The sequence below is a fragment of the Mesoplodon densirostris genome, chromosome 2, assembly GCF_025265405.1.
Source record: "Mesoplodon densirostris isolate mMesDen1 chromosome 2, mMesDen1 primary haplotype, whole genome shotgun sequence".
Classification (NCBI taxonomy): Eukaryota; Metazoa; Chordata; class Mammalia; order Artiodactyla; family Ziphiidae; genus Mesoplodon; species Mesoplodon densirostris.
The window spans coordinates 40809095-41096059 of NC_082662.1; the positions used below are offsets into that span (position 1 = coordinate 40809095).

Below are 286965 nucleotides of genomic sequence, written 5' to 3' on the forward strand. Positions count from 1 at the left end.
ACCATCTGTCACATGGGGCTGTGGGACCACTTCCTTCAGCACCAACATCCCTTCCCCCACCCACGTGCTTTGGCTGGAACACATACCAAGAGGTCTGGAGGGCCAGTTCACAGACACTCAGGGTTTTCAAAATAGCAGCATTCTCTTTCCTAAAGTATCTTCCCAGCCCTAGGATGCGTCCAGGGGAAGGAAGGACCGTTAGCGTTCACATCTCTGGCTCCCAAATCCAGCTTCACAAAAGCTAAGCCTGTCTGCCTGCCCCTCCCTCTGAGGTCCCTACAGTGGGAGAAGCCAAACCCAGATGCTGGAGGCTTCCGCGGATCCAGAAGCAAGCCAGTTCAAAGCCACGGTCCCCATGAGGTCGCAGACATCCTGGCAACCTGGGTTCACCTCCTGGGTTGGCGATGGGGCTAGTTAAAGTGTTATTAACATTGGCCACATAAAAATAGTTTTATCAGTAGAATAAATACATTTTCCTTTTTTAATATGGACACATATTTTACAAAACAGCCCCATAGCACTATGGGAAATTAAGATCCTTCTACAAAAAAGAAGATGTAACTCGGGTACAATAAAGCTCTAGTGTTCTAACGGATCCCGTCTGGACTACCCATGAGGTGTCCGGCACCCCTGGAGGTGGTGGCAGGGGCCGTGGGTGTGGCCGCAGACCCTCCCGTCGGTTTCTCTGGCTTCTTTCTCTGCACCCGGCAGGGAGGCGGGCGGCCGAGGTCAGGAGAGCCCGAGGGTGTGCAGCAGGAAGGGGGCTGTGATGCTGGCAGCGATGGCGGGGAGGAGGCCCAGGGCGGGCTGTGAGCGGCTGGGCGCTGAGCTGCTGGCCAGCCCCGGCTCTTCCTGCTGCTGGCGCGGGTCGGAGAGCTGGAAGGGGGGCTTGGCTGTTCCGGAGCTGTGCGTGGTCTGGAAGGGCAGTGGTGGTGGCGAGGCGGTGGTGCTGGAGGGAGAAAAATACGTGGAACGTGGAACAGCGTCTCAGCAGCCTTGTCCTGGGCTGTGGTCTTAGGGTTCAGATCCAACTTTTTATTGAATCTGGTTTTTTCCGCATAAAATGGAGAAGGAAACAATGGGCTCAGACAGGGAAAGTGAGCAGCCCAGAGCCACACAGCTGGCCTCGAGGGTGACCACTCAAGAGTACTGGGTCCCAGGCAGAGAGAAATGAAGGGTTTCAGAGGAGATCCATCTGGGGTCATGCTGCAGCAGGCAGCCCTCACACCTCTGTATGCAGGTGCCCCTGGCCTCCTGCCGCCCTCTCCTCCCCTCCCCAGTCTGAAATAAACAGCAAAGAAAACAAAACACACAAACAACCGCCCCATCTCACCCTCATTATCACAGCTATCCTTTACTGAGCGCCCACTGGGAATCCGCACTTTATAAGTAGCATCTCTGGTCCTCAAAACAAACGTTCAACGCGCCGCACCACCCCCTTTCCCCAGATGAGAAAACGGAGGCTCAGCGAGGCTCCCTGGGCCAGGTCACAGAGGGAGTGGGGCGGCGCCTCGGGGGGGCGGCGCCTCGTGGGGGGGGGCAGGCGCCTCGGGGGGCGGCGCTTCGGGAGGCAGGCGCCTCTGGGGGCAGGCGCCTCGGGGGGGGCAGGCGCCTGGGGGTGCGGCGCCTCTGGGGGGCAGGCGCCCTGGCGGCCTCACTCTGTCTAATCACAGGGAGTGTCAGTGAAGGTGGTCCCTCATGAACTTATAAAAATAGAAGCCAGTTTGGAGGTCATGGGTGAGGTTCTTGGCTCAAGGAAGCCTACGTGAAAGAGAGGGAAGTACCGAGACAGAGAAATAAAAAGAGATGAAGTGCAGAAGGAATTGGCGGGCCGAGGCCAGCACTTGGTAGCACCGGGAAGTCGAGGGGAGGGCAGGGGCCAGGACCAGGTTACTGGCTCAGGTCCTGGAGAGAGAGATAGGAAATGATGAGCAAAGAGAGGGGCTGAGGGCAGGACAGGGACTGGGGAAGAGAGTTGACAGTGACGGAGGCATAACAAAGAGAGACCAAGGGGGAGAAGGCTCTGGGATGAAGGAAAGGGCTGGGCCCCAGAAGCGATGGGCTCACGCCTGCCCTGTGCAGCCCCAGGGGGCAGGAGGCAGAGGGAGATGCAGGGGGAGGATCCGACAAACCCCATCACCCCAGAGGGTCAAAGATGGGAGGGGAAGGCCAGGGGCAGGGGGCGCACAGAGGGGCCCCAACCCACTGTGGAGCCCGGATGGCCTCCTGGAAGAGGTAACACTGCAGTCAGCCGTGAAGGCCGGGAGTCCAGCTTGCACATGGCTGAGGGCGCTCCCAGCGGCGTCTGTGCCCAGTGCGTAGGACCCGTTAACATCTAATCCTCATGACAACACTACGAGGCAGGGAAGACTATTATCCCATTTTACTTGTGAAGAAACCAAGGCACAAAGAGGGTAAGTAACTCGCTCCAGGACCCACAGCAGGGACAGGATCTGAACCGGGCACCCGGTGGGTGCTCACCAGCAGTTGATGGCGGGGCAGGAAGCCTGCCCCTCCCTGGGCACCTGCAGAGTGGTGAGCCTCCTCCACGTGGGACACTGCCTGCTCTCCAGTGCTTACCCTCCCTCCCTGATGGGCCATTCACTCCCCAGGTCAGCTGGGATCCCCCCCCTCCCCGGTCCCACACTGGCCACGTTTCCACATGCTGGGCATGAGGCCCCGACAACTGGCCATATCACCACGGTGAGCTCTGTAATCATCACCACTGCAGCCCAGCCCCACCTCTGTCCCGGCTGGACCCTCTCACACAGCCTGGTTCAGCCTCGGGGCGGGGGGGTGGGCAGGGCAGCCCGGGGGTCACAAGCACATCCCTGCCTGCACGGGGTCTGGGACATCTGCTCTGGCATCTGTGTCCGTGTGCCCTCAGAAAAGGAGGGGCTTGTCACTCCCTGCCCTGTCCCTCCCCCTCTGCTCTAGTCCTGGTCGTGCTGTGGCCACAGGAACCCACCACATCCTTGTGTGAGGTCCTTTGCACCCTGGACTCTACAGTTGTGATGTGTGTGCTCCTCTGTCTATAGAAATTCCCAGAGAACTAATCTGGAGAGGAGGGAGCAAATGCTTGTCACACACCATGGGTGGCAGGAAGGTGCTCCTGAACAGAGATTGTGTGAGAAGCACCGGAAGGGAGGGGGCAGACCAGGCAGCTTCGAATGGCCCTTATGACTCCCCCAAATCCGGCACGTTGGACATCCCACCCCATGCCGGCCTCCAGAGCACCGGAGACCTCTCACATGATCTGCTGCAGGCTGACCTCACCTTTCCGGGCTCTCCCAGCACACACCACCATCCCCAGTCACACCTAATGTCCTGCTGCCATTTTCTGACTCACCTTTGAAGGCCTGATTCAACGTCTCCTCACCTGGAGGCCTCTTTGATTTGTCCTCCTGTCCCTAAGGGCACCCGGGAGAGTTGAGGCTCCCATGAAGCCTTGCGCATTTCTCACTGATCACATTGTATCATTGGCACCTATTTATGCGCACGAGGTTTGAATGGGTTTCATATGTAAGGTGCTCAGAACATTGCCAGGCGCACCGGAAGTGCTGTATGGTGTTGGCTATTTTTAGCACTATTATTATGTGTGTGTCCTTGTCTCTCTCACTAAAAGCATCCTCCATTTATGGAGCACTTCCTGTGTGCCGGCAGACACTGTGCTTGATGCTATACACGTGTCATCTTGTCATTATTCCCATTTTCAAGATGGAGAAACTGAGCCTGAAGACGTGCACCAGGCTGTCTGCCTCCCCGGCCCCAGCTGGGCTGTGGTGCCATCCCTAACTGCGCAGACGGAGAGCATGGGAGTGAAGCATGGTTCTTCCTGCCGAGACCTCGCACACCCGTGGGTGGAGGCTTGCCAGGGTCAGAGAGGAGGCCCCCTGTGGCCTCAGTCCCTGGAGGGTATTGTGCCCACGCCCAGCCGGATCACTACCGCAGTCCCTTCCCTCCCCTTCTTTTCTAATGAAGGGTTCCTCCCAGCTGCTGCCCCATCTTTCCAGCCTGAGCAGCTGGGAGGCCAGGAAGGCTGGCCTCAGGAGAGGAGGCTGAGCTGCCACTTTGGGTGCCCAGAGAGGGGCCCAGCAGTCCCCGCCGTCAGAAGAAGGACCAAGTAGGAATCATAAAACTATGTCTCACAAGGCGCCCAAAGGCATTTGCTTTTACACTTTGAAAACCAAAGATGCAAACTCCCCCTTGGAACCTGAGTGGGGGAATTATTGCTTGGAAGGAGTCCCAGGAAAACGGGGCGAGGTTAGTGGGGTGTGGACAGAAAGCCCCTCCATATGCCCCCACCTCTTGGGCCCACGCTGCTCACAAAGCCCAGTCCAGATCCCAGCCCCACCCCAGGCCTATGCTGGGGAACAGCGTCTCATGGCAAAGTGGCCTCGAAGCCAAACCAAACACTCTTGAGTGTTCCCAGGCTCCGCAGACGGCTGGCACCAAGGGCCGAGTGCGCTCGGAGCCGACAGGGCCCCTTGTGTGGGAAGGGGCCCTCTGCCTGCGTGGAAGGCAGAAGCCCGATGTCCCCGTTTGTTGCGTGACTTTGGGCAGGCCCTGCCCTCTAGGCCTCAGTTTCCCCGTGTGTACAACGAAGGAGCAGGATCAGACCCTCGGACTTTAAAATGTTTTCTAGCAGCAGAAGCCAGGAGTGAGATCATAGGCAGAAGCCCAGGTTTAAAGCACAGGAAAGCAGGGCTGGTGCCTGAGATGTGTCAGCTGGCTGCCCCAAGGCTCATCTGTAAGGCTTCCTGGAGTAGGGCCCCAATCCTGGCACTAGGGGGTCTCTAAGAGCCATCAGGGCTTGGTCTGGGGAGTCTTGGAGCTGTGGCTTTCTTGCAATACAAAGGTGGTGGGCTCCTCAGCGGATTCCGAGGAGACAAAGTGGAGATGGAGCTGGGGGCACGAGGGCCTGGCTGATGGGTGGCCCTGCTGTCTGGGATGGAACTCGCGATGTGACCCGGCTGGAACTGTCTGGGCAGACCGGTCAGACGCAGGCAGAGATCTAAAGTGACCGGCTTGCTCACAGCTCCCTGTCCTGGTATCTAAGGCCCATGCCAGCCTCCAGGCCTTTGGCCACATGGTCTACTCTGCTGGGAATGCCTTCACTCTCCCCTCACTGGGTCACTTTGACCGTCAAGGCCCCCAGCCCTCCAGCCCTCGCTGGCTGGATTCCTCGCCAGGCAGAGGCAGAGTGGCCGTGACTCCAGGACTCTTTCGGCTGCACCACAGCAGGGAGCTGTCCCTGTCCGGCCATGACCCAAGACTCTTCCTGCTCTATCCCCACCAGCACTGGACACGGGCTGGGCACCCTGCATGTAGCCAACTCGCTTCTGTTTAACGATGTGCTCACCCAGGGTCTCATTTAAGCCTAGTATGCACTGAAGGCCCAGGAGCCGCTTCCTGCTGGGAGATGGGGCGTGTGGCATCCTAGACCAGACTCTGAGAGTCAGCCACCAACACTGGGGACAGATGTTACTGAGTGTCACCAGTGGTCTGAGGCCAGCTCACTGCTTTACAAGCACCATCTTTTTATTCTAAGCCTCCGAGCAAGTACGAGGAGGGGCTGGGGATTCTGCCTGAATTCCTCTGTGCTTTTATCCACTGAGTGACCCTGCTCCCCATTTCTCCTGGGGGCATCGTCCTCTAATCAGACGAGGTCCTGGCCTCATGCAGAGGTGATGAGCACCTTGTATGGTACGAGGAGAAAGCTTGGCTGTGCTGGCGGAAAGGTGAGCTGGAGAACCTCAGGGCAGGATGGTAGGTCAGCGGGAGGCAGGCAGAGCCCTGCCAGGGGCCCAGGGGGAGGGGAAACGGTTCTCTTCCCCTCTGCGGGGGCTCGGGCCATCTGCTCAAACCTCTGGAGAAACCGAGGCCCAGGAGGCCAATGATCCCCTGTGCATGTGTGTCCTGCACCCCCGTCCCTGCATGGTGGCACCTACGGGGCTCTGCAGCCACCACATACAGACGCCCACCTCCGCACCTGGCTTCCGGCCATGCCCGGAGCCCGGGAAACGCTCTCTTCCCTGCACCTGCCCCCTCATGACTGTCCTTCCCGATGGCCCAGCGCTCTTCTCCCTTGCTTATCCAACCAACTGGGGGACTCTGGGAGAACAACAGAGCTGGCACGACCCCCAGAGGCCAGTCAAGGCCCTAACTGTGCAAAAGGAGAAACCAAGGATTGTCACGGATCCGACTGACTGGGGCAGTGCCCTGCACATAGTCAGCGTGGCAATGATCTCCTCCCTGGTGTGCCCCCTGGTCGCAGCCCTGCTGCCTGCTCCTGGCTCTCAGATGTGGGGGTTCCCTGAGATCATTCTGCCGCTGCTGCACAGCCATCTGCGGACACATGCCGGGCCCCTTTCACAGGTCCCCATAAATCATCCTGCCACAGGCTGCTGCTTCTCTAAACTTCCTTCCATGTGTTTACATCTGGAGTAATGAGGGGCGAGGCAAGGCCAGCCTGCTCCAGGTGGCATTTTGGCCCCCTCCCCACTCTCTCCCCCTCTTCTCTCACTCATGCATGCAGTCAACAAACCCTCAGAGAGGCCTCCGGTGACCCAGAGAAGTCCACCCCAGCTCTGGTCCCCAGGGCCTCCCGGCCTAGAAACACAAGCGAGCGACTGCCATCTGTGGAACTGTGCCAGGACAGGGGCACCCACGGGATACCCATGGTCGGCAGGGGGAGGCTATGGGATGCAGGGGAGAGGAGCACAGGGAACACGCTGTGGGGAGGATGGGGAGAAGGGAGGAGACGCTTGCCAGGCGAGGGCAGCAGGGGCGTCTGCGTGGTGCTGGACGAATGTGACCCTCAGCATCAGACAGCCCTGATGCTGTAGGTTCTGACTCCATACCTGACTTGCTGCAAGGTCTTGGGCAAGTTACCTGACCTCTCTGAGCCTCAGATTCCTCCTTGGTCAAGCGAAGCCTACTTCCCGGACTCTTGACAGGGCTGGGGGATGTGAGGGATGTCAGTGGCTGGCACAGCAGGAGCTCAGCAAGTGTCCACTCACATCCACCCCATGCAGAGAGAGAAGCAAGGACAAAGGTGGGGGTGGGCCGTGCATGGTCCACTGCAGGGCAGCACACAGCTTGGCCAGGACGGGGCCCAGGTATCCCGCAGGAGGAGGGCCAGCAGGTGAGGCGGGAGGGAGGCAAAGGCTCTGCATCCAGGCTGAGCAGCAGGAAGTTTACTTGGCGGGGCGGGGCGAGGGAAAGCACTGGGAATCTCAGGCTGCGGAGGGTAATGTGCTGGGACACGGCTAGGAGCCAGAGACCCATTAGGGCCCCGCCGTAAGATCACAGGTGGAAGATGAGCTGGGAGAGGGGACGGAGAGCAGGGGATGGATCCGGTGGGATTTAGGGGGAAGCAAATGCGAAAACTCTGAACGGAATTAAAGCTCCAAGGAAAACAATATTGTCAGAAGGGCTACAAATGGGCCCCAGGTCTCCCTCCAGAGAGCTCTCCTCTGCTCCCTCTCTTGGGAATGCTAGGAGGATGGGTGGGGTGAGACCCAGGAGTGACGGAAGCTGTGCCCTGCACCTGGGCCCCTCTGGGACCTCAGGGCCGGCTTCCCTGCGACGCAGAGAAACTTTCAACAAACGGGCTGCCGGTTGGTGGAAATTTCCTTCTCCAACCCAACCAGATGGAAGAAAGTTATCCAGCCACAATTTACCTGCTGGGACTGAAAAGGGGTTCCTTCTTGCCAAAGAAAAGCTGTTTCTTCTCCTGAAACCAGGTTCTGTGTTTCAGAGAGACGTGTTGTGAAAAGGAAACCGTTTGGAGTCATTTGCCGAAATTTACCTTTCAGACGTGGTTAGGGGCTGGGGGTCCGTGGCTGGAGCTGGTAGCCCAGCCTCCTGTCACCCTGTGGGCTGGACCCACTGCTGGCAGGGTCTGGTTGCCCAGCGGGTTGATCGGGGCCCGGGTGGGAATGGCCTGATTGGAGTGCTTTATGGGCTTCCAGCGCCTCCCTGGCAGCCTGCGAGCCTCCCCAGGGCTGAGAAGTGGCTCTTGGTAACTCTGTGCCCTCACCCCTGGTGGGAAAGAAGCAGCCCATGCCGGGCACACGAGCCAACTGTGTCGAGGCCAGTATAGCTACAACAGTGCCTCCATCTTGGGCAGGCTGGGTCGGTGGGGCCTCTGCAGAAGCACGTTTCCCAGGAACCCAAGTTAGGTGCTTTGAAGCCAACACAGGCCCAAAGGAGGAATGGACTCTTACTTTACTTGCTGGAAGTCTTTTTAAGACAGCGCACACCCTGCACTTTAAGACAGTGGATTGGGCTATGTCAACTTTTTGTCTATGACTCAGAGACCTGGCTGAGGGAAGGTCATGAAGGGGGTTCCTGTACGACCCTGGACAAGCCCCCATCCCGGGCCTTGGTTCACCATCTATAAATGCAGAGCTGGGTCCGCGTTTCCCAAAGCTGCTCAGAAGACTCCAGTGCACATTCAGCACATGGCTTCCCAAGCCCCCGTGCCACACATTCCAATACACGAGGTCTGTGGTGGGGCCTGGGGTATTATTTAACAAGTACCCAAGGTGATTCTTTCTGGGGATGCTGAGGAAAATCCCAGATGGTGAGTTTTAGGGTCCACGTGGAGACTCTGAGTCTCCGAGGGCCCAGCGCTGGATCACAGTGTCCAGGGCGGGGTCCTTCCCTGACAGTCACTCCCTGGGTGCTCTGGTGATGCTGTTCACCAGATGTGGAGACTTCTGCCCCAAAGTGGAATCAAGGGAGACCGCTCTGTGCTGAGCCTGCAGGGGAAGGTTGGAAGACGGCATCTTGGTTACAGCAGGAGTCTTGGTGACAGACAGGCCAAGGGAGTGGTGCAGGCAGACACACAGGCCGAGGACAGACAGGTATCAGTACAGTAGGATGATTTCTGCACCTGCCCATTTCCAACAAGGTTTTATCACAAATCCCCCAGCCCCTCCCAAGACAGAGCCCACAGCCTCATCTGCCATGTCTCTCTTGCACACAGTATACCTCTTTCAGCCTCCCTGCCAGCATGTTGGCTGCTCAGGCCATCCAGACCCAGAGAGCTCACAGCTTTCTGATTTGGCCGGCCTGTTCCATTTTCTCCGGCTTTCACCTTCTGGCCCATGGGACAAATGGGGTCTGCTTTGCACCCATCATGCATCCAAGAAAGCTAAGGGTAAAGCAGACTTTTGTCCACTGCACCTGAAGGAAGCTTCTATTCCTTCACCTTTAAATGGAGAAAACTGAAAAGTCAGGTGTAAGCATGCTCTACAAACCCCGAAGGATGAACAGGAGGGTCCCCTGTGAACAGGGACAAGCCAGTTTCCGATCGAGTACCCACCTGCCACGCTTCCTTAGAGACGGGCATGCGGATAACAGAGTGTGTCTGGCCCTGGGTGGGTCTCAGGTAGGCTGACCAGAGAGAGGCCCAGCTCCTGGTAGACCTGCCCCTCCCAGCTCACCTGTCCTCGATGCGGACCCAGAGGTCATTGAACTGCCGCGGCCGCTGCTGTTTGTTCTGCCTCTTGTGCCATTTCTTCTGTCGCCCGAACTCCTCCAGCTGGCTGAGGCTGTCGGGTAGCAGGAGGTGCGGGGACAGGGCTGGGTCCTCCTCCTCAGGTGGGGCAGTGGGGGCTGCCGAGGGGACCGCAGGGATGGCAGCAGCTGGGGTCGCCTGGGCGGGGCTCGCTGAGGTCCCCTCGGGTGGAGGTGCTGGGCTCCGGGCAACAGGGCTGGAAAGGGGCAACCGCACATGAGGCACGCGTGTTGGGGCGTGTCATTCAGGTGCGATGGGGCACGCAATTCAGTGGGAAAGTTGTCACGGCAGGAGAAGATGCCAGGGTGCCCGGCTGAGGGTCACCCAGGAAAAGCATCGCCTGGTGTTGCGAGATAGAGCTTTGGTTCCTTCTTCATTTATTGATTCAGTAGATACTTATGGAGCATCTACCCAGCACCAGGAACTTTTTAGGTAATGGGTGTTAATAGTGATCAAAATAGACAAAGCCCCTGCCCTCTTAGCACTTATATTCCAAAGCGGGAGACAGAGAGTAAGATGGGCCGGATGTCAGATGGTGATAACTGCTGAGGAGAAAAATAAAGCAGGGGCAGGAGGGAGAGTGTGGGCCATGGGGGGGCGGGGAGGGGGCGTTGTTGGCAGGGAGGACAGTCTGGTCCCTGTTGGTGACATTTGAGCCCAGACTAGCAGGAGTGAGAGGGTGAGCCCTGGGCAAGTTTCTGGGAGCATATCTGATCTTGGTCAGGGCCTTGCTCGTTCAACAAGCTCTGGCTGAGGGACTTGAGGCGAGTTACCCAACTTCCCTGTGTTGTGCCTCAGTCTCCTGCTCTGGAAAATGGGGATATTACAGCTGGTACTTCCTAGCGGCATCATGATGATATTGTGAGTTAACACAGGCAGAGCACTCAGAACGGTGGCTGGCAAATAGCAGCTGAAACATGTCAGTAATTAACTTCCTTAAATATGATATATTAACATTATTGCTGTGCCATTCATCCAACCATCCACTCATGCATTCAACACTGGTCTCCTGAGCACCTTTCCAGGGGAGGCAGGACAGTGTTGAGCAGGGTCGAACTCAAGGTGGAGGCAGACAGACACGGGTTCACATCCTGGTTCCGCACCTTCCAGGCTACGTGACTAAGGGCAGGGACACAAGTGTCCAAGAAACAGCTGGCTATAAACGGAGTTAATACTACTCACTTCATAGGGTTGTCATGAGGATGAAAGAGACGAGGTCTTAACATAGTGCCTGGCACAGAACCGGCCTCTCTTTAATGTCACCCTCGAGCAAACGGAGCTGTCTGCAGCAGGCACTGACGTGCGATTAAGTGTGTGGCGTGGACTCCGCATTCCATACAGCGGTGCGCAGACACCCCTCAGCCTGGGAACACCCTCTGCTCCTCTCCCTTTTATTCTTCCCTCTCTGTGGTCCAAACGGAATTCCTTCTGGGGACATCTGACCCTGGGGGACGTTGGTCCTGGTCCCGAGAATTGTAAAGGCAAGCCGGCGCCCAAGGGAGGCTGTCCCCCGACTCCGCTCCCGCATGCACGATGGGGTGAGGGGCTTCTCTCTCCTTGAAGGACAGAAGGCCATCAGCTCGGCCTGTCCTCCTCCAGCCCCCACGGCAACCCCAGATTCCCAGGGTCCAGGAGATGCCGCAGCTGCTGGGGAGATAATTCAAAACAGGCAGACAAAAAGATGGATCCAGGAAGCACCTGTGGCTGATGATGGCTTTTATTGTTGGGGCCTCCTCGGCATCCCCGCCCCCCTCACCCCACCCACAGGACTTCAGCTTGCACTGGGAGACTCAGGCTGAGAGCGGGGCCTGCGGGGAGTGGGGGGATACCTGTTCTAATGCCTGGGCTCTGAGATGAATAGGAGCCGAGGCAGCCTCACAGGCCTGCCCGCCCCCCGCGCTGTCCGGACCCACACAATGAGCTTTGAGGTGGAGGTCCTTGGGGCTGTGAGGAGGAGCCTGAGGAAGGCCTTGTCCCCGAGGCTACCTTGGGTCCCTCATTCCTCCAACTCACGCCTACCCTTGGCCCAGTACAAACTGATCTGTGCTGGGCTCCAGTGGTCAGGAAGGGCGGTCTGGTCAGGCTGACTCAGAAGATGAGAAGAAGGAGGAGTCCGAGGTGAGAGTGTTTAGAAGTTCCTCCAGAAGTGCCATAGAGACGGGGGAGGGCATCAGCCTGGAGCTGGGAGACCAGAGGCTCAAGGCCCCAGGCCTCATCTTTGCAGAATGAAGAGCAAGGCTGCAATCATTTCTGAGCACTCCCACCCCTGAGCCTCGCCCTCAGCCCCTGAAGCAGTACAGGTTGTGGTGAGGACCTAAGGAAGGCCCTAGAGCTAGACTACCATTAACACGAGCTGTGTGTCCTTCTGCAAGTGGCTTCACCTCCCTGGGCCTCAGGTTCCTCAATTTTAAGGTGGGGATACTCACAATTCCTGCCTCACGGGGTTGTTGTGAGGATTTAATGAGTTAAAAGCGCTTAGAGCCCAACACACAGTGAATAGTCAATAAACATTAGCTATGATTATTCAAGCTTCTTTTGGACTCTGGATTTTATAACATCACGGACAGGGGCCAAAATCCCACTCTGGCCATCCCTGTGAGGAAGGTTCCTGCACAGGTTGGTGCATAAGGTGCATGGAAGCCCCGGGTCTCAGGATTCTGTTGTCTTCTAGGGCTGCCCAGCACATGCCGACACCTCTCCGTGCCTGGCCTGGTGCTGGCACTGTGGACCACAGGTGAACCCAGCTGGCCTCTGCCCTCAGGCAGCTTCCAGCCTGAGGGGGACAGAAAATCCACACAGGAAGAGAGGATGGCCACTGGATGCCCTATATGGCTCTTTGGGCGGAGCGAGTGTGCCCTGGCAAGAAAGTCAGGTGAGGGAATTGCTGCCAAGAGGCAACAATGAGAAGGTGTGGTCAGAGGAAGGTGAGGACCAGGTGTGGGCAGGGCTGGGACACAGGGAAGAGGCCTAGCCAGGGCTCGCCCTAAACATGGCCCCATCTCGACTCAGGGCCTGGGCATCCACCAGGTCCTCTAGGCAGCAACCCGGGAGTCCTACAGAGCCCTTGCACCCCACTGATCGCCAGTCTCTAAAGCTTGAACATCTCTCAAAACTTAATGCTCCTCCCATTCCCACCTTCACTGCTTTCCCACCGCCCTGACCTCCTGCCACTATTGCACACCAAGCTCCTTCTCGGTCTCCCCACCTCCAGCCTAGCCCCCACTCGTGGGTGCCTGGCGAAGGCCAGTCATTAGGAGGCCCCATCTCACCAGAGGCTCCTTCAAGACTCTGCCCTGCAGGCCTGAGTGGGAAGGCAGGGTGCAGCCTGCCATATAGCACGTGGTCAGCAGGACCCGTGGGCCAGCAGCAGTGGGCAAGCAAGTCCCACGCCCCCAGATGTCCCAGCTGCTTACCTGTGGATGGTTTGTCCTGCGGGCGTGTGCTCCACCTCCAACCCTGCCTGCCGAAGGACGTCGATGACTGTGTTGTTCCCCAGAAAGTGACCTGGAACACAAGAGACATAGTGGACTCAGCCACATAGCAGGTCATCAGCAACTGGGGACAGCCTCAGGACAACAACCTACACCAAAGTCAAGGGCAGGCCTCCCTGAAAGGCAGTATGGTGTAGCTGGAAGATGGGCCAGTGCCACCCTGCCTGGGTCCAAATCCTGGCTGTGCTGCTCATTGGTTGTACCACCCTGTGCCTCAGTTTTCCCATCTGTAAAGTGGGAATGACTGTATTAGCAGTCTCTAGGGCTGTTGTGAGGACTCCGGGAACAGTGGCTGGCATGCAGCAAAGGCTCAGTGTTTATTTACAGTTGCATCACTGTGCCCCACACCATCAAGCTGACCCCAGCCCTGGACTGTCCAGGCAGGGACAACCTCCAGTAGTCAGACAAGGTCCAGCTCTGAGGTCTATGGCTCATCTTTGTCAGTTCCACCAGCAAGCAACTTGAGGCTCCCTGCCTTAGCATGGGAATGGAGTTCTGTGTGGGCATGTCTATCTCCTCACCAGGCTCCATGGGGCAGAGACGGCATGGCTACTGCCCCACACATGCTCAGTATGTGTTGGCTGGATCTAAGACTTTGAAGATTCATTTGTTCACCATCTATCCAACATTTATGGATCACACACTTGACCCAGGCCCTGGGGCGGGCCCTGAGGACACAATGAGGTGTAAGATTCTGGGGAAGGAGTAATAGAACCCTGTGTGGGGCGCGGAGGGGCCTGGTCTCCATCTCACTCTCCACCACTCACCATTCATTCAACAGACATTTATGGTGCGTTTGCTCTGCGGCCAGCCCTGGACTAGACACTGAGCATATAGAAATGAATCATTTGGTCCACAGCCCCAGATGAGACCAGGCACGCCCTCTGGCTTGGACGCAGGCTCGAGGTCTGAGAACACGGTGGAGGCTCTCCCAGGCTCCGGTTAGGGAGACTCCTCTCGAGGCCAGTCGCTGTTGGGAGTCAGCCCCAGGCAAAGCCCCTCCTCCTCGCTGGGCCTCAGTCTCCCCACTCGTTCAATGTGGGCAGGGTGGTGGTGGCCCCTGCGCCCTCCCAGCCTGTGTCCTTCCCTGCAGCCCCACTCCCATGGGCAGTTCACTCCCCTCCTGCTCACCATTCATCCCAGAACCTGGGGGGAAATTCCTGCACTATTACTCTAATTGCCTGTGACGGGTGGTGACAGGTGGGAAGCTGGAAGGTCAGCATGTTGACAGCCCCAGGGAGGTGGACGAGCTTTTGAGGAGTGGAGAGGCCCTGGCGCAGAGGAAGTGAGGCTGGGAGTGCACAGCGGCTGGAACAGGGGGGTGAACCCCACAGCCCGCTGCCGCCCAGCCCTGCACACCTCTGGGCTGGTTTCAAGACTCCCCAACAAGTCCCCCACCCAACAGTCTCTCTCTCGGTGGCCTGCCACAGTCCCTGAAATCCCACCTCTGGATCACTGCAAAAAACATCACAGGTCTGGGAACGGGAGACTTGGACTAGAACCCACCACGCCTGCTCTGAGACCTTGGGCAAACCCATTACGCCTGTATGCTCTTGGTGTCTCTCCGTGTACAGGGAGGGAATGGGCTGCACCATGGGCTCCCCTCGCTCTCACATTCATGGGGAAGGCATTAGTTTGACTCCAGAGACCCTTATGAAATTGTACTCTCCTTCCCTCCCTCCCTCCTCCTCTCCCTCCTTTTTCTCTAACTATTTATTGTATTTATCTGACAAACACTGATTGAGTGCATATCCAGTGCTGGATGGTGATGAACAGGTAGGGGCTTGTTCTAGGCACTCACGGTCTTGAGAATCAAGGTCTTTTGATCCAGGGTAAGTATATGCTGAGGGAAGCACACAAGGTGGTGAGCGTGCACAGGAGGTTGCTAATCTAACCTGGGGGCAGGGTAGACTTCCTGGAGGAGGCATCCCTAGCTGAGGGATGGGATCCGAGTTAACTAGGTGAGGATGAGAGTCGGGTGGCACAGGGTGGGGTGGGGCGTGTTCTAGGTAGGGCGAACAGCATGTGCAAAGACTGTGAGGTCAGTGAGGCTCACCTGGGAAGCCAGCTGCAGAAGACACACAGACAACGCCCTCGCAGCTCTGGCCCTGACCCAGTGCTGTAGAGGATGGAAGACCTTTCTGCCAAGGCTCTGAGTCTCCCGTACGTGATCCCGAGCACTCAGCTGCCCTGCTGCCAGCCTCAGTTTCCCTGTGTGTCAAATGGGCCTGGATCCCTGTGGCTGCCTCCTTGGGGAGGCTGTAAGGTCCTAACGAGGCAGGAGGAGTGAACGTCCTTTGGAAAAGCCCAGCATGCACACTTGAGTTGAGGGGCTGAGCCATCCCTGGCTGTGGCCACGGAGTCGACCCCACTCTTGCCTGCCCCCCGAACTGATCAGGCTGGAACTGGGCGTGGTGGCCTCCAGCGCACAGGCTGCAGGAACTCCCTGCCCACAGCTCTTGGAATGCACTCCTGGCAGCAAAGCAATTCCTTCCTGGCCTCCATGGAGACCCATTTAAAGACAGGGGCCTCCAGGCCCAGCAGTGGTCCACGCAGAAGATTTTAAGAGCCGGAGGGAAAACAGGCCACCTCAGGCTATACCGGAGTAGCACGAATATTTACTGATGGTCGTGTGGCCGCTCTAAAAGGAGTATTCCTGGAGCTGGCAGAGGGGGCATTCGGAGGAGCCCAAGCCTTACAGGATGCCGGCTGGACCTTGAACACTGCCTGGCAACGTTTCAGTGTCTGGTCTGCACCCTGCCCTTTCCCTCAACTACAGTAAGGGCCAGTGGTTCCAGGTCCTTACTGTGTATTTTAAGACCCTAAACAGAAGACTTTAGATACTTGGAGAAATGAGAAGCAATCAGCAATGATTTTTCCAAATTCCTATCCCCTCCTTCTCTAAGCCACACTGGCCTTCACCTCCTTCCCTCCAGGGTGGGGAGGTGTCCGCCCCCTGCGAGGGGCAGCTCCTGCAGGAGGCCCCTCCCACGGGGTTCCTGCCCCAGGACTGTCCAGAGCAAGCCCTCACTCCCGAGACCAGGCTCCCATCGCGACCCCCTCTTTGCCCTCTTTGGGGCTTGTTTTTCTCAGGACCCCACGACACCGTTCTGTGCTGTTTTCCTCGTGCTCCTCTCACTGCTCCCTCTCTGTCCTGCTCGTAGGTTCCTCTTTCCCTTGCCCGATAAATATGGCTGTCCCTGGGAACCCTTTCCACAGCCTTCTTTTCTTCTCACTCTATTCACAATCCGTGGAATGTGAATGCATCCATTCATATGGTTTCAGTTACCCCTCTGGACCTGCTGCCCTAGCCCAGACCCATTTGTCCAGCAGCCTCCTGGGCATCTCCACCCAACATCCTCCAGAGCCTCCCCCTCCTCTCCTGGATGTGTCTCAGCTGAGTTCCACCATCCAAGTCAGATGGGCCCGTCTTCACTCTTCCTTCCCTCTCCTCATCCTCATCCATTCGGTCACCAGAATACTTTGGATTTTACCTCCTAACCATGCTTGACCCTGGCCCAGATCGTCATCACCTTCTGCCTGAATCACTGCAGACAGCAGCCTCCTTGCTCTCTCTGGTTCACCCTCTTCACCATGGCTGGAATGAGCTCCCCACACCCTGGAGCTGCCTCTGTCAGAATGTGTCCCCAACAAGCCACTTGAGGGGAGACCAACAGCTTTTCGATGGCAGGGGCCACGGCTGATCCATCTTTGTCCCCAGGGCTAAGATCAAGTCTGGCACAGGGTGGTGGCTTCATGAATGTTTGTTGAATGAATGAATGACAGAATCTGTTACTCCCTGTCCTTTCCATGATCTCATCTTACCCCCAGGAGACCTGAGCTTGAGGACCCCTTCCCCTCACAGCTGTGGCCCAGCCCCATGGTGATCCTCCTGCAGACCCCACCAATCCCAGGAGCTTGGCTATCAGAGCAGCCCCGGAGTCAGGGCCCAGTGCTTGTCATCCCCAGGGGCTGGCAGACAGGGCTTGGGCTTGCCTCCAAGGTCACAAATCCCAAAAAAAGGCATCACATCCATCCTGGAACCTGCAGGGAAGGTGTGGAAAGTTTCCAAAGGGGCCCCTCAGTGTCAGAGCTTAGCAATTGCCCAGGCTCCCAGCGTCTCCTGGCCACTGTTCAGCAGCTCCTTCCAGCACGGACGGCTGCTCTCTGGCCAGCTGTATTCAGGAAGGAACGTCCCATTTCATCTGCTGAGGCCGTGTGGACCAGGAGAGGAGGGAAGAGAGGGAGGACAGTGGGGGCGGGTCACACAGAGCCACAGAGTGGCAGAGAGGGACACCCGGAGAGAGGCAGAGAAAGGAGAGATGCTCAGAGACAGACAGGGAGGGGGAGAGAGCTCCAGAACACAGGGGGACAGAGAGAAGAAAGAAGAGAGGAGGTGACAGGGGCTGGGAGACAGGCTGCCGCAGACACAGAGACACAGAGGCAACAGTAAGGAGAGAAGGAAAAGGAGAGATGTCGGGACAGAGAGAAAGAGATACAAGGAGACAGAGATAGAGAGGGAAAGAGAGGAGGGAGAAAGAGGAGAGAGGAGAAAGATAACCCAGAAAAAAAACAAAGGGCACGGAGGAGAGATCCATACATCAAAGACACCAAGGAAGGCTTCCTGGAAGAGGGGTCCAGAAAGGGTGGATTCAAGCAGATATATTGGGGAGGGGGGAGTTGGGAAACAGGCAAGGGGAGGAGCAAGGGCCTGGAGGAGGATTATAGGTTTGACAAATTGTAAGGCCGGTTTGGTGATTGTGTCCCCTGACCACGCAAGCCAGAGTGCCACTTAAGGGACATCGTATACAGGCAGGGAAGGTGTCCTGGTCTGAGTGAGCAGAGCCCCATGATGTTTTAGTGCAGAGACAAAGGCTCCCCTTCTTCCAGGCCCAAGCAGGCCTGTGCTAGGGCACAAGGCTCAGTGAGCAGAGCATAGGCTGGGTCTAGTCCCTACCCATCAGCTGGGCATAGCCCAACAGCCCCCATTTACCCTCCGACATAAAAGGCAGGGTAGGACAGAGCTAAGAATCCTGTCCTGAGGTTAGGACAGAAAACCTGGCTCGACAGCCAACCAGCTGTGTGACCTCAGGCAGTCTCCTTCCCCTCTCTGTCTCAGTTTCCCTACAAAGGTCTCATGGGTCCTCCCACCTCTGTGATTCCATCATGTGATGACCTGAAGGCAAAATCCTCCTCAGTGAGTCTCCTGGGCACAAGATGCTTTTCAAATATTATTTCATTTCATCTTCACAAAAGCATTTCCAGGTACTCCCAGTTTACAGATGAGGGAACTGGAGCTCAGCGAGAGGACGGGACTTGCTCAAGGTCACACAGCCGGTAAAAGGCAAAGCTTGGGCTTCCATCCAGAGATGTCCTAGTTGGCTGCATGGCCAGTACATCTACTTTGAAGTACTGGCGGCTGCGAGGGATCCTGAGCTCACATTTTGGGGGCAGCGAATCGTCAGAAACATGTGTCCCCTCCAGGTTTCACCAGATCAGAGAGGAAAGTGTGTGAGTATTCAGCTCGAAGAATATGCTAATTAACAGGGCAATTTCAAGACAGTATTGGGGAGCTTGGTGGAGGGGAGGAGGGGAGAACCAGATGTTCCCACAAAAGCTCCAAAGTAACAAGGGCTCCCCTCGGCCAGCACACATGTTTTCTCTCCAGTGAGTTCAATGGGTTTCCAGTTTTCTCTTCCTGGAAGAGGGCGTCCAAGCCCATATTTATGTTCCGTCTGAAATTAATGCAAAGGGAACTATCAAGTGTTACTCTCGCTGCCAGGATCAGCCGCCAGGTATCAAGCAACAGTGGTGTCTATTTACCAGAGGAAGTGTGACAGAAGAGCTAGACAGACGGACAGGTGGATGGAGAATTGGGGGTACCTCGGGGCTTCGAGCCTCCCAAGGAGGGTCCGTCTGGGAAACTGGCAGAGCCGAGCTTTCTTTCTCCTGCTCTGCAGGCCAGGCAGGGCTGGACTGGGGTCTTTTCGGTTCAGCAAGGACTGAGATGGTCTCCCCTGTACCCAGTTTTGTGCCAGAAGCTGAGACACATGGTCCCCACCTTGGAGGATATCACAGGGTGGAGGCGAGACAGACACGCAAACAATTACAGGGCAGTGTGAGCTATGCAGTGAGGGAGGGACGCCGGGGCTACGGGGCTGAAGAGGAAGGGACAGGACACAGACTAGGGGGTCAGCCTCCTCCTGGGGCCCTGCCCTTGTCCCACAATGAGGACATAAGCCCTGGGGGTTTTGAGGAACCTGTACCCTACGGGCCTGGAGGCGCAGAGCCTCCTCCACAAGCCTTCACTGGGACCTCCTACGTGTCGGGCACGTGCCAAGCCCTGGAGACCCTGAGATAGGTCAGACGTTGGGCCTTTCCCTCCTGGGGTCTGACAGCACCCCAGACGCAGGCAGTGACTTCGCAGAGTGATCTGAGGTCAGCCTGAGGCACTGTGGGGTGAGTCCTGGAGACGGAGCCTGTGATGGGCTCTGTGAACTGCAGGGGGCAGCGCCCAGTGCAGGGCTCGCTGCGGTCAGGGTTACCACTCTTTATAACATCCAGAGGCTCCTTTCCCAGAATGTCAGCATCCAGCAGCCCAGGAGAGCACCCTGTTGGCCAACCATGCAGGCAGGGACGGGGCCCAACGTCCTGAGCCTCACTGTCCCTTGGAGCTGAGACCGGCCGTGGGGGTCTCCCTGTAGGGGGTCCCAGCTGGGTCCTCAGAGGCCACCGAGCACTTCTGCCCCATCCCCTGGACAGCCCTGCTCTCCCCTGGGTGGGAGTCCTGTTCTTGGAGGACTGTGGGCTCTGAAATAATACTGACAGCGCAAGAGCTCACGTGCACCAGGCCTGAGCTGCACATGTGCTGCCCACTGATGCCAGGCTCCTCTTAGAGGGACTCTGAGGGCCGAGAGAAGCCAAGTACCTGGTCTGCCCAGGCTCCTTCCTACAAGGACAGGCGCTGAGGTCCTCATGCAGGCAGTCAGGCTCCGAAGCCCATGCCCTTCATCTAGGACACTCTCTCCTTCCCCTGCCTTCCCCACATGCCCAGCAAGAGTGCTTAGCCCTTAGCTGACATTCCAGATGCCCTAGATCATAGACAGAAGTCCAACCTGGTCCAGAGGGCAGGGCTGGCTCCAGTTAGGGACAAGCTAGCAGATGGGATGTTCCTCTGGCTGGTTGGATGCTCTGGGCTGAAACAGGAAGGGTGACTCGGGCCAAGGATCTCAGCCTGGAGCAGGCGTGCCAGCTGCCAGATGTGTACATCATGGAGCGGCTGGGCCCTTTGAAACACCATCGGAAAACTCTGAAACACTTCTGAATGCTGTGGCCTCATGTTCCAAAGTGGGGAGAATGGCAGGCCATGGGCATTTGCCCGGGAGGAGAGAAAGTGGCTGGGCGTGTGCTATTAGTTGGGTCCCTTGTTTCTAAGGTTACCAGGGCCCTAGATGGGCTGTGGCTGCTCTTCTGTGCTCATCCATGAGCTCTGAGGAGTTTTTGTTCCTGAGACCCCAGAGTGGAGAACCGGGGGGGGGGGGGTGCGAAGGAGGTGGCTGGGGTCTTGCCCTGAGGACTGTGGGGCTGAGGAGAGGAATTGGAAGGCAGCTGGACATGCATCAGGGAAATTTCAACCAACCAATTCTCACCTCCTCCAGGAAGTATTCTCTGACCTACCCTCCCCTTCCTAGACTAGGAGATGACAAATGTGCTCAGCATGAGCAGAGCTGTGATAGGGAAATCCTGTGGGACTATGGGATCCCAGAGAAGAGGTCACAGAAGGCCCAGGCAGGAGAGGTGAAGGTCATTCTCAGGAAAACAGAGGGCCCAAGTAGCAGCTGGATGGCCTTTTAGGGAGACGGGCATCAGAAAGAATGGTCTAATCAGTGTTGACCATTGTTCCACTCCAGTTCTAAGATTCTCTCACTTCCCATCTCCACCTTGATTTACCCATCTGCCAAATGGAATCACAAATACCATCCTGTCTTCCTCCAGGAGGCACTGAGTACGTGAAAGCCACGTAAGCTGGTGGATATGGGTGTTCTTCAAGCAGGATAGTGCCCACTCTCCAAGGAGCAATTGCTGATGTTATTATTTTTTAAATGTTACTGGTGTTCCGTGTGTCAGGCTTCTATCTCGCCCTTCTCTCAAGCCCGGGTCTTCACCATGAGTCAACTTCTGTGTCCCAGCCCCACAGGCGTGTTCCTGATTATGGGCCTGTGGCTCTTCAGCTGGGGCTCAAGAGAGGCTGGCACAGCCTGGAGGCTGGGTGTGCTGGATGTGCAGGTGCTCGGGGTAACAGCTACAGCAATTCTGTCTCCGATGCTCACACAGCCTGGCTTGTAACTCGTCAAATCCTGCTTTATGCTTGGACTTCTGCTTCCTGTGGGTGGGTGGTGTGGGGGACAGGTGGCAGCAATCCTATGTGGAGGAATTTCCAGGCCCTAGTGGGCTCTTAGCTCCATACCCCTCCCAAGGAATCCAAGAGAGACTGAAGCCAACTCTGCTAGAGGGTTAGAATTCTATGATGATGGAAGGCTGGGATAGCAGAACCACACAGTCTTAGAACAACAGGCTGTTAGGGTCAAAGGACTTTGTAAGGTCAGAAGTTAGAATTATATTCAGACTGTAGCACACTGGGGTTACAGAACATACCAGTGGCTCTCAGAGTTCAGAATGAATGGGTCCTGCAGGCTAACTGGTCTACCCTTGAATCTGGCTCGTGTTTCCAACCCAGCTCAGCCAGCCCCCACATTATGCCTTCTGTTCCAGATCTCAGGATGGCTGAACAAGTGAACGCAACCTGAGAAAGCCCCAGTTCCCTTGACCTAGGGGCAAAACTGTAATTTTCTTCTAGTGCCTGGGACTGAGAGTGGCCAATCTGTCTTACATTTACGTCAAATGTTCTCCTGTCTTCAAACCAAGAACCAGCTCCCAGCCCCCTCTTTCTCTGAACATGACTTCAACTTCTACTTTAGAGTGGAGCTCTGATTAGAAGCCAACAGGTCACCTTTCCACCACCAAATTACCTTCCTGCCAGCCTTCTCCCTTCTCCAACTATAGGTGAGGAAGTGCCCTTTTCTATCCAAGGCCATATCCTCTACCTGAGCTCTGCCCCCCACTTTTCCTGCCTTCTTGGAAACTTGGGCTCGTCATTTTTCCCAATTTCTCTCCTGTATCATTGGCCTCACCCCTCCTATTGTACGCTTTTCATCATGTTTTAGGCTTGCTCGATTCTCTCCTATCTGAAGAGAAGGCGGGTGGGTGGGAGAAACAATACAGTTACCAACTTTTAATTTTGCTAAATAAGGGCTTTGAAAGCCCTGTTTGTCTCATATCACCACTATTTTCTTTTGAAAGCGAAAGATGTTTAACTTCAAACACAGTAGAAAGAAGATAATTTCAGAATATAAGCCTGTAAATTTAATACACTTCATTAATTAAAAAATTCACCATCTTGTACTTATTTTTCTCAGTTATTTGTAGGCCAGAGGAAATCCGAGGACACACTTCAGATCTCTGAGGACATGTAGGCTCAGCTTGTCAAACTGCACGGGCCTGGCAGTTGGGAATCAGTCCTCCCCTAACCCTGGGCTGGAGCACCCCTCCATGGCAGTGGCCTAGCTCCTTCCAGAACATCCAGGTTTGCACACTGGCCACAGTCACCTCCCAAGGAGGCGGGGTTTCCATCTGGGTCCCCAGCTGTCACCCAGGCCTGCTCAGAGTTGTCACACATGTTCACACCCCAACTGCCCTGGAACCTGCTGAATAACTTCCAGAAGAGGTCAAACAGCTCCTGCATACAGAAACATCCCAAACGCTAAGGAGAGTTCTCTTCTGTGGGATGTACCAGCTAAAAAGACACTCTCCTACAAAATCGTCAGCCTTTCTGGAAGTATACAGCAAGGGCACCATGTACGGGGGGAAATGGCCAGGACTAGGACCCAAGAGGCCAGGATTCAAGTTGAAGGTTTGCCTGCAAGGCCTTGAGGAAGCCATTCATCTGCTCTGGGCCTTAGTTTTCATCTGCAAAATGAGTATAATAACCCCCTTCTCGTGGGCTTATTGTGAAGATCAGAGGTAATGTAATCTCAGAGCCTGGAATGGTGGCTGGCCCACAGGAGGGTCTCTATGATAAGGATCCCTCCACCACAGTAGAGAGTGTAATGCTATTATCTAAAGTACATCTAGCACAGTCTGATGAGGCAGGTGTATTATCCCCATTTTACAGATGAGAGACTGAGGTCCTTGGAGGTGAAATGGCTTTCCCAAACTCTCTTAATTAACAGTGATGGAGCCCGGCTTTATACCCAGGCATCCTGACTCCAAAGCTCTGAGTCTTTGCATCAAATCTCCCTGTAGAGAAGAGCAGAGGAGGGGCCAGTCAGCCTGCAGCACTGGGAATCCCAGTCTGTGCTTGTGGACTCTCAGGAAGGGGTTCTGGAGCAGGGGTGGGCTGGGGAAGGATCTGGATAGGCATGGGGGGTGGCCAGGCAGGTGGAGGCTCTTTCTCTCCCTCACCCTAGTGAGCCTGAGGCTGGTCTGCTGTAAAATGGCAGAACTTCAGGCTACAGAATGACAGGATGGGCAAGGCCAGGCTGTGGGTGGCTGGGAGTCTTATAATCATATTTCTGTGTCCTAAGCTATTTCCTAGAGACATTCATGAAAATAGATCTGAGAGACTGTTGCACGAACAGACACCCTCTGGGGGATGGCGAGGTGTATTTCCAGGGACACAGACCCTCCCTCCATCCCACAGTGCCTTCTTTGAGGGCCAGACAGGGGATGGGCAACGAGTCAGGCTGACTCAGGTCCCCAGTGCTCGGGGGTCTGGGAAGGCCTGAGCTGGAAAAGACACCCAGATGGGAACGTGTGCCATGGAGCCGGTGCGTCTGTAGGTCGCATGCTGCCGAAGGGTGCTGGGCCTGTCCCTGCATGTACGTCCTCAGCCTGCCTTTGGATGTGGGACTCAGGAGCTATGTGGCCATAAGGACACAGCAAGGCAGGCGTGGACTTCCATCACCACGAGTTGTGTGTGGACGTGTCCCATGCTGACACACTGTTACAGGTCCTCTCAGCTGGCTCCCTGACCGCACGTGAGAACAGAGCCCCTGACCACAGCTCTGGGCCCGGGGACCAGTCCTGGCTCTGTCCCCAACTCTCCATGAGCTTCACCCACATCCTGGTGTCTGTGGAACTCAGTCGGCCCATGGCTATGATGAGGTGGGCAGGCTCGAGATTGGAGGCTGAGTCCAGCTTTGAAATTCTCAGGTCGAGGGTAGATTTGCAGCACCGAGCAGGCCATTTGCTCCAGGTGTTGCTGAGCCAGAAGTGGCAGCTGCTGGCAAGATGTGCCCACAGCCCCAGGCCTGTTGCTATAGGACAGAGGGTCTCTAAGAGCCAAGGTGGGGCTCCCATTGCCCTCACTTTACTGCTGGGCTGTTCTAAGCTCTCCAGGGCAGGAGACCAGGATTGGAGGATCTGGTCAACATTCATTCATCTGTTCCTTCCTTCACTCATTCATTCTTTCATACTTTCACTGAGCTCGAAACATATTACACATGACTGAAGAACACAGGCATGATGAAGTGAAGCCTGCCTTCCTGGAACTCAGGATGCTGGCAGGAGACAGAGCCAGCACCCTGCACTGGCTCCACTGTGGGGAGCAGCCTGGAAGTGGGGAGAGGACCAGGAGGCTAGAGCTGATGGAGGCTTGGACCAGGACAGTGGCAGTGGGGATGGACAGAGTAGACAGGGGTGAGGTCTTTTTGGTGGTCTGTCAAAAAAACTGACCAGGCCCACACTTTCTGACCACAAGCGATGGCAGGTCTGGGCCCCACGCTACAGTGCCATCCATTTTCAGGACTAGTTGATTCGTCAGAACCTCCAGAACAACCATGATCCTGTCAATATCTTGATTTCAGCCCAGTGAAATCCATTTTGGAGTTTTGAGCTCCAGGATGCCGTGTGGCTGACAGGGTCTTGGTGCTCCGGCCTGGTGTCAGACCTGAGCCTCTGAGGTGGGAGAGCCGAGTTCAGGACATTGGATCACCAGAGACCTCCCGGCTCCACATAATATCAATCTGCGAGAACTCTCCCAGAGATCTCCATCTCAATGCTAAGACCCAGCTCCATCCAACGTCCAGCAAACTACCAGTGCTGGACGCCCCATGCCAAACAACTAGTAAGACAGGGACACAACCCCACCCATTAGCAGAGAGGCTGTCTAAAATCATAATAAATTCACAGACACCCCAAAACACATCACCGGACGTGACCCTGCCCACCAGAAAGACAAGATCCAGCCCCACCCACCAGAACACAGGCATCATTCTCCCCCCCACCAGGAAGGCTACACAAGCCACTGAACCAACCTCACCCACTGGGGGCAGACACCAAAAACAAGAAGAACTATGAACCGGCAGCCTACGAAAAGGAGACCTCAAACACAGTAAGTTAAGCAAAATGAGAAGACAGAAAAACACACAGCAGATGAAGGAGCAAGGTAAAAACCCACCAGACCAAACAAATGAAGAGGAAATAAGCAGTCTACCTGAAAAAGAATTCAGAGTAATGATAGTAAACATGACACAAAATCTTGGAAATAGAACAGAGAAAACACAAGAAATACTTAACAAGGACCTAGAAGAACTAAAGAGTAAACAAACAATGATGAACAACATAATAAATGAAATTAAAAATTCTCTAGAAGGGATCAATAGCAGAATAACTGAGGCAGAAGAACGGATAAGTGACCTGGAAGATAAAATAGTGGAAATAAGGACTGCCAAGCAGAATAAAGAGAAAAGAATGAAAAGAATTGAGGACAGTTTCAGAGACCTCTGGGACAACATTAAACACACCAACATTTGAATTATGGGGTCCCAGAAGCAGAAGAGAAAAAGAAAGGGTCTGAGAAAATATTTCAAGAGATTATAGTTGAAAACTTCCCTAACATGGGAAAGGAAATAGTCAATCAAGTGGAAGTACAGAGAGTCCCATACAGGATAAATCCAAGGAGAAACATGCCAAGACACATATTAATCAAACTATCAAAAATTAAATACAAAGAAAAAATATTAGAAGCAGCAAGGGAAAAGCAACCAATAACATACAAGGGAACCTCCATGAGGTTAACAGCTGATCGTTCAGTAGAAACTCTGCAAGCCAGAAGGGAGTGGCAGGACATATTTAAAGAGATGAAAGGGAAAAACCTACAACGAAGATTACTCTACTCAGCAAGGATCTCATTCAGATTCGATGGAGAAATTAAAACCTTTACAGACAAGCAAAAGCTGAGAGAATTCAGCACCACCAAACCAGCTTTACAACAAATGCTAAAGGAACTTCTCTAAGAGGGAAACACAAGAGAAGGAAAAGACCTACAAAAACAAACCCAAAACAATTAAGAAAACGGTAATAGGAACATATATATCGATAATTACCTCAAATGTAAATGGATTAAAGCTCCAACTAAAAAACATAGACTGGCTGAATGGATACAAAAACAAGACCTGTATATATGCTGTCTACAAAAGACCCACTTCAGACCTAGGGACACATACAACCTGAAAGCGAGGGGATGGAAAAAGATATTCCATGTAAATGGAAATCAAAAGAAAGCTGGAGTAGCAATTCTCATATCAGACAAAATAGACTTTAACATAAAGACTATTACAAGAGATAAAGAAGGACACTACATAATGATCAAGGGATCAATCCAAGAAGAAGATATAACAATTGTAAATAATTATGCACCCAACACAGGAGCACCTCAATACATAAGGCAAATGTTAACAGTCATGAAAGGGGAAATTGACAGTAGCACAATAATAGTAGGGGACATTAACACCCCACTTTCACCAATGGACAGATCATGCAAAATGAAAATAAATAAGGAAAGACAAGATTTAAATGACACATTAAACAAGATGGACTTAATTGATATTTATAGGACATTCCATCCAAAAACAACAGAATACACTTTCTTCTCAAGTGCTCATGGAACATTCTCCAGGATAGATCATATCGTGGGTCACAAATCAAGCCTTGGTAAATTTAAGAAAATTGAAATCATATAAAATATCTTTTCCAACCACAACGTTATGAGACTAGATATCAGTTACAGGAAAAAAAACTGTAAAAAATACAAACACAAGGAGGCTAAATAATAAGCTACTAAACAACCAAGAGATCACTGAAGAAATCAAAGAGGAAACCAAAACATACCTAGAAACAAATGACAATGAAAATACGATAACCCAACACCTATGGGATGCAGCAAAAGCAGTTCTAAGAGAGAAGTTTATAGCAATATAATCCTACCTCAAGAAACAAGAAAAATCTTAAATAAACAACCTAACCTTATACATAAAGCAATTAGAGAAAGAACAAAAAAACTCCCCAAAGTTAGAAGAAGGAAAGACATCATAAAGATCAAATCAGAAATAAATGAAAAAGAAATGAAGGAAACAATAACAAAGATGAATAAAACTAAAAGCTGGTTCCTTGAGAAGACAAAAAGAATTCATAAACCATTAGCTAGACTCAGCAGGAAAAAGGGAGAAGACTCAAATCAACAGAAATAGAAATGAAAAAGAAGTAACAACTGACACTGCAGAAATACAAAGGATCATGAGAGGTTACTACAAGCAATTATATGCCAACAAAATGGACAACCTGGAAGAAATGGATCAATTCTTAGAAAAGCGCAACCTTCCGAGACTGAACCAGAAAGGAGTAGAAAATATAAACAGACCAATCACAAGCACCGAAATTGAAACTGTGATTAAAAATCTTCCAACAAACAAAAGCCCAGGACCAGATGGCTTCACAGGTGAATTCTATCAAACATTTAGAGAAGAGCTAACACCTATCCTTCTTCTAAAATATAGCAGAGAGAGGAACACTCCCAAACTCACTCTATGAGGCCACCATCGCCCTGATACCAAAACCAGATGAAGATGTCACAAAAAAAGAAAATTAGAGGCCAATATCACTGATGAACATAGACGCAAAAATTAACAACAAAATACTAGCAAACAGAATCCAACAGCACATTAAAAGGATCATACACCATGATCAAGTGGAGTTTATCCCAGGAATGCAAGGATTCTTCAATATATGAAAATCAATCAATGTGATAAACCATATTAACAAATTGAAGGAGAAAAACTATATGATTATCTCAATAGATGCAGTAAAAGCTTTTTGACAAAATTCAACACCCACTTATGATAAAAACTGTCCAGAAAGTAGGCATAGCGGGAACCTACCTCAACATAATAAAGGCCATATATGACAAACCCACAGCCAACATCATTCTCAATGGTGAAAACTGAAACCATTTCCTTTAAGATCAGGAACAAGACAAGGTTGCCCACTCTCACCACGATTATTCAACATAGTTTTGGACGTTTTAGCCACAGCAATCAGAGAAGAAAAGGAAATAAAAGGAATCCAAATCAGAAAAGAAGTAAAGCTGTCACTGTTTGCAGATGACATGATACTATACATAGAGAATCCTAAAGATGCTACCAGAAAACTACTGTAGCTAATCAATGAATTTGGTAAAGTAGCAGGATACAAAATTAATGCACAGAAATCTCTTGCATTCCTATAGACTAATGATGAAAAATCTGAAAGAGAAATTAAGGAAACACTCCCATTTACCATTACAACAAAAAGAATAAAATGCCTGGGAATAAACCTACCTAAAGAGAAAAAAGACCTGTATACAGAAAACCATAAGACACTGATGAAAGAAATTAAAGATGACACAAACAGATGGAGAGATATCACATGTTCTTGGATTGGAAGAATCAACATTGTGAAAATGACTATACTACCCAAAGCAATCTACAGATTCAGTGCAATCCCTATCAAACGACCAATGGCATTTTTTTACAGAACTAGAACAAAAAATTTCACAATTTGTATGGAAATACAAAAGACCCTGAATAGATAAAGCAATCTCAAGAAAGAAGAAACGGAGCTGGAGGAATCAGGTTCCTGGACTTCAGACTATATTACAAAACTACAGTAATCAAGACAATATGGTACTGGCACAAAACCAGAAATATGGATCAATGGAACAGGATAGAAAGCCCAGAGATAAACCCACACACATATGGTCACCTTATTTTTGATAAAGGAGGCAAGAATATACAAAGGAGAAAAGACAGCCTCTTCAATAAGTGGTGCTGGGAAAATTGGACAGCTACATGTAAAATAATGAAATTAGAACACTCCCTAGCACCATACACAAAAATAAACTCAAAATGGGTTAAAGACCTAAATGTAAGGCCAGACACTATAAAACTCTTAGAGGAAAACATAGGCAGAACACTCTATGACATAAATCACAGCAAGATCCTTTTTGACCCACCTCCTAGACAAATGGAAATAAAAACAAAAATAAACAAATGGGACCTAATGAAACTTAAAAGCTTTTGCACAGCAAAGGAAACCATAAACAAGATGAAAAGACAACCCTCAGAATGGGAGAAAATATTTGCAGACAAAGCAACTGACAAAGGATTAATCTCCAAAATATACAAGCAGCTCATGCAGCTCAATATCAAAAAAAACAAAGCAGCCCAATCCAAAAATGGGCAGAAGACCTAAATAGACATTTCTCCAAAGAAGATATACAGATTGCCAACAAACACATGAAAGGATGCTCAGCATCACTAATCATTAGAGAAATGCAAATCAAAACTACAATGAGGGGCTTCCATGGTGGCGCAGTGGTTGAGAGTCCGCCTGCCGATGCAGGGGACACGGGTTCGTGCCCCGATCCCGGAAGATCCCACATGCCGCGGAGCGGCTGGGCCCGCGAGCCATGGCCGCGGAGCCTGTGTGTCCGGAGCCTGTGCTCCGCAACGGGAGAGGCCACAGCAGTGAGAGGCCCGCGTACAGCAAAAAAAAAAAAAAAACAAAAAAAACTACAATGAGGTATCACCTCACACCAGTCAGAATGGCCATCATCAAAAAATCTATAAACAATAAATGCTGGAGAGAGTGTGGAGAAAAGCGAACCCTCTTGCACTGTTGGTGGGAATGTAAACTGATACAGCCACTATGGAGAACAGTATGGAGGTTCCTTAAAAAACTAAAAATAATACTGCCATATGACCCAGCAATCCCGCTACTGGGCATATACCTTGAGAAAACCATAATTCAAAAAGAGTCATGCACCACAATGTTCATTGCAGCTCTATTTACAATAGCCAAGACATGGAAGCAACCTAAGTGTCCATCGACAGATGAACTGATAAATAAGTTGTGGCACATATATACAATGGAATATTACTCAGCCATAAAAAGAAACAAAATTGAGTTATTTGTAGTGAGGTGGTTGGACCTAGAGTGTGCCATACAGAGTGAGGGAAATTAGAAGAAGAAAAACAAATACCATATGTTAACAGATGTATATGGAATCTAAAATAAAAAAATGGTTCTGATGAACCTAGGGACAGGGCAGGAATAAAGACGCAAATGTAGAGAAAGGACTTGAGGACACAAGGTGGGGGAAGGGTAAGCTGGGATGATATGAGAGAGTGCCATGGACATATGTACACTACCAAATGTAAAATAGATAGCTAGTGGGAAGCAGTTGCATCACACAGGGAGATCAGCTCAGTTCTTTGTGACCACCTAGAGGGGTGGGATAGGGAGGGTGGGAGGGAGACGCAAGAGTGAGGGGATATGGGGATATATGTATACATATAACTGATTCACTTTGTTATACAGCAGAAACTAACACAACATTGTAAAGTAATTATACTCCAATAAAGACGTTAAAAAAAAACAGAAACAAAAATAAAAACTGACCAGAAATCAGCTGGATTTCAGAGATGGGGAAGAAACTGGAGGTGGGTAGGAAACCTGCGTGCTGGCCTGGTGCCTGAGTGGACATTTGTGCTGCGGTGTACTTGGGCTTTCAGTGTCAGTGGTTGCCTGGGCCATTGTGATTTTCGTCTCTAGGCTCTCCTGTTTCCATACCCACAGGAAGAATCAGATATTAGCTACCCCCAGCCCCTGGGTGACTGGTCCTGAGCCCTGCAGCAGGTGGGGCAGGTAGAGCATGCAGAATGCTGGATCCCTTACTGGCCTCCCTCAGTGACTGGGCTCTCTAGGGCCTCAGTAGGGGAGGAGCCTGGGGGCTAGTTGAGTTCCCAGTGGTGCCCCTTTTGTGGTCAGCTGTGGGCCGGTTTAGCACAGGATACACTGCCCAGATGCACATAGGAGTGAGGGCTGGGGAGCCTGCTGGGATGGTGAGTGAGGGAGAGTGCGTGTTGGGGAGCACTTGCTTCCCTGCATGGTCCCCAGATCTGTTCTGACTCATGCCAGGTCCCCAGCAGGTGTCCTGCAGTCGAAGTCCTGCGTCTACTGGCTCCTTCAGGCAGCCCCTCCCACCGCCACAGGAATCCCGCTCTTTTCAGAAATCTGTTTGAATAGCTCCTAGAATCGCAGATGGCCCAAGTGAGCCCTGGCTCTTTCTGCTCAGATGAGTGAACTGAGGCTGCCAGAGGGGAGGGAAGAGGCCACATCAGGCCGTGGCACAACTGCAACGGGAGCCCAGAAGTCTCCGTCCAGCTGCAGGTGTGGTCTTATAGAGGCTGTCCCAGAGGTCCTGCGTTTCTGAGGCCCTCCCATACGCCTCTGCTGTGCTGAGAGCTGAAGGGGAGGGAAGACAGGTGCAGACACACACAAACCCTGGATCTTGCCTTTGAAGTATTTGGGGTTGAACAGTGGGGGGTGGGTGAGGCAGACCTCCAACAGTGGACACGCCCTGTTATAAATCAGGATGTCCATACAGGCCCTTCTGCGTTAGACAGGCTGCTCGGCTTGATCCAACTCAGCCTGACGCAGGCAGGCAGCGTGTGGGTAGCGGGGCAGGGAAGGGAGGGGAGAGAGGGGACAGCGCCAGTGAGCACAACGCCCACGAGTGCGACGCCCGCCAGCCACCTCATTTAATTCTCACAGAACAGGAGGTGAATTCATTCAGCCCAAATTGCAAGCAATGTGAGCAAGAGATACGTTTGTCATTGTAGCTCCGGAGCAAAAGCTGATAAATAAAGGAGGCAAATGCAGTGTCTTGGTCCCAAGGTGGACAGCACTGTCCTCAGGAGAGACAGCCATGGAGAAAGGAAGACAGAGTGAGGGACAAGAAGCAGGAGAGGACCAGGGAGAGAGGCGCTGAGCAAGTCCTGTACCTGTACCTGCGTGTCTGGACTTCCCAGAGCCCCAGGAGGAGCATCAAGGTCATGGTCCATATGGTGATGATAAAATTTGTATTAATTATCATCATAATGATGCTGAACATTGTGGCTGCCATTTTGAGTTCCTACTATGTGGTACTAATCTTTGCAACTATGGTACAAGGTAGGTCTTTTCAATTCATCACATAATTATTGTTATCACTGCCCATTCATAGAAGAGGGACTTGAGCCCTTGAGAAGGTCCCCTCCGAAGCCATGCAGTCTGGAGGGGGTTGGGCTGGGATTTAGAGCCAGGGCTGTGAGACGCCAGAGCCGCCTTCTCCCACTGGGCCACGTGGCCCTCACTGACTTGGCCTTGGCTCTGAGGGGTGGGCCCAAGCCTAGGCTGGACACTGGGAGCTGGCTTCAGTCCTGGGCTCTTAGCATGGCCTCCTGGGGCATGAAGGAGCCACAGAAGTTATCCTGGTTTTGGCAGTGGTCACTGCCCTTGTCCATGGGGACTGTCCCAAAAGAACCCTTGACCAGAAGCAGGGGACCTGTTTTGGATCCCAGCTCTGAGAACACTATGTGGCTTTTCCTGCTCATTCGGGGCCTCAACTTTTCCCTTTATGAAGTAGAGGTCAGCAGAGGGTCCAGCAACCCTCCCAGCCCTTAAGGATTTGGCCAATAATCCCTTCCCCACTCCGGCCCAAACCTGCTCCGAAGGCAAAGAAGCAGATCTTGTCTTCGTTCTCCTGCAGAAGAGTCATGACCCTCTTCCCCATCCGCTCATTCCTCTTGTAGATGAGCTCCTGGCGGAAGTAGCTGTCGATCTCCTGGGCCGTGACCTGCTCGTGCGGCGGAAGGGTGGTATTGATAAAGTTGGGCAGCTGTAAAGGCAAGACAGAGACTGCTGCCTTCAGTTCTTCCTGGAGCAGAGTGGCTTCCAATAAACACACACAGCCCAGTGTGGGGCTGGGTAACTTACCTTTATTCAGGTAACTGATGCTTTTCATCAGTTCCAAGATGCTTTGAGATGACTGTTGTTATCCCAGTTTCACAAATAAAGAAAGAAGAGCGAAAGATCCAGAGGTAGGTGGAGAGCCACACAGCTAACTAAATGGCAGAGCCAGGCTGGAGCCCTGGACGCCACCCTCACACACGTATCACTCCCACGTCTCTGCCTTGTTGAACCTCGGCTTCCGGACACAGAGGTCCTGGGAGGCTCTCACTGTAGAACTGACCCTGTCACTGGCACATACAGGGAATCTGGTTCAGCAAGCCAGTGTGGAGGGTCAGCTGAGCTGTCTGCCTGGTGTAGCAAAAAGGCTGACCTGGGCTTCAGGCCCTGTTCTGATGCTGTGTGACTTTGGCCAAGTTACTTAACTTTTCTGAGTCCAGGTTTCCTCATTTATAAGATGGGGCTGATGGTATTGCAGGGGATTGCATGAGATGATGGGTGTTGTCGTGGACACCTTTCAGCCCACCCCACCCTACAGAGGTCAGAGAACCTTTGGTTCTCCCAGTGTATCAGCCCTGGTTGGCCACTTTCTGTTGCCACCACTATCTCTGCATCCCCAGCTCCACCGCTGCTCAGGACGTAACCCAAACCCTCCATCCCTTCTTGAAAATTTCAACTCCAGGACCAAGGCTTCCTTCCATAACAATGGTTTGTTCAACAACCTGGCTTGGAGCTAGCCATATTTCTCAGCTCTTGACCCCATGTCCACACTCAGCCGCATGGCCTGGGGTCAGCATTTCTGACGTGTCCTTGAATGAGGCAGAGAGCTCCCTGAGTTCAGGGACAGCACCTCTGTCATTCCTGGGCCCCTGCTGCCTGGCACAAAGTAGGTGCCCAGCACAGGTTTCTGGAGCCTTGAACATAAAGATGTGCCTCACCACATCGCCTCCTCCTGTTCTTCCGTTCCTGACATGTTGCCTCTCTAACCTGCTCCAGTGCTGTGGCCTTCAGCATGTGGGTGGGGTGGGAGAGGAAGCCATGGACCACTGAGGACCCTGAGGCCATGAGTAAGAATACCTGCTCTTTCCCCACAATCCACCACTGTGATTCTAACCTCCAAGCCCTTGCTCACAAGGGGTGCCCTCTTCATCACTCTGTCTTCACCAGTCCAGGCCCAAAGCACAGGACACAAGGCCTAGCTGACTTCTGAACTGGCCAGATGGAGAGTCTAGCACGAGGAGACTAATTTCCTGCAGGTTTTAGCCCAGCCACATGGAGTCTAGAGCCACTGACGAGTTGTCAGCCCTCTTTCTGAGGAAAATGGAGGCATCAACGGAGGCTGAACCCAGAGGGACTCTGGGTAGGCTGGGACATCTGCCTCTGCTATCTGTTGGCCAAGGACCAGGGCATTCCCTGAGTGAGAGGGGCTTCTCTGCCAGAAAGGCCTGATACGCTGTTCTGGGAGGAGCAGGACAATGATATGACTGGTGTTCCCTAAACTTGAGCAGTGCACAACCTAGGTAGCTGTACGCAGCAGCTCTGCCAGCGCCCAATCAGGGCCAGCACAGAGTTGGTGCTTGGGGACTGTTTGGCAAATGCATATATGAAGGAATAGAGTTCTTACTCGCTCCCCTAACCATGGAGGGGACGCTTGGCAGCCCTGATAAAACAGGCCACACTTGGACTTGAGGCCACTATAGGAAACACTGCAGGCTTCTGAGTGGGGGAGGAGCACAAGAGAGGCTGTGACTCAGAAGGGTTATTTCTGGAAACCTGGCCCTCGCAGGCTTCTCTCCATTCCTTGGGTATGGAAGAGAACGTGGGACGATGTTGCACCGACCAATAAATATTTGTTCAATGAGTGGATGCATGGATGAATGGACGGGCTCGCAGGCAGCAGCTCTGGAGGTTGTGAATGTGAGTCCTGAAGTCGGACAGCTGGGTCAGCTCGGGTTGGAATCCTTTTGCCACTTACCAGCTGGGTGGCCTCTGTAACTCACAAGTTGCTTGGCCTCTCTGAGACTCAGTTTCCAAATTGGTCATATAGGGGTTATATATATTGTTATTGGAATTAAACAAGATCAGTTTTGGAAAGTGCTTAGCACAGCACATGGTACAAAGGAAGTCCTGACTAAATGTCAGCTTTGTACAACTAGCCTGGAGGATGGAGCTGGCTGCATCATCTTTCCCCTCTGATGGCAGGGGCTACAGTGAAGGGTGGCCTTGGACAGGGGCTAGAGATGGAGATGACAGAGAGATGGCCTCAGAACCATCAGAGAGCCTGAAGGCAGCATTCTGCTTCCCTTCCCCTCTCCCAAGGGTCCAGGCAGAGGCTTTCTCCCTGTGGTGTGTCCAGCCCTCCCTCCTCAGTTCCCTGACCATGAGTGTGCATTTGTGTATGATGAATCTCCATTCAATCTTTAGGGAGCTTGGAAAAAAAAAAAAAAAAGAACAAGAACTAGAAAGTTCCATGTCAAAGCCACAAAGAAACTGGGCTAGCCACTGGGTTCCCTGGGCTGCCCTGCAGCTGGCTGACATTCTCTGCATGTTTCATGCTGATGCATCCTGGCGCCATGCCAAGGATGAGGCCTGGCTGGATGGAAGCAACTTAATGATGTGATTAGACTTGTTGGGAGTCTTAAATCTCTTGCAACAAGTTCAAGTGCAGGACGTATGATAACATTTTAAAGAGGACACGTCGGGTCCCCAGGACCCTAAAGTGATAGGTCCAAGATGGAGTGATGAGAAGATGGGCCAGGCAGAGCTGGAGTGGGGCTGTGAGGCTCCCCTGACCCCTGACCAGTGCTGGGTCAGGTCTAGTGGTCAAGTGCTCAGGTCTGCTGATGTCACAACCTCAATGTCCTCATCCCTTCTCTTTATCCTGTCCCTCCAACAGACACCTTCTGAGAACTTCCATGGGTACAGCCCTGTGTCCAGCTAGGAGGTCACAGATAAACCTCAGACAGGGTCTGCTGCCCTGGATGAGGCTCACAGCCAGTGGGGATCAGAAGACTGGGGCACACATGTTTTAGAGGGCAGTGAGGGATGTGGGAGCCTGGAGGAGGTCCCTAATAGGGTGACATTGTGTCTTGGTTTGTCCAAGACAATCCAGGTTCATGGCTATGGTAGATTGCTGCATGTCTATTAATTATTCTGACTCAATTACATTTGACTTTTACTTTCAATAGTGTCTGAGTACGGACAATAAATATATATGGCTATTCTACACCTAACGCAGGCCGGGGGCTCAGAGAAGTCTTCCCAGGGGAAGGGCCTTTGGATCACCCTGCTGACCTGGGGGCACTGACAGTGGTAGTGACTGGAGAGCTGCAGGAGGCCAGGGCCTCAGCCATTTCTGAAGGTGAGATGGACGGGGGGTGAGGTGAAGCCGACCAAGGGTGAGGTGTGCCTGGCCCTTGTCCGCCAGTATGATCATCCTGGGCCCTGCATCTGTCCAGCCCCGGCCTCCAGAGGCTGCTGCAGCAGCCTCGGCACTGCAGCCAGAGGCATCTTTCTGACCACGTCCCTGTGTGGCTTAAACACCCCAGGGTGTCGGCCCCTCAGTGAACACTCTCACCCCCATGTGGTCAGCCGTCTGCTTTGCAGGTCATTCCTCAGGACCTCCCACTTTCCCGTGACCCTGCCACGCAGCTCGCTCTGCCTGCCAGCCCCTGCCTTTGTCCACACCTGGCCAGACTCCACTCTCAAGCCTGGTCCAATACCACCTTCACCTGCAGCCCTCCCCAGCTGCAGGCCGTGACTGCCCCCTCCAGCCCCTGTGACGTCGAGCCCTCCAGCTGCAGACCCCTTCTCTGTTAGCACGCGGGCACTGGATTTAGCCTTGCTGCCCTGACACTGGGCTTGTCTGTGTCTGGGGGCGGGGCTGCCTAGTCCCTCCCTTGAGGGCTAGACTCGGCCTGTGCACCCCTGGGTTGCTATTCTAATCTGAGTGGGTCAATCTACCTGTGCCCTCTGCTCTACTTCAAGTACAGGCACTGCCAGGAGACCCCCGACGTAGTCCACCTGTCAGAGACACGCCAGTGGTTCTGGACACCGCGCAAAGAAAATCTGAACTTGTCATCCCCCGGGGTCACCCCCTTCTTCCCTCTCTCTGCTTAGTGTCCTGCCCTCCGTGGCCAGGGCCCTGTCCTGCACACCACTCTCCCCAGCCTGGCCATGTCACGGCCAGGACATCCTGAGTGGTGACCGGGTACCCCTCAGGCACACAGCTCCCTGGATGCTCAGGGCTCGCCAGCCTCTGCCCAGCGGAGGGTGCGGTGCTAGGCTCTGTCACAGGGTGGGTGGACGGCTGGTGAAATGCCTGTGAGCCTCATGCTGCCAGGGTTCTCCTCCCTCTCTCCTCTACCAGAGAGAGTCAGGGCAGCCAGAATCCCAGCCTTCTGTGCAGGGCCTCCACACCCTTCCTCTCCCTCACTCTCTGCACTGCACCGAGCACAGCACATGCCTGCGTTTGCCCGTGCAGCATTGCTCACTGATACTCACTCTGTGCCATGCCCTGCACTGGGCAGCACGACGACAGTGGACAGCACACCCTTGCTCTCGAGGAGCTTGGGGTCTAGCGGGGTCCCTGGCTATGCCTCCAGCCCAAACTCTCAGCCCTCCTCCTGTTGTCTCTTGCCTCCAGCTCGTCTGCATGGTTTCCTCTGCTGGAATGTTCTTCTGCCTCCTGTCTGTGGCCAATTCAGGTTCTTCTCTGACCTCTCTTATTTCAGGAATTTTTCCTTCTCTCTCCAGCCCTGCCCCACCCCTACCCCAAGCCCACCTAAATTCCTGCTCCTGCCACAGGCTCCAAGGGCATCCTCTACTTCCCCTCGTAGCAAGGATCATGCTTCGGTGCAGTTGCTTGTTGAATCTCCCCTTTTTCCCTATGAGACCCTCAGCCCCATGAGGGCAGCTCTCTCTGGTGCCCCGCCATATCCCTTTCCATAGCACTGTGCCTGGCATTTATAAACTATTTCCTTCATTCATCCAATATCTACTGAGTCCTGCTCTGTGCCAGGCGCTGCTCTAGCCAATTATCAGTGAATAAAACAGACCCAAAAACCCTGCCCTCAGGGAGTTTATGCTATAGTGGGAAAGGACAGACAATAAATAATGACTGATCAATGAATCAAGATATATAAGTGTGTGAGAAGATGATACAGGCCATGAGGAAAAGTGGAGCATCCTAAAGGGGACAGCTTGTGGGGGGCGGGGGGCGGGAGGGGCGTCAGGTTGCAATTCTAGACCCGGTCGGGGCCCGCCTCACTGAGATGATGATATTTGCATTATGTCTTGAAGGCAGAGAGGGGATGAGCCACGGTGATACTTGGGGAAAGGCCTTCCTGGCAGAGGGAACAGCCAGTGCATAGGCGAAGTGTGTGGGTGGGCTCATGGGTCAGCAGGGAGGCCTGCGCAGCTGGAGTGGCATGTGGCGGGCAGGGGGGTAGGCAGAGGACACGGGGTGGAGGCTGGGGAAAGACCACAGGACCATGCAGGCCATCACAGAGACTCTGGCTTTATCCTGAGAAAAACTGGGAGCCTTTCAGTGTCCTGAGCGGGGAGGTGGCCTGTTCTGACTAATTCAGCTGCCTCTTGAATGAATGAATAATCAAGCATCAGACACAGAAAGCACAGGGGGCCTAGAGGTGCCCAGGAGAAAATCTAACCCCATCCAGGGTGTCAGGGTGGTTCCGCAGGTGAGATGACACTGGACCACGGCCCGAGTGGGAGGAAACCGGGAGGGAGGAGCCTAAACAAAGGCAGAGCTGTGGGAAAGGGCAAGGTGCATGGGGAAAGTGCTACAAGTGGTAGAGGTCAGCAAAATGAGGTCTTTGTGGCAGGGGACCTGGGCTGTGATGAGGTGCATGGAGGGTAGGACATGGAGAGGGGGCCGTGACTGCCTACAAAGTACCTTGGAATTTATCCCGAGGGCAACGGGAGGCCTGGTGGAGCCACGCTCAGCTCCTCGGTTCCCACTCACTGTCTGCCCAGCCTGGGGTAATCTTTCCTCTAGGACTCGAATCGAGGCAGAGAGCCCTGGGCTGGACTCAAGTCCAAGCTCTGAGCACCTGTGAGCTTTCCCTTTCCTGGGCTTTAATCTCCCCAGATGCTGGACTAAACCTCAACAAGGCCTCCCTGTTCTTACAGGCAAAGCTTCCAGGGTCTAGGCCCCAGAGTGACACACACCAGGCTCAAGCACTACTCTTGACAACTCGATAACAACTAATAAGTGGTGTGGCCTTGGGCAAGTCTCTTCCCCTCCTTGAGCCTCAGTTTCCCCCATCTATAAAACGGGGATGCCCAAGCTCCTGCTTACCATGGCTGGAGAGAAGATTGTCTGTGCCTGGCACACAGTAGGTGTCTAATAAATGCCTTCCTATGGGTCTGGCCTTGGGAACGGGTGTCCAGGAGCCTGCCTGGGCTTGGGGAGGGGAGCCTCACCTGGGATGTGTCGTGGTTGAAGATGACGGCATTGAGGTCCCCGCAGTTGTAATGCTTGATGAGGTCCTCCGTGGTGTAGGGTGCCTGCAAGCTCCCGGCCCGCACACTCTCGTGCTGCAGCAGGGTCTGGTTCAGGGCAAACAGCACCTGTGCAGAGGGAGGAGAGGCATCAGGGCTGTGCTCAGGGACCCTGGCTGAGGCCCCTGACCCCTCCAGGACCGGCCCTCCTCTCGCTGGACTTTGGGGCAACAGGCCTGAAACAGGGTGTGTGAAAAGATGGGAGGGACCCGACACCAGCTGGCACCACCCGAATATTCCATGTCTCCCGCTCTTCACTCACTGGGCTCTCACCACGTTCAGCCTGCTCTCATCTCCAGCCCTTTGCCCTCACAGTTCCCCAGTACTGCTCTGGGCATCAATATTTTATCTAATAATGCGGCAAAGAGAACCCTAGTTGTGTCCAGGTTTTGGAATGATGGGTGAGTTTTTCTTTTGACTCCTTTCTTCTCCAGTGCCTAGATAAGTTCTAGAAGGAGCACAGACTCATTTTGGAATCAAGAGCACCCCCCAAACAAAGAAAAACCAACAAATGAGCAAAAAACCAGAAAGCCCATTAGATGTCAAGGCTCAACCCAAATGCCGCCTCCTCCAGAAGCCATCCTCACACCAGGCAAAGGCCTTAGGAGCTGAGCCCCCAAGTCACATCCGTGCTGCCATTCAGCACGCATTTCCTCCAGCCCCTCTGTGCTCTGGGCCACCGTGCCAGGCCCTGGGGACACAGCTGTGCCCAGCCAGACCTTCCAGGCGTTAGGATCACTTGGAGTGCTACACAAAAATATCAGAGATTCCAGAACTGGAATCTCTGAGGTGGAGCCCAGGATGTGTATTTTTAACAGGCTCCCTGGGAACTCTTTAGCGGTCCAATTGCTTCTGGCATTTGAGGACCATGCCTCTAATGGAACATGCCCTGCCCAAGGCACAAGGCCCTGAGAGATGATCTAAAATGTCCCATTTTAGATGGGGAAACTGAAGCCCAGGAGGGGAGGGATGTGGCCAATTCTGCACAACTGGGACTAGAGCCAGCTTCATACAGCTATGCATCTCAGACTCCTTTGGCCAACAAAAGGGAGGAGCTTGACCAGTCAGTGGGTTATTTAGCACAGATAGAGGGAAAAATAATTGCAATTCTTGTGCAAAACGCCAGGAGGTGGTCTCGGGCCACTTGTCCTCACTGTTTTCCCAGCTCCAGCCTCCCTGGCAGTCCTCAGGCCCTGTTCATCCTGTCTGCACACTGTCTTGGACAACACACCCCCAGTCTTAGTCCGCCCACACCAGTTCAGGCCCAAGCCTTTCTCACTGGGTCCACTGCAACCCATGCTCCTCTCTGCAGACTTCCCCCGCTTCCCACCTATCCCATATTCTGCTGCCACAGCTATCCTTTAAAAACACAAATCTGATGGACTTTATCTTTCTTTTTTTGCTCAAAACTTTCATGGATGCCTCCTGCCCAGGGGATAAAAGCCTAGCTCTTCACTGGAGCCTGCAAGGCAGCGGCCTGGCCGCTGCTGAGGTCCGTGACCTCGTTTCAAGCCTCTGTGTCTCCAAATGCTAAACTACTCAGCAGTCTTCTGTCTTTGTGCTTTGTATATGCTGTTCCCTGTGCATGAGAAACCTCTCGCCTCCGTTTTCCACTTGCAAATCGAGACTTGGCCTTCCAGGGTCTGCTCAGATGTCTCATCCATGAAGCTTCTCTGACCACCTGGGGACTGGGTGAGGCCCCTCCCCAGAACTCCCACGGTCTCCCTGTGTGGCAGAGTGATATAGTAATGGCCCCAAGCCTTAAGCCCTCCCTATATACATACCCTTGGCCATGGAACTCTGTAGCTCCTTCACATTCTGACTCTGGACTTGCTGCATTACAAATGGAGGCCAGCATTACAAGCCTCCATAGCCAAATGGAGGAAGCATGTGCTGCTGTTACACATGTGCTGCTATCTTTTACACATCCACATTGCCTTGAGAGCAGCCCAGGCTGGCCTGCTGGAGGGTGAGAGGCGGCATGGCAGAGCCCAGTTGCTTCCGTTGTCCCACCAGGGGTGTCCCAGTCCGGCAGACAGCCAGCCAGCTCCCAGACAAGCAAGTGAGCCCACCTGAGCCCACGGAGCCTGCCTGCCTGCCTGTAGCTGGGCCCAGACATGTGAGTAAATGCTTCACAGCACAGCTGTGGTGAGAGATGAGCTACCCACCCTTCTTCCCTCCAGCAGGGTGTGAACAATAGATTATAACTGCAGTTTAGCTACCTGTCTCTGCCCTTAGGCTATGAGCTGCTTGAAGACAGGAATTGCAACCTATTTAGTTTTGCATTGGCAGAACTCAGCACTGTGCCTGGTAGAGGGTGTCACCCATCCTTTCTTTAGTGCTTTGACACCTGCTGTGGTCAATTCATAGTTCAAGGTTGCTCAGTAAGCCCTTCAGACGATCCCCTAGAACTCTGGCATTCTGTCTGCACTTGGGGCACGCTGCCACCATGTGGCAGAAGTTTCCTCCAAGTGGCATTAGCCACGTGGTTCCAGAACACATAATCTGAACAAAAAAGCTCAGGCAATAGGTACACAAAGTCTGGCTAAAATACTGTCTTGGGCGACTGGGCCAAGCTTGTGCTTGTGAGATCACCTCCACCCATCCCCTTCTACTTTTGTTTCTGGTTGGGCAGGAGAGCTGGATTGCACTGAGCTCTGGCAGCCCAGCCTGCTTCCCATAATGAGCTGGCTGGAGATGAGGTCAGACCCCACCACCCCAACTCTGGGCCTTCTCCAGGCTTCCAGGTTCTGGCCACCACCCCTGAAATCCAATCTGCAGCCACCTGGCACAGGGTGTCGATGGCAGCAGGGTGGCTGGGGATGGATCGCAGCAGGCAGAGGCCTTGTTGCCGTGAACATCGCTAAGACAACAGGCACTTCCTCCTGCATAGCAGATGCCTGGGATGAAAGCGTCCAGGCGGGCTGGAGCGCTCTCCTCCTCTGGGGGCTGGGACACACAGACTTCCTGTGTCCACACCCTGGGCTGCACACACCTGCCCTGCTGCTTCTCAGTGCTGGCACCACCTGGCCTGTGCTGAGGTCATCGGCTCAGGTGCCCAGAAGACCCGGCTTTGGGGGGGGGGGGCGGAAATGGCCCCCCGGACCCTCTTAGACACATGGAGTCACTTCTGTAGTCATGTGGCCCTTGTGGAGCTGGGAGGTGTTCTAGTGAATGAAGCACGTTACAGCCTGCAGGGCGCTGAGAACAGTCCTGGCACGTAGTGAGTGTGGAATAAATGCTTGGAAGAAAATAGTTAGACCTAAACTTTCCTGATTGGAGCTAGAGGGGCCCAGCGGTTTTTCAAACCTTTTGTAGCCATGGAATCCTTTTTTGTTGTTATTGTTTTCCAGAGGAAACTTACTTGGAACTCAAAATGTGTAGCAGACAGAAATGGGAACTGCTCTCATTGAGGTAAAGGAGGCAGGCTATTTACCTGAAGTCCCCCCGGCTCAATGCCACCCCCATAACAGACTCCCAGTGCTTCTCTGTGGAACCCACAGGTGCCCTGGAGCCTCATTTGAGAACCACTCATCTCTTCGTATGCCCTCTTTACATGGAAGAGGAGAAAAGACAGGGGTCCGGAACAGGCAGGATGAAGCTTGCCCAAAGGCCACATGGCGAGCTGCGGGCAGAGTGGGCTCCCTGTTCCCTGACCCCCAGCCTAGGACCTTTTGCTGTGCCCTGGACCATGTCTGGGGCTGGATTTCCCGAGGTCCACTGGCACAGTCCACATTCATCCCCCACACCTTGCCATACCCATTTTCTTTCAGGAGCCTTGTGAAATAGCCAGAAAACAGCTAGGGAGAATTTATTATTAACATGTTTAGAGGTAGAACACTGAGATCAGATTATTCAAGAAGCATCTCTAGTGTGGCGCAGCCGGGGTGTGGTGGAGCCAGGACTGAAACCCAGCCCGTCACTGCAGACTCCCCTCAACCCCCATCACAGACCCCGGAGCTTCCCTTGGTTGTGGCACTTATCCCACTGAGATGTCCATTTCAGGTAATTCCCTGTTCCCTGCCTGTCTAGACTGAGAGATGGGTGAGGGCAGGGAGCCTGACTCTCTGGTCACTGCTGAATAGCAGACATTCAAGAACTATGAGAGGGAAGGATGCTGACCCTGAATCCCATGACCTTCCCCCTCTACCTCCTGCCTCGTATCCATCCTCTGCAATTTGTGAAGCAGTCCTCATCCATTGATTACTAAGGTCACTATGTTTATTGAGCACTTACTATGCGTCAGAAACTCCCTAAGCTCATATTAATTTATCTAACCTTGACAGCAACTCTAACGTAGGGCTAGTATTAGCTCCATTTCATAGATTGGGGTGGCGGGAGGGGGCAGTTGCAGCAGAGAGATATGAAGTAACCCACTGAAGGTGACAAAGCTGGAGAGGGGTGGATGTGCATTCAAACCTGGGCCACCCAGCCCTGGAATCTAACCTCTTAGGTTAGGTTCCCTCTGCTCTCTTTGGGAGAGAGCCAGCAGGGAGGTGTCCCTATTCACAGATGGGAAAACAAAGAAGCAGAGGGGAAGGGGACCCAAGGCCACATGGCTTGTAAAGGACAGAGCTGGGCTATGAAATTACTTTTTTCTAGCTCCAACCAGGTTCCCATGACCAGGACTTCAAAGTAATATGTGCTTCTTCATGTGCATTCTTGGTGCTTCCAACAGACATAGGGAAGGGACACTCATTCATTCATTCAACAAACATTTACTTTCTATTGATTCTCTGCAGGCATCTGGCGTTGTTGGATTAATTGGACTTGGTTTCCATCCACACCTTTTAGAGGCAGATATGCCAACGGGTCTTTATAGTAGAGGATGGTTGGAAAGTGGGGCCTTCAAAGCCCAGTGCACGGGTGCGAATAAGTGCCTTGCTCTGATTCCTGTTTCCCTGTCATTCACCCTGAATCCTCAAGACTGGCCCTGCTCAGATTCCCAGGCCTCAATGTCTTCTGCTCCCGGCCACTTCAGAATAACAAACCCGCCTCGCCCGTAGCCTCGGTGGCCCACTCTAGGATAATGTTTATGATAAGGCTTTGACATGAAATAACAAACACGGGGTGAAGGCGAGAGCTACCTCACTTCCCCTGGATGGCCGTGTGTGGAGGCCCGGCCACCAAGAGCCCCTGAGCATCCTGGTGGCACCCCCCCCCCCAACCCCACCCAGCGGTACTTGCAGGCCAGGAGCTGGCCCGCAGCGTCTGCTGAGTGTAGGACTGGAATTTAAACACATCTTCAAACATGGGCCTCGGATGGAGGGAGGCAGGCGCCAGGAGGGTGGGTACAGGTTTATTGTTCCAGATCCGTCTCGTAAACAGTCGTGGATGGGCTGGCAGGGTGAACACCGAGGCCTGTGTTCCCTTGTCGGCCCAGCAGCGTCATCGTGAGGTAAAGGCCGGACCCGCTTAGTCAGGAGGGATGTTTGAGACAGGCCTGGCTCTCAGGCTGGGACTGTCACTTCTCACCCACCCCGAACTATAGGGAAGTCACAGCAAAGGCCCCAACCCACTCGGCGGTGCTTACTGAGCACCTGGCATGGGCCACGCACTGTTCTAGGTCAGGGGATTTAGTCAGGGACAAAGCAGACCCAAATCCTGCTCTCACTGAGCTTATCTGCTGGGGAGGAAACAGAGAATAAATGAAATAATTAGTAAAATGTTAATATTTAGTATGTTAAAGACACAACAGGAGTTCCATTGAACTGGAAGTTCAGACTGCCTTCTGTCACTTGGAGGTCCTCATGCCTCTAAACCAACAGGCAAAGCTGGGAGTTACTGGGCTGGCTGGGGGCCTGGTCCTGATGACCAAGGGGGAATTGGAGGTGAGGGAGAGCATGTCTGTGGCGTACGATATCCCTTAGGGCATCTCAGTATTACCAGGCCCTGTGGTTAACTAATGTCAGTGGGAAACTACAACGACCCAGTGTAGGCAGCCTAATGGCCCAGACCCTTCAGGAATGAAGGTTTGGGTCATCCCACCAGGTAAAGAAGCATAGCTAGCTGAGGAGCTTGCAGAAGGCAAAGGGAATAGGTAGTGATGGGGGTAACAGAAGAAGGTAGTTATAAATACCAGCTCCGACCACGTGACCAGTTACAGAAACAAGGACTCTCCTTGTCTGGAGTATTTCTTCCTTAATTTGTTAAGAATATGTGTGTGGGGGCCTCCCTGGTGGCGCAGTGGTTGAGAGTCCGCCTGCCGATGCAGGGGATACGGGTTCGTGCCCCGGTCTGGGAGGATCCCATATGCCGCGGAGCGGCTGGGCCCGTGAGCCATGGCCGCTGGGCCTGCGCATCCTGAGCCTGCGCATCCGGAGCCTGTGCTCCGCAACGGGGGAGGCCACAACAGTGAGAGGCCCGCATACCACAAAAAAAAAAAAAAAAAAAAAAAAAGAATATGTGTGTGTGTTTGTATAAAATCTTTGTTTTCTGCTGTCTCTTCTTTTTCTTTTCTTCTCTCCTATCAAGTAACGTAAGACATATTGACTTTATACCATAGTGTTTAAGTATTGTTAACTCAAGTACTCTTAAGGATTGTATTTAAGTTATGGTACCTCAAGGAGAAAAGTAAATAAATACCACCCAAAGACTTTGCATCCTCTTTTGGGGAAGGCACTAGCGTTTTGGTTGCAGGCAGACTTGTAATTGTTAGGCATAATGTGACCTTGTTATTATCTATTTGGAGATTAAGTGTGATTTAAGGAGGTACTGTATGAATGCCAACTTGACAAGGGGTGGACTTGTGATGGTTAATTTTGCCGACCTGACTAGGCCATGGTACCCAGATATTTGGTCAAACATTCTAGATGTTCTTGTGAAGATAGTTTTTAGATAAGATTCACATTTAAATCAGAAGACTTTGAGTCAAGCAGATTACGCTGTATAATAATTGGATGAGGTGGGTCTTATCCAATAAGTTGAAGCCCTTAATAGATAAGACCAACCTCCCTGATGAAGGGAATTCTGCCAGCAGAGTGACTTTGGACTTGAACAGCAGCATCAGCACTTCTTCCCTGGATTTCCAGCCTGCCAGCTCACCCTGTAGATTTTGGACTTGCCAGCCTCCACAATGCATGAGCCAATTCCTTAAAATAAATCAATCTGTATGTATCTATGTATATGTCTGTCTATCTATCTGTCTACTTATCTATCTACACATGCTATTGGTTCTGTTTCTCTGGAGAACCCTAACAAATACAGTATGTGTTACAAAGAAAAAAAGAAACAGAAAAGGAGGGCAGAGAGTGATGAGAGAAGGGGCAACAGCAGGTGCAAAGGCCCCGCGCATACGCAAAGAGGAGCAGAGGTCAGGGTGGCTGGAGCTGAGTAAATAAGGAGAGTGATAGGAGATGAGGTCAGAGTTCATTGGCATGCCAGGTTCCATGGGCCACAGTAGGGATGCTGAGAAACCATCCCACACCTTTCAGAGAATGGATTGTTATTCCCACATGACATATGAAGAACCTGAGGTCTTGAGGATGGTGAAAGTACTTGCACAAGGTCTCACATTGAAGAACTGGAGCTGGAGTTCAAACTCAGGTCCAGCTGACAGGTGCTGGGTTCTTTCTGCTGCCCCTGGGCCTGGCCAACAAGCTGCCTCCACCTAGCCACTGGTAGGAAGAACAGACAAACAGACAAGTAGGGGCCAGTGTGCGAAGTCCAGATTCTGAGTGGTCAGCTGGGAAGGAGGAGGGATGCTAGGACCTCAGTCATGGGGCCTGCTTAGAGCTGACATATGAGGAGAGGAAAAAGGTCACCTGGCCAAGGAACCCCACCTGGAACATGGCCTCCTGCGCTGTTTCTACTCCTTGCCCTGCCTGATCGTTCGGCTCCAGCCTTGTGCTGAACTCATCCTCTCAGCCTCAGGACCACCTCCCTTGCTCCCCCTTCTGCCTGGAACCCTCTTCCACCCACCAGCTCCCACTCCCCTTTCACTTGGCTGCAGAGGTTCCCTTATCAGGAGGACTTCCCTGGACCATGGGCCAGGCAGGTCCCCCAAAGCACTGTCACTTCCTGGACGATTGCGCTCACCCTGCTTCATTGCTATTTAATGCTCATTCTTCCTGCTTGATGGTGAACGCTCCAAGGGCAGGCAAATTGCCTTTCTTAGTCGTGGCTGTTTCTCCAGCACAGGACACAGTGCCTGATACTTATACAGTAGATGCTTGAGAAATACTTGTAGAATGACGGAATGGATGGATGGATGAAAAGCTGGACCACTCATCCCAGGACCCCATCCTGAGCAGCTCCCTGCTGGGACCCAATACCCCCAGGGCACAGAGGTGGCAGCTGAGCCCCCTGGACCCTGGGCCACATGTCTGTCAGCCCTGAGGTGGGCTGGGGTGAACGGCAGCTCTGCTTCACAGGAAGGTTTCTCCAGCCTGGGGGAGACTTCCTCAAAGGTTAGAGCCTGTCAGGCTCTGGCTGAGGTTTATTTATTCATTCTTTCTCCTTGCTCCACTGACAGCACCAAAGCAGTGCCGACGACTTCCTCGCTTCCTTCTCAGTACGTTGAGTGCCCCGGCCCCCGGCACAGAATCCTGTCTCCGGACACTGCACCACCGAACAGCAGGCCACCAAATAAACACAAGGTTTCCTGGAGCGGGGGACTGGCTCTGTGCTGGCAGGTAGGACCAGAGCTCCCATCTCCATCTGAATCTCCACCACAAAGCCCTGGGCAAGCCATTTTCCTTCCCTGGGCCTTGCTTTACCCACCTGCGAAAAGGACCAACTCACACATTCGTTGAATAAATACTTATTGACCACTTCTGTACCAGTTGCTCTTCTACAACCTGAAGGGACAGCAGTGAACACGGCAAATAAAGATCCTTGTCCTAATGGAGCTTTCATTCCAGTAGGAGGAAGCTGACAATAGACAAAAATAACCAGTAAAATATGTTAGAAAGTGATGGCTGTTAAGGAGAAAATAAGGCAAGGAACATAGGAAGTGTCTGTGTGTGTGTTGGGGGGTGACATCTTACATAAGATGCCCAGGAAAGGCACAATGAGAAGTCACATTCGAGAAGAGATCTGAAGGAGATGGTCCTGTGAATATCTGAGAGAAGGAAGGATGTTCTGGGCAGAGGGAACAGCAAGTGCAAAGGCCCTGAGGCAGAAGCGAGCCTGATGGGTGTGAGGAGCAGGGAAGAGGCCAGCGTGGTTGGGAGGAGTGAGCTAAGGGGAACTAGTCGATGAGATCTGTCTCAGGCAGAGACCCAGCAGCAAACAGATGGTGCACTGCCAGTGCAGTGAGCTCCAATGAGGTAGGTTCAACTGAAAGGGTGATTGAAGCACACTGAATGATGGGAATATTCACAGAGGTGTGGACAGGAGACGGTGGAGTGCTGAGGAACAGTGGCAGTGGGAAGCTTTCCTGCCCCTAAGCCTTAAAGGGAAAGCGGGGGGCGGTCAGGGACCTGAACCCAGCCAGGGCCACGGCCGTCAGAAGGGACCACAGCTACCACTCAATGGCCTGGACCATGGTGACCAGCAGGGAGGAGGGCGTGGGTGGGGGGCAAGAAATATCCCAGCTTCCTTGCCCTCCTGCCTGTTCATCCCCTGCCAGTGCTTCCCACTGAAATCAGGATAAGGGAGGCAAGGTGATGTTGTGTCACTGCAGGGCTCAGAGCTGGGAGAACAGAGGGTCGATCTGGAAAGGCAAGGGGGATTTCCAGGACGCAGTCAGAAAGGTAGGGCGGGGTTGGTGGGGAGCACGTCCCGTGGGGCCTGTGGGCCTCAAAGGCCTCTGGCTTCCCCCAGGGGGAATGGAAAGTCCCAGAGAGGCTGAGCAGAGGTGGCTGCAGTAGCTATGTTGCCGTGGAATCCAGGGAGATAGGCGTGAAGCAAGGAGATGAGACTGAAGATGAGAGGGCAACTGTCTTCCTCCTAAAGAGGAATCTCTGAGCATGCTCCTCTCTCCCCTCCCCTTACCCTGTCCCCAACCCCAGCCACAACCCAAGAACTTGGACTTGGCTTCTAGCGCAGACGTTCCCTGCTCCGTGGACGCCTACCAGTTGGACCTCGGCGATGGGGCCACATCCTCCAGCTGCCGTGCAGTGTGGGCTGGCTGAGCCTTCTGTGCTTTCCTGGGCGGGCAGCGGAGGCTGACTCACCCTAGCTTGCTTTCCTTCTTTTCTCTGGATGCCTAGTTTCTCCACCCAAAGACCACCCTTAAAGATCCCAGCATTCCTCTTCTGTCCTTCAAGTCATGCCAGGAAAGGCTCATAAATCCGGAGCCACCCACAGGAGGAGATTAGCATTCTGCTGGGTAGGGAAGCTAACAGCCGGGCTGAGGCAGGGGCTGGGCTGGGGGTAGGGACAGGCTCAGAGGCTTGGGGTCTCCAGGAAGGGAGTTTGTATGGGGTCTGCCCTGCTAGACGGCAAAAGGGTCCCTTGCTCTTCAGTTTTAGGCACAGGTAAGCCCAACGGAGGCTGGAGACCTAGATTCTGGTGCTGCAGGCTCTGACTCCAGACCAGTTGTGGGCTCACTTTCTGGTCACAGGTTCCCCCTCTGAGACACGAGGATGTGGGAGTACTTCTCAGCTCTGCTTGTCATGTTCTATGAGCCCAACATTTTGGGACGGTGACACCCCACCATGTCATGATTTAAATTGTCTACGGTTCTAGGCACTTGGCACATGGAAGCTCATTTATTCTTTTTTTTTTTTTTTTTTTTTTTTTTTTGCGGTACGCGGGCCTCTCACTGCTGTGGCCTCTCCCGTTGTGGAGCACAGGCTCCCGACGCACAGGCTCAGCGGCCATGGCTCACGGGCCCAGCTGCTCCGCGGCATGTGGGATCTTCCCGGACTGGGGCATGAACCCGTGTCCCCTGCATCGGCAGGCGGACTCTCAACCACTGCGCCACCAAGGAAGCCCTCTCATTTATTCTTTATAACAGCCCTGTGAGGCCAACATTACTGACCCCACTTTACAGACAGGGAAACCAAGGCTCCCAGAAGTAGGTGACATCACATGCTGCCCCACTGTTAGGGCTACTTGGCCCCAGCCTTAGCTCTGCTCAGTGTGCCAAGCCCTCCCTGACCCTGGGGTCAACTATCTGTCATGAATTTTTTTTTCGCTCCCCCCAAATCACTTCTGATCTCCTAAGTTGAATACACACCGTGAATAGAGGAAAAAACCAAAATGTATCAGAAAGTCCCACAGAATCATCTAGGCTGGCCTATTTCCAGTTATAAAGCTTTGAGGAACTTCAAGGTGGTGGATGAGTTGGAGAGAGAAACAGGTAATTATAAAACCCAGGGGTAAGTTAATGATAAAAGGGGAAAACAGGGGCCTTTGGGGTCGCAGAGGGGGTTTGTGATGCAGCCTGGGAGTTGGTGAAAGAATCAGGCTTTAAGCTGGGCTGTGCAGGATGAGTGGGGTTGAGAGAAAAGCGTGTTCAAGGCAGAGGGGCTCGGAAGTGCATGATGTGTTTAAAGGCGTGTCAGGAGTTAGGCCCAGAGGGGACCTGGTGGCGAAGGGCCTTCGGTCTCAGGGGGAGGGCTCCACGCTCCACCCAGCCCTTCTCTGCTGGATGTTCTGACAGTGGGCTGGTCACCTGTGGAGGCGGAAATAGCTGGGGAACCACAGATGAGCAGACTGAGACTCTCAGAGGGACAACGGTCTCCTCGGCAGGCAATCGGTTGGCGGTGCCCATGGTTACCATCATCATCGTCATTACTGTGCAGCGGCTGCAGCCTTCCTGGTCGGCAGGAAGTCGTTTTTATTTTTCCTGCTGTCTCAGACCTGCCTGCTGACACAGCTGCCTAGACTTCAAAAGGCAAGTCTCCATTTTCATTTGCAAAATCAGTATGAAATTCCTAGAGGGCTTGTCTAATTCCTTCTGGTCTGACCACACAGCAATTACCAATTTGCAAGGAGGAGTGGGGAGCCTCCCGAGCCCTGGCAGGGAGGGGACCTCTGTTCTGCCTGGGGCCTGGGCAGCAGCTAGAGACAACGGATTTGGGGTGGGCCTGGGGTGGGAGGTTGGGGGTGCCGGCTCTGTGAGCACTCGGTGCTGATGAGTGAAATTGTTTCTCCGCTAAGTCACAGGCTACAAGTGCCACGGAGACCAACCACTTAGAGCAGCAGAAGGGGCAGGGCTCTGACCCTGACTCAAATCTGGGTCCTGCTACATACAGGCTGTGTGAGGTTCCCGTTCTGGTGATGTGCTGCCATGGGAACATGGGCCAGGCCCTTCTCCTCTCCAGGCCTCCGTTCACCCATCTGCCAAGTGGGGAGAATTGTACTCGTCCGCCCCGCCTAGGGAGCTAGCACTCTGAAAACCTTGGAAGACATTCCTGTCCTTCCTTAGGGAATTTTAAGAAGCTTCTGTTCCCTAAGCAGCAGTGGGGCAGCTCTGAAGGGGGGCAGGAGCCAATGTATGTGGATTATTCCCATTCACCCCTCAATGATGAATATGGATTTGTGCCAGGCCCAGTGGTGGGTGCTGGGTGCTGGGGCCATGGAGCCACATCAGCACCACTTCTAAACTCAAGGAACTCAAGGTCAAGGGTAGGGTGGAGCACGGCAGGAGGCACCCAAGGAAGGCTTGCAACCAGATGCTCACATCACTCGTGAAGCTGGGCCCAGGGATGGACACAGTGCAGTGGGAGCCCAGCGGAAGGGGGGCTTGGGCAGCCAGGGGAGGACCGCACACGGGACTCACAGAGGAGGTGCCCTGCAGTGATACCTTGTGAGAGCACACAACTACCATGCAGAAGAGAAAGAAGAGGAATTCCAGGCAGTGTCAAAGCCCACGTAAAGGCTGGGTGAAGCTGGCCAGTTCGGGGAAGTGCCGACGATCCCCTGGTCCAAGCGCAGCGTATGTGGCTGGTGAAGGGCGTGAGCTGGGACTGCAGCAGGGAGCTGGGGTGAGATCCGGAGCTCAGACTTTATCTAGAGGACTATGGGAAGCCATGGAAGTTATACAGAAGGGAACGACCAGTCAGACTTTCGATTTAGAAGCCGCCCTCTGGCTGCTTCACTGAAAAAGCATCAGAGGAGCACAGGTTACAGGCAGGAGACAGTCTTAGCCCTCTTGGGGCTGGGAGAGGTGAGGAGGCCCCACCTGGGCCTGGGGGGCTTTGGGGATGCATGGAGGAAGTGAAGGCAGGCTAGAATTCCAACTCCTTTCTGGCTTGGTTGTTCTAGAAGCCTACAACTCAGGGCTCTGAGTCTCTCCCCTTGCCCACTGGCCCATCTCCCCTACCCTGAATTTCGGGGCTGGGTCCTCACTCTCTCTTCTTCCACTCCAGGAAGCCTCGAGCCCCACTTTGGGGAGCAGCTGGACGGAAGAGGAGCAGGCCCTGAATGGCAGGAGGAAAAGCCTGGGACTGGCATGGGACCTTCAGCCTTGAGAGCCCAGGGAACGGACACTCTTGCTAGAGTACATCAAAGGCCACAGCTGCATAGAACTTGGCCTCACGGACAAAACTACAATACAGTCCCAACCTCTCCAGCTTTTTGCCTGTTCAGTCTCAGGAGGAAATTCTTGGCAGCAGGACGGGAGCGTTGGAGACTCTGGCTCTGCCAAGAGAATGTCAGTTGAGGGAGGGCCCTTAGATCCTGCTTGGGATCTCATTGTCTAGAGAGGATGCTATGGCCCAGAGAGGGCAGGAAGGTGCCCAAGGCCACACAGCAAGCAGGGGGATGCAGACTAAGACAGGCATGAGGCTTTACTTGAGCAGTTTGGGTCTCTTATGCCCCCTTATCCCTTCCTTCCCCCCGCCACAGAAAAGGAAAATGTTTTTAGACTGGAGGCAAAAGAATGTGAAGTTGAAATCTGAGCCTTGGGTCTTGGGAAAGGAATACAGAGAAGTCAGACGTATTCTGGATGAGCAGAGATCTGCTTACCCTGCAGACAGGAAACACTCAGGGCTGTCCAAGGCCTGCTTCTGCGCAGGTCTGACCTGGGAGGGCAGGCCGAGTGTGAGCCGATGGGAACAGAGAACGCCTGCCAACACTGCTAGGTAAAGGGCCAATCTACCCGGGCAGAGGAGGAATGCTCAGCCTCTTAGCTTCCTGCCTGCAACCTTCTCTTGGGGCCTCAGGTCCACGCTGGCATATTCCACTGCCTGGCCTGGACCTGCCACCTGGGCCCTGACAGATCAGGGGCAGGGGTTCTTCCTGGCCCCCACTTGTCCACACCCACACCCTTCCTGCCCCGCCTAGAAGCTCACCTCCTCGAAGAAGGCCTCCCTTCAGCTGCAGTCTTTGTCTTCTCCTTCTGTGTGCTTCTGCAGTTGAGAAGGGCACCAACAGGCCAGAGTTTCTTTCTGCCTTGTGGTGTCTGGGGCTCTAAGAGACTGTGGGTTGTGTAAGAATGTGTGTGTGCATGTGTGTGTGAAAGGGAGAGATCAGATGGAGACAGAGATAGATAGACGATCGACAGATTCAGGACAGGTGTATGGACTGCCCTGTGCACTATCCACGTCAATAAGAGTCCTGACGTGACTTACGTTCGCACATGTAACAAAAAACCCCTCTATGCCAGGCACTGTGCAGGACTCCCAGGAAGACTCAAATAAATGTGATTTAGTTCTGCTCCTTCCTGACACCAAGGCGCCCCATCAATCATCCTCCACGGTTCAGTCTTTTCTTTGTTTTTTTTTTTTTCTGCGGTACGCGGGCCTCTCACTGTTGTGGCCTCTCCCGTTGCGGAGCACAGGCTCCGGACGCGCAGGCTCAGCGGCCATGGCTCACGGGCCCAGCCACTCTGTGGCATGTGGGATCTTCCCGGACCGGGGCATGAACCCGTGTCCCCTGCATCGGCAGGCGGACTCTCAACCACTGCGCCACCAGGGAGGCCCCATGGTTCAGTCCTAACGCTGGCCCACCAAGATTCTCTGTGATCTGGCCCCTGCCATTTGTGGGTCTGCACCCTCATCCCCCTCCACTCTCTTCCTGTTACTTTTATTTCCACTTGCTGTTGGAGGGCACTGCAAAGGATGATCTCGGACCTTGAGGCTCAGGATCCGGGCTGTACCCGGTACGTTGAGCATCCCTGACCTGATGCATGCCCACTGTTTCTGGGCCTAACAGGGGAAGGGGATGCTGTGTGTGGGCGTGATCTTTGAAAACCACAAATGAGGTCACAGCTCTCCCAGGCTCAAATCTTTCTTGGCTCTGCTCTAGGCATAACCTTTGACTCCTTCAACAAGCCTCTCAGCTCTGCTTGGTGGGCCTGCCTGCCTCCTCAGATTCACCTGGCTTCCTGCCCTCCCCGCTCTGTGTTTTCAACACACTGCCTTGACAGGTCTTATTTGAGTGTGTTCTTTTGTTCCCACTTCAGGGCCTTTGCACATCCTGGTCCTTCTGCCATGTGTGCTATTCCCGTCATCCCTCTCTTTTTTGCCCCATTAACTCCTACTTATCTTTCAGATAGTGGTTCAAGCATCACCTCCTGAAAATGTCTTCCCTGATGTCCAGATCAGTTCAGGGGCCCCCATTCAAGTCTCTGCTATACCCTGTACTCTTTCTTCAGCATACTCATAATAGTCTGCTTCATATATTGGCATATATAATCATTTGTTTAATGTCTGCTTCACCTAATAATAATTTTAACTACCATTGATTAGCCACTTATTCAATACCAGACACTGTACAAAGCTCTTTACAAATATGATTTCATTTAAGTCCCCAACAACTCTCGGAAGTAGTTACCATTTTTCTCACATTTTACAGATGAGGCAAAGGAGGCACAGAGTTGCTAAGTGACTTGCCTGAGGTCACACAGCCAGTAAGCGGTGGATGAATCAAGATAGTTTGGCCATTTTAGCCACGTGCCAGTCTTCTGCCTGCTGCTGTGGAGACATGATGAGGGTGGGGACCATGTCTTCTCTGCTCATCCTCACATCCTCAGCACCTAATCTGGGACTTGGACTCGCAGCCACCCACTAAAGGGAAGGAAGGAAGGAGAGGCTGGGGTGCCAGCTGTTGGAAAGAGCCAGGAGCAGCCTCCAGAGGCCATGTCTTCCCTGCCTCCTGGCTCCTGAATCAGGGAGAGCTAGTGTTCAAAACCAGTAAGTGTGTTTTTGCAAAAGAGATGGGGCAGGCAGAGAATGTAGACGTGGAGCCAGAGCTGGGCAAAAGCCCAAATGTGGACCAGAGCCTCAGGGTTTGGAGGGGCCTCAGAAAATCATGCAGCCCAGGGCTTCTCAGCTGTGGGGTTTCTTTTCAAAGTCCACTTCCTCCAGGGAGTGTTTCCCTGGGGACGTGCCGCAGGTCCAGGCAGAGGGCTTGTTGGTGTAGTGGTAGTGGCTTATCTCCCACCCACAGGCCAGGCCATCGCAGGGCACCGACATGGACACTGGAAAAGGCTCTCCTTCTACAGTCCTGATGTGTGTCTCCTGGAGGCTTTCCCTTCCGCTGGAGGAGCTGACCTGCTTCTGAGACTGGCATCTGTTCTGGAGATGAGGGCCCAGTCCCTTCAGGGGACACAAAGGGGGCCCCTTGCCGTCCTCCCCTTTGGCCGCACTCAGGCCCTAGCAGGCCACGGCCCAGGAGCAGGCCTGGGAGGTCAGTAAGCCTGGGAAGCTTCCCCCCAGCTCCCCGGCCCCCCTTTGAAGGGGATCAGGTTCCCCCACAAACATAATTGAACAAAAATATGAGAGAAAAGGTCTTTGTTCTCCCATTTACAGCGTCAGAAAATATGTAACAAATTAGCTGTTTATGAGGTAAGAGAACGGGGCTGCGCGCTGTGGCCAGGAGGCATGGCTGCCACACAAGGGGCCCTTTCAGCACACTGAGTGCAGGGGGCAGCCCAACTGGGAAGGACAGCTCACCGGGCCTGGCACTGGCAGGGCAGACGGAGGCCCCACCTGACCCCTGGCTTGGACGGGGTGAAGCTTGGTGAGTGGGCACAGGGCGCCAACCAGTCAACAAAGAATGTGGCCCTGGGAAGGGCCAGGCAGCCAGCGAGCAGGAGCGGGGACTTGGGTAGGCCTGGCTTCCCAACCCACCTCTGACCGGCTCCCCTGAGTGACCCCGCTGACTTCCTCCCCTGCTGGGGACCTGCTTCTCCACCCTGAACAGGAGGGCCTGTCCGATGCTCTTGGGGCACACGTCCACCTGCAGAAAAGCCTAGGTGATGGCTTCCCTGCCTGTTCCTCTGAACCTTAGCAGTGGGGACGTGGCTCTTGGCAATGTGCAGGAACTAAAAAATCAAAATATCTTTGATTTTTCTTCCGGGGTTTGATCAAAAATTCCATCTGAAGCACCAAACAGAGGATGTCGTTGAGGCCAAGGAGAACCAGTGAAGGGGTGATTGGCGGAGCCGGAAGCAGCCTCCTCAGCGGGGAGAGGGGAGAGGGGAGAGGGGAGAGCGCTTCTCTCTTCAACCTTGCCTTGGCCGTTATTTGCTTCACCAGCATGTCCAGAATAGCAAGGGGCGGGCTGAGAGCATTTGGAAAGAGCTTCTTTGGGCTGTCCTGCTTGGTGATTCTTGGAGTTGGGATTTCACATGCCGTACTTGTCCTACTGTGGTTCTGATGCCCTATGACCTTGGCTTTGGCATCTCCATCTCACAATTTGGTATTTCTTTTTTGTTTCTTAGGTTTGCATGATTTATTTCTTTTTTAAAAATTTATTCATTTTTATACAGCAGGTTCTTATGTTATCTATTTTATACATATTAGTGTATATATGTCAATCCCAATCTCCCAATTCATCCCACCACCATCACCCCCCTGCCCACGATTTGGTATTTCTCATTCTGTAGTTACCATGTGTTCCTGGGACCTGTGTTTCCCCCATGTCCTTCACGCTGCTGCAGGGCTAGGCACATGGCAGGCCAGTAAATACCCTGCAGGAGTGCGGGGCTGGAGTCTCCCCTGCTGCAAGCCGTGTCTGGGACTCTCAGTCACACTGTCTGTGCTCACACTGGCCTGTACTTTCCTCTCCAGCCTCACAGGGGCAGGAGGCTCATGACGGCCCCAAGCCTCTAAGAGCACATGCTAGTGAGAACATGGGTCCATGCCAGTCTGGTGTAAGGAATCCCTGCGACAAGCGGGGTGTTAGTCTTCGGCATGAATATCCTGAGTGTTTTGTCTGCAGGCACAAACACATTGCTTTCCTGGATCTGATTTTATTTATTTTGATTGGATCTTAACAGTTCTTTACGAGGCTGAAACCAAAGCTGCCTGAAGTCCCTGGGAGACTTGCTAAAACTTCAACTGCACCCAGTTTAGCAGAGCAACTTGAAAGTCAATCAGCAGTGAGGGACAATCTGCCTCATTATTTCCAGCCCTGGAATCTGGCAGCAGATGGAATTCTGGGCCTGGTGTGGACGCGGCACAGGGTGAGGAACACAGCAGGGTCTGTCGACCCCGGCTATGTCTGTACAGGGTCTGGGACTGGCTGGGCTGATCTTTCCTCTGAGTGTGGGTGGTGCCAGGAAGGATTTCCCACTTGGGGAAACAAGGGCCATAAGCCCCACAGACTCCAGGTTCAAGGCTGCTACTCCAGACCTGTGTGGGTCAATCCTGTAGATACAGGATTCTGAGCACCTATGTGGGCTGAGCCCTTGGTTGGGTTCTGAGGAAGGATGGATGGAACTGGGCATAGTTGCTATCCTCCAGGAAGCAGCTGGGAGACACTGGGGCAAATTCTTATAGAAGGGAGCCAAGGGCCCTGGGAGCACTTGGGGCTGATGCCTTCTCCATCAGGCCTCGCTTTCTCTGTGAGGTCCAAACCACTCCCAACTTAAAGAGGTCACCCCCCTCCCCAGGCGCTACCGTTTTCTCCACTCGCCACCTTTGAACACATGATGCCAGTCCCTCACTTATCACACCTCCTCCCACTAGAAGGTAAGATGCTCCATGAGGGCTGGGATATTTGTTTTGGTCACTAATATCTCTCCAGCCCCAGTACGTAAAATGTGCTCAGTAAATGTCTGGCACATGAATGAATGAATGAACCTCGTGGCATTTTAATACCAGCGACCATTCCCGGGGCCTCCTGTGCAAGTCCAGTGCCCCAGATCTCTATCCCTTCAGCAGCAGGGTGCTGGTGCCGAGGAGAAAGGAAGACGGGGCTTATATACCATCACATCCAACTGTTCACTTGACAAAGCTCAGAGAGGGGTAGGGGTCTGTCCAAGGTCCTACAGCACAGGAGCACATGTTTGGACAGACCCTAGGATGTGCCAGCGGATCCTTCTGCTTCCTTGCCAGCCCGTGAGGGCCTGGCCCACTCCAAGCTCACCAGGGCACCAGGAAAGAGCCCGTGCAGGGAAGGAGGACCAGAGGCTCTTGGCAAGGCCGGCAGCGTGGGCCCCACCTTGCTTCCTGACCATCCTCCCCTGTCGGTCTCACTTCCTGCCCTCCCTCCCTCCCAGCGTGGGAATAACAGTAAGTCAACTGATGCCGTATATCACATACTGAGAACTTTGTACACGCACATATAAAATCTCAATGAATCCGCTCCCCAGTTCTGTAACGATGAATATTTCAGTCTGAAAAATAACAAAACTAGGCTCAGGGAGGTGGAACAACTTGCCAAGGTCACACAGGGAGTGGGGGACGTTTTTCCCTGAGTGTTCTGTCCTTGCTCCTGGGTCCCCCTGTGCCAGGTGTTTGTGGTGCCCGGCCTGGCATCCCTTTCCCTCCCCTCCCCTCCCCTCCTGCAGGAAGTCCCTCTGGTGAGCACAGGTTCTCCCCCTCAGCTGACAGGGGTCACTGTGTGAGAAGATCCAGGGCATCACTTTCACACAACGATACTCATCGCGGGCAGTAAGGGAGTCGGAGGCTACCCGGCAAGTGCTGCTCTGTATAAGGCTCTGCGCTGCGGAGACTTGAGAGGCAGACAGAGAATCCCTAGCAGTCAGAGGCTCTGGGTTCAGGTTATGGCAGATCAATTCACCTCTCTGAGTCATCCATGTCTTCCTCTGGAAAATGGGTAGAAGAAAGCCCGTGGCTGTTGGGAGTCGTCGTGGGTGAACTGTGGGAGCCTGATTCTGCACAGGACTCAGCTCTGGGAGCAGGAACCGGCATGGCTCCAGCTCTTGGGATGGGAAGGAGCCCGCCTGTCTCCCAGGCCTGGAGGTCCTGGCAGTGCTGCTGCCCGGCAAGCAAGGGACTAGGGGTGGGTGGCGGTGTGCCATGCCTCTGCGCAAGACTGAGGGCTCCTGAGCAGCTGCAACCCACCCCAGGCCACTGCAACTTCTAGAAAGTGCTTTTCACACTGAACTGGACCCTGCCTGCCCATCTCAGTCCAGCCTACCGGCCCCCAGAACCAGTCTATGCTCTGTGACCTTGGAAAGGCTGCAGAGATTTGGGGTGGTAACCACTCCCTGTGTGGTCAGCCTCCTCCAGATGGATGCCTGGCCTTGAGAGCTTGTCCCCTCCGGGCCAGCACAGACTGCAGACCCCCCAACCCCGGGCACCCTCTCTGTACACCCTCCAGGCTGTCAGCATCCCATCCAAAAGCAGATACAGACATCTGAGGAAGATAATATTCTACAGGGGTGGGAACCATGAGGGTGCTGCTGATTAACTCTCAGCCGACCAGAAAACGTCATTAACCTCACTGCCAACCCCAGCGCTGGGCAACACGCTCGCTCGCTCTCTCTCAGACTTTCACATGGAGAGGCGCACACACACACACACACACACACACACACACACACACGTGCACGCTCCCACTCATGTCCATACTCCAAAGCACACCACAAGATCCTGCGTAAAGTCTCCCATAGACACACACCTAGATGGACACAGGTCCCCAGGCACACAGACACAGAGTCTCACACACACACACACACACACACACACACACACACAGACATACAGTCACACACAGTTATACACACACACATTGTCACACTCATACACACAGCCTCACACACATGGTCACAAACACACACAGTCACCCCCACACACTCCTCGGGGGAGATCCTGCATGACCCTAGGCCTGACCCTAGGCCTACTACGCATTGTTGTGGCTTTTCCTCCTCCCACACACCTGCGGGCTTGCCCTGGGGAGAAATCTCTCTCTCTCTCTGCTCTGGGCGTCTCTGATCTCCCAAACGAGGTCGCTGCTTAGGTGTTCAGGTTCTGGTGTGAAGGGTAGATCCTAAGTCAGCTATCTTGGGCTCAAATAGCCCCCTTCCGGTACACGCCCCCCTGAGCTTCCTCACCGCAGGCAGGATGTCTGGAGAGGATGCGCAGACAGACTCCTGCTCACTCCGTGATCTTGGGCTGTGGCCCCGCCAAGGCGTTTCCTCATCTGTTTCCTCATCTCCCCTCCCAGACCAGCAGTGCCCCTGCTCCCTCTGTACCAGCAAACACACACTTCCGTTCTCAAGAACCACGCACGTCTACCGGAGACCCATCCTCCCTGAAGCCCCAGGCCTTAGTGAGCCTCCTGTCACAAGGGGAATGCAAGCAGAGGACACCTTTCTTGCAGGGTTGCTGTGAAAGTTAGAGATAATGTACACACTACACTTTTCGTTTAATTCTGTTAATTCCCTTAACGACCTTATGAGATGGGTGCTACTATTATCACCGTTTTAAGGTGCGGAACCTGAGGCACACAGACCTTAAATAGCAGACACGCCTGTGATCATTATCGCAGCATTACCCGTCCCCGAGATGCCTTTACGGTTTTGTTCTGGCGCCGAGGGTCTGGAAACCAGTAAGAACACGCTAGTGGGCACTGTTTACCCCTGACCGAGGTGGTCTTGCAGGAGAAGGCTGTGGCCCCTTCAAGCACATCAGATAGAGAGCGCGCCACCCTGGGCTACACCCTTAGGTCCTGGAGTTGGTCCCCTGGGGCCCTGGTTTCCCCGGTGTGGGTCCCAGCCTCATTTCCCTGTGCTGCCGTTAGGGACATGTGAGGGACCAGGGTGGGTCTGGTTGTGGACGAGCAATGCCGGTGAGGTCACCACGCGCTGTGCTGTCAGCATATCAGCAGAGACAGTCCTGTCTCTGGCACAGGGTCTGGGGACACCTGTGACTTCAGATCCTTGGGCTGGGACACTTGGCCCTCTCTGAGTATCTCCAGGGTGTCTTCTGCCCTGAAGCCTCTCATCCTGTGGGTGGAGTCCTCCATCCTGAGGGAACAGTGACTGAGGGGCCACAACGCTGGGAAGGCTTTCAGGAGTGAAGTGAGAGCCGGGGCTGGCCTGGCAGAGCCATCACTGTATTGGTCTCATGCTGTTATTGCATCTCCTGGGGTACAGGGTTCTCCCTGGGGCCTGCTCTCTGCCAACTTGGTGCAGGCCGGGCAGGCAGAAGTCCTGGATGCGTAGCTGCATGGAAGCAGCAGGCGGTGGAAAGCTGGCCAAGCTGGTGCAGTGTCAGCACATTCTTGGACCAAGGCACTGAAAATCTCATCTTCTGACTTCACTTCCAAGCGGGAACGGAGGCCTAGCTGCCCCAGAAGGGTCGTGCCCGGTCACTGCTTGGGGCTGGAGGTTTTGCGGGGTAGGGAGAGGCCTTGGTGGCCCCTTCTGATCTCTCTGACCCGGAGCACCAGCCTCTGCTTGCATTCCCCTTGTGACGGGGGGCTCACTAAGGCCTAGGGCTTCAGGGAGGATGGGTCTCCGGTGGACGTGCGTGGTTCTTGAGAACGGAAGTGTGTGTTTGCTGGTACAGAGGGAGCAGGGGCACTGCTGGTCTGGGAGGGGAGACCATCACCTTGCTGCAGCCTGAGAACAGGGTGATGGGAGAGCCCTTCAGCCCGGCTGGGGCAGCGTCAAAGCTGCAGAGGCCTGTGAAGATCTTCCTTCTGGTCCAGCCCTCTGGGTTTTCACAGGGTGGGATGGACGTCCAGAACCGAAGCCACTGAGTTCCTGTTCAGAACTCCTTCTGCTGGGAAGCCACGTAAAGGGTGAGATCAGAGGGGCACCAAGATTCGCCACCCGCCCCCAAAAGGAGGGCTGCCCAGAGCTGACTGAGATGTAACGTTGATCCTTCTTGGGAGGGTGGCTGGTGTCAATTCATGTGGGCAGCTCCCCAGGCTGCCCCCCTGGGTGGGCAAGTCCTGTCCTGAGGGCCTGGCCCCTGCCCCGGGCCCCGGGAGGGATGTTGGCAACTCTCTCGTCCTTCTTGCACCTGGCTTTGCTCACCTGTAAAGTGGAGGCTTTTAAACTGCCTCACCGTGAGCGTCAGCGGCACACAGGAAATCAGCCGGCATGGGACCCGACGTGCATGCCCGGGTGTGGGTCAAGGCCCGAGAGCGAGGGGGCCGCCCCCAGGGTTTGCTGTAACTGGGAGAGAAGGGGCTCCAGGCCCACTCATTCTTGGTCCTCTTCCCTCAGTCTTCCTGTCCACATGCCCAGGCAGGCGGCCTCCTTAGGCAACACAGATCTGTTAGGTCCAAATCCCTCCAGAGACAGGGCTGGTGGGGGATCCTCCAGCAACGAGGGTTATCAGCTCCCGCTCAACGTTCAGCTAATTCAGTCCTGGATTCTGGTGAGCACGTACTGACCACCCACTTTGTGGGGGGTGTGTTCTCCAGCCCATGATCTTGTTGGTCATCCCTGGATCCTATGGGTGGACAGGGTTGCCTCCCCATTTCACAGATGATGAAACTGAGGACCGAAGAAGTGCAGCGATGCGCCCAGGCATATAGCTCATCTAGGAGGTGGAGGAAGTGGCACTTAAACTCATGCCCAGATCCCAGGCCCTATTCACTCACTCCTCCAAATTGCTGGAGGCAGGGACAAAGGTGAAGGGCTGTGTAGCAGAGAGGTACCTGAAACTAAGAGGGACAGCGCAGGTGCGAGTGACAGGATGAATTCCTGCAGGCAACCTTTGAGGCTCCTGGACCTTTAATAGTTTCTTCCCTTCTACTCTGTTCCATCATCCCCAGGCCCTGGAGCTGCCTGTGGAGTGGCTAATCATGGGCAGTTACCACACTGGCACATCGTAAACAGTCTGTAAAAGGCCTGGGAGCTCAGCTCACACCACACAGAGCCAGAGAGCACCCCCCCCCCCCACACACACACACACATACACACGGCTGCCCATGGGAGGAGGCCAGCCTGGCCAGCACCGGCCCTGGACTTGCTGTGTCCTCACCTCGGAATAAGGCCCCGTGAGGAAGATGGACGGCCGGCCCAATTTCTCCTCTGGGGGTCTCGGGCTCAGAGAAAGGGGGTAACTTTTACAAGGTTACAGAGTGGGCTATGGGCGGAGCAGGACTAGATGTCTTCGTTTCAAAACAAATGAGCAGGAATAAAGGCTGACCCCACTGGTCTTTTCCAAAGCACTTCCAAAGCTGGGTTCTCATGAATTCCCAAAATAGCTGTCTTAGAAATGCGGAAAGTGAGGCTCAGAGAAGGAAAGCCATAGTCCATTCCCAGCCCAGTCACTGGAGTGACCTTCCCACAGGACAGGTCTGACCACACTGCCTCGCTCCAAAGCCCACCGTGGCTCCCCACTGCCCCCTTACCCACACACCTGACACTTCCTGCTTTAGATTTACCTCCCACTCACCCGCATTATGGTTCTGAAGAGTCAACTAACTACTCATGAGTCCCCTAGACACCATTCTCTTTCACACCTCCACACTTTTGCTTAAGCTATGCCCTTTGCCTGGAAAATTCTCCTGCCACTCTTCCGGCTGGCTGACCCCATCTGGATTGAGCATCTCATCTATTCTTTACGAGTTTCCACTGAAGAATTCTTGGATCTCTGGGACTGGACGCTGAGCTCTGCAAGGCCAGGAACACCCAGCCTGGTACAAAGCAGGTGTATAGAAGGGCTCTCATTTCTGGGAGCTCTGTCTATCCTCCCAGGAAGCGCCCAGCCCCTCAGCCCCTAAGAGGGGACTCCCCATGGGCTCAGAGAACCCTCTGGGGGCACTAAGTGGGAAGAAGCTGCTGAGTTCCCAGCATGTAGCTCCACCCCTTCAAGGGAAGCCCTCGGTCTGAGGCTGCAGTGGTGGGCGGGGCCTTGGGCTGGGAGACAGGAGGCTCCTTCATGTTCTGCCTCCACCACTGACTTTCTGTGTGGCACTGGGCCTTGGTTTTCTCGTCTGTTCCATGGGAAGAGGTCTGAGGCTCCAAGAGAACAGAGACTAGGTCTGTGTGCCCCTCAGTGTATGCTTGGTGCCCGGTGGGTGGTAGAGTTCAGCAAAGACCTGGTAAACCCACCAGCTGGGATTCTCAATGGGGTCGGGGTGGGGGGTGTTGGGCTCTTGCTGGGGGTTGGGTGGAAGGTCGCATGTACTTAGAGTGTTAAGCAGTCCACCTGGCTTCAAGCGGCCTCCGGTGGGCTCCATCCATCACACACAGGACACGGCAGAAGGGCAGCTGGAGCTGAGCCCACAGACTTAACTGTGGTTGACGGGAAAATACTTGTCTTTCTAGATGAAAAGACATTCTTAATTTTACCATTGCTTTTGATTGTGGTTGAAGTCATGATATATAATTTACTATAAAATGTATTTAACTCATGACATAGAATGTATTTTACAAATGTCATTTATTTCAAAATATATATTTAGTTTGAGTAAATAAAAGAGGGTCAGAGATGTTCGTGTTGAGTTAGAGGGAGCCATGGTGTTCAAAATACAGAGTTGAGAGACACTGTCCTGGATGAAGGGATGCTTCTAGGAGGACATTCTAGTAGAAGGTGCTCAGGAAGCCACCAGGAAGTATTTGGGCAGGGTCGCTGAGTTATGTCTCTGGCGTGACCTCATATGCTGGGAGTCCCTGGGCAAAGCTGGGAAAACCTTGGGGCCTCATCGTCTCACTCACGGGTCCAAGCTCCATGCAAGACCCGGTGGGATGGGTGTGTGACTACAGGGTGGGGAGGGAGAGGGTGGGGCTGCCCAGGCTTCTCATCCCCCTTTATCATCCCAAGAGGCTCCCCAAAGTCAGCCTCTGACCTCTGAGAACTGGAAGGCGTGTGATGGGAGAGGCAGCCAGTGGATTCTTCAACCTACTACCTCGGGACTCGGGAACCATGAACTGATCAGGGAAATCTGAAAGCGGGTTGCTTGATTTCTCAAATCGGCAGGCATATTTGGAGCATCTGTATGTGCTCCACAACCAGACCTCTGGGCTCAAATGCCCACGTCACCTCCTCTGTCTCTGTGGCCCTTGGCAAGTCCCTTGGCCTCTGTGCTCTGCATGCACGGCCCTTAAATTGCCTGGACAAGAAGCACAGGGGGTGGAGATGGCTGATGGCATTCCCAGAGGGTCCGGAGCCTGAAGGAAGCATTTCCCTCTCCTCAGATTCCTGAGGCACCTGACTTGTCCTGTGGTGGAGAGGTCAAGGCCTCTCGCAGCCCAGAGGAGACAAAGGGCAGATGGAGAAGGGGCCTGTTAGGAGAAAATCATCCCAACAGCCACTTATCATTGTTCAGAATGGGAGCTGAGGCCCCAGCAGGGGGATAGCCATCAGCACTTTGGCCTGCAGACTGGTCCCCTCCTTTTATAATAGGAGGGATTTGTTTATTTTAAAATTAATTAATTAATTTATTTTTGGCTGTGTTGGGTCTTCGTAGCTGCGCACGGGCTTTCTCTAGTTGTGGCAAGCGGGGGCTACTCTTTGTTGCGGTGCGCAGGCTTCTCACTGCGGTGGCTTCTCTTGTTGCGGAGCACGGGCTCTAGGCGCGAGGGCTTCAGTGGTTGTGGTTCACGGGCTCAGTAGTTGTGGCTCACGGGCTCTAGAGCGCAGGCTCAGTAGTTGTGGAGCACGGGCTTAGTTGCTCCGCGGCATGTGGGATCTTCCCAGACCAGAGCTCGAACCCGTGTCCCCTGCATTGGCAGGCGGATTCTTAACCACTGTGCCACCAGGGAAGTCCAATAGGAGGGATTTAAATAAGTGATTTACTCAAGCTGGGGTCATCACTACCTCGGGACAGCCACTGCAAATGTGCCACTTCAAGGCTTCATCAAGACAGGTGGCATGCTGGGGCATAAGGAGGTGGAGTCCCAGCAGGGTCAGCCGGGCTGTGACCTCAGGCTGGGCCCCCGGCCGGGAGCCTCGGTTTCTAAGTGTTAGCTTGGGGACAGCGAGCCCTTCCTCACAATATGTTCCCCAAAGGGCAGATGCTCCCTCCTTCTCGCTAGGGCTCCAGGGCTCAGCTCCCACCCTGTGTGCGCCCACCCCAATGGGGCAGCGCTTTCCCTTGCTGGCTGGTCCCCTGGAATTCTGAAGTCTTCCACAGTTTATCTGCCAAACAGACCCCTGAACTGAAAATCCCTCCCCAAGGCCAGATGGGGGTCTCTTCTTCTCTAATTTGGCCCCCAGAGCAAGGGAGGGACAGTGCACCCAGGAGGGTGGCAACAACCAAGTCATTGTCCCTCCTGCCCTCTCACCCCCACTTCTACTCTGGAGAGTGTTGCTGTGAGTAGAAGGTGCACTCAGGCCACTAGGCCAGCAGCTGCTGCAGCCTTTGATGGGACATATGGCCTCAGTTCACAGAAGAAATAATGAAGAAAGAATAGTCGGTGAATGGTGCCCTTTAGTGGCTGAGCTCGCAGGGGCCGGAGGTGTGAGCCCCCTTCACCCGGGCCTCTATCTGAGCCGCTCCTTGCCAGGGGGTGGGCTCCCAGAGCAGCTCTCTGTGCTCAGGCCTCTCCCCAAAGCTGCCTGTGGCCTTTGCTATTCTAGATGGACTGAATATAACCCAGTGACAAAGTGAGCCTCAACACCAAGGACATACATCCTAGAAAGGGGGACCCCTCAAAGGTCAGGGAGCTGCAGCCCCTCACGGGACAGGTGCCGCCTAGAGGGGTCTCACAGCAAGTGGGCAGCAGAGGGAGGGCCAGAACCCAGCCCCCTTCCTCCCTGGGCTCTCGGCGACAATAGGCTGCCTGTGTCCTGTGCCTACTTGCTGGGGTCTTGTTGGATGACAGGCTATAGACATGACTGCAGTGCTCATGAGGACTGTGGTTGGAAGATGGTGCTCTCATCTGGTGTGATGCCACCCTGAGCCTATGACATGGGCAGGACAGGGAGGGTCAGCACAGCTAAGGAAGCCGGGGCCTGGAGAGAGAACGACTGGCTCAAGGTGACCCAGAGAGGCCCTGTGCTGGCCTGGTCCCTTATGCTCAGACATCAGGACTGACATGGCCTTGACTTTCGAAATTCTTATAAGAAGCTAATTTTAAATATCCCGGGGGGGGGCAAGACACGAGGAATGTGCTGGCTTCTCAGACCTCGAGGCTGTCCATAGAGCCCTATTTGGCCTCGAGGAGAAGCGTCCAGTTTCCTGGGGGAGCTCTAGGCATCACTCACACCCTCCCTGGGAGAGAGGCCCAGCTTGGGCAGGGTGGGAGGGGAGTGGGAGGAACTCAGGGGCTGCGGCTCCAGGGACTTGGGTCTGCAGCTCAGATCCTGCCCCAACTCGTAGGGGGATGTTGGTGTATCGCTCCTCTGAGCCTCAGTGTCCTTCGCTGTCACACGGGGCTCACGATCCAAATCTACCTGCAGGAACAGATGCCTGGTCACCGACCCCCACTGGATCCCCAAGTCCACCTTACCACTCTTCAACCCACACTCCTCTCGGCCTCTGCTCCCCTGTTCAGGCCAACTCTTGGGTCCTCCCTCCCTCATCCCTATCTGCTTTACTTCATTCTCCATCGGTTCTACGATCCTAATCAGAACACAAACACTGATGGTACAGGCAATGAATATTCTATGAATGAAATCTGACGTAACACTTAAGACACTCCTAAAACACACTGACAACAAAAAGTCATTTGCTGTGCCCCATCTTTCTTAGGACAGAGTCAAGTTGTCACCCAGCGGCAGGGACCCTGGCCTCTCCCTTCTCGTCTCTCACCACTGCTCACCCCACAGTTACGATCTGCTGCTCTTTTAAAACATCAGGCCCGGGCTTCCCTGGTAACGCAGTGGTTGAGAGTCCGCCTGCCGATGCAGGGGACACGGGTTCGTGCCCCGGTCCGGGAAGATCCCACATGCCGTGGAGCGGCTGGGCCCGTGAGCCACGGCCGCTGAGCCTGCGCGTCCGGAGCCTGTGCTCCGCAACGGGAGAGGCCACAGCAGTGAGAGGCCCGCGTACAGCAAAACAAACAAACAAACAAACAAACATCCAGTCCTCTCTGGCCTCTGGCCTGTGAACCTGCTTTTCTCTTCTATGCCTTCTGCTTAACTTATGAACATCCTTAGAAATCCCAGCTGAGCATCACGCCTGAGGCCTTTCCCTGCCTGGTCAGAAGTCCTCCTGTGCGCTCAGGAGGACTGGTCTTTCCGGGGTCTCACTGGCTCACCCCGGGCCAGCCCTCTCCCTGGACCGGACCTCCTGAAGGCAGCAGTGTGCCTCCCTCCTTCACCCCTGACCTTGTTCCCAGCCCCAGGGATGGGCCTGGCCCAGAGCATGCCCTCGATGCATCTTAGAGGAACAAATGAAAGACAGATCTCTTCAATGACATCAAGTACGACACTCTTGGTGGACAGCTGGGACCAGGGAGCTCAGGGGTTCACACACACCAGGCATTTGCTTTACTACTGATAAATGAAGTGGCTGAACACACTCTCTTGGATGAGAAAACCCTCCAGGCTGGCAATCAGAAGGAGTTGGGTTCGAATCCCAGATCCGCCTCAAAGCCAGGTCGCCTCCTTCGTCCAGGGCCTCAGTTTCCCCTCCTAACAAAAAGGACATGACCCCACTTTGCACTTTTTTGAGGATCAGACAAGATAATGGTGGTGAAAGGGACTTTGACAAGTACAAAGCTCTAGCTAGACGTATAGGGTGATGGATATTATTCAGGCACAAAGAGAGGGTTCTCTAAAGCCTGTTATCTCGTCTTTATTTTCTTTCAAGGAAATCAGACCAGCCCGCCTGCATTATTGTTGGCACTGTGCACCAGGGGAGAGGGAAGCAGAGAGGGAGAAGGAATCTTTAAGAGAGACTCTCTCGGGGACACTAATATTTTTAATAGTGTGTGGGTTCTGAAGCAAATCTCTGTTCTCCATATTATATATCTCGGCCGAGCCTGAAGAATGTTTCCAGAGTCTTTAATGAAACTGAAGCAGTAACCCAGCAGAGAGAGAGAAAGGAAGAAAGAGGAGATTTATTTGCAGAGATGTTTGCTCAGAGAGAGGAGAAAGCAGTCGGAGGCAGGGGCCCCAACTCAGCCACATTCCCCCACCATCCAGTGCCCCTATCCTGTCCCTGGTCGCCGCCAGATCACCTGTCCTCACCTTTGAAGAGCATAGGCGGCGTCCGAGAGCATGGCCTCTTCTCTCCAGGGCTTGGGGGGCGCCTTGCTTTCCCCTCTAATCTCTGGAGAGGAGGGAGAACTCGCCAGCAGTGGGGGTATTGGCTTTTACTGCACGTAAGAGAGCCGGCTGCTGCTGCAGAGCCTCGGTGGGAGAGCGGAATTATTAATAGGTCCTACCGAGGCCTCGGGAAAAATGCAGGACTGTGTGGAGTTTAAAAGGTCAGCGTGAATAACAAAAACAGACTTGCTGGGGAGTCAGAATGGATTTAAAATACACTCAGAGGAGCCTGGGGCTCCTTTGCCACGGCGGGCACAGCCTGACCGGCTTTGTGTGTTTGCAGGCGTGTGTGCACACCTCTGGGTTCTGGAGGCGTTTGTCAGCTCCCAAGGCGCTTGCTGGAGATTTCTCGCTTGCAGGGTGTGTGCTCTGGGCAACTTTTGAGTGCCAAGAATGGCAGCTCGGCGGCTGAGCTGTTGTGCGCTGGGGTGACGGCTCACCTCTCTATAAAGTGAGGAGAGTGGATTAGCTGGACCTGAGAACATTCCTCACATGGATAGTCAAAGCTGTGCAGGATGGTAAGGACCTGGCCCCGGCACTGCATGGACCAGGGTTCAAATCCTCAGCTGTCACCTAACTGGTTAGGGGACTCTGGGCAAGTTGCTTCCTCCCCTTTGGCCTCTGTGTGTCCTTCCCACCCACAGGGCTGCGGTGGGGATGAAGTGAGCAGAATGTGGGATGTGCCTGGCACTCTGAGGTGTTCAAGACATGTGGTTCTGTGGTTCTTTCTCCTTGTGCCAGGCCTCTTCTTTCAGTCTGTCATCACTTGTCCTCTCTCTGCATTTTAGAAGCTTCATTCATTCAGTTAGACCAATATTTATTGAACACCTAGTATGCTCCAGGTGCTGTTTGAGGCCCTAGGATATGGTCAAAACCTCCTGTCCTCTGGAGCTCACGTTTTATGATCACTGGTGTCTGCCTGTCCTGGGTTGAAGGAGTCAGACTCTTACAGAAGGGGCTGGAGGTGGGAGCAGAGACTGGGAACTCCAGGACTTGGGTCCAGTCAGACTTACCATATCGTGATCCCAGGTCAGCAGGGAAGAGGACACATCACAGGTGAGAAGATGATGCTAGGTTTTAAGGTAAAGTCTCAGGTCCTACCTGGCTGAGCAAGTCAAAAGGTACAGCCTAGAAGAGAGGCTGAAATTTTGGAGATGGAGCAGTGGCATTTGGTTGAGTTCATATAACCAAGACCCCAGCCAAAGGTCTGGCCAGTCAATGAGCACTGGCAGAAGAGGTTGTCAGGTGACAGAAGATGCTGGGATGGATGAATGCACCTTTCCTCTTGGCAGTCATAGCAACCCAGGATCTCAGCTCCTCCAGGAACATTTATTTGTAATTCAGTCTACCTCAATCATACCTTTCTGAGGACTCCTATGACCCTCATTATAAACATGCCTTTTGGCACCGGGTAGACCTTCAGGATATGGCCTTCTGTGTTCTCCTACACCCAACTCTCCCCTCATGCTCATGGATCCTTCATCCAGGCAAACATGCAAGGAGTTGGACATCAGTGAGCTGTGTGGTGGAGTAAGGACTTCTAAAAATTCTCCATTCCACAAAAGCAACAAAAATACTGGAAAAAAAATGAACAGAATCAATGTTTACAGAACTCTGGAAATTAGCCGAAGGCTTGCAGCTATCCAAGCAGCATTTATTCAAGAAAAACAGCTTAATTTTGGTAAGAATAGCAAATTTTCTGGCCTTTTAACTTTCCCTGTTCCCATCCCCTACACTCCCTTGGTGGTAACCTTGAAAATCAACACCTGCAATCACAATGAAAATTATCAGCTTGACAGCCACTGGAGGGTACAAAACAGTATCAAGGGAGCTCCTTTACAAGCCTCATATCTAGAGAACTGCCACTCTATGACCTGCCTGGTAATTCCTTTGCAAGGCCCCACTCTCAAGGCTGTCTGTATTTGACCTAACTTGGAGTGCCCCTAGGGATACTTTTCCCCAGGGATGTTTGTTAAAAACAATCAGAGGCAATTGTTTAACATCAAAGCACCCTAAGACAATGATAACTGTTGGGACAAGCAAGAGCTTATTAGCTGACCATTAAAGCTAACTTGAGCAAAGACTTCAGTTGACTACACATGACAAAAAATACACATATTATATAATTGGCTCAGAAAAGCCACCAGGGAAACAGTAATAACAACAGACAGGGAAAACATACCCTGAGGAGGGAGAGAATCTGATTTCCAGAGATGTCACCTTATATTATTTTAAATGCACAATTTTCAACAAAAAATTATAAGGCACACATAGAAACAAGAAAGTATGGCCCATAAACAGGGAAAAAAGTGATCAATAGAAAGTAACCCTGAGGAAGCGCAGTAGTTGTACTTACTAGACAAAGACTTTAAATTAGCTGTTTTAAATATGTCTAAAGAATTAAAGAAATCATGTCTAAAGAACTAAAGGAAAGTATGAGAATTATGTCTCACCAAATATAAACTATCAATAAAGAGAAATTATTCTCAAAAAGAAACAAATACACATTCGCACACTGTATAGTTGAAAAGCACAATAAATGAAATGAAAAGTTCGCTAGAGGGACTCAACAGTAAATTTGAGCAGGCAGAAAAGCGAATCTGCAACCCTGAATATATGTCAATTGAGATTATTCAGCCTGAGGAACAGAAAGAAAAAAGAATTTAAAATGAACAGATACCTGTGGAACACCATCAAGGTACCAACATAGACATAATGGGAGAGTCCCAGAAGGAGAGGGGACAGAGAAAGGGGCAGCAAGAATATCGAAGAAATGATAGTTGACAACTTCCCAAATTTAATGAAAAACATTAATCTACACATCTAAGAAGCTCAGTGAACTCCAAGTAGTATAAATTCAAAAAGATTCACACTAGACATATCATAACCAAATTGTTTAAAGCCAAAGACAGAGAATCTTGAACGCAGCAAGAGAGAAATGACTCATCATATATCTGAATAAAATTAATAGCTGACTTCTCATCAGAAATCACAAAGTTGGATGATGTATTCAAAGTCCTAAAAGGCAACAGATGTCAACGAAGAATTCTATATCCAGCAAAAGTATCCTTCAAGAATAAAGGAGAAATTAAGACATTTGCAATAAGATAAACAAAAATGAAGAGAATTTGTTGCCAGCAGACCTGCCCTACAAGAAATACTAAAGGGAGTCCTTCAGCCTGAAATGAAAGGACACTAGACAGTAACTTTAATCCACGTGAAGAAATAGAGGAATGGTAGGTAATTTTATAGGTAAATATAAAAGGTAGCATACATTATTTTTTGTAACTTTTTCCTTACTGTCTGATTTAAAAGGCAACTGCATAAAACAATGATTATAAATCTGTGTTGATGAGCTTTATAATGCCTAAGGATAAAATGTGTAAGATAGTAACAGCACAAAGGAGAGGGAAAGAAGCTATATAGAACAAAGTTTCTTATACTATTGTAATTTAAGTTGATTTCCTTATACTACTGTAATTTAAGTTGATATTAATCTGAACTAGGTTGTTATAAATTAAGATGTTAATTATAATACCCAGGGAAAATACTAAGAAAATAACTCAACATGCAAGTAGTCTTAGACCTGGGTTGTATGATCAGGCCACCTAAGATGGCTCTTCTCTTGCTCTCTGTACAGTCCCTGCTCAGCCAGTCCCTGCTTCACCTGCACCCTTACTCACATGACTGACCTTCCCTGTTAATCACAGAGCCTAATCAGTAAATGCCTATATACTTGCCCTGGCCCCAGCTAGTGACTGTTCTAATTATTAGATCAGGAATATCTCCACTATGATAGTTTATCAAAGGGGCGATGAGGGATGTGCCCCTCTGCTGGTTTCCCTGGTAACCAATGAGCCACTGTGACATCAATTCCCTCTGTAACTGGTAACCTCCCTCTCCTCCCCCAACCTCCCTCCCCTGGCAGGGAAGCCTGCTGCCGTGTCCTGCTTGCTGTCTGCTGCACAGGGTGGACTGTCACTCCAGAACCTTGCTTCAGTCATGTAAGATCCCCCTTCTATTAGAGACAACCATTGATGTCTCTGTCACTGCCTCCTGGCTCCTCCCTCTGTCTTGAGGCTGGGCAAGTACAGGGCTTGCAGGCCTGTGGGGTACAGTCCAAAATGGGCTCACACCACAGGGCTATCATTTTTTTGCTGGATGACCTTGGGTAAGTCACTTCCCATTTTAGAGTCTTAGTTTCCTCAACGGCTGTAGTTAATCCACAGGTTTATCCATTTCCCCAAGGCAATAGATGTGCTATGCATATTGAAGGGAAGAGGCTGATCCCTTCCAGTGGATTGTGGGGGGCACACTGGTAGCCAGGTTGTGAACTTGTTCCTCAGCCTTCTTAGTTGTATGACTTTGGACCAGTTATTCAACTTCTCAGAGCCTCAGTCTCTTCTTGTGTACAGTGGGGACACAACAGTCTATATGGAATTAAATGGGGCCATGCACACTGTTCTTATTTGGCAGAGTGCCTGGCATATAGTATTATAGGTATCCAATAAATGTTGGTGATTATTCTGAACTGTGAACAACCTAAGGGCAGGAATGCTCTCCTTAATCACCTCTGGGTCCCCGAAACCTGGCATAGAGCAACTGCCTGGTAGATGGAGTGTTCATTCAATGGAACTGTAATTTGCTGTCCCTTTTGTCATCCAGACAGAAGCCTAAGATCCTGTGAAAGTTCACACCATAGGGAAGAGGCCTGGGGCTCACAAGGCCAGGGTTGGAATCAGGAGAGAAAAGTCACTGGGGGGATCCATCTCTGTCCCCTGCTGGGCTCTGGGAGTCCAGGGCCAGGCTCAGCAAGACCTTAGCAGGAAATATGATAACCTCAGCACCAAGAGGGGGCGGATTTGCGTTTTTCCCACATTAAGACATCTTGCTAAGAATGGGCTCCAGGCCCTGAAGGATATTCGGGATATAAGGGTGGCCAGGCCCATTTAAAATTTCTTAAAGGGACCGCATCCTCCCTCCTTCACAGCCGTCCTTCCTGACAGTCTCCACTTGCCACCTCCCCTTCTCTGCCCATGTCACTCGGTCTTCCTCCCCAGGTCTCCAAGAGGCTCCTCATGCCTGAGTCCAAGCCAAGCGCCTTGGACTCACCTCCAGTCCTACTGTATCACCTGTACTGTCAGGTCTCTGTAAGTCCCGGAGAGGGACTAATCGGGCTTCTGGGGAACTCTCCCTCCATGGGTCGAGAGTCCCCCTGGAAGCCCTAAGAGTGATGAATTGAAAAGCATCGCAGAGGGCACCAGTGCTCAAGTCTCACAAGGTGGGCAAAGGAGCAGGGAAGCAGGAATCACATTGCTCATTATGAGCCCCTTCCAGGCCCTTCCCATGGTGTCTGCACTTAATACTCAGCGGCCCTACCAGGCTCATCATCCCTTGAGTAATCTGAAGCCCAGAGAGGTTCAATACCGAGCTCAAGTCGCAGAGGGAGGGAGTGGATCCGGGACTGGCATCCACGCAGTCTAAGGGAGAAGGTCACACTCTCAACCAGAACCCACGTAGCAGCTCAAGGTAGGATATTGGCTCCGAGCAGGCCAGGGAGGGCACCGGGGCCCTTGCCTTTGCTTAACTTAGGGCTAATTGACAACTTGGGGTTGAGTTTCAGGAAAACAATCAGCTTCAAAGAAAGCAGCAGCAGGAGAAGCAGAATGAGAGAGGAGGGGAGGGTGCAATTTGTTTGCAACTGTCCTTGTCCTCCCTTCCCACCCTACCAGGGACACTGGTTTTCCTTTCTAGAAGGCATTCACCCAGGGACCTGGAGACGTCTTAGCAAGAAAGAATGGAGGTTCCTTAAAAAACTACAAATAGAACTACCATATGATCCAGCAATCCCGCTACTGGGCATATACCCTGAGAAAACCCTAATTCAAAAAGAGTCATGTACCAAAATGTTCATTGCAGCTCTATTTACAATAGCCAGGAGATGGAAACAACCTACGTGTCCATCATCAGATGAATGGATAAAGAAGATGTGGCACATATATACAATGGAATATTACTCAGCCAAAAAAGGAAACGAAATTGAGCTATTTGTAATGAGGTGGATGGACCTAGAGTCTGTCATACAGAGTGAAGTAAGTCAGAAAGAGAAAGACAAATACCGTATGCTAACACAAATATATGGAATTTAAGAAAAAAAAAGTCATGAAGAATCTAGGTGTAAGACAGGAATAAAGACACAGACCTACTAGAGAATGGACTTGAGGACATGGGGAGGGGGAAGGGTAAGTTGGGACAAAGTGAGAGAGTGGCACGGACATATATACACTACCAAACGTACAATAGATAGCTAGTGGGAAGCAGCCTCATAGCACAGGGAGATCAGCTCGGTGCTTTGTGACCACCTAGAGGGGTGGGATAGGGAGAATGGGAGGGAGATGCAAGAGGGAAGATATGGGGATATATGTATATGTATAACAGATTCACTTTGTTATAAAGCAGAAACTAACACACCATTGTAAAGCAATTATACTCCAATAAAGATGAAAAAAAGAAAGAAAGAATGTAAACTGTCCTGCTTGGATGATGGGACATGTGCGGGGAAGGCTGAGGCCTCTGAGGGAATCATCCAGTATCTCTGAAGGGGGGTCAGCAGTCTGCACGCCTAAAGAGTGAGGCCACAGATCATTTCTGGGGTTCCTGCTGGCTCTCTGAGGCTCCTAGTGCCTGCAGCTTACTGGGTGTCCTCGGGCACTTCATTCACCTCTCATCTCCTGTTTGCTGCTCAGTAACACGGAGGGTGTTAAAAAATTCTTTCTCGGGTCACTTACAGCTCACAGGGTTAGATATTCGCCCCCTAGTCATCCCCTGGAGAAGATTAAATCCCTTGGTAGCACTTTTAAAGAGACACAGTGTAACACACAAACCAGCAGCACCGGAAGGGACTTGACTATCCGCTGGTGCGACCCCACAACCGACAGATGGGAACAGAGGCCCAGAGGGACAAAGGACTAAAGGGGGGCCATGCAGCAGACTCAGCACGTTGGGACCTTGACTGAATGTGGGGCGAAAGAGACGGAGGAATGAGGGGCTCAGTCAGAGAGTCAAGACTGACTCCCAAGTGCTTCCAAAAGGGGAGCAGGGAGGAGAGCAAACCGGGGGCTCCAGCGGGTAGGGCACGCGGCCTGCTGCCCGGGGCAGGTCTCTGGCGGCCCCCGATACCCTCGGAGGGCTTCATGGGGTGGGGGCACTGGCCAGGCATGGAGGCCACCCGTCAGTCCTGCTTCTCCCTCTATCTTGAGGGGGCCACCCCGGGCTTCAGGCCCTCGGAACGGGCTGAGCTCACAGGCCGGTATGAGATCACGGATGTGAAATGCTCTGGTGACAGGACGTGCCACACCACGTAGTAGGTGTTACCGAGAGGCTTCAACCCCACCAGAGTCTATTTTGAAAGAAAAGCCCACTGCATAAAGTGCAGGGCTCTGACAGGCACCGCAGGGAAAATGCAGGGGTGGCAGGGGACACGGGGGACCTCCTTACTTGGACCATTCTCCACTTCATGTGCCAGGAGCCTGGCCTCTTCTTTAATCCTATCCCCCTACACATACACACACACACTTGCATTCACACACCAGAGCACTGACATACACACATGCACACACTCATGGACTCACTCACACACACATACACATGTGCACACACACTCACTCATCTAACCAGTTTCCTAGTCGGTCTAAGCTGGCCTCTTAAATGTCTCTGGATGCCAAAGCTGATACCGCCTGCTGCCAGACTTCCTCACTGGGTGCCTGCAACCCATGCTGCATCCAACCTGCAGCCAGAGGGAACTTCATGGAATGCAAATCACACCTCTGAGGGGAAGGGAAGAGAAAGAAAGAACTAAAGACATTCAAATCCGACAGCTCGACAGCTCGGGAACAGGCCCAGTTCCCGCGTGAAGTGCTGGGTGACTCGGGGAGGCCGGCAGATTTCCCCCACTCTGCGACTCCGACTGCCAGGAACTCGACTACTTACTGAGCACAGGTGAAGGGCCGTGTGCTTAGCATCTGTAGCACTACTGAACCTCTCCTGGACTCTGCACAGCTGTGGAGCAGAGACCCTGTCTACCTGGTGGAATAAAGGCGAGGATGATGAGCCGACAGGTGGGCAGTGTGGAGTGTGGTGTCTGGCCCTCCATCCATGGCCAAGCTTGTTTCTGTCACTGCCATCACCCTTCCTGTAAATCTCGGCTGGTGTGGGCTTTCCCACTGTGGACTGTGAGTTCCAGGCAGGGGGTTACCTCCTCAGATTCAGTTCTGGGCCCTGGGTTGCAGCTTGAGCCTGGCCAGAGACCAAGTTTACTGAATGAACGAGCCATTGTCAGCTCCTCAGAGCTCAACGGGGCAGAAAGTGACCAGAGGGCAGGGTTGGCAAGTCCATTTCACAGATGAGCAAAGTGAGGCTCAGAGATATTTCAGGATGGGTCTGTGCTTCCCCTAGCAGTTTATCCTTATAGAGCGGGGTTGCTTTATCCTTTTACATATGGGTGCTCTCATGCTGGGAATGAGGAGGTTAGGTGGGCCTATTCCAGGGCCGTCCTGTCATTCACCGTGGGCATCCACTGTGCCCTGAGCCCTTTCACGGACATTGTCTCAATTAGTCCTCAGCACATCCTCTCCATTTTCAGAAGCACAGACTCAGAGGCTCTGAGCATTTCAGTAATGTATTCAAGGTCACATCAGCCAGGCTGGAAGTGGTAAGAGCCATGATTCAAATCCAGATCCCCCTGAGCCCAACCTTCTTTTCTTTGCTCATACAGACCCTACTGCCCAGCTCCTTGGCCCTCCTAGAAACAGGACAGGGTCTAAAGCCAGCCCCAGACCTGGTCCCCAGCATTCCCCAGAGCACTCATGTTTGAAACAGAATTTGGCAGACCTACTGGGATTAATTAATTACAGGCCTATCTCCAGGGTGGCCCTGTCGGCTATCGCAGCTGCTGCATACCTGTTGATTGCATAATCCATAAATACATTTGACATCTTTAATTGGAATCAGGCCCCCCAGGCCCTGCCCGCAGTTGAGTTACGAGCTCCAAACTCCCTGTTGGCAGCCTTGAGCTTCTGCCTGAATCAGGGCCCAGGGAGGAGGAATCAACTTGGGGCTTGATGACATTTCTCCGGGATTAGGAAGCAGAGAAAAAAATCATTGCTTTAGTGTAAGGAAGGGGATCTTCCTCCAGCTCTGGGGCTGTGGATCACCTCCAATCCCATCTCCCCACATCCAGAAAGCCCTCCTGGGCCTTCTGCACCCTGGGCTGCTGGACCCATGTGATAGTAGAACAACTACATTGGGTTAGACATGTGGGATTTTGGGACTCTTTTGCTGGAATCCCACAGCGGTCTGCATTGCCCATCTCATCTCCCAAGGCAGGCCCAGCCCCTTGCCTGCCCCACATACAGATGCTGCAGCCACAAAGTAAGATGCCCTGTTTGCCCGGGCACTGCAGGGGTGCCCAGGCTAGTCTGAACCCTGAACTGTCACCTGCCTGGTTTGTAACTCTGCCCAAGTGACACAACCCATCATAGCTTTGTGCACTCCTTCATTCCCTCCCTCACTCAGTGTCACTGGATGCCCACCACCTGCCAGGCTGTCTGAGGGGTGTGACATAGGGGTGGAGGGGAGCTGTACTTGCTGGGCAGAGCCCTGTCTGGAGGAGTCCACAGCCCAGAGGGCAGAGTGTGGAGAGAGGGACCGGGTGATGCAAGGCTGAGGCGACCACCTCAACTTGGGGAGGGCTGGGCAGAGGGAAGAGTCCCAGAGCCAGGGACCCGAGCTGAGCTGGCCTTCCCAGACAGATCCTGCAGGGCCTGCCCCACCATCTCCTCTGCCTTGCTATCTTGATAACAAAGCGGTTGTTGTGAAAATTTAAACAAAAAACTTGTAGAAAGTGCCTGGCACAATACAGCTGTATTGACACTGGGCGCCAAGATTTTTCCCATGTCTTGTGGAAAATGACAATATGGGGCACACTGGGATAAAAGGTGGGCGCTCTGGTCACCCCAGACCTTGCAGGACCACCCAGAGGGCTCACCTGTTGGGAAGTTCTGCCTCTGGGCATGAGATCACACACCCCAGTCTGCCCCTAAGAGCTGACCGCCCTTCCCAGAGCATTGCTCAACCTCCTGCCTTGCTTTCTCACTCTGCTTGGTCCCCCATGGGGGCTGGGACCTCCCAGAGGGGACTGGTCCTACAGACACCATGTCTTCCTCTCCCTCAGCACCAGCCACTGCAGAAAGCTTCCAGGTGACATGGTGTGGAAGCCCAAACTCCAGGAAAGAGAAGGCGTGTTCCATGACGGGACATGGGCAGCCAGGGCTGGATTTAGCTCCTACCGTGGCTGTGTGCTGGCTGTTTGAACCCGGGCAAGTAGTTTACTTCTCTGAGCTTCATTTTCTCCTCTCCAACCCTTACTAAATGGTTAACCAGGTGATTCATTCATAGGAAAGTGTCTGCTCCATTCAGAGACTGTTTTAGAGCCCAGGGATACAGCAGTGAACAAAACACTCTCCAACAGTTGAAATTATGTTCTAGTGGAAGAGGCAGGAATTAACAAACAAGTCAATATTTTGGACAGTGGGTGGTGATAACCACGGGGAGAACACAAGGCAGGGGAAGGGGGGCTGGGAGGGCTCGTGGGGGGCTACTTGAGTGAGTGTGGTCATGCAAGGCTTCCCCGAGAAGGGGACGTTTAGCAGAGGTCTGAAGGGGGTGTGAGAGCAGCCATGGGGGATATCTGAAGAACATTCTAGACCGAGGGAGTCTCCAATATGAGGACGGAGTCCCACTGGCCCGTCTGAGGCACAGCAAGGAGGCCAGTGTGGCTGAAGTGCAGTGAAAGAGGTGGGGAGGAGAGGTGTTAGGTGTGGTAAGCACAGAAACGTGGGGTGATACTAAGTAGGGCCTCAGGCCATCCTGAGGACCTTGGCTCTTCCTCAGAGCAAGGGGGAGGCCCTGGAGGGCCTTAAGCCAGGGGTGGGGAGACTTGACTTGTGTTTTAGAAGCTGGCTGACTGCTGTGTGGAGAACAAAATGCAAGGAGACGAGGGCAGAAGCAGGGAGCCCGGCATGGGGGCTACCTCACAGTGGGGCTGGGGCTGCGGTGGGTTCAGCCCCAGGGAGGTCGAGGAGAGACAGCCAGCAGTGGGTGCTCTGGACCCACCCACCATGGAGGTAGAGCCAATGGGATGTGTTGACCAGCTGGACATGAGTTGTGAGGGGAAAGGGGGAGTTGAGGATGACGCCTGTTGTTTTGGCCAGAGCACCCGCTGGAAGGAAGGGAGGCTCCATTTCCTGGGATGGAGAAGACGGGAGCAGGTGGGTGTGTGGGGGAAGACTCAGAGTTTGGCGATGGGTGGCTAATTCGGGGGCACCTGCCAACAACCAGATGGAGGCGTCAGGACACAGCTGAACACAAGGCTCTGGGGTGGAGGACGGAAGTCTAGGACGGAGACAGACATTGGGGAGATGACTTCAGAATCGAGTGGAGATGGAGAAGGGGTTTGAGGATGAGCCCCACCCAGAGCCCTCGATGTGCAGAGGTCAGACCGTGAGAAGGATCCAGGCCGCTGGGAAGGAGAGCCAGTCTGGCAGGAGGCGAAGACAGGGGCGGCCTGAAATTCAAGTAGAAACTGCTTCAGAAAGAAGAAATTGTCAAGAGTCAAGGCTGCCGACAATTAGACACCCTCACAGGGGAAGACGGATGAGGCGTGTGTGGACCTGAGAAGCAGAGGTACCCAAACTCCAGGTCATTCACCTCCCTCCCAGGACCCACACTCAGAATGGGTCTTTCTGGAAATGGAACGGAAGGTTTGTCGAATCTCTCTAGATGGGCTCCCGGCACCAGGCCTATAACCGTGGAAGAAGGGCCCAATAGAGGCCGACGTGAGCCCTAACTCCTGGAATGTCTTGGAACCCCACAAGCAAAAGCGCGAGCTCGGAAGCCGGTAATTTTAGCCAAGTGCACAGTGTTTGCTTAGAGTTTGGGTGCAGCAACCGGTTAATTACGCAAGTAAATCATGTCACATCCCTGCAAGCCGCTGTGCAATAACACCGTGCTGACCACACTTTTAAGGGTGATAGAAGCCTCTGAGTGCGAGCTAAGAGGTTTAATAGGCCACCCTTGAATGGGCCTCTTTCTCACAGAGCTCACAGGAGTCGTGTGAGTCCATGCCCGCTCAGCAGTGGTGCCGGAAGGTGGCTCTTGGGGCCCACCTTCTTAGACAAGATCCATATGACTTGGGGCCAGCCTAGGGCTGGCTGGTAGCCCAGCCGGGAAGTGGAGAAGTCCATCTCGTGTGTCCTCTGCTCATGTCATTGTGATGTGCTCCTCCCGCTGCCCAGACACCACTCAACACTCCAACTCAAATCCGTATCAGGTCAACAAACATCGAGGCGGCCTGGCCCTGTGCTGAGTGCTTAGAAGCCAGGAGCCAAGAGAGGTATGTCCTCACCTCCAAGCCAACGCAAGAGATGGGCAGAAGCTCTGCTCTGAGGGGACAGCAGAATGAAGTCAGTGCTTCACAAGAGGCAAAAGCATAATGCCAGGTGAGCACCCAGGAGGGGGCGCTGGATTCTGGAACATTTGTTCCTACAGGGCCTACAAAAATAAGATTCCTACAGACAGGATTCCGGGATAAAGGACTTGCAGGCGGGAAAGCAGCATGTGCAAAGGCCCAAGGACAAGCTTAGACCCCTTGACTCAGACACTCAGAATCAAAGGCTCTCAGGTTGCTCCATGAGTCACAGACTGACGGGACCCTAGAACGCAGGAATCTCAGCTCCTTGAGGAAGACAGAGGCACACCTGGTCAGATCTCTACCCCCAGGGCAGCAGATCCTTTCACCAGTCACCAACAGGTGACACCTTCCAAGATGGGTAGACACATGGGTCAGGGTTCCATCCTGCACAGGCATCCGCTCAGCATCTTTGTCCCCATCCATCAATCTGCAGACACTGACCAGGTGCGTGCTTATGAACAGATTTATCCCACAGTGTTCTAACATCTCTGCCCTGACCCTGCCTCCCAAATGCAAAGCTCCCCTTCCCACCAGGGCTGGTGTTTCTGCTGCAGGTCAGGGAAAGAGCTGAGTCCATTAGTGTGCTAGTAACTGATAATCGTCTAGGACCTCGGTTAGAAGCTAGGCCTCTGGTCTAACAGTACCTTGATATATCTGACCTCCTCTTCCTTAATATTAGGATAATAGTGGGCGATTATTTTGCTCTAAGTAAGTGTTTGGCACTGGGTTAAGAGCTTCACAGTCATGATTTCTGCTAAACATCTGTGAGAGGGCCACTATTATTCTCTTCTTTCATATTGAGAGACAGGCACAGAGAGGTAAAGTAATTTGCCCATGGTCACCCAGCTGGTAAATGGTGGAATTGGGATATGGACCATGGGAGTCTGACTCCAAAGCTTGCTATTAATGGTAATAATAATAATATTAATAATAATATCCTTTCCCAGGAGTACAGTGGGTGTTTGAAGTCTGTCTTTAGGGGGTTTGCATATAAAGTATATAAACATATAAGCATATGGCCCGAGGCAGTGTGACTGCTGAGAAACTGTTATTTTTTTTCCTAATGAGAAATATATTTTTATAATCTGAGTAATTTCCTTCTAATGTGTTTACTCCCCATTAAACTGTGGGCCTCTTTGGGAAAATAAACATGCTGTAGTCAACTTGAAATCCCCAGAACAATGCCCAGCACACAGTAGGTGCCTAGTAGATGCTTGCCAAATGAACTGAGCTTCTTCCCAGACTCACACAGTGGGATTCCTTTCTCTGGCACTGACCTGCATACCCGGCATGTCAGGGGGTGGAGGGAGAACATCTGTCCTTCTGCATTTGCACTGGGGGTCTGGGTGCACGGCCAGGCACATGAACCTCCCATGTCTGGCTTTATGGCAATACTTTAACAGCTGCTGTGCAAAGACTCCTAAGCCTCTCAATGCAGGAGTTAAAAAAAAAAAAAGACCCAGTATATAGCTAAGATGTGTTTAATACATTCAGCATGCCTCCCCCTCCAGTTAATTAGAAAACTTTATTACAGGAAAGTTGAAGTGGCTTTCTTTCCAAGGGAAATGTACCAACTTCTGAGAAGCGGGAAAGATGGATGCCAAGAGCTGCTCCATCATCATTTCGATCCTGCGCTCCTCTGGGTCTGCTGACGCTCACCCAACCACCCGTCCAGTCCGGCTCATCTGTGAAATGGGCTCAGCTCGCACCTGGACCATGAGATGGAGCAACCTGGTAGAAATGATGTATGCCCATCCAGGAATCAGAAAGCCTGAGTTCTGATCCTGTTTCTCCAATTTGTTGCATGGCCACAGCAGGCGGTACAACTGTTCTGGGCTTGGTTTCCTTACCTGTTGAAGGGACTAATAGCTGCCCCTACCTTTGAGGTGCCTGGGAGGTTAAGTAAGATGGTGAATGAGGTGCATGAAATACGGAGGCTGGGTCTCAGGGGTGCCAGCGTATCTGGTCACTTCAGGGAACGAAAGAAAAAACTCCCTGCAGGGGCTCATTAGGTCTTATAGACTAAGCATCGGGGAAACTCATTGGGTTTTTCACAGTTCAGACCACTGTTGAGCTGGTACAATGACAATGGGTGATCATAGAGGGCTATAACACCCACCTAGACTGGCAATGATTCCCATCCTGTAAGACATTCTGGCTTAACATAATGGAGGCTAGGTTAGGTTAAAGTACACACACTCACTCAAAAATGAGGGCTGGGTGCCCTCTGATCCTCAGTTCAATAGCTACCTCCCGGGCAGTGATCCTCGGGAGATAGGAGCATCCACATCAAAGGATGGAGACGGGCAGATTTATGGGTGTGCAGGGGCTTCTCCCAGGTGTTTCTGCTCCAAACCCCTCCCCACTGGAGCATCTGGAGAGGAGGCGTTGGCCTTGGGATGGGAGAGAGAAAAGGGCTTTTCCTAGAGCCAGCCCCTTCTCTGGAGTGTCGCAGGGGACCCTGGAGGTGATCCTGTACTCAGGGAAGCTGGGCCCACTACCAAGGGGACATCACCTCAACTGACAAAGCCTGAAATGGGTCCTTCCTGGCCAGGCAGAATGCTTCCCCTTCATGTTGCTCTTTGCAACACCTCCCCCATGAAGCCTTCCCTGGTTCCCACAGAAAGGATCAGTCACCTCCGTGTCCTCAAAACATACAACTCCTTTCATAGAGCTCCTCTTGGAGGGAGGGTCGTATTTAATTTATCCTAGTGTCTGCAACACCCAGCGCAGTGCCTGACGTGGGGCAGTTATGCACGAAATAAGTGTGGGGCTGCAGGGAATGCACTCGTTCTTGACGTTATTATGGAGACTGACCTAAATAGTGCCCTCTCGCTGGAAAGATGGGGAAACTAAGGCCCAGAGCGGGGAAATCACTGCCTAAGGTGGCTGCCGGGAGTGAGCAACTGATGCAGGACAGAACTCAGGACCCCCTCACGCTTGCTGCAGCGCTGGGCGGTTCCTGCACTGATCTGGGTTTCAGAAGAGACTTCTCCCTCCTTGCCCCGCCTTAATCCGCTCAACTAGGCTGTGCACAGCCCAGTCAGGAGGGGGAAATGTCCACATTACAAAAATCATACGAAAGAAATTATGGATGGAAAAATCATTACCTTATAAATCGGCTGAGCTGTTCAGAACGTGTAGGAAACAGGGCATATAAAATTCATATGGCACATTGGGGCTTTGATAGAGCCTCATTACAACCCTCAGACTCCAGTGAAATACGCCCTCACCCAGAGAGGGCTAATTTTCCTTTATTAATGACACAGGGCGGGGCTGACGCCATAAATTTCAGCTACCTGAGGGCCCTGGAGCTTGGGAAAAACTCTTGGGAGCGACGTATCCCTCAAGGCTGTACTTCCCACCACACCCCTTGACTCTGCTGCACCCACAGGAAGCAAGATGGGGAAGACCCCTCCCGCTGCCCTAGGTCCCCAGCCCAAGGGCCACAGAAATACAATGGAGAGAGACAGAGGTGTGGGGCTATCTTTTCTCTGATGAGGGCCCGACCCGAAGTGTTAAATAAATCAGCCCCTTAATGGGAGATGGAGTGCTGGGAAGGGGATCCACATATTATCCCCAATTTTAGGTGTGATTCCTATTAACGGGAGCAGCATGCACGGCGCTATCTGCTCTCCTCATGGCCGGGCTGTGACGAGGGTCAGGATTCAGGCTATTCCAAGTGGGGCAGAACAGTGCTCTGGTCACAGGCCCACAGAGGATCCAAGAATATAGAGTCCTAGACATAAGATCAGAGAACAGTCAGCCAAGCCTGGTCTCTGGAAGCAAACTTGGCCCCTAGCCCGTGGTTTTGCCTTTGTTACAGCTGTGGTCAGCACCCAGGCTTACACAACTGAGAAATCTTCGAGGTTAAATTCTCTTCTTGCTCATGATACAAATGAGGAAACGGAGGGCCCACCAATATTCCCTGAATGCACAGCGGCCTGCAGGGCCAGGGAGGGTGAGCCCAGGCCACCTGACCCGTCACCCCCAGCATGGTTTCCCGGCGGCCCACACTCCCTCTGCAGCAGAGAATGATGGTAAATGCACAGTCACAGCCTGACCAACAGTCCTGGCTCCTGGCTCTTCTTGACCCTGTGCCCCAGGGACAGAAGGAAAGGGAGAGTTTGTCTGTCTTCCCAGATAATCAATCACATGTCCCCAAACATCTCCCCTACGGCCACAGCTCCCTGAAACGCCCCAGCTGCCTTTGTCCCTTTGGGTCCACAATGAGCAACCTTCACACCTGTATGTGGTGGTCACAGGTTGCCTAGTCTGAGCGCTAGAGCAGTTTTAGACCTGGGTTACAGGTGGGAAATTTGAGGAGCAGAGTGACTGGGTGGATGCTATGGGCTGACTTGTGTCCCCCCAACTTCGTGTTGAAGCTCTGATCCTTGTACCTCAGAATGTGACTGTATTCAGAGACAGGGCCTTTAAAGGCGTAGTTAAGTTACAATGAGGTCTTTTGGGTGGGCCCTAATTCAATCTGACTGGTGTCCTAGTAAGAAGAGGAGATTAGGACACACAGAGAGGCAGCACGCATGCATGCACACAGCACGCATGCATGCACAGAGGGACGGCCGTGTACAGAGGCAGCAAGAGGGCAGCTGCCTGCCAGCCCAAGGAGAGAGGCCTCGGAGGAGGCCAGCCCTGCCAGCACTCTGTGATCTCGGAAAATCACAGAAAACAGACGTCTGTTGTGGAAGCCCGCAGTCTGTGATATCTGCTAGGGCAGCCCAAGCTGACTAAGAGTGGTTTACCCAAGATTTCCCAAGATGAGACCTCAACCCAAGTCTTCTGACTCACGGTTCTGATTCTTCCCTACTGACAAGGAGGCACCTCTTGACGCCCCAAGTAGCTAGAACATGAGTTCTGAGATGACAGACGTTGCCTCTTTGCCTTGATCTCTCCAGCACCTGGCAGCGGGCCTGACAGGCAGCGGGGGCTTTGTGAGTCTTTGCTGCTTTGTTGAACCATGTGTGAGCCTGTGAGGTTGGTTTGCTGGGTGAGGGGTTGGATGAGGCTGCCCTGGGAGCTGGGGGGAGGGAGGAAGGACAGGGCACGCCTGGCCACTGAAGGCAAACTTGGCCCCTACCCGTTGCTTTTGCCTTTGCTACAGTTGTGGTCCACACCCGGGCTTACACAACCATCCTCTCGCTCAGTGTCCGCCCCCGCAGCAGAAAGCAGAATCCCTTGATGGGGCGTGTGGCACAGTGTGGGCTTTCACAGCCCTGTCCCTTCCAGAAAGAGCTGCAGACCCGGCCGACGCAGGCCCACAGACTCACAGGAGAATTGCAAAACCAAGGCGTTCGCCTCAGATCAAATTCCCGGCCTTGGGTCTCTGAGCTACTTGTTTATACAGAAGAAAATCTCGTTCCCACCCTCAGCAGGGAGGCAGCTGGACACACACCATTGTGTCATTGGGCCATGGCAAAGGAGGCGCGGCTTCTCAGGGGACCGTCTGCCATTGCAGGTCCTCAGAGGATGCTGCAGGCTTCTCCCCAGAGCTGGCCCGGGCCCCTTGGCTGGGGCAAAGGACAAAGGCCCGGACACAGAGTCAGCGGACACAAATGACAGTGACGAAGGACTTTCTCGCAGTCTAGGCTGTCTCGCGATGGAGCAGCCTCCCCTGGCAGTGCTGGCTTTGCTGGCAAGGTGGTATGAAAGCTGCTGCTGGAAGCTGAAGAAAGGACCAAACACCACATGGCAGGTTGGTCCCAAAGGGAGGGAGAGCCCTGCCTTGAGAGAGTACGAGTCCAAGAATCTAGATGCATCCGATCAGTGAACATTCATCCAGGACACAAGCCCTGCGCGGTGACAGATGAGACTCTGCCCTAAGGAGCTGGCGGGAGACAGGGAAACGGACTACCACAGTCCAGAATCATGTGTGCAGTGGCAGACGTCCAGGACATTTCCATGGTAGACACTACCCACGGCTCATCACATCCCCTCACCCTTAAACTCTCCTGGCCAACTTCCAACATAGATCCCTTGTGTTTCTTTGCCTGAGGCCTTCTCTGACCACCAGATCCCCCTCCCTCTGAGCCGGCCAGTGCTGGGGGAATGAATGCTGCCCTCTGGACCAGACAGGATGGACAAGAACCAGGTATCGATATCTCAGCTCCCCTGCATTGCGGGTGAATAATTGTGAGATGTGTGTCCTATGCCATTCCCAGGGTGTCCCGGCATACTAAGCTCCCTCTGACAAGCTCACTTCCCCACGCCCTGGTCCAATCTCAAAAAAATGACTTGTACTCAAATCCTTCACTCACGGTCTGCTCAGAATTTAGAGTCATAGATCTGGGGTAGGGGTGGGGGGGGGCAGACAGGGAGGGGAAGACAGAGAGAGGGAAAAGATGCTTTTTGACATTATGCTCAGCAAGAAATGTAGGTCTTCTTTTGAGTGACACTTAAGCTGGGGAAATATCAGACAGTTTTCTAGAGTCAGAGGCTTCTGGTCAAGTCCTTCTCTGTTACTTGGCAGGTGAGTGACCTTAGGTGATGACACTCAACCATAATGGGAGTGATACTTCCAGCTTCACAGGGACACGGAGAGAATTCAATGAGAGGAACATGTGTGTGTGTGTATCTCACAGACGCTGGCTGACTAAGTACTAGATGTGAGCAAGTTACTCCACAAGCACTGCTTTCCCGACTCCTCTCGTTGACCCTTCGAGGCAGCGACTGTTATTATCACCATTTTGTTGATGAGGCAGCGGAGGCTCAGAGAGATCAAGTGACTATCCCAAGATAACTCAGCTAATATGTCCTGGAGGTGGGATGGGAAGCCGGGCCAGGTGGCTCCAGAATCTGTGCTCTTAATCAGTGTGATTAACACAGTAGGTCCTTGAAATGACAAAGGAGCAACCGGAGCTGGCCCAAGCCAAAGCAGGGGAAGCTGTCGAGAGCCATTTCAGAGCTCTCCGCTAAGGGCTAAGCTAGGAAAGCTAAACAGAAAGACGGAAACTGTCCAAAAAAATAACCCTGAATCCAAACACCCACAAGCCACGATGGTGGTCCCTGGCATGGCTGGGCTCCCAAGAAACCTCGGGGGCTCTGGAACTACAGCTGGACCCAGACTGTGGCCCGAGTCAAACGGGAGGCGGGGGTCAGGGCAGAGCTGCTTGAGGAGGCCGGAGGGGCTCTCTGCTCCAGCGAGCCCCACTCCTTGGAACTGGAAGGCCGCCTTTGTGCTTCTGGAGACCAGGAATTCCAGGCCAGTGCGGTCTAACCGTCTATGAACAGAGTTGAGTAGCGGTCTACCCCCACCTCCCGACCCACCATGGGATTCATTTTCACGATCCCCTTGGAATGGTGTGAGCTGGAGAGAGCTGGAAATGGGGTCCCTGGGGCCCCACAGCACTAGGAATCAGCACTGTCCCTGTAGCCCACCAGGGCCACCACTGCCGGACAAGTCTGGCCAGACTTTCCGGGAACTTAAGCTGTTGGCAGGCCCAACAAACTCTCCAAGCACCCTTTGACTGCCCTTAGCTTCCCCTGAAGCAATCCATTTCTGCTTATCGAGCGCCAGCTATGTTCTGGACACATTATAAATTACTTCACTTAATCTCACAGGAGGAGGTACTATTGTTATTTCCACTCTGCTGATGAGGAGATGGGGTAGGAGGTGATGGTGTCAAAGTTAAGTAATTTGTCCAACTTCACTTTCCCAAGTGTCTTGGACTCAAAGGCTCTTAACAACCACAACACCTGCCCCAAAGCTGAGTGACTCAAAGTGTATTGGTCATCTTTAAAATGGGGATGATGGGACTGATACCTCTCTGAGGGCCTGGCTGACTTGTCATACTTGCTTTGATGTTTAAGCGTTTTACTTCCCTGGCTTCGCAAAGGCAGCCAGTACCGGGTGGGGCAGGTAAGGGGGGGGTTGGGTGGGAAAGCCCCCGCACACCCTGGAAACACACCAAACAGAGAAAAGCCTTTTCTAATGAATAGAGGCTAAGCAGAGCGGCCCCTGTGCAAATACCTTGAACGGGGGCTTGCTTGGTGCTGGGGCCGAGGGCCACTCACCGGGGGTGGTCGAGCCGGGGATGTCAAGCTCCGGGGGATGAGCAAACAGATTCCTGCAGAGTCCACATTCCTCGGCCTGCAGCCTAGGGCCCAGACCCACCAATGCGCCCTGGCATTGTCTGGCAGTGGCCCGGTTTGGGCAAGGGGCAGGATCCATATTTGCTGGTACATATTGGGTCCCACCTTCAGCAGCATCTGTGTTTGGATAGCCTGCCTCCCCCTGCCCAGCATCTCCTTCTTCACATACTCTGGGCCCAGCAGGTCCCTACAGGAGGGTGGAGGGTGGGCATTAGATTTGGAGCCTGTGGGCTGGGAAAACTCTGGTGGGATTTCCTACAGTGTCTGACCTCTAAGTTGTGCAAGGAAGAGTGTAAAAGGATCTGGGGAGCCTGGCTCAGGGCCTGCTTGCAGACCACGTTATTTAATATGAGATATTCTTCTTCTCTCCTTCCAAACCCTACCATCTGTCCATCCATCTATTGGTCCATCCATCCATCCATCCACCCTTCCAATATTTATTAAGCTCTAAATAGCTCTGAAAGTTTGTTTCTTCTCAATTGTCACAGGCCCCGCCCAAGTCCAAGCCCTTCCTGCTTGGCTAACTGTAACCACCTCCTACCTAGACTCCCTGCTTCCTGCTTCCCTCCCTGCAATTTATTCTCCAGGTGCACCCAGAGTGGACTTCTGAACCACCGGGATGATCACGTCTCTCCCTGCCTAAACCCTGCAATGGCTCCCATGCCTGCAGGACAAGCCCAGCATCTCAGATGGCTTGCAGAGATCCTCAAGCTTTCATTACTGCTTCCTTCTCTCTCTGGCCTCGTTCTGGTCTCCTCTCCACAAGAATATGATGTAACGGTTATGAGCGAGACTTTGGAATCAGAAAGACATGGCTTTCAACCCTGCCACCTAGCCATGTCCTTTGGGGCAAGTCACTTAAATTTCTGAGCCCCTGTGAAATGGGGATGGATTCTTGGTATTTCAAATTCTTAGCACAATGCCTACCACCTACAGAGCTGGCTACCAGCCAGAGAACAGGGAAGGGGCCACATGAAGGTGTTTGAGCGTTCTCTCTGTGAAAGGAGACTTTCACAGCCCGGTTCTCTTCCTTCCTCTGATCTCCCCACTCCAGAGATTCTGGTTCTTTTTTTTTTTTTTTGCGGTACGCGGGCCTCTCACGGTTGTGGCCCCTCCCGTTGCGGAGCACAGGCTCCGGACGTGCAGGCTCAGTGGCCGTGGCTCACGGGCCCAGCCGCTCCACGGCATGTGGGATCTTCCCGGACCAGGGCACGAACCTGTGTCCCCTGCATCGGCAGGCGGACTCTCAACCACTGCGCCACCAGGGAAGCCCTCTGGTTCACTTTTGATCAGGGAAGGAAATGATCAGCGATGATGCGTTTGAACTAAGATTTCCTTCCTTTGAGGTTGTTTCATCAATATGCAACAAAAGCAGAAATGTTTTATCCAGGCAGTGAAACAGAATCATTTTGCTAGCTGTCTAGAATAAGCCACAGTCCTCTATGAACTGATGGCGAGGGTCTCAGCTCTGAGTGTCAGGCACCACACGCAAGCGCTTTAACACATATTAACAACATGGACGAGGGCAGTTTAGGTTCTGCTAGGGAAGCCACGGAACAACTTGCATTTTGCCCCGAGGGCAAGTGAAGCTCCAAGTGGAAAGTAGTTCGCAAAGGTCACAGCCAGCAAGTAGCAGAGGCAAGGTTCACGGTCAGGCTCTGAGCTGGTTTTCATGTTGTTTGGTGTTTGTTTGAGTTGAGTATATTTTATTAAGAAAGGCAGTTTGTATAGGCGGTGAGAGGTGGAGGAGAGAGCATGGCTTTGGGGTCACATTATCAGAGTCTGACCCTCAGATCTTCCACCTAATAGCTGTGTGACGTTGGGCAAGTTGCTTACCCCCTCCGAGCCTATTTCCTCATTTGTGAAACAAGGATAATAAGCCCCTTCTTGGAATGATGGGCAGATTAAATGTAAAAAGGTTTAATGGAGCACCTTGCATAGGCCTGGCACTTCAGAGGTCCTTAGACTGGGGTTCACGTGGGTTTTTGAGTCAGACTGTCTGGGTTTTGTTTAAACATCTTTATTTTTATTTTATTTTATTTTTTTTGCAGTACACGGGCCTCTCACTGTTGTGGCCTCTCCCGTTGCGGAGCACAGGCTCCGGACGCGCAGGCCCAGCGGCCATGGCTCACGGGCCCAGCCGCTCCACGGCATGTGGGATCTTCCCGGACCGGGGCACGAACCCGTGTCTCCTGCATCGGCAGGTGGACTCTCAACCACTGCGCCACCAGGGAAGCCCAACATCTTTATTTAAAATGAAATATTTCAAACCAAAAGAAAAGTACAGAGTACCTAACAAATACCTATGTATTTACCACTGAAATTTAGCACACATTGATCTTCTAGCATCTTTGCTTCGCATATGTTTTAAAATAAATAAAATATCAGTAGTCCCCTTGCCCTCTCCTTGATCCCATTCACCTCTCTTCCCCCCGTCAGAGGTAAACACTTCTGAGGTTGGGGTGTATCCCTTTTGTCTGCATTTTTATTCTTTTATTACATGCATATGTGTGCATAAACAATATGGAATGTTGTTCTGTTTTTAGATTTGCATAAGTGGTAGGAGACTGCACATATTGTTCTCTGATTTGCCTTTTTAACCCGATATTATGTAAGTGAGATTTACCCGTGTTGACAGAGTAGGTCATTCATTCTAACCGCCATGTACTGCTCCATCACAGGGATAGAGTATGCTTTATTTATTCACTTGACGGGCAGCTCCCCAGCCTCCTGCCCATGCTGTTTTCACTAAACTATCATGAGGAAGAGAGATGGGAGAAGAGAAGCCACTTTCCCTGGAGAATGGACAAGCCACTTGCTGAGCGTGTGGCTGGACACAAACAAACAAGGTTCCCTTACAGGCTGACCAGTCTTGGTGAGGGTTACCAAGGCAGCACAGTTTCTCCTTCCACTGTAAACACAGGCTGTGGCATTCTCTGCTGGGGGGAGAGAGAAGAACGGACAGGACCCCTGCCCCCTTCTGCTCATGCCCCCTCCACACACTGAGGAGTGCTCCTTGCCCCTGCGCTGAGGTCTTTCCCATGCTCCCCACTGACCCCAGGTCCACCCTCTGCTGCCCTGCTGCAGGCTCCGTGCTTGGCACACAGTAGGTGCACAGTAAATATTAGTGATGGGTGCAGAAGAGAGTGAAGTAAAAAGGAATGAATGAGTGAATGATGAAGGGACTAAGTGGATGAGTGCCATTAGTTCTCATATTTAATTCTGGGTTTAGAGAGCTGTCTTCACTGGCCTTGGGAAGGCAGATCAGAGCCGGCTGAGATCCCACCCTCGGTTCTAGGCCCAGCTCTGCCACTGATGGCCAGTGCTCCCCCGCACAGCACGGCACTCAGCTGTGCTGTCCAGGGCTCTGAGCCGTGTCCCTGCTCCAGCACACCCACCACCATGCCCGGGTTGCCCTGTCCTGTCTGCACTCTCTGTTTTCAAGAGCACAGTCTGGGATGAATTCCTTGCTCACCACCGACGGTAAACGAGATTTATTACCCCACAAACTCTTTTTATGCTCCTCCTTCCCAGAGACTTTGATGGGTTTCATCTTGATAAATGATGAGGCCTGGGCCCTGCGGGCGGGGACAGAGGTGGGCGGGGAGCTGTGAGCCTGGAAAGGAGAAGGAAAAGTAAAAAGTACTGGAGGCTCTCGCTGTTGATGTGCAGGAGGGGCTATCACTCAGAGCTCCTCCAAGGCTGGGAGATGGCGCCTGAATAGAGCTTTGGACAATTCTGGCAAAGTTCCAGCAACTTGCTGGGCGACGACCACAGTGTCTTCCTTGTTGGCACCCTTTGTGCTTTGGACTTGAACGTCATAAAGGCACCTTCTGCATCTAAGTCTTGGTGCAAAGCAAGGATTTTCCTCAAGTGGCCTCTCCTTCTATCAGGCCTGGGCCTTATTCTGAGCTCGAGGCCAGACCACAGTTGTAGCTTCAGCCCCGCCCTACTGTGTGTACCCGCCTGGCACCCTCCTACCTGTCCTTCCAGGCACAGGGCTACAGACCCCTCCTCAGTACCTACCCTGGGCATCCCTCCAGGTCCCTCCTGACCACTCTGCCTGGAGCCTGACCGTTCACCTGTCTGTCTCCTCAGGTGATCTCCTGGGGCATCAGGGCGGATCCACGTCAGCATCCCAGGGTCCGGCACAGGCTGTGCGAAGAGAAGGCCTCCAAGAATGCATAAAGGAGGTGAGGGCACGAGAGAACTCTCCCTGGGATCCTGTCCCCACCTCTAGAGGGTCGGCTCCCTGGACGTGGGGAACATCCTTTACTTCTCTCAGCATCATGTTTGCCATGTAGGTGATGTTCAGTCAAAGGTAACTGCTGCTATCGGTGTCTGTGCATTAGGCACCGCACCAAGCACTTTAGTTCTCATTTAACACTCTAATAGCTATAAAATCAAGATTGCTCCTCCCCAGCGTCCGTCAGTGAGGGTGAGCCTGAGCAGGGGGAAGCGACTTCTGAAATTCACATAGCTCGGAAGTGCAGAGTCAGGTTCAAACGTGACAACCCTGGCCCTGAAGCCCCTGGGCTCTTCACTCTGCTTCATCCTGTACTGGTGGGCAGTGAGGGCTGAGCCCTTCCAGAAGCCTGCCGGGAAAGAAGGGCTTGCCTTTGCCTTCCTGGAGGGGCTGAGCCTGCAGATACCCTGGAGAAGGGCCTCGGGCTGGTGGCCTGGTGGGGACTGGAGAGGTGACGGGGCACAGCGGCGAGCTCCTGACTGGGCATGGGGACCGCGGTGGTCCTGCCTGCTCCCCAAACCAAATGCAGCCACAAATACCCCACCCCCGGCCCTCCGTCCACATACATATGCTGTCCCCCTCACCGCTGACACACGCAGCTCCTGGAGCCTGTCGGGAGGTAGTCTTCACAACCAAGCAAAGCTCAGTGACGAGCCGTGGGGCTCCTGCTGGGAGTTCACCATTTTCTCAGACACGAGGCTGCCCGGCCGTTCATTCCAGCAGACCAGGCTTTTCGGGCCTGACCCTTTTGCTTCCCATCCTTCCTTTCTTTCTCCTCCTCCTGCCCTCTCTTCCCCATCTGGCCTGCCCCTCCCACTTCCGGATGTCCTCCCACTGCCAGCGCTGTGGTCCTGGTGGTTACCTAGAGCCAGCCACACCTGGCGGGGACATGGATGTGGTGACCAGGGGCCCATCCAGCCCAGCTGGCCCATGAGAGCTCTAGTCGGGCCCCAGGCCCTGCGTCCAGAATCAGCCCGCAGTCCGGTCTGCCCCCTACCCTCCATTTATAATACCTCCTCCCAACAGCTGTGTGTCTGAGAATAGGGTCACGGGCCCCTGGGCATTACCTGCCTTGGTTTTGACTTGTAAAGCTCTGGCCATGGAATTCAGAAGTCTTCCTGCAGCGAGCCCCTTTCTGGCCTGGCCCTGGGGTCACGGAGGCTTCTGCATGCACCAGCAGGCACACGGGCAGTGCCCAGGCAGGGCTAGAAGAGCGGTCCACGTAGGTGGAGAAGCAGGGATCACGCTGCCTGGCCCAGAGTGGCCAGCTCCCCACCATGCCCACCTGCCTGAATGGGACAAGGCTTCTCCCAGCTGCCCCCCAGGAGGGGAAGTCCTCAGCACGTTCCAGTCCTGGCACCCCTGTCTCAGAGCTGATCGCATCCCACTTGGTGTAATAACGATCATTTCTCATGCCGGGCAGCTCTTCGTGGTTAACCAAACTCTCAGGGGCCCCTGAGCTCACTCAGCCCCACACATCCCTGGGGCGCCTGTTGACAGGTGGAAATGCAGCTCAGGGAGGCATGGTCCAGCTGGGGAGGCACTGGGATGAAGATGTGAATCCACCTGGTCAGACGGCATCCCCGTGAGTGCCTGCACGTCCCAGCTCAGGTGCTGGGGCCGTGATGCTGCTGCACAAGGCCCTGGTCCTCACTGCCCTGAGGCTCCCGCTCTCCTGGAGGGCTAAAGGCTAGGGGATCTGAGCCGATGCAACCTGCTGCCTCCACTTCTTCGTTCTTGCTGCTTCCCTCTCCTTAAACTCTCCTGCCTCTTCCCAAAGGCTCAGCCTAAGTCTCCTTTCTCCAAGAATTCTTTTCCACAGCGACATGAGGCCCCGCCAGGCCCGCACAGCTACACAGCCTCACCCAGTTGCTTGCAGCCAGCCTGTGACCCGCGCTGAGCTGAACCTCCTGGAACAGCCCTGTCTCCTCCTGTCTCTTAACCGGCGCCTCCCGGCATCTGGCACAGGGCTGGGCACCTGGAAAGAATGCCTGATACACTAGCCAGGCACTTGAGTCTGTGAGGGAAATGCTTCCAGCCACTGCATCCTTGTTACGAATGACATGGAGGACTCCTGAGTGACAGCGGGCACCCTCCTTCTCTCCCCTGGGTCCCAGCATCCTTTTACTAAACCGAGCATCTCGTAGGGGATGCTAGCCTTGGTGAGTAGCTCTTTCAACCCTCCCGTGCTATAGCTGGTCTGACCTAGGTGACCCCAATAATCCCTTCCAGGTTTAAATTCTTCCATTATCTTTAGCCATGCTTCTCAACCTGGGGGCAACTTTCTGCCTCCAACCCCTAGGAGACATACAGCAACGTCTGGGGACATCCTTGGTCGTCATAATGGGGGAGGGAGTGCTACCGGCCTCAGGTGGGCAGAGGCTAGGGATGCTCTACAACATCCTACAGTGCACAGGACAGCGCTCACGACAAAGAATGATTCAGCCTAAAACACCAGCAGTGCTGAATCTGAGAAGCCCTGGTCTACAGTAAGGAAAATTACATGATTTTCTCAAACTTTTCTCCCTCTTGTATCTGTGGCTTTTTCCCAGAGTGGTTTGAAGCAGTCTCATGTTTATTTCTTAGGAACAGATGGTGCCTCGCTGGATTGTTTTTCTTCCGAGGAGCCTCATTCAAAATCCACATGGCAGCATCTCCTGGTGATGTGGTGAGGTGACCCAGACTGAGACACAGCAGTGGGGAGAGGCCCTGCTGCCCGAGGATCAGTTGCCAGCTGAGATGGGGCAGGACTGGAGGCACTGGCGGGGGCGCCTCACGAAGGCAGTGAAGAGCCAGACCTGTGTTGAAATCTTAGCTTTCCCACTCGCAGCTATGTGTCCTTTAGCAAATCCTTGACCTCTCTGAGCCTCAGTTTCCTCATCTGCAGGTTGGGGACGATAATATCTTCTGCCTGGGGTTACTCTAAAGGTCAAGTGAGATGCCTCTGCGTGTGTATACGGCAGGGGTGGCGGGGTGCCTGACTTAGCACCTGGCACTCAGCGGCTGTTCGTGTGAGTCACTGACCTCCAGCACCTCCATCTCCTGTCCTCACCCCACTCAACACTCCCACCCTACCCCTGCCTGGGTTTTCACATTTCCCACTGAGTAAAGAATTTGCAAAAAGGTAGGAACCGAGGCATCACCTTCACCTCTTCCCTCCCCTCCTGGTCTCCAGCCAGCTCACCAGCAGGTTCTGAGGGTTTATTTTTTTCAGAAGTGCCGTGTGGGGTTGGGCTCTCCTCTGCTGTCCTGTTGCCACTGTCCTGTCCAGGCCCGTGTCACTCTGCCCCTGGCTGGGAGCCCTGGACTCTCCCTCCCAATTAACTCGCAGGCCTTCCTCCCCACTCCCACCGTCAGGCTACACTCTGAAGGCCCATTCGCCTTTCCCGAGAAGAGCTCCCACCCCGCTCAAGAGCCTCTGCTCGCCAGCCCCTCGGTGCCTGCAGGAGAAAGTCCGAGGGCTCTGCTCGAATGGGAGACTCTGCCTTTCTCCTTCAGGTCTCATCCGCCCAGCCTGAGACGCATGTGAACACCGCCCTCCTGCGTGTGCCGGCAACTCCCCTAAATACCTCTCACGTCTCCCAGCACTGTGAGCATGCAGCTCCCCTGCCTACGGTCAGGCTCCGGCTCACCCTGCAGCATCCGCTCCAGGGTCAAGGATGCTGTCAGCCCCCAGCCCCACCTCAGGCCCACCAGGAGACACTATTGTCACAATGACTACCCTGTGTCCTGAAGGGTCTAGATGGTGAGCTTTTCAGGGCACGGGCTGTGCCTTGGGTGTGTCCAGGAACCATGGAGAACACGGCACAGAGCGGGCCAGACAAATGCCTGTAAGTGGCCTGAGTGAGGACATGAGCCATGAGTTACACGCTCCATCCACCCTGTAGCAAAACCACCTTCCATCCATTCTCTTTGACCCTCACAAGAGTCCTGTGCTGGGTGTTTGTTACAGAAACTACACCAAGGGGAAGAGCCAGGAACTGTTCCCAGAGATCAGAAGTGATGTTTCTTTTTTGTATCAAACATAGCTCTCCAACAAAGCCACCCAGGAGGCCAAGGTGGAACTAAGACCTGGCATCGTCTGGCCAATAACAGTAGCAGCCAGCAGGAGCCCGCTTCCTGAGCCAGGCACCCTGCGTCATCTCATAGACCCACGTGATGGCCCTAGCAGGTAGGTAGCACTGTCTCCATTTTGCAAATAAAGAAGCTGAGGCTCAGAGAGGGAAAGAGATGTGCCCGGGGTGACACAGCACATAGAGCTGAAGGGTCAAGGGGAGCTGCCCACCCCACTGGGTACCTCGCCCCCAGAGTGGCAAGTCTGCCAACTCCGGGCAGAGGATGTCACAGACTTGTCCCAGGTGGCCTTTGCCAGGGCAGGGCGTGTCACTGCAGAGGAATCTGGCCATGCTGTCTGCCCAGAGGGCCTGCCTTTCTCCTCCCTCTCCACGAGCTGGGCAGATAAGTGAGGTGCAGTTACCTCAGAAGCTTCCAGGCCTCCCCTTTCCTGTCCAACAGCCACTCCTGAACCCCACCCCCATGCCCCATGCATATTGCCTGGGGCCAGACGCCTGGCCTTGGCCTCGATGTTCTCAGATCAGGGTGTTGGGGGCGGGTTGGCGGAAGCAGGCTGGGTCTGCAGGAAGGCCTGACTGCTGAGGGACAGGAGGCTGTAGGGCGTCCTGGGCACAAGGCCTAGCAATCCACTCCCTTCCCCGGAAGCGGCTCTGCTGAGAAACACTCCTCTGTGAGGTCCCAGCCTGCCGTCAGCAGCACACTCTGTCCCAGGCATCCTCTCCGAGAGGTCATCCCCTTGGCCTGCAGTGGGGACCAGGAAGCCAGGAGGGGGAAAATGGAGGCCCGGCTTCCTCCTCGCTGGTGGGCTTCCCACCACTGCCAGGCCTCCTTTGCTCACTACTTCTCCTTCTGTGAACTAACCTGAGGGCCTCTCTCTCCGAAGTTCAGGTTTATAGGGACTGAAGTCCACTCAATCACTGGCACTCAGGGCCTGCTGGTGGACTCTTTATTTACTAACACTCACAACAAAGTTTCACCCAAGGTTTAATGATTAAATGGAATTTCGTTGGACGTTTGATGGTTCACCTTTATGGGAAAGAATAAAATTTTATGGGCTGGGCAGTGTCCCAGAGTTCAGGAAACATGGCTGGAAATTCAGAAGAGAAGTCAGGATACTGGTTCCAGCTCTGGTCCCCGCCCCCTCTCTGAGCCTTATTTTCTCACTAGTAAAGGAACCAGTTTGCACCAGTTGGTTTCTAATGGCCCTCCAGCATCCTGGGCCCCTGTCACTTCCTTCGCATGGTGGTGATAATTCTGGCCAGACCACTGCTCTGAGATAAACACACAAACTAGTGAGAGAGGCAGACGCTCCTGGGAGGTAGAAGGACATTACTCTGCACACAGCGGCTTAGGAAGCTGTCAGGCCTGGGGCTCAAATCTCGACTTTCCACTTACCGATGGCTACCTATGCAGGTCTCTTCACTCCTTCAGTCTCCTCGTCTGTAATGGCAGATGCTAAGGACTGTGTAAGGACTAAAAGTCAAATGACGTCTGGACATAAAGGGCCCGGCATAGTGCATGAGTTATTATCACTGTGATGATTGTTAATCCTCATCACAGGTCAGGGAACTCATTCACGTTGGCCCTGTACTGGGGCCCTGCGTGCAAGCAGGAAGGTGAGCCCTGCCCGCGTGCTTGGGGGCTTCTAGTCTGGCAGGACATCAGCCTTGACACAGGAAACATCAGGGAACTGACAGGACTGTGCAGACCCAGTTCTAACTTCAGCATCTGAAGTGCTTTGTCCCTCTGAAGTCACAGTCTGAGGGAGGCAGACACAGGCCAGTAAGCTCAGCTCAGGGCTGGCTAAGACTGTCAAGAGGAAAGAGAACAAATTTCTGTGTAAGTCCCCAAAGGGAGCTTTAATTCCCAGGAGATCAGAGAAGGCTCGAGAGACATAATTTGCCTCTGGGAGTCTTGACCGTTTCCCTATACCTTACTTCTTTCTGGGGTACTGTGAGGCAAAGGGGGGCCCATCCTGCCTGCTTCCCGGAGATGAGGGCTCCTGGTCTGGGATAGGGATGCTGGTTCAGTTTCCATGAGACTTCTGAACCAGTGAGTGGCCCAGATGGGACAGCCAATCCCACTATCACCAGCACAGACCTCCCAAACCCTTCCTAGTCCAGGAGAATCCTGGAAAATTCCCAAGGCATGTGCTGAGATGAGGGTGAAGGATAAGCCAGAGGAGGCCCCTTGGCTGTATTCCTCCTATGCTTTAGAACTTGGCTGTGCCTGTGATGCAGTTCAGTGGACCCCTCTCCACCCCACCCTTCCCTTCCAAGCCTGTTATTCCCTGACTTTCTAACAAGTCCCCAAATGAAGGCAGGCTGAAAGACCCCAGGGGCCTCCACGTCCAGAAATGGGCTATTAGTGGATTTCAAAGGCCCAGATCTGACTGCAGTGCTGCAGCCAGCTAGACCCTCACTCTCAGGCCCTGTCATAGCCAATCAGCCCCTCACTAGCTGGTAAGAGGTTTCCCTACACTCGGCTCTACAGTCAGACTTCAGAGCCACCTGCCTGTCTCCTGCAAGGAAGTAAAGTGTGTAATGACAACTGCGTTTACAGAGCTGCCCTGGATCGTGAACCCAGATGCTCTGAAATCATTCTTGGCTGTAATGTTTGCAGTGGCACATCCGCTTACAAATGAGAAAACATAGTTTTAGCCGAGAGGGAAGGAGAAAATGCCAGTCCTTTTCTGGCTTATACCAACATCCTTTTCTACGAAATGGAAAAAAAATGGTGTGGCATCAGGGTGTAAAACTAGCAGTCCCTGGTGGGAGTGAGGGAGCAACATGATAAAGATGCAGCAAAATGAAGGCTGCATCTGGCGTTTCCTAGCTGGGCAACCAGGGTCAAGTTCATCAGCTTGTCTGAGCTTCAGAAGGGGCTGTTGGGAGGATTAAATAAGGTAATGTTTGTAAGGCACTTAGCATTACATACACTGGCTTCCTTCCATTTTTCTGTAAGGAAGAGGTAAGGATGGAGGGAGTGAAGAAAGAAAACGGTAATCTCTTCCAAGGACAGGCAAACATGCCCAGTGGATATCAGAAGTGTAAAATTGTGCTTTTGCAGGCTCCAGAATAACTTTCCTGTAACATTTTGGCTTTTAATGGATTCCAGAAACCTGAAAATTTTCTCTACAGTCAGAACAGGATGTTTAACTTTTGTGCTTCGTGAAAAAAAAACACAAAAACCCAATGCACTCTCTAATCCCTTCATTCACTGGAAATATGTGGGAAACAACAAGAAATTGGGCTTAAAAAAAAAAAAGCCAACATGAAATGTTCTGTTTTTAAATACGAGCAAACAAGAGCGTTGCAAAGCGTGGCTGGAATCAATAACAAAACTTTTGGAGATGAACCATTGAAAGTGGATGCTTTATTAGGGGCAAAATGCTTGGGAGGCTCCAATTCTGGAGGCCTTAAATGGAGTTTGACTTCCTTTAGTACCTCAAAGGCAGAGAGGGGAAATGCTTTTATCAGAAGGGGACTGGAGGTGAACTGGCTCACCAAGAAAACACCATCTCCTTGCTCCTTTCTCTTAAATTCCTTCCTAATGGGAAATGGGGAAAAGGAAACTATTTCTCAGAAAACATCAATGTGGAGAAACTCAGCTGTCCCCAAGCACCATTGGCATTTGGTACCTAGAAGGACAGTATCACTGTTTAGTTTTAAATAATGTGAATTCCTGAACTAGATGCTTTATGGAGCCAAGATGTGTTGACCTTGCCCGTTGACTGTTCCCAGAGTCTAACAGCACTGGACACAGGGCTGGTGCTAAGGAAATGCTTTTGAATGAAGGACGGAGGGAAGAGGAACTCCCTGAGATCATGGGTGGGACACTGCTTTGTAAACTCGAAAGCATGATCCAAATTGGGGGACATCACTCTGCTCAGCTGCAGTCGGCCTGGAAACAGATGGGGATTTAGAACTGTGGGGCTTCACCTTCCCCAGCTTGGCAGATGTTCTCGGTCGTTTTTGGAAAAAGCCAAATGCCCATTCTCATTTGCTGGTAACCAAGTGACCCATCCTAATCATTCCCAGTCTCTGGGGTCTTGCTCTAGACTCTGCCCATGAGCATCACACAGTGGTCAGGGAAAGGTTCCATGTCTCTGGGAAGATTCCTGATTGGTCCCCCTTCCTCTTCCTTCCTTCTCTATTTCCCCCAAATGAGCTAGGTTCATCCTCTACCTGTGCCTCCCCCAAAAGAACTCCACATCGTGGAACTGTCTCTTGAAACATCCATTTCTCCCACCTCGAGGACAAGAGCTGTTTTATCTCCATTGCCCAGAATTTAGCTGGTTCTCAATAAAAGTTGACTAAATAAATAGGCAGATATTGCTATGATCAGCAGGAGAAAGAAAAGGAAAACTCTCAAGATCTGTCAAACATAAAACACATCAAGGGGACTTCCCTGGTGGGGCAGTGGTTAAGAATCCGCCTGCCAATGCAGGGGACACGGGTTCGAGCCCTGGTCTGGGAAGATCCCACGTGCCACGGAGCAACTAAGCCCATGCGCCACAACTACTGAGCCCGCGTGCTGCAACCACTGAAGCCTGCGCGCCTAGAGCCCATGCTCCACAACAAGAGAAGCCACCACAGTGAACAGCCCTTGCACTGCAACGAAGAGTAGCCCCGACTGGGCGCAGCTAGAGAAAGCCCGCACACAGCAGTGAAGACCCAACGTGGCCAAAAATAAATAAATGAATTTATTAAAAAACCCAAAACATCAAAATGTTTTCTGATTTTGAGCCACAGGCCCACCGTGCTCTGGAGAGTGAACCTGTCATAACCATCAGGACAGTCAGCCAAGACAGGCGTGTTCACTGTGTCTCCAAGAGAAAGTGACGCTGCCCTGATGTCACCCTGGTCTCCATCCTGGATGCCCCCAGCCTCCTAGGCTCAGAGATCCAGCTGGGGCCGTTTTGCCAAGTCTTGGGGCTGTAGAGTTGAACAATTCTTGGCCAGGGCTGCTTCCTCTTTGTCAAGGGAGAAGGCAGGGAGAGAGCAGGAAAAGAAGGCTTGAAGAACATATTTCTGAGGCTCAAAGCCCATCAGATATCTCTCCAAATCACACTGCGTTTGAGCACAGGGGAGCTGAATCAGAAACACATGGCACACATTCCCTCCCAGTCACATATGGTTTGAGAAATCAAGGCAAACCAAAGAGTACTTGGAGGCCACGGAGGCAACTAGAGCTGGGCCCCAGTCAGTGGCTGTTCTAGGGAAGGAGGGCAGGGTGTGGAGGGGTATGTTCTCTTTAGACCTGACCCATCAGACCAATAAGAAACGGGGCCCCAGTATATGAGTCAGGATCCAATCCGGAGACAGACACTGCATGGACTGAATGTTTATGACCCTCCCCCAAATTCATATGTTAAAACCTAATTCCCAGTGTGATGGTGTTTGGAGGTGGGGCCTTTGGAGTTGATTAGGTCATTAGGCAGAGGCTTCAGGAATAGGACTGGTGCCCAGAGAACTCCCTCACCCCTTCCACCAAGTGAGGACACACTGAGATGGCAGCAGTCTCCGAACCAGGGAGCAGGTCCTCACCAGACACTGCATCTGCTGGTGCCTTGATCTTGGACTTCCAGCTTCCAGAATTGTGAGAAATGCATTTCTCTTGTTTAAAAGCCCCCCAGTCTATGGTGGTCTGTTGTAGCAGCCCGAACTGACTAAGACAGAACCACACAGAAATTTGAGCAGGTGTAACCGGCACACGGATGAAAAGTCTATACTAGTATCTACAGAAGAATTTACACTTTTAAAGTACTTTCGTAAATAGCTGAGAGACCACAACAACCTCAGGTCATCCTCTCAATTTCCTACTTCCGCCCTCCCCAGCCTCAATCAGGATGAACCCTCTGGTGAGTCCCCAGCTCTGTCCGTCCCTCACCGTGCTCTTCGTCGCCATGCGTTAGAATCACTCGTGCACACGTCCCCTCCCATCTTCCAGCACACACTTCAGGAAAGAAGCGAACATTGCTCACATCCCCTGCCCCAGGCCCCGTGCTTAAGTTAGAGACACAGACGTAGGTGAATCACTCTGGAAACAGGCAGGTGAGGAGGTAAAGTACCAGCCCGCACGATATACACCCAGTGCGATCCAGGTGCAGCAGGCAGCACAATCAGGACATGGTCACCTGATCCACTAAGGGTACTGAAGAGGACGGACCAGCTTGAGCTGAATCCTGAAGGGTGAGTAGGGGTTTTCTAGGCAGATCAGACAAGAAAGGGCGTTTAGGGCTTCCCTGGTGGCGCAGTGGTTGAGAGTCCGCCTGCCGATGCAGGGGATACAGGTTCGTGCCCCGGTCCGGGAAGATCCCACATGCCGTGGAGCGGCTGGGCCCGTGAGCCATGGCCGCTGAGCCTGCGCATCCGGAGCCTGTGCTCCGCAACGGGAGAGGCCACAGCAGTGAGAGGCCCGCGTACCGCAAAAAAAAGAAAAAGAAAAAGAAAAAGAAAGGGCGTTTAGGCAGAGAGAACAGCATGAAGTTCGCAAAGTGTCAGGACAGCAGGAGGATGCTCCTTGGGGTTAGAGCGCACGGCACATGATAAGCATAATCATAGTAGTAATGATAGCTACACTCAGATATTCTGTATATTGTTTTCTATATGCCAGACAGGATTCTAAGTGCCTTACATGTGTTAACTCCTTCAATCCTCATAGACAAGTCTATGGGGTAGGCACTATTATTTCCGTTTTACAGTTGAGGAAATGGAGGCACAGTTGCTCACCCAAGGGCACACCAGTGGGAAGGGACCAAAGTTACCAGGGCTGAAGCTAGAGAGGTGGGCAGGAGCAGGGGGATGGGGTGGGGGTGAAACTCGAAGGACCCAGGAAGCCCCTGCACACCTGCCGATCAGAGGGCCCCCCCCCAACCCCCGCTCGCTCTCCCTGCTCTAACCAGGACCAGACCTGGATCAGGTTTGAAATCTGATCAGAGGCAAGATGGCTTGGGGTCAGCAGGGAAATACATTCACTTCCAAGAAAATTACACTGTTGTTTAACAGGAAAGGAAAGAACCACCATCCCGCCCACTGCCACTCGCCATGCCCCAACTAACACACGCATAAACTGATGTGGCTGAACAGAATGACTCGCATCCAGGAATGAACTCGCTGGCCCCCAGGTGAGGTCCTTTCACCCTAGGTGGGCTGCTTCCCGCAAGCCTCACACAAGCTGCTCCGACAGCGGGAGGGGAGGTGGGCAGGGCAGGTGGGAAGACACGTCAGTGGGGGCTGGTGCTGCACCCTTGTTGCTGCTTCACAGACGGGGAAAGTGAGGCCTGGAGAAGGCGGTGGTCCCCATGGGCCCGAGCGGGGTCACAGTAGAGCCTGCTCCAGGGGCCTGCTCCTCGGACCTGCATCCCAGGCTCTTTCTTTACCTCATTCATCCATTCCCTCCTGGCCCCTGGAAGTCAGCTCTTGATACCAGCAATCCTGGATCCTGGGACAAACAAAGGCGAAATGGCCTCTGCAGGGGTCAGGGCTTCTCTGAGGAGGTGGGGCACTGAGGGGGCCGACAGGTGCCGGTGCCTCGTGCACTGCTGTGCCCTCAGGGATGCTTGGGGGATGAATCGACTACGTCCGCCTCTGGGGGAACCGGTGTCTCCTCAAGACCCGCTGGACCGTGGGCTCTGGGAGGCAAGGCAGCTCCGTGTTCTGGGCATGTTATACCTGTGATGCACGGGCGCTACGGCCACCACAGGGAAGAGAGAGCAGCACACAGGGGTCACAGCAGTGCTGTTCCCGTCCTCTCGGGGGGACCCTGTCTCCACTGGCTCCTGTCTATTTTGCCATGTACTAACTGGCTCCAGTCCAGCTAGGCCTGTGTCTGGTCTCCTGTAGCTTCAGATGACTGTGCTGCTGACCTCATAGACCCCACCGGCTGCCACCCTCCCTGTCACCCTAGGGAGATTTGGAAAGAATAAGGAACGGAGGGATGAATGGATGGATAAGGAGATCAATGGCAGGTCCAAGGCCCCACTGGGGGGGGCAGTCCGCCAAGGGGCCCGGCTCCTGGCCCAGGCACTTGCTTCTACTCCCCGTGTGCGCTCCGGGGGCAGCTGAGCACAGCGGGGTGGGTCGTCAGTGTGGCTGGGGTGAGAGAACGGAAGGGGGGCTGAAGGAGGGGCTAGGCTACGGGACAAGCCAGGGGAGAGTCGCAGAAGGACTGAGGTGTCTGATAAGAATATTCCTAGAAAGCATTCGGCCTGGTGTTAGTATTGGCCTCAGCGGCCAGGCTGCTGAGGTTCACATACCAGATGGTGGTTAGCAAGTTGCTTGACCTCTCTTGGTGTCTCCATTTCTTCATTTGTAAATTACGGATAATATTGCTGCCTACCTTATGGGGTTTTTATGAGGTTAAATATGCGGATATATTTTAAAGTACCAAGACAGAGCCTGGCACCTGCACCCTACGGGCACTCGCTCTCATGCTTCGCAAGGAAGCGCGGAGCATCAGTGCCAAGTCTCTGAGAGGGTGAGTATGAAGCTCTCAGTCCACACCCGTGGTCCCCACGTGCTGAGCAGGTCCCACCCCCCGCCCCCAGCCCTGAGGACTGCTCTCAGAAGGCCACAATGGCTCTGGGACCGTCCCCAGCGTGCCTCTTCAGGGCTGGGACAGGATGCACAGATGCCAGGTCGCCCACCCTGTCTGCCCTCTGACGTCATGGGTAACCACAGGCATTCGCACTCTTACCTCCACTGGTTTCCCAGTGACTCCATGAGGTGGGCAGGACATAGCGCCATTTACACAAGAAGCAAGTGAGGCTCTGGAAGGTCAGACAGCTTGTTCAAGGGCAGCAGCGCTATAAAAGCTCAGTGGAGAGTGGAGGAGTTTTAGTGCAGCTTTGAAGGGCCCAGGAAGGCGTCACAGAAGTCTCATGTGAACCGATTCTTAGAAGTCATTTTCCTGACCTCAAAGTAAAAGATGAAGCTTGGGGAGAATCTGGCTCCCTCAGGGATCAGAAATCCTTGAGAAGCCTGAAGACTGGAGGGAGGAAGGTCAAGGAAGGTGTGTGAAGGGTCGGGGGGCCTCAGGGCTTCTGTGCCTGCCAGACCACAATGCTACTCATGTCTGAGCCCAGGACCCGGGACGGGGAAGAGGGTGATGTGTGGCTTGTCCAAACTCCACGAAGGACGCTTTCCCAAGTGTCTGCGACGCTGATGCCAGACACAGTCTTCATGTGCCGCTCTTCCATTTCTGGCTCACTGTCTAAAGGGCTCCAAACACACACCCTTTACAACCAACCCAAAGCAGCAGGGGAAGCAGCGGGCCCGTGGCCAGGGGGAGAGGGGACCCTGCTGTAGGAGCGAGCGCACAGGGCCGGGACCGTGAGGGAAGCGGTATGTCATTGTGATTCAAAACACAGCATCGTCTTCCAGATGTGTCTACACCACCAGATTTTCCTGTCTAGACCATGAGACTGCTTTCCCACTCCCAGTGGAAAACTGTGAGAAGATCTGAACACATTTTAAACAGTGCAGGGCCTCTGTGGCCCAGTGGCTCCTGAGAGAGCGCCACACCAAACCCTACTGTGTGCCAGGCCCTGGGACTCGAACGTTCCCTGGCACACGATTTCACTAGGTCAGACCCTGCAGGGACGGATGCAAAGGGCAGAACCTTGGCACTGTGCTTGGGAGCCATTCTGCCGCTAAGGTTTGTCTGCGTCTTTCCCTGTTTAAGATAAAAGCCTGAGTTTCTACAGAAGCACGTGGGCTATGAGAGGATGCTATGCTGGGGCAAGTGTGACGGGAGAACGTGCTGTCACATGTCTCAGAACAGGCCATGGACGGGCTGTGACCTTGTCTTCGAGAAAGAAGACTGCCTGCCTAGCAGAAGTCACGAGAGTTCACAACTTGTGAAACTGGAAACTTGCCAAGACAGAGCCCTTGTCTAGTGTGGGGCAGGGGGTGCAGGGAGGGGGGCAAGTTCCCAACGGGCAAAATAGATAATGAGTGAGCAATTCAGCAACTCACTGGGCAAAAGAGGTCAGAGGAAGAGGACCTGTGAACCGGCCTTTACAAGACAAAGGAATTTACCAGCAGATAATGAGGTGGACGGGGGACTAGGCCATTTGCAAATCAGTTCAGTGCACTTGAACGAGAACCCTCACAGGCTTAATGCTCGGCTGGGTTGAGACAAAACCACAAATTCTCTCAGCTGGAGTTTTGACTTCTGGATGCTTCAGATGGGTACCCGGGTAGCCTGGCAGAGTACAGAGGGCCGGGACGGTCAGGCGGCCGGGCACCAAGCCCAGCTGCTGCTCAAGGAGCTGCTGGGCCTAATGCAGAGCCTCAGTTTTCCCAGCCACAAAATGGGAATACAAGTTCTGTCCCTTACACCTCATCACCCCTATAGGGTAAACACAGCGCTGCAGAAAAAATAAAAGGATAGATATAAACCCTATAATAGGAGACCTTTGCAACACTTAACACTTGCTATTCAGAGCAAGTGTTCATTGCAAGTGTTAGTTGGAGTAATTGAAAACCAGAGCTGCAAAGAAAGCTAGAGAAAATAGTTCAATCCTCCTCACTTTCCATTTCAGAGCTGAGAAGACTGAGGTCCAGAAAGGAAAGCGGTTATTCTTGTCCTCACTCACTGACCCCGGGAGCTCCTCACACAGCTGTTCACAGTGACTTTCTGCTCTAAGGGGAGGTCAGTGCTGAGGGCTCAGGGCTCAGACGGAGAGGTTTGGAATGTGTCTCTAGGGTGGGCTGAGCCTTAGGTGTTAAAAGGAGATCATCTCCTCCCAGATAGGAAATAGTCTCTGCTCCAAGTTGTTAAAAGCCTGTTAGCACTCCACTGAGATCGCTTTCTGAGTTCAGGAACGCCTGACATTTTCCTACTATGATGAGGGCAGTGAGCGCTCTTCACTACTCCCTCCCTCTCTCTCTCTCTCTCTCTCTCTCTCTCACACACACACACACACACACACACACACACACAAGGCCTTGAAAACACTGCCCATGAAGCCTAAAATTTACAGCTTAGATGCCACCAAGCTTTCTCTTCAGCTAAGAAGCACAGTGTGACTGATTCCATCCCTCGTGAGGTCCCCATACCTCCTCAAGGTCCCAAGCCCCCTGAATATTATGGTCCTGACACCCGGCTGAGATGAGCATCCAGTCACAGACTAGCAGCGACTCTGGCCACAGTCTCGGCCTCTACATGCATTCACATCTAGGCATGTTTGTGTTTCCCACCGAACCTTCTACCATATTCTGTATCTCATAACACTCTCTCTCTCTCTCTCTCTCTCTCTCTCTATATATATATATATATATATATATATATAGCATGTTGAAAGGAAAGGTCACAAATCAAATACGAGACAGATGGACATGCTCTCCCACAAGACATATGGAGCACTCAAAGGAAGTGGTGTTCTCTCCAGCCCGAGAGGGCTGCAGGAACTGAGTTCGTCCATTCCCTGACCCTATAGTAACAGTCATGAAGAGAAGAGTCTGCATTAGACACGCCCCATTTTGTCACTTCATAGCTGTGTAACCCTGAACAAGCCAGCTGCCCTCTCTAAGCCTCCAGCAGGGAGAACAGCCCTGAGATGTTCGGGCTCCTGGAAAACCTCAAATAAAATGACCCACGGGGCGCCGTTCGAGCCTTAACTCAGGACAACGTGATGTCTCATTACTGCCATGAGCACGAGCTCACAAAGCAGAGATCCAGCGAGAGGGGCCCCAGCCCAGGTGACCTCAGAACCGTAACGATTCCTGCCTCCTGGCCCAGGGCACAGACTCTCATGTGGCCAGTGGGTCCTATCTCTGGAGCATTCAGTCATTAAGTCAGAGGGTGAAGAACTCTCATGTGGGAGATGCGCTAAGTGTGTGGAGGCCTTGTGTGGGGTGGGGCTAGAGGGTAAAAAACACCTGGATCCCTAGGAGTCAGACCACTCTGTAGGAGTCACAGGGACATGAAGCTGTAATCCTGCCCCCTAGAAAGACCCCTGACCCAGCACTGGCTTACGACGTCCAGCAAGGCTGGGAGGGTCGTGGGGGTCAGCGATTGCTGTGTCCCTTCAGAGAAGGCTGATGGGGGGCACTCGGGCCTTTTTCTGCTTACTCATTATATACGCACACACGAAACATCAGCTACATGCCAGGCACTGGGCTACCTGCTCGGCCATCCTTCACCCATTCGTTCACCTGTCATTCCTTCAATACCAAGTGTCTGTTGAGTCCCAACTGTGTGCCAGGTATCAAGCCAGGCACTGGGGATCTGGTAGTGGATAAATCATGCACACCCTCTGTTCACACTAAGATCACAGCCGGTCAACTTACATGGTGATGAATGTACAACATGGTGACTCGAGTTAATATTGTATTGTATATTTGAAGGTTGTTAACAAAGTAGATATTAAAAGTTCTCATCACTAGGAAAAAAATGGTGTAACTATGGTGGTAATGGATATTAATTAGATTTACTGTGATGGTCATTTCCCAAAATATACATACAGCAAATCATTATGTTGTATACCTGAAACTAATAACTAAATGTTGCATGTCAATTATACTGCAATAAAAAATTTTAAGTTAACTTGGGGGAAAAAAACTTATCTGGTGAAGTATGTCAATTATTTCACAATAAAAATGGGAAAAAATTTAAAAGATTACAGTTGGGAAGAAGGGAGACAAATACATGCTACAAATTGTGATAAGTATTGAAAAAAAGAGATCTTATTAAAAAATACACATACATATAAATATATACCCATTGGAAAGGGATAGGAAAGCAGTACATCAAAATGGTCATAATTATTTCAGAATGATTTTATAGAATCTGTACCCTTCTATTTCCATAATAGATTCATATCTTGTAATTAGATTTAAAGAGAGATGGCCAATCCAAACACTGTAACTTCTTAGGGAGCCCAACAAGGGCCAGGCGTGGGAGTGGGAGACCAACCCCACAGTCCAGAAGGTTGATGGGGTGGGGCTGATATTGTAGATGGAGAGCCACGGGGAAGCACCCCCCAGCTCCAGGCTGGACTCCCCTCTCGCACTTTTAACCTCCCATTTCAGGTACTGGTGTCTGTTCCTTGTCCAACTGTCTCACATCTTTCCCTCCCCTCAGCCTCTAGAGAAAGGGAGGGTCCTTCAAGATGAGAATAAAGGAATGAACAGATTAACCAAGACATCAATCCATCAAGAAATTCCATTTGGGTGAAAGTTGTTGTTTTTATTTTTAAATCGGGAAATGATACAGGCATACCTCGTTTTACTGCACTTCACTTTACTGTGTTTCGCAGATATTGCATTTTTTTACACACTGAAGGTTTGTGGCTACCTGGCGTGGAGCAAATCTACCGGCACCATTTCCCCAACACCTTTGCTCATTAGGTGTCTGTGTGTCCCATTTTGGTAATTCTTGCAAATGTATTTGTTATGGTGATCTGTGATCAGTGACCTTTGATGTTACTGTCGTAAGTGTTTTGGGGCACCACCCGCTGTACCCACATAGGACGGCGAACTTAATCCATAAATGTCGTGTGTATTTTGACTGCTGCACTGACTGGTTGTTCCCCCATCCATCTCCTTCTCCTTGGGCCTCCTTATTCCCTGAGGCACCATAATACTGAAATTAGGCCAATTAATACTCCAACAATGTTCAAGTGACAGAAATAGTCACATGTCTCTCACTTTAAATCCAAAGCTAGAAATTATTAAGCTTAACCAGGAAGGTATGTCAAAAGCCAAGACAGGTCGAAATCAAGGTGTCTTGTGCCAAACAGTTAGACAAGTTGTGAGTGCAAAGGAAAAGTTCTTGAAGGAAATTAAAAGTGCTGCTCCAGTGAGCACACAAATGATAAGAAAGCAAAACTGCCTTATTGCTGATGTGGAGAAAGTTTTAGTAGTCTGGACTGAAGATCAAATCTCCTACCACATTCCCTTAAGCCAAAGCCTGATCCAGAGCAAGGCCCTAACTCTTCAAATCTGTGAAGGCTGAGAGAGATAAGGAAGCTGCAGAAGAAAAGTTTGAAGCTAGCAGAGAATGGTTCATGAGGTTTAAGGAAAGAAGCTGTCTCCATAACATAGAAGTGCAAGGGGAAGCAGCAAGTGCTGAGGTAGAAGCTGCAGCAAGTTATCCAGTAGACTCAGCTGAGATAATTAATGAAAGTGGCTACACTAAACAACAGATTCTCAATGCAGATGAAACAGCCTTATATTGGAAGAAGCTGCCATCTAGGACTTTCATAGCTAGAGAGGAGAAGTCAATGCCTGGCTTCAAAGCTTCAAAGGACAGGCTGACTCTCTTGTTAGGGGTCAATGCAGCTGGTGATTTTAAGCTGAAGCCAATATTCATTTACCATTCTGAAAATCCTAGGGTCCTCAAGAATTGAAAATTAAATCTACTCTGCCTGTGCTCTATAAATGGAACAACAAAGCCTGGATGACAGCACATCTGTTTACAACATGGTTTGCTGAATATTTTAAGCCCACTGTTGAGACCTACTGCTCAGAAAAAAAAAGATTCTTTTCAAAATATTACTACTCATTGACAATGCACCTGGTCACCCAAGAGCTCTGATGGAGATGTATAATGAGATTAACGTTGTTTTCACGTCTGCTAACACGACATCCATTCTGCAGCCATGGATCAAGGAGTCATTTCGTCTTTCAAGTCTTATTTTTTTAAGAAATGTATTTCATATGGCTGTAGCTGCCACAGATCAGATAGTGATTCCTCTGATGGATCTGAGCAAAGTAAATTCAAAACCTTCTGGAAAGGATTCATTCTTCTAGATGCCTTTAAGAACATTCATGATTCATGGGAAGGGGTCAAAATGCCAACATTAACAGGAGTTTGGAAGAAGTTGATTCTAATCCTCACAGATGACTTTGAGGGGTTCAAGACTTCAGTGGAGGAAGGAACTGCCGATGTGATATAAATAGCAAGAGAACTAGAATTGGAAGTGGAGCCTGAAGATGTGACTGAATTGCTGCAATCTCATGATAAAACTTTAACAGATGAGGAGTTGCTTCTTAGGAATGAGCAAAGAAAGTGGCTTCTGGAGATGGAATCCACTCCTGGTGAAGATGTAGTGAAGATTATTGAAATATCAACAAAGGATTATTTAGAACATTACATAAACTTAGTCAATAGAGCAGTGGCAGGTTCTGAGAGGACTGACTCCAATTTTGAAAGAAGTTCTACTGTGGGTAAAATGCTGTCAAACAGATTGCAAGCTGCAGAGAAATAGTTCACAAAAAGGAAGACTCAATCGATGCAGCAAACTTCATAACTGTTTTATTTTAAGAAACGGCCACTGCCAGTCCAACATCCAGCAACCGCCACCCTGATCAGTCAGCAGCATCAACATGGAGGCAAGACCCTCCACCAGCAAAAGGATTACAAGTTGCTGGAGGCTCAGATGATGGTTAGCATTTTTAGCAAAAAAGTATTTTTTAATTAAGGTATGTACATTGTTTCTTTTCAGACAGAATGCTATTGCACACATAATACAGTGTAGTGTAAACTTAACTTTTATAGGCACTGGGCAACCAAAAAAATTCGTGTGACTTGCTTTATTGCAAGAGTTGCTTTATTGTGATGGGCGTTCTGGAATCAAACCTGAAATACCTCCAAGGTACGCTTGTAATCACACAGACACTGTGAGGGAATGGGTGTTGGGTTCCGTTGCTCAGTTGTGGTGTATTGTTACACAGCCTAGGACACTGATGCAAGGTCAGAATTGGGGCCAGGGAAGGATGGAGCAGGGGCGGTGCCCAGGGAAGAGGGGTTACGGGGAAATAGCCTGTGCACAGGTCCTCTGCTCTCCATGCCCTCCACGTGGGCCACCTGTCCCCCTCCAGCACTGTCTGGAACTGTGTGGGACCCATTCTGCCCCATTCTGGGACCCAGTGAGGAGGCCTCTTTGCCTCTCACAATAAGCTGTGAGCTTCAACCTGAACTTTCCCAGCATCAAGATCCTATTTGGCCCCCGTCTTCCATCATTTCCTTTTGTTTCTCAGCTGTTTAAAGCGGCACCGCTTATTGGGAGCTCCCTTGGAGCAGTGCGGGGGTGTGATGCAGGGAGAGAGGCAGAGGCAGAGCCTGGATGCCCGTGAATTTCGGTCTCTGGAGGGGAGATTGGATCTTGGCCTGAAGGTCCTGGGGAGCCACGGAAGAGTCGGTGTTTTAGCAACTAGAAACCACACCCACAGCATGTGGCTCTTCAGCTAAGAAGGCCTTTGGTTGGCCTCAGCTCTGCATGGCGTGGTCATGTGCTGCCATCAGCTTGGGCTGGGCTGGTGGCGGTGGGAGGAGAGAGCGTGTGTGAGCAAGGGTCAGGCCCAGGCAGGATTATTTGGGAGCCCCAGGGGATGCCTCTGTGGTCTCTCTGTGTTCCCACGTGTCACTTGGTCCATTTGTGTCTTTGTGTGTCTGAATATATACGTGCGCACGTTTCCATGTGAGCCCACGACGGGGAGGATGTTGGGAGACACTCCTTTCCGCTCATGTTCGTAGTGGGCTTAGGAGCACCAAGAGCTCTGTTAAGAGCTTTTGTTTATTCTCTCATCTTTATCCTCACAATGACACCATGAGATTGGTACTGTTGTAATCCCACTTGACAGCTGAGGAAACAGAGGCACAAACAGGTTAAAAAAACAAACCTCAGGTCACGCTTCTAGCAAAAGGTAGATCCAGGAGCAGACTGAGGCTTTCTGATTCGGAAGCCATGTGCATGCATGTCCCCATGAGTATGGGTGTGTGACCATGAGCCATGGGTCCGGAGTGGCACACGTGCTAGGTTTATCTGAATGTAAGCGCCAGGCTGTGCTTGCTTCACCGAGTGTCCGTGAGCACCCATGGGTCCGTGTATATTTAACTGTGTGCGTCTCCGTGGGGCGATGCTCCCTCTCGTGAACTGGAGTGTTTCTGTATGCCTCTGGCCATCTGGATGTGCCCATGTGTCTGCACACATCTGGTTCTGACACGGTGTCTGTGGGGAGAGTGGCAACAGCACTAGTCCCGCCGCGTGTGCCTGCGAAGCCGGGAGAAATCTGACAGACGCGGGCAGGCAGCGCACTGCTGGGGGCCTGGCTGGGTTTATTTTCAGCAACCGAGGAGGCCCTGCGGCATTCAATTAATTCCACTCCCTGTGTAAACACCAGCAAACACAGGGTTCCAAAGGCAGAAGCATGTCCCGCCTTGCACCCCCTGCGGCTGCCACTGCTCGGGGACGTCGCTGTGGGGACCGCACGTGTGTGCCTGAATGCCTGCCAAGAGGATCTCAGCACTTCTGACCTCACATCTCCTCGGGTTCTGCTCCCCAAGTCTGTCTCCTCATCCCGTCTTTGCGTCCTGGCTCGGGACTCACAGCTCTAGCCTGGACCCCTGAAAAATTTGGGGGGTGGCTGGTCTCTGTTGCCAGCTCTTTCTGGTGGTCTACCCTCCTCAGAGGAACCCAGAAGAAGAAACCAAGCTTTTAATATGCACATTTGTCTGGTGTATGGTTCAGACGGAACAGTCTGTCGACCCTGACGTGCACGTGGGGAGCCTGCACGCATGAGAGTCACTTTGTGTGTAACGCAGAGCACCTATACCAGGAGAAGCAGACAGGGGCCCGCCACAGCCCCCAGGCCCCGGGCCCCAGCGCTGGCTTCACCAGGACGAGCTCTGTGAACGCTGAAATACTGTGCAGGGCAGGAGAGCTGGGTTGCACAGATCTCTAAAACTTCAGGAAACCAGTCAGTGGGTAGTAGTGGGGAAAATTTTCTTTTGAGGAGTGAGGAAGGTGGGAGTGAATAAAGAGGCAGCTGGGGAGCCAAAGCAGAGGTGGATATCAGGAAGGAGACGGGTGAGGGATCCCTTGAGGGGGTCAGGGACCCAGGGGTGGAGAGGAGGGTCTCAGGGGAGAAGCTCTCCTTCTCAGAGCGCCCGGCAGGTCCTGCCCCGCCAACAGTACGACCTTGGGCACGTCGCTTAGTAACCTGGCCTCTTTCCCCAAGTGTGCGTGTGCCTGACAAATGTATAGAGGATGACTATAGCTCTAGTAGCACTCACTTCCTAAGACACAGAGCCAGTGTTCTGTGCTTGTCGCCCTTGCTCGTCACAGAGTCCCTATGAGCTCTCTGCTTCCATCCCCCACGTTGCAGACGAGGACATGGAGGTTCAGGGATGTCAACTCTCTTATCCTAGGCAACGGACTTATTTTTATTATTTTATTTTATTTTATTTTTTTGCGGTACGTGGGCCTCTCACTGTTGTGGCCTCTCCCGCTGCGGAACACAGGCTCCGGACGCGCAGGCTCATCGGCCATGGCTCACGGGCCTAGCCGCTCCGTGGCATGTGGGATCTTCCCGGACCGGGGCACGAACCCGTGTCCCCTGCATCGGCAGGCGGACTCTCAACCACTGCGCCACCAGGGAAGCCCAAGGCAACGGATTTAATCCCAAGCCAGGCTTCTCCTAGAGCCCCTGCTCTCACACTGCCTTAGTTCTCTAGTTCAAAATACGAGTACTTTAGACTTGATGTTCACGTTCGTGTTCAGTCACCTTGGGAACTTTAATTCCACTGATCCTGAGACCTATTGGCAATAAGATAGAGATGTAGCTAGTGGGTAGGGAGTAGCAAAGGAAGGCTGAGGGAGGACAGAGATGAGAGAAAGCATGGTCTAAGAGGGAGGTGTCTTGGGGCTGCTCCTCTGAGATCCTGAAGGGACCAGGAGCCTGAAGCCCTTGGCTATATAACAAAATTAGGACATCTGGTTGGTCAGCCAGACCCACAATAAATAAAATGCCCCAGGGCATATGTAGTATCTGCACCAAAGCAAAACACTTTAACAATTGTTTTGTTCCAACTACAGGGAGGCCAAATGCTCAAACGTCTCTGACAGAGGGATGCAAATGAAAACCCACTGTTCAGTCTCCCCAGTGTCTCACTTAGATGTGCAAATGCCGCTGGCTTTCTCTTTATTTAGCAAGTTGCTTTTATTGCTCATTTTAATGAAAGTAAAAAAATATGCATGAAGCATGAGGGATGTCCATGCCCACCCCAACTGTCCCAGAAGCTCTGAAGTTCCTGAACCATTAATTCTCTCTCCATGGGGATTTTAGGGAACTGAGCCTGGGGGCTTGGAAGGGATGACTGTGCGTGTCTCGCAGGACCGATGGGAGCATGGAATGTGATGAGCTACATGGAAATAAATTCTAGAAACAGCGGACCAATGTTTGTGACAGTTATATAATGGGAAAGCCGCAGAGCCACCAGCCTCATGGTGCTGGTCGTTAGGGCCACCCATAAATTGTCTGGTTCTCCAGCCTTCCCAGAGTGGGTGGCACTTTCCTACCCTCTTTGAAAACAGAGGCGGCCATTGCTTTGGCCAATGAAATGTGAATGGAAGTGGCGTGTGTCACTTGTGGATGGCAGCTTGAAAACCAAGTGAAATCTGCCTGTTCTCATTCTCTCTCCACATTCCACACAGCGGCTGCTCTGAGGCCCCCAGCTGACTTGTGACAGTCATGTAGTACGGTGAGAAAGAAGCCTTTGTGGTGTGAAGCCACTCGGAGCTTCAGGGGTGCTCGTTGTAGCAGCAAAACCTAGCTATCTCGACTCTGACCTCCTGCAGCCCACACACCTGCTGGCGGTCCCCAAGCATGGTGTGAAAGGCATCTTGCTCACCCTAGTCCCTCTGATGATGTCCACTCTCAGCCCTACTGTCCATTATCCACACAGAAGCCAGGGTCACCCTTACTCTCCAGGCCACTCAAAACCCCCAAAGAGGGTAAGGTTCAAGGACTTCATGGAAGTAGCTCCAGCTCACCTCTCCAGCCTCAGCTCCTGCCACCTCCTGCTTCATACTCTAAGCCTCATTCAGCCCACAATTATTTCCGTGACTCAAACGTGCCATGCTTTCCCTCCTCTCCACGACTTTGCACGTGCTGTTCCCTACACCTAAAGCACTCTTTTCTGTCCTCACTTAACCAGTTCCTACACATCCTTTGGGCCTCAGCTTAGCTCCCGCCTCCTCCAGGAAGCCCTCCCTGACTTCCAGGCCAGGCTAGGTGTCTCCTTGGTGCCTCCACTCTTACAGTTTGGATCACTGCATACTGTCTACTTACTTTCAGTTCCCTCATTTCGGGCTGTGGACTCGCTGAAGGCAAGGGTTGTGTCTGTTTTGTTCCCCACGGTATCCCCAGCACCTGTCACAGTGTTGGCCACTTGGTAACTATCGAGCAATATTAAACGAATGGACAATCAGTGCCCGCCATGTGCAGGTCCTCTGACTGTGGGAGGGGGCAGCCATATAACGATGCAGGGGAAGCGTCCACGTGCACCCTGGCCCTCCCTCCCTGTCCCCCACCAGCTTGAAGGGGAAGGCAAGGAGTCCATGTGATAAACGGAGGCCTTCCAAGTGGCTCAGAGGCTGAGACACTTGGAGGGCAGCAGCCTGGGGAGTAATGGCCTTCAGGAGCAGTTTAGAAATGAGTCCCCCAAACAGCAAAACAAAGCATAACCTCTCCAGACCCCCTCTGTCCTGAGTGCTCAGCTCAGAGAGTGCTCAAAGGGGCTTAATGAATTATTATGTCCACATTTCTTGCTGATAAATGACAGTCTCATGCTCCATTACCAATTTCTGGTTGTAATATTTAATCAAAGTCTAGTTTCATGCATCAGTTGGTTTTGGAAATAATATTTATGGGTCTGGAATGCCTTCAACCTTCACGCATATGGCCGAAAAGAATCATTGTGTTGTAGCTACTGGTCAAGAATATAAGAAGTGAGATAAAGAAACTTCCAAAGATCATTGTTGCCTGCCCAGTGCCAACTCCTCTACTGGATGTCAGAGATGCCAAGATGGAGACAAACTAGTTCCTTCACACTCAGATCCAAGCCTTTGCCCTTAGGTGCTTCCATCGTCTCCCAAACCCAATTCTTCATCTAACCCATCGGTTCAAGCCCCCCTCCTCCAGAGAGCCCTCCATGACCAGCCAAGCCCCCAGAGAGCTCCCATCCTCTCAGGTCTGCTTGCTCTCTGCCAGCCACACAGGCATGTGCACTGTTCTGCACTCTGGACGAAGTTTACCCAGGAAGTCTTGTCCATCCCACTGGACTGCAGGCTCCCTCGGGACAGGCAGGTTTGCTTCTGGTACCTCTCCACCTCTCCTCACGCTGGACACCTACTGGTGTTAGTGAAAGTCCACTTGATGGGACAGATTGAATTTATAGCCTCTGGACCTTGCACGCAAAGGAAGTTTAAAAGTTATCTGATTCTATTATAAATCAGTCTGAATTTTGTTCTTTTTCTTGTGCTCCCTATTTCAGTGAAGATGCCAAGCCAGACACCTGGAAGTCATCTGTGAGTCCTCCTTCTGTTGCTTTTAATCATTCATTCATTCATCCATTCACTCATTCCTCCATTCCTTCAATGATTACAAGAGAAAAAATGTAATATCTGCTTACTCGCTGTCAGGCCATGTGCTAGGGGCTGGGGGCCAACTATGGTGAATTAGCCAGAACTGGTCTAGTGGGGATATCACCTTCTAAAGAGCTATCCAAGTTATTTTTCTCCTCTACATCCCCAAGGCCACTGCCGTGGTCTAGTTCCCTTCATCCCTAATGGGCTTCTAACTGGTCCCCTGCCTCTTGTCTCCAGCCTTCTCCATCTCCACACCATCATCGTCATACCTGGTCAAAGTTTCGAGAACATGGAGGTGGAAGTAGGGTAGGGTAAAGAAAGCACGGAGTGGGCTTCCCTGGTGGCGCAGTGGTTGAGAGTCCGCCTGCCGATGCAGGGGACACGGGTTCGTGCCCCGATCCCGGAAGATCCCACATGCCGCGGAGCGGCTGGGCCCGCGAGCCATGGCCGCGGAGCCTGTGTGTCCGGAGCCTGTGCTCCGCAATGGGAGAGGCCACAGCAGTGAGAGGCCCGCGTACAGCAAAAAAAAAAAAAAAAAAAAAAAGAAAGCACGGAGTGAGGGCTCAGGAGGGCTGGCTTCTAGCTCCCTATGTGAACATGGATAAGCCTTTCCCTCTCTAAGCTTCAGTTTCTTCCAATGTAAAGTGGACTAATAATCTGTACCTTAGTGTGGACCTACCTTGGAGGCAGGTCTGGAATCACAGGAACTCTTTGCTGAACAGGTCAAGCACATTACATGTATTAACTCACTCCTCCTGACAATCACGGGGGAGCAGCAGTTCCTATTACTACTATTTCCATTTTGCAACACAGAAACTGAGGCTCAGAAAGGTTAAGTGGCTTACCCCAGGTCACACAGCTGTAAGTGCCAGAACTGAGATTCCATACACAGGACTGAGCCAGAGCCCCAGATCTTACCCTGAACATTTTACTAGCTCTCTCTGTCTGTGAGGCTGAGAGGGTGTACTCACCGTGGCTAAAGGCTTTATCTGCAGCTTTGAGTGGAGTGGGGTTTGGGAGTCATGACCCAGTTTCCCCTAAATAGAGAACTAGAGATATCCTGTCTTGGGAGGTAATCATACCTAAATCTATGACTTGTCAAAATATTTTCAGATTCTTCACCATTAAGTGAAAGGTGGGAAAGCCCCACGGGGTGATAACGTGATAAAGCCAATAAAACAGCCTTAACCTGAGCAAAGCACGTGAATCTTGCCAAGGTCACAAAGTGCCAAATATTATTACTGCAGATGGACGCTGGAGAGTGGTACAGAAAGGGTCAGTCTGGAGCGGGAGGGGGCCAGGTTCCTGTCTCCCAGAATTGCCTTTAGGCTCCTCCCCCCAAACCAGTCCAGGGTGCTCCCCGCCACCCCACCCTGGCAGCTTCCTCTCTCATTAGGATTTCTCTGACAAGCCCAAGGATTTACAATGTGAAATGTTTCCATTTCCCTGACATGATGTCTCCGCTTCAAAGCGCCCGCGCCTGCCCTCCGGAGCCCGGGATGGAGGTGATTTTGAGAGGGAGACAAATGAATCAAGGGGCTGACACCCATCCCTTTCTTTTCTCCCCATAATACATCTGTTTATTATTGAACAGGGGCTTGCATCGTCCGTGATGAATCGTCTTCTCCTTCGTAGCCGTGTCCCCAGACGGCTAGGCAGGCTGAAGTGTCTTCCAGGAGCATCTGCTTTTGATCTCTGGTCCTTTTAAATCTCAGGTTAAAATCTTCAGCCTGATGGGTCTGAAAGGCAGCTTCTAGCGGCAAAGGAGCTTTAAAACCCTCAGAGAGGATCACCTGGGTTCTCTCCAGAGACAGCCCCACAGGATTCCCTCAGATAGGCTGAAAATAGAGTGAGGGGCCTTTCTGCTAGGAGGGAAACCCTGGCTTTGGGCTTGAAGGTGCAGCTCTTGTCTGCAGGCACTGTGCCCCCTGGGGCCCCGGGGGGAGAGGGGGACTCAGGCTGCTCTCCCACCTGGGCTGGGTGCTGCCTGGAGAGAGGCTGAGCCTGGTCCCCTGGACGCCTCTGAAATGTCACTTCTTTAGGGAAGTTGCACTCGACTGCCTCCAACTGGCCACCTGCCCACCATATCATGCCCTCTCTGCTGGGCACCAGCTAGACTGCCATTCCAGCCTCCCCTGCAGGTAGGCGGGGCCATGTGGCTGGCGCTGGCCAATGGAACGTGGGCCACTTGCAGACCTGGCCCTAAAACCCTCCCCTGTGTCATCCTATCCTCCCTTCCCACAAATGCTGCCTGGGTGTCCCCGCCCAGAGTAGAGCCTCTGTCCACCTGGGTCCCCTGACTTTTCCCTCGGCTCACTGCGAATACCTACACTGGGGCTGTGAAGCCACTGAAATGTGGGGTTTGTGGTCACAGTGGTTAGTGTCGGCCCAGGTTTGGTTCCTGTGGTAACCCCTGCAGCCCCCTGCAGCTTCCTGGTTGTGCTAAGCACTCTTGATACCATTTCATTCTCTGGAGGAGTTTGTGTCATGTCTCTGTCTTCCACTAACCAGTGTCCTCTCCCAGGTGGAGACCATGTCTCTCCTTCACCACTGAAGATGCAGGCCTAACACAGCACCTGGCACACCGTGAGAACCCAGGAGGCCACTGTAGGATGACGACTGATTGGGTGATGGTAATCCTTCCAAGACCCACGATACTCTTTGGTGTTGGAATGGGGGTATCGGTGGGAGCTGCCTGGAATGTGAAGCCAGGGGCCCTGGTTTGGACCCCAGCCCTCACCCGCAGGAGCTGAGTATCCTTGGTCATTTCATGTCATTTCCCTAAGCCTCAGTTTTCCTTATCTGTTAACTGGGAACAGGCAATATTCTCACCTCCCAAGCTTTTGGGGAGAATAAAGGATGGGGAGTGTGTGACTCAAGTCACATCAGCACGGGTACCTGAATCTTAGAATGCCAGGGGTAGATGGGACCTTGAAGGTGACCTGGTCTACTGTTAGTTCTCTCATAACAAACAGTGCAGAAGGTAAGGCAGGTGTTATCAGGAGACGGTCAAAATAAGACCCAAAGAGGCTGAGCTACTAGGTCAAAGGTCCACAGCTGCTGAGAATCGGTGACCAAGGATTCAATGGGAGGATTGCTATCAAGGTCTCCGAAATCCTGGACCAGGGCAATTCAGCATCAACACACCTTCCCTGAGCCCTGAGGCATGGACTCTGGAGCCAGGCAGTGCCCTGCCTCTGACCAGCTGGGCGACCTCGGGCATGACCTTTACACTCTCTGGGCCTAAGCTTCCCTGTGTTAGAAATAGGGGAGACGATAATTTCATCTTAAAGTCAACATGTGGATTAGATGGGTTAAAATTTGTGAATGTACCTAGCACAGTATCTGATCTGGAGGAAGCCCTCCGTGAATTCAGTTATTCGCTCGCTTTGCTCTCTGAGTTTTTTTTTTATGACCTGGACGGCATTATCTGAGTTGCTCGACGTCTCTGTCTGAGTCTCCTTTCCCTCATCAGTACAAGACACACTGCCTACCTCACCAACCTGCTGTGACTGTCAGAGCAAACATGATGTCACTCTTTATGAACTGCACGGTGTCCTACATGCGTTAGCTGTTAGAGACAACAATAATGATGCGTAGTAGTGACAATAATACTAGGAGCTGGGGGTAGAATGGCAGAAGTAATTGTACCAGAGTTGGGTTACAGCATCAGAAGCCGGGGTGGTACCAGCAGCAGTGGTTGTGACAAATAGAACAGCAGTGAGGGTAATAAACAAGGGCTGGAGCAATGAAAGTCCTGGAAGCAAGTGTCAGTAGCAGTGGGGGGGGGGGTGTGCTGTGGCCGGTGGAGGTGATGGAGGTGGCAGTTCCAGTAGGAGTGGCTGCGGGAACAGGCTGCTGGCAGAGGTGGTCACAGTGCTCAAGCCCCACTGGCTTCCTTTCTGTTACCAGTCCCCTGGCAGCCTGCTCTCCTGGGAGATGCCTGGGGCCCTGGGACCCATCCTGAAGGTCACTGCTCTACAGTGTGACCGGGTGGTGAGAGAGCATTCCTTCAGGCTCCCACTGCTGGTGAGCCCAGGTGCCCACAGGTGACTGAGCGCCAACAGGTGGGCCCACGGGTCCAAGGGTCTGTTGCTCCAGATCTCTGGTCTGCCAAACGCCTCCGCAAATGTTCAGCCACAGGGACCTCCTCTAGGAAGCTTTGAGAATCCCCCAAGCGAATTTACATGTTCTCTTCTCCACTCATGGATTCATTTAATAATTATTCACTGGGGCCCCACCATGGGCCCTGGAGAAGAACAAGGTGGGTGTAGGCAGCTTTAAACAGACCACAGTCTAGTGAGGAATCTCGGTGCACTTAGGTCCGGGAAGTGGGCTGCTGCATTAGGGATGCTTACAAGGCTGTCCTTGGTATTCTTAGAGTCTGGTACACAGCAGACACTCGGTGGCTGGATTTCGTTCATCCAACAGATATTTTTGGAGCAGCTACTGTGAAGAGGCATAGGGTTTAGTGGTTAAGAGCCATTGCTGGATCCCAATCCTGGCTTTGTATGACCTTGGGCAAGTCTCTTAATCTCTGCCTCAGTTTCTTCAACTGCAAAATGCAGATAATAAGAGTACCTGGTCCACAGGATTGTTGTGAGGACTAAATGAGTTATTTTTACAAGTAAAGTATTCAGAATAGTGCTTAGTGCACATGGTGATGCTGTAAGAGTATTAGCTGGAAAAAGGTGCCAGGGACCATGCTGGGGCACTGGTCACAGAGCAATGAGCAAAACCAAGTCCCAGCTCTCATGCAGCTTACAATTTAGTGGTGGAACAGGTGATAAACACACATACATGTATATGTCAGGTGGTAAAAGGTGCTATGAGCAATAAAGCAGGGTGTAGAGATGGAAAGTAATGGGGGCTGCTATGTAGGTAGGGAGGGCTTCTCTGAGGGTGTGACATTTGAGCAGAGGCTTGGGTGGGGTATAAGACATATGACTACCTGGGGAGAAAGGGCTCAGGGAAGAGGCCATGACAAGTGCAAAGGTCCTAAGGTAGGAATATGCTTTGTGTGTTCAAGGAAGAGCAGGGACCGGTGTGGCTGGAGTGAGGAGGCTTGGAGATAAGGTCATTGGGGTAGCTGGGGCCAGATTAGGCAGAAGCTTTCAGGCCACACTAAGGATTTGGAGTTTTTACTTGGAGTAAAATTGGGAGCCAGCGGAGAATCTGGAACAAAGAAGTGTGAATCTATCAGACTTAATTTTTCGAAGGATTGTTCCAGCTGCTGTGTGAAGTGTAGACTCTGGGGTGGGAGAAGGGTGACAGGAGGGGACCAGTTAGGACGCTACTTATTACGTGCAACTGGGCTTGGTGGTTTGGCTGTGGGTCTAGGACAGAGAGGCGGTGGGAAGCAGTGGGATCCCAGACATATTTAGAACATGCAGACAGCAGAATCTGCCAACTGATCGGATGCAGGCTGTGAAAGAAAGGGAGCATTCAAGCATGACTCTAAGACTTTCGGCCTGAACACCTGGCAGAATGGAGCTGCCCCCTGCTAAGCTGAGAAGCCTGAATGAGAATCAGGCCTGGAATGTAGTGACAGGGAGAATACACTGTTTGGTTTTAAAGCTGTTAAGTCTGAGATGTGTGTTTGCCATCCAAGTGGAGATTTAATCAGATAGCTGGACATTTGAGTCCGGGGAGTACAGATGAAGGGAGAATTCAGGCTGAAGATATAAAGGTAGACCTTCTCCGTACCGACATGAGAACAGGGACATGCAGATATAGAAGAGAAGAGGGTTGATGATTGGGCCCTGGGACCCAGCAAAATTCAGAGGTCAGGGAGAGGAGGCGGAAGCAGCAAAAGCAATGAGAAGGTGAGGAAGGAGGAGAACTAAGGATGATTTTCTGGAAAGTAAGAGAAGGAAGTGTTTCAGGAAGGAGGGTGTGCTGATAGGCTGAGTAAGATAAAGGCTGAAAAATGACCACCGGATCTATCAGTGTGAATGAATGGCCAGGAGGTGGTAACAGCTGGAGGAGATATCACATAATCTGGAGGAAATAGAAGCCGTGATGGGAACGCGGCTATCTCGGTGGCTCCTGGAAGGCCAGTGCACTGAAATAGCAGGTATGAGCTGCATCTCCAGCTTTAGGGCCCTGGGAAGTGCAGTCTGACATGCAAAGCTTTTAAAAGTTTATGAGGCCACCCAGAGGAATAGGAAGGGGAGAAAAGGTAAGCTGGTGAGGATTGATTTACGCTCACTGCGGAACTACATAAAAGGTGCTGGGGGTTCTGGGCACCTTGCACGAGCCACTGCGAGGTCAGCGGTGGAGGGTCCCATGGAGCCCATGCGGAAGGGCGTCTGGCCAGACAGCTCCTCAGCTGGTGGACGTGTCTCATCTCCCCAGGGTTACCAAGAGGAGGGGATAAAGTTATTGACTTTATTATTTCTGCTTCACGATTTGATTCAGCTGATTGTATATACAATTTTCAAATACCTAAGAAAACTTGTCCTCCTCGTCCCAGCTCCTGGCTTTACACAGGACAAGTGCTTCCACACTGCCGGCCAGAGGGAATGGCCAGCGACAGGTATTTTCTGAGCACCTGACAGGTGTCCAAGACTACCGGGGCTGGTGAGGCCTCAGAGGAGCAGGACAACAAGGGTCTCTGTCATGTCTCCAGCAGGGAAGGCAGGACTCCCGGGTCTAGAGTTTGAATTCCAGCTCCACCACTTCCTCAGTGTGAGCCACTGTGTGTGACACGTTCCTTCTTTGGGCCTCAGTGTTCCCATCTGGAAAATGGGAACAATGATAATTCCTGCCTCAAGGAATGGAGGGCTGACAAACAATGATGATAACAGTGACACTGCCTGTCCATATCTGCTGCAAGTGTGACAGCCTTGTGCACACCTTACAGGTCATTGGACCAGATGTGTATTACTGAGTAAAATGACTCTGGGGACAGAGACCTCAGTTCCAGATCCAGCCCTACTGTCTGCTAGCTGTGTGTTCTTGGGTTGGTCACATCTTATCTCTGAGTCTGAATTTTAGCAACTGTAATGTGGGCTCTTGGGGCTGCTGGAAAGATTGAGAACCGAGTGGGAAGGGCTTCTTCCTGAGCCATGAAGAGCCTCATGCGCGTTAGCGGTTATTATTATTGTAGTGGATCATCTGACATAATTGACAAGAGCTGCTAATGGGGCTGCTCCCTCTGTCAGGGGACAGATACTGGGACACTGAGGCACTACCAACATAGCACAGTGCCTGTGGGATGTAGGCACTTCCTCGTTTAGGGATTAGGCTCTGGGGCAGGGATGGGGGGTTATCTGGCACTAGGAATATTTAAAGTTCTGTGTCATGCTGGCTTTGCACGAGACGCGTGACCAATTCTGCCCCTGCAGACAAGAAGCACTGTGGGCACACAGAAGGAGCTTATGTGGGAAGGGAAGGGAAGGGAAGATGTAGAGAATTAGAAAAAGAAGTGTGTCTTTCTAGTTGGTCAACAGATATTTCTTGGTACCTGCTAGGAGGAGACAACATGAATGGCATAGATGGAGGTCTAGTCTGCCTTACTTTGAGTTCCCCCAAAACAGACCCTGAGAGAAGGACTCAAGGAGTTAATTTGGGACATGAAACCAGGAATGCTGGCAGAAAAGTGAAGAACTGAGATAGCAGAAGGGAAGAGCCAATAGAGGGTCCATTATGAAGCACTTTAGTCCCACTGGCTACTCCGGGAGCCCGTGGAGAACGTGAGCTGCCAAGTTATCTTACTCTTGGGGCCAGGGGGCGGGGGTACTCACTCGCCAATCGCCCTCAGTCACTGTGTGAGTGCATTCCTGGCGGGCCCCTTCCCCTGGCACCCCCAGCCTGCAGCAGCATGTAGCAAAGCAGACTCTAGTGGCAGAAAAAGCTCTCAAACAAAGAAATGTAGGTGGAACAGTTGGACATCAGGTCAGAATGTACGACGGGTGAAGACAGGGCTTCTCCACTGTCTTCAAGGCGCATACAGCTTACACAAGTTACAGAATACAGTGACACAAAGCCACCGTGGAAGACTGCAGGCCAGGGACCACGGAATCAACCATACGTCAGTAACCCAGCCTAGTTTCAGGGTAAGGGCAGACTCAGATGCCATGTATTTATTATTTGTGGTTTCTCTCTTAAATCTATCACTTTTCAAACATTGTACTGACATAGAACACACATAAGAAATAGGCAGAAATCATAAGTTACAGCTGGATGATGACATTAGACCAGTACAAAGATCAAGAAACAAAACATTAGTCCACCAAAAGCAAGTTTCCCCAAGCATAACCACTATCCTAACTTCTAAAGCCATTGATGAATTTTTCCTGTTTTTAAACTTTATATGAATATCACTGTAGAGTGTGTATGCTTTTGTACTTAGCTTCTTTAAAAAAAAAGCCTCAATATTCTGTTTGTGATTTATTCATATTATTGCATGTAACTGTGGTTCATTTACTCTTATTCCTATATCATATCCATTGTGAGAATCTACTCTACTATCAATGGGTATTTGGGTAGTTTTTAGCTATTAAGAACAGAGGTGTTAACAACATTCGTGTATGATCTTTTGGTGAATATATGTAAGTTTTTCGTTCTGAGGAGTGGACATCCCAGGCGGAAGGGGACACTTAGCTCGCCTTTGGTAGGTCCTGCCAGTTCTTCAAAGTGGTTGTATCAATTTGAACCCAGCAGCTGTATGTGAGAGTTCCGGTTGTGAAGGAGGACCTTGCCAGTAGGAGAAAGAACAAGACAGGAATAAGGTATGTGGATGTGGGAGTGAGCACAGCGTGTCACTCATTCAGCAAAGAACTGGGGGCATTGCCTTGACCATACCCTTTGACATGTGCTAAGGGCACAGACACGGTTCACATGAGACTCTTAAGCTCAGGGTGATGACCAGACATGACCACAAAGAAGCAGAACACCAGGTAGGAAGACCTCAGGGCAAAGGGCTGGGCCCATGGAAGTACAGGAATGAGGCTCCTGACCTCCTGCCTGATCATCCAGCAGCCTGGTCTAGTTCAGGTTCTTCCTGTCTTAGGAGGCATCTAAAACTGCACCTTAAAGAGGCTGACAAGATACTCAGAGAGCCCTCAGACAAAATCAGCTCCTGTAGTCCCTGCCCCATCCCACGGTTGGTGATCTGACACTCTCCAGGGAATTCCCAAGAGAGGGAGACATGAGTTTCAATGGATAATTCTCATCACAGCTTGAGCCCTGCGCCTGGACACAGAGGATGTGCCCAGGAGAGCGGATGGCCTCGTGTAGTCCACTCACCCCATTCCAGCCTGGAGGCCCAGCCCAACACCTGCTTCTTACTGGACTTACCATAAAGCCCCACCTGTACCCCGCCACTCCATGCAAGTGCTGCAGGGAGCTGTGGGTTGCTCTGTCGAGCTGAGGGAAGCATACGCATTTCCAAGTTCAACAACCTTGCTGCCTGGCAGCGGATGCCCTGGGACTGCCCGGCCCTGGACCCCACTGGCCCCTCGGCCACAGTTAGAGAAAGGCTTCTTGACGAGAGGAGCTGGTAAGGCTGTCTCCATGTCTCGCTCCCCCAGGGCCCAGGTGTTTTGCTCGGCAGCAAACCAGACCTGTCCTGGAACCAGCCTTCTCCAGACTTTGTCACCCCAGCCATCACCCTGGCTTGCCTGCAGGGCTCAAGCTGGCAGGAGATGGAGTTCTCTCCTCATTTATTTTCACAATTCCCCTCTGAGGAGGCTGGAGTAAAAGTCTCTTGCAATGACCGTGTCAGAAAGCCCTTGGGTGATCCTCTCTGCTGATGGGGACCCAGAGGGCAGAGACTTCCACAGGTCCCACAGCTGGGGAGAAGGCAAGGATGGAGCTGGAGAAGAACCCGTGCTCCCCCACACTTTCCAGCCCTGCCCCCTTGTACTGTGTTTGCCTTTCTCCAGGGCCTGCCCATATTCCCCATCACTGGGCCTTGCCACACCAGTGGAGGGAGAGACGTTACCTGGTGCCTCAGCCCCAGGCGGCAGGACTCATTCCAGCGATGGTGTTCGGGGCACAGTGCCCAGGACTAGGCTGCACGTCCTGATCTCCGGCCCCAAACCGCAGGCCGTCCCTGCATCTGTCAAGTGCGATCTCTCCCGGGCTGCTGCTGGCCCCTCCAAATAAGCTACCTTTATGAAATGAGACGACTACCCTTCATATATTAAAATTACACCTCCCCAGGAAGGACCTCGCGTCAGGGCTGCGCACAAAGGGACCTTCACAGGCTGGCAGAGGGAAGTCGGTGGAAGCTTGGCCCGGGGCCCAGAGGGAAGAGAGGATGGGGAGTTGGGGCTCTGGGGTTACAGACAGGAGGGCGGGTTAAGGGGAGGCAGGGCCGGGGACTGTGGAGACTCAAGGCTAGCAAAGAAACTCTGGGTTCAGCCAGGCGGCACAGCTCACTCTGGGCCGATGGGCAGGCCAGGGCTCCCTCTGAGTGTGACCCTGGGCACGGCCCTTTCCAGACCGGTCCCTGATGCCACGGTCTACATTGCCTACACTGCCCGCAGGAATGCAAGCAGGGACCCTGGCAGAGAGATGGGGTGGATGGAAGCAAGTCCTCAGATGCCAAGACTTGCTTCCCAAAGATGCATGCTGTAGCAAAAGTGGGCACAGAGGCCAGCCTGTGGGTCCACGGAAATCAGGCGGGCTTATCTGCATTCTGCCCATGGGCTGAGCTTGCCCTCTCTGAGGTGCCTCCACCTCTCAGCCTGGGAATGCAGCTCTAGATTCAGACTGATCTGGGTTTTGGTCCTGCTACTGCCTCTTCTTGGGTAAGAAATTCAACCTTCCTTGGCATCAGTTTCCTCATCTGGAAAATAGGGATCATGGCAACTAATTGAAAAGATTCATTAGGAAGGTTAAAGAGAGTGCAGTGGGAGTACTGCATGCAGTAGACCCTCAATACTGGTTTTCTTTCCTTACACTCCCCCATGGATCAGGATTTTTAAATAAGCTGAGATATTTAATTCTGCTTCCAGAGCTCCCAGCCTAGAGCTAGTTAGCAAGATTGAAAAGAAAATTTAAGACAGACAGACACACACACACAGCATTAAAAACACAGAGGAGGAAGGCACTAAATAAAGCTCCTGAGATATCAGAAGAGGTATCATACAGTAATTCAACAAATATTTACTGAGTCCCTACTGAGCTCTCTTCCAGGTACTGGGATATGCAATGTACAACAGACCCAAATCCCTGTTCTCCTGGATCTTACAGTCTGTTGTGTGTCAGGGGGTGAGATAGTAAACAAAAGACAAAAGTAAATCATGTAACATGTTAGAAGGAGGAAGTCCTACAGAAAAAGGGAAAAGTGGAGGAGGAACAGCAAGATTACAGCACCGGGGCTACAGTTTTCCATAGCATGGCCACTGAGATGATGACATTTGAATAAAGGCAGGTAGGAGATGAGGGAGTTGGCCGTGCCACTTTCTGAAGGCAGTGCTTTTGAGCAAAGGCCCCAAGGCAAGACTGAGTCCACGTATTCAAGAAACAGCAAGGAAGCCAGTGAGGCTGGGTAGAGCCTGCAGCGGCAACAGGAGACCATCAGAGAGGAAAAGAGAGTTGGGGGCAGCTGAGCATTTGGAACCTTGTGGACCACAGTAGAGCTTCTTACAACCCCAGAGAGGGACCCAGAATGGGCTTTGACGGATGAGGAGTTCATGGGCCAGGAAGCAGGAAAGCTCAGATGTGTGTCCAGAGAATAGACTTTTCCATAGGTGGAAGTCCGGGGAGGGAGGCTGGCGAGATGGAAGGCTTTTTTTTTTTTTTGCGCGGTACGCGGGCCTCTCACTGCTGTGGCCTCTCCCGTTGTGGAGCACAGGCTCTGGACGCGCAGGCTCAGCGGCCATGGCTCACGGGCCCAGCCGCTCCGCGGCATGTGGGATCTTCCCGGACCGTGGCATGAACCCGTGCCCCCTGCATCGGCAGGCGGACTTCCAACCACTGCGCCACCAGGGAAGCCCGAGATGAAAGGTTTTTGACATAAGTTTTAATAAATGTCAATTTGCATCTGAGGAAGAAATAGTGCTTTGTCTTTTAGATGAGGTGGCCCACCGCATCTCAGATGCTGCATTCGTTACTTTGTTTCCTAAGTATACCCCTGCCCTCACCTCCTTCACAGGCTTGTTGATAAGGATTAAAGTAACACTTGCAAACCACAGTATCCTATACAAACAAAAGTGTGAGATGTTGACCTGCTATAAGAAAAAAATAACTGAAATTTACCTTTCTCCTAAAAGGGTTTTCCTTCAGTATCTATACTGCCCCAATTCACTGAACAATCACAGCAATACCCAGTCGTGTGGGCAAATAGTACACGTGCAGACATTTTTGTTGAATAAGCAAATAAGTAAAAGAAGGAAGAAAAGAATCCATGTGTAAAATCATGCAGTCTCCTACCCTGGGCAGGTACACTGGTGAGGGCTGTGGACGAGGTAATCCGTCAGTTGGGGCCTATGAGAGTGCTGAAGCCCTGAGCCCTGACATGGCTGGAAAAACAGGCACAGCTGCCCCCAACCCCTGAGCCCAGGCTGCTCTGGCTCACCCCCTGATAAAAGCCACCGCCCTCCCACTTAGCAGGTGCCATTAGAGTGCTAATGATATGTGATTAGACCTGGTCTGAGACTCCCGTTTCTCTGACCTCAGGATGGCAGAGATTTGCCCTGGAGGCAGGGAAGGAAAAAAACGCTCAGAGAGAGGAAAGACACAAGGAAATGGGGCCCAGCCCAGGGTCTGAGGGCAGCCAGCGAGGCGTGGGGCAGTGCAGTCGGCAGTGAGGCTGCTGCTCTGCATCTTCAGGAGGACTTTTTTTTTTTTTTTTTGCGGTACGCGGGCCTCTCACTGTTGCGGCCTCTCCTGTTGCAGAGCACAGACTCACGACGCGCAGGCTCAGCGGCCATGGCTCACGGGTCCAGCCGCTCCGCAGCATGTGGGATCTTCCCGGACCGGGGCATGAACCCGTGTCCCCTGCATCGGCAGGCGGACTCTCAACCACTTCGCCACCAGGGAAGCCCCAGGAGGACATTTTTGAAGCCGGGAAGAACGTTGCTGGTAATACAGCCCTCACTCCCTTACTGGCAGTTTTGGAATCCAAGAAGCTCTGAAGAGCCACAGGTCTTTGGCAACTGGGCCTGAACCCACATGAGGCTATAGAGTCTTGATCTATCCCACTTTTCACGAAGTTTCATGTTTTGCTGCACAGCTATTAATGTGTTTGATCATGGGTGCTGATGCAGGCCCCAACGGGGTGTTAACTGATAGATGGATATGCACCTTCTTTTGCCCTCTAAAATCCAAAAAATATGGACTTTTGAAACAAATGTGGGTTTTGGATACGGGGTTGGGAATCTACTCGGTTGCTTTAGTTCTTGAATTGCTTGTCCATTCACTCACTCACTGACTTATTCACTCATTCATTCAGCAAGTCTTCACTGTCTTCACCATGTATGTCTATCCCTTTGCTGCTGAAGACAGAGGTCCTGACCCTCCACTCACTCAAGCACACGCTGAACCAGCTGCGGGTGAGCCCCTGAGATGGGTCCCAAGGGGCTCAACTTGCTCTTCTCTCTGTTGCTGGACTCGCCCCACTGAGCTACGGTCCTGTTTCCATCTGACCTGCACCCTAGGCCAGAGTTCCTACGCTCACAGGGCTGAATCTTCTTCTGCTTTGCCAACCAGAGTGTGGCATGCACTTGGATCTCAGCAAATCAAGTGCCTTCAAGGACCTCCCATAGACACGAAGAAGGCTCAGGCCCTGCTCTGTAAGGCTCACGCGCACCTGGAGGAGCAGGTCACCCAGAGCGGAACCTGGAGGAATCACAGACCAGCGGGGCAGGGAGTACTGCCGAGGTCGCTTGGACACTGCTGAGGCCCACTCCATTACACACGAGGCCAGTGACAAAATGCTCTGCTATCTGGTAAAAGGAAATCCACCTTCCTGGCATTCTCCCCATGAACCTCAGGAGCAGTGACAGATGCAACTTGTTCCAATAGGTGGGGGGAAGGAGAGAAACCGAGGAAGGCTTTCTAGAAGAGGTAATATTAGAGCATTTTGAAGACAGAAAGGATTTTGATAAGTCCGATGTGTTTGTGTGATGGTAGTCCTGTGTGTGTGTGTACGTGTGTGTCTACGTGCTGGGTAGATATAGTATTCTAAGGGAAGCACTTCGGGATAATCATCAGTCCTGGTCGTGGAGGACGAGGGTGATGCAGCGCCCAGACCCCACTTCAGGGAAGGCCTTTTTGCCCAGCTGCCGGCATTGCCGTTGGACAGTGCTGTTCTTGACAGCTGCAGCATTCAACTGTCAGCCCCTTCAGGGCTTGCCTCAGCCAAAGAGGCACCTCATTCAAGGTCCTGCCGTTCTAGGAGCGCCACGCTCAATGATGGATCGAGGCACGTGGATGAAGACCCAGGCTGCTAGTTCAGATCCAAGCTTCCCCATGGGAAGGCATTCAGACCTGCATCTCCTCTGCCCAAGTTGCTTCCTCCCCGACCCCTTTCCTAGACAAAGGTTGATCCCAAGGGCCTCCTTAATAAACACTGGGCCCACAAAACTGTCTCAGAGTCTGCTTCCTGGTGACCTCAACCTGTGACACTGGGGGACTCAAAAGAGGGTGTATGAGGGGACTGTCGGAACCTAAGCCTGAAGAGTCAGGCAAAAGGGACCCAGACAGCCCATAATGCCCCCATCTCCAAGCAAGCTTAGGGTTCTTAGCAGAGGGCCAGCCTGCTCTCTAGGGAATTAAGGGGCTAGTCTCACCCTGTGAATTGGCACTAGCTAAGCACGTGCTCTTTGCCAGGCACTGCACACCTGTTATTTAATTGGATCTTCACAATAGCTCTACTAGTAGGTATTGTAACTCCTGATTTTTTTTTTCTTTTATTCTTTTTTTGGCCGCGTCTCACGGCATGTGGGATCTTAGTTCCCCAACCAGGGATTGAACCCATGTCCCCTGCAGCGGGAGCTCAGTCTTAACCACTGGACCACCAAGAAGTCCCAATAGCTCCTTATTCTTTTTTTTTTTTAAATTTTATTTATTTATTTTTTTGCGGTACGCGGGCCTCTCACTGCTGTGGCCTCTCCCATTGTGGAGCACAGGCTCCGGACGCGCAGGCTCAGCGGCCATGGCTCACGGGCCCAGCCGCTCCGCGGCATGTGGGATCTTCCCGGACCGGGCCACGAACCCGTGTCCCCTGCATCGGCAGGCGGACTCTCAATCACTGCGCCACCAGGGAAGCCCCCTTATTCTTAATAGATGAAGAACCTGAACCCTGGAGAAGTTCGGTAACTAGTCAAATCATTGCAGCTAGAAAGCAGCAGCGCCTGGACTTGAATGCAAGTCTGATTCCAAAGCCTGTGTATTTCCCCAAAGGTGGTCTCCACCCTCTGCAGAGCAAAAGCACTGTGGTCTCTAAGGTCCAAACCTGTTCTAACAGTCTGTGTTCACTGTCTAGGGAGTGAAAACCTAGTTTTCTTCTCCTGGTTCTAGAAGTGCAGACTATGGCCAGGGTCAAGGCTGAGACTGTGGCTGGTCAGGGTTCAGTGCCCGATCTGGGGCTGAGCCCAGGTGTGTGTGGGAGTTCAGGTTCAGTCTGAGACCATAGGACAACGTTCCTGCCTCTGTAAAATTAACAAACTGTGACTCTACTGGAGCCATCCTGCTCTCTCATCCCAAACACCATCTTTTAAGAGTTAAAGAAAGCAGAAAGGGGTGGGAGTGGGCACTGAAGAGCAAGGAGACAGATTTGAAGGGGCTCTATTCAACCTTTTATCCATCATCAAAACCCTCTGTCATTAGGATAGCTGTGCCCGTCTGTCCCATAACATTTACAGACAATCATAAAAGGGAGAGTAATGACTGCAATTACAACTGAAGGACTGGTTTAATGAATATTAAACAGCTTTGAACATCAAAGTATTGACTGAAGTGGAAACCTAATATCTCTCCTCCCAGCCCCTTCCGCCCTGAGAAAGGGCAAGGCAGATGGCCTGGCCTTCCACGGAGCTGTCAGGAACAATTTGCGAAAGTCACCAAGTGGCACTTTGAACAAGCCTTTCTACCTAGGGGCCAGCCCAAGAAATAAAGGGATCTGCCATTATCTTCTCCGCAGCACTCAAACAGCAGGGGAGGAGAGGGCCCATCTCACAGAGGAAACCTGGAGCCCGGGAAGCAGATGGGGTGCCCCCTCCCAGGGGAGGCCACTCAGGTGGGACCAGCGGGGCTCAGCAGCAGGGAGAGGGGGCCGTGAGCCTGGCTGGCCTCCTCTCAGCTCCCCCTGCCTGCCCAGGCTCCTTCCTGGTTCTCTCTGCCCAGAAGTCCTCTGCCTCCGGGCAGGGCTGCCACAGAACCACATCTATCCTCCTGCTTTCACTCATTGATTCAGGCAACTAGGGAGCTGAACTAGACAGACAGGCCCTGTGCTCAAGGAGTTCATAGTCTAATGGTGGATACAAACAGGGAATTCTGATGTAGAGAGTAGCAGTAGGGGCAGATTCATGGGGAGGAAGCATGGCTGGGCCAGGAAAGGAGCACAGTTAAGGCAGGTCTGGGTCCTCAAAGCACCCAAGGTTAGGGCTTCCCTGGTGGCGCAGTGGTTGAGAGTCCACTTGCCGATGCAGGGGACACGGGTTCGTGCCCCGGTCCGGGAAGATCCCACGTGCCGCGGAGCGGCTGGGCCCGTGAGCCATGGCCGCTGAGCCTGCACGTCCGGAGCCTGTGCTCCGCACCGGGAGAGGCCACAACAGTGAGAGGCCTGCGTACCACAAAAAAAAAAAAAAAGCACCCAAGGTTGAGTTAAGGAGACGGACATGTCAGCAGTCTGTGAGACAAGTGCAATGTGAAAATCCAGGAGAGGGGCAGTTGGGGCTCTTTAACCAATCAGGGAAGGCTTCTTAGAGGAGGTGACCCTGGGGGTGAGCATGGAAGATGATCTGTGGGACAAGGAGGCATAGGGCACCCCAGGAACAGGCAGCTACTCTCCCATGCTAGGCCTCTTCCTCCTGATCACTTCCACCCACTCCCAATCCCCCAACACACCTCACACTTGGCCAGCTCCCCACAGCTGCCCTGGTGTTTGTTGTTCATGAACTGCTGTGAACTTCAACCAAGCCTCCCACAAGCTGCATTTTCTGGTGTTGGCCCTGACTGGCCTCTACCAAGAGTTTCTTGTCAGGGGTGGTGTGATGGACAGGTGTTGTGCTTGCTGCTTTCTTATAGACCCTGGCGACCTCCTAGCCTTGACATCATGGAGGAAGCATCTGATCCTTCTCCAGAGGCTAGGTTCTTAGGTATATGCCACTCTTGTAAACCAGGGATACAGGACACAGAATAAGACTTCATAAAAGGTTGTGGAATGAAGGAGCAGCCTCTGTATTCCAGTGCACGGAGGTCCAGGGAAGAGCTGACACTCTCCCTCCCCCAAGAAGGAGCCCGGAGTCCTTCACAGATCACTCAAGGCTCCTCACTCAAGTCTGACCCCAGTGACCCTGCAGGCTCTTTGCTGTGGATCCCTGGCTACTCTACACTAGGGCCAGTGCTGGACAATCCAACTTCCTCTGATGATGGAAATTCTTTAATACATAGGCACCACTAGCCACACCTGGCTGTTGAGCACTTGAAATGTAGCTGGTGCGACTTAAAGATTGAATTTTAATTTTGTCTAGTTTTAATGAACTTAAATTTAAATAGCCACATGCTGCAAATGGTTACCATATTGGATAGCACCAGTCTAGCCACAAATTCATCCTGGTCTGTCAACGTGCCAGATTTGTTTCTGTGTCTCTGGGCCTTGGTATATATCAATCCCTCTGTCTAAAATGTCAGTTCCCTCTTCTCTGTCTGGTTTCACAATGCAGCTCAAGATCGCCTTCTTGCAGAAGCCTTCCCAGGCTGAGTGCGGGGCCCCTTCAATTTCCCACAGCCCCTGGGCTTCCTCTGGTCACAGCACCTACAGTACCCACTTCCTCCGTGTGCAGCGTTGCCTACTTATTTGTCCGTCTCAGCTTCTAGCCTTGTGACGTCTGTGGAAGGCTGCCCTCTGAGGGTGTGCATCAAATTACCTGGGGGATTCTGCACCCCTACACCTGGGGCTTCTGCACACCCCTGTGCCCTGCCCTTCCGCAGAGATCTGGATGGGCTCTCCTCCTCCCCAGTTGAGCCCCAAGGCCTTGATCACTAGCTGGGAAGTGCTGGGCAAGAAAAAGGGATGGGAATCATTTCTCAGGGTAGAAATGAAAAGTGAGGGGACTGCTTGGTGGGGAGGAACTGAGTCTGCTCACGTTTGTCCCCAGGCCCAGCACAGAAGCAGGCACAGTGATGGAGTGAGGATTTGGTGAAGAGGGAGGGGGGGAGGGACTGGGAGCTGCCTGGGGTAGAGTCCATACATGAGAGCCCAAGAAAATAATTAGAAGCCGAAGCTCCACCTCCAGGAGGTTTCTGGGGCTTCCTGATCTGGGCAGTTGAGTCTGGTGCAGGGTGGGGCTCTGAAACTGGTCTGAAGGCAGGTGGAGGGAGTTCCCTCCCCAAATGCCCCATGGTAGTACATGCCTCCCATTACCATAAATGAGAATGGCTGCTAAATCCTGCATTAGGCTAAAAACTTAACACCCAGTAAATATTTATTGGTCACATGTACCCCAATTGACCCCTGCTGCACCAGAGGCTGCAGCGGCCAGGCTACAGGGTGGGCCTGCCTCCTCAGGTTGCTCTCCCTCACCCACACTCACTGTGCACACTCTCTGGGCCAGGCCTGCTGTGATGATCCCGTGAATCAGAGCTCCCTCAAGGAGCTCACTCTGGGGCAGGAGAGAGATGGGCTCAATCCCCCCAAACCTAACTTAAGCATAAAACAGCACAAGACACGCAGAACAAGTTGCAACAGGGCACTGAAGGGAGGTGGATGTTTGCAGTGGGGAAATGAGGGAAGGCTTCCTGGAGGAGGAGGTATCTGAGTCTGACCTTGAAGGTTGGGGAGGAAGGATGTGGTAATGGATCAGGGTGAGAGAAGCCATTAAAAGAGATGGGAACAAGGTGACCCAAGGCTGGGATGGGGGAAGCACAGGGTGTAGGGGAGGGGAGGGGGCAGGTGGAAATGAGGGTGCAGTGGTTGGCAGGGTCCGTGTCTGGGGACATGAGGCAGAGGAGTTTAGACTTCAATCTGTAGGTGAAGACACCTCTATGTTGAGTCCTTTCCCATTCTGGGCAAACTCTTATGGAGCAAATCCCCACCCCCTGCAGGAAGCCTTTTTTACTGTGGTCACAGCAGTGGAGCAGGAAACAGCTGCTGCACAAAAAGTCCCCCAACCAAGTGCCTAGGATGTGTCATCACCTCTCTCTCCTCCAGGACAGCCTGGCACAGAGGGAGGAGGGTCCCAGAAGTCATGTCCACGCACACCCCAGTGGACGATTCTCTCCCAACATGCATCCTTGCTCTTCCCTCTGACAGAATGCTCCCCCCGCCTCCCCATCACGCCTACCTCGTGCCAGAAGTCCCACTGTTAGTGCCAGTCTTCCACTTGAGTAAGCATTGCTCTCCATATATTATATACTGTGCTTTCAAAATTTAATTTCTTCCCTCCCCTCTTCCAACAGAGCTGACTCTTAACTCTGCAAATCACATAAATTAAATTTAGTAAGCCTCCTTTCAGATTAATCGGATTTAACTCAACATAATTTAATTCAACAGAAATCAGTCAACATGCTGAAGCCAGAGCCTTGGGCTTGGAGGACACAAGGGGGACCAGGGGCTGAGCCTGTCCTCAAGCAGCTCACAGTCAAGGGGGAGGGGAGGGGACAGGGCTCAAATAACCATGGATCTAGAGGGAAATCGTGAGCGCCAGACAGAGATTCATGGAGCAAGGGAGCTCGAAAGATCAAATTAGGTGAAACAAGGTGTGTAGGAGTGCCCAGCTCACGCCTGGAGAGGGTGAGGTTCTCAGTAAATCCTTGCCAAGTTTAAACTCCACTTATTATTTTCTCAAAGGGTCCAAGTCTTGGGGGAACATGATGGTGGGAGGAGCTATGAGAACCAACTTCCCAGAGGAGCAGGCCTGGCCAGGGCCTTGGCAGCTGGGGACAGGGGAGGGGGCGCTAGCTAGAAGTCTGAAACACGAAGATGTCTGCACATCCCCCCAGCTCAGCCTGCCTCTTTGAGCCTGTTTCTGGTCAGAGTTCTCTGGGGAGTAGGTGCCACTACCCCTACCTCCCTGTCCCAGGCAGCAGAAATGAATCAGCACCCTGCATCTACGTGGTTCCCCCGCCTCCATGGCTGTGTCTGCCATGGGTGCGAGAGAGCATCAGACAGCCATGTTTGGGAGGCGTACCTCCCATTGCTCCAACACTGAGCCAGTTTCAGGGGTTAAGAGAGGGGTGCAAGGAAGGGCTTTATTTCTGGGGAAGGCCTACCTACTGACCGTCCAGTCCTACCTGGAATCCTGCCAGCTCCCACCCCCTGCACCTGCCACTCTTAGATCCAGGCACTCCCAGTTACTCTCGGGCTTAGAGGTCTGCATGGCCAGCTCTCAATTTTCTGGGGCCAGAAAAGAGTTAACGATGACAGTTCAGAGAGTGGCCTACACTTGCCCGAGGTTGCACCAGGGGCTGTAGCAGAGCTGGGATCAGAAGCCAGGGGTCCTGACTCCCAGCTCTGAGTGCTTCCTACCCCCAAGGCCCCGCCTGTGACACTAAGATCTCATGAAAGGAACATCTGGATGGTGCTCGCCATGTACCAGACACTGAGTTCAGTGCTTTGCATCAAAGAAACTCATAACTCAGTTCATTTTGAAAACGATCCTATGAGGTGGATACTATTATTTCCCCCATGTCACAGATGAGGAAGCTTACACTCAGCAAGGTGAAGGAACTTGCTAAAGGTCAACAGCGAGTACGTGGTAGAGCTGGATTCAGCACAGGTCACCTAACACCAAGCTCCATGCCCTTGGCCATGGTGCGCTAATACCTGTCTGATCACGGTCACGACCTGCCCTTCTTCCCCAGCTCTCAACTCTGGTCTCCCCTGACGGGGTTTGAGTGTGACAGGGCTCCATCAAACCTCCCTGTGGGGAGAGGACCGATTCCCCAAGTCTGGACCTGCTCTGCTGCAACCCCGCTTGGTAGCAGCCTGGCTGGAGGCTGTCAGCCAGCTGTCAACCACCCTGCAGGGAAAGCGGGATTTCTCCACAGCTGCCCTTGCAGTTCAAAGGAACAGGGGCCCAGAATCTTGGCTAGGATGGCCTGTATTATGACAGGTCCTGGAAACTCAAAAGCACAAGACAGCTTAATAATGCAGCAAAGAAAACAGGTCTCTTGACCTGGCTCTCGAGGGCAGCCAGGAGCTTGCAGCAGGGTGGGAGGCGGCTGCCAGGGCCAATATCTTGCGCTGTCGGTCCCCCTCTGGCAACAGGCACGACTGCCCTAGGAACACAACACACAGTGCCTACTTCATTTCAGCCCCTGGAACAGGCTTGAAAGTCTCCAACCTGCACAGGACAGGTAGCCCACTCGAGCACTGGCCAGTGCTGGTGTGGGGAGAAGGTGGTCGGAGTCTGGCTCCAATAACACACGTGTTCCAGGCACAAAAGTGTGGCTCTTCAGGCAGGGACGCCATAACCTCCAGCAGCTGATGCTGCAGGGTCCAGGCTGCCTTGGCAAATAAGCTTTCATGCTTAGGGGAAACACTTTCTTTCATGAGGGGGGATTTGTTCATGAGTTGGGCTGGGCCACTAACACAGCTTTTTACAAGGGAATCTATGGTCACCGGATTCTGATTTCTAAGCTGTCCTCAGCCACTGAATAAAGGGGACATGTAACCAAGAACAAGTGGCCCCACTCCTCTTAGAGAAAATTCTCTGATAGAAACATGTATGTAATTTCAAAAATTATCTGTTGAGCACCATTCTGTTTGGTGCCATATGCCCACCAACCACACTTCAGCTTCCCTGTATCCCTCCCACTTAATGAAGGATGAGGAAACTGAGGCTCAGACATGAATCAGGGCTGGAAGTTGCCCTGTAAATATGGAGGGAAGGGATCTGAACCTGGTTCATCTGACTTTTGGGCCGTTACACCGTGTCAGGGCGGGAGCAGTTGGTGCCCCGGTGCATTCGTGTTTGTTCTCACTCCTTCTCCACCTGAAGGAGGAGGATCACAGGCCCCCAGAGACCATGAGAAAAGCAGAGGAAGGAGCCCTTATCACAGAAGGCAAGTTAGGAAAAAACGCACGTTTTGTTTGAACATGTTTGCCTTCTGTGTACTAACTGATTGAAAGAAATGAGCTTAAAGAGTCCTTCCAGCAATAAAGTTAAGTAATTGCAGGATTCACTGGAGACACAATGCCTTAGAACACACCCGGTAGGTCAGGTCAGGGTGAAAGGTAGCTAGGTGTGTGCGGGAAAAGGAAAGAGGGACTGGTTAGAGTTTTTGCCTCTTCTCTCACTCCAAATTTTCTGGATTTATTTTCCTTTCTCATTGAAAAGTCACCTTGATAAGTGTTCTCTCCTAGGTGACTGTGGAAGCTTGGGAATGATCTAAATGTGTTCTGTGGCCACTAAAACGATATCATGGATATATTTTGACTGGAGTAGAAAGATGTTCATGATATATGATGAACTGGATAAAAGAGGTTTCTGAGCAATATGTATAGTAATGACCCCATTTTTATAAATAAGTATTCATCTACGTGCACATACACAGAGATGTAGATGGGCATGGGGAGAGGTCTGGGAGGATACTCATCAAATGTTAATAACAGCAGTTAACCCACCAGATGGTAGAATTTTATAATTTTTTGTTTATGCCTTTTATGAACACTACATACTCTGTAATAATACATACGTACTAGTATGATTTTTTTTTTTTAGAGCAGAAAAAGAAAAAAAAAACTTTGGAATCAGATCACTGATTGGGTGAACTTATGCAAGATACAAAGTTCTCTGGGCCTCAGCTTCCTCATCTGTAAGTGGGGCTCATACCCCTTACTCCCACAGTCGGTTGCCTCCATCTTGAGGATGGTCTAAGGGGTGCTCAGAGCGTCCTGGCTCCTGTTCTTGGGCTCCAGGCCCTCCCTCTTTTCCATTTCTAGTTTCTTCCCGCCTCTTCCACCCTGGTTCATCCTGTCTGCAGCCTTCTCTCCTCTGAGCCTCTCTGGCCTTTCCTCCAGCTGCTGCCAAGTGTGCCTTCTGAGACAGTCTTGGGCAGAGCAGTCCCTGCATTCTGGAGCACTGCCCCTTGCTGCCCTTTGCTGTGCCTACTCTGAAAGGAGGCCATCCCTCGGCTGGCTCCATCCTGAGCTGCAGCTTCCGGATGGGAGGAGCAGACTCACTTTACGGTAAGTCCTCCACCTGCAAACCTTCACGTTTCGAACTTTCAAAGATGTGAATGTGCATCTGGTTCCGGCAAGGAACCAGAACTTGTGCCATCAGCGTCAGGCGAGAGTGACATGGCAGCTCGCCCTCCGTGTCCTATCGCTGACGACCCTTCAGCTCTACCATCTCCCAGCTCCTCCCCCTCCTCCAGTCAGTAACTCTTCTTGCCTGTTCACTAGATGCCAGCCCCATGGATGCCAGCTGCTGTACTGTACTACTGTACTTTTCAAGGTACTGTACTGTAAGATTAAAAACGTTTTCTTTATTTTTTATGTATTATTTGTGTGAAAAGTATTATTATAGTACAGTACTCTATGGTCAATTGTACCCAATTGTGCCAGTTGGGTACCTAGGCTAACTTTGTTGGACTTACGAACAAATTGGACTTACAAACGTGCTCTTGGAACAGAACTAGTTCGTATGTAGGGAACTTACTGTGCAAGGCCAGGGGCACAGCCGAGGCCAGCAGAGAGGGGCTGGATGTGAGGAAGGTCTTCCTAACCCCTCTGCTTCCTCTCCTGCTGCCTCCCACGCCCCATCTTCCAGTCTGGCCTCCTGAGGGGACGGGGACTGTGCGTTTGTCACCACTCTGCCTTTGCTCCAGCCATTCCTTCTGCTGGGTATGCTCTGAGTCATAATTGACATCTATTAAATGTGAATGGATATTTGTTCTAATCCTCACTTTAATATGTGAGGTGGGTACTCTTACCAGCCCCATTTTACAGATGAGGAAACTGAGGTTGACAAGTTAAAGGGTTAGGAAATACCTCTAATTCATCCTCTTAAGATTGATGCCCCAAAAGCGTGACCTCCTCAGAAGGCCTCTCCTGTCTCCCCAGCCTGGATCAGGGACTCCTGCTCTCAGTGCCCCCAGCTCTGTCCAGGACTGTCTGGTCAGTGTTTGCAGAACCCAGAGTAGTAATTAAGAACAACATCGTTCTAGAATGGCCATGGGAAGCAGAGAGTATCCTGTCACTCAGAGAGTACAAGGATGAGTTAGTAAGCCTCAGTCACCGCCTTGCACGGAGTGCACACGTGTGGACGTACCTTCCCCGCCCGAGCCCAGGAGCCTCCTTCCTGAAGCCCAAACCCTGGGAGCAGGAAAGTCGTGTGGCACACAGAAAACGCCCAGGCCTGTGGGCTGCACAACCTGGGCAGAGTCATTTCTCTCTCTGAGCCTGTGACCTCATCCATCAAACTAAGATAAAAATACCCACCTCCTATGGCACAGACTGCTCCTTCACCCCTAATGCCTACTCTTTCATTTTTTTCAATAGTAATACAGCTCCTAATTTCTAGCTGGGCACACGGCCGCCCATTTCCCAGGATCCCTTGCAGTGAGGTGTGGCTGAGGTTCCTCGTTGAGGCTGATGGGTTGTGACAGCACTGATGGGTCTAATTCCACGCGCTGCCCTTCTCCTTGCCCAGAGGATCTGGAACTCTGGCGGCAGGAGTGCTGAGCCTCCACGATTCAAGGCAGTGCCTCGTGCTGGTGGAGCATCAGAAGGCGGCCGGGCCCTCTGCAGCTTCCTGGAGTGGAGAGCCCACCAGCTCGGACTCTGCACAAGAGACGACGCAGCTGCCTAACAAAATGCCACTACCCTAAGGTTGACTCCATATGGCTTCTAACATGGAGCCTTATAAGCTCATCGTGACAACTTAATGAGATAATGTACATCAAGGGACACCTTAGTGAGGTGTAATCCGTGGGCAGCATTCTGATGGTTAAGATGAATTTTCTCCATTGGAGTGACCCCTGGTGACCCTCTCTGAACAGGCCTGGGAGGGACACCCACCAACATGAGTCTCCTCAGAAATTCATGTACCCGTTACCATTTACATCTCCGGGCCATTTTAGGATAGAAAGATACAGACATTGGGGGACAAGTGTCATTTATTCCTAGGTGGAAAAAAAGGACAAAGAATCCTCTGGAGTCACACAGGACAATGCACCATCACGTCTCTATGGGCAAACATGCATTTGACGAACACCAGCCACATGTAGGCAAAGCCCTGGCCTTGGGTCCAACATGGACCCTGCCCCAGGAAGAGATCAGGATTTCTTGTGAGTGCCATATGTCCCCTAGAAGGCCACACGCTCCCAGAGGGCAGGCCCTCACCTACTCTACCCCTTGTCTCTCCTCCAGGACTGGCTGCCCAATGTGCAGCGTCCAGTGCAAAATGAACATGTAGGGCCCCTCATTCATAAACTAGGAAGAATTTCAAAGCAGTGACAGCAGAGCATTTAAACAAGCAGGGGGTGGTGGGAGGGTCTCAGGCCTGTCCCACTCGGTGCCCAACTCCCTGTCCTGCACAGAGTAGGCAGTCAGCAAGCAAACTGTCCATGGAAATGAATGGAATTTGTGTGGCTTGTGCAAGCCCAGAGCACTCTGGCCTCCTCATCAAGGCAGTTGGGCTGGAGGTGGTTTGAATTCTCTTTTACCCAAGTCTCAATTCTTTACATCTCTTGGAGGAGGGGTCTGAGGGTACAGTTCACACAGAAAACACACTTCCCTGGATGAGCGAGTGGGCAGGAGGGAGCAACCAGCATTTCTGAGCCTTTCTCCTTGTTTCTTGCCACAAGATATAAACTAATCTACTTAGTTAGAAAAACATGGTTTATTGCAATCTAAGTAATTTGTATTTCTTTTTCTACCACAAGATGTAAACTAATCTAGTTAGCTAGAGTAAGTTGGTTTAACTGAATTCAGAGTAATTACACTGCAAAGTAAAGCGATGTGTGTGTTTTTTTTTTTTTTTTTTTTTTTGTTTGTTTGCCGGGCTTTTCTTTTCTTTTTTTTTCCTTCCCCTTTCCAGTATTCAAAGGTTGAGACGTATATGCACTTATGATTAAATAAAACCCAGCCGTCTTTTGGCTTGCCCGGGCCTTGGCCTCTCTGGAGGGTCTCAGCCCCCATCACCACCACCTGGGATTTCCCGAAAACGTGCTGGAGGTGGCATGGAAAATCTAGTATGTGTTCTGGTGGAAAAACAATTTGTAACAACATTTCCTGGAGCAGTCGAGTTCCAACTCATTGGGAAGGTATTTACCATATGCTGGGAGGGCTGACGGGGCAGCTCACGGCTGGGGAGAAGGGACACTGGGCTTTGTCCTGGTCACTTCAGGTGGCGGTAGGGGATCCCAGGCAGCCCCTCTGGGCGCTGGGCCCTGAACTCCCTCTTCCCAGGCCTGCCACGCCCTGGGGCTGGCCAGGGCACACTTCAGGCTCGCTGACCATTACCCCCCACCATGGGGCAGGGAGAGGATGGAGGCTCACAGCTGGGAAATGACCCTTTGGAGGCCACGAAGCCGAAAGCACAGGCTGACCAGGCAGCACTGCTAATCCCAGAACCCCCAACCTTCCTAACAGGCCAGGCGACCCATGCCCACCAGGGCACCCTCTGTGGGAGGTTGCTGACCAGAGCCCTGAGGGGCTGGGCAGCTTGGCTGTGAGAAGTTCTTCCTTGCTTCCATTCTGCTTCCCCACCAGGCCCAGCTCTGGCTTCGGTGACCCGGTCTTTCCCCTCTGCTGCAGGACAGCCCTGCAGGTATCTGGGGAAAGCAACTTAGTCTTCCCCAAGCATCTTTCCTCTGTGCTGACTCTAGGCTCTTCCAGGTCCCCGTGGCTCCCCTGCTTCACTCCCACTGCCTCCTCTAGACACGGACCCCCTCTCTCCTCAGCACCCACGAGCGCTGGGGAGGGCACAGCCTTTGCTCCAAACTGCCCTGTGGGCTGGAAACAGGATTTGGCTGGGATAAGCCAGAAACGTTTCCAGTGGTTATCCCGTGGGAAGAGGAACACTTGGGAGTGACCCAAGTGACACTGTTAATGGTAGGAGAGACGCCCGATAAGATCCCTTTGGTTCTGGCAGATCCAGCTGGTGGCTTACCCGGCGTTACTATGCCTGCCATCCTCAGACCAGGTGTCCCCCTTCCCCACCTGACTTTAACAGATGAAATTCAAAGTGGCTGCTTTTTGTCCCTTGAGGCCCCAGCACAGACCCAGGTAGGAACACACAGGGTGGCCAGCCCCCCGTGGATGTGAACCCTCATCAAAGCAAGCGGTGCAGCACAGAGTTCCCACTTCCCTCTCCCCTTCCTCTCCTCCATCACGCTGCCCCGTCACCTGGCTTCAGGAGCAGACCAGATATGTCCTTTCTGGTTGAAAACATCTGGAGAAGAGCAGTACACAAGTAAAGTAAAGGAACTCAGGGAGAGGAGGGGAAAGAACCTACTGTGTGCCTGCACAGACCAATGTTCTCTCTTTATCGTCACATCATCTTTGCTGCCATTTTATAGACAAGGAAACTGAGGCACGGTCTATCAAGCTGCACAAGTTCAGCAAGTGTGTGAATGGCAGGGCCAGGCTGGAACCCAGCCTGCCTGTCTCTATATCCTGTGTCACCTCCACAGCCCCACGTGGCCTCCTGCCTCTGGAAAGTGATAGAACTCCTGACTGTTTCCAGGCTTCTAGATTCTTTGTACGTTTCCAGTGTTTCCAACACACCCTACATCAGGGCTTGGATAACTGGAAATGGAAGGAAGTCACCCACCTTTGGGAAAACTTCCAGCACCTGGCAGGTGAGGTTGTGAGCCCCGATCCCTGCCCATGTCCCTGAAGGTGGGCCAGCAATCACAAACACCTTCCTTCACAGTCACCTTGGCAAAATGACTCCTGGCCCAGGCCTCCAAAGACCAGAACTAGCCTCAAGAATGCAGGCGTGAGGCCGACACCAGAGAATCGGGAAGGGGAGGGATCTGATCCAAGACCTCTCACAATCACAAAGGTTTTTCTCAGGGCATTTCCCGCCCTCAGCTGCTTCTCTCGGGTTCTTGTCCTGGTGACCTGGACAGACTCCGTTGAGCTGGCGGCGGGAGGGGGGCTGGCTTCCTCGGGGATGGTGAGGGCGCTGGGCGCAGTGTGATGGACGGTTGGAATTAATGAAGGAAGGGGCCCGGAGCCAGCTTGTTTGCCCAGGGGCAATTTTAGCAGCAGTGTGCAATTGGATAATTGAAATCAGGGGCGAGCGCTGGTATGCACGGCGCCGGCTTCCAATACAAATATCGACAACCCCTCCGGCACCTACGCGGCCTCTCTCCTTCCATCGCCAAACCTGCCAGGGTGTCTGGCCTGAATCGCTCCACGGAGAGAAAGAGCTCCTGTGTTGGTGCTGATGAGGAGGCCGACTCGGCGGAACCTGAAAGTGGTCTTGGAGGGAGGCTGGAGATGAAGTTACCCCTCCAGCAAGGGCCGTCGGGGAGCCGAGCATGCCGGGAGCCTACAGGCACTGGCTGGGCCTGAGCCTACCGAGCCCTCGGCTGGATGCTGGGGGGGTCCGTGGTGAACCAGGCAGATGTGGCCCACTGTGCCCCATGCTGAGGGCATAGACCTGATTCAACATGGTCCTTGCCCCCACCCCCACGAGCTCAGTCATGGGGAGAACAGACTCGCAAACAATGCCCCCAATACAGTGAGATAAACCACGAGGCAGATGTGGCCGGAACAGGGGTGCCTGGGGCAGACAGGGCCTGTGCAGCCGTGTACTCGAGTCATCAGAACACCACCCGGTGCAGAGCAGCTGCTCAGTAAGCACGTCTTGGGACTGAATGGAGTGAGACATGGGGAAAGTGTCCCAGGCAGAGGAACATCACACACAAAAGTTGGGAGGTGCCAGAGGCCAGGTGACCTGTGCCGGAGTCTAGAAGCGACTCCCTAGAACCGGGCCTCAGGAGGTCAGGGAAGTGGGTGAAGGCTACAGACTCTTCTTAAAGGCCCCAGAAAGTTGAAAATGCCCCTCCCAAGTTCAGACAGTCCCGCAGGGATGGACTTGGAGCCAGAGGCACTGGGCTTACTTCTTTTTTTTTTTTGCGGTACGCGGGCCTCTCACTGTTGTGGCCTCTCCCGTTGCGGAGCACAGGCTCCGGACGCGCAGGCTCAGTGGCCATGGCTCACGGGCCTAGCTGTTCCACGGCATGTGGGATCTTCCCAGACCTGGACACGAACCCATGTCCCCTGCATCGGCAGGCGGACTCTCAACCACTGCGCCACCAGGGAAGCCCACAGGGCTTACTTTTAATCAACGTGTATCATACTCCAGTCCAGGCCCTGCCCTGGGTCACTTGCACACATGCACATACAAGCCACCTCTCCCTGTCCCATTCCACGACCCACTGAGAGAATGGTTACAGACCCATTTTACAGGTGAGTCAAGTAAGACTCCAAGAGGAAAAATAAGGTCCCTGGGCTTACACAGCTTGGAAGAAGTTAAGCGGGGATTCAGGCCAGGTGATGAGGACACCTGCACTCTCACTCCCGGAGTGGAGCTGAAGCTGAGACAGTGTGGAGGGAACGAGGGCCAGGACTTTGTCCTCTCAGGGCTCTCCTAGCCGGGACCAGAGTTCCCTGGCTCTGCTGGCTTGGGAGGGGGCAGACTTGGCAGTCACAGTGTCCGGGGACCAGGGCATGAGGTGGCTGCTGTGCTCTGTGATGGGCCCTGGGAGCTGAACACTCGGGGGGGAGTCCTGCAGTGCCCCCACCCCTCCCCTGCCCTCACGGCGGTGACCCCTAGCTGCTGCACAGCCATGGCTGACAGGTCTCTGGGAGACACCTGTTTTTCATTGCAAGCCCCTGTGGCTCTTTGGCAATGACCGTGTTTGTTTTGGTGGGGAGCAGGGTGGGAGGGGAGAGCTGTTTCTGCAGGTCTGCAAGGCCCCGGGGCTGCTGGGGAGGCCGCAGCCGGCCCTGAGGAAAACGAGCATGGGGAAAGCATCCCCGGTGCAGCACAAACCCTGGCCTCGGCCTCACTCCAGCCCTCCCTAATAGAGGGGCTGCGGACCTGGTGGGAGTAGCAGTGAGCAGCCACAGGGAGAGCAGAAGGGAGACAAGACCGCGGAGGCCAGGCCCTTAAAGCAGCCTCCCCTGCCTCCCTGCCTCCCCTCACAGCCGTTCACTCAACCGTCCATTCAACACTGGAACATTCACTGAGCCTTCACAAGGAGCCCACTACTGTTTGGAGCCCTGAGTCACAGGCCCCTGGCCTCAAGGGGCGCATGGTCTGTCCGGTGGGGGGACAGCTAAGCAAACAGACTGGCCGTGTGATGAGTGCTGTGAAAAGGGCAGCAGCTCAGGGGGCTGGGAGAGGCATGCAGGGCGGACGGGCTCAGGGACAGCATCAGTCAAGGAGGGCTTTCAGGAGGAGGGGGCACTGGAAGGTCAAAGTACAGGGGAAAATGACATCTCACATGGGGTGAGGAGCACCAGCTGAGGGAATGGAAGTGAAAGAAAACTTTGCACAAATGGCAAGAAATTCCACATGGCTGGAGAAGAGCCAGGACTCAGGGCCAGCAGGAGGAAGGGGGCAGGTTGGGGAGCTTTTTAGCCCCGCCTTTAATGCCCTCCCATCTGTCCCCATCTCTTCCCCTAGTCAAACCCACTTCCCTTTTTTCTTCTCCTCTTCTCCTTCTCCATCCTCTCTTTTCAATCCTCTCCTCTGCCCCATCCCAGCAGTGATAATGAGTCACATCTTGAAAGCTCCTTCTGTGTCTCAGGCACTGGCTGAAGCACTTTATAGAGTTTAATGTTTGCACTAAAACTGTCTTACAGATGACGACACCAGCTCTAAGAGGCTAAGTAATTTGGCCAAGATTACCCCACAGCTTCTGCAGAGCAGAGTCGGGGTCGCATCTAGAAGCCACAGCTCAGGTGTCACAGACTAAGTCTAGCCCAAAGGGACCAACCCCAAAACTCCCCTGGAAGATTGTAGGACAAGAAGGTGAGAAGAGAGAGTTCCACAGGCCCTGGGCCTGATCCCATGATGAGCACACCGGCCACACAGGAGACGATCCAGGGCCAAAAGCTCCCCAAGTGCAGCCCATTCACTGGAAAGGAGCAAGGGTCCTGAAACAGGGTCCAGCCAGGGCGGGGCAGCCTGGGTGAGGCAGGCTGGAGCCTGAGCTTTCACGTAGGATCTCCAAGTAGGGGCTGGGGGAGGTCAGGGAGGGCTTCCGGGAGGCAGGGGCACTGGTGCTGGACTCCGTAGAGCTCAGACGGTGAGCCCGAGACGCTAGGTGTGCATGTCCAAGATGCTCCTCTGAGTCTACCTTTCCTGCCACAATGAGAATCCATTCCCTCACGGGTGAGAAACCAGTGTTACTGCCTGCCTCCTGGCCTTTCCCAGGCAAATTCTCCTGAATTCCTGTTATGATCTGTGACACGTGTGTTGGCATGTACGTGTGTGATGTGGGGAAGAACTTTAGGGTCCAGATGAGTAGATTTGGTTTTGTTTTGTGTGTGTGTGTGTGTGTGTGTGAAAAGTAGCTCTTTCTCACTACAAAGCCTGTTAACATGCATTGTCCTGCTTTGTTCTCATGATAGTTATTATTATTCCCATTCTGCAGTTAGAAGAACTGAGAGTCAGAATAAAGTAATTTAGTAGTCAGAGGTGCTGCTTGGACTCAAACAAACCTCCTACTTAACTCAGCTTTCAAGTCCCAGTCAGCATGTCACCTTCTCTCTAGAGCCTTCTGTGGACTTCAGACCCCGGCTCTATCAGCCTGCATGGAAAGCACAGGTTTGGGGGTCTCTCCCAATGGCTGGACTGTGAATACTTTCTTTATCCGGATCTGCAGCACCTTTCAGGCAATCGAACACACAGAAAGGGCTTGACCATTATGTAGCAAGTGGATGCATCATAAGACATTAGCCACGATATTTTGAGAACCCATGGTGATTCAGAGCGGGCATATAAATACTGCCATCTGTCCTGCAAGTTGGATGCTGTTACATTTACAGAAAAAGAAATGGGCTCAGAGGAACCCATCCAAGGTCACATAGGCAGTAGGTCGAGCAGAATTTGAATCTGGGTTTGTCTGATTCTAAGCTTAGTGGCCTCGACTGCTATCCTCCCAGATGAAGACACTGCTGTTGACTTTACTAATCCTCCCTTCCTCTCCCCTTCTTCCTTTCCAGTGGTAGAGGAGGCCATGTGGAAGTATGCATCCCAGATAATTATCTGGAAGATGGGCCATAACCGAGAGGGGCCAAAGAGAGAGAAGATCAAGCTCTTCACACCCAATCAGACTCACCACCTCCTGCATCTCCACAGTCTGGCGAAAACTGGTGACCTTGGCCACAGAGTCGGGGCCAAAGGTGAGCAAATCCAGGAGCTCGAGTTCCTTGTGCCCAGGCTGCCCAGGACAGAGGGGTTTGGGCTAAGTGGCTCCTCGTCAGGAGCTAAGGGACAGTCCTTCCTCCTCTCTCTCTTGCAGATCTCCTGCTCATAGATTGGGGGCCACCTGGATGCCCTCTGCTGGGGGGTGGTCTCCTTGGAGCCCACTCTCCCTGAGCCAGTCACTCCCTCCAGGCTGCCTGCTGTCTAAAACAATCATTTTGTGTTTGGTTACAGTTTTTATATCAATTTGATGATCAGTCTCCCTGTGAGCACAGACCTACTGCTCCATGTTTGCTTGTTAAATGAATGAATGGGTCAGTGAGTGAATAAGTGGGCCCGTGAATAAGTGGGTGAATAAATGAACTAGTGAAAAATGAAGTAAATACGATAAATGAGAGATGGAAGGGTGACTGAAGGAGTAAGTGGTTGGCTGGGTAGTGAGTGAACGGCATGCACTCTGCCGTCCCCATGGCAATTTCTCCAAGGAGACCAGAAAATCTCTCTGCCATAGACAATCTATGGCGAGCCACACAGCAAAGTCTTTCCTGAGGCTGCCTGAGGCTGTAGTCCTGGGCTGTACAGCTTCGCATAGTACTGGTCGGGAAGCTTGGGCAAATCGCTGGTCCCTGACCCTCAGTCCCCTATTTATAAAATGGGGATAATTGCATGCAGCTTTGATTGCTCCCTGCTCTTCACCTCCCAGACCCACACAAACATGATGTTTTGTGGATTCTACCTCCTAGAGGTCCCTCAAATCTATCCTCTTCTGTCCATCCGCATGGTACTTCTTTGGCTTAAGTCACTACGGTCTCCCCCCTGGAAGTCTAGAATCACCCCCTAAGGTCTCCCCACATCCATTCTGACCTCCCTTCAGTCTCTTCTCTGCAGTCCACTGATGGTCACTTTCTCAAAAGGACCAATCTTCTCATATGACTCCCTTGTTTCAAACCTTTCAGGGGCTCCTTAGTGCCCCTTGGCTAAAGGTGGAGATCCTGAAAGGGGCTAGAAAGCTCAAGGTCCAGCCTCTGCCTTCCTCTGCAACCTCAGACAGGACCTCCCTCTCTTGCACAGTGCACAACCTGTGCACACCACCAGCTTCCCTCTGGGTCTCAAATGTTCCAAACACTTTCCCACCTCATGGGCTTCACACACATGGCTCCTTGGCCTGAAACCTCCTCCACCATGGTCCCCACCCATCCTTCAGGTCTCAGCTTGAACCTTGAAGTCCCCTCCTCTGAGGAGCCCCCTCCAATCCTGACCCTGGGCCAGGTCCTATCCCAGCTGTCCCCACACACCCTGTCCTACTTCTCCTCTATGGGACTCACCACCTGGAAATTAAACAATGATGGATATGGGTAACTATATATTCAATGTGTGTCTTCACCACTGGATTCTCAGGAGGGAAAGGATTAGAGGTGACTTGTTGTACCTAACCTAGTGCCTGGTGCAAAGTCGGACTTCAATGCAGCGTGTTTACAGGATGAATCAATGAATCCCAGCCTTTCTGACTATTCCACAAGGCTGTCAGAGGATGGTGTGACAGGATGGCTGAGAAAGGGGTTTTTCATTGTCACTGATTCTTCAGATGTGAAGTGGTGTGACGGTTAATTTTATGCGTTAATTTTGGCTGGATACTCAGATATTTGGTCAAACATTATTTTTATATATTTCTGTGAAGGTACATTTTAGATGAGATTAACATTTAAATCGTGGGCTTTGAATAAAGCAGATTACCCTTGATAAGGCTGGGGGTGGGGGGTTGCTCATCCAATCAGCTGAAGGCCTTAACAGAAAAACCCTAACCTCCCTGGAAGAAGGATTTCTGCCAGCAGACTGCCTTTGGATTCAAACTGCAGCTCTTCCCTGGGTCTGCAGCCTGCTGACCCACATGCAGATTCTGGATCTGCACCTCCAATTCCGTCAAAAAAATCTCTCTCTCTTTCTGCCTACAGACATACATCTGTATATGTGTTTCTCCAGAGAAACGGAACCAATAGGGTTCCGTTTCTCTGGAGAATCCTGACTAATGCAAGTGGTGCCTGGGATTTATGGTCTAGAATGTTCCTGAATTTTACTCAGTCCTCAGACACCCACGCAGAGGGGCAGCTGCACAGACTGTGGCCCGAGGACTTGTGGTGAAGTTATCACTGTGCTACTGAATGCATGGGTGGCCTCGCCTACACCAGAGCTCCGTCTAGGTTCTCACAGGTGAAAGGGGTCCCAATGACACTGGCCCTGCTTACTTGCTCCCCAGTGACCAGGATCCAGTATCAAAGCAGGAGACGACAGAGTGGTGCTTTGTGAGCTAAGAGGTTCTTCACCCCAGCTGACACCCCACGTTCAGAATGTGGACTCCTGCCCTGGAACATGGTCTGCAAAGGAACTCAAGCCAAGCAGCTTTCTCAGAGAACAAGAGGAGCAGTCCCATCAACCAGGACAGTTGCCCCCGGCCCTTCCATCCTCTGTCCAGTTCCCACCTTCTCCTCCTTGACTCCCAGCTGGGGTGGGTGCTATTGCAATCCCGGACAAACGGTGCCTTCGAAGCAGTACTTTTGCCTGCACTTTTCCAGAAAGAGAAGGGGAAGCAACCAAGTACAGAACACATAAATTCAAAACCTCCTCCCATTGTTCTGCTTGCACAGCTGCTTCTTTCAATGAAAGAAGTTTCTTCTGGGTTGTGGCAGAGGACTGGTGCTCCGCTGCCTGGCGGTGGGAAGGGTGCAGGGAGCGATCCCCACCCGCTGTTAGTCATGGTCCTTTAGTGAGTAAGACCCTTCAGTGGTGAAAAGGGCAAGGCTCTGCCTGAGACCAGAGGCAGGACTCGGGCTCAATTTGGGGCCAGGGTCAAGACCCCAGACGCCTTTGATTCCTGAGAAGTCATCCAGCCCAGAAAGTAACTGAAACATTGTCTTAATATTTCTAGCAAACGGCCCTAGCCTTTTTTGAAACCCAGTCCAGAAATGTCAGCCTGTCTACATCATAAAATAGGACAGAAACCTCTCTTGATTCTGCTTTTTATTGGTCCCACCTCCAGTTCCTTCTTACTTTCCCTCAAAACATCCCTGTCCCATCCTCTGGTCTCCTCACACATTCCATGAGAATAGTACTGAAACAGACTTCAAAGGCATATCAGCACTTCACAGAGCCATTTTTCCTCTTTAAACTAAACTAAGAAGAATTGAAAAAGCACCAGGGGATTAAATTGAAAAAGGAATGAGAAAGAACAGGGGTTTGAAAGAAGAATTTTAGTATTTTATATTGGGAATAACGCTGGTTGAGATTTCACTTCATGAGATTCAAGCATCGATCTGTGAGTGAATGGGGAAAACACGTGCACTGTAACAGCAGTAGCAGCAACTAACATTCACTGAGTGTTAACAGCTTCCTAAGTTCACATTCACTGAGTGCTAACAGCTTCCTAAGTTCTATCTTATGTGAGCGCTTTCGTTGAACCCTCACTGAACACAGCCCAGAGACGTAGCTACCACCATTGTCCACAGTGCAGACGAGGCTGGAGCCTCATGGCCTGGTTTGGTTTAGATTAGGTCTCAGAGGGCACAGGAAGTCTCAGAGCCCCACGGTTTGTTCTATGGAGTCAAGTCTTTTCTGGGGGTCCAGGGGGTGGCCTTGATGTTTCTTCGAGCATTTACTACATGCCAAGCCCATGCTAAACTGCTGGCATTATTTTGTCGAATTCTCAGATCAAGTTATGAGGCAAGTATTACCCTAGGCGCAGACTAAAGAGGATGGCTCACCGCACCATATCCCAGAGGAAAAGGCACCCAGGCCCCGAGCACGCTGGGGAAGTAGCATCTGACGCCACCCGGCCGCCCGGTGCTGAGAGTGCCCGCGCTCTCCTTCTCTGAGACCCTGCCCTGGCCAAGGCACGGTGCGTTGGCTGCAGGAACCAGGAAGAGGTGTGCCCACCTCTGGAGAAGAGCAAAGGCTCCCAGGGGCCCTGGATCCCAGTGCCGAGTGCTTGTGCTTGGACCCTGCTTGATCTGCCAGGGCGCTCCCGCTTGGCAGGACTGCTGGTCCCGGCGGCCCGAGGCCAGCCTGTCCTTCTGCTACCTCCCCCCTCCCCCGGCACACCACGCACACCGCCTCGGATCCTGACACTGCGCAAGAAGCTGCCGGCTGCCGTCGGAGCGGGGTGGCAGGTCCCTTTCAGGTTGGGAGGCACGGCCATTGCTACCCCATGGCCTTGTGTACAGGGGTACTGGGGAGTGCGGGAGGGTGAAAGGTGGGTCACAGCTTCCAAACATTCTTATAGAGGAAGCAGGCCAAGGTGGCTTCCCCGGGGCGTGCAGCACCACCGCCTGCTGGTGCAGACCTCTCAGCGCCCCCCCACCCCCCTCCTGCCCCCTGCGCTTCAGAGAGCCCATCCTAACAGCCTTTTCTAAGCGCTGATGGTGTGCTCAGCTGGGAGACACAGAAGCAGTATGAATACGAGTTCCTAGGTTCGGGCAGTGGATGGAAACCAAGATGCACCCACAAGCAAGTCCATGCAGCCCATATGTACGCAAGGTACAATGGCAGGCAAGTGCTGGATTGTGCGACGCAGGCCGAGCTCGCAGAAAAGAAAGATGGAGGCGGGGGCGGGGGAAGCCCCCTGGAAGGGCGCTGGAGGGCCCCGAAGGACAAAGGTTGAGAACAGCAACAAGGTGAGAGGGCATTCCTGGAAGGGGACCAGCACGGGCTATGGTAGGGGCGGAGGCAGACTTGGCCTTGTCAGAGGCCTGGCGCTTGTGAACAGTGGCCCCGAGGGCTGGGTGGGCTCAGACCACCAGAGGTGTCAAGTGCAGCCTTCCTGGGTGACTCAGTCCTGCAGCCCCGTTTCCCTGACGACATGGGTAAATACGAGGCCTCTAAATCCATTCGCAAACATCCACTCTTCCGGTGCCTTCTACCAAGTCAACAAGCCCAAAGCCAAGGCAGGAAGCGTGAGCAAGGCAGTGCCCGGCTGGCATGAGAACAGGCCTCCCGGGAGGAAGCCGACCCCTCTCTTGAGCCCCTCCCTCCAGAGAGCCCATGCCCTTTTCAGGCCCAGCAGGCGGCAGGGGAGGAGCAGGCTGAAGACCCAGCAGGCACTTAGGATGCTGCTTCTTTGTCGGGAGGGCCCTACCCATTAGGGGAAATGTGGGGTCGTCCACGTTGGGAGGGGCCTAGAAGAAAAGGCCGCCAAAGGGAGAAGGCCCCCTGAAAGAGAGTTGCAGAGTATGGGGCGGAGCACTGGCCAGGCATCGCCAGGGGCAGGCAAGGCCGGTGCCTTCTCTGAGCCTCTGGTTCTTCTTCTATAAAGGAGGAGACAGTCTCCTTGCCCTGATCTCTACCCGGAAGCTGAATGGAACGAAAAGGAATTGCAAGAGTGATCTTGGTTTGAGAAGTGCCTCCTCTCCTCTCCCCAGCAGGCGTCAGTTTTTGTGGATTGATGGGCCCTTGGCGATGGTCCAGCGCTTGGTACTCCAAGGGTGGTCCATGGACCAGAAGCATCAGCACTGCCTGGGAGCTTGTCAGAAAGGCTGACTCTTGGGCCCTACCTCAGACCTTCTGAATTAGAATCTGCATTTTACCAAGATTCCCAGGGATTCATGGGCACAGTAAAGTTTGAGAACTGTTGAAATAGTTCATGGAGCCAGCCCCTTCAGGTTACCGTGAAAAAACTGACACTCAGTGGGAACAAGTCACTTGCAGGAGGTGACATGGTTCCTAAGTGTAGACATGGGCCCCAGCAGCAGTGTGATGCAAAGGAAGGGCTTATGGGACCTGAAATCAGGGCAACCTGGGTTCAAATCCTGTCTCTGCCATAATATGACCTGGGTGAAAGCTAGCAAATTTCTCTGAGCTTCAGTTTTACCAGCTGTAAAATGGGTATAACAACATCTACCTTTAATGATGAATACGGTGAGGATTAAAATGAGATGCTGTATCTGGTGTGTTACGCCTGGCATTCACAGTTTTGCCTTTCCTATCCTCCACTACCTCCAAGTCCCATACCCCGTGACTACCAGGCCCGCGCGTCTGGGAAAAGACTGCTTTTCTACCCCCAACAACACAGACATGGTTGCTGAACTGAGTAGAGGAGAAAGGACAGTTTGGGGGGGGGGCAGCAAGGCTCTTAAAGTTTAGATTCCCTCATCCTTTAAATTCTGAAAAGTTCCCAATCAAATCATCTAGCAAAAAGCCAATCTGCAGACAGATGCCCATTGCTTAGTAAGAGCCTCCAGTACACAGCACTGGCTCAGTCAGTTTGATGACTAGGTGGCTGAGCGGTCCCTCAGGCCCTCACTCTGCTCAGGAATTCTCACTTCCCCCATTCTCATCTGCCTGGGTTCTCTGCTCCCCCAAACATCATCGGCCCCAGGAAGTTCATGCTGATCCCCCTGTGAAACCATCTCCCCAGGAAAACCCTATTAACTGCTTTAACCTAAGTTATGAGGACCTGGCTGCCTCTCAGCCTAACTTTCTGACCCTCTGGCTAGAAGACCAGATGACTGGCAGGTACCTGAGCACAGGCGCCTCTCGCCTCAGGGTCTTTGCACATGCTGTTTCCCCTTACCGGGAATGCTCTTTCCACAAACCCCCTCTTCATTGAATTCCTATTCAACCTTTATGTCTCAGCCTATACGTTAGTTGAGACACAAATTTTCCCCTGTTGGGCCAGGGCTAGGGTGAGGCAAATGAGGCATCTAGAGCACAAAATTTACAGAGGCCCTGGCTCTTAGGTGCTGACTTTGCACTTGCATGACCCTGACAAAATGAAGCTCCTTACACTGGGAGTCCCAGGTCCCCTCGCCTCTCTCTAGTCCCCTCACTGTCTTCTGAATCTCTGGCTATTTCCATGCCCCTGCTCTGTGCCATACCCTCATCATACCCTTTCCTGAAGAGTACTGTCCCTGCCTGGGTGTTCATCAGCCTCCCCGCTGAACTGTAAGCTCCAGAGCCAAGACCTCTTCGACTTGCTCATCTTTTTATTCCTAGAGTGTGGCACACTGAGCAGGCACTGACCCTGTGCTTGCTGAACGGACAGAAAAGTTTGGTCTCCCTCCTGTGCTCTCGAATCCCACTGAAGCACCAGTGTCACGGCACCTATGACCGCCCCTTGCCTCCTGGTCCATAAAGCTGCCCTCGTCTCGCTGGATGCACTCCTGGGGGCCGGCCCTCACCTTTGCATGTCCGGGACCAGCACAGGGCCTGCCTCAAGGGGGTGCTCATGAGTGGGCTGGACAGGGTTATGCCACTGGAATGATGCTCTAGTGCTGGTACTCCGGGCTCTGTGAGCAGCTGGGGCTGGACTCGGCCTGGGCAACACCAACTGTACCTCACCTATCTCCTCACCTCCAGTCTCTCCTTGTCCAGCTCTTCTCCAGCTAGAGGGGCCCATTGGAAATACACATCTGTCTGTAGCTCTCTGTTGCTTAAAATTTTGCAACAAATTTCCACGTCTTTTTAAGAAAATTTTATTGGACTATAGTTGATTTACAATGTTGTGTTAGTTTCAGCTATACAGCAAAGTGAATCAGTTATACATATACATATATCCACTCTTTTTAAAATTCTTTCCCCATATAGGCCATTACAGAGTATTGAGTGGAGTTCCCTGTGCTATACAGTAGGTCCTTATTAGTTATCTATTTTATATATAGTAGCGTGTATATGTCAATCCCAATCTCTCAATTTATCCCTCCCCCACATCCCCTGGTGACCATAAGTTTGTTTTCTATATCTGTGACTCTATTTCTGTTTTGTAGATAAGTTCATTTGTACCCCTTTTTTAGACTCCACATATAAGTGACATCATATGATATTTGTCTTTCTCTGTCTGACTTACTTCACTCAGTATGATAATCTCTAGGTCCATCCATGTTGCTGCACATGGCATTACTTCATTCTTTTTTATGGCTAAGCAATATTCCACTGTATACCTGTGGAACAGAACTCAAGCATGGCATGCCAGGCCCTCCATGAGGCCTGCCTCTCTGCACTCACCTCTGCCAGTTCCTGCTGGGCTGCCTTCCCCACTGGCTTGCCGACCCCAGACTGCTGGCCCTTTCTGTTCCTCCCCTCCACACACACACATGCACACATGCCTGTGGCATCTCACACACTTGTGCCCTTGCCTACTTCAATCCTTCTGGTTGGAATGCCCTCCTCCCCAGGCCTCCTATTCAGACTCCGAGTAGGTACCTTCTCTTCCAAGGAGCCTTCCCTGGCACTCCTCTTTTGCCTCTGGGCTTTGGCATACGCTATTCCCTCTACTTATATACTCTTTCAGCTGCTTTTCATCTGTCTAATTGCTTCTTGTCCTTCAGCTTCCTCGAGCCAAAAGTCCATCTCACTGCACTGACTCCCGTATGAAAATGGCTGGTTATTGTGCAGACCTCACTCCCTACTCCCCCCACCTGCACCCCTCTCACATACTCACCGCCTCTATCAGACTGCAGTGTTGAGTGGGACCAATCCTCCCGTCTCTGCTTCCCCAGCACCCAGCCAGGTGGGCACTCAGGCGTGGAGCGTAGGCTGGGTGAGCCCCAGACCCTCCCAGGTCCTGGAAACCACACCACGACCTTCCCCTCCTCCCTCCCAGAAGGTGGATCCTGAGCCACGGTCAGCCGAGGTTGAGGGTCCCATTTCCTGAATGCCTTTTGGTGTCTGACGGAAGACGCCAAAGAAGAGAAAGACCAGGAGGCCGATGATTTATGAGGGAAGTGTCGGCTCTGACAAAGCCTGAGCCCCTGAGATTAGCACAGGCAGGAGCAAAGTCTGCGGCCCCTTCCCGGCGGGGTGGGCTTCCTCTGGGTATCTGCACCTGATCGCTCCAGATCAGCACTTAGCTCCCTGCCGCCTCCAGCACGGCTCCGGCCCCAAATCCTGAGATGGAACAAGGGCCCTGGCTGTTTGCAAGCGCGCGAGGGAAGGGAGCCTCGGTCTCAGACGTGGTTAACCAGCTCTGCTTTGCCCCACCCTCCTCCTCCCAACTCTGCCCTCAGAGGCTGGTGGACAGAGGAGACTCCCAGCTAGCGGAGTGACAGGAGATACGCACAAATCTTTGCTTGAAAGCTGGTGGCATACGGATGGAGGCTAATGTCCCTTTGTCCCCTGGTCCCCCCTGCCAGTGGCTCTTCTGAGAAAAAACATCTTGAGGCTTCAAGTCACCCAAGTCCTTCTCCCGCCTGACAGCCCTTGTCTCCAGGGCCCGAGGTGACTAGAATGTGATCTGGGGCCAAGTCCCTCACTTTACAAATAGGAGCACTGAGGCCCAGAGAGGGAAAGGAAGCCACCCAGGGTCCCATAGCAAATTTTGAGCACAGTTGGGACCAGATACCACGTCTGATGACTCAGGTGCTCCTCCAAACCGCACCCCATGGGTCTCCTCAGCACACCTGTCCGGGTGGAGAAAACATAGGTGGGGTGCGGCCACTGGTGTGGGGAAGAGAAAGGTCTGGCTTTCAGAAGGGCTGAGCTGGAGGCCCTCTAAAGTTCTCCCTGCTCTAGAACATTCTAGGACTCCAAAAAAGAAGGCAAGGCAAGAAAAACAATCTCTGTTTTTTCAAATAAGGAATCAAAACTTACACAAGGTAAGTGGCTTGTACTGCACATAACTATTCATTCATTCATTCATTCATTTATTCACTCATCCATTGTTCTGATCCCTCCTATGTGCCAGGCGCTGTTTTAAGTGCTGGGGATAAAGCAGTGAGTAAAAGAGAAAAGTTTCAGCCCTCAAGAAGCCTGTCTTCTGGTGATTGACACAGGACAGGTAAGAGTAACAGGTGATACATGCTGGGATGTCAACGCAGCCAATCGAGGGCGGCCCCAAAATCTTCATCATCCCTCCCATCAACAAGTGGGTCAGCGTCCCCGCTCCTTGAATCTTGGTGGGTCTGGGGCTGTTCTGACCAAGACACGGGGGGAAGTGCTGCTGTCCCCTGGGCCGCTCTACCCAGAACGTCACTCTCTGTCTTACGTCCTTCAACTGTCAGCTCAGGCATTCTCCAGCGAACCTTCTCTGACCCCCTTGAGGCCTGTTTAGGTGCCCTTCCTCTGGCCCAGCCTCTTGGCATTTCTCACACTGTCTGCCCATCTCTGCTCATAGTGCTCCTTGAGGGCCGGGACAGGGTTTCCATCATCTCTGGAAACCCAGGGCCCGGCCCAGTGAGTGGCTGCTGGACCTCACTTCTTGCAGGTAGCAGATCGTGGGCAGCACTGTCCAACAGAACTTTCTGCAATGATGGAGATGCTCTGTACCTGTGCCGCCCACTACGGTGGCCACTCACTTGAAATGAGCTGGTACAACTGAGAAACGAAATGTTTAAATTCAGTTGAGTTTAAATTAAATGTAAACAGTCACAGACGGCCAATGACTGCTATACGGATGGCACAGAGAGAGGGTGGAAGGAAGAAGTTGGGGGAGGACTGACGTTACGAAGCACTTAGTATGTGCCAGGCTTTTGACTCTGTTTAACACGTTAATCTTCATTGTTATCATGTGAGATGGGGAATATTATTATTCCCATTTTACAGACAAGAACATTGAGTCTCAGAGAGAGGGAGGGACTCACTGTGATCCCTCAGCAGGTCTTCTGATTCCCAAATCTCTGGTTCTTCCCACCACCCTCCAGGCTGACCCCACACCTCTCCAGGGCCTGGCCCTTAAGGTGCTTTACAGGAAGACCCCTCCCACTCTGCTGTCCCTCCCACAGTCCTTGCAGCGCCTGTGCCTCAGGCAGCACCGCGGCAGCCTGCTAACTGGCAGATGTCTGAGGACACAGCCTGAGCGCGGTGGGGCAGGCGGGCCTCGGGCCTGCCAGCATTCTGCTCCTTGGATTCCCACTCTCGGGAGCAGCTTTGGGGAGTTCTCTCGGTGCTGTTTTAATTTATTGTTTCTGCTCTAATGATTGCTCCATGTCTGATTATAAATGCCTTCTGGCTGGGGGCCCAGATTCAGAAAATTCCCATGATCTGCTTCCAAAGTTGATGGAGCCACAAATGGGACTCAAGTCTCTGTTTCGTCATTGGCCACATCTCCAAGGTGGCTGGGGGTGGGGGAAGATCAGGGCCAGACACAGGGCTCAGAGTGGAGCTGCAAGAGGAGGCATCTGGTGGCCTGGAATTCCAATAAGAGTCCCGACGAGGCAACGCCTGTGTCCTGAAGAAGCTTCGAGGTGGCGCTCAGATAAGCCCGCTGCCCCTCTCTCAGAATAGAAGGCAGAGTCGGAGTCAAAAGCAGCAGACGACACAGCTCATCGTGAGAGGGGCCGCTACCAACACCCTTCTCCTTCACCAGCTGGCAAATCCCCACCTGTCCCTCAGGAGGAAGCTTGGGTGTCACCTCCTGCAAGAGGCCTCCTCAGACACCCCACCCCCCAGCGGTTAGTTACTCTCTGCCCCTAAGCACAGCACACAAGAATCATCATCACACCTGCTATTTATTGAGGCTCTTCTCTTTGCTTGCGGCTGTGCTGAGTACAGTATGTACCTTATCTAATCCTTATTCCATCCTTGTGGGGCAGGTGCTAGCTCTATCCACATTTTACGGAAGAGGGAACAAAAGCTCAGAGAGGTTAAGTGACTTGCCTAAGGTCACTTAACAGCTGTCAAATAATGGAGTTGGACTTGAAGTCAGAAGATTCCAGCTCAAAACTTTAAACTCACGGTGTGTGCTTTCAGACCTGTCATCACTACACTGCACTGAGCTGTTCATTTCTCTTTGCTGGAATAGAGCTTCTGGGGGCGGGGGACAGGTCCAACCCCACACAAGGTGGGGCTCAGGAATTGACCGCTGGGTGAACTTCATGTGAAGAGAGGCCTGCTGTACAAAGTAGGTAATAAAATCAGGGTGGCTATCTATGACTGGCGGCACATTTAAGTAGACTCCAAAAGCAGCGGACCTGCTTAATGAGGATGCAGAACATGACTGCAGAGACAAATGCTACATCTCAAGGGGGACTGAAGGACCCGGGTTAGTGCTCATTTCAAATGTCATATCCCACGAGCTGCTTATGTCACTGGAATGGCCTAGAAATCCCAACATCTAGGGATCTAAACTGTATCTCCTAAACGATTTCTCATGTCCAGAAGAGGCATCCCAAAGGGCCCACCACATTTTGTAATTTTCGGTTTGGGACATAAAGCCACAGAAGGAAAGACATCGACCTTAGAGGCGGGCAGACCCACGCTCAAATTCCACTCTGCCACTTATAAGCTATGCAATCTTGACAAAGGACTTCCCTTCTCTGAGCCTCAAACGCAAAAATGGGGCTAAGAGCTGCTGCCTGGCAGGGCTGTTAGGAGCAGTAACAGGAGAACATATGGGAAAGCACCCAGCAGGGGCTCGGGAATGACAAGGTCTCTCGCTCTCTCTCAGAGGAGGTCAGAAAAGAGTCATTCTCAGCAACAGACTCAGCTGAACTCAGAGGTGCGATGCTCTTGTAGACCAAGGGGCACAGAGAGAAGATTGGCTTACCTGGGGCTGAGATCATGAATTGGATGCTTCATCATTTATAGATGCACGAAGAGTGTGGGTCAAACGATAGTCTACCCTAACACCAGCCCTACTCAGGGCAGAGGGGGAGAGAGAGACGGGCAAAAATCTTGCCTCCCTCCTGGCTACGAGCTCATACGTGCTGGAGTGGAAAGGAGAACAGAGGACACGGCAGGTGTGAGGGTGAAGGACGGGCAGACAATGAGGGACCCAGATGCTGACGAGGAGCTCTACCAGGCCTGGAGAAGTCAGGGGAGGCTCACGGAAGAGCTGAGTCTTAAAGAATGGGTGGAACTTGTATGAAAGGGTGTCTCCAGTGACAGAGGGACAGCACATAGACAAAAGAGAAGGCATGAAAAAAGATAAGAAATTTTTAAAGTTAGATTGCCATTACATTTTAGACTTGGAAGGAAGCTTTAAAAATCCACTGCACTACCCTTGTTGTCAAAGGTATGCTGCTCCTCTCATTTATGAGCTGTGTGATCTTGCCAAGTTAATCATTCAATGCCTCAGTTTTCTCATCTGTAGAATGGGGGTAATAACGGTACTCAAAACATTGGAATGTTGTAAGGAATACGTACGTGAAAACCATTTACAATATATTGATCGATAAACAAGGATCATCATCATCGTCACCACCATCCTCACTACCACCATCATCATCATTACAGATGAGGAAACTGAGGCCCAGAAAGAGAAGGGATTTGTCCAGGGTGACCCAGAGGGTTAGAGGCAGGTCCCAACACTTTTATTTTTCTAACAAGGGTAGGAATTTTAAAAACAAGCTTCCTGTAACAAGTGGAAGCCAAGAGGTCCCCAACAAGGGAGGAGGGGTCATGGAGACTGGTCCAATGTTTATGCCAAGGTTTCTTCTCTCAAGGTCGATCTCTCTGCCTCCTGCCCTGCTGGTGCCACCTGTCGTTCAGCTGTGCTCTCACCGTCCTCAGTTGATGGCCGAGGGCAACATCCCAAACCCAGATGTCAGGGAGAGGAAGCAAATGCCCCAGACTCGGTGAAGGGCTGTTGGTGGGGGCACACATCTGTCGTGACTTCCTCATTCCAACAGGAAACAGGAAAACCCCCAGCTCCCACCCCAATCACACAGCGGTCACCAACAGTATCATCATTCTCCGGTTCTACCACTCATTATATATTTTGTCAGCCGCAAATGGGGCCTAAATTACATATCGTCGCCACCAAACCTCGGGCACGGGTCTGCAGAGCACGGCTGGAGGGCAATTAGGTGAGGCCAAAGGGAACTCAGGCCTGGAAGAGGCCAGAAGCCAAAAGAAAGGGACATGTGGTCCACTCCCAGGATCCTTCTCTCCTTGGGGTGTTATGCGTGTGATGGGGTTCTGGCTACAGGTGTGGAGAGAGCCGGGCAGGTGAGGGAGAGAGCAGAGGGGACAACAAGAGAGGGAGAACTCAGGGTTACAGAGTCACAAAACCTCTGGGCCACCCTAGTCCCAGCTCTACCCCTCCCTGGAACACGGCCTTCGCAAACTTTACCCCCTTCCCGTTGTTTCCCTGAAAACTATGGTCCCTTCTGTCCTGAATCCTGGGTAAACATACATGGCAGGCGGGTGCAGGATGGGGGTGGCATGCATGAAGGCGCAGGGTTCAGGCTGTCTTCTTTCTGGCACCACTGCTTTCTGGGACTGGGGAAAGGGAATGGCGGGGTCTCCCACCTTCCTTTCAGTGGAACCCTGTGTCCCTATCTGTAAGACAATGGAGTTGGGCTGGATTCAACTCAAGTCAAGCATGAAGCACACAGCGCTTGGGACGTGCTGGGTAGAGGCGACGCACACAGCTGCAGAGAGCAATCGTAGTGGACAAACAGTGCCCTGTGAGAGTGTCAAGGATGAGAGTCACTCCTTCTGGAAGCAGAGATCTGAGAAGGCTTCTCGGAAGAAGTAGGATAAGAGGTTGACATTGATGGAGTCAGAATCCCACACAGAGAGAAGAGTAACAGTGTGTGCCTTTGTGCCTGTGTGTGCACGTGTGAGAGAGAGAGACAGGGAGAGAGACAGGCAGATGGACATGGGGTGTTGGGGGAAAACCACTTAGGGAAATATTGGGAGGCAGGAAAGAGCTTCCCAGCCTCGGTGCCCAGGGTACCAGCCTTGAGGAAGAGAAGCAGGACCAGGACCCCTGAGATCATACTGTGAGAGCCTTGAATTCCTAATGCCCCCCAAGTTTCTCTAATTACTGTTAAATTAATCATTTCCACTTTGAAGGGGGTTTGGCTTGGGAAGATGGGATAGAAAGAGCAGGCAGAGACTTTTAAAAAGTTTTGCGAGCCCAATAAAAGCCAGTATGACAATGAAGAGCAGACCCTCCAGCAGCGGCTTAGAGCGCAGTGGACAAGGATGCAAAGATGGGTATTGTGATCTAACTTAGGGAGGTTCTATCTAAACATTTCATCACATGGAATGGTAGGAGAAGATTCTAAATGATGATGATGATAATAATACAAGTTAGCAATAAGCAACAACGATGAGAGCAGCCGGTTGTGTAGGTTTGCCAGCTGCCAGGCGCTGAGCTGTGTTCTGTCTGGATTCTCTCTTTTAATCTGCTCAGCAACCCACTGAGACAGGTAGTACTGTTAAGCCCTTTTGTGGATAAAAATCACAGTGGCTTTGAGAGGTGAAGTAACTCACCTAGTGAGAAACCAGGCTGGGAGTGGAACTCTGATATTAATCAGGAGACTATTTCAGTGTCTTTGTTTCAGATGGAAAACTTGAAGCCCCCAGAGGGTGAGGGACTTACTCAAGATCACACAGAGTCTGTCTCCTCCTTTCCAAGTCATTCATCTAAACTTCTATTCAGAGCAGCTTATGTATCAAGCTCTGCCTAGCTCAGGCCTTCAGGACCCCTCTTCTGGACTATTCCACAACCTCCTCCCTGGCCTCCCTGCCTCCAGCCTCTACCTTTCTGCTCCATCTTCTACACTGCACCCAGAGTGGTCAAGATCCAAGCAAAGTTTAAAAATCCTGCAGGGCTTCGATGTCCCAGGAAAAACTCTGTCATTGAAGGCCCATCACAATCTGGTCCTCATTTTCCAGCCTGTTCTCCCACCTATCCCTGATGCCCCCTTTATCCCAGCAACATGTGGCTTCCCCCGGCCCCGAGCACCATGCACTCCCCCAGGTGACTGTGCTAGCGCTCTCTGCTCCTTGTTTACAAGGTCCTTAGGCCTCTTCACTGTTCTGTCAACTCTGACTCTTCAAGGAGCAGCCTTGGAGAAGCTCCCCTGGCTCCCAGGGGGCATGAGTGGTGCTTGCCAGCCCCCGGCGCCCTACAGGACTCTAGTGCAGCAGGATCCCACTTGCCTTGTTGCACACGTAGTATGTGGTTCCCTGCTCCACGGTCAGGCTGGGAGCATCTCAAATACAATAAGAAGGTTGGTGGGATATGTTGGGGGTAACTGTGGACAGGTACTATTATCTCATTAACATCTCATTACTGTTCTCGTTATTATTTTCCTTACTATTATTATCTCACTTCTCATTCATAAGAAAACGGAGTCACAGAGACATGGAGGAATCTGCCCAGCTTTGCATACCTGGAAAGAACTGAGCTGGGGCTGACTGTGTCTATCTGAAGCACAGGCCACATGGCAACCACTGTGTCACCGCGGTCTCCCAGGGTGACAGTCACTACATGTTTCCTCTAGTGAACTGGAGAGCAGCAGTGCCCGCCCTGGAAGCCTCCTGCACCCTGCTCCTGTGCCCTGTCCCCTTATGCCACAGGCTGGCTCCCTAGGCTGCTGCCCAGTGGTGAGCCGAGTCACACTGCCCCAGTCACATGTCCCCGACACAGACAGCAACGAGACCTGAGCCAGCTCTTCCGTGCACAGTTAAGGGACGGAGGTGGTGCTCAGGAATAAAAATAGACAGGCTTCGTCAGAGAGAAATAAAGTGAGCAGTGTGGGAGGGGAGCTTGGGGGGCATGGAGGTCCAGGAATTTGGAGGAGAAAAATGCCCATAATGGCATATTTTCCAGCAGTGAAAAACATTAAGACCCACTTTAAAAATGTAGTTCTCACCACAGCTATTCCTGGACTCCAGCCCAGAAGAGCAGTTGGGCGTATGAATGACACTCTCTGCCCACACTTCCCTACTCCGGCTGTCTGTCTCGGTCCCAACATTTTGTTCTGGGGGCACCTCCTCGGTGCAGCCTCCCTGGGCCCACTCCCTCCCTGCTTACCATGGCCTCTCAGCAGCAGAGAGTGCCAGAGAAGGGCAAAACCTCTGAGACCCTCCTCGCCCACCACTCACTCTAACTCTGGGGCTGGGGAGAGGGGAGAGGGGAGGGGACCTGGTACGGTCCCAGAACCCCGGTGGTAGAGCCAGGATGCATGCCGAGGTCTTCAGGTGAGAAGCCTTCAGAGTTTCCATCAGCCATCCACCCCCTCCTAACACACATACATACCTGCACGCATGCACACCCATGCATGCACGTGCATGCACACACACACACACACACAGAGAAACGTGTGCCTGCAAGCACACACACACATTCATGTACACACCTGCAGACACCTGCGACGACACACAAATACCCAGGTACACACACAGGCAGCTTCGTGCAGGAGAAAATAAACCACCTTAAGAACCAGGAAACCTGAGTTCCAATTTAATCTGACCATGAACTAGATGCGTGAACCTGGTCATGCCATTTCACTCTGGTCCCCCAATTTATAAACTAGGCCAATAATCCTTGCCTACCTCTCAGGGCTGCCGGGAGGCTGAAAGAAGGCATGAGAGAGGGCTGATGAACAGGCCTGCCTTCGTCTCCTGCGAGGCTGGTGGCGTGGCAGCTCTGAAGCCCAGCTACTTGGATTTGAGTCCCTTCTCTGCCACGCACTGTGTGCCCCTGGATGAGTTATTTCACCTCTCTGTTTTCCTCATCTACAAAATAGGGATAATCCTAGAATTCACCCACGGGGTTTTAGTGTGAGGATTAAATGAATTCACAATTAGGAAGTTTTTAGAACGGCGCCTGGAATACTACAAGTGTTCAACGTTAGTCAATAGTATACCACTGTCAAAGTAATACTTACTAACTTTGTATGGCCTGGTGCAAAACAGGAGCTCAGGAAATGTTTGTCCAATGAATGAAGGAACACTATGTGGGGAGGAGGTGATGCAACCAGACTTAGCCCCACCTGGGGCTAAGAGAACTGGTCTGAAATGACTTCTTCTGGCCCCTTTTGGCCTCAGACTCCCCGATTCACTGGGGATGCCAAGAGCTCCTGCTACGCCACTCACGTGTCACGCTCTCCACCTCCGGCTGAGCAAAGCCCCCTGCTCTCCTGGAGAATAAGCAGGGCATTTCCTGGGCTCAGCAGCCCTGAGCACTTAAGCACTTAAGACAGAGCAGGGCCAGGGCTGGGGTGAAGGGGCTGGAGCAGGGGAGGCAGTGTCTCCACAGCTGGGGTGTTTATACATTTTCAGGGTCCTGCTCCAGCAACCATCAAGCCCTCCTGGAAACTCTCGTCTCCCAGGCCAAGCAGGGCTCAGGCACTAACGTTGTTCCTCTCCGTGAGTTGCATGGGCTGGACTGCAGCCTAGCAGCTATGGCGACAGTCTCCAGAAGGACATCCCTTGTCACCCACCTAGTGCGCTCCACAGGAGAAGAGCCAGCAGAAATCCACCGGATCCCAGGCTTGGATCCAAATAACTCTGACAGTGATAATAATAATGATAATAATTCCCAACACTTATTGCATATTTATGAGATGCCAGGCAGGCACTACTACAAGATCTCTATGTAAATTAACCTATTTAATACTTATAACAGCCTAGGAGGTAGTTACTGCTGTTATAACCATTTTAAAGATGAAGAGATGGAAGCAGAGGAGGTTGAGGAACTTGCCCAAGGCGGGAAGGCTAGTAGGGGCACAGGTGGGATTTAAACTAGGCGGGCTACTTGAGAGCTCACACTTCTTACTTTCTATGCCCAAGCATTCACTGACTTGTCATTTCTAAGTATTTTAGACATTTTATTGGGTTTTTGTTTTCTGTTTTGAAATCCTGCAGGCAAAAGCAATTAACCTAAAAGCAAGAAGAGCACAAGCTTTGGAGCCAGGGAGCAGTGGGTTCAAATATCCAATCATTTGGTCGTTCCAAGCCTTTGGGAAAGTTTCTTCCTCTCTTTGAGTCTTGGTTTCCAAGTCAAAAACATGAGGATAACTCTGGCTACCCCAGAATGGGGTTCGTAAGATTCAATGCAGACATGCACACAAAATCTCTACACTAGGACACTGGCACACAACCAGTGATTAATACATGTTTGTTTTCTTCCCCCACTTCTGGCAAGAAATTTCAAATGTGGTTGAAAGATACCTATGTTTCTTCACAGGTAAACTGCAAAATGTAATTAATATCAAGTTATAAGGTGTTTATTGAGCATCTGCTTTCTGCTATTACAAGTCAATCTGATGAACTCTCAGCTTTCCTGGAGAAAGGAGGTGGGAAGTGGAAAACGCAAAAATAATCTCAAAACAAAAAGCAAATACAAGTTCATTTCTATTGGTTCTGGCCCTTATTGCAGAACATTAGTTCTGAAGGGCTGTGGAAACTAGAGTCTGATTCTCTACTACAGATGGTGAAACTGAGGACCAGAGAAGGACAGGATCAATTATCAAGCTATTGGCAGGGCCCCCGGCTAGCACTTAGGTCTCCTGAATCCAGACCCATGTGTTACCACCCATGAGGCTTGCACACTTGTGTCCTGTGTCTCAGGAAAGACATAACACAATGCAGCTTTCACCATCTCTTTCTTTCCCAGCTCTATGTGTGATGCATCAAGGAAAAAAAGTCACAGAATACAATAGAAGGAAACATCAGCTCCAATTTGTGAGATATGCCATCAAATGGAATTTACTGGAAATTAACCATGCTCATTTACCATGCACCTACTGCTTGCCAGGCCGCATGCTTGTTGCTTTACACACATTACCTCTTCTAATCAATCCTGACAAGTCACATGAAAGTCACTCACTCAACTCATAATTTCTGCACCCTAACATATGCTATGCACTGTCGTGAGCCATCACCGGGGGCAGGTGTTCCCCACTAGGAAGCTACCTAGGGTGTAAGAGATGGCATCGCAAGACCCAGGAATGCATGTGCCGGGAATGAAGGGGCCACAGGACTTGGAATGGCTGTGTGTGACTGTGAGGGGTGTGAGGCAAAGGCAGATAAGGAAGATGCAGCTGGGGGTAGCGGGGAGAGAGCAGCCCTGGCACTGAGCTGTGGATGGTGGACCTTGAGAAGTATCTGCGGAATGAATGAATAAATGCATGAATTAAGAGCCAGTGGAGGAAGAAGTAAAGACCAACAAGAAAAAAATGAATAACCAAGAAGTCCTCTGGGAAACAGAAGCCAAGTCAGAGGTGGATGCTCTGTCCTAGCACAAATGCTGTGCTCTGCTGACTGGGGCCGCCTGGCAAGGGCACAGACTCGGCTTCACGGGGCAGATCCCCAAGGCACTGCCACTGGAGACCTGGAGGCCATCAGGGCTCTGCGCTCCCTGGTAGCATGGCCTCCCCTGAAGGCTGCCGAGAGCGGCGCACGGCCATGGCCCCCCACAGTCAGAGATGTCACAAGTGGACTGACAGAACGCCGAGGAGGAGGTGTGAAGCTCTGTCCCGGGAGGGCTCCTCAGGAGGGAGCATCTCAGGGGGGCCTCGGAGGTTGAGAAGACAGAAAAGAGGGGGCTGGAATTCCTGGAAGAGGGAAGAGCCCCCCAGAGCCACCGAGGTGGGCCCAAATTTGCTGTATTGGGCAGCAAATACAAAGTAGCTCAGTGTTCTGGCTCTTAGGAAGGGCTGGGGGAGTCGGGGGTGGAGGGAGCTGATGCGGGAGGGCCCTGTGGGCTATGGGATGGATTCAGACCTCTCAGCACAGGCCAGGGGGAGCCTTTGAAAAGAGGGGTTCTGTGTGTGCATTTCCATTTCAGATCCTGGGGCAGCATGTGCAGGGGTGGAAGGCGGGAAGGCAGGGAGGGCAACCAGGAGGCTGCTGCCCTGCTCCAGGGAGATGATGAAACTCCAGAGCAAAATCTTGGATTGAACAGGGATGTAGTCTGAGAGAAAAAGGGTTTGGGAAAAAACCTGAGAAAGGCAGGATTTACCAGGTCCAACAATATCTGCATGCCATTCGCCTCCTCTAGAGAACTTAAAGCTTTACTAACCTGGTCTTGGGGCTTTATTGTTTTCATTATTAAGACACAGTTTACATACAGTAAAATGCACCCTTTTACGTATATAGTGTATGTGTTTTGACAAACCCATACAGTCACATTACCACCCAAATTGAGATAGAAAAGGGTTCCAACACTCCAAAGAATTCTCCTGCATCCTTTGTAGTAACCCCACTCCATGCCTACCCCTGACAGCTGCTGCTGTTTTCTGTCCCTCTGGTTTTTCCCTTTCCAGAATGTCATAGAAATGTATCACACAGTCTGCAGCCTTTTGAGTCTGACTTCTCTCACTCAGCATAATGCATTTGAGCTCATCTGTGTTGTCTGCCTCAGGAGTTCTCTTCTTTTCATTACTGAGCAGTATTCCATCTCGTGGACATACCACAGTTTGTGTATCAATTCCTCAGTTTAGGAACATTTGGGTTGTTTCCACCTTGGGGTTATTCCAGATAAAGCCACTATAAACATTTGTGTACAGGTTCTGTGTGAAGAGAGATTTTGATTTCATTTGGATAAATACTTAGCAGTGGGATTTCCGGGTGTGGCAAGTGTTTAACTTTATAAGAAACTGCAAAACTGTTTCACAGAGTGGTTGTACCACTTTACTTTCCCAGCAGCAACATATGAGAGCTGCAGTCGCTCCATAAACTCGCCAACTCGTCAACACTTGGTATTGTCAGTTTTAATCATAGCCATTCTAATCAGCATGTGTTAGTGTCTCACTGTAGTTTTAATTAGCCTTTTCCTAATGACTAAAGCTGTTAAGCATTTTTTTAATGTGCTATTTGCCATCCATGTATCTTAAGTATCCAAATATTTTGCTCATTATTAAATTATATTTGTTTTCTTATTACTGAGTTTTGAAAGTTCTTTACGTATTCTGGATACAAGTCCTTTTTCAGATACGTGATTTGACTAGTTCCTGATCTTAGGGAAAAGTGTTCAATTTTCACCATCATGTTTGATGTTAGTTGTAGGTTTTCTGTAGATGTCCTTTATTAGATCAAGAAAGCTCCCTTCTAATCCCAGTTTACTGAGAGTTTTTATCATGAACAGTGTTGAATTTTGACAAAGGTTTTTTCTGAATCTATTGAGATGATCATACCAGGGTTTCTGGTTTAGTCTGCTGACGTGGTAAATTACACTGATTAACTTTTGAACATTAAACCAGCCTTGTAATCCCAGGATGACCTCTCACTTAGTCATGATGTATTATCCTTTTTACATAGGCTGGATCTGATTGGCCGATATTTTTGTTGAGAATTTTTGCATCCGTCCACTTTCATGACACAAGAAGGTCTGCTCTATAGTTTTCTCGTAATGTCTTTGTATGGTGTTGGTATCACCATAATAATGGCTTCATAAGGTTAGGAAATGAGTTGGGAAATGTTCCCTCCTCCGTCCTCTCAAAGCTTTATATTTTCCCTTTCATTCCTCTTTGTCGTCTCTTCCATCTGAGTTATCAGTTTTGCTAATTTGATTCACTTCAGAGGTCACATTGTGCTATAGACAACAGCCCAAGGGGGTGCAAAAAAAAAATAAGACTAGGTTTCTTCCCTAAGGAGGTAAAGAGAAATGATAATAAAAGGTACCATTTACTGAGCGCCTGCTCTTTCCCGTGCATTTTACTAATATTAGCACAAGATGTTGCTGCCATCCTGTTATGCCAGTTTGAAGGATTTTAAGGATGAGAAGCTTGAGGCTTGGGAGAGTTAAGTAGCCTGCCTGAAGTCACACAACACTCAAGGGGCACAGCTGTGGTTTGAACCCAGGTTCAAAGTTTATGTTCTTCTCACCTTATTTTGTCATCTCTCCTAATATTTATGAGTACCTACTAAGCGCCAGCTACTTTAAATGCTTTAAGCCTAGTATTCTGCTCATTGCTAATCACTGCAACTCTATGAGGTATATGTGTTCCTTTCCCCATGTTAACAGTGAGGAAATAAGATTCAGAAAGGCCAGCAGCCTGGTCGGAGGTCAGTCAATGCTGTTAGACCCACCAAAGACCTACCAAAGACCCACAAGTGACAGGGGACAGGAGGTAATCAGCATAACAACATAGTTAACACATAGAGGTATAACTTGCCTACAGAGCAACTGTGGAGAGTACCAGGAGAGAGGCATGAATGGAGGGGGAGAGAGCAGGGAGAGATTAATCCTGACTTGGGCACTCTTGGCAAATGCACAGGAAAGCAGGGAAACAGTGAAACCAGGAGAGAGGGCTGGAGGAGACAGGGAGTAGATTGAGTTAAAAATCTCGGTAAACAGCAAGGGTGGACATGGCCCACGGAGCAAATGAAAGCCAAGACAAGCAGGGCACGTAGCTGGATTTTCCAGTGTCATGATGCTGACGCTGAGCAGGGCTGACAGGCACTGAAACAGGAATAGCTCACATCTGCGAAGCACTTTCCTTTCCAACACGTTATCTTCCCAGTCCTCACAAGCACCCTCTGAGGTTGTTTGTTACCCGAATTTTATAGGTGAGGAAACCGAGGCTCAACCAGGTGAACAGCTTGTTGGTGATTATGCCCAGTTGACCAGAGGTCCCAGGACCAGACCTGATTCCTGGTCCAGGATTCTGCCGGGGGCAGGAAGGCAGGGACTGGGCAGACCAGAAGGTATGGATGTGAAGTCAGATAGGCACCTGAAAGGCTCTGGGAATTTGGTGACATAGGCTTTAAAAACCGAGGCAACCAAAATTCTGGAATTTGAGGGCCATGGGCTTTGGAATCTTGAGGTCAAAAGTTTTGAAATCCTGATAACACAGGCTCTACTGTCTTGGGTCAAAGACTATGAACATTGGGGGTGGGCTCTGGGATAGTGGGAACAAGGATTCAGGACCTGGGGCAAAGGTTATCCTAAAAGCCTTCCCTGGGTGACGGCCTACCAGGGACGTCCTTCAGGGGGAGCAGATAGACCAGCTAAAGGCTGGTGAGCAAAATGGCGTTGTGAAAGGTAAAAGGAGTTGAGTCCAACATTAAGCTTCCAAAGCTGTCGCCCCAGGCAACCTGCAGTCCCTAGGTGGTGAATTCACTTCTCTCAGGACATCACCCTTTCACCTCCTGATGTCCCTGACCAAAGGGCAAGGGGACAGGAGTCAGGTGTAGAGGACAGCCTTCAGATTTAAAACCCAAATATGTAGACATCCCTGGCTCTCTCTCTTCTCTCTCCTTGGATTTGAAAAAGAGAACCATATTTGGATTTTCAGGAGGGTGACAGAGAGGAAGTCCAGCTCAAAGACCTCACCCCAAATTCTTAGCACTTGGTTTTCTGGGAAGAAGAATGCAAAATTCCTACCCCTCCACAAGGTTCCAAGAGCTCCCCAAAGTGACAGAATAAGGTGGCCTCTCTCCCTTCCCTCTTTTTTGGCTCCATAATCTCTGTATTCCTCCCTCGAAATTTCATGATGTTCTCCTTCCTCTTGGTTACTTGTGCTCCCCGTTTCTCTGCCTCTAAATCACCCCCTCTTGTTGGCCCCATCCCACCTCCGGCCAAGCCCCCTCACCCCTTTCTCTCACCCTGAGTCTCTCTCCTTCTGGCCATTAAGTGTCCAGCTCCCATGACTTGACTAAGCAGTTGATGTGCATTTTTTTCATTACATCCTCATGACCAATCTATGAGGCTACTAGACTACCATTAACCTTACTTTATAAGTGAGAAAACTGAGGCTTAGGGAGGTTAGGTGACTAATATAAGGATACATGAGTTGTAAATGGCAGAGCTGAGCTCAAATAATAACTGTACTACTACTACTACTGCCAGTAAAAATAGCTAATAAATAATAGCAACAACAGTAATAGTTGATAATACTAATATAATGCTTGCTAATACTAATATATTATAATATAATAATGCCAGGCATTATTCAAAGTGCTTTTTATGTATTAAACCATTTACTCCTTAAAACAGTCCTTGAGGGCAGTACTATCATCAGTCCCATTTTACAGATGAGGAAACTGAGGCAGAGAGTCTACAGTCCCACAGTCCGTTTGACTCTGAAGACTCGTCACCTAACTTCTCTGCCCAACTCTGCTGCCTCTCCCCAGCAGTCTCTCCTATGACTATATCTTTCTAAGCCACAGTTCTTCAGATCTGTGTCCCCAAGGTCCCAGAAATGTACTAGAGGAAACAGTAAAATATTCTGAGAAAAACTCCCTGCAAATCAAGACACAACATTGTGGGTTTCATTCATTCATTCATTCAAAAAAATATACATATACTTGGGGACTTCCCTGGCGGTCCAGTGGTTAAGACTTCCCCTTCCAATGCAGGGGGTTTGGGTTTGATCCCTGGTCAGGGAGCTAAGATCCCACATGCCTCACGGCCAAAAAACCAAAACGTAAAAATAGAAGCAACATTGTAACAAATTCAATAAAGACTTTAAAAATGGTCCACATCAAAAAAAATCTTAAAAAAAAAAAAACTATATATATATATTTACCAAAGCTCCTGGAATGGGCCAGGCATGGGGCTTACATCATAGTGGGAGAGACAGAACTACAAAAAGCAAACACATTAACACTGTAATTTCAGGAAGGGACAGATGAGACAAAGGGAGAGGAAGGTAAGCGGTTAAGGAGTGTGGGTGGGGGAGACCATTTAAACCCAGTGGCCCCCTCACATGTCAAGGACCAGCCACGCCAACACCAGCGGAGAGAGCTGCGGGCAGATGAGCTGCAAGTGCAAAGGCCCTGAGACAGAAATGAGTTTGGGGAGCTGAAGAAACAGCAAACATGGAGTGAGGACAGAGAGGGGAAAGCAAGGGAGGAGCATCTGGTGAAGCTGGAGAGGCAGACAGGGAACAGATCAGCTAGGGGCCAGGTCTGGTTCTATTCTGTGTGTGATGAGAGGCTTCGCCAGGTTATAAGAGGAGCAAGAGAAGAAGGCTGCAGATAGGCAGGAAGGTGACTGAGGTCAGCTGCAGAGGCTGCCTTGGTCACCCTCAGCCTCTGCTGACCCACCCAGAGTGGCAGAAAGACACCCCCCCCCACCAATCTCAGCCACCAACACTTCGATGTGTGAACTTGGCAAGGTGTCTACCTACTTAGAGGCCCCGTTTCCCCATCTGTGAAATGGCAGTGGTGAGAGAGGTGCTGGGGCTCACCTGAGACCTAAACCTCGGGGCTCACTCCAGGGGGGAGGAGAGCATCACTTCTGTGGGCACAGTTCCTGGCACAGAGTATGCCCTCAACACACACCAATGGACTAGGGCTCCAAACAGAGGATCTGAAGGATCACAGGGGCACGGCAGCCCCAGAAGACGTGCGGGGCCTGCTAGGCTGGGCTGGACTGATCAGCCAGGGCCCCAGGCGTCTCCTTCCCTTCCTTCCTAGCAGCCAAGTCAAGCGGGCAGCGGCAGGCCCACTGGACCAAGGGCAGACAGGCGGGCGGGCAGGCGGGGGTGAGCTGTCGGGCACAGGGAGAAAGGAGGGCATTGTCTGCCGAAACCCAACCGAGGGGCCAGGGTCACAATGCGAGGGATTTTTTAGGGAGAAACAGACATGGCTTTCTTTCCACCGACTGCTGCTAAAACAGCCCACTGGATTTGATTCTCTTCCATTTCGCCCCAAACGAATGATAAATAAATAAACCTTGGTGAGCTCAGCTCGCCAGAGCCAGGACCCTGGGCCCAGAGCAGACTGGCCGCCATCCTCCCAGGGCGAGCATCTCCCATGCCAGGTGGGCCCGCCTGCGTTCTCACTGCCAGGTGCGTGGACGAGTCTGCAGGGGGCAGGCTCTGGGCAGCGGCCTGAGGAAGGCCCTCCAGATGTGAGGTGGAGCTGGTGGGCTGTGCTGTCCTCAAACCCGAGGGGACCAGTGGTGGAGAGGGTGGGGAAGCATATCACAGGAGGAGGTGGGGCCTGGCTGCAGGAAAGCAGATGGGCAGTCCCAGGTGGGACCAGGTCAGAAAAGGCCCCAGCATCTCCTGACCCTCATGTTTGTGGGAGGTTTGCTCTGGAGTGAATTCACCGGCACGTCTGCACCATCCTCCCAGATGCTCAGAAAGGTGACAGCAGCAGGGCTCCGTCCCCCCACTTGACAAACCAGGCAGCGGAGTCCCAGAAGTGATGTGTCTTGCTCAAGGTCATAAGGGAAGGTAATCACAGGATGCCAGAGGTCTCCCCAGCACCCTTGTTTTCCAGGTGGTCAAACTGTGGCGTGGAGCAGTCACCCTACTCAGACACTCAGCACGACAGGAGCCTTCTCTTGACCCCAGGATTCCTCCCCTGTACTTACTGCCCCTCAGAGAAGTCAGCTACAGCCTCATCGGAAGGTGCCGGACACTGTGCCACATGCCACCATGAAGTCCCCCTCAGTCTGAGGCCCCACCATGTCTGTGTTCCCGTCTGGCCCTGGTTCTATGCTCCTATCAGGTGCCCACCCTGCTTTCCTTCCTACTTGTCTAAACCCTCCCGGTCACTGAAGCCCCAGGTTTACCTCCGCCTCCAGGAAGCCTCCCAGCTCACTCCCGTCCCCCCAAACCTAGCACTCCTTACAGTCTCTGCTGCCCATCCTGACAGCTGGGCTCCACTTAGACCCCAGGCAAAGACATGAGGCAGCCCTTAGGTGGGGTGCAGAGGGCAGCCACACCTACACTCGCCCCACACCAGAGTACATCGGTCAGCTCCAGGCCTCTGGTCCTGCCCACTCATTGGCTGTTGTTCCCTGTATCTAAGACACTTTCCCCTCTACTACTTAAGTCAAACTCCTCCTCCTCTAGGACTCCTTCCGGGCACCCAAGGCCCTCGGGCACACTCTGTCTCCGCACCCACCACCCACCCCGGGACTCATGTGCATGTCTGTCTCTCCCACTACCGGGTGAGCCCCTCCAGGACGGGATGTGCAGTGCAGAGGGCGGAGCCATCCCCGGGGCTCCTGCAGTCGGCGCCTGTCTCTGCTCACTCAGGATTTGCTGAGACCCTGATGAGTGAGAGAATGACCCTACTCTTATATTTATATAACTGCACTCCCACATGACTTGTCTCCTGCCTGGGGGACACCATGACCTCCCCAAGGGCAGGTCCAGTCTTTGTCTTCTGGGCCTTTTCTGCTGTTAACTCCGAGGGGGACAGCCTGGGTGTCCTCTCATTCTGCAGTGACAGCAAAGGGACTCTGTCGGGTCCTCACTCCCTACCCCAGGTTCCTGCTCAATCCACAGGCCACTCAGCCATCCCCTGCTATCACGCAGGGCTGGGGCAATGTTTGCTTTGCTCTAGTTTTCTTAGTCCCTGACCGTGCGTAATTGAAAAACGCCACAGAGGACAGCCGTAAGAGCCCAGGAAAAAATGGGACAAAAGGAGGCGGGCACGCAGGACTTCTCCCAGTGCAGATGAAGCACAGAGGGGCCTGGACCAACTCCAAGGAAGAACCAGCGGCTCTTTGAGAGAAATCAGGACAGCTGAAAATTGAATACATACGTATGTGCAAAAGCCTAATTCCTCTCTTGGAGTTTTGGAGAGACACTTTCATAGCTTTTCATGACATCATGTCAAATGTTTCCAGGCATCCGAGACTGAGTTTGGCCTAATACTGTGTATTCAAGTCACACGGTCCTTTGCTCTTACAATCACAGGGCTCAACAGGACACAGGACACTCCTTCGCACTCTAGAAGGCTCACTCCTGCCTCTTTTCCGACAAAAGCAAACCTCTTCTAGTTCCAGAGGCCTCCAGGGCTGTGGGATGGCCAGATATCTAACGCAGCTCTGCACTTGGAAGAAAATCAGTCTCGGTGACATACGAGAAACACACAATCAGGCAACCTGTAACCTACCGGCTTGAGCTAGTTACTTCACCTCTGTGAGTTGCCCGATATTATTAAATGAAACGAAGCTGATGAATCAGTACATGAGTCAGTATCCCAAGGTTGCTCTGTGGATTAATGAAACAAAATGCTGTTTGTGAAAGTGCCAAGCCTTATGCTTGGCTTCAGAAGACACTTAGAAAACTGAATTTCTTCTTCCCTTACTTAGTCTGGGGTCGGTGGCTGAGTAGAGCTGTACCCCTGACTCCAGTGCTCTTTCCAGTAAATGGCTCAGCCTCCCTTTTGGTGTTCAAATGACTGCAGAGGCTTGGACAATCTGAGTTCCATTGGAAGGAGCTCTGAGCAGTGATCGGTGTCTCCTCTTTCAACAGTCCTCATTTTACAGATGGCTACAATCCATTCAAACAGGTATTTTCCGGGACCTACCAGTTATAGGAGACATTCAGGTCACAGCTACAAAAGAGTGCAGAAACCAAGTTAGAAGGAAAGTCGGGTGAGGGTCGCAGCCTAGGTATGGGTGGACAGAAAGTGATGGGCAGCTTGGAGAGGAGGGTGTGGTTCCGGCAGCTGGTGCCATGGGGGGTGTCCCCTCCATCACATTTCCTCTCCTCCCACCTCCCACCCAGGCTGCAGCCTTGAAGGCCACGGCCGAACAACCAGGTATCTGTCCAGGCCCCTACTGGCCCCAACTCTCTTCTCATGGGAACTTTCCTCAACCAGCTGACACCAGTTCAGTGGCCCTGTGTGCTATCCAGGGTACCACCCGGGGAACAGGCCTGCAAAGCTCATGTCTGGTGGGGAGACCCTCCACGAAGCAGGTAATTGCTAGCTCATCTGAGAGGTGCATGGAGAGGAGGGGGAGGGGCTGCAGGGATGCAGAGGAGGGAGGAACTGAACCGGCGCTTGGGGCAGGGAGCTGCCCAGAGTTTTCCAGAGGAGAGAATACCTGAGCTGGCACTTGACGAAGGTCATGCGGTTGCACTGCGGTGCTTGCATGTGTGTGTGCGCACACAAGCACATGTGTGTGTGTGTGTTGGGGACAAGGATTGCAGCAGAGGGGCCGGCCTGGGCTAAGCTGCAGAAGCCCTCCAGGCTGGGCACAGGGGGAAGCTGTGCTCGCCTGTTTGCCTCTGACGACACCTCTGGCCACTGTGAACGCATCCTCTGAGGTGCTGCATCTCCTCTCCCTCCTCTTGGCCCCGAGGATGGCTGTTGTCCCAACTTCTGTCACTGATGTCCTCTCTTTCTCTCTATGCTTCACCTCTTCCCCGCCCGTGGCTTCAGCTCTGCCCTGAGGCCTCCTGAATTCTCCTCTCTAGCCCAGGCCCCGCTCCCTAAGGCCCCTGCCTGATGGCCTGTCCACTGGGGCCCTTCACGCTCACCTTGAGTCCTACGAGATGGAAATGGAACTCATTTCTGCCTGCAGCTGGCCTCCCCTCCGAAACGGGGACCACTCCCATACGCACGCCTCCTGTATCTCATCAGACACTAGGCCCTGGGTCTTGTGGCTTCACTATGTTTCTCCCATCTCTCCTTTCCTCACTGTTCCTGCTGTGTCCACCCAGGCCTCTGTACTGTCCAGGCTATTCCCCGCAAGGGTTCAGTTAAGCAATCTCCTCCCCCAGTCTCATGCTCCTTCCACCGCCTCTCCTGAGCCTCTCCTTATGATCCAATTGTCTACAATATAGTCATACAGAGACTCTAGCCACGTCGGATCACTGTGACAGTGCTCACAAAACGTCCAGTGCTCTCTATCAGCAGCTTGGTTCCAAGGCTCCCCTGCCCTGGCCTTGGCTCCTGAGTCTCCTCCCAGGCTTCTCCCCTCCACACACAGCCTCCACTATGTTCTAGGCCCACACGTGTACTCAGATTCCTGGATCTCATCAGGCACAACCCCACCTGCACCTTCACTCTGTTCTCCCCCTCAGCCCAGAATGTCTCATTTCTGGTCATCCAAGTCCTGACCATCCTCCCAGGCTCCATCTCAACTCAAGGCCTTCAGCAAGCCCCTCTGCACCTCCCTCCTCTTCGGGATGTCAGTGACTGCTCCTGTGGTCCTCAGACCAAGCCCCGCCAGGCTGCAGTCTGCTGGTCAGCAATGCCAGTAGCAGGGGCTTGTTTGTGGTCTGGCTGCGAGAGACCTGACTTCGGTTATGGCTGCCAAGAGCTCTGGGCAACTTGTATCTACTAGGCTTTTGCCTCAGTTTCCCTACTAGGCACGCAGATAAAACCCTGAACCCTAGTAGGCTCTGAACCGCCCTACCTGATCTTGCCTATTTCCTGGATGCTGTTTGCTAAACTCCCACCCATTCAGTAGGAGTGTGTGTGTGTGTGTGTGTGTGTGTGTGTGTGTGTGTGTGTGTGTTGGGAGGGTGGGTGTTTGTTCCTTAGAACCAGAACCAGGAGGAAGCTGCTGGCCATCCGATTTCACCTATGACCTCCTGCCTCTCCTTCTGTAGAAACCCACCCACCAGATAAGACCTGAGGGCTACAGAGAGCCACAGTTTCAGAAATCCACTCAAACTGACCACAGCCCTCTGAACAATCCACTTCCAACTGCAGCTGCCCCTCTCCTCCCACCCTTCACCCCTCTAGAAACTGAGCTATCCTACAGGTCCTGACAACTCCCCCCTCTCCAAAATAATAATAACATGAAAAAGAGCTAATATTTAATTAGTACTTACTCTGTGCCAGGCCTGGTTCTGAACACTTTACATATATTGATTCACTTAGGCCTCACAGCAACCCTTTGAAGTAGGTACTATTATTCTTCCTCCACTTGATAGATGAGGAGATGAAGAGGTGACATTAGTACGGGAACCTAAGCACGCCCGCTTCAGAGTGTGCGCTCTTTACCTCTCTGTTTCTCCCCATATCCCATCCCACCCAGCAGGGCCACCGAACACACTAGTGCAGTCTGAGCCCTGCCCAAAAGTTCCCAGCCAGGATGAGCCATGCATCCAGCAAGGGGCCCCATGCATGCAGAGGAAGGGCTGTCTGCATCTATGCCACACAAAGACACCATGCAGGTGGGCCTGCTCCTTGGCCATGAAACAAGGTAAGCCTGGCTGCTGCTTTACTTCTGAGTTAGAAATGAATTTCTGTAATTCCAGTATCCATTCATTCACTCAATAAATACTGATTATATGCCTGCCCCTGCTTAGTACGAGCTGTGTCCGTCTCAGGGCAGTGAGCACAGACTGACTGAAACATCCGTATGCGTTTACCTGATGGACCCTCTCCAAACAGGGATTAACAGGCTCCTGAGAGAAGGGGCCACCTCGCAGACAGGGGCCTGGCAATATGCATTCACTGGCCGTTCAGGACATGCTTGGTAAGGACACGGACAGACAGCAGGTGACATTTGGATGAGGCTTGGATGGTCTCTCCTGCCTCTGCCCCCAGGTGACAGGTGATAAACAGAGAGACCAGAAGGCTGGGGACTAGAACCCATCCCTCCTGACTCCCCACTTCTGGAGCTGCCCTCTGGGGAAAAGGAAAGTCATCGCCCACCAAAGCACTTCAGAGAAAAAGAGCAGGTTGGTCCTTTAAATAAGGACATGAAGAGCCGTGAGAGCAACTTCAGTTAATCCCAAATGTGGGAAGAATTCTGAAGGTCAGAGGAACGGAAAAGGTAAGTCAAGAAAAAAAGCTGGCATTTAGCAGTGGAGATAAACTGAGTTGATAAAACGGCCTTTGAACACTTGGGTTATTTATTTATTTGCTTCCAGTTCTTATGCGGTTGTTAATTCCAGCTAAAATTCCCCAGTGCCCTGCTCACATGTGTGGTACATTATGTACCCATCTGGCAGCAAAACAAGACACCTCCCCTAGCAGCTGGGCTCTGAGGTTTCAAACACACTTACATGTTTGTGTCACAACAACAACACAGAAGAGAATACCCTGGAGTTTACTGCACTCGCTCTCTGGCAGCGCTGCTAGTTAACAGTGTCTTGTCTGCAGTTAGGAGTTCAACAAACTGGAAGCAAGCTGGGGCCAGGCCCAAAGCTGGGCTCATTGAGATACCGTGTGAAGCGAAAGGGACAAGGCAGAGTCAGGGAGAGACACGGCTGGGGTAACCGCGAGGCTGCCATCTGAGGTCCCCTCTGCAAGATGAAGGTAATTTGTTCTGGAGGTTTTTTTTCACATTCCCTCCGCTTGAACAAACCCTGCTGAAAAGAACTCCTGCTCTGATTGCCCATGGAAAGGTTCCCTGGAATGTTGGACTAAGTCTCTGGAATGTATAGATTTAACGAGCCAATTTGGAAATTAACAGAGATGGAAAGGGAGCGTTCTGGTTACATTGCACACAGAATTACTACCTGAGTAAGCGCAGGGGGGCCAAAGATACCTCGGAGCTTCCAGTGAGCGGGCTTAGCACTTTCCAGACCTGAATCTTGGCCACTCGTCAAGTTTAGGGTTGGAAGATCACGCTTCAGCCGGCAAAGATCACCCACAGTATTGTTGAGAGAAGGACACAAACTTCATTAGGAACTCTGGAACGCTGGAAACAAGGTTCCCAAAGTTTTCACTGAGCAAAGACCTTCCCTTCCCACCCATAGCCTGTTGACCATCATGTTTTGCAGTATTTCCCCTATTGAACAAACGGCATCCCTGTCCCAAATTTTGTCAAAATGCTGGCCCAGTCTTCCAACCGGTAAACAGAGTTTGAGCCAAGGATACCGATGTATTTGGGGGTTAAAGACTTGACATTTGAGTTATCTTTGCAGTTTTGCTTCCAATAAATATTCCTTCAGTTGTTTGTTTGTTTAATATTGAACAGCCTTCAGATTTCAACCAGCACCTTCTACACAGCTGGGGAACTCGGGGCCAGCCTGGGCTTCGTCACTTTATCCCGTTTCTCTCACGTTGCAGATAAGGCAATGGGAGTGCGGGGAAGGAAGACAACACACCCACCATGTACAGAACAGGCGGGGCACCTCAGAAGCCCTGCCCGGGCCGGGACGGGGGGTGCTGGCAGACACAATCTCTCTTCATCCCAGGGTTCTACCTAACTCTTTAGAGCTTTTCCCCCCATGCAGGGCACTGAGCCATCTGACTCAGTCTTCAAAGAATAAGTCTCTTTGTGTGGAGATGTATTCAGGACTATAAGTACCTCACATGATTCTTCCTCGATAGCCTTTGATTTTTCTTCCAGGACTTGATCAAGTGGGTTCAACTCAAGCATCAAGGCCAGATTGTGGTTTCAACCCAAAGTCCCTGGGGGGGTGGGGGGTGGGTGCCCCGACAGATAGGGGTGGGGCATGATGAAAGGGGTTCCAACGAGGGCACAAGTCTGACTTTTCTGGGAACTTGGGGGCTACGCCTCCGCATTCCAAGGTGATGGGGGGACTTCCCTGGTGGCACAGTGGTTAAGAATCCGCCTGCCAATGCAGGGGACACGGGTTCGATCCCTGGCCTGGGATGATCCCACATGCCGTGGAGCAACTAAGCCTGGGAGGCACAACTACTGAGCCCACATGCTACAACTACTGAAGCCCGCACGCCTAGAGCTCATGCTCCAGAACAAGAGAAGCCACCACAATGAGAAGCCCTCACACCGCAACGAAGAGCAGCCCCTGTTGCCACAACTAGAGAAAGCCCTTGAGCAGCAACGAAGACCCAAATGCAGCCAAAAAAAAAAAAAAAAAAAAATTGATGGATGGGATATCTGGCAGGGTCCACGACCAGGTTACAGAGCTAGACTTGCAATTAAGCATCCCCCATCCTTGCAAAAGACCTCCTCTGACACCAGAAAGTCTAGTGAATGCCTGTGGAGGATGTTGGGGCAGAGTGGGGGAGAGCCTCGGGGAGAGCTGACATCTGACTGTGCTCTCCCTCCCGTGTCCTGAGGATGGCTGCCCAGCTGACCCTGGTCCTGCCCCTTCCCCAACCCAGATCCAACTCCTAACCTTGTCTGTGGTTAGGAATTCAACAGATTAGAAGCAAACTGGGGCCAGGCCCAAAGCTGGGCTAATTGAGATACCATGTGAAGTGAAAGGGACAAGGCAGGGACTTGAAAGGGACAAGAAAGGGACTTCTGGGGGAGTCTGTTTCAGCAGGGCTTCTGACAAGGTACCTGATACCTAAATGTGACCGCACACCCTCTTCCTACTTCAGTCCATGGGAAAATGGGATCCCACCTTCCTTCCTGACACAATGTGATCTGGGGTTGGCTTGAGTCAGCCTGAGTCCCTCACACTTCTAACTGCTCAGGGCTTGAGGTCATTGAGAGCTGGGGTTCTCAAAATGGCTTTTGGAAACATGTGGCCCCTGAGTCATGAAGAACAGAGCAGGGAAGGAAGAATTCCCCTCTCTCAACTCTTCCCATCCTGCCAGGAAGACAATTTTGCAGGCAGACACTCTTCTCTGTTTATAAAGGGGGGAAGAACCCAAACAAATAAAGCCCAAGCTGCACTTGGCATCACAGCCACACGGAGCTCTACGTGTCACTTGAACAACTGTTTGGCGCTGTTTACAAAGAGGTCTATTAAATCCTTTTGAATGCCAGCACAGGGTCCTAGGGTCTGAGTCCCATGTAGTGACTTGGCCGTAAATAGTAGGGAGGTGGCAGGGCTGCACATGTGACATCTGGCAGCACCATCCAGGCCATGGGAACCCAGGCGGCTGCTCCCCACCGCAGACACAAGCAGCCCAAGAGCCCTGCACATGCCTTCTGGAAGGCAGTAGCCTACACTCATCGGTATTTATGGCCTTACAGCTGGGCTCTTGACTTGCCCGGCTGTCATCTGACACCAAAGGAAATGTCACCCATTTCTAGCTGTTTAAGATGAAGGTCTCACTTTGGGAGCCAGGGAGGGACACATCGGCACTCAGCTGTCAATGTGAATGACAGAAGGAGGTGCTTCCCAGACTGCCTGATAAACTCGTGGCAGAAACCTCAGTAATTCAGACACACCTGGTACGAGGGTGGCTTTCTTAGTCAGCTCGGGCTGCCAAAAAAAATACCATAGACTAGGGAGTACAAACAACAGAAATATGTTTCCTCACAGTTCTGGAGGCTGGAAGTCCAGTATGTCCAGTATGGCTGAGTTCCAGTGAGGCCTCTCTACCTGGCTTGCAGACGGCCACCTTCTGGCTGTGTCCTCATGTGGTAGAGACAGAGAGAGAGAGAGCAAGCTCTCTGATGTTTCTTCTTAAAAGGACACTAATCCCATCACAAGGGCTCCATCTTCATGACCTCATCCAAACCTAATTGCCCTCCAAATGCCCCATCTCCAAATACCATCACATTGGGGGTTTAGGATTCAACATACAAATTTTGGGAGGATACAAACATCTAGTTCACAACAGTCACTAAGGTGAATTGCAGGATGCCATGATGTGTATACTTATATTTTTATAACACAGCTTTGTCCAGTCTTAAACACAGATTTTAAAAATCAACCATGTCGACCTTTCAAAATGTATACAGTTCAGTATACATCGATTATACTTTAATAAGTTGAAAAAATTTTTAAATTTAAAAAGCAGGTCAATCACTTGACAATGTTTAAATCCCCTCAACCGTGTCCTTAGATGTGTAGTTACCTGGCCTTCATTAGAACAGTTCCAGCACTAGGAACTCACAGCCCCCAAGTCAGGCGTCCCACGACTGAACTTCTCTATTAGCAAATTCTTCCTTTACTGAGCCGAAACCAGCCCCCTAGAAGCTTTTATCCACTAAGCAGGGCCATAAAGAACACACTGGATCCCTGTGTCAAAAGAAATCCCTTCAGAAACTGAATTAACAGTCCTACCCCACCCCATGGTTCATGTGGATAAACACACACACACACACACACACACACACACACACAGAGTAATACTTCCTGCATTTATAAGTCCTATATCTAGTAACTTCCTGTGTCCAGAACACATGTTCAAACAACAAAATTGGCCCCACACCCCATTCGAGCACTTGACTCCTAGAAGAATGCCTCAGCGTCTTCATCTTCATCTGAAATTAGTTTAGCTTTGGACGCACTTTTAACAAATCTGGTTCTCTGGCTTCCTAGTCCATGAAACATTAAAAGCAACCAAAAAGTTGCAAAGGATGTTGGCTCCAGGAAGCAAGTCAAAACCTTCAGCCTGACTCTAATGGAAGAGATAGAGAAATGGTCAGCAAGACTCCCAGAAAGTAGAGAATGACAGCAACCGAGGGTCATCCAGCCCACATCATCTAGGCCACCATGGATGACCCTGAGTCTCTAAGCAAAAGGTGGACCAATGGAAGAGCCTGCTCTTGTGTGTGACAAACATACTTTTAAAAGCTTCCCATCCAGGCTTCCCTGGTGGCGCAGTGGTTGAGAGTCCGCCTGCCAATGTAGTGGACACGGGTTTGTGCCCCGGTCCGGGAAGATCCCACATGCCGCGGAGCAGCTAGGCCCGTGAGCCATGACCGCTGAGCCTGCGCGTCTGGAGCCTGTGCTCCGCAATGCGAGAGGCCACGACAGTGAGAGGCCCGCGTACCGCAAAAAAAAAAAAAAGCTTCCCATCCAAACTGGGTATGTCAGCTAACATCATGACCTAAGGGTTATGATTTTATTACCTAGATAATTATCTATCTAAACTTAATTATCTAGATAATTCATTTTTGGTGGAAGAGCTCACAAAACTGATGTTGCCTAAATGAGGTGTCACTGTGTGTTATCTCACAGTGTACAATGTGGTTTTCAAGGACAAACAGAACTGATGATTATAATGCAGGGTGCAGTGATGGGCACGTGCTGGGAACCACCCTGGTCGACTGATTCCCATGGTAACTGGAACTAGGCAAGAAAGTACTGCCTAGTAGAGACGCTTACACTACCTGCTTTCACAGAGATAAGAACTGTTGAAATTAGCATATTAATGTTTGATTCAAAACAAATAACATTCTTGCCTTGTGATAACTGCATGCTCATGACCCGTATGCATATTTCCTCATGAATATTTATTTTAAATTTTAATTTGCTCAGGAAATCAAGCCCAAGAAGGTAAACCACAGGCTGCTCCTATGACAATAACTGTGGTTTTACTTCCTCCACCACCCCAGTCCCCAAGCCCCCAAACCAGCTGCCAGAAGGCCAGGACTTTGGGCATGAGCCGCCACAAAGGGACAATAACTCTTAGTTGTCTGGGCAGCTGAAGGAAGTACAGCTAATGCCAAAATGGTTAATCCAACGTCATTCACCTCGGGGTCAGGAACACAGGATCAAACCCAGGTGTGCACACACACACACACACACACACACACACACACACTCCAAGACAACAACACCCCTCGGAATCACCTCAAGTGCTCAGCACGTATGAGCTCCAGAGGCAGAAGCACCAGCCACGGTTAGGGGTCATATGCTGCTCTGAGGGTATTAAACAAGACTGTCTCTGGGGGATGGGGTGGTGGGCACATCAGAGCCTCTTTACCCTGTCTTATTCCTATTTTCTCAGCACACATTACCTTCCAGCCTACTATTAGATTTACTTATGATATTTATCATTTGCCCCCTGTCTGTCCCCTCTAGAATGTAACGTGCACAAGGGTCCTGCACGTTGTTTTGTTTCTGAGCTGCAGTCTCAGCACCCAGGACACTCCCCTGCATACAGCAGGGGCTCAGTAAGAATTTGTTGAATGGATGAGAAAGTATGGGTGACCCTGCAGCCTGAAGAAAGAGGTCAGCCCTCACAAGCGCTTGGCACACGTGCCACCTGCAGTTTCTCCTGTGAGCATCATTAAGCCCTGTGTCCCAGTAAGTCCAATGGAGCCTCAGAATCATTCTCAACCCAAGATTTCAGGAGGCCACTACAATTAGCTCCTCTTTAACACAAGAAACAGGCTCTGGTACCATTCCTGGCCCAGGCTATTCTCATGGAAGACTGGGGGTTCTATCTGCTTGTTTGTTTTTCTTTCCCTAGTGGATCCATGGGTGAGGGTTGATGTCTCCTGACCTGGGCCACGTGCAAATAAAGGTTCCTGGGGTGAGTGTGCTCACACAAGCAGGATGCAGCTCTGGATTGGGGGCTTATTTTCACCTCAACCAGCCTCGGGCACTTTTTGAAAAGCCGCTGTTCTCTGAGAGTTCACCTCGGCCCCTCTCCCACGTGCCATCCCACAGGATCTTCCCATCTTGCAGGAAAGGAGCAAGACCACCTTTCAGAGCCTCAGTCAAGTAGTGACTTGCTTAAGGCCACACGGCCAGCAAGGTACAGACTTGGGATTTGAACCCAGGCCTCTCAGTGGCCATTTTACAGATGAGGAAACAGACAGGGAGAGGGCCAGGATTTGCCGAAAGTCACACTTTAGAGATTTACGAACCACTGAACTATGCGTTCCTCTAAGCAAGGGACTGCCTCTTAGTCTTCAAAGTCTCCTTGCCACCCAGCCTCGGGCTGGCCCAGAGCAGATGAGTGAATGAAAGTGCGGACACAAAGCCTAAAAAGATTGGATAGCCTGGTCTAAAGGAGAAAGTCAAATATAATTGAAATTCCCAAACCTAGTAACCCCTGCAGAACCAGCCACGGGTATCAGAGAGAGGACAAGGGACACTGTCCTGGTCCCAGGTGAAGCCAGCAGAGATGACATTCATCCCCACTGCGTCCTCATAAGCAGGAGAGGGGTGCACACCCTCCCTCGAGGCCCACCTCTCCCACACCCTCACCCTCCTGTTCCAGCCCTACCTCCTGGTCGGCCTTTTCAAGAAGGTATGGGAAGGGTCCCTCCTCAGGCTCTGAGCAGCCCTGCCCCAGATTCAAGTACTTATCTATTTCAAGGGCTCAACAAACACAGGTGAAAAAATAAATGGGTAAATAAGTGAATTATCAGAGACTTCTGTCGTCTAAGTCTTCATTACCAAACCCCTGGACAATTTTGTTACACGTTTATTCATTCACCAAATATTTATTAAGTACCTACAGTATAAGGAGCTTAGTGCTAGGCTCTGGGATACAGTGGAGAGCAAATAATAGCAGCTTTCCAACAGGTTCTTTGGCCTTTGTCTCTTCCCCTCTCTGTTTTAACCATTCTGCACTTATTTTCCAGTTTACCTTCTATAGCTGGTTTGGATCTCATCCCTCTAAGCTCAACAACTTTCAATGTCTCCCACTGCCTACTGGAAAATGATCAGATTCCTTACACTGAAACTCAAGACCTGAGCTGTAGTTGGAACCTCTACTCCCAGCCTCATCTCTGCCCCTCACTCCCTCTTTCCCTCCATGACATATGTTACGGGCCAGCCCCTGCCCGGGATGCCCTTCTCATCTCTACCTGTCAGCTACTGCTGTGTTACAAACCACCCCAAGACTCTGTGTCTGAAAGCAACAATCCCTTCTTTTCACTGTGGGTCAGCTAGAGGTTGGTTGATCTGGGTTGAGGGAAAGCTGTGTGTCCATCTGGGCTTGGCTCTTTCTTCATTGTCGGTCGGGTTCAGGTCTCCTGTGTTCATTGCGGGATCCAGGTCGAGGGGCCAGCAGCCACATGGGGGATCTCTTCTCAGGGTGGTGGCAGGCACATGCGAGCATGAGCCCAGCTAAGTAAGCACCTTAAGGTTCTGCTGGCTTCGAGTTTGCTAACGTCTCATTGGCCAAAGCAAGTCACATGACAGAGCCCAAAGTCAAGGAGCCAGGAAGCATACTCTGCCCAACACGCCAAAGAAAGGCACATGGCCAAACCCTGCATCACTGGAGGCTGGCAGAAAGGGGAGGCTGGGAATGAATATTTCTGAACGATAATCTAACATACCATCTCTGCCTAACGAAATTGGGCAGTACGGTAAAAGGAATCAGGCTTTGAAAATGGGAGGCCTGAGTTTGTACCATGGCTACACATCCTACTTTCTGAAGCCCTCCAATACAGTATGTTCCCAGAAGACTTCACTAATTCAATGCACACACCCCGAGACACTACTGTGTGTAAGCGTACCACCCGGACCCTAAGCCAGACCGGTGAATCAAGAGGCCTGCCCTTGCTCTCCTGGTGGTATGAATGAAGCTCTTAGCCCCCTGAGTGTGGCTCCTTCATCCACAAAGTGGAAAGAAACAACCTTGAGATACATGAGAAAACTCTAGGAAGCTGGCCGGCCTTGAATGCCGTTACAAGTGGGGAAAGGCCTGCACCAAACACCACTTCTTCCGTGATGCCCAGGCTAGTCTTATTGGAAGCGGTCTCTCATCAGTCCGAATCCTTAAAACAATTAACTACCATGTGGTTAAAGGCTCACCCAATCAATGAGAATTTATTGAGGTCCACCCTGTGCCAGGTATGCCTGCCTAGCCCAAACCCCCGGCCCTCACCACAGACACCACCTCCTGATGGGAAGACAGGTGCCTTCTTCCTGCCTCCCAACAGCAGCAGGCCCACCACAATCGGTGTTCCATCCCTTCCACTGACCAAGACTCCAGAACCTCCTCAATCACTTTCCTCACCCTTTCCTGGAAACAGTCTCTAAGACTGAGATTTCCACCAAAGCCTTCCCATTCACCCAGAAAGAAAAATGCAGCTAATCAAAGCAATCTGGACTTCTCTTTCCATTCCCACCACTCCTCCACTCCCACCCCAGAGCGAAACCTCCCTAAGTGATTAAATGTTATAATAAGGATTTGGCATATTTACCTTGTCAGAGATTGTGCTTTTGTGGTATCTCATGGAACACAACCAGATTAAAGCGCCAACAGTGAGATGGACTCTCAGCAGAGACCAGCGAGGAAAGAAAACAACAAAACCTCGAGATAAAAAAGTCCCTCTTGCTCTCAGTCAATAACCTCTAATCACACACAGACAGGGCCAAGCACGAAACTAACAGTTCCTTTCTGGCAAAAATAACGCTAATTAAGTAGTTATAAAAATTATTGTTATTATTACCAGTATCATTATTATTATAAAAAATTAAATGCTGGCTAGAAATTCAAAAGTCTTTCTTTAGGATATGGTTCCTTCCACTTTCCTTAGACAGTGGTTCCCTGTGGCTCCTAGGAGACAATGGACTCCTTCATCCTCACATCAGAGGCCCTCCAGGCAGTGGTATCAACCTAGTTTCTAATCACTCACCCCTCCAACAGATAGTTTTTAGTTTTTAGCACCTATTCTGACACCATGCTGGTAGATGGGCCATACATTTACCTCTCCAGCCCTTTCTACCTCCAATTCCCTAACAGAAACACTGGCCACATGGCCCATTCCCCTCAGTGCCTTTCCAATTTATAGCTCTGTTTCCATCTCCTCCAGGGAGCCCTCCCTGATGCCTCCATGCCTCCCTGGAGACTTGCGTTTTCTCTCCTGTACATGGATGGTGGTACACTTTTTGCCAAATATGCTACCTACACTCGGTCCCTTTACCGTGTTTACATCTTAAATTTCCACTGAGGCAGGGACCACGGCACCACACAGTAATTGGTGTTGAATCAGTACTTGTTGACTGACTTTACTGTGGACATAATTCAACACAAACCAACATATGCTTACTTAGTGGCAGCTGGGATGGAAAAAAACAACTTCCCGTGGGCTGGGCACGGGGAGAGGCAGGAAGGCGTCCTGCTCAGTGCCTGGCACGTGCCCAGCAGGGTGTGGCGGGCAGCCAGCCCCCTCAGTAACCGGTCCACTCTTCACATCCGGATCGCCTTCCAGGGACATCTGTCCTTGGCACTCAGCCCTCAATAGTGTGGACTGCCAAGGAGAAAGGTGGCGACTGAATCAGCAAACAGAACACCGTCCCGATCTCTCCAGGTATGTGGTGTAACCCAAAGGGGCTACTGACAGCGAAGCTGGCAAGTGGGATTCTGAGGGAGCTACTCGAATGCACCTGAGTACTTGTGCTTTTACCTCCTCAGCCTCCCACCACCAGGGACCAAAGAGTGCAAGCATGCACCAGTTTCTTTCTTTCTTTTTTTTTTTCTTTGCAGTACGTGGACCTCTCCCGTTGCGGAGCACAGGCTCCGGACGCGCAGGCTCAGCGGCCATGGCTCACGGGCCCAGCCGCTCCACGGCATGTGGGATCTTCCCGGACCGGGGCACGAACCCACGTCCCCTGCATCGGCAGGTGGACTCTCAACCACTGCGCCACCAGGGAAGCCCGCACCAGTTTCTTGATCTCTCCACAAGCAACTCATCAGATGCCTTGTCAGCTCCACCTCCAAAATGGAGGCACACCTACCTCTGTCTGCTCCCCCCAGGTCCGAGCCACCGTCATTCACGCTGGTGTCCCAGCTTCCTCCGCTCTCAGCTCCAGGAGAGCCCATTCCGCACACCACACCCAAAGCCATCGTTTATACATGAAAGCAAATCCAGCCTCCCCTGCTTCGAACCAATGGCTTCCATGGTTGGAATAAAATCCAAATGCCTTCCTGTGATGTGTAGGTCTCTCGAGATCTCACCCCAGCTCCTTTTTGTCCATGTCCTGACACCATCCAGCACACACAGGGCTCTGATCACGGCATCCTTTCTGCTCCTTAAACGGGCCTCAGTGTTCGGCATCTGCTGCTCCTTCTGCCCAGAATTTGCTTCCCAGGTGCTCATGGCTGGTCCCTCCTTAACCCTCTAGACTCAGCTCAAAAGGCACCTTTGCCTGAAAACCCAAGGAAACAAGCAGCTGTCCCTCCCCCTCCTTTACCCCCTAGCACCCAGGTCCCTCTCTGGCCCATTGCCTTTTTTTCCTTATACAACTTATCATGCTCTAAAACGATTTAGTTATTATTAAACCCTCACTTGGATGAAAGTTCCATGTAGGAAAAGAATCTTTTCTGTCTCATTCACAGCTGTATTTTCAGCATCTGTAACAGTGCCCAGCACAGAGCAAGCATTCCAAACACACTGGTTGAAGAGAAACAACATTCCCCACGCCTTAGGTATGGGCCGCTCGTAGTGACTTCTTGCCAAAGTGGACAGTATGGAAAGATGGGGGAAAAGGAGTAACTTTTAGTGGAGAAACCTGACACAGTGCCTCAGCCAGGTGATCAAGGTTAATACCAACAGAGGTAAATCAGGTTGGCAGTATGTGTCCTTGATACGACGTGATGAATATGGCCCTTTATCTCTGGTCTTCCTCCCCCAAAAGCTTAACCCCAGTCTAATCATAAGAAAAACATCAAAACAAATCCCAATTGAGGGACAAATATCTGATCAGTACTCAATGTCAAGGTCATCAAAAACAAGGAAAGTCTGAGAAACTGTCACAGCCAAGAGTAATCGAAGGAGAGATGACAGGTAAATGTAACACGGGATGCTGGAACAGAAAAAGGACATTAGGGGAAAACTAAGGAAATCCGAGTGAAGTATAGACTTTAGTTAATAATAACATATCAACATTGGTGCATTCATCGTGAGAAATGTACCATGCTAATGTGAGATGTCAGCAACAGGGGGAAGTGGGTATAGAACTGTCTGTACTATCTTCTCGATAATTCTGTACAGCAGAAACTAGCTAAAATTTAAAAATTTATTGAAAAACCACATTTGTTAGGTGAATGAATGTACAGCAGTAAATGCTGGAAAGATACTTTCATGTCTTTTTGTAAGAATTCACTGAGCACAGGCTCCAGTATGATGCCAGGAAAGAGACAAATTCCTGGAGTCTGTTAAGCACTGGGGCTGCTCTGTTTACAGCATTAGTTTGTTAACAACACACTCAGAAAAGCTGTAAAGGCAGACTTCATCCCTCTCCTAACTGGACTTCCAGTGGTTCTAGACAAGGAGAGTTTAGGTCAATGACAAAAATAGCAAATCCTGCCCTCTTTGAAGATGAATGACATTTTTCCAGTGCTCTCGAGTCCATCCAGCCACAAGCACTGCTGAGGGTCTACTGTGTACCTAAGCCTAAGTTCAGCTTAGTAGCCAGCTCCTGCCCCAGACGGAGGGTCAAGTCCCACCCACAGTGAAGCTGGTCCCCTCTCTCATAAGAGGTCAAACAGTGCAATACAGACTACAAATGGCACAGATGTTCAAAGACAACAGATCGTGGGAACTAGGGCAATCAAGGAAGCCTTCCTGCAGGAAAGGCCAGGCTGGATCTGGAAGAGGAAATAGGATTTAGAGAGACAGAGGGAAAGAGAGAGGCAGGCAGCATCCGCAGAGCCGGGGCATCCAGAACCAGCTACAGGGAGCGGTATGATTAGAGTTGCCGGGTCCCCTAGGGGAGCCATGTAAGAGGAAATTGGTTTGCTGAGCTGGGGCTGGACCAGAAAAGGCCTGGAGATCCTCCCAGACTTTTCAGACCAGGAATCAGCACCTCCTCCACGGAGCCTTCCCCAAGCACCCTGCCCGCAAGTGAGCCCTCCCTCCTCAGCACCCCACCCCCAGTACTCTTACTTGGCTCACACCAGCTTCATTCTTCCTTGTCATGTGCTGTTTCCATGCCTGTCCCATCTCTCCTACCCACCCGTAGGCCTCCTGGGGGCAAGATCCTTTCCTGCCTCCTCTCTGCCTGCTCTAGAGGGCCCTGCACAGAGTAATGGCTCAAAGAAACATCTGGTAAATGAATAAAAAGAAGAGTGAATTAATGAGTAGATCACAATCTAAGAAGCCAGGACTTTACCCCTCACACAACAGGGAGGCCTGAAAGATTTGCAGAAAAATACATGATCAAAACGACATTTCCTCCACCATCTCACCCTCCCCTTCTCTGCTTTCTTTGCCTTTAGTACTTAGCCCATCCTGACTTGTTTCTTATCTGTCACCTCTCAGCCACTCAACAAACTTTAGCTGAGTGCCTACTACATGCCAGGCATGTTCTAGGTGCCAAGGATACAGAGAACACAGACAGAATACTCTCATGGAGCTGACATTCTAGTGAGAGAGTAAATAAAGGGCAATAAACAAAATAGGTAAATAAAATATATAGAATGCCAACTGAGGACAGGTGCTATGGAGGAAAAAGGCGGGCAAGGAGGACAGGAAGTTCAAGGGAGGGATGTGCAATCTTAAGTAGGGTGTCAGGGAGACCACCTTTGAGCAAAGACTTGAAGGAGGTGGGAAAGAGGATTTTTTTTCTTTCGTGTCCACTGACACATGCCTAGTACCTGGAGTAGTACCTGGCCTGCAGTGGGCGCAGAAGAATGAGTGTGATGGGAAGGTTAATCCATTTTCCTCATTAAACTTTTAATTTTGAGATAATTATAGATTTACATGCAATTGCGAGAAAGAATACCCTTCACCCAACTTCCCCCAACAGTGACATCTCACATAACTGGAATTCAATATCAAAACCAGGAACATGACATGGACACAATCCACTGATGTGATTCAGACTTCACCAGTTTTACATGTATTAACTTGTGTATGTGTACATGGTATACTTAGTTGTATGCAATTTTAAGTATCAATCCCTTTTTAACAATTAGGAGGCCACTTGAAGAGTCCAGAGTTGAAGGAAAGTGGGATGGAGCAGGCTGGGCATTTCCACACATGGGAGCTCCATTTAACCCTCACAGCCATCTAAGAGGGTAGGTGCTCTTATCCTCATTTTACAGACGTGAAAACTGACAACTGCAAGGCTCAGAGAAGGAACGTGTTGGAAGCCACACAGTTGACAGGTGGAGAAACCAGAATTCTCCAACCCATGGCTGTCTGGTTCCTTCCCTGGGGCACTTTCCTAAACACAAGAATTAAAACATAAAATAAAATAAAAAAACAGAGGAAGCAGGGACCCAGAGGAAGGCCCGGCTCCAGGAAGGGAGAGGAAATAAGGGAGGAGTTGATGAGATTCTGAGTGAGGGGAACAGAACTACCATTCATGAGAAAGGATGGAGAGCTAGAGGGTCCTCAGGGAGGAGAGAAGAGGTGTCCTGGCTCAGCTGGACCTGATGTGCAATCTTGGGCAAGTTGATTTACGTCTCTGGGCTTTGTGTTGCTCAATGAGACAAGGGTGAGAATGGCCACCCAACCCATTTGCTCTAAGGCCAAGAGAGATGACAAGGTAGCCCTCTGCAAAACCAAAGTGCTAGACCAGCTGCAAAGCCAGGAAGAAGGCGACCCAACCCAACAGGCCAGACTGCCTGCGGTCTCCCAACTAGAGTGACTGGCTGGCTTTCCAAAAGATGAACATGCAGAATTTAGGTCAGCATGCAGAGAGAATCTCAGTTTGTTTACAAGAGATGGAGAGCGTGCATTCCTATTCAATGCCTTTGAATCCCAGCGATGATGAGAGACCCAGGGCTGTTTACCACTTGGGATATTTACTTTTCTCATATACAAATCAGCCGCCACCTCACACTGCAGCCTTCTGACGTCCCTGCACTTCCCCAGTGCCCACACATGGTTTGAATTTATCGGTTTTAGCAGCTTTCATTTATATTGTGTGAGAATCACTGAATGACCAGCAAACAGAAGCTCTGATCCGTGTCCTGGAAAAAACACAGAAGTGTGAGGAAGGGGGTTGGAGGGAGGGCTGGGAAGATGCCTCCAATCCCAGGAGAAGCCCTTAGGGCCCCTGTGGGAATGAAGGATCAGTGGGAAACCACAGCCCCATCTGGGGGTGAGCAGGGGCTCAGTGGGCACAGTCATCAAAGCCGAACACCTGGGTGCCACAGTGGGACACACGAAAGGCTGCCTAGATGTTTGACCTCCTGGAACCAAACATCTGGAAATCTGGGAACAAAGCGGGGGTAGTTGGGGACTTTCTGTTTTCCACCTGGATACTCAGGCCATGATGTGTAGATACAGCGGTAATTTTACAGCTACTCCTAGCATCCCTGAGTGTGTGCTTGGAGCCAGGCCCTAGGCAAACTCAAGTCATTAGATGAGGTTCCTGCCCTCAAAGAACTTCAGTCTGTGGAGGAGACAGACATGTAAGCACATAAAAGACAACAAAATAAAAAATGCTCTTTTCCAATGAGGTCAGAGCCAGCTGAGACAGTGGCTTTGAAGCAGCAGGGTGCCGTTACGGTTTACCAAGCACTCACACCTGTCGAGTGGGGTCGGCCAGTGAGGGACCTGCCCAGGCTCATTCTGCTGGACTCCTGATCCAGTGCTCTCATGATTTACGGACCATTTACAAACCGCAGATCCTCCCATCTCCCACCTCTGCTTGGTGAGCATTCCGGAACTGCCTGCCTCACACCACTTCCACTTCTAACAGGTGGAATCCCCCCAAATCTGCCATCAAATGGGCCACATGAAATGCAAGGCCATGTCATCCCACAGTAGCTGTTTTATAAATGGTGATCAGGGTCTCAGGCTCCTCACAAAAGGCTGATCTTTCACTACGGTTGGTCTCATTGAGCCGCCAGACTACTTTTACGATCCAGTTTCTAAGAGAAAACACACCCGCGCTCCTGTTCCAGAAGCTGAGCGTCCTTCTCCTCTGGCCCAGCAGTGGGAACATCCTGGATCTGATGAGGGAAAAGACCTTCACACGGCAGCTCCTTCCTCAAGCCAAGGGGCTTGAAAACTTTCAAGCAAGTTTGGGTGAGATAGGTGCTCCAACTTGACGAATGAGTGAATTACAGAACATAGGAGTGGGGAACAATGACCCCCAGTGCACCCAGGATCAAGCCCATGCTTCTTTTGTTTGTTTGTTTCTTGTGGTACGTGGGCCTCTCACTGCTGTGGCCTCTCCCGTTGCGGAGCACAGGCTCCGGACACGCAGGCTCAGCGGCCATGGCTCACGGGCCTAGCCGCTCCGCAGCATGTGGGATCTTCCCGGACCGGGGCACGAACCCATGTCCCCTGCATCGGCAGGCAGACTCTCAACCACTGTGCCACCAGGGAAGCCCCAAGCCCATGCTTCTTAACATGGCTTACAAGCCCTCCACTGTGTGGCCCATGAGCCTCTCTGGCCAGTTCCCTGGTCTCCTATTCCTCCAGCAAGCACTGTCCATGACCATAAGTACGGTCTCTCGGTCTGAATCAATACCACCATCAGCCCCCGCTCCCATACCTGGTGCTTCTCCTGAACCCCGGGAACACCCGTGTGTCCTTCAATACCGAGCTCAGGTGGCATTGTACTGCCAAGTATAGTATGAGTAGATGTATGCGTACTCAGGCCAGCCAGGTACTCATAAGGAGGGGAGGTCTGTCTGTTGTATACAGTGAGCATCTCACCAGCAAAGAAAACTACCTGGACAGCAAGGATGCAGTCTCATCCATCTTGGTAGCATCTGTAGGGCTTCCAGAGGACCCCAGGGCCTGCAAAGCCCCAGCCACCATGGGGCGGGGGCTGAGGGTCAGTGCTCAACCACGACAGGCAGGCGGGAACTGCTACCCAACCCAGCAGGGACTCCTCGGGCTTGGGGATGGGGGTGGCCCTCCGTCACACTTCCTTACTCCTGCACCCACCCTAGACAGTTACACGAAGAAGTGTCCCAGCCATCCAGACTGGTGCAGTTACAGATTCACAGCTTCCACTTCTATTGGGCCCCCAGCCTGCCCTGCCCTTCCTTCACCTGCCAAGGTCGGCCTCTGCTCTCAACCTGTACCTCTCTCCTCACACCCCCTCCTCACCTTAGGTCCTGGCCAATAGGCCACCTCACTCTCTCCTTCCCAAAGTGGCAGCCTTCCTCAGTGGGGAACATCAGAAGTCTATCAACTCCCTGGATCTCCCAGTCTTTCATACTTCCAATCCCAGAAGACAAGCTATTACCCCACCTTTCCCCCCCCACCCCCCCACTGTCAGATTTCAGTCCCTTTTCATAGATGCAGGGAGGGTGAGAGCACAGGCTCTGCAGCCAGACTTCCCGAGTTTGAATTCTAGATCTTCCCCTCAATGGCTCTGTGACCTCAAGTAAATGAAATAACCTATCTGTGCCTCAGTTTCCTCACCTGTAAAATGGGGTTGAATAATAGTATGTACCTGAGAGACTGTGGTGAGGATTCAGTGGGGCAGTGCATATAAAAGACTCAGACCCATTCTTGGCACTCTGCTGTGAAGCACCTCTCTCTGGGGTCTATTCAACCCCTCCCTTCCTCACCAGCCCCAGATTCATGACCTGGAACTAAGCCTGGCACAATGTAGTTCCCAGTAGTGCTCAGTAAACAACAGAATGAAGGAATGGATGGGTGAACAGTTTCATAATAACTAATTCAATTCACTAAGTATGTGCAGGGTATTTCTCTGGGAGAAAGAGAAGAGGAAAAAACCTCACATACTGAGTACCACAAACAGCACGGCACACTTAAGGGCTAATAAAATCCTTGCCAGGCTTTAACCCCGCTTCTCCCCATCACTCTGAGTTACTGCTCTTAACGTCCCACCTACTTATGCAATAGAGGAAAAGGACCCTCAGAGAGGGAATTGCCCCAGGTCATGCATGGGTCTAACCCATGGCAGAGCTGGGCCTGAAGCAGGGGGCCTTCAGCCTAAACTTTTTTTCCCTCCTTTTGATGTGTCCGCACTCCAGGGAGCAGTGGGAGATTGTAGGGAAGCTGAACTAGAACGAGTATGGCCAGACGGTCAGAAAAAAATAACCACGCTCCGGGTGGCTGGGCGTCACGGTTCCCATCAGGCCGACCCCCAAACCTGCTCTGGATGATGCTTGGTGTGTGAGAGACTAAAGGATCGAGAACCATTTTCTCTATGGGATGGGCTTCACCTCGAGACACAGTGTGAAAATGGGCCAATAACAATAATTAAAATGACCATGACTTAAACCACCGCAATTAACATTCATTACCTCTGAGTGTGTGCCAGGCAGTCAGCTACGTGGTTGACATGCATTACCTCATTCACTCCTCACAACACACCAGGAGGTGAATGCTATTATGAGCCCCAGTTTTTCAGATGTGGAAACAGACCCTCAGTCATCCAGCCCGAGTGGTGGAGCTGGCATTCCACTTCCGGTACAGTCTTTTTCTGAAAGTATCAAAAGATCTAAGTAGAAATCCTGGCTCCATCATTTTGCACAAAGCACTTAGCCTCAATTTCCTAAAATGGGGGAAATAATACTTACCTTTCAGGATTATTTTAGGAATTTACTGTGATAAACCTGAGGCCTAGCACATAATAGGCACTAAATAACAATGGCTGTCTTGGGAGCTGGAGAGGAAAAGGAGAGAGTAGAGTCAATGGAGGGAGGGGTAGGAAGACTTTTCTTTGCAAACCTTCTGCATTTCCCGTCCCAGCACTTCTGCCTAACAGTCTCCTTCCTCTTGGCAAGGCCTTTTCCACTCCCATCTCCATGGGCCCTAGTGCTGTTCAACCTGCAAGGTCTCCATCAAGAATCCTGCATTCCTTTCTCACCACCCTCTCCACAAAACTATACTGATGGAAGCAGAATAATATAAAAATCACCTGCAAGACCACCAGCAGGCCTTGGCATGGGGGTTATGTAGAGCTGGGTCAACTCAACATTCCAGTCAAGGTCAAGCACAGTGACAGTGCATTATTGTCACTGAGGTGCCAAAGTGACTCAGTTCACCCATCCATGGCCCATCCATAGCTCTTCAAGCTGCATCTCAGCCCCAATAGAGGGTCTGGAGCTCAAAAATATCCCATAATCCAGGAGACTCTACAGCCACAGGGAGGGGGGCCACTGGGGGTCCGATTAGGGGAGGTTGGTGGGGGGGGAGACAGGAAACTGGTCTAGCCCCCCTCTAGGTGTCCTCCTGGGGGGGCCAGGAGGAAGAGCTATCCAGTGGCATGTGAAAGACTGTGGAAACTGCAAACCGCGATGCAAACAGTTGAAATTATCATTGCCAATCAGACTTTTGTCTCTCCTCAAACTCAAAGCAGAGCAGTTCAAGAAAGGGAAACCGTGTGAACTAGGGCTAAAAGATGATCCAGAGAGATATCTGAAAGGCGTTCTCTGCCCAATCTTCCTTTCTAAAAAGGGGTTTCAAATGGGGTCTGAGGCTTAAATTACAAACCACCTTAAGTCCCCAGGAGATAAAACTGGTCAGGACACTACAGAACCTTCACAGGGAGGAAGCAGGTAAGCCCTTTAAACAGAAGAGGAAGTGGAAAAGGCCTGGCCTTTTATCTTTGCACTTTGGCTTCCCCGGGTAGGGCTGGCCAGGGGACGCGGGCGCTGGCGCCGCCTGTTTGGTCGCCAGGGCTGGCCGAGGGTCAGGCGGGGCCGCACGCAGCACTTCTAGGAAATGTGCACTTTCGCTCTCGGCATCCCGTCCACTGAGGCAGCCCGAGCAACGCCAACTGCGCCCAACAGCGCTCCGAGCCGGGCTGGGGCGAAGGTGGGCAAGCCTGGGAAGCGTGCATCTTCTGTGCCCCCACAGGACACCACATTACCTGCCACGGCCACACACCCCCGCCCCCCCACCCCCGCTCCACAGTGTAAGGCACTTCTGTTCCTTTCCCTCCCGACCCTGGAAGGGAGCACAGGGAAGAGCATCATAGTTCTTGGTCACTTTCGTATCTCCAGCACAAATCCCAGCATCTGGCACACAGTGGGAGCTGAAAAGCATTTCTTGAAAAATTATATGATGATGCTAATTTAAAGATGCAATAATAACTATGTGTGTCTGGCACTTTTAATCAGTTAATCCTCACAGCAAGCAGATGAAATTGATAGATAGGAAACTAAGGTGCAGGAAGGTTACCCCAACTAGCCTCAGGTGACCTGCACTCCCAATGAGTGCAATGATTCTGGGCCCTGAAGGAGCACCAGCCCGTCCTGGGCCAGTGCCCCGAGGTGTCCTAAGGGACTTCTGAGCTGAGTCTTGTGCTATGCTGTGTGAATATAGACTAATTCTTGGTTCTGAAGGTTAAATCAGACCAGGATGTCCCTCTGAATGAGGGAAAGAGGGAGGAAGCTTTATGCAGAGAAATAGGCTCACAAGGTAAGAGAAGTAAAACTGAGTGCTTTCCCCTGCTCTTCCTGACCCGCTGGGGAGAAAAGGGAGAACCCCAAGAATAAAAGATGACAGGGTCTCATCACTCAGGGCCGAGAAATATGTGCACTGCCTACGGGGGAGGTGAATGGTGGTCAGGGACCAACCTGAAAGCCTGTAGGTTCCCCCAGGGAAACTACCTTTGCCTAGTCAGGGAGGAACACAGGCTGGCAGCAGGTGCCACTGACGAGAGACTGCACAGGACCTAGGCCATTACCCAGAAATGGCCCCAGGGCCCTGACTTGTGTGGGCCAAATCTGACGACCTTCTGGCTCTTTTCAAGGGTAGCCAAGCATTCAGAGTGACCCCGGTACAACTCACCCACTGTTAGGGACGGAATGTTTGTGCCACTCCATCCATATGTTGAAGCCCCAAACTCTATTATGATAGTATTTGGAGGTGGAAACTTTACAAGGGAATTAGGTTTATAAGAGGTCATAAAGGTGGGGTCCTCATGATAGGATTAGTGCCCATCAGCAGAGCTGGCTCTCTCTCAATCTCTAACTAATATAATGTGATGGCAATTAAGCCTCAATAAAAAAATCAAAAAAGAAAAGGAAAAAACCTCACAATGCTCAAAACCAGTCACGTCATTGCAACCTAAACTCAAACTGCTGACTTATGTATGATCAGGTGGTATCAGCCCAGAGGGAACAGTCCAATCTGGTGACCATGGATGAAAGTCTGGCTATAAAGGATCATTTGCCTGAAGAGTCCAGGCTTTTCAAATGACTGCCCTCAGGAACCTTTATAGCCAGACAATAAAAACTTGGAAGGGCTCTCAGGTAGAGGGAACAGCATAAGCAAATGCTTGGAGGCCTGACCATGGATTGTGTGACAGAGAGAGGAAGGGAGAGAGAAGTAGAACAGGTCAGCAGCACTGCAGCCCCAAGCAAAGTAGCAGGTAATGGATAAAATTAAACATTTTTCAAAGGAAATTAAGTGGGGGATGGAGTGAACCTGGAGAAGTTCACATGAACTCTGCGTAGAGAAGAGGAGAAAAAAAGAAGGCTTTGTCTGCAAGGAACAGACGAGGAAGAGAAAACAACAAAGTGTTCCAGGAAGGAGAGGGAGAAATCCAACAGTGACCTGTGGATGTTACAAAGTCCTCACCAAATGGACCAGCGACAGCACTGAACTGTCTCCGTGTCTCAGGTGGGCAGGCTGAGGCTTTCTGTGAATACAGAGGCCGAGACGCAGCCCCCCGTTAGCATCCAGAGCTGCCAACACCTCAACCACAGGATACACCACAGGGCCCCAACTTCAGAACTGGAACACATCCAGTCTCATTTTGTAATCAATTGTGAGCATATTTTGAGCTAGGTTTTGAAGCCAGGTTGATTAGGAAAGAAAAGACTGCCTCAGTAATAATTATAATAGAATGTAAAATATGTAAGTGCCGAAAGAATACTATAAAACGCCATAAACAATTCCACGGAGGGAAAGAATAGATGTGGCTGGGTCATCAAGGAAAGACTTGCACAAAGTCTTCCCAAGCCGATGAGATTTAGGAGCATTCTGGGAAGACTTCCTGGAGGAGGTACAGCATTGAGCTGAGCCTTGGATATCTCATAGGAATCAGGAGTAGAAGAGGAAAGGAGGAAATTCCTGCAGAGGGAGAGGGCCTAGCACAAGCAACAGCATTTCCAAGCTTGGGGCAACGTTTTGTGTTCCAGCGGATATTCTGCGCAGATTTAAAAGCCTGCGGATACTGGAGGAGCTGCTCAGCCAGACGGCTTGGCAGCCGCTGAGCAGAACTGAAGCCTGGGCCACCGGCTGCCTGTGGATTAAGTGGGCGGACAGAGAGCCAGTGATGGGAGATAAAAGGGAGTGAAGTGGATAATATTTAGAAGCAAACTCGAGGGGGAGAGAACGCGGCAGCCCGGCTGGCAGGCAGCAGGCTTGTCCCATTCTTCAGTTTCCTCCCTCGGAAAGCTGCATTACCAGGCGACCTCTTCCTGGCTTTGAGAGATGTCCAAATGGGAACTATTAACAAAGGCACGGGCACGCTCCCATTTTTATCTCCGTCTCAAAGTGCTTTGCCGCTCAGGCTTTTCTCTTTGGCCTGGGATCGGCTGGTGGGTGAGTTGCTGCAGGAAGGAGATCACTGTTTGTGGATGGGACTTCTTGGAATTCTTGAGAACTGGTCCCTTCCAACTCTAAGATTTTAGAAGTCTGTGTGTACGAGCTGAAAAAATGTCTTCAAAGCTAAGGGGCTAGGATTTCACGATGCGAAGATTCTTCGAGTCCAAAAATGCCTCTGAGCCTAATGTTCTAAGATTTCCCCATTCTTAGATTCTCTGAGCCTCCAAGTCCCGGCTCAGGATTCTGAGATTCTGTAAATCAGGAAGACGTCATGCTGTGTGACCTTCTGATTCTGAGACTAGAATATTTCATGACATCTTGGTCACCTCTGGCTTTATGGCCTCACTCTCCTTTGATGGAGGTACCTAAGCCATCCTGTGCGTCTGCTCCTGAGTTTGTTCCCCCCCGCCCCCGCCAAACCCCATGTTGGGATAATATATTAAATGCTAAAGTCTGAGTTAACCAAGTCAGGGAAAAAAAAAAAGAGGACAGAGCCTGCTGTGCTGGCAGGGGCTCTTTGCAAACAGCTCTCCGGGCACACAAAGAGTCTGAGAGTACACATGCCTAGGGGTCAGTGCTAGGGGTCCCCCAAGTGACTTCCACACCGTGTGACAGACATTTGCTGAACAGCTCCTAACCGTAGGGCTCGGTGCGGGAGCCACGGTGGGTGTGGCAGGCTTCCAGAAGCACAGCGCGGAGGCGGGGCCAGAAGCAGCTTGCTCCCAGGCCAGGATCTGGAGTTACACGTGCAGACTAGGCCAGCCTGTGCTTGGAGCCAGTACTGACCCAGGGGCTCTCACTCTGTGGCTGTCTTCTGGAGAGAAGAGGGCTCAGCACGGTCGGACATCCTCAGGGGTGCCCAACGGTCTTAGGGGAGGTGTCTGGCCCCTTCACTCTGGGGAAGGTACATAGATCTGATGGGAAGCCAGAAGTAGGGACGAGTACTGAGAACTTGAGGGACCAAAGGTCGGTGCTGCTGTAGCTGCCATGGAGGCTCAGGTGGGGTGTAGCACCCAGCAATAGCCATTCTTGGAGGATGGGAAGTGAGAGTGGGTTCTGCAAGATGGAAATGTATAACAGCAAGAGAACGTAAGAACAGGCTCTCCGTGTGACATGTGGAGACAGGACACAGGGGAGACTAATGCACAGGCGCTCCATGACTCAGTTTCCACAGCAGTAAGAAAGGACTAATAATGCTCACTCTCCCTGACTTGGCAGTGAACTCTTTCCCAGTCTCTGCTCCCAGCATTGTCCTGGCTGACACTAAGGTGCTCTGGCTGAAAGAGTGAGGGAGCCAGTGAGGGAGAGGGGTCCTGATGACGGGCAGGCTCCAAGGCTGGGCAGCTATCCACCAGACTGTGCCATGATGGGCTGGGGCTCTGTCTGCCCTGCAGGCTGGCCACAAGAAGCAGCAGGTCACCCACCGGACCGAGCAGGCTTCCGGATGAGTAGGTGTCGGCAGCAGCCCGCCACAGACAAGCCTGCCAGCCCCTCCCAATGGTGGAGAACTCAGGCTCGAAATCTCAGGGTGGCCCAGGGCCTCCAAGATACAAGGACCGAAGATGAAAACCGCAGAAGTCAGAACTGGGTCGGGCCTGGAAACCGTGGGACAGAGGGGCAACCTAGGCCCAGAGAGGGACAGGACAAGCCCAGAGTCACAGCCAAGGTAGGGATGGGGTAGGGCTAGAGCCTACTTTGTATTCAACGACCCACTTCATGATTTCCACATTTTGTGTCCCTGTAGGATGGTGTGGACCCGTTAAAGTTCAAGGAGGAGGCTCTTCACTGGGGCTTGTGTCATCTTTCTTCATTCATTCATTCATTCATTCATTCAATAGTGCTGGATGAAGGAAGGGAAGCAGGGATCGTCATATCATGGTTTCTGACCATTCATTCATTCGTTCTCTCTCTAAATACTAATTGAGCACCCAATAATATGTGGTATTGATATAGGACCTCTGACTATAACCAAGGACAGCCTTTATTCAACTGTGCTGCCTAGCCTGTGTTAGGGGTGCCGTCTTCACAGTGGTCCCTTGGAAAGCTGGGCCTGCCTTTGGGAACTCCTAGTTTAGAATAAGATTCAATTTCTAAGCCAGGGAGAAAATCAGTTTCAGCACTTTTCAATGATCTCTTTCTATACATTTTTTATATTTTATTTTATTTTTTAGAAAGATATGGTGATCTCCCTCCACTCCAATACACACACACGTCACCAGATAATGCCATCTGACTGTTAAAAACAAAATTATGTCAGCTCTCGGAATCTTGAAAAACATGGACTCTGGCATCAGACACTTGAGTTTGAATCCTGAGCCTGCCTCACCTGGCTGTATACTCACAACCAAATGACTTAACCTTTTTAAGCCTTAATTTATTGTCTGTAAAAGGGATATGATACTCTGCCTTGTCATATCTCTGTGAGGATTAGAGATGATGTACTTACGAGGTCTAATGTAGCGCCCTGTACAGAGATACAGCTCAATAAATGATGACTTTCCGGTTTCTAACTCCCTAGAGAGGGGGCTGTAGAATTTTACAAACATTTCGGACACCCTTGGCAGCCAAGCCCAAATGTTCAGGCTCTACGCACATTGGATGGATAGCATCGGCATGTTAGCTAAATCACAGCCAAGTACAGAACAGCAGTGTCCCGTTTTCTTATTTTGCCCAGAGAACCACATAACTTAGAGGTCTCCTCATCTAGTGCCTCCACTGTACTGAGTGGGGGGCACTGAGGCCCCCTAGAGGGAGAAGGAGGTCTCCTAATCAGCCCAGTGTGTTTGTGGCAGCTGGTACCAGTCCCCAGAGGCAGCCAGCAGAGCCGACTGAAATCTGCAGGTCCCAAGATTGTCACAAGATCTGGACTCAAAGCTCAGGCATCCCCAGGCCCCTGAGGGCAGGGGCTGCCACCACCCCCTATTACTCCAGCTTTACTTTGTTCAGCAAAGCATGGGCAGTGGACAGGGCTGCTGGCAGAAGGTGCCAACAGGGCAGAGCTGATGCTTGCCATGCAGCCTTCTCCCTTCCTTGTCCTGAAGCCGCCCAGACTCTTTTCCAAGCTCAAGCCTTACATCTAGGTAGTCATTTTACCCTCTCGACAACCTCCCACAGGTAGTAGCTTCTCACGTCCTCACAAAACCAGCTCAGTTGTGAAAGGCTGGTCACTACTGCCCAATTCGATTGTTAGTTAAGAACACCAGCGTTACATACAAGTCATTGGTTTTAGAGCCAGAGCTGGGACTGAAACCTAGAAGCTAGTCTCCCATCTCTCAGCCCACTATGCTGAGCTGTCTGTAACACATCACGGAAATCTTCAGAGGACCTGCCTTTACCATCCCTGCTCCAGCCACATAGTCAAAGGAAATAATTTCTCTAGAAGTATAAGTTCTCCAAGAAGTAAAATTTTAAGCCTTTAAGCTCTAAAGTAAAGAAGAAAACAGAAGAAAGGACTGAAGGAAGAATTGCAGGACACGAACTACCTACATGGAGAAAGTCTAGAGAATCCGCAAGGGGCAGCGGGAGGGGCGCATCCTTCCTTTAGAGTCAGGCAGACCGGCTCTGTTCCATATTAGCCACGTGACCTTGGGCAAGTCATCCAGCCTTTCTGAGTGCCCACCTTTGAAAGTTCCAGGGTTGCGAGACTCCAACAAGATGAAAAAGCGTGCGGAGCCTCCTGCAGGGTGCCTGGCACATGGAGTTGATTATAATCGTCCCATGGAATGTCAGGGCTGGAGTGGCTTGAATGATGACCTAATCCTGATGTCTCATTTCACAGGTGGGAAAAACAAGGTCCAGAGAGGTGACGTGACTTGCTCAAGGACACAGAGCAAACTCATGGTGATGTTAGGTCTAGCACCCTCAGTTGATATTAAAATCAGAGACCACGGCCAAGAAGCTGGATCTTTCAAGCTGTGCAATGATGGAAGAAACTTTTTCAGTCATTCCTCTAGCCCATGTAGCTTTCTTTCTCCATTTAGCAAGGGAAAATGTGGTATTTCTGACCAGAAGAAAATATAAAATTTTGAGAAATACTAAAGTTAAAACTAAAATCGGGCTTCCCTGGTGGCACAGTGGTTACAGAGTCTGCCTGCCGGTGCAGGGTACGCAGGTTTGAGCCCTGGTCCAGGAGGATCCCACATGCCGCGGAGCAACTAGGCCCGTGTGCCACAACTACTGAGCCTGCGCTGTAGAGCCTGCGAGCTGCAAATACTGAGCCCGTGTGCCACAACTACTGAAGCTTGCGTGCTTAGAGACCGTGAAGCCCGTGCTCCGCAACGAAGAGTAGCCCCCGCTCGCCGCAACTAGGGAAAGCCCGCACACAGCAACAAAGACCCAGCGCAGCCAAAAATAAATAAATAAAATAAATAAATTTATTTAAAAAAAAACACACACTAAAATTCCAGTCTTAACAAACAGGCGCTCTCTTTTAAGGCTTTTTTTCCGTCCTTCCTCTCTCATTGCTCCCCCCTCCCCAAATATTTTGCAATAACAGTAATGCTGGGAGGAAAGAAAAAATAAAAATCTGATGCACTTAACAGATATTTCAGTACAATAATGCATCACAGATGTTCATATCAAACTGTGCATGCGTGCATACAATTTTACTGAGAAGGCTGTTGCATTTCTGACTTTGGGGTTGGGGATCCCTAACAATCCCAACTGCCCAAGCTCTGGAATCTCTCCCTTCACAGTTAGCCCACGGCTGCCCACGGGGATGGAGGAGAGATTTCATCACCTCGCTCCAAAATGATAACAGGACAAATTGGCGGGGTCAGGCACTCTGGCAGGTGGTGAAGGGTGTGCAGATTAGGGAACCAAAAGGAGTCCTGTTTTCTTTTGTTCAGGACTTGCTTCCTCAGCCCTCTCGAGGAGCTGGACCCAAGAACAATTTTAAGAGCGGGCCCGGGCTGGTGATGGGTGGGTGCATTTTTGAAACCAGAGGTTTGAGTCTGTTTGATCTTCAAATGTGGGCTTTGGAGACTGTCAGCGGGCTCCTCGCTGGCCGATGAATGGCTCTCAGGAACTTTTCCTAAAACATAACCTCACGCACTTTCCAGCAAATGTTTTCAACCTACCAAAGCCGTCCTTTGGTTGAACAGCAGTGTTTCCAGACCTCGAAGAAAGATAGTTTTGTTGTTTTAAGAGAGACAGATTAAAGCCAGGGGCTGTTTAACCAGAGGGTCTGTGTGCGCCCTTCGCCTCTGGTCGGATTCCTCTGTGGTTGGTACAAAGAGGGTGTTGAGAGTGACGGTGGATCCCCCCACCTCCCCAACCTAAAAAAGATATCAAGGCCAGACGTGAGGCCTCTGAACAGAGAGGCCTCCTACAAACCTGCCTCCAGAATGAGATGGGCGGCAAGCGCTGGGGAGCCCGACGCAGATAATATCAGCTCCCGAGGCTGGCAAGGGAAAAGTCACTTCAGAGGGAGAAAGCCGGTAGGTTCAGAGGAATCAGCGCTGGGCCAGAGAATGCACAGGATTTTTCCCCGTGGAGAAGGAGTCAGGCGTAGTCAGAACCCTGCGGGGCGTGACTAACTGCCCCAATATTCCTGCCACCGGGGCCCTCTGGGTAAGGGCTCCACAATTATGGGAGAGCCAGCAGGAGAACCGACAAACCCGCCTTTCATTTGGCCGGCAAATCAATCTGCCTTCTTACCTCCCCGGGGACAATATTGCATTTCCCCTGGAAAAACAAAAGCCAGAGATCTCCGAAGGGGGATCAGTTTCTGCCCCTGTTTCCCTGGTGAAGAGCTTGCAACATCTCAGGAGCAGCCAAGCAGGTCTGGTTCCAGTGGCAGAGCTTCTACTCTGGCCAATTTATGGGGCTGTCTCCTTACGGGAGGAGTATGTGTTGGGGACCACACCACGCTTGGGGCATGGGCCTGGCCTCCTTGCAGGAGCCACCAGCCCTGACTCAGGGACTGACAGCCCGTTCTCAAGGCGCAGATGTGAACTCATTGTTCCCTGGGCCTCAGGGCTGAGCTTGGGGCCAGTGAGTTGTGAGTGACCTCTGACCATGGAGATGGAGCTTTTCATGACATTTTGCTGGATCAGGTCTCTGGCAGCCAGAGACTTTAAACCTCCTAAGCTCCGCCCTTCTCCCTGCCCCTACACCTGAGGTTCAGAAATCAGAACTGTCAACCTTTAAGTGAACACATTTCTCTGAAATTATTAACCCCAAAACTATCCTTGCTGACTTTCTCCCAGCCTAGGGGAGGCAGTCCGAGGGTCACCTGGAGCTTTGCAGAGGCCCCGGGAAATCTGGCAGCGCTTAACAGCAAGCCAGGGTCACTAGAGACCAGGCCCATCGCACTTCTCCTGCCCCCCGACCCCAACCCCACCCCCAAGAAGCCCGTCTCCCTCTATTCGTCCTCCGTACATACACACAGCTGCCTGGATGCACCCATACAACAGCCTCAAGACAGCCTCCTGCTCTTGAGACCCCAGGGTCTCAGGGAAAGTCAGGCCCAAACTGAAAACTCTTTCTTTTTGTTTTTCATCACTGTGATGCTCCGAGGGAAATTCTTTCTGCTTGGGCGAGCACAGCAGGTGGGGAGTGTGTATCCCCAACAGGTAGCACCACTGAGATAGAAGAAAACGCACAAACTCTTACTCCCAATTCCAGCACATGCCAGTTTGCCCTCATACCACCACAAAGGCAGCTCAAGAGCTGCCCCACAGCCCAAAAGACCCTCTCCCTTTCAGGGAAGGGCAGGGTTCTGCCTGCCGAGGGAACACCATCAGAGAAGAGGACCGAGGCGCACGGGGGCTGCCGGGCTCTGGGGCGGGCGCTGCGCGCTTACCTGGGAGAAGTTGAGCCCATTGAGTGGATGACACTGCTCCTCCACGCGCTCCACGGCCCCTGTGCTCTTCTTCATCTTCTCGGCCCGCTGGGCCAGGTAGAGGTCCAGCACAGGCACGCCCCGGGAGCGCACGTCGGTCTCCGTGAGCGAGTTCACCATGAGCATCACCCACACCGGCCTCTTGCGCTCCCAGTTGCCCGCGATGGCGTTGAATAGATAGTCGGCGTAGAGCCCCTTGCCCCGCTGCGCGGGCGTCATCCACGACGGCATCATCAGCTTCACGTAGTCCAGGTGGCGCTTCAGGCGCCAGTAGAGCTCACGGGGCAGCACGTCCTGCAGGTTCTCCCCGTGCGGCAGCAGCTGGCAGCTGGCCAGCGCCGAGATGGTGTAGGGGTCTGTCAGGTCCAGCTCAAAATAGACGCGGGCGCTGGCCTGGAAGGCTGCCTTGGAGTTGTCCGGGATGAAGTCCCAGACACGGGTGTAGGGGACGTGGATGGTGCCAAAGAGGTAGGCCGGGGGGTCGCGCCGAATAGTCCACAGGAAGGAGTTCAGGTCCCTCTGCTGCAGGGGGACAGGTAAAGGAAGGCAGTGAGGCTGAAGGCAGCGGAATTAAGCCAAGGTTAGAACAGAGGGGGCAGGTGGAGCTGGGGATGGAAGGCAGAGAGCTACACGGGGCCATGGGAAGAAGCAAGGGCTTTGGAAGCTGAAAGACCCATATCTTAGCTGTATGATCTTAAGCACACTGTTTCACTTCCCACAGACCCAGTTTCCCCATCTGTAAAATGGGAGCTGAAAGCAGCCACCCCAGGGATTGTTGGAAGAATGAAAAGACACAGTCTATGTAAATAAGCCCGAAGAACAGTGCCAGGCACAGAGGGAGGAGGCAGTGAAGGAAGCTCTCATTATGACTGGCTGTCACTGTGAGTGCCAAGGACTGCCACACCACCTGAGAATATTCATGCTTGGCCAAGCCAAACCTTCACTGGTGGTGTTTCATGTGGAGGGTGGAAAGACGGGGACCAAGAGTCCTGCTCTGGCAAGAAAGGAGGAAGTCATATAACTTTTAAATCCAACCATTAGAAGATACATGCCAAGAGCACTTTGAAAGCAGAACACCTATTAAAAATAGCACACCTATTTAAACAGCTACTTCCCATTCAGCAGGGCGGATACAATTTTCTTTTTGGAGGGCAGGTCTGGGGTGTCAGCTACCCTGCTCCACCAGCTGAAACCACAGATGAGAAAGTGCTTTAAAACCTGCAGGCTAAGTAAAGTCTCAAGGCCCTGGTTTGGGAGGGAAAGATTTCACAGAATTAGTCCCAAGAAATGTACATGCTTTCTGGGCTCCTCCCCTCAAAAGGTGTACCTGGTCTCCAAGTCCAATTCTCTGCCATCACTTAAGCTCTGAAGAGGGATATGTGTGTCTGTGTAGAGGTGAAGGAGGGGCAGGAGGACATGGGTCATTTCTCCAGATCCAGTTTAGGTCCAGGGGTTAAGGGGCATGAGAAAGGGACTATCATTTCTCTCAGGCATTTTCTATCCAGAATACCCCCTAGACTGTCCACTGCCATCCACCGTCTGCAAGCTTTCGGTCAACTCATAAAATTCTTCTGCTTGATTCTAGCACAAATGAGAAGTATCTGTCAGGGTGGGCAAAGGGAACAGCACCATACTTTACTGACAACCAAAAACTGTAAATCCCAGCATACTGGAGAGGGACTAGCTCTGAGCACCCTGCCTGTCTCGGAGCTCCCTTTTTCTGAACAAGTCACGACACTGGAGGTGCACCTTGCCCAAGGTCAACTAAGAGCGCAGCCAGTGAGGACCCTACAAATTTTTCCTGGTCCCTGGCCTCCAATTCAGAGTTATTTTCCATGCGTTAATTTACACTTTGAGGGAGAGAGACTGAGGGAAATCAAGGGATTCCTGAGTTTGGAAGAAAAATTAGGAGAACTAGTAATTACTCAACCCCCAAGGAAATATTAGGCCAGCATGTCCTGGCACTTTCTTTCCTCTCCTCTGGAATCTTCCTCCTTTTTGTGAAATCGGGGCACTTGGGAGAGTGGGTGCTGGGGCCTGGGCTGGAGAGGGAGAAAGTTTGCCTTAGGTCAAGGGTGGGGACCAGGGGGGAGAGGGAAGCCTGCAAGGGGTCTGAGCGTGTAAGAGTGAGAGGAAGGGGCAGAGAAGAGAAGGGCAAGGAATGGTAGAAACAGAGTCAGAACTGAGAAGAGAGGAACCAGAGGGTAAGGACAGGCTAAAAGTAAGAAAGAGGGGAGTCAAAAAGGGCACAGAGAGGAAAGGTCCAAGCAGGACCGAAAGTCGAGGAGAGCCCGAGAGCGTCAGCGTTTGGAGAAGGAGCTGGAGAGGGAGCGCCCCAACTCGCCTCCCCGGACGGAGCTGGAGCCCCGGCGGCAGAAGCCAGGGAAGGGCGCCCGAGGCTGCGCCCGGCGGGCGGAGGTGGAGCGGGTGGGCCGAGGTGGGTGCGGAAGGTAGGACCCCCCAAACCATCGTCCCCGCAGGGCTGGAGTGGCCGCGCGGCCGGGAGAGTGGCCGGGCGGGCGCTCGCTCACCGATCCGGGCGGCCGGCACTGTCCTGCGTCCGGGGGCTGCGGGCGGGCGCGGGCGGTGGCGAGGAGGGCGGCGAGCAACGGCCCCGCCAGGGCGGCGTGCATCCTGCCGGGGCCCGCGGGGCGCGGGGGACCCTTCTGGGCGGCGCCCCTCAGCTGGGCGGGCAGCCCCCGGCTGGGCACGGAGGTTCCGCTGGAGCGCGGGGCTCCAGACACTGGATGCCGGGAGCCCTTTGGGGAGTGGCTGGATGTCCCTGCCGGACCTGGGGGTCCCTCTGGGGCGGGGCTCCGTCTGTTGCAAGAGGGGGATCCTCTGGGGCGGGGCCCTTTGGCCGGGACGCGTAGCCGGGTTGGCCGAGCCCCGGGGTTGTGAGAGCGCGCGGGGTTGCCGAGGCGCGCGGAGGTCCCGGAGCTGCGTCGCGGTCCAGGGGCGCGCAGGGTTCTCGGGGTAGTACCGGGACGGCGGGCGCGCGGGGTCCCGGGGTTATGCTGGGGACCCGGGGCGCGCAACGGTCCCAGGGGTGCGCGGCGCTCCAGGGGGCGCGCGGGGGGACAAGTGCGGCGGCGGGCGCGGCGGGGGCGGGGGTCGGGTCTGGGGCGCCCGGTGGCCCCCGAGCGGGGCTCAGAGGGGCGGCGGGCGGCCGCGCGGCCGCTGCCCGGGCTCCGCCATGCTGCTCCGCGGCCGGGAGGGAGGGAGAGAGGAGGGCGGGAGAGCGGCGCGGAGCCGGGCCGGGCGGGGGGCTGGGGCCGCCGGGGCGGGGGGAGGGGAGGACCCGGCGCGGGGGGCGGGGGGCGGGGGGCCGGGGCCGCGCCGGGACGGGCCGCAAGGAGTCGGGGAGAGCTCCGCGCCCGGGCGCGGCGAGGCGGGGTCTGATGGGCATGGCAGGCGCTCGCTCGCTCCTCTCCTGCTCCCTAGCTCGCTCTCTCACACGCGGGCGGAGGGAGGCGAAGCCCACAGCAGCCACTTCCCAACTTTCCAAACTTCCCAGCGCAACTTTTTCCTCTCCTCCCCTGCCCGCGCCTCCTCCTCCCCCTTCCCCTTCCCCTTCTCCTCTCCAACTCCCCGCCGGGCCGCAGCTTCAGCGCGCGGCCGCCAGAGGGCGACGGGGCCGAGGCCCGAAGGGCCAACTTCAATCCGGCTGCGCGTTGGACGCGGACTGGCCCGGCAGCGACAAATGTGGGGAGATGGACCAGACAGGTCCTGGAGGAGTGAACAGCGAGAGGAGAAAGGCAGGCGTGGACAAGCACTCCCAGACTGGCTGGAAGGCAGCACTCAAAAGAAACCCAGGGAAGCTGGTATTTACAACTTTTTATCAAGCCCCTGTTCCCAAAGCCGGCATGCGGTTAGTAGGTGTTCTGCAGACACTAGGTGCATTAAAAAAACAACAAAATAATCTTCCTCAGAATTCCTTGAGACTTACCATTTAAATAATCTATTTCTTTGGACCTCACAGGATCCTGGTGAGGGGTCCTGGAAGGGTAAGGTTTCATATCCCAGTTCCTTAGACCATAAGAATTGAAAGAGCCCTTAAAACCAGCTTCCTTCTGTTCTGGAGAGGCAAATGAAACTTACAGAAGACCAAGAGGCAAGATCCAAGCTTCTGGACCGTTTCCAGCCAATGGGGAAACTGAGTCATGGGCACCACCGCTTACGTGTGTTGAGAAGAGTTCCCTGACTCTTCCTATACTGATGATAGAGACTGAAGGATGAATGAGGTAGGATTGTTAGAGCCCACAGCCCACAGAGGCGGGTAGATGGGGAGAGATGTGCAAAGAGGTGATTCAAATATAGACGATGAGTGCCAGGAGAGACGGAAGCAGAGAGAAATGGGAACAGAGAGGAAAGTCTCCTCACACAGCCCTGGGGCCCAGGGAAGACTCCCGGAAATGATCCCGAAGGATAATTCAGGGGCAGTTGAGTAAAGGAGCAGCTGCCAGGGCTGAGAGGTGGGAGAGTGCCGGTGCCTGCAGGGTTCTGCTAGCAGTTAGGCATGGCTGGAGCAAAAACCCAGCAGCAGGAGCTGAAGTTGTGTCTTCTGGACAGGCTGGAGTGTTTGTACTTTATAGGTACTAGGTGATGGGGAATCATTGCAAGATTTGAAGTAGAGGGTGGCTGGAGCCTTTTAGGAGCCCTGGATTGGAGGGGGCAAGCTGGAAGCAAAGAGACCAGTGGGGAGATGGGCAGTCAGTGGAGAGGTCCTGGACTCCCAGCTCTCCCAATCCTCCCACTCAAGTCTTCAGGCAGCAGATGGAGCAGCTGGAGAATGGCCACTGGAGAAGGTGGGCAAGGATGACCAGCTGGGCTGCAGGGGCTGAAAGGCTTCCAGAGCCTGCAACCTGGGTCTTTGAGGGGAACATGGAAGGAAAGGAGAGGAAACCAGAGACTTTCAGGCTGACCCACCTGAGACTGCCATTTCTGCAGGTCAGAAATAATGACTGTGAGCAGTTTCATCTGGTTCCACCTGCTGGATGTCCACGCCACCTCGACTCTTTGCTATGCACACTTCTGGTGACAGATGCAGATCAGGCCAGAGGTCCCAGATGGTGCAAGAGAATAGTATGGCTCCGTGCTTCCAACACACAGCGCTCTGAGAACTGCAGCTGTGACAAAAGAGAAGTCCTTTAAAGAGCCTCCACTCCTAAAGGCTCCAAAACTCCCTACAAAGCCACCACTCCCCATGATGAGGATGAGGTGAAAAGCTTGGGAGGTGAAAGGAGAATTTAATTCCACTGAGAGGGAGTGTGATGGTCTTCACGGGGAACTAGAACATAAGGGAGACAGTGGGTAAGAAAGGACCTGATCAAATTAAAAACTAATCCATATAATTAAAGTGATGGTGCATGTGACTATGTGTATGATTTTAAAAATGTTCCAGGGCTTTTTTCCTAAAGTTATAAATGTTTCATTGACTAATTTTCACAAGTGCCAGCTATGACTTCCTCCTCCGTGGTCCTTTCCTATGGCTGTGTGACGAGTGTCCAAACAGTTAACCTCTCTGTGCCTCTCTTGCTTCATCCAGCTTCCTGTCCTCACTATTTTTCTGAGTCAATGTGTGCAATAATCCTTTAGAATCTCCACCGGTATGGTTACTGATATTGTTAATGAGATGCAATAACAAACAGATTTTTCCACTCCTCAGTACATAATACCCAAGAGAACTGAAAGCATCCGTCCACACAAAAACTTGTACACAAATGTTGATAGCAGCACTATAGCTAAAGGGAAAAAAAAAATAGCTAAAGGGGAGAGCCAACCCAAATGTCCAGCAACTGATGAATGGATATATAAAATGTGGTATATTCATATGATGGAATACTATTTGGCCATAAAAAATAATGAAGTGCTGATACATGCCACAATATGGCTCAATCTTGAAAAGATTATGCTAAATAAAAGAAGCCAATTACAAAAGGACATATATAATATGATTCCATTTCTATGAAATGTCCAGAATAGGCAAACGTATAGAGGCAGACAGGCGATCAGTGGTTGCTTAGGGCCAAGAGGAACGGAGAGATTGGGGGACCATGGCTAAAGGGGATTGCATTTTTTGGGGTAATAATGAAAATATTCTAAAATTGATTGTGGTGATGGTTGCACAACTCTGTGAATATACTAAAAAAACCATTAAATTGTATAGTTTAAATGGGTGAATTGTAAGGTATGTGAATTATATTTCCATAAAGTTGTTCCCCCCAAAAAGGAACAAACATGTTTGAGGCCCCTGGAGAGGGTGCTCCCTAAGAACAAGGGTTTCCTTGAATTTTTTCTCCCACCTTGTATTATATCAAGAGCAGTCCCTGACGAGCAGTCTTAAAGTCCTAGAGATTCCACGTGCTTCTGCTAACAGCTTCCTGAGCAGCTTCTGGTAGTTCAGCTGTCCTGGCTGGACCTCAGTTGCCCTGTCATCAGGATGAACAGCTCAGGGAGCAGATACCCTTAAGGTCTTCTACCCTCAACACTACAGTCCAGAGTTCCATGGCCTCCACCTGCCCAGGGGCCTGTAGGCAGGATGGGGAGGGACACAGGGCTCAGGAGGCAGGCGGTGGACTCAGACGCCTGTCCCCTCTCCCGGATCACATCCGGCCCACTTTCCTTTTACTGCATTTTAATGAAGTTGTTCAATCAGACGGGTACCAGGAATCTGTAGGCCGTAACAGCCGGGACAGGAACAGAAGCCTTGTTGCGGAACTAAACCAACAAAGTCTGCCTCTTGAGCCGATCCAGGAGCCCTGGTCCTGCTGAAGGGCATCTCTCAGGCAGGGAGATGAGGGGCTCCCCTGCTATGCTGGACCAAAGGAGAAGATTTGCTCTGGGCCTGAAGGCTGCCTTCTCGATCGGCCATAGCCTGGGCTGTGGGCCACACTGGTATTTTCCAGTGGACCTGGCCTGGCCTGACTCCCCGTTCAACTCCTATCCCAGATATGCTAACCTCCCACCCACCCCCAGGCTCTGTCTTCCCCCCCACGCAGGTCTTAGAGACTTAGAAGTTAATCCTTGATGGTTGAAGGTCATGATGTCCTTGGAGGGTGGGAAAGAAGAGAAGAGGATTCTAGGACTGTGCAGAGGTCAGTAGTGCTTAACACAGTCTAGAGTGATGGAGAGAACCAGAAAAAAAGGCATATGCTGAGACGATTCCTAAAAGGACATTCCCTTACAAGAGTGGGGAAACACACACACCATCATAGAAGTACAACAGAGGATTAGGATTGCCATACAAGATGGTATTTATTAAAAACAGAAAGTTCTACTGGGTCCAGCCCAATGGGGGAGGAGGACACAGAGGAATCAGCCCAGGAGTCTGTCCTCAGGGAGCTTGCCACCCAGAGACTGAGACAGAGGTACCCACAAACAGGGTGCTTTGGGAAACAGATGGGGGGTGAGGGAGAGCAGCAACCTTAGGAGAGAAGAAAGTGGGGCTTAGGAGAGAGAAGGTCATCAAAGGTCTTTGCCAAGAAGGTGACGTTTGAGTGGGTCTCTACGGATGAGCAAGACTTGGACAGGGAGTGTGAGGAAAGGAAGGTCACTTCAGACAGTGGGAACAGTGTGTGCAAAGGCAGGGAGTTGTGTTTGGCCTACTGGGAGCTCTGTAAACAATGATGGGGGAGCTAGAACATGAGAGCTATTGGGGAAGATCAGAAATAAGACTGCACCGAGAAGGGCCGTGCATGACCCTTGGAAAGTCCTCCATCTTGCCCTTCAGAGGATATAATCGTCTTAGCTTGCTCTCTATAAATGGTCCTGGTGGAGGGTGGCTGGCATATCAGTTTCCAGACGAGGCATGTTCACAGCCCGATGTGTGCAGCCATCAGTGATAGAACAATGATATGCATTGACTCTGCCAACTCACAAATACTTATGGGGCCCCATGTGTATTGTAGTGTCTAGGCCTGAAGGAATACAGTCCTGACCTCTGCCTACTTGCAGTTATTGAACAATATTCAGGTGACTAGTTAAAATGCATTTCAGTGCCAGGTGAATCATGTAGTATCATAAAAGTCCTGGAGAAGCCAGTGAGATCTGGACAAGGGCATTAATCCGGGAGGAGTAGGATTTGAATTTGGCTGTGCAGGAAAGTAGGATTTACATAGGTGGAAAGAGACTTGTTTGCAATCCAGTGAAGGGGAATGATGAAAGCCAAGGGGTAGAGGTGGGTCAGGATCTAGGAAATTCTGACTGAAGAAGAGGGGTGATATTAAGAATGGGCTGGAGTGAGGCAAGGTGACACGGGCCAGGTGTTGGCAAGTGAAGGAGGAATGGGAACTGGGAATTATCTTAGACCAATTCGGTGCCAGACCCTTTAGCTAAAGGATCTGAGCAACACTGTGGGACATATATTTTTACCCCCATTTTATTTATTTATTTGGTTGGTTGGTTGGTTGCGCCCGGCCTTAGTTGTGGCAGGCGGACCCCTTAGTTGCGGCTCGCAGGCTCCTTAGTTGTGGCATACACGTGGGATCTAGTTCCCTGACCAGGGATCGAACCCGGGCCCCCTGCATTGGGAGCCCAGAGTCTTCTCCACTGCGCCATCAGGGAAGTCCCTTTACTCCCATTTTAAAAATGAGGCAACTGAGTCTCAGAGGGGACACATGGCATACTCAAACTGCACAGCTGTTATTAAGAAGGCCTGGGTTGTCTAGTTCTTCCTACTAAACCACTTGCTTCCTTTAAGACACCAGTGGGAAGGTGGCGCAGGTTGTATGGGCCAGACTGGGTGGGTCTTGGGAACACACACACACACAACCACTGGGGGACACATTCACACCACATATGGCACATCCTGGGCTGTCTCTCCTAATCTAATTAGGACAGTGGGACGTTTGTCATTTAGGGGACTTTTGCCTTTCACTTTATCCCAAGCTGTTTGAGGCTCTGTTCCTCCATTTAGGCGTTAGTAGAAGTACGGAAAGGGAAAAAAGAAATGTGATGCTTGAAACAAAATACCCCATCGAGCTGACCACTAAATAGCATTTAGACCCCAAGTATACACACAGCTGCTTTATGTAATGAAGGCTGTGGACCATGTTCCTGGATATAAAATAACAAACCACATATAACATTTTACATGGCTGTGTAATTAGCACGGATCTGTGAGTGTGTGAGCCGAGCAGGCTAAGGGAAGGGGGGCTCGGGCCTCTAGCACAGCGCGCTGGAGGGAAGAGCATGTGCTGTTGGGCCAGGAAGATGGGAGTTTGGATCCCTGTTCCCCACTTGGTAGCCCTAAGACCTTGGGCAACTTACTTAAACTCTGAACTTCCAATTTCATATCTCTCAATAGGAGTAAAAGTATATGCCTTATAACAAATGGTTTGGCCCTTCCTGCCCCCACAGGAACAGTTGGCAATATCTGAAGACATTTTTGGTTATCATAATTGGGAATGTGCTACTGGCATAACACCTAAGGGCCCAGTGGGCAGAGGCTGGGATGCTGTTAAACATCCTACGACGCACAGAACGGTTCCTACAACAAAGAATGGTCCTACCTGAAATACCAGTCGTACTGAGATTGAGAAATCTGGTCCTACAGAGTTGCTGTTTCGAGGCTATAATCATTACTAACTTTTACTGAGCATTTACTGTGTGCTCAGCACAGCTCTATCACTTTATTTAAATGTGCTGCCTCTTGCCTGTTCATAGTAAACCGATGAGGGAGGTACTATCGTTAACCTCACTTTGCAGATGAGGAAACTGAGGCCCCAAACTTGCCCAAAGTCCCCCAGCCAGTCAGTGGTGGAGCCAGGCTTGAACCCAGAGGGTGCCACAAGCTGAACGGAACTCATGTGACTGCTTCAGTGCCTGGCGTGTGGCAGTGATGGTAACGTGGGTGAGAGGACTCGCTCATTTGTTAATGTGGCTCATATGTTTTGAGAGTCGAACTGATGCTAAAGAATTGGTGAACAAGTAGGCAGGGAACTGTCCACACAGGCCTTACTTTCTAGTTCATGAAGAAAAATAATAAAGAAGTAACCCAGACCAATGGTAGAGAGGGTCTGGTGGATGCTAAGGAGTCTGCCAGGAGAGGATCTGGGGGAAGAGCATTCCCAGCAGAGGGACTGGTCTCGGCAAAGCCTGGAGGGAGGGACCACCTTGGTGTGTTCAGGAAACAAGAGAAAATTCCAGCAAAGCCTGCCTCTTAGGGCACAAGGGGGAAATTCTAAGAGATTGCATTGGGGAGATGGGAGGGGCCAGGTGAATTAAGGGTTTGAAGGTCAAAGTGAGGAGTTGAATTCCAGCTTTACTAAGAAGCCATAAGAGGGTTTTAAAGAAGAGTAACACAATTTGATTAACATTTTTAAAAGCTGGTGCAGACTTTGGTATGGAGGTTGGCAAGCTGGAAAGTGAGGATTTCGAGGAGCCCAGTAAGGGCACTAGGGCAGTAATCTGGGTGAAGATGGCGGTGATTCCATCCAGGGTGCTTGTAGTGAAACTGGAGGAAAGTGAGCAGATTTGGGCAGAGGACAGAGAGGGAGGAGAGGAGGTGGACAGCCAGTTCAGGCAACTCTTTCTTGGGTTACTGTGGGAAAGAAATAGAGTGGTGTAAGAACACGGGTCAGTGGAGAGACTTCACATTACGGTCATATAGTGTCTGTATGCCGATGTGAAGGATCCGGCAGAGAGAAAGGAGCTTATGATCCCAGAGCGAGAGGGGCTCTGTGGAGACGTCCTTGAGAAGTACTAGAGAAAGCAAGAGGCTTGCGATCTAGAGACGATGGAGGGGCTCATCCTTGTTAGGACAGTTCAATCTGTTATTACAGGAGCTCGGGCAGTAAGTATGTGAATGTTGTAAATAGTTGAGAAAGCTGTTCTGCAATACTTATTTCTACTTTCTCAGAGAGAAACATCAGTGCCCCGACCTAGGCCACTGGTCAGCCCCAGCCCTGACCACCAGTCCAGACTGAGCTCTGGCCCATAGACTGGATATCTATTCCACACAACCATCTCCCTTTGTCACAAGGGAGACCTTGGGAATGACCATGGATGACTCAATGTAACCCATCTTAACAGCTGAAAAGGCAACTTGAAGCAAAGTTCTACAGCACCAGGACCGATCAAAAGATGAGGGCTGCCTTCAAGACAGTATCCAGAAGGGGAGTCCCCAGGACCTGTGAGAGGAGAGGGTTGTTAATAGCAGAACCATTTATGGGAGGTGTCTTAATGGGAGGAGAGCCAAGCGGCCATCAGAATGGGTCAAAATTTGGGCTTCATTAGAATGAGAGACCCAGACTGATATAGGACGGAGAAACACTGAGACTGTCAACAAGGACTCAGCAGAGTGAAGTGTAAGTGGGTTAAGTGGGGTTATCAGTGATTCAACTAAATCTGGGAATGCTGAGTGCTTTTGCAGGTTTTCCCTTTTATATGGGTCCTTGTAGGACCAATGTCATTTGTGCAATTAGATTTATCCATTTATATGGTAATTAAGAGTTTAGAACCTTAAAATATATGCTGTATAAGAAAAAGCTTCATAACTCTTAGCTTAATCCCTCAGACCTCAGTTTCCTCATTTGTGAGGTAAGAGCAATAGTAATGCACAACTCACAAGATGGTGGATGTGAAGGCACTTTGTGTACTGCAAAGGGCATGAATATTACTTTTATGATCGTTATTAATGACATTGATAAAAAGAGGCCTCAAAAATATCTCCTCTCCCTCGATAAGCATTTTCACGCTCTTCTAAGAAGTTGTGAAAGAGCCCAAGTCATCTGCAACACGGATGCCTTATGCAAGAGGTCATAAGTGTCCAGGGCATGGTGGCACTCAGGGCCACTGCACTGAGCATTTGGGCAGGTCGTGCCTTGCACAAGGGCACTCTCCTGAGGAGGTGAGTGGGCAGTGAAATCCAGGGACAAGGGGCTGCATCTATGTTTGATTCCACAAGGCACGGTACGGCTGGGAGTGGCTCTGATCACACCCACCTGAACACTTCCTAAACTATTTCGGCTTGCTTGGCCTTGACGTACCAAGTTCAGTGATGGGGAATCAACTGACTTTCTGCCTTCAACTACTGACATTTTCATGATGACTTTCCAATCTGTATCTCCAGATACAGAGGGTCTCTCCTCTACTTGAGTGCCCTGTTTTTCTCTCAAACTCATCACATCCAAATTCAAACCTCCATTCTTCTCAATTCAGAATTTGGGCTGGAATCTCTACTTCTCAAATTTTATGTTTGAAAGCCTTTCCATTAAGCTTATTTGGATATTGCTTGTGACATTTCGTGACAAGAAGCTTACTGCCTTCTGAAATAGCCAACTCTACGTTTAAGCATCTCTTAACATTTAGAAACTTCTATGTATTGAGGCTGCATCTGCCTACCTGCATCTTTTACTCACTAGTTGCTGGTACCAATGCTTGGGATCACACAGAACGTCTTCTCCATTTTCTTAATAACAGTGATTTATAGATTGACAGGGACTAAGTTACCCTGTGTCTTATTTTCTTTCTTCCATTCCTTCTAGAAAAGGTTTTGCTTCTTTCCACTCTCCTGATCTTCATTTATAAAATTCCTGTGTCTAATGGAAGCAGCCTAAATATCCATCAATGAATGAATGGATAAAGAAGATGTGGTATACACATATACAGTGGAATATTACTCAGCCATAAAAAAGAATGAAATAATGCCAAGTTCTTAAGAGGGTCAATTACAAGGAATATCACATATACAAGGAAAGGGTAGGTTTAGACAGAAGCTTCATGAGGATGGAGACCAATGGAAGTGTTTTTCATTTAACGTTGTGCATTGCTCATATTCATAATAGCTGGTCCTACTAGCTGCTGTGACTAACTGATGACATTGGAGCACTTTCTCTGTGCCAGGCATTTAGCCACGTGTAGAGTTAGGAGAGTTCCAGTTGTTCTACCTCCTCACAAACACTTGGTCTTGTCCATTTTGGTAATTATAGTCATGCTAGTGGGTATGAAGTGGTATCTCACTGCAGTTTCAATTTGCATCTCTTTAATGACTAATGATGTTAAGCATCTTTTCCTGTGTTTATTTGACATTCTTATGCCTTCTTTAGTAAATCATTTGTTGAGATGTTTTGCTCATTTATACCAGGCTGTTTGGCTTTTTACTGAGATGTGTTAGTTCTTTAAATATTTTGCTTTCCAGTCTTTTGTGAAACAGTTTTGCAAATATTTTCTCTCAGTACATGGCTTGTATTTTCGTTTTCTTAATAGTATCTTTTGAAGAGCAAATTTTGAAGGAATCCGAGTTATCAATTTTTTTTTGTTTTATACTTTGTGCTTTTAGTGTCTTATTTAAGAAATCTTGGCCTAACCCATGGTCATTAAGATTTTCTCTCCTTTGTTTTCTTCTAGAAGTTTTATAGTTTTAGGTTTTACACTTAGGTCAGTGATCCATATTTAGTTGAAATTTTATGAAGTGTGAGGTAAGGATCAAGGGCTTCTTTTTCTTCTTTTTTTTTTCCTTCTTTTTAGAAATGGATATCCATTGTTCCAGCACCACTTGTTGAAAAAAAATCATCCTTTCTATATTGAATTGCCTTGGCACCTTTATCAAAAATCATTGTTTATTTATGCATGGGCCTATATTTGGACTCTGTTCTGTTCTGTTGATATAGATATCTATATTTATAGGAACACCATACTGTCTTTATTACTATAGATTTATAATTAGTCATGAAACTGGGCAGTGTAAGTCTTTGTTCTTCATTTTCATGTTTGTTTGGCTACCTTAAGTCATTTGTGTTTTCATACAAATTTTAGAATCAGTTTGTCAGTTTTTGCACAAAAGCTTGCTGAGATTTGGACTGAGATTGCAATGATTCTCTAGATTTACACCTTAATAATACTGTCTTATGATCCATAAGCATGGTTAATCTCTCTTTAGTTTTTCTTTAACTTCCCCTCAGCAATCTTTTGAGGTTTTCAGTGTATACAACCTGCATATCTTTTGTAAAATTTTCCCCTAAGTACTTCATAATTTTTGATTCTCTTATAAATAGCCTTTAAAAATTTTCAGTTTATGACTGCACTTTCCAAGCGTATAAAATACAATTGTGTTTTGTATATTGTTCTTATTTCCCATAACATGGCATTTTCTATATCTATGGAAATGATCATATGGATCTGTGATGATATCCCCTCTCAATGGCCAAACTCATCTGGGAATCACAGGGCAAGGGAGTAAAGTTAATGCAATTCAGGGAAGCCAGCCTCTCAGAGCAAGAGTAGAGTAGAGAAAGGTGGGAAAAGGATCTGGAAGGGCAAACAGAATATCCAGCACAACACATATGCGTGTGTGAGTGGATGTGCCTCTGAGTTCTCTATTCTATACCAATGGCGTATCTGTTCTTATGCCAGTACTACAAAACATTTATACCATGATTTTGTATCATGTCAATGTCTGGAAAGGTGAGTTCTTCTCTCTTCATTTTTCCTTTTTCACTATTTAAAGCTTCTAGGTTAAATGTATTTGTATTCCTCCATGTACCTTTTAGAGTAAGTAGATTGAGTTCTCAAAAAATCAACTGGAATTTTGATTGGCCTTGTATTAAATGTTTATATTGATTTCAGAGAAGAGATATGTTTTTAATATTAAGTCAGCCTGTCTAAGAGCAGTAATGTGTCTCTGCTTATGCAAATAATCTTCTATGTCCTATATTAGTGTTATACTCTTTTACATAGTGGTCCATTGTATTCTTGGTTAAATTAATTCCTGGGTACTTCCTGTGTTGCTGCTACAATGAATGGTGCAAATATTTAGTGAGTGCCTTCTATGTGCAGGCCCTGTTTTGGATGCTACGGATACAGTAGTGAACATGACCTTGTCCCTGATCTCATGGAGATGACACTGCAAAGACAGACATCACACGTGTAAACAGACAAATATATGGCCACACATTGTGAAGAGCTGAAGCAAAGGCCCAGCTTTCCACCCTGGCCCTCTGCCTTCCCAGTATCATTTCTCAGTGCTCTGTGTCACTGCTCTTACAAAGATCCCAGCTAGATGTCAGGAAAGCAGGATTTCCAGCTCCAGATCTGATTCTATCTAGCCAGTTTGTTCATCTTTAGAATGAAGAGTTGCACTACACAACCTTTTCGGACTCTTCCAGCTCTATACATCTTTTGTTTCTTCCTCCTCTCCCTCTCTTTTTCTTTCTCTCTCTTTCTTTCTCTTTTTCCCTCCCCACCCCCCATCTTTCCTTCTTTCTTCCATGATTGAGTATGAAGGGAAGAATAGTATTACCTTGGGAAGAGAAACTGCTTAATTTTCTTAAAACTGTCTAGTTTTAAGTTCCGTTGAGATGCTCAGACCAAATGCCCACAGTAGAACATGCAGGTGTGGCTCTAGGAGTAGAGTCCATGCTAGAGATGGACACTTGAGAGATACACTGAAAGTCGTTATGTGAGTAAGGCCGCTTAGAGAGTGTATAAAATAAGAAAAGAGGAGGATTAAGAATAGAAACCAAGGACTGAGGCATTGAAAGTAAAATGAGAGAGAGGAAAGGTCTTTCAGAGGAAAATTGCCATAGGTTTACTTTTATAAGACAAAGGTTTTTAATCTCCTATGAAGACTCTTTGGAAGGAAGTTTGATGATTCATAATCAGTCTTTTAGAATCCTTTTTACATCATCCTCACTCTGGAATAAAACTGGTCAAACTGATGGCCTTCTATGATTCGAAAGTATAGCACTTACTTCTAATGATTTTGTTAACAAGACGTTGGAGCAAGCCACCTCATTGCCTCAGTTTCCTCATCTAAAAAATGGGTATGATAAGGCCTATTTGATGAGGCTGTGGTGAATGTGAAATTTGAGTCTAGGAAAGGAAGAAATGTCTATAGAATTAGGAAATATTAGTGTAACCATTCTCTATGATAACACCAAGGGTTAAATTTGCTTTCTGTCTTTGACCTTTTTCTTTCCCCATCCAGTGGTTAACGTTTTTGTAAACTAGCGTTCGTTCCATTCTCACATATCTTTTCCTTCTGTCTCAGCTCTTCTGGACTCCCCACACCCAGCAGTTGGGAGATCAGAAAGACACCATCTGCTGGTTAATAAACAGACATGTATTCGTTTATAAGCTGATTGGATCAGGGTGTCTTGAAGCCCATGTTCTAAATGTTCATACATTCCATCACTTATCTAAGGTCACACCCAGAGGCTCTGTGGCTGGGATGAATCACAGCTGAGCTGACCATCCTTCCTGGAATCCATGGGCTGCAATGGACGTGAGTTTAGCCAAAGTGGACACCTGCCACCTACTCAGAACAGAAATGACTCCTGGGGATCACATCTTTACTGAGTCCTCTTAGAGCCCCGATCAGCAAGCGCTGAGGATCATGGATGGAGCTTCTATTGAGTATCTTCTGCATGCTCAGTACTGGGGTGCGGGCTGTGTGTGTGTGGGGGGTGGAATTAGCATAAATCAAGAGACCTGGAGCTCCTCAGAAGGAAAGGGGATAGCAGGGGATGGCGACAGGTTTGGGACAGAAATTTAAAGCATTTCATGGGCAGCTTGTAATTTATCTAGACCAGATTGGGGTCTAGCAACCCATAATTTCCCCCAAATGAATTAATACGCTGCCTAAAGATCCAAAAACCTCTTTAGTCTCTCTGAGCTTATTGACTTCCGTTGGCTCCCCTCTTGCCCTGAAGTGTTTACTTCTCTGGGAGTCTCCGGCTCTCATGTTCACAGGGCTTGGCGAGGGCCTTGGTCTGTCCTCCTCCAAGTGGAGATGAAGTGCTGCAGATTTATCTGGGCTCCACAGCCATCTTCCTTGCATTCTTTATCCCCCAGCTGAATATCCCAGAGACATTAATAGATGAAGGGGAGATCGTTTGCTTTTTTTTTAAAGAAGAGATGTTGGAGAAACAGAATGAAGCGCAAAGCCCAAAGGACTCAGTCATCCCACCACCCAAAAGTTTACAAGAGCAAAAAAATCCTATTGTGAGAAAGGCACCCACGGGCCCATCGGTTTGCATGGTACTGCTATTTTTCAGAAAGGTGCTCAGACCCCCAAATTTAAAAGTGCTTACCCAAAGTCTTATAAAAGTCACTGGCAGAATTGAGATTAAAATTCATGTGTCTTTCCCCCAGTCTGAGCTTCCACTGCATGCCGCAGGGAGGACTTAGGACAGCCGAAGAAGGAGGCTGTCACAAGAGTGGCCCAGTGTGGGCGGTCCAGGACAGAGCCCGGAGCCCGCGGTCACTGTGCCAGGGCCTGCATGTTACTCACGGGTCGCTCAGGCTGGTCCTGCCTTGCTTTCTGTCTTAGTCTCTTCTCCTAGAAGGTTGGGCTTTTCAGATGTGCTCCCCTCGACACAGCAGGGCTGACCTGGTGGCAGGGGCAGAGGCACCCAGGGCTGTGTCTATTGGGATGTCTGACCTCTCCAGGCCCACTCTGAGCTGCACACCCACCACCAAAACAGGGTCTGAAAGCCAGTGGGTGGTGAGTGGATATCGGTACTAGAGATGGAATGTGGACTCACAGACAGATTGAAATTCAGGACCCAAATCTACCAATTCTTACACAAGCCATTTTCTGAGCCTCAGTTTCTGAATTTGATTTTGGCACCAACCCAGGGGAAGAATGCATATTAGAAAACTAAGCATCAGAGAGGTGGAACGGTGGCCCCAATGTAATACTAATCGTATGAGGGGGTAGGTCCTGGCCGAGTTAGCCCACATCCATGCCAGGCACTATGTATTAATCCTCACTCCAGCCCTGGGAGGGAGGTACCATGCTTATCCCATTTTATGGATGAGGAAACTTATATGTTCCCCACGTGTTCCCTGAGGCTGGCAAGGAAATTCTTCCCACTTTGTAGGGGAGGAGCTGAGGGGCAGAGAGGATGATAAATAGTGTGCCGGGTCACCCAGTAATGAGTTGCTGGAGGAGCTGAGTCTGAGTCCAGGTCTCCAGGCTCCCAGCTCAAGGGTCTCTCACCGCCCACACTTGCTGGGTCCCACCAAGCCCCAGGGAGGGCATCCCGCCCTGGCATGTGCTCTCCTTGGCCAGCTTTGCCCCTCTTGCCTGGGAAGCACTGCCCTCATCCCCTGCCAGACAGACTTGTTGCCCAACTTGTGGGCAGGAGCCGAGCCTGGCAGCCTTTGGTGGTCATCCAAGTCGAGCTGCTCTTTTTCTGTGCCGAGTTTAGCACACAGCACGACTTCATCATCCAAATATGTCCTGCCAGACGGGCTTCAGCTGCTGGCCGGCAGGGCACTTGGCGGCCTGAGAGAGCTTGGCACTAATTGGGCCCAGCGGACATATATCAGGGCTCTCGTTGAGAGGAAGTCCAGCCGTTCCCTGGCAGGCAAGGGGTGAGAGGTCAGAAGGCTGGTAGGATGAGAACCTCCCACTAAAAGGGGTTGAGTCCGCAAGGGCCCAGTGACCTTAGCAAGTGTCCTGAACCCTCTGGTGTCTCCATCCATCCGAAGTTAAGAGGTTGTACCCAATGATCTCTAATAGTTCATGTCAAAGTGTAGAGCGGTCCTGTTGCATGTGTGTGTGTGTGTGTGTGTGTGTGTGTGTGTGTGTGTGTGTGTGTGTGATGTCTTTCCTTTCTGCTTGGAGCACCATCAGGGATAAATCTCATTATATCCTATGGAGCGGAGGGCTGAATCCCTTCACCTGACTCGGGGGAGGTAAGAGAAATTCCTTCCCATGAACGCAAGATGTCCCAAGGGCTTTCTATGTCCGGAACCTTTGTGGCAGAAGGCTTGGATACACCTGGAAACAGAGCAAGGCCCTCTAGGAAGGGAGGGCTTCCCAGCTAAGCTTGTTGGCTCACCGACAGGAGGGTAGGAGGTTGCTTAGAGGGAGGAGGGACAAGAGGGTCAGGATCTGTCTTAAGAGCAGACTTGAGCTGGAAGCAATCTGTGGTCAGCTGTGCTGAGATGAAGCTGGAAAATGGTGGGTCAGGTTTGAAGACAAATTATAACAACTCTACAACCTGTGATTTTGCCAAGCACACACGCGCTTAACCAGCCATGCAGTCACTAGTGCATCTACTCACACGCTCAGTGTTTAGGAAGCACCCACCATGTGCTGGGTGCTATGCTGGGCACTGGGAATATCGACGAATCGGGCTCCACTGCTGCCTTCTTCAAAGTCACGGTCTACAGGGAAGGACGCGCGTCGGAAAAATTGATGAGAAGATAGTGTGATGAGTCCTTTACCAAAGATATGTCCGCACTCCTCTGAACACAGAGGAGGGTGTTAGGGACTCTGACTTGGCAGGGGTGGGGGTGGTGGAGGGCGCAGACAGGCTGCCCAAGAGAAGGTGGCATCAGCAGCAACTTGGAGAGTAAGTTCAAAGCCCTGGAGGGGAGAGTTAGAGGAGGGGAGAGAGCATGAGCAAAGCTGAACAGAAATACCAAAAGGATGCTGTGATCAGAGACCAGCAGAATTCCATGTAGCCTGAGGGAGGATGGATGCTTGATGGAGGGTAGGGGTGGAATAAAGGCCAGAATTAAGGCTGAGGCTTGGTCAACTCAAACCATGCCCCAGCTGGGGAGGGGAGGACCTTAGTTTGTTCCAATATGTGTTTTATTTTTTTAAACAGCTGTTCCTAACTCGGCCTGTGCATCAGAAACACTTAGAGAGATTTTATACAATACAAATGGTCCACACCCTTGAGATCCAGACTTAGCTGGCCTGCTAATTCTAAGGTAGCTAGCTGAGCAGCTTAGCATTTCTTAAAAGTGTAAGACGCTGATAAACGCAATGGAGAAAAAGACAGCAGAAAAGGGAGTCAGAGAATGCTGAGGGAGGAAGGTGGCACAACCTTAAATAGTGTTTTAAAGAGAAGACCTGAAGGAGGAAGCCGTGGGAAAATCTGGAGAAAGATCCCTCCAGGTGGAGAAAACAGCAGGTGCAAAGGCCCTGAGGCAGGGCTGACTTGTCTTAAAGGAAGAACAACGAAGTCAGTGTTGCTGGAATGTAGGAGGTGAGGTCAGAGAGATAATGGGGGCAGGTGGGTTGTGTTGGGCATATACCCTGGCCTTTTTGAACCATTGATTTAGCCCATCTCATCCAGCATCTAGTGAGGAAACTGGTGTGGAGAAGTGACACTTTACTAGATACATCTTTTCTGTGTCCCTCTTTCACACAAGACTCTGAACTAGGCTGTGTGTCTGGGTGGTGTAGAGGATCATATTGCTGAGTAGAATACAGGCTCTGTTTCCCCAAAGATCCCAGTCCGGGAGGAGAGGCCCAGGCCCATACAACCCTTTCCAGCAGAAGGCAGATTTCAATCCATGCTGCTATCCTGATTTCAACTGTAGCAGAAATATCGTCACAGTTCAAGGTGGTCTTAGAGAGAGGGGGCACGTGAAGGGTGGGTAGGGCTTCAGCAGGCACAGCAGGAAGCACTTGCCCAACGAAACACGACAAGTGCATGGCTGAGATGGAGCCAGAATGGATGTCCGTGGTTTGGGGGAGGCAGCTTGAGAGTGTGGAGTCAGTAAGTCCTGGGTTTCAAGTCTGCTCAGCCTTGAAATTTGAGACCAACTGGTTGCACGTGGCTTTATGTCTTTGTGTCTCCCTGGTCTCAATTTTCCCATCTTTTCCATGGAGTTAATCCCGTCTCTGAAGATTGGCTGTGAAAATTGATGAAGTAATGCGTGTGCACATGTCTACCAGCTCAGGGCCTGGTGGGGAGCGAGTCTCGGGAAGTGAGTATCACGTGGTCCCTGTTAATGTGGAGAGCCCCTTCTCTTTGGCTGCACTGGGCTTCTTCCATCAACTGCAGGGGGAGGAAGAAAGCCAGGTGGCGAGGGCAGGAGAGCATGGCTTGGTTGTTTTCCTCTCCACATCCAACACCTCTTTCTGGCTTTATGGAAGCCATTATGGGCAAGGCGCCACCCGGCAGTACTCATGGCGATTCCCATTGCCCATCCCATTGACCATTGTGCTCCATATGTCAACCACACCCCGGAGCTGCCATCCTTATTATTATTCCCTTATTTCATGGGGTGGGGGCATGGGGAGGGGACAGTAAGATCAGGGAAGGAACCAGGGCTTCTCTGTGTGTTTTTTCCTCCCTACCATACTGACCTTCACAGCCAGGCCATAGGGACCTCGGAGGAACCTAGCACACCAAGGTGAGCTGTGAGCTGTGGAGCAGGTGGCGGAGCTGGGGACCCCCCCCACCACAGCATCCATCCTAAGTCACATTGGTCATTTGGCCCTGTCCCTGCTGCCCTGCCAGGACTCCCAGCTTGGCCCTGCCTCAGCTCTACCCTCTGGCCTAGGCCCCCTTCTAATTTGATTTAGGTTTCTGGGGAGAGGGGCTGGACTCACACCTGCAGGTTAACCCTCTCTCTGCCAAGGAAGGAACATTTCTGAGGCAATTTGTTTAGATGCAAGTTCTTTGTTCTCTTGATTATTCATTCTTTCAATAAGCCCTTTCTTACGTCTCGGCACCGTTCTCCGATGCTGTATCCTCAGCACTGAGGATAAAGGGGCAAGGCAGACCGAGTCCCTGCCCTGGATATGCTTTACCACTTCTTTGGGAGGCAGAAAGGGAGATCTGTAATCACTGGGTACGCTGAAGGACGTGAGAAAGATACTTGGGGGATACAGGGAGCAAGAGGTTGATTCTAGCCCATCTCTGTCTGATGGTCATTCATTCATTCATTCACTGGGCCTGGGCCCTGGTGGGGTCCTCAGAACTGGTGTGGGGCTGGGCATGGGCAGGCCCAAATTTAACTTTGAAACAGGCCATTAAAGAGACAGTGTCAGGGAATTGAAGGGGGTGGGAGCAACCTCTTCAGGAGAGGAGGGTTAGAGTCGGGGGCAGGGGGCATCTCCCCAGACGAGGGGGAATTGACTTCAGCTTTGCAGAAGGGAAAGCCTTTGGCTTCTTGGAGATACAAAGATGGGCTCCTGGAGACCCACAGTTACCACCTGCTGGGTGTCCTGGGATAGTTCTTATTTAAACTACCTGGGTCCTATTTGAAATATCAATTTGGGGCTGGTTTTCATACACATATTTATGTAATAGTAGTTTCATTAAAGGCTATATGTGCTCACAGACCTTTTCTGATGTAATTGCTTTGATCAAACTTTTCAGAGGAAGAAATTAATCAAATAAGAATAGGCCATCCCCTATATCATGTGTCTTGATTTCTGGTCCAGAAATATTGGCTCTGTGCTTATATCCACCAGCTGGGGTCGAGTTTGACCTCTTCACCCAACCACAAGGTGTCCTCAGGAAAGGTTCTACCCTCAGTCAGCTCCCCTGAAGTGGAAGGGGTAGTGGGGAGAAGGAGATGAAGGGATGAGGGCTCCCAGGTCCTCTCATCAGGTGCAAGGTGGGGTAGCATTACTCCCAGCTTGAAATGACCCTGAGCCCCAAGAAAGGAAGTTCAAGGCTAGACAAGGTGTGGTTATCTTACCGGTTAAGCACAAGGGATTTTGAATCAGCTCTGTCTTTGGGCTAGTCAATTACCTAATGTACCTGTGCCTGGTACGTCTTCTGCGGGATTACTGAGGTCATCATATGAGACCATGTAAAACACTATCAACTTGTATCTGGCGCTTAGTAAGGTGGCTGATTTAGTCGTCATAGTTATAGCACTGGGAGCCTGCAATAGATATGACTTTTGGGACCAGAACCTTCACAGTCCTTGAGATCCTGTTACCACCAGGACTGTTACCTAGCCCTCCCTCACCACTTCTAATTCACACACACCTGAGCAGGTACCACCAGAGGCCAGAGGTTGAAATGCTCAAAAAATCATAAAACAAAAGAATGAAGATGATGACAGACCTAAGGTTGTCACTGTGGGAATCGGGGACCCCCCAGGTCCCCAAAGCCAGCAGTTTCTCTTTGGATACAAACTTCAGAAGAGCCCAGGGGCTCTGTGCCTTTACAAGGCCCTTTATTCTCCTCTGCATTCTGCTGGTTCTATCCATTACCCCTGAATGGAAATGGAAGCTTAATTTTTCTCTCTTGAAGCCATTAACACTCTGGGCTCTTGACAGGAAACACAGCTCAGCTTTAATTAGCCACAGCAAGCTCCCTGCATGAGCTTCTATCACAGCCCGAGGACTTCAAAGATAAAGGCTTCTCCATTCTCTCTAATCACAGCTATTAATGAGCCAATTAAGGCTTTCTCTGGGACCAAGGCAAGCAGCTCCCTTAGTACCTTGGGCACACAGCTCTTCCCTGCTGCCAGGAAGCTTGAAAATGCCTGGGACTGGGAGCTCTGGCTCTGCAGCGTGTCCGCTGTGGGTCCTCAGATGGAACAAATGTCCTCTATGAGTCACTTTCCACAACAGGGGAAAATAACACTATTTCTTCCAAGGAGCAATTCTTGTAACAGGAATAATTACAGGTCAGTGATTCTCAAATTTTAGCATGCTTCAGCATCACCAGGAGGCCTCATTAAAACTCTTGAGTGGGCTCCATTCTGGGCTCCTGACTCAGTTGGTCTGGAAGGGGCGGCATGCAAGAATTTGCATTTCTGACTTATTCCCAAGTGATACTGATGCTGCTGGTTCGGGGACACATTTGGAGAAGTGCTGCTCTAGGCAAGTGTGAGGTGTTACGTGAAGATTTTGATTGCAGTCCATCTATAAATGTCCCCCAACCTCTCTCCTTCACCTGTGCCTCACCTGACAGTTTCCAGGGGCCTCCCACTTGGCTATCAACACGTGGACACACCAGTGTTTACGGCGGTGCGGTGGCCAGCCAGAGAACACTCCAGGTGCTATCAGTCCTGGGCAGAAGTTGGCAGGACCACTTCTTTGCCTAATCTAGGTACTAAGATTCCAGGTCCTGATGTTGATCAGAAGCCACTGAAGTCTCCAGCATCTCCTTCGGGAGGGGAAATGCGTCGGGATTTCCTGATTCCAGAGAAGGCAGAGAGCGTGGAGTCTTCAAAGTCTTCTTGACAGATGTGCTGCCCGGTGGACACTGGCAAGATGGAAATGAACAGGAAGGAGGGCAGCTCAGCATGGGAAACATGAGCAAAGCGGTGTGGCAGGATCATGCTTGTGATGTTAGGGGACTAGTTAGATCTTCTACTGATGGCCTGACTGAAGTCTAACTGAAGTCCCTCGGGCTGCATTTTGCCTGTTTCCTTAGGCAACAGAGACAGGCTCGTACTCATTTCAACAGCTGCTTTCTGCTTGCAGTGGCTGAGAGCGTGACTAGTGTCACCCTGTGCTTCCGGCTTTAAAGACAAACTTTCGTTGTCAAAGATGTTACCAGTTCAGGTACTTAGGATGCTGGGTTTCAGCTGGGACTGTGGCCTCCGTGTCCAGACCCTCGTGATGCTCACTCCCACCAGCTATGCCATCTTCATCCCCCACCCCACCCCCAGGTCTAATTCAGCCTTCGCCCCCCACCTTGAGCTCTTCAGAGAGCTCGCCCCTGAGCACGCCTGCTTTGACGTTATTTGCTTTCTAGACAGCACATCCCAAAGTGTGTGCCCACGGGCCTCAGGGGATGTTAGCAGCTCTAATGTGACTGAGGTGTCCCTTGGGGAGTGCTGGACCAGGTGAAGTAAGTCAGGTATCTTCTCTGTAGGACCTCTCAGAGCCTTGAATATACTAGTGGAGGTGGGTTGGAAGACTCAAGAGGGATGCTTAACAAGCAACATTTTCCAAACTCCTTTCACCACACAGTGTATACTTTTTCCACAGAGGAACTCGCTTTGGTATAGAAGAGTTAAATAAGCTTCAGAGTCCAGTGGACTTGGTTTCCCCATCCTGGGACTCACACGTCTTTGAACCTCAGTCTCTTCATCTGTAAAATGGAGAGTGGTCCTTAGCTTGGAGGGCTGTTGGAATGTTTAAGTGAGGTGACATATGAAAGATGCACAGCCCAGGGTGAGGTATACAGGGGCTCAATAAATGTGAATTTTCTCCTCTCCTTTTTGCTTTTCTGGTGGAAGCTTACCATTTGAGTCAAATATGAGCTGTACCAAATAGGTTGTGTGGCAAGTACTCGGCCGGTGAGGGTGAAACCACACTCGAATTCACAGGGTCGGAGGAGTGAGAGCTCAGAAGGGACCGGGCCATCCAAGCAAGCTTCCTGGAGGAAGCTGTCTTTGCTGGGCCACACTCTTAAGCTAGTTCTCCAGCAAAGGCCTGGGGCAGGGGAGGCAGGAGGGGGAAGCTTTAGAACTACATCTCTCTGCAAGCAAGCTCCAGCGGGAATCCTTTTCTTTATTTTTCTTTTCCACCCTGGAGGCCCATTTCCCCACCAAATCCAGCCGACACAGCACTTGCCTTCTCCTCCCACAGCCTGAACTTGGCCAACATCTCAAGTTCCAGAGGTGTGAGCCTCAGAGTGGGGCCCTCCTGGCTTGTGGAAATTCACTGGGCCCGCTGAAGCCTGTTATACTGATGCCGTCAGGAAGCTCAGGGCAAGCAGGCCACCAGGAGCTGGGGTGCTGGCCCGGGGCCTACCTACGCTGACCTTGGCAACAGGAGTGGGTGGGAGGAGTTCACTCAAAGCTAAGGAGGAAGCAGTACTGGAGATTTTCTCCCCCAGACTCTGTATTGTCCCCTGAGCCCTGACCTCCACCAACCAACCATTTCAGGAGACGCCACTTTGAACCAGGCATATTTCCTCCTGAAGTCATTTAATCTCCTAGAGTATCATTACAGTTTCCATTTTACTGATGAGAAAACAAAGACGCAGAGTCAGCTTGAAACTAGGTCCGTTTGGTTCAAAGTCCAAGCTTTTTCTACTAGTCCTATGGAGCCATTATTTCCCTTTGTGCCTTTCCTAGTTTGTCTGGCATGTCACCACCTCCAGAAAGCCTTCTTGGTCGTCACCTGAGGCCATGCTTATGTCCCCTTCTGAGTGTCTACAGTTGGAACCACAAGGCACATCTCCTGTCAGTCCATCTTTCTGGGCAGGGAAGGACAGGGTGGGTGTCCTATACTGTACCCCTAGAGCCTGGCATGACCCACATCATAATCTCTGCTGAGAGAAGGGGTGAAGAAGTATAATTTTCAAGAGTATGCAGACCTATCAGGTGCTTTGCATCCCTGTCCAGTTCTGAGGTGCTCAGCATCTTTTAACCCTGTCACAATCCTCCACCCTTCCTTACACCTGACGGGCTGGCCTCACAGATACTCACTGACTTGGCTTTCCAAGGCATCGTCTGCTTCACCTCCTGTGACTCAGCTTGCTTCCTGGACTTCAGCAGGACCCCCAGGTATTCATGAGCAGACTCCTGTGGCTGGACACCCTCAGGAGGGCCCTGTAAGATCTCGGCTCCAATTCTCTTCCTCCAAACCAGCCGTGGTCCAGCACGTCTGCGTCTGACCCGGAGCTCACCCTCCACCCGCCAACACCCGCTTCAAAGATTAGCGAAGGTGCCAGGGAAATTACGAAAACCATGTGACAGGTAAATGGCTGTTCCTGCAACTTTCTTAGGTTTCAAAGGGAGGACGGTTTACTCCAGCATGTGTGCTGGGAATTCAGGCTTTGCAAGCGCTTTCCAGAAGGCATGGGCAAGGCAAACCGTACAGGATTCTGCTTTCCCTTCAGTGGAATCCAACTGGGCCTCTAGGCCCCTGGGACTGAGATCGACCATGAACCAGGCTCCATCCGAACACTGTGGCTTTGTTTCCCTGCATGAAGAGCAGACATGCAAATGGGTTGTGAGCAGGAAGGGAACAAAGTAAACAGAGGGCGCCAGAGCTGGAGAACACCTTGGGTCATTAAGTGCAATCTTTTCACTTTCAGGACAGGGAAACTGAGACCCAGAGCAAGGCGTTGGCCTAGTGTCCAACAGCTTCTTGGAGACTGAGCCATGGCTGCAGGGAACACATCGGTGTCTCTCTAAAATCTTGGGAAAGCTAGAGTGATAAATGAACGTCTGGGAGGAATTGTGTCCAGAATCTTCTCTCTTTACTGGCTGGTATAAATGTCACAGGCACATGGATTGTGCTTGTCCCATCTGTGGATAATGCTGGGCACGGGCTGCTGAGGTGTATAAGGACAGTGAAGGCTGGTTGGGATGTATAGCCAGATGCTTGTCTTCCAGCCTCTGGCCACGTCCTCCAGGAATCTGGATGCCCATAGAACTCACAGGCAGACTACATCCTGGAACAGAGCTCAACTTGGGCACAAGTTGCCTTTGGCATGGGGAGACAAGAATCTACAGTTGCCAAACACCACACTGTTTCTACAGGGTCCCATGAAATACCTGTGAAAGCAACTTCCACACATCAGTACTGGGGCGCCTACGGGTGGTCCTTATATAAGCATATACTGAGCAACTCTTATGTGCTAGCACCTTCAATAGCTCCCTATTGCCTGCAAGAAGTGGAGCCTAAGCCCTTCCCACAATGCTCAAGACCCTTGTGGACTTATCTGTCCTTTTCGTCACATGTGATCTTTGAAAATTCAGTACATACCATTCACAGCCATCATTCAGCAAGCACCATCCCCTTTTTTGCCTCTGAATCTTTTTAAAATACTGCCTGGAGTGCTCCTTTCTCTTTCTGTATCTGGAGGACTCCTCATCCTTCTCTCTAACCCAACAACCCGACAAAGAAAGTGACACTTCTCCATCAGGCCTTCCCTCTCCCAATCCCCAGGCAGTTGTACCTTCAAAATATATCTCAAACCTGACTCTTTTCACTATCTGCACTGCCAACTCCCAGCTCCAAGCCACCATCAGCCCTTGCCTGGTCTACTCTGGTGGGCTCCTAACTGGTCTCCCTGCTTCCAATCTTTTCCCACCACAGGCTCTTCTCTCTGCAGCAGCCAGGGTGATCTTTCATACATCATAAATCAGATCAAATCACTTCTGTGCTTAAGGCCCTTAATGGCTGCCCATTGCAATGCGTACCATGGTTGACATCATCTCCCCTGCCTGTCTCTCCACTGCCATGTTATCCATTCTCCACCTTTTCCAGCCACGGTGTTCCAGCCACATGTTCCAGCCACAGTGACCACCTTCTTATTCCTTGAACAACCAAGGTTATTCAGGAACCTTTGCCTTCCTATGTCCCTGGAAGGCTCCCCCACCCCAGCTGCTCTCTCATGGTGGGCTCTTTTCATAATTTGGGTCTTAGCTCAAATATCACTTCTGAGAGGGGTCTTCCCTGACCATTCTATCCAAAGTAGCCTCCCTTATATCTCCCGTTTATTGTCTTTGCAGCAATAATCCCTATATTAAGTGACTTTATGTATTTCTGTGTTTGTTTTCTGTGTCTCCTGCTGCAATAGAGGCTCAATGATAGCAGAGCTGTTCTTGTCTTTAGTGATGTACCCCCAGCATATAAAACAGTCCAGGTGCTGAGTGGGTGATTAATAATAAACATCTGTGAAGGACTGCCTTAAGCAGAGCCCTGGCAGACAGAGCCTTACAGAAGAAGGAGATCTTTGTGGGCTTTCTATAGGAAGGGAAACCTGGATGAGCCATAAAAAGACGGCAGGATTTATGTAGGCAGAGAGATTCAGAGATGGTGTCCCAGGAAGTGGGTCCCGCCAGGAGCATAAGCTGAACGGTCGGAAGGAGAGAAGAGGGCAGGGGAGAGCGTGGCTGGGGCAGGGAGGCTGAGTGCTGAGCAGAGAAGGAGGTAAGGTCAGCTCTGTGCCCAGGCGAGCGGCTTGGGGCGGGGGAGTGGGGCAGACCCTGGAGCTCTTGAAGGCCAGACAGGAGAGCCCTTTTCCCTTGCTCACCTTTGCACTGTTTCCCTGCAGCCTCGCTTTGCATGCACACGGTATTATTTCTAGTTGAAAAGGTAGACAGGAGCCACAGGAACTTAGGAACTTAGGACGTCACATAATATCCTCTTCAGTGAATGGAAATGAAACTCACCCCTGCTGGGGCTGAGCAATGTCTGTGCCAATACGGGGGTCGGAGAGGCTGGGGCAGAGCTATCTGGATGGGCGGGAATAGCAAATTATAGAGACTTTGCCGGCAAATGGGCTCAAATGGGATCCAGCCACAGAGTTTTAAAACCACAGATGTTCAGAACACACTGCCCTATAGGCTCACAGAGGCTCTCAGCCTGACCTCCAACGTCCTTCAGCGTCCCGTTCAAAAGGACCTCAGTGACTCCTTGAATGCTTCCAGGGATGGAGAGCTCCCCACTCACATGCTGGAAGGCTCTGACTGTCGGAAAGCTTTCCTCATACTGAGGTGGCTCTAGTCTCCCTGGAACACCTTGACTGGACTTCAGTCTGCCCCCCGGACAGTTCAGTGGACACACAGTGGCAGCCGTCACACCTCCAGGGCCTTCCCACTAGACCTCACGCCCTGGGTCCTTCTACCCATTCTCTGTGTAGTTCCAGTTCCCTCCACACTTGAAGCACCTCCTCTGGGCTTGCCCCGGTTTGTCACCACTCTGCTTCCAATGCTTTGAGGAAAGTCTCCACAGGAGGGTGCCCTGGGAGTCCATCTCACACCCTTTTAACTCCTTCTTCAAGACCGTATGGCATTGCTGGTGGGAATGTAGAATGGTGCAGCTGCTGTGGAAAACAGTATGGTGGTTCCTCAAAAAATTAAATGTACAATTAACTGTATGATCCAGCAATTCCACTTGTCAGAATAGGCCCAAAGAATTGAAAGCAGGGACTTGAACACTTGTATACCAATGCTCGTTGCAGCACTCTTCACAATAGCCAAAAGGTAGAAGCAACCCAAATGTCCATCAGCAGATGAATGGATAAACAAAATGTGATACATCCATACATATTATTCAGCCTTAGAAAGGAACAAAATTCTGAGACATGCTACAACATAATGAACCTTGAAAACAGAATGCTAATTGAAGTAAGTCAGATGCAAAAAGACAAATACCGTGTGATTCCACTTATATGAGGTACCTAGACTAGGCAAATTCATAGAGACAGAAAGTAGAATAGAGTCTGCTAGGAGCCGGGGGGAGGGAAGAAAGGGAGAGTCATGAGTACAGACTTGTAATGGGTACAAAATTTCTGTTTGGGATGATGAAAAAGTTCTAAAGATGGATACTTGTGATGGTTGCATGACATTGTGAATGCACCTAATGCCATTGAATTGTACACTTAAAAAATAGTTAATATGGCAAATTTAATGTTATGTATACTTTTACCACATTTTAAAAGGCCACATATATCTACCCTCCATTCTCTACCAAAGAGCAGTCAAGCACCAGGCATTTGCAAAGTACCTACTAAGTGCAGGGACTCTGACACGCTGTGGGCCATTGGGACTGGCAGTAGAGACTATCCTTGTTCATAACGACACTAACAGCCAAGCGCTAGCTTAAGCAGGTACCATGAATTATTTTATTTAATACACATCGCCTTCTCAGGTAACTATTGTACAAATTTGACAAATAGAACTGAGACTCAAAGAGGCTGAGTAGTTTGCTCAGGGTTACACGGGGACGGACTCAGGATTCCAATGCGAATGTCTGATTCCAGAGGCTAGATTCTTAGTCATGCTACTTCTTGAAAGAGACTTGGGAAATGCTTAAGAGCGAGAAGATACACACACACACACACACACACACACACACACACACACCCTCCAAGATGGTTTGCTGGGTGAAAGGTGTGCAAAGACCCCTCTTGGAAGGGAGCAGCCTTAAACTCCATGAGTGGCAGCTGGTCTCTGGCTCAACCTTCTACTCTCAATCAGCATCTGTTGAATGAGTTCCCATCAGTGTGTCCTGAGAAAATCCTGAAGGAGGTGGCATTTCAACTGGACCATGCGGTGTGGGCAGAAGGGAGGGAGGAGGACCTCAGCGTCCACTTTGTCCGGGAACCTCCGATGACCTCTGGGCTGGGCTTCTGGGAGCCTGTGCTCTCCTGCCCTCCTCCACCCCCTCCACCCTTGAGCTTCCTTGCGACTGTCCACTGTTTACTGCTGGACCAGATGGGCTCTCCCGGTGGGCGGGGCCCCATCTAACCCTGTCTGTGCCCGGTGTCCAGCCAGGAGCTGGCCTGGAGCCGGTGATCTGGGGTTTCTCACTGGAGAGAAGAACAGGAGAGTGCTGGAGAAACCCGACAGAAGAGTTCAACCTTGAACCTTGTTCAATTCTCCTTATTTCCCTGTAATTAGAACAAATTCCCTGTTAGCTCACTTTCCATTCCCGAAGGTGGAAGGAATTCAGGAAACTTCTTCCAAGATGCCGAGCCCCATTCTCAGTCTGACTGTCTAGACATATGACCCTGAGGCTGCCCCCGCCGTGATCTCGCAGAACTGGGGGGGGAGGGGTTGTTGCGGTGGCAGCTGGCGCACATTACCTCTGGGGCTGGCAAGGCCTCCATCCTGGTCCCAGGAGTCCTTCCGCCGAGAACAGCAGCGCTGGCTGAACTGCGGAGGCCCACACCTGGCTGACAGTCGCCAGTGCAGGTGAGGGCCGGGCTGCTGCTGCACCGCACAACGTTGGGGGCACACTTCACATCGAAGGCAAAGCGAATGGGCTTCCCTGGAGATGCACAGCACGGTCCCCAGCGTGTGAACCTGCTACCTTCAGAGCCTGCCTGCCTGGACCCCTCTGCCCTGGGGCCTGGATCCCCTGCTGCCAGCGCTGAAAGCTACTTGGACTTAACTTCTCTCACCGAGCAACACGGAATAGAGGAAGGAGTACAGGACAGACCTGGGTTCAAACTTAAAGTAGTCACTTTTTAGTAGCTTTGAGGCCCTGGAAAAGTTATTTCATCTCCTGGCATCTTAGCCTTCTCATTTGTAAATTGGGGATAGTAAAACCTACCTTCAGGGTTCTTAGGAGGATTAAATGAGATCCTATTTATAAAGTGCTTAGAACAGTGGCTGGCACGTAGTTCCTTTTATATAAGTGTGTGTTAAATGAATACAAATTTATCTCAGTATGCCAAGCATCCAGTCTTAGAACTTGGAAGATGGTTTTAAAAAAAAAAAAGATTGTGGGGTAAACGAACACCTGAATCGTGTATCTGGGTCCTCACCTCACCACGAGCCTGTGGTGTGACCTTGGTAAGTGCTCTGACCTCTCTGAGCCTCACTTGTCCGTTTGTACAATGGGGGCGCATGACACATTATCCTGACGGTCTCTTTGGGCTTGAACATGCTAGGACCCAAAAGCTTGCGACACGGGAGCCCCCCGTCCATCCTCAACTGGCTCTAGTCTTGGCCTACTTTATCCTCCGATCCCTGGCGGATCCAGGCTTTCTGAACTGCCGAACTCGACCCCTTGGAAATGCCAGGTCCAGGGGTTGTCAGCATGGATTAGTTCTGGGAAACACTACGGTCAGCAGAGTGTCCCCAGTGAGGGCGCTTATCCTGCCTGGCCACGGAGGGGGTGAGCTGAACATTCCAATCAGCCAAGTGGCCTCAGGGGAGCATTAGAGAAAAGGACAGTGGGAAGCTGGTGTTGGAGATCTCTTAATCCTGGGGAATTTAGAGTCACCACAAAGTGGGCTCCTAAATGAGTAGGGATTTGCTTCTTCTCCCAGCCTCAACAGACTGCTTCTGCACAGGGAGAGGTTTTAAATAGCAAAGGTGACTCGGCTTGATTTGGCCAAACTCACAGTTGGACACATTCTTCCTTTGGTTCTCAGGGTTCAGAAATAGTCTGGTGGGGGCACGGAAGTGCCCTGGGAGAAAGGAGATGCGGTCTTCTCAGGTGTCCCTGAGAGAGGACATAGGCTGCGTCAAATAAATGTGGAGGGGGCGCCCTGAACTACCACAGGGCATTTTAGGCTTACTGGGCCGCGGAGTTGTCTTATGTGGTCCTGCTAGATGGAGACACTGAAAGAAAAAAGATCTGCTCAAGGTCCCCCTTGAGCAAAAGAGCGCATGACAGAGCCAAGGGTAAGACCTGGGTCTCCGGACCCTAAAGTTGGCTGACTACTGCTCCTTAGATATACAGCTTCTGCACCAGCTACAACCAGCATAAATCAGTGCAATGTTTTATTCAGTGCATGTTTACTAAGACTTTGCCACATGCAGGTCCTGGGCAAGGCACAGGGATGGGTGGGGCTGGGGTGGGACAGAGATGAACCACGTTCCACCCTTGTCCTCCAGCTGCTAAAGCAGGGACTTCAGCAGCCTGAGAATAGATGCTTTAGGAGGGAGGAGCTGAGCGAGGGCAGCACATCTGGCTGGAAGGAGGAAGGAGCTGGGAGCTGGAAAGCTACTCCTTTTCACTGGTCTTCTCTCCCCTGTTAGTCCGAGGGAGGGATGAAGGCTCCCTCATTAGCTGGGGCGTGCCCTCTGGTCAGTCCGCTAAGGCAGCCTCTCCTCTCCCAAAGCCCAGCACGACTCCCCTGGAGTCTCCCTTCCAGTGGCCCTCTGGTTTGTCCCAGCCTGGCTCTAACCTGGCTGAGGTGAATCTTCTCTCACCTGGCGTGTTCCTGGGCTCCTGGGCTCCAGCCCACAGTTGTCACATGCCTTCTGCTCTTTGCTGCTCCAGTGGCCTTCCTGCAGCAAAACAATCTTTAGGAACTGAGCTTTGTGGGAACCTAACGCTGCCTCCAATTCTCTCCAGGGCTGTCCTGGGACAAGTGCAGCCAGACAGGTTCTGGCAGCCCCAGAGGTCAGAGTCAGGACCAGTGGGAGAAGCACAGGGGCAGGATTCAGCTCCGAGGGAGGCAGCATGGTCTGTTAGCCAGAGGCTCTGGTGTTCTAAAGGAGGGCTCTGGCGGCAGGGAGGGGAAGAGGCAAGAGAGGGAAATGGTTTCCGCCACCTTGGGAGATATATGAGCAAGGGCTTGAGACCTTGTCACTTGCTCCGATGTTGTAGAGCGTGTTTAAGCATCAGATCTAGGCACCACATTCCAGACCAGGACCTAGGACTGTAAGCAGTCCAGCGCACTGGAGTTCCATGTCTGCATCCCTTCTTGGGCGGGGCACAATTTGAGAGCATTTGTGGTTGCAGATAAGCATGAGGGTCAGATTCATCTCAGCCTCCTTAGCCTTCAGCATGGAGCCTGGCACTTGCTAGGGTCAGACGTGCTTGCTGAGTGAACGAATGATTTGTGAGTGCTGAGATCCCAGAATTACACCCGGACTGGGCCCAGTCTCTCCAGCTGAGGGATGGTTGGGGACTTAGGTGTGGAGCAAAGGCTCCCCTCTGGCTGCCAGTGTCTGAGAGCTCCCCCACTTCAAAGGACTTGTAGATAAGGAGGGCTTTCTGGGCTAAGTGAGATCCGGCCCTCCCCTAGCCTCCTCTCCCCCAACCCCACACCAAATGTGCACATGAAAATCTAGCTTTCTTATCTGCCTAGGCTCAGATTTGGCACCCTGGGGCTTGAAAGGCTGACAGAGCAACTGATGGTACATCCAGATGTCCTTAAAGACCTCCAGCTGTGGACCATGGGACATTGTTCCTTCTGAGGTGCCAGCCCCAACTTCCACCTGCATGAAGGTGTGAGGACCTGCTTGGCTAGGAATGGTAGAGGCTACACTAGGAAGGCAGAGGATCCCAGTGAGAGTGACGGACCTGGCTGGAAGGATCCCAGGAGAGGAAAGAAGGCTAGAGGACAAAGAAATCGGAGGATGAAAGCCTCCAATTTGAAGGTAGAATTCCCTGCATTAGACAGAGTCCTTAACCTCACATTTGAAGAGTGGAGGATCGGATGGCTGGAGGATGGCTGGCTGAAATGGATGGTGGTCCATTCAAAGGTTTATTGAATGCTTCCTTAGACTCCATGTGATGAATCAGACCCAGCCTCTGTCCCCAAGGAGCTCACAATACACAGACGACGACACCACAGTTGTAATTCAACTTGGAGACGGGCCTTGAAAAATGGAGGGGGTTGTGGTTACATGCTGAAGACAAGACTGAGCAGAATTCTCAATGAAGTTCAGGGGTCACTCCCCTCGGATCTGAGGTGTCCTGAACCACTTTGAGATGAAATTCAAAATCAGCAAATATCTTGGTTGAAGTTTATGCCTTCTTAAAGTGGACTTCAGTGTGGTTAAGATATAGTGGCCATAAAAGTTCATGAAAAGCTTATGGAAAAAAATTAAAGATTGAGAAAGCTGTATCTCTTCATGCAGTTTGTGTGTGAATGGACAGCTTGATGGGAGGACCACTCTCTCTACAGTCTTGTATTTAATACAATCCAGAAGATGATTACACACACACTTTTCAGATAAGAACACTTGGGTTCAGGGAGGTGAAGTAACTCATTCAAGGCCTCACAACCAAAGTGGCAAAGCTGGGATGTGATGCCATAGCTCTGACTTGAATGCCAGCTGATCTTTCGTCTGTCACTGGATCTTCAGCTTTCCCTCAGCAGAAGGACCCATGGTACAACTACTGCAAATCCAGAGCCTACAGAAACAAGATCGAAAGTCTTAGTTCTGCACAAAGTCCTGGAAGCAGGAGAACAGGGTCAGCTTGATGGAGAACTGGTTATTGTTCAGTGTGACTGAGGAGCCTTTGCTCAAGGCAGAAGAGGGAGGTGGGTGAGGGAGGGAGAGCAGGCCCCTTTCCAGGTGGCTTTGAACCCCAGACCTGGAGCTGCCCCTGTGTAGAGTTGATGCCCAGTAGCTGTTGGTTGGAGATTTTTACAAACCAACACAATGCAAAAGAAGCTTGGTGTGGTAGGGGGAAAAGAAGGTTTGAGTTACTTGAATTCAGTTTCTGCTGCTCCTCTGAACAGAATTTATGGCAAGGACTTCAGCTATTAGTAACATGTATTAGCTACTTACTTTGTGCCAGGAACAGTTCTAAGAAAATTACATGTATTAACTTCTGACTTTGTGCCAGGAACAGTTCTAAGAAAATTACATAAATTAACTCATTTATCCTCACAATGCTCCTGTGAGGTGGATACAGCTATGAACCCATTTTACATATGAGCAAGTAGAGGCAGTGGTTGTGCACCTTGAGCAAATGACCCATTCTCTAGGTCCCAGATTTTACACTTATAGCATAGAGAATTGAGCTAAATGAGATAACTCATGTGAACATGCCCCCCCACACACAATTGGTATGCAAGAAACATTTGTGGAATTGTAGTCTGACGTTAGTAATGAAATGACAAGGCCAGTGTTTTCTGACTCCAAACTCTTTGGTTCCTTTGCCACTCCATCCTCCATCCCAAGGGTCCAGCGTGTAGTAGGTGAGCATTCAATGTCTCAGAAGTGGTTGATGAAATTTTTGTGAATTCCAGGGCCTGTCTTGGACCAGCTGCTTCCTTGTACTCCACCCATAGAAGGGATGGAGTGTGTCTTCTTGAGGTGGGAAGTCCCACCCACAGACACTGTTTCCCTGACTCACGGGCCTGGTCTCAAAGGGGAGCATGTGTGGGCAGCCTCAGGGGAGAGGTGGCGGGGATCCCCTGGCAAGATTATGCTTCCCTTTCTGCTGTGTCAGCCCTTGGGCAGGGTGGATCCCCACTCTCTGGGTGGTATGTGCGACTGCATAGGCTTGTCTGAGAGCCAAGGGTGGATGGGGAGCACGTGTGCCTCCCACTGCTGGTGTATGTGTTTGTCTTAGTGTGAAACAATCCATCTTCGTGCCCGTTGCCTTCAAGAAGTGGATTATCTGGTCCTTCGGAAAAAAAAAAAAAATCACTCAATTAAGGAAATGAGAGCTCAGCAATGTCAGGCTGGAAGTTCTGACTATGGGTGTCAGACGGTGGGTGTCCTGCCTGTGCTCTTTGCAGGGAGACCTCACTGCCTGCCTAGAATTGCTGCGGAACTGGTGATAGGGCCCTGAGGACGACAGCATCTGCTCTTGCATGGGCCCTGGAGGGAGGAAAGTGGGAGATGAAGCTAAGGCGAAAGGTAAGACTGTGGGACAGAGAGAGGCTAGAGAGAAAGGTGCAGTGGGCCGGGGAGCAAGCCCCCAGGGTTCCCAGCTTCTGTCTGTCTCGTGGCTCCAGCGCAGTGGGAGGTATGTGACCTCTGATGTCACGTACACCTGGAGCTTGTTGCAAGACCTGGGAATTTGCCCAGAGTCCAGTCTGTGCAGAGCTGACCAGGGAGGGTCCTCATTGCACTTGGAGCAGGGAGGTGGGTAGAGTTATTTTTTGAGTCTGCCTGCAGGCTGAGATCACAGGACCTGGAGTCAGCCCTCCCCCGAGCCTGCAGAAGGATGCATTCTAGGCCACCTTGGCTTTCTCAGGAAAGCCCAGCTCACAATGACCTGTCAGACCTGCCAGACCCTCTCCCCAGCCTTCCTTGGAACCTTCCAGCTGGAGCCTGTTTGCACAGCTGGGATGGGGTTAAACGGCTGCCCTCTGGGTCCTGAGGCCCTGGCCAAATATCCTCAGGCCACTGGGAAGTAGCCCAGAAGGATGAAAAGGGGCCTGCAGACCCGTGAATGGGACTCGGAGTCCTGGGCTGCTCAATTCCAGCTGCGTGATCTCTGTCGGGTCCCGGGGCCTCTATGAGACTTCATTTCCTTATCTGTAAAACGGAGAGAATAAAACACACAGCAGTCTTTTGGGAGAACTAAGCCTGATCATACACATGAGTAACCAGCCTCATGTCTGACACATAGTGGGGAGCTAAAAATGTTAGTTCCCTTCCGTTTCTTCTCTATCCCTTTTCTCCTGTCTTCTCCCTCTGCAGAGTCATTCATTATTATTCTGATATGCATTCACTGAATACCATTGGCAGCAGGCACTGTAGATGCCATGGTGAGGGAGGCAGGCCTTAGCTCTTGAACGACTTACAGCCTTGAGGCAGAGACAAACAGACAAGGGCAATGCCACACAGCAAGTAGGAACAGACCGCCTTCTCAGAAGAGGTGCTGCTGGGCTGATCCTAAAGTCTCCTCAGACTTTCCTGCGTGGTCAGATGCCTTCCTGCGGCCCTTCATCCTTTAAGCACTGCCTCCTCCATGAAGCCATCCAGGCTTTCACCTGGCCTCCCACAAGGTGTTGTACTAAATACTTTACCATCCAATGCTTGGAACAATGCCGTGAGATGGGTAATATTATTGCCTCCATTTACAGATAAATCGCTGGGACTTAGAGAAGTCAGGTACAATGGCAAGATGTCATCTGAATTCAGCCCTGAGTTCAGGGTCCAAGCTCTTTCCACAAAGCTAACTTACCTCTTCCTCAGACCTTCCTTCTACCCTGGGCTCCGTCAGGGCCTCTCAGAGGAGTTATCACTGGCTTTTAATGATTTGTTGACTGAGCTGTTGTCCCCACAGTCTAGAAACCCTTCAGGAGCTGGACCATATCTGATCCCGTCTGTGATGAGGGGCCCAGCGTCCAGCTGGCACAGAGCAGGCCTCAGTGCACATTGGTTGAGATGGAACCAGGTCAGAAGCACATCACGACTGTCTCCCCACTTCCATCGGACAGAGTCCATGATTGGAACAGTCACTCTCCTCTCTGGATTCCACCCTGGCAGCATGACGTCACACCGTTGGCCCGGGTCCATGTCCCCCTCCCTTCTTCCTGGTCCCAGGTGCTCTGGGGCTGGCAGGATGGAGCAGGATAGGATATGTGGTGGCCATACATGTCCAGCCAAGCAGGCCGACCCAGGAGGCAAGGACAAGAGTTCCTGACTCACACTAAGGTGAGGGTGAAGGCCAGGGGTGGAGACATGCTTGATAAGAAGTCACACCTCATCAAGCCAGTAAACCTCATCAAGGCCTTGCTAAGGAGCTTAAGGAATTGAGGGTAGGACAAAGGGCTGCAAGAATCAGCCCCGAAAGCAGGAAGGAGATCTGGCCAACTCCTCAGACGTGGGTCCCTCTGTTGTTGGCGTCCGAGTGGCTGCTTCTCTTCCCCATCAGAGCCCAGCTATGCTCAGCCCATTTGCTTGGGTCCCAGCAGGCCCCGAGGCCACGGGAGCCTGGGAAGGAGCTCAGCCGGGGGAGTGACTGACAGGGTGTCAGGCGCCCAACTTTTGGATGGGAACTCAGGCAGATCAGACAGCAGCTGAGATCCCAGGGGGAACTGGCCCTGGTGATGGATGCTCTGAGTCTCTCCCGTCTGCTTCTGCTCTGTCTCCCTTGCCCAACCCCCAACTCCCATCCTGCCTTCTTGTGCTCTCCTTGGTCACTGGCCAGTGGTGCTGGGGGTGGCAGAGCCAGCAGATCCATCAAGCAGGGGATGCAGGGAGGCTGGAGCCATCAGTTCATGAATCAGCTCAGCTCTGGTGCGCCTGTCAGTGGGAGACAAAACAGCGGCATCTGGAGTATGTGCCCCAGGGGCCCAGTATACGCAGGGGAGAAGGAGGCCTCTGGGACCAGACGGACCTGGCCTCAAACCCTGATGCCACCACTCACGAGCTCTGTGACCTCGGGAAGCCACTTGACTTCTCCAAGCCTCAGGGTCCTCCTCCGTAAAATAGGGATAGTAGAACCTGCCTTGCCTAACTCACAGGTTGTTGAGAGGATCAAATGAGAGAGAGGGTTTCCAAATTGCTACGGACATTCCCATTATTGCTAAGCACACTGTGGGCTAGTGGCCGAATCCAGCTTGCACCCACTTCTCCGCCTCCCTGACTTTTGTTCTTACTCTGTACTAGCATCGGTTTCAGCTTGGTTTGGAGGCAGAAGAATAGACTTGATGACCTCGAGAGTTGAGCCCCTCTGGGTCTGCCTGATTCAGTTCCAGGGGTTGAGCGCACATGAGAATTGGGCCATTGTTGTGTTTGTTTAACTGATTAAATGACTGATCAGGGAACGTGGCTCATGAAATTGTACCTTCCAGTGAATTCCTAAGCTGATGGCTAGAGACTCGCGAAGGCTGTGTGATGGGGAGGAGGCCTGTAGGAGCTCCAGCCCCTGAGAGACTTGCAAACTCTTTGGGGAGGTGGGACACCCACGTAAGAGCTATTAGCTAAAAATACTGGGCAGAGTATCCAAGATACCACGTCTGGTCTGTTAATAGTAGCATCCCCAGTGCCTAACGTACATAATCAGCATTCAGTAAATCCCTGTCAAATGAAGGAATAAAGAAAGACCGGCACAATCTTTGTATGTTACCCAAAGCCACGTGGCACTTCCATGCTCCTGGGAGATCTGGTGAAAACTTGCTCTGAACCTCAGACTGCTCAGCTGTTCCACAGTTGTTTGTTGCGCTTTTCTGTCCCTGCTCATGAGAGGGCAACCTCTTCCGTGTCATGTCAAACCACTAGACTCACATGCTGTTTTGCACTTCCCCTTTTTCTACAAAAATGTAATCCCCCTGGGAATTGTGCCATCACTTTACTGAAGATTTGAGGGTGTCACAGAGGAGGGACCACTGGTTTTGCCAACTTTTACAAGTTGCCCCATTGAACTCCCTGACCTTGGCCCCCTCCCCAGCCTTCAGAGAAATGTAGTTCAGGGGGTATCTCCATCCCCTTCCTCCCCCAACCCACAGCTTTTCCTGCAGGTAGGAGGGCTGCCAGTCTGCTTTCCCCAGTGCCAGAAATTCCAAAGAAAACAACATTCTCTTTTTTTTTTCCTTCCACATGAATCTCCCAGGCCCTGGGAGTCCCCAGAGGACCATGAGGCAGGTTTGGACTCAGGGCAGAGAAGCCCTTTCTAAAGCTGAGAGCTATCTAGACTGCCGAGCTCCCTGCCATGGGAGGTGAACCAGCACAGTGAAGCTGCAGAAGCTCCTCTGGGGTGCAGATGTAAATCCTCAGGTACTTATTCAACTTGGGGGTTGGATGTTACAGCAGGACACTTGTTGATTCATCTAATCGGAGGGGCAACTCTAGCACTAATAAGCATCAGCACTGCTCCAGCTTTTATTACATTCATCATATGGAAGGATATGAAGCTGGGAAGCAGGCGACCCAGGTTTATGGCCCCAGCTCTTTTTTTTTTTTTTTTTTTTTTTTTTTTTTTTTTTTTGCGGTACGCGGGCCTCTCACTGTCGTGGCCTCTCCCGTTGCGGAGCACAGGCTCCGGACGCGCAGGCTCAGCGGCCATGGCTCACGGGCCCAGCCGCTCCACGGCATGTGAGATCCTCCCGGACCGGGGCACGAACCCGCATCCCCTGCATCGGCAGGTGGACTCTCAACCACTGCGCCACCAGGGAAGCCCTTGGCCCCAGCTCTTTTACTGACTCTCATTGTGGGCCTGCTCAAATCCCCCTCCATCAGTTGGCCTCAGTTTCCCTATTTGCACGATGCAAATTCTCTAATGGGGACTGGGTGCTTCCCTGGGGCCCTGCAGCTCTGAGACACTGTGATTTCCTGGTATCTCAAGAATAGAAGGTGGTGTGTTTTTTCTGCAACAGGAACTGAGTGTCAAGTTTGTGGGAAATTGAGAGTGACTGCATCTTCTTATCGCTCTGGCTCTGGGCCCAGTTGGGGCTCTGTCTGGCTGCCACAGAGGAGGAAGGGGCGCCTTAGACCCTCCTCTGGTCTGTGGAGAAAGTGAAGCTGGACCTTGGTGTTCTGCATGCAGTGGGCCCAGCCAGGCTTCTGGCCTCCTCAGCCTGTGCAGAGACAGAGCACGGTGGCCTCTGCACCGGGAAGCGGGGATGGGGAGCATCTCTCTGCATCTCTGTGCTGCTGGGGTCGGCTCTGCTCTTGGGATGGGGCTGGGATTATGGAGGCCGCTCCTGTCTGTCTTCCTCTTGCAATGCAGGCTCCATGGGAGGATGTGGGAAAGCATGGTTCTTTCTGGCTCTCATTGAGATTGGTCCAAATATTCCAAAACTTTTCCTATCTAAGTTCTCAAAGATCTTCTTAATTATTAGTAACATTTGAAAGAAAATCAACTCCCACATGCCAAGTTCTGTTCTGGGCACTGAGGTATAGCAGCAAATAAAAGAAATGGCTTTTGGCTCCAGTCCCATAGCGCACCCACCACCCATCTCTGCCAGCTTCTGGGACCCCAGCCAATTTGCCATCAAGCCAGAGTGCAGGCAGCTTGGTCAGGTCAGGGGAGATCATCAAGTGCTTCAAGCAGAAGGGATTCTGCCTTGTGGCCAGAAGCTCCTTCAGGCCTCCAAGGAACATCTGAAGCAGCACAACATTGACCTGAAAGACCACCCTCTCTTCCCGGAGCTGGAGAAATGCATGAACTCAGGGCCGGTTGTGGCCATGGTCTGGAGGGGCTGAATGTGGTAAAGATAGGGCGAGTGATGCTTGGGGAGACCGATCCAGTGGAATTTAAGTCGAGCACAGTACGAAGGGACTGCTGCATTCAAATTGGAAGGAACATCATTCATAGCAGTGATTCAGTAAAAAAGTGCTGAAAAAGAAATCAACCTGAGGTTTTAAGACCAAAGAATTGGTGACTACAAGTCTTGTGCTATTGACTGGGTCTGTGAATAACAGGGTAGCAAAGCAGCAGTCTCCTTCAGCATCGCTTGATATGTCGCTGGGCATGGCTCTGCATTCCATGGACTTGGAAACAGTAGGATTAATCTTTCCTTCCTAAAATACTTGCCAGTAAAGACTTTGGAAACTGGGAAAAAGAAAAGAAAAATAGATAGAAGGAAAGAAAGAAAGGAAGAGAAATGGAAGGAAGGAAGAAAGAGAAAAGGAAGGAAGGAAGGGAAAGAGACAAGGGTTATGATATGAGGCAGTCCATTCTCTGACAGGAGCTCACAAAGGGCTATGGGATCATGGTGGGACTGAGGGGACTGGTACTCAGATGTGGTAGGTCCAGACAAAAATTCTGAAGTCTAAGCAGGAATTTGCTAGACTAAGGGAATGTAAGGAGGAAACTGGCCTCTTCCAGGGAGAAGGAGCAATGCCTGCAAAAGCCTGTCATAGGGAGAGAGCAAGTTTCATTCTGGGCCTTGCAGTGGCTGTTTCTTACATGTGAATGACTGGTGAAGGGCAAGGAGTAGGAGCTGGGGAGGGGAGTACAGGTCATGCGAAGGAACTGAGGCTGCCAAGAGGGGGCGAGGATCAGGCAGGGTCAGAGCCATGAAAGGGGAGGAGGCTGAACATTATCCTGGAGGCAGTGGGAGCCAGGGAGGCCTTTTAGCTGGAGTGACATGGTTGCATACGTAATTAGAGAAGGTGTCAGTGATGCTGTGTGGAAGATGGACAGGAGGGAGAGGGACCTGGAGATGAGTTGGGAGACTGGTTCTGTGAACCAGGTGTGGGATGATGATGGATGGGCTGCAGTAATAGAAATAGGACTGGAGATAATTTGTGAGACTGAAGAGGTGGAATCAACAGAACCTTGGTTCCCATGAACTCCCATGAATTCTGAATCATTTCGTTCTCCAAATCTACTGTATCCTTTAAACAATTCAAGTATCACATCCACTAACACAGTAATAATAAAGGAACTAATATGGAATTGTATGGGCTTTATTTGTGCAGCTTTGGAAATAGGTCTTAACTACTGACCACCCATTGTGGCATAATAGAAAATCAGAACTCTGGATCATCAGGAACTGAATAACTTCACCTCACTTAGTCAATATAATCATAGCCTAAAGCAGAGAAACCTGATGTTTTAGTTACCTGAGTTGCAGCTGGTCACCAAGATCTGGTCTCTCTTGTCTCTGGCATCACCCTGCACATAGCTGTCCACATTACAGTCAGAAAGATCTTTCTAAAATGAAACTCGCATCTTGCCTTCAAATCCTATGGGAGTGCCAGGGTTCCTCTCTCCTCTCTCAGCACCCTCTCCCTCAGTAGGCCTCATCCACCTCCAAGAATACCACCTATATGCTATTTATTCTCAAATACATCTCATGGTCAGAATGCTATCCTGATCTTCAGACTCCAAATCCTACATGACAGCCCCAGCTTGGTCTTCCATCAGCCTCCCATCTACCAACCCCCGCCTCTTCTAATGCTTCCCAGCACTGTAAATGCTTCCACCAGCCATGTGGGAATCATCCCTGGTCACCATCTTCCCTTTCTCTTACTTCATGCTCAAGTCATTCCGATTTACCTGCTTCTTTCCAACTCTGCTGCCTAGGCCCCCGGCCCCCGAATCTAGACCCCTGTGTTCTCTTGCTGGGATCCCTTCAGGAACCTTCTATCTGGAATCCCTGCTTCTGTCTTGCTTCTCTCTAAGCCATTCTTCATACAGCAGCCAAAGGGACCTTTTAAAACATAAAATGGAATATGTCATCCTCCACCACTCTGCTTAAAATCACGTAGCACTTCCCACTTCTCTTAAAATACCATCCAAAGATGACAGAGCTCAGCATAATCTGGCCCCTGCCTACCTGTATTGGATTTGTAGCAAGTCAAGTTAGCTATGCTGGAACTACATTTCCCAGAATTCCCTTCACTGCATATCCCAGGTGTGCAAGGGGGGACAGAGAGGGTTTGTGGGAGATTTGGAAGGAGGAAGCTGAACAGCAGTCATATTCTTTTACACTCGAAGTGCAGGGTTCCAGGCAGTGACTTGTGCAGCCGCTCATGTGGCGTGGGGCAGGGCTAGCCTGGAGTTCCTCCATCTCCTGCCACACCATCCTTTGGCTTCTTCTTCTCGGGCCCAGGGGGGTGTTCAGCTCCACGATGAGGGGCCCCGCTTCTCCTGCAGGCCACCGGCATAAACCAAGGAGGAGTTTTGGAGGCCCTGAGACCTTCAGGATTCCATCTTCACTTCTTTCCTCTTCGACTCTGCCCTGGTGACTTCAGGCCCCAGCATCAGACACAAAGACAACAGGCTCAGATAGACAGTTACACCACCTGTTACAGCTACAGAAGGTCAGGTCTCTGTAACGAATCCCTTGTTCTTACTCCTAGCAGTTCTTTTTTTTTGTTTTTGGTTTTTTTTTTTTGGTACGCGGGCCTCTCACTGTGCTGGCCTCTCCCATTGCGGAGCATAAGCTCCGGACGCGCAGGCTCAGCAGCCATGGCTCACGGGCCCAGCCGCTCCGCGGCATGTGGGATCTTCCCGGACCGGGGCACGAACCTGTGTCCCCTGCATCGGCAGGTGGACTCCCAGGCACTGCGCCACCAGGGAAGCCCCACTCCTAGCAGTTCTGTTTCTGGGACTGGACCGTGCTGTGACCAATGCCCTGCCTCTCCAGGATCATCCTGGGCAACGCCTCCTCATGCTCACTGCGGCCAGCCTGCCTGGCCTTCAGTTTGGTTTTTGCTTTCCTGAACATGTGATGCGCCTCCCACTTCTGAGCCTTTATGTGTGCTCTCTTCTTCCTTTGTGTGTATGGCTCTGCTTCACACTCTCTGCCTGGCCGACTCCTGTGCTTCCTGCAGATCTCAGGCCTGTTATGTTTTCTCATGGCACTAAGTACTTCTTTGTTTAATAGCCCTTAATGGTTTGTGGGGTTTTTTGTGTGTGCATGTATACATGGTGTGACCATTTCTATTATGTCTGTCTCCCCAGCAGACCATGACCTTCATGTAGGCAGGGCCACATCTGATAGCTTCACCTCCTGTAGCCCAGCCTAGCCCTAGTGGAGTGGGTGCTCCATAGTAGTTCTTTCGTGATGATTTATCTAACAATTGGATGAAACAAAGAATGAGCAGACAAAGGGAAAAAAGAAAGAAAGGGAGAAGGAAAAAAAAGGATGAAAGAGAGAGAGAGGGAGGAAAGAAGGAAGGGAGAGAGAGAGAGAAAGAGGAAGGAAGGAAGGGAGGGAGGGAGGGAAAGAAAGAGAAGGGAATAAAAAGAGGTCTTATTTGTTGTGCAATTTTCAGCTAAGTTACCACTTCCCCAGGAGATTGGGTTAGAGGCCCCTCTGGGTTCCCTGCTATCACATCCCTTCCCACACTGGATCCTGAGTATCTCCTGCTTTCTCCTCTCCCCCACCAGACTGTAAGGTCTCTGAGGTGGGGGCTGGGTGGGAGGAGCACAGTGAACCTGTGACAAAGGTGCTGGATTCATGGGAAGCCCGAGGTTCTCAGCCTGGCATTCTTTCCAGGTCTTTTACCATAAGCTCCCTGCTCACCCCCAGGCTCAGCTTTTCCTCTCCCCAGAGTCTTCACTGTTACCTGAACATCATGCTCCCCTGGCCTCCAAGCCTTTGCATACGCAGTTCCTTGCTTGGGCTGGCCTCCCCTTCTCTATCCGACAACATCCAGATGCTCTTCCCGCCAGCCTTCCAGAGCAGGCTCCACCCGGCCAGCCAGAGGACAGGCTGCCAGGGGCAGTGAAGGCTCACGCAGGCTGCGGGGCTGACTGATTTTTTCCAAGGGTTTTCTTCCGCCCAGATGCTTCCCCAGTGATTGAAAATTTTGCTTAAATAATGAAGGTCACTGAACCAAAAAAACCCACCAAAACTGAAGGGAGGGCTCAAGTCAATCCTGGATATTGTTTCCTGGGTTCTGGGGGCCATAACTCCCTTCACTGCCAACAGTCTCAGCTCTGCCCTTGCTGGGGGGTCCTACAACACACCCTGCCCTCCACCTCCTCCCAACTCAGTGCCTTTCCCCCTGCACAGGCTCTGGAGTTAACTTGGGATCAGTACTATGGCTGCCTGTGGTCCAGAGTTCCAGTCCTTATGCTTCATTCATTCATTCATTTATTCACTCACAAGTATTCCTTTTGGGCTGGGCACTAGGGGTACAAGGTTAAGAGTCTCTGACTAGGTGTGAGGCATGTAAACAGTCACAGCCTCGTATGACAGATGGGATCACAGGGGGCCAAAGAAGAGAGGACATGGGGGACGCGGGAGGCTTTTCCGAGGAAGTGACATCTAAGTGGATACCTGAAGGATTATAGGATTTGGCTAGGCAGAGGGGCAGGTGTTCCAGGCAGAGAGTACAGCAAGTCAGGCCCTCAAGCAGAAGTGAGGACTGAGAGGCTGACCGGGACCACATCACAGAGGGACTTAGAGGGTCACAGTGACAAACTTGAACTTTTCCCAGGGGGCAATGGAGAGCCACTTATAGGTCTTTTTCTGTCCAACTGTGAAACGGAACTAACCACCTTGCATGTGATTCTGCTGAGGAGGGAGGCCTTCTAGTGCCTCCTCTGCTCTTATCTACCTCACTGTGGGGCCTGGGCCTGTCCTTCCCTCCCCGTACCCCAACCTGCTCCATGCCCAGGCCTCTTCAACTAGAAAATGAGGCACTGGGACTAAAAGCTCTGCCAGCTCTGAGATGCTCCTATTCTAGGATAATCTCTTTAATTAGTTAACTAATCAATTAAATAAGATTTTTCTGAGCACAAATTTGATGGCAGGCATTTTAGAAGAAGATGGGGATCCCCAGTGCTCTCCTGCAGAAGCTCACGGTGTGCTGGGGAGGAAGATACCCGGAGCTGTACCCATAGCACGAAGCAGAATAAGTTCAGAGCTGTGGGAGCCAAGTGGAGTGAGCAATTCATTCTCCCTCGGGGATCTGGGGGCAGCTTCAGAGAGGAGTTGGCAGATGGTCTGGGCCTTGAAGGCTGCACTGGGGTATGAAGATAGGGCCTGCTTTGTTCTGGGAGAATGAGTCACCTGGGGGGCTGAAGGCAGGAAATGAGGCCTGCAGACAGGTAGCCACCAGGCCCCTGGAGGCCCTGAATGCTGGGCTCAGCGTGTGCTCCACCTTCTGCAGGGCGAGGGGAGCCCAGAGGAGCGGGGTGAGCTCATCCACTCTGTCTAGAGCTGACTTTGCTTCAGTGACTGGAGTCAAGATCATGTTGTGCAAACGGGAAAGGAAGGGTCATTTTAGAGCCCCAGCTATCGGCCAGGCTGTGAGCCCGGTGCCCGAAATACGGGATCTTCCCTGCTTTAACCCTGATGAGAACTCTCTAAGACAGAAATGCTAATTTAGCTTTCACGGGAGGAAACTGAGGCTCAGAGCAGAAGCACTCTGTGTGAGGTCACACAGTGAGAAGGTGGTGGAGCCAATGTCCCTGAGCGCCTGACCCCAGAGCTCTGCCCTATCCCCCCCGCCAGCCACCCCTGACTGCTCGGTACCAGCCCTGGGATCCGACCGTGACTTCTACCAGTGCCAGTGCCTGTGTCCAAGGCTCTGTCCGAGATGTTTCCGGCTGACCTCTGGGGATGGTGGGGTGTGGAAGGGAGTGAGTGTTGGAGGGCATGGGGAGGAAGTGCCCCGCATCTGTCCTGTCACTGCACACCCTCCAAGAATGGGCACCAGGCTCCCCACTGCCCTGGGTGGGAATAAACTCTTGAACTCTCCACAGAGATAACAAGTACTATCTCCTCCCGGGCCTGAGTGTCGGCAGATGGGGCCTCTCGGGCCAACCTCCGGCTGCTTCCACCCGCAGCTGTGAGGAAGAGCTGTCTAAAGATGGGGGGGCCCTTCACGTTCTGCTCTCCCCTGGAGATGCTCCATCGCTTGCTTTCTTAGGGTCCATTCAGCCCAGCCCCTGTCCCGGACAGCCTAGAGTGAGTGTGCAAGACTCAAGGGAGCTGTGGGGTCACATCCCAGCTCGGCCACTTCCCTGAAATGGGGTTGTGAGCAGACTGCTTCTTTGTGCCACAGCTTCTTCATCTGTCAAATGGGGATAACCCCTCCCAGGGGCCAAGTGAAACTGATGCCTTAACACAGTGCGCTCTTTGCAAACAGACGATCACTACAAAGCAGAGACAAAAAGTGAGCCTCACAGCTTGGGTCCAAATGCCCAGCTCCACCCTCTCCAGCTGTGTGAAATTTGGGAACTCTGGGAAAGTTTTCTTCAACTCAGTGCCTTGGTTTCCTCTTCCAGAAAATGAGGGTTGTGAGTATGACACTGGTTAACGCAGACGAAGCACCCAGGACCATGCCTGGCACAGTGGCAGGTGATATGTAAGTATCATTTATTTTTGGCGTTTCTCTCTGCTTCACCCTCTGATCACTGGTCCTCCTGGGCCCTCCCTGCTCTGGAAAGCGCCAGTGTCTCTCACTCTCCTTTTCTCCCCCTGGGCAAACCTCTCTCACACCCACACTCTCTCTCCCATTTCAGGGGGAGGGAGGCTCGGCAATCCCTTTCCAGCACGTGTGGAAGGACTGAGGCTAATGGGGACACAGGTTTTGTGGCCCAGCTTGGAGTGAGTAGCCTACATCACTCCGTCTCCTACAGTGCCTGCCTAGTGCTGGAGAGCAGACCATCCTTCTGCTCCTACAGACAAAATGCCACTGTAGTGATTCATGGACTCAGGATCCCAGAAAGCCAGGACTGAAAGGGACCCCAAGGGGTAGCCCACCTGTTCCACATCCCTGCCCCTTGCCCCCGATCTCCTAATAGAAGGCACCAGACCTCCAATATAATCTCAGGGTAGCAAGCCTGATCCAGTGTCCCCTGCTGCTGGGACTAATGCCCAAGGAACGCTAGGTCTGGGTCTCTCAGGCCTGGGGGTGAGCCTGTGTCCCTTCGCAGTCACAGCTGGGCAGACCGGCTCTGAGCCTTTGCTATTTGAGGGCTGTTTTGATAACCTCTTACCATTCCTCCCCTCTTGCAAAGCCCCACCTGATCACCCCACACCCTGGGCCTCCTCTTATCTCCTCACTCTAAGCTCCCCATCCATTACTGTGCACGAGTTTTATCTGAGTCTCCATGGAATGAGATTGATTTCTATGAATAATTGGAATAGCTGGCTGGTGACCCAGTGTTGCTGCCACCAGGGTGATTGGGGCTTCAAAGCTCACATCCAGCTCTTCCCCTCTCTCCATTCCCATGGCTGTTATCTGGTCCAGGCCACCCTGACCTTTGGCTTGGATCACAGTTACAGCTTTCTGACTACTCTCCCTGCCTGGTTTACTGCTCCTTCCCTCCCACCCCCTTCTTCCACTCCCACCCATCTCCTCTAGAGCAGCCAGATCCATCTGGTAAAGCTCAAACCCTTCCCTAGGCTTGCCAATTAGGGCCTTTCTGATCCAATCCCAATTTAACTTTTTGGCCTTATGGTAAAGATTCACCCTCGTGTTCCCTAGGTGTAATCAAAGAAGGTCTTCTCCCAAGTTGCTCCCTCTGGGGGTGTTCATTCATTCATTCATCAATCACTGTTGAACACCTACCTTATCCAGGACTTCATGGGCACTAAGAATGCAGATAGGAATAAGGCATAGACCTGTCCTTAGGGAGCATGTGGGCTAGTGGGAGAGGCAGATGTATAAACAGGCAATCTGTAATGGAGTGAAATAGGTGAGGTGTCTAGGGAAGCACAGGGTTGGAAGGGGTGGAGGAGTGGAGCTGCGAGAACCTAGAGAGTCCTAACCCAGCCTGGAGTTAGTAGGGAAGGCTTCCTGGAGGAGGGGGCATCGACTGTGGTCTTGGAGGACGAGAAAACTGACCAGATGGACAAAGGACATTTTCTTGTTAAACAAAGCTTACTTCTTGATCCAGACCAATTCAAATACTGCACCCTCTAAGAATTCTTCTTTAATTGGCAACACCCACACTGCCCTCCACCCAGGGCTGGCCTCATGAGTGTGCAGCTCGTGGAGTCCCTTAGAAGAGCCCACACTTAGAAGAGCCGCATGCTTGGTTTAATCTTCTGCTGTTGCTGTCTGAAATTACTCAGAATGTCAACAATCCGCATTTTCACTAGGCCCCTCCGACTTAAAGAGCTGGTCCTGCCTCCCTCAGCTCTTGTCACTTTCAACCTTGTATTATACTTGTACCCTCCTCCCCAACGAGATGCCTTATCTTTTCCCTGAAGAGCAACTACAGTTCCCGGCGGGCCTGACTCATCCCTGTCCTCAGGGTCCAGCACAGAGGTGGGCACCAAAGAGCCTCTGTGAAGATTTTGGTGAATGCAATAAGACCCCACTGGAACCCAGCCATTTCATCAGAGCCAGGACAGCAACCCACGGGAGGGGGCAGGGTCCAGCTTGCACATGCTCCAGGAATTCAGAGACAGGAGAGATGGCTGTGGCTGAGACCCACCACTGCTCTCCTGTCAAATGTCCCTTCTTAGCTCTCCCCGAGGTCTAGTCTCAATTCTCACCGCACTGATCCCCTCCCCCTTCTGGGCCTCTCCCTGGGCCTCTGGGCATAGCAGAGAGAAACTGGGAGGTAGGATGACAGCATCTTAATTTCCCTGCTAATTACAAGTGCTGGGAAGAGAGGTGCTAAATGCCACATAATTACCCAGGAGGAGACACGTGCCAGACTCCTGGCTGCTCTCAGCCCCAGGAACTTCACTTTAATAGTTTTCTTTTCTTCTTTCTTAAAAAAAAAAAAAAAAAAAAAAGATTAAAAGAGTTAAGGCCTGGCTTTCTTTCTCCTTGGGCTTAGGAGTTAAAGAAAGCAGTCCCTTTCTTAAAGCCCTGTCTTTATCAGGGACCTAGATCCAGACCCTCCGCATTGGGTCTGGGGAGAAGGTCTGAGGATCCAACTATGTTTGTACTTGAGTTAGCCTGTGGGTGTGGGAGGTGGTGGGTGGAAGGAGGAGCCCCAGCCTCCTGGAGACACACACACACACACACACACACACACACACACACACACACACACACACACACACACACACACACACACACACACACACACACACACACACACACACACACACACACACACACACACACACACACACACACACACACACACACCGCGCCGCTGCCGCCGTAGCCACCATGGCTCCACCTTTCTTTTTTTCATTCACTTAAATATTTATTTTTTTGTTTTACATCTTTATTGGAGTATAATTGCTTTACAGTGGTGTGTTAGTTTCTGCTTTATAACAAAGTGAATCAGTTATACATATACATATGTTCCCATATCTCTTCCCTCTTGCGTCTCCCTCCACCTTTGAGAACGGGAAACTCGAGATGCAGTCTTGTTCAGGGTTGCAGGCATGAGGAAACAGGGAGGGGTCCCCTGTGGGCCCCCCTGCATGGGCTCCGCCACTCATCCCGAGGGCAGGGGTGGGTGCAGTGTCACCCAGTTGCTTGGCCTCACTCCTGTGCCCTGATGCCTGCCAGCTTCAGGCATAGCTTGAAAGCCTCCCAACAGGAAGCTATTAAGTTGATGAGCATTCTTGTGGTCCTGGATTGATACAGCGACGCTCTGTTTCGTAAAGCTGTTGTAATTTCCATAATAACATTTTCCTCTTCTTAAGTAAACTTGGACCCCAGCCCGAAGAATGCGGCTGGCTTTGCCTGGGGAATTCAGGACCTGAGATCATGGAGGGAGCACTCCCTGGAAAGGTGGGAAGGGGAAGGGAAAGCCACAGCTCCCTGAGCCCAAGGACTGGGACTCATAGGGGCCGGTGGAGTCTGGCTGAGCAGGAATCTCTGGAGGACTCATAACTCAGCCCTGGACTGGGCCATGGCCCCTCCATCCTCCTGGGTGTATCCCTTTTATAACACAGGGAGGCAGCCTAGAGCAGTGGTCAGGAATATGCACTCTAGGTTTCGATTATAGAAACACTATATACTACTTGTGTGGTCCTGGGTAAGGCACTTAACCTCTCTGTACCTCAGTTTCCTCATCTGAAAAATAGGAATCATAAATGTACATAACTTACAGGTACATTGTGAGGATTAAATAATATATGTAAAGTGCCCAAAAGAGTACCTAGTGCAAAGCATGTGCTCCACACATTTTTCAAAGAAGTCCACACAAATCACTGTGTCTCATAGGTAGTTTTATAATTCTAAGTTTCTCAGATTCTGGAGTTAGGGAATAATAAAATCTTGACATTTTTGAGCCAATGAGTTAAAAAACTCCTAAGATCATGTAGTAATGGAATCAAATAATAGTTAGCAATGTGGAGTCTTAGATTTAAAGAATCCTGGACTATGAAACAAAATGCTATTCACATCCTAAGGTCTTCAAGATAAGCCCGACACTTGACAATTCAGTGTCTGCTCCCACATCCCCATGACCATGAGTTTACTACCTTCAAAATTTGCCTCCCGGGAAGTTAGTACTGAATACAGATCTCTCTCCTTTGACAGCCCCACTTGGTCCTAGTTCTCTCTGAGCCACCACAGTGCATCTGCTTCCTCCTCCCAGGAGAGCCCTGAGAGACTGGGAGAGATGGAGACATCAGGTTTACCCAATGCCTGCTCTTCTCCTAGTTGCCTTCTCTTAGAACAAGGCTCTCCATTGTGTCACTGATAGGCTGCCTTGGTCTGACCAAGCCCTGCCACCTAAGGTCCCACAATGAATAATACCATGTGAACTTGACCATGGTAGGGCTCAGAGGGACATCTGTCACCCTCCATTATCTTTTTCTGTATATATTTTTTCTTCCAGTTTTATTGAGATATAATTTTTCCAGGTTTTAAATATTTAATATTATTTTCAGGTAATATATTCATATATTTCCCCTGACATTAAGAAAAATTTCAAGCTTAAAAATCAAAAGAATTATACAGTGAACACTCTTACATCACCGACTAGATGCACAAAAGTTAATATTTTGCTAGATTTGCTCTATCGGGCATCTGTCCATCCATCCCTCCCCCTCTATCCATCCATTAAGACAACTTATTATTGTGTGTGTGTCTAAAGTTTATTAATGGTACACACTCTTCCAAGCTATTTTAAAAATCTACTAACATCATTCTATTTTTTTTTCATGTCCCTTTTAAGAAAATGGAAGTATAGTTGATTTACAACATCATATTAGTTTCAGGTGTACAACAGAGTGATTCAATATTTTTATAGATTGTACTCCATGAGGTATAATTGACATACAGCACTGTATAAGCTGCAGGTGTACAACATAATGATTTGACTTACATACATCATGAAATGATTATCACAGTACATTTACTGAACATCCATCATCTCGTATAGACACAACACTAAAGAAATAGATAAAAAACGTTTTTCCCTTGTGATGAGAACTCTTAGATTTACTCTCTTAACTTTCATGTATAACCTATAGCCATGTTCATTATCTTTATCATGTTGTACATCACATCCCTAGCACTTATTTATCTTATAACTGGAAGTTTGTACCTTTTGACTGTCTTCATCTAATTCCCCCTCCCCCCAACCCCTATTTCTGGTAGCCACAAATCTGATCTCCTTTTCTATGAGTCTGTTTGTTTTTGAGGTATAATCCACCTACAACACTATGTTAGTTTCTGGTACAAAACATAGTGATTCGATATTTCTATACATTTTTTGTTTGTTTGTTTGTTTGTTTGTTTTGTTTTGTTTTTGTTTTTCGGTATGCGGGCCTCTCACTGTTGTGGCCTCCCCCGTTGCGGAGCACAGGCTCCGGACGCGCAGGCTCCGGACGCGCAGGCTCAGCGGCCATGGCTCACGGGCCCAGCCGCTCCGCGGCATATGGGATCCTCCCAGACCGGGGCGCGAACCCGTATCCCCTGCATCGGCAGGCGGACTCTCAACCACTGCGCCACCAGGGAGGCCCCTCTATACATTTTTAAATGACCTTCTATCATCTTTTGACTTGGTCCAGAATCATGTTCTTTCTGGCAAGTGAGCTTCTCTGGAGCTCAACTCTTAGGGCCCATTCCAGTGAACAATTTCAGGAGTGAGCATGTGTGTATGTGGGCATGTGCATGTGCGTGCCTTTGTGGGTGCAAACGTATAGAAGTTGGGCAGGGAGGCTTGTGGCTGGATCTCAAGACGCTGAGAACACAAAGACTAAAGAGGGAAAAGAAAACAAGTGAGATGATTGAAAGTCCTTCCTTGGGGACACTGGCCCAGCCCTCACCAGGAGCAACACCCACTCAAGTCGTGGCACATACTGCAGGATGGACAAGCCCCTGTCTTATACACCTTCCAACTGTTGTGCAGAATATGCACAATTCCCATGATTATTTCATAACTTCTCCATACCCATTTCCTTTTAGAAGAAGCAGTCTGCCAGTGGAAAGCCTATTAGCCCCTGATGTTAGTGTGACCTCGAGTTGAGGGTATTTCCCCAAATATAACTGGCAGGGTATCTTGGTAGGGGTTGGGAATGATACATATGACTGTCTGGTGTGTCCTGCACCAAGACATCTGAACAAGGGGCAATTGGGGCCTAGATCCAGTCTGCTCACAAGATACACACCTTGGCAAGGGGCTGCATCCAACTGGAGGAAGGGGCATCTTTTTCTAACACACACACAGGTGTCCTAAAGTCTAGCAGCAAGCAAAAGGGTGGTGGAGAGGGTGATGAAATAATGAAAAATGTAGGCCCAGGGATAAAGGAACTGTGAAGGGTAACAAATTTGTTTTGCCATGAGAGGCACAGGGCTGATTCAAACTCAACTCCTTTCCTTGTTGAGCTTCAGTCTAATCAGGAAACGTCGAAACAGACCATGATGAGAGGCCGTGAGAGTCTGGAGGAGGGTGGGGATGAGTCTGGAGGAGGACCCTGCTCTGATTCCTGGAGGTTAAACAGGGGTACACAGGTAGGAGAGGCTGGGAGGGGAAGCCTAGGCAGCATGGAGATGTTGGAGAATGGGGAACATGATACTGTGATTTATAAGAAATAGATATTTGGTCATTCAGATGACCAAAGTATATTCCTTGTGTAATTTTGGTCTTCATCCACTGTTCTTTTTTTTTTTTTTTTTTCTTTTTTGCGGTACGCGGGCCTCTCACTGTTGTGGCCTCTCCCGCTGCGGAGCACAGGCTCCGGACGCGCAGACTCAGCGGCCATGGCTCACAGACCCAGCCGCTCTGCGGCATGTGGGATCGTCCTGGACCGGGGCACGAACCCGTGTCCCCTGCATCGGCAGGTGGACTCTCAACCACTGTGCCACCAAGGAAGCCCCATCCACTGTTCTTGGCTCATAGCTCCGAAAACCCTTGGGATTTCCTGGAGGATAAGAGCCATGGGAATATCTTTTGTCATAATATGTGGTTTCTTGTCCTCAGTTCCAAATGTTTCAGAGCCATCAAGGTGAAATGGGTGTCTTGTTATTCAAGATGCCTTGTTTCACGATAACTGGGTTTATGTTAAAAGGTGGCTGTTGGAAAGCACCTCAGGGTGGGGGCTGATTGCCAAGGGAACCAACTGTGTGATTACAGGGTTGGAACTTTCAGTCCCACCCCCCGATTCCTGGGGAGGGAAGGGGGCTGGAGTTTGAATCTATCTCCAGTGGCCAATGATTTAATCAATCCTGCCTAATGAAGCTTCCACAAATACCCAAAAAGACTGGGTTCTTAGAGCTCCCGTGCTGGTGAACCGGAGCACTTCCCTGTGTCACTGTGTCTGGTGCCAAACTCCACGGAGGCAGAGAAGCTCCTTTGTTCCAGGCCTTCCCTTACATATCTCTTCATCTGTCTATTGATTCATATCCTTTAATATCCTTCATCATAAACTGGTAATCTAGTGAGTAAACAGGTTTCCTGAGTTCTGTGAGCTGTTCTAGTAAATTAATTGAACTTGAGGAAGGAAGTGTGGGAACCTCTGGTTTATAGCCGGGTGGTTGGAAGCGCAGGTGACAACTTGGGCTTGCGATTAGCCTCTGAAGTGGAGGGCAGTCTTGTGGGACTGAGCCCTTACCCTGTGGAATCTGCCACTACCTCCAGGCAGGTATCGGCAGAGCTGAGTTTGATTGTAGAACACCCAGCTGGTGTTGGAGAATTGCATGGTGCTCTGGGAAGCCACCTGCCACCCCTCACCATGTTGGAAATGGGTGTTAGAATCATTTTAGGAGTGGCTCTTAGCACCCAGCGTAGGGCTTAGCATGAAGAAGTCCTTCAATACATATTGGATGAATGAATAAGTGATTAAATGAAGGTGTATGGGTGACAGTGAGGAGACTGGATAAAGCTGGGGAGACGGGCAGAGCCTGAATCTGGAGGGCCCCCTCAGCTATGTGTGAAGATGCTCCAATGTTTTTCTTGTCAAAGATGGGGAGCGATTGGGTGATTCGATTTGTTAGAATGATCCTTCTGGCAAAGGTGTGGAGGTGGCCCAGAGGGGTGAGATTGGAGCAGGGTCACCATCAGCCACATGTTTCACCGCTCTGTCTTTGAGCTGGAAGCTGGGTGAGTGGGGCCAGGCAGACCTGGCACAGGCGCTTACTTCTGAGGGTTAAGGAAGGTAGAGCTAGGCGCACGGCTGAGCTGCCTATGCAGCTGGAGGCGGGGCAGCAGGTGGAGGCACTCCTGGGTGCTCCTCAAGACTGGCCCTCGTGGGGGTGGGGCTCATTCTTCACCTGCAGGAGCATTGCCTGCCCAACCTGAGCCTGCAGGTCAGAAGCAGCATCTGGGGTCTCTCCCAGGATAGACATGAGACAACCTCCCTCCCAGTTCCAGAGCTTGGAATCCAGTGACTGCCTAAGTTGACAAGCCAACATCTCTGGACCCTCAGGAACTTCCTCTGGGAAAGCAGTGTCCTGGTACTGGGTTCCGTGGACAAGGAGCTGGAGACGATGGGAGCACCTAGAACGGGCTCAGAAGCCTGACAGTGCTGGCAAGCAGGGATGGGCAACTGGGGTCTGAGAAACAAGCAAAGCCCGAGAGAAGAGGATGCTGTTTGAGCCCCAGCTCTGCGAAGTGACCTTAGCCAGGACACCACCCCTCCCCGCCCAAATCTGGAGAACTCACATAGCATGGGTCTCAGGAAGGGGCCGGGAGCTCTGCAGCCCTCCACTCCTCTGATGGGGACTTGAGGCCCAGGGCTTTCTAGCTGCTTTCTGAAGCTCGCTGAGGGCTGTGGGGTGCCGGTGTCCCAAGAATGAGGAGCGGGCACTGAGCATGTGAAGGAGGCAGGGCGGAGGCTACCCAGCTGCTCGCTCTTCCTTATTTCCTGCAGCCCCGCGTTGCAGAACTCCTTGATCAGCCCTCACTCGTGTGTGTGGCCACATCTCTAACTTAGACTCCAGCTCCCTGCCCTTCTCGCCTCCCTCCTTCTCTGCCTGCGCCTGGTTGCTCACCCCTGTTCCCTCCTGAGCAACTTTCCCATCTGCATTCGGAATGTCCACCGGCCCTCAGCTCAAGTGCTTCCCCTGCCCAGCAGCCCTTTCCCTTTGCTGCCCTCCCTTCCTGCTTCACCTTCAAGCCCAGAGCCATGTCTCTCCCTTCTTCTCTCAGGAAACATTCTGTTTTACCTTGAATCTTTTTTGTGCCCGGGAGATTGGAGCCAGAGGGCCCGGTTTGAAAGAGGGATGTGAATGTGGGCATAGGCCTTATCCTCCCAATGCCTCCATTTCCTAGTTTCTAAAATAAGGGTATATTGGGAGTTCCCTGGTGGCCTAGTGGTTAGGATTCCGGGCTTTCAGTACCGTGGCCTGGGTTAAGTCCCTGCTTGGGAAACTGAGATCCCGCAAGCTGTGCGGCACGGCCAAAATAAATTAAAAAAAAAAAAAAAAGGATCTATGCCTTTAAGACAGGGCATCCATCTGTCCTGACATGCTTGGGATGGCCCCGGTTTATGCCTGTTGTCCTGTGTAATTATTAATAGAGCCCCCTCACTCCCAGAAGTGTCTCTTTGTATGATAAATTATACGTTCGTCCTACTCCTGAAGCTCTTATGAAGATCAAATTAGATAATCCCCTGAGATAATCCATGTACAGTTTCTGAGCAGAGTGCCTGGCATAGAGTAAGTACTCATTAAATTCACTTTTCTTATTTTGTTCCCCACAGACTGAGCTCTTTGAGGGAGAGACTCTGTCTGATTCAGTTACAATTACCAAATGAGAATGGCCAATTATCTGAGAATTTAGAGCATAGTCAAGTCCAATAAACGCCAAACTGATGCTGAGGGTGACCTTGTCTCTCTCTCACAACTCAAAAGCCCGTCAGCAACGTTATCACAAGCTCCTTTGGGCACCATGCTGTGGCCTGAGAGCAGGGGAGAGCCACACTTCCTGTGCACCTACCCTGTGTGCTCTTTCTTTGGGGTGTCGATGCATCCTCACGTTCATTGGAAAGGTGGGTCTGATGCTCCAGGACTGTGGCCGTAAGAGTATCTCTGTTTTAGGATGATAAGAAACAGGGCCGGGAGTGGGGAGAGCTGAAACCGAGGAGTTAGCAGAGAAGAGAGGGCTCAGGGTTTATGAGCCCCAGCGAAGGAGTCTGTGTGGTGTTAATCTGGCTAGAGACGTGGGCACAGTCAAACCTGTATTTTGGCAAGATCACTGGCCCTTTTGTGGGGGATGAACTGGAGGGGTGCGAGACCACATGGGAGATGATGAGGGCAGGGCCAGCGAACTGGAGAAATGTCTAAGGATGTCTAGGGTAGTGTTCAACACGATGCCTGACACACACTTGTTGGTACTATTGATTAGTAATAGTACCATTCATTATCACCATAATCATAGGAAGAATAATAATAACACCTATTTATTGAACATTATGATGCATGATGTAAAGGGATTTACCCACATCGTTTCCTTTAATCCTCATGGCTATCCCATCAGGTCGGTGCTATGACTAACCCCATTTTACAAATGAGGAAATTGAGGCCCAGAGAATTTTGATATCTGGCCCAAGGTCACACACAACTGAAAAGAAACAAATTCAGGATTTCAAGGCACAACTGTTCAACTCCAGAGCTTATGCTTCCTTCAGCCTCCACACCAACTGCCTTGGAGGAATTTCTCAATTGTCCTGAGCACCGAGGAGAGAGACCCAGCAGAAGCCCACGTCAGCTGGCCCTGGAGGAGAGAGGGAGGGTGGTTTATCGTGTAACAGGGTCGCTGAGTGAGATGAGCTCTGAGGGAAGTATCCTGGCAGCCTCTGTCCCCGAAGTCACCTTCCACCGATACAAGCCAAGGCTGACCCAGAAAGGCAGGGAGAGGAAGGGATCCCCCTGCCCCAGGCTTTGGTTCCCTGAATGCCTCCAGGATTACCTGTCTTCCAGTCCCAGCTACAAGTGATGGAGCCATCCAGCTTCCTCCAGAGACCACCATCTCTCTTCTAATTGGTGGAAAATTGGTTGCTGTCAGGAAATCACCGATTTTCCACCCATTACTGGGGGACCAGGGCTGTGTAGCTGTGGGGGACTCTGGGTGGGGAGCAGATGCTGATTAGGCCTTGCAGTTAACGATCAGGTTCGTGGACCTCCTCAGGCAGTCCTCCCAGACTGCTTATTAACTCTCTGCGAAGACCCATTGGGTAGGAGATATTGGTTAAATGGAACGCAGGGCCACAAAAGAGTTACTATTCATTAGGCCTTGGTTGTGGGAAGGGAGGAGAAAGGGAAAAAACTGTGGCCTCAGTCCAGGACTGTTAAACAGCCCCATAAGTTGGCAGAGAACTTTATAATTGCTGCTATTAAAATATATGTATTTATATAGGTGATTTGTTGGAGGAAAGAATCTCGGCATTCAGAGGAGATCCCTGCTAAGATGTCACCCAGGATTAAGTTGTTAGCGACTAGATATTAATTAAGGCTGAGGGCTCCAATCCCTTCCTCATCAGCTCACAGAATATAATTTGCCTACAAATGCTACCGTTACAATCAACTTGAATTTGTCTGGAGCTTTCCTCCAGCTGGATTGGGTGAGTTCTACCCCATCATTTGAGCAGCGGGGAGTGGAGGGGCAGGAGGTCTGGCTTCCACTCCCACCCTTGTCCCTGACTTGTGAGGAAGGGGCTTCTTGCTCCAGTTTCCTCACCTGCAATAAAGGGGTAGAAAGGGAAAGGGGTAGCTCAGGGATACGTCTGAGAAGCTCTTCTCACCAGAGACGTTCTGAGACCCACAGTGTCGGTAAAGAGGCAATACTGGCCTGAGGTTGAGAGTACATTGATGCCAAGCTTCTGCAGTCTCCACCACCCAAGAAATACAAAGGCCTTGCCTAAGGGAAGTCAGGGAGTACTCTTATGGGGCCAGAACTTCAACTGCCGATAGGGCTCTGTTCTGAAGACTGGGAGAGGAGGGCACTTGTCAGTCTCGGTGACAGGCAGCAGTATACAGCCAGCCCTCTCACCCAGGTGGACCCCTCTGTCCTCTGACTGTCCATCCCTATTCCTTGAACGCTGTGTTCATGCTTTCCCTGCTCCAGACATTCTTCCCTTCTGCTCACCACCTTCTCTACCTGGCAAACACCTGTTCATTCTTTAGCACCAAATTCGTGTCCCTTTTTAGTAAACCTTTCCTGATTGTCCCAGGCAGAGCTAGGTAGGCCCTCCCCTAAACTGCTTTTCTTGAATCCTCTAGTCAAATCTTCAGTTAACCTTGCCTTGCAAGAGGTCATTGTCTGCACCTTGGTCTCACCTATCGGCTGTGAACTTCTTCAGGCTAAGCCACACCATGTCTGCTTTGCTTGAAATCTGTGTAACTCATCCCAGAGTAGGTATCAAAGTTGGCTGAGCTTGATTTATGTTTCTGGCTTCTGCAGTGTCTTTGAGAAAGGATTCCCAATACTTTGCCTCTGGTTTCGAAGAGGAAAATGGGCTTTGAGAGCGGGTGGGGCCCTGGTCCTTGGATGGTCTCTGGGGCTGTGGGGTCTGGACTTTGTTCTCAGCTCAAATACAGGCACTTGAGAGGGGGTCCCATGTTCCTACCCTACCGGGGACTTCTGGGCATACAGGGTATGATTTGAGGAGGCAGGGCCTATATCTTCGTCTCTTTCTTCCTGAGATCCCTAACACAGATCTGGGCGTACTAACGGGATCTGGGGGGAGGAAGTGAGGCTCTATTGCACTGAATTCAGTTGGTGATGATGGAACCCACCAAAGAGACTTCAAACCCTGGCCCCTAGGCAGAGGACTTTGTCTGTGGCTCCCTCGGTTGGGGGCTGAAGATCAAAAGCAACAGAGGTGCTGCTGACTCGAAATATAAACAGGTTCAAGAAGGGCTTAAAGAAATTCCTGGATGACAGATCCCTAGCAGGTAACAGGTCATTAATAACCGAGAAAGACGATGATAGTAATAATAATAATTAATAATAATACCTCCAGGAGAGCTTTTATACTTTTAAAAGCTTTTTTTTCTTGCCACTATCTCATTAGATACTCACCACCTGCTTGGGGGAGGTTGTGGATGCTCAGAAAGGTGAAGGGACCTGCCTGAGGCCACACAGATCATTTGGAGCAGAGCTGGCACTGGATCTGAGGGGCATTCCTAACTGCCCTCCCCAGGACATTCTTAGCGGAGGGGACACTCTTCAGAGGAGGTGTGGGGTGTGTCCTGAGCCCAGAGCCCCATTTCTGTCCTTCTCCCCCGATTTCAATGGCTCTGGTCCTGTATCGTCATGCTGCTTTGGTAAGTTCTTCACTCCAGGCTGTACACAGGGTCCTGTCCAGCTCCATCGGTGACCTACCACATGACATTGAACAGGAGTCTTCCACTCACTAGGTTTCCCCATTTGTGCAAGTGATGGTTAACCTCTTGGATCCACTGTTTCCTCTTTGTAAAGTGGGTGGCAGGAGTGCCCGTCGTGAGGGGGAGATGGCTCAGTACATATAACATGCCCAGCAACCTGCCAGGCACATAGAGGGCACTCAGCAAATGGGAGTTTGGGGCAATGCCTGAGGAAAGCGGCCCCTGGGGTAGGACACTCCAGGCTGACTCGGAACAGACTGAGGGGCAATTTGCTGTCTGTCCGCCGTTCTCCCGCTCAAAGGTGTTCCACCTGGGTTCTGTGGATCTGGATGCACTTCTGGGGAATTCCCTTGAGTTTCATGGACCCTTTGCAGTGGTTCTTTAGAAAGTTATTGGTGACCTGTGGTATCTTGCTAGAATCCCGAAGGGGCTATTTTATAAGTGGAGTGTGGCTTTGGGAGTTCTGTGACTCTGCCAGATGTGCTCACATCTAAACGGGTGAGGATATTTGTTCTGAAGCTAGTTCCTCTTATTTTATGCTTGCTCTACCCTGTTCTTTGGAGCACTTGTTCTCAAGTGAAAATCCTGGTCCCCCTTGGGGAGTGAAAGGGACCCGTGCTGCCATCTACAGACAGAAAAGTGACTAGATGCACTTCATGAAGAGCCTGGTTAAGAGAAACAGAAAAAGAGGAAAGAATCAGTCACCAATCGCAACTGCCTCTCTCATTTTACTACCTTAATGTTTTAAAATCTGTCATTGTTCACCACTATTGTCTTCAGATGTCTCACCTTAATGGAAATTTCTGGTTGCAAACCAAGATACATATGGTGCCACTTCCATTTGGGACCACCACTGGAGCCCTGGCACCATCACAGTGCCTTGTATAGCGTACAAAGAGTTTAGGTATCTGATCATCGATTGGTCATTATATTCTGTGTCACTGCTTTGGTATTGGATCAAAATTTGTGAAGATCCCGTGCAAAGCTTTGGTTTAGCAGATCCCATTGGGATGGGATGATCCAAAAGGAAGCACCAGGAATTGGCCAGATGGGAAATTTTTGTTCTTGTGGGATCAGCGGGGCCAGAAGAACTCCCTCCAGATACAACTTGGGCCAGTGCCTGGAGAGCAAAGAGAGCATGTTCTGGGGTCAGAGATCCATCTGGCTGACGTGGGGAGCAAGGAGGAGATATGTGAGTCCCTGCACTCCAAGTCTCATGGTGGAGTTGTGATCTACTGCCAACTTTCCACGGCCACAGAGATAGTGAACAGTAAGTGAACTTGCACTGGGCACCCTGGGGGTACAGAGCTATTCTACAGAGAAGAGCAAACACGTATAGACTAATCTTAGAGCAACAGATGCTAACATGTCACAAGGAACCCAGTGGAATTTCCTCCATGTGTCAGAGGAGGACTTGGGAGCTCAGAATGGAGAAGTGTCCTGCCCAAGGTCCCCCAGCAGGTGGAGAGCAGAGCCAGGGCTTGAACCCAGGCTCCCTGCTGCTCACCACAGGCTCTCCAGGAAGACTTTCACAGGAGACCTCCGGAAACAGGACCTTGCTCTCCACCCAGAGCTCCCTTTCCCTGAGGGCTACGGAGAAGAAGCTTAATCTTTAATGAACTGGCTTTCAGTTTAACTTCCCCCTTGGCAATGATTAATACCCAGTGACCTAGTCTGGCATCTGGTGATCCTGACCAAGACTGACCCAAGAGAGTGTTGGTGGTCTGCAGGCCCACGTGTGGGCTTGCGTGCAGCTGGGCAAGGTTGAGGGGTGCTGCACTGGCCTCTCACCTAAAAGAATCTCTTCTGTCCTGTGCCAGGACTTCTATCATTAGATGTCACTGCTCGGAAGGAGGACATCACAAATGCCCCTGGTCAGGGGAGCTGGGAATAGAAGTTGTGTTTAAAGTCCTCATTGGACTGTTGATTTGACCTTTCTGATGTCCAGCAGCTTAGAGGAATTACAGGATTCACGCTTTTTAGTCAAAGGTTAACAAGCTAGTGTGACATCACCGGATCCACAGCACAAGCAGACTGGAAGCTTTTCATGGGCAAGGGCAGGGTCTGGAGAGCCGAGTTGTGTGGGGAGAGAACTCCAAGATTCGGAGCTGCAAAGACCTCTGTGCTGAGTCTAGCGCTGATCTTCATTCACTGTGAGAAGGGGGTAAGCCTCTCTCAGCCTCAGTTTCATGGTCTACCAAGTGGAGAAAGAATACTTCTATCTAGACTCTTTTCAGGATGAAAGAGAAAGTCTGTGTAAAGTATCTTATCTAGAGGAAGCACGGACTACACGGTGTTTCTTCTCCCGTTTTCTCCCTTCTCTGGTTCACCTTGGCTGATCCTCTGCAGTGGGAGAAGAAACCAGATTTATCCAGGGAGGAGGGTTTTCCTCATGTGCTCTGGGATGCTTACAAGGACTGATTCTCTCCCTGTGAGACCAGACAGTTGGCTTGACATCAAGACTCCATCCTTTCCTGCCTCTGTAGGTACCGGAGCCAGTGAGCAGAGCTGGGCCCACTTCCCTCAGTTTCCGCCTGCCTCTTCTGATGGTTGTAAGTGTGGCGAGCTGAGAAAGTGCCTCGGTCTGAGTCCATCACCGCTTCTTGCCTCGGTTTTGTTTCTTAGCACCAGCTGGCACCAGCTTTGAGTTCGGCAGCAGCTCCCTCCCACTGCTACCTAATGGGCGCTCTTGCACGCCAGCATCCGGCATCCCCGGCTTGGTTCAGAGATTTGGTATTTCAGTCCCCTGCCCAGGCTGCGGTACGCTTGTTCCCCGAGTCATCGTGAGAAGCATGACCTGACAGCACCACTAATTGCAGCAATGTTATCCTTTCCCTCTATGCTCCAGCCCCCGCAGGACTGCCCTCGGCTGCCTAAAGATGACTTCCTCCTCGTGTCTCCGTGTCTTCCTCTTTGCTCCTCCTTGGAACGCCTTTCCCAGAAGCTCTGTCTGAAGACCTGCTTGTCATTCAGCCGGAGTGTTGCTTCTCTGATCCCTGGACTCTGGGCCCCCCCAGTCCTTGGCTTCCTCGGTCCAGCTCTCACCACTCTGCATGGCATCAATGTGTCTGCCTGTCTCTCCTACAGACTGGAGCCTCCTTGAGTAGTTTCCGAGTCCTGGCCTGGGGCTCAGTGCCCAGTGCCGTTTTCTTGAGATCACGGAGGTGAAGTCCTGTGTGAAGGCAAGCAGGAAAGTGGCTCCTGCCACCTCCCAAGGGAGGATGGATTGGGAGGCCTGGGTTGGGGGTCAGGCAGGCCGAAGCAGGGAACCATGAAACCCTCAGCGGAAGCCATGACTCCTTCTCTGTTTTGGTTTTGCTTTCGTGGGCTTTTCATTTCAGAAGTTAATCTAGTTAATGCCAACAATGTCATTTCAGCAAAGCCAGCAAGTTCCTTTTTCCCTTTATTTAATGAGCCCCCGCCCCCACCTCAATCGCTATAATAAAAGGCATGCAGGTGGGTAATTACAGAGGTGTGAAATAAGGGTGCTGGACGAGGGCCAGCTAAGCATTCTGGAGCATCCATTGGGAGGCTTCTGGGGAAATACCCAGCCCCGCTATTCAGTTTCAGGTAGAAAAATTGAAGCTTAGAGAGAGTGAGGAAACTTATATAAAGCTACATAGCAGGTAGAAGGCAGGGCCAGAACAGGAATCCAGGTCCTTAAACTCCAGCTGGGCTCCTTTCCACTACTCAATGCCAATCCTATCCCCTTATGTGTATCCTGTGGAGCATGCCATAGGAGTTCCCACCTGCCATCCATCCATCCATCCATCCAACCATCCATCCACCATGTACTCTATAGATACTCATTGAGTAACTACTACGGGCAGGCACTGTGAATATGGTGGAGATGAAGGCTGTCACAGCCCTGTCCTTGTAGAGGTTGTCATCTCAGACAACAGTTAGCCTGTTGGAGACACACTATGTGAACAGATGGTTTCAATATAGGGTGGTAAATCTATGTTTATTGTAAGAACTGGGTGCCTCATTCTGCCCTTGGGGCCGTAGAGAACTTCTCAGAGGAGGGAATAAAGCATTGCAGTGAGTCCCGAGGACAGGAAAGAGTTTGCAAAAGGTGGTATGCTAGGGCATAAAAGTTTTTAAAAGAATCTGGAAGGATATTTACCCAAATGTTAACAGTGTTTATCTCTGGAGAATGGAATTTGGAGGGTAGTGGGTAGGAGATGTTAGAGAACAAAATTTTACTGTCTACATTCCACCGTTGGTATTATTCGAATTAGAGTGTATATGTATTAACATTTTAATAAAAAAAGATATTTCTATTTGGAAAAAATACTAGAGGGTATTTAAGGAACATCAAGTGGCTCAATGTGACAAGTGCAGAGCGCTGGAGGGAGAGAGGGAGAGCATGAGGCCAAGGAGGTGGGCTGGGGTCAGTCTAAAAAGGTCCTGAAATGCTGGGCTAAGGAGTTTGGATTTTAACCATAGGGGCCCACGGAGGGGAGAGCAGAGGCCACATCCACAGAGCCTAGCAGTGCCTGGCACATTGTAGATGCTCAGTTAATCCATACCTGATGTGGAATGAATGGGGACGAGCAGATAATGTGGAGTCATCTAGGGTTTGAAGCGGGGTGTTGTGGTGTGGTGCTTTGCTGCCATGTGTTGGTGGCAGTGATGAGCAGTGGGGAGCCCCCTGTGGGAAAATGTGTACTTGCAGAAGTGGGGAAGTGGTACAGGGAGTCCTATAGGAAGAGAGAAAAGGATGCTGTGGTTTCTTCTCAGACCAGAGGAGCATGGAATGGGGCCAGATCCATGGGCTTTGGCATAAGTCGACAAGTATGGGGAGCACTTTTTTAGGTAAGAAAATTCTCAGGACAGAGGCTTTTCCAGACCAGACAAGGGTTTTTGGTGTCCTTTGTGGCCACGAACCATCACTTTCGCCTTCCAGATGTGTCTACTTCAATCTCTCGACCCTTCCGTACATCTTCAACACTACAGCAGGAGTGATCCTCCTAAAATGCATTTCTGACCACATTGCCCCCTTGCTTGAATCCTTCAGGATAAAGTTCAGTCCCCTCACTTTGGCTTGGGAAGGCTTTCTGACCTGACCCTTGCTTATTTGTTCAACTTCATCTCCCAGCATCTTACTCAGACCCTACTCTTCAACCAACTCCATTGCTCTCAGTGAACTGAGCAGCTTCCTGCCTCTCTCATGGCCTGGATCAACTCGTCCCTCCTCCCTACTTGTACCCCCTCCCTCTACCTCCCATTTGCCTGATGAACACCTAGCCCTCCTTTAAGGTTCCATTTTTGGGTTATCTTCCCATTTTGGGTTATCTTCTTCGTGGTCAGAAAGAAGCCTTTTCTGATCCCATCCCCCATTACTACCAGCGTTCACTCCTCTGGGTGGACTTATTATGCCCTCCCTGTGACCTTAGGCCCCAAATGCTCTGTAATATTAACTAGATTTACTAGTAAAGCACCATGGCACCTCATGAACTTAGTATTTGCATATCTACCTCTCCCCTGCCACACACCCCACTTCCCCCTTTTCTCCAGCTATAAGCTCCTCAGTGGCAAGGGCTATTTTCCACTATCCTTAGCACCTGGTACAGAGGTTGGAACATACTAGGTATTCAGTAGGTATTTGCTGAACCAACGCATGAATGAGTAACATGACACCTCTGTAATGATTTCTCTTGTAAAATAGAAAATCAAAGCACACTCCTATCTTCCCTTACCTCGAGGTGCCAGGAGGGTCCAAACATCCCTGCAGCAGAGAGCTTCCTGCATTGGAAGGCTGCCAGGCAAGGAAGCAGGAGACCCGAGCTCTCATCCTGGTCCCTCTGCCCTTGGGCCATTCCTTGCCCTTCTCTGGCCTTTAGTTTCCCCACGTGGAGAGTGAGGATAATAATCCTAGTGTTACTTCCCCACAAAAATGTTTTGAATCTCAAAGATGAGACCAAAACCACTTACTGTGCAAGTGCAGGCGGGACTGAGGTGTCAGCTGGGAAGACGTGGTCGTCTGCCAAGCAGCCATGGCCAGGATTTCTTGGGTGGTGGTGGGGTCCTCTCCCACCACTGATGGGGGCTGCTAAAAGACTCTCTCCTCCTCCAGCTCACTCATGTTGTGCGGCTCAGAGAATGTTAATTATTAGGCCCCGGCCCGCCCGGAGAGCCTCAGATGAAAGCAAGCTCAGAGTGTGAAGTCTAATCGATGCCCTGCGCTGGACGTCAGGGCCTCTGCTCGCTCTGCCTGTAGATGGATCATTAATCCAGGCACTCCGTCCTGGAACACGGGGCCCAGGAAGTCCTGAAACATTCCTGACCACCCACGGCTCAGACCAGCAGCCCCACAAGGCAGCCAGCCTGCCACTGTGTCTCAGAATTTTACAGCCGCAAAGTTAGATGCGATGCAGAGAACAGCTAGTCCACGGGCAGAAATCCGGGCTCAGTCTGTACATTCGCCTGGACTCTGCAGAGAGGAGCTCCTTGATGAACAGTCTGGACTGAGGGGGCGGATCTGCGTGACTTTGGGCCTTGTTTCCCCTTCTGTAAATATGGGAGAAGGATACCTACCTCACAGGACCAATGTTAGGAATAAATGAGTTTGTGTGAAAGTTTTATTTTGAGATTTATGAGTGATACTCACCTTTGAGCTGTCATGATCACTGTTAACATTATGAGCCCCTGTGTCTGGGATGTGTTCATTCTTTATCCCTAGAGTCTTCTTCAACTCACAAGGGGTTGCTTCTCTGTTTGAAAACGTTTATATCCCCGGCGCCTTGAATATAAAATCAGGACCCTCTTGCCTTGTGTCCAAGGCCCTTCAGCCTGTAGCCATGAGCTTCCTTCTCAGCTGCATCTCCTACTTCTCCCCACCCATCAACTGCCACCCAAACTCAGAAAACGAACCTTTGATACCCACTTAGCTTGGCACATCCGAGCTCCTCACCCCTTTTCTCTTGGTGAATTTCCGCCCGTCTTTCAAGGCCCTGCTTAGCCGTCCCCTTTCCTGAGAAGCCTTCTTGATTCCCTATTACAAACCTCTGGTGAACTTAGTTTTTGCTTCCCCTGGATCTCTGTAGCATGTTGTAGCTCTCACTGCCATGATACTATAGTATTATAATTGCTTGGGTTTTAGCTGTTTTTCTTCTTGAATGGATAAGGCATATTAAAATACATCTTCCCTGGGAGGACCAGCTCTCTTATTATGGCTAGTTATAGCAGTAACAGCCTGGTCATTGGTTCCTCAGCATGATTTTTTTTAACAGCTGTGTACCTGGGTTCTAGACAAAATGGCTCTAGAATCAAACAGACCTGGGTATGAATCTATACTCAGCCACTTCAAATATGTAAACTTGCCTGGGTCCCAGTCCTGCCTCTCTCTGCCTCTCTGTTTCCTCATCTGTAATATAAGGTGATTCTGCTATCAGAGTTTTTTTAGACTTGGTCGTATGGCTGGACCATACAGGGCATGGCCGCACCATACAGGGCATGGCCTTCCAGGTGGAGGCCATTCTTTTTTTATTTATTGATTGATTGATTTTTGGCTGCGTTGGGTCTTCGTTGCTGCGCATGGGCTTTCTCTAGTTGCGGTGAGCAGGAGCTACTCTTCGTTGTGGTGCGCGGGCTCCTCATTGCGGTGGCTTCTCTTGTTGTGGAGTATGAGCTCTAGGTGCACAGGCTTCAGTAGTTGTGGCACACGGGCTTAGTTCCTCCATGGCATGTGGGATCTTCCCGGACCAGGGCTTGAACCCTTGTCCCCTGCATTGGCAGGCGGATTGTTAACCACTGCGTGGAGGCCATTCTTTATCTGCATCCTTTATCCGTATCTTTATCCACACAGCTCCATTCTTACTAATTTCATAGATTGTCTAAAGCTTCTTAGATTGGTCTCAAAGGGCCCTTCTTGCTCTGACCTCCTATGATGCCGTGATTCCAGGAGTGAGGCAGGTGAAGGGGGAGGAGCTGTGATGAGGGCATGAGACGGTAGAGGCTGAGAGGCTGGTCCAGTCATGTTCTAGGGTCCCTGGCATCTGGGGCAGGTGAAGGAAGCAGGGCTGTGTCTGCCTGTGCACCTCCCCTCACTCACGCCTTGCACAGTGTCCAGCACAGAATAGGTATTAAATGAATCTGTTGAATGGAGAAAATGAGGGTCCAGAAGGAGTGCTTCTTCAGACCAGGTAAACGGAAGTGATGCCAGCCCGACCACTGCTGCCTGCCCTGAGTACTCTTGCAGGGAATAGCCACTAAACACACTCATGCAGCCTGGAAGGCTCCCACATTCCAATTTCTCTGTGGCCAGCACAGCCACCAGATCGTACCTTCAGACTGGCACATGGAAACTTCCTAGAGAAGAGTGGGTCTGAGCAGAGAGAAAGGCTGAAGGAGCTCCCCACTCAGGGAAACTGGGGTCCTGAGATGGCGTGGAGCATCTCAGGGAAGATGTCAGGAGCCCCTGAGTAGAGACAATGAAGGAACTCTGGGGGTTCCTAAATGTTTGTCCCGTGTCTGTATCTGTGACTTTGTTACTTTGAGTGAGTCTTCAGAGGGAGCAGCTATAAACTATGAAATGGGGAAGGACCTGTGGGGTAGATCGTCCACAGGGGACAGGAGCTGAAGAGGCTGGAGCTCCTCACAGCACGGAGCCCAAGATGATCTTGGGCAAGGACAGGACTGCAGAGCCGAGGAGGGCAGCGGGTGGATGTCCTGGGTTTATGGCAAGAAAGAAACACGAGGGTCAGCTTGGGAATAAGATGAGCCTTGTGGGCCCGCTCCACACTGCTCTGTTGTGAGCTCTTGGAGGAAAGAACTGGAGCGCAGTGTGGCTTAAAGGACAGGAGGCCTTTTGCTGGGGAGGCTTTGCTGTCCCAGTGGGCTCAGCATTGAGCCTGGCCCACATGGGTGCATGACAAACACTGCTTGAACTCAATTTCCCCTCTTCCACTTCACTCTCTTATTTTAGGCTCAGATCTTCCTCCTCCAGATGGAGTTCTCCCATCTGGTTACAGAAACTGGATCAGTGGAAAGAGAAATTCTAGGATGTTGGAATTTCAGGAACGTTTCCAGGGTGCCAAGAAAAATAGTTCCGTTATGAGCCCATGGCATCATAATGGTAGATCTGGAAATGAGATCAGATTCTGTCTGAGTCACAGTCTCATAGGATCAGAGACATGGGGGCCATCCTGTGTACTCCATGATGTTACAGATGGAAGAGCTATGGCCCTGGGAAGAGTAGAGCTAGTTGGTGGCAGAGACAGGACTGGAACAGAGGGTTGCAGCCATTAACCTCATTCTGATCAGATGCCAGGTCCCTGCTGCCGGGTCCTTCTAAGAGCTGTCTGACATGTGCAGCTTTGCCTTATCAGCAGGAAGAAAAGCTGACAGCAGGCAGTCTTTCCTCGCCAAGCATCCATCAGGACCCACATAAATATTTTCCTAGCGTCTGCATGACCAGTATCTAGCTGGCTATGTTCCAGGGGACAGTAAATAATTCAGAGAACTGGTGGCTTCCTGACAATTTTCGTGGGTGTGTATTCTGACAGCTATGGTTTTGGGAGCGGATGTTGAGGAGACCTTGCTGAGGGCAGAGAGCCAAGCACTTACTGGACTCTCTGATGGCATTTCTGGTCAGGAAGGAAGTACCCATGGTGTCTTGATGACAACACACTTGGGGCAGAAGATAACTTTCACTCAGTCTGAAAGGCTTTCAAGTGGGGCCAGGAATTGGTTTTAGGGATTAGGGTGGAATGAGGTTAGAGCCTCTGGGGCCAAAAAGTCAGAAGAAATCAGCTCAAGTGTGGTACATTGGGTAAGCTTGACCAAAGGCATGTTGAGGTCTTGGCAGATAAGGCAAGGGAAATGTTGGAGCTGGCATAGTCTCAGGTCATCAGAGTGACCAGTCTTGGAGTTCAAAGTTCAGGAGGGGGTGGGGTGTCCAGGCCCCATCCGTACTGATGCCTCCTCTAGGGCCTCTGACTAGGGCCAGCAGTGGGAATCTCCAGGAAGTATTTGGTTGTCCTGAAAGTCAGATCCTGGATGTTCTGCCGTGGTTATAGTAGGAATTCAGTCAGCAATTTGAGGAAATGGGAATGGAGGCGAGGGCAGGAAAGAGAGTCCCGGGGCAGCTAAACCTGAAAGCAGGTTTAGGAAAACAAGACAAATTCTAGATGTCAGCCTCTGGTGGGAGGGGTCACTATCCTCTCTGCACTGGACAGGATGGGCTTAGTGACGGGGCAGGTCTGAGTGTGCAGCGTGGAGGCTCTCGGTGCCTGCACTAGTTCAGGGCAAGGGAAGTCAGACAGGCACTGACGCAAAGGCCCAGCGTCTCTGTCACCGAAGGAAGAGCATGCTGCATCTCTGATGGGTGTGAGGGCGTAGAATCCCCAATGGCTGGAAGGACCCGTACAGACAAGGTCTCACCTGAGCTTCACAATGAGCTTACTGGGGCCGTGTGTCCCCTGTGCGCTGATTGCCAGCCCCGGCCCCACGTGGTCGTCCTTGGGAACTCAATGGAGATCGCAGTTGCTCTGCCTCCAGAGGAGGAATGGAGCGGGGCTCTGGAGGCCCCATCTGGCTTCCTTCATGCGGCTCCTGATGATTAGGAGTGGGGCCCTTTCATCCCCAGTACGAGCCTGTCACCCAGGCATCTGACAAAACTCTTTTGAACAAGCCTGTATTCTAAGCTTGTACACTCTCTAGGGATGAGAGTTCTTAAATTCACTTCATCCTAAGCTGTGTTGCAAACACATTTGTCCTGATTTTCAAAGGAAATGTGGGATTGTTGAAAGACTATGGGCACTGGAATCAGACAGCTTGTGTTCAGGTGCAGGTTGAAGAAGCTGTGTACTCTGGCCATTTACCTACCACCTCCAAACTTAATTTTCCTCATCTGAAAGATGGAGAAATGGTCCCTGGAGGGCTGGAAGGAAGTAACGTGCATAAGGTGCCAACCCCAGTTCCTGGCACAAAGGAGGTGCCTGATGAGTGGTCTTGGCGCAGCCAAATTAGTCTGGGTGTCTTTGGGTGGTTACCTCTGCACTTGGAGCCACAGTAGTCTCATCAGTAACATGGAGAAGGAATGCCCACCTCACAGGGCTGTCGTGGTTGTTGTTGTTTTTGTTTGTTTGTTTTGCTGCACCGCACGGCTTGTGGGATCTTAGTTCCCTGATCAGGGATTGAACCCGGGCCCTCGGCAGTGACCGCGTGGAGTCCTAACCGCTGGACCACCAGGGGATTCCCTGTCCTGTGATTTTA

At 51.4% G+C, this 286965-nt stretch overlaps 1 protein-coding gene and 1 pseudogene across 1 annotated transcript; one reads left to right on the plus strand and one right to left on the minus strand.

Moving 5' to 3' along the window:
* Positions 1-729: 729 nt before the first annotated feature.
* On the minus strand, positions 730-216542 carry TRABD2B (TraB domain containing 2B). Its single transcript, XM_060083290.1, has 7 exons — positions 216441-216542; positions 213871-214431; positions 39631-39777; positions 32941-33115; positions 12943-13033; positions 9456-9725; positions 730-949 (listed from the first exon to the last, which is right to left on the minus strand). The coding sequence occupies exons 1-7, from the start codon at positions 216540-216542 to the stop codon at positions 730-732; spliced, it is 1566 nt and encodes a 521-aa protein (XP_059939273.1).
* Positions 216543-251818: 35276 nt separating this feature from the next.
* LOC132502871 (putative nucleoside diphosphate kinase) lies at positions 251819-256059 on the plus strand (annotated as a pseudogene).
* The last annotated feature ends 30906 nt before the right edge of the window (positions 256060-286965 follow it).

Coding starts and splice junctions, on each gene's coding strand:
- TRABD2B (XM_060083290.1), bottom strand. CDS start 216,542: ATGCACGCCGCCCTGGCGGGGCCGTTGCTCGCCGCCCTCCTCGCCACC. Junction 39,778..213,870: donor ATGGGCTCAACTTCTCCCAG/GTAAGCGCGCAG, acceptor CCCTCTGCACAG/GTGCTGTTTGCCCTGAACCA. Junction 950..9,455: donor TGGGTCCGCATCGAGGACAG/GTGAGCTGGGAG, acceptor TTCTCCCTCCAG/CACCACCGCCTCGCCACCAC.